This window comes from Rhinolophus ferrumequinum, chromosome 15 (genome assembly GCF_004115265.2).
Source record: "Rhinolophus ferrumequinum isolate MPI-CBG mRhiFer1 chromosome 15, mRhiFer1_v1.p, whole genome shotgun sequence".
NCBI lineage: Eukaryota > Metazoa > Chordata > Mammalia > Chiroptera > Rhinolophidae > Rhinolophus > Rhinolophus ferrumequinum.
Genome location: NC_046298.1, coordinates 37,101,562 through 37,369,054, shown reverse-complemented (window position 1 = coordinate 37,369,054; position 267,493 = coordinate 37,101,562). Strand labels below are relative to the sequence as shown.

The 267,493-nt window shown below is 39.0% G+C and overlaps 5 protein-coding genes and 2 pseudogenes across 11 annotated transcripts; 4 read left to right on the top strand and 3 right to left on the bottom strand.

The window, feature by feature from the left end:
- Positions 1-326: 326 nt before the first annotated feature.
- Positions 327-73,650, top strand: LOC117034924 (zinc finger protein 665). 4 transcript variants are annotated; one of them, XM_033128404.1, is made up of 7 exons: positions 327-485; positions 651-947; positions 12,443-12,634; positions 15,076-15,202; positions 21,038-21,111; positions 21,729-22,660; positions 69,451-73,650. In XM_033128404.1, exons 3-7 carry the CDS (start codon positions 12,620-12,622, stop codon positions 71,309-71,311), a joined length of 3,009 nt encoding a protein of 1,002 aa, XP_032984295.1. In that variant the 5' UTR covers positions 327-485; positions 651-947; positions 12,443-12,619; the 3' UTR covers positions 71,312-73,650. The 4 variants fall into 4 exon arrangements, with proteins under 4 accessions (XP_032984295.1, XP_032984293.1, XP_032984294.1 ...); XM_033128402.1 differs by lacking the exon at positions 69,451-73,650 and having other exon boundaries at positions 12,413-12,634; positions 21,729-23,229; XM_033128403.1 differs by lacking the exons at positions 12,443-12,634; positions 69,451-73,650 and having other exon boundaries at positions 21,729-23,229.
- LOC117034968 (vomeronasal type-1 receptor 4-like) lies at positions 43,899-44,857 on the bottom strand (annotated as a pseudogene).
- A 36,317-nt stretch (positions 73,651-109,967) lies between the features above and the next one.
- LOC117034934 (zinc finger protein 665-like) lies at positions 109,968-126,908 on the bottom strand. The gene is made up of 5 exons (XM_033128434.1): positions 126,724-126,908; positions 120,093-120,219; positions 119,624-119,719; positions 113,272-113,345; positions 109,968-112,583 (listed from the first exon to the last, which is right to left on the bottom strand). Exons 1-5 carry the CDS (start codon positions 126,736-126,738, stop codon positions 111,006-111,008), a joined length of 1,890 nt encoding a protein of 629 aa, XP_032984325.1. The 5' UTR covers positions 126,739-126,908; the 3' UTR covers positions 109,968-111,005.
- LOC117034977 (40S ribosomal protein S8-like) lies at positions 117,652-118,553 on the top strand (annotated as a pseudogene).
- A 21,652-nt stretch (positions 126,909-148,560) lies between the features above and the next one.
- On the top strand, positions 148,561-256,422 carry LOC117034919 (zinc finger protein 420). Of its 4 annotated transcripts, XM_033128378.1 has the most exons (8): positions 148,561-148,692; positions 149,794-149,828; positions 153,767-153,859; positions 155,384-155,510; positions 160,568-161,822; positions 161,880-161,882; positions 183,513-184,137; positions 253,527-256,422. In XM_033128378.1, exons 3-8 carry the CDS (start codon positions 153,833-153,835, stop codon positions 255,183-255,185), a joined length of 3,696 nt encoding a protein of 1,231 aa, XP_032984269.1. In that variant the 5' UTR covers positions 148,561-148,692; positions 149,794-149,828; positions 153,767-153,832; the 3' UTR covers positions 255,186-256,422. The 4 variants fall into 4 exon arrangements, with proteins under 4 accessions (XP_032984269.1, XP_032984270.1, XP_032984271.1 ...); XM_033128379.1 differs by lacking the exons at positions 148,561-148,692; positions 149,794-149,828; positions 153,767-153,859; ... (2 more) ...; positions 161,880-161,882; positions 183,513-184,137 and adding exons at positions 225,610-226,019; positions 227,450-227,499; positions 235,958-236,046; positions 237,555-237,681 and having other exon boundaries at positions 253,267-256,417; XM_033128380.1 differs by lacking the exons at positions 148,561-148,692; positions 149,794-149,828; positions 153,767-153,859; ... (2 more) ...; positions 161,880-161,882; positions 183,513-184,137 and adding exons at positions 225,610-226,060; positions 227,450-227,499; positions 235,958-236,046; positions 237,555-237,681 and having other exon boundaries at positions 253,267-256,417.
- On the top strand, positions 175,487-182,972 carry LOC117034710 (putative protein ZNF720). Its single transcript, XM_033127958.1, has 4 exons — positions 175,487-175,501; positions 177,733-177,859; positions 178,366-178,458; positions 182,700-182,972. Exons 1-4 carry the CDS (start codon positions 175,487-175,489, stop codon positions 182,966-182,968), a joined length of 504 nt encoding a protein of 167 aa, XP_032983849.1. The 3' UTR covers positions 182,969-182,972.
- LOC117034930 (zinc finger protein 677-like) lies at positions 199,980-225,719 on the bottom strand. Its single transcript, XM_033128416.1, has 5 exons — positions 225,599-225,719; positions 222,492-222,563; positions 213,210-213,273; positions 208,141-208,294; positions 199,980-201,822 (listed from the first exon to the last, which is right to left on the bottom strand). Exons 3-5 carry the CDS (start codon positions 213,222-213,224, stop codon positions 200,018-200,020), a joined length of 1,974 nt encoding a protein of 657 aa, XP_032984307.1. The 5' UTR covers positions 213,225-213,273; positions 222,492-222,563; positions 225,599-225,719; the 3' UTR covers positions 199,980-200,017.
- Positions 256,423-267,493: the final 11,071 nt, after the last annotated feature.

The following is a 267,493-nucleotide window of genomic DNA, read 5'->3' as shown; positions in this document are numbered from 1 at the left end:
CCCGGCCCTCTGCGTGGGCTGGAAGGGGACCGTGTCTGCTTCCCGGAGGGGCGAACCGAACCTATTACCTGAGACGACAGGACTCTCAACAAGGGACGTGTAAGGCGTGTGTGGCGGCACCCAGGAGCTGCTATTTGAAGGACCAGACCTAGAAAGTGCGACCTTGGGGATGCTGCGGGGGTAGTCAGCCGATACAGCGCTTAGCCCCCAGCCACGCACCGGGCGAAGAAACCCAGGAGAGGTGAGTGAGCGCGTGTGCTCACGGCGCGCGGCCGGCAGGAAAACGCCCAACGGGCGTCCCCGCGCGCACGCGCGTTCGAAAGGAAAAAAAAAAAGTCCTCCCCGCGGGGCCCGCAGCATTTAGGGCCAGAGTCGGCCGGCGAGCGCGGACCGCGCATAGACGCCCTCGGCCGCCGCTCTGCTCCGTTGGGGATCTAGCATGCGGCTTTACTGTCCCCACCTCTCCCCATGCTCGCACCCTCGGGGTAAGTACCTCACGCTTGGCGGAGAGGGAGGGAGAGGGTTCGCTGAAAGAAAGGAAAAGGTGTAGAGGGCTGGGAGAAAGGGAAAAACCGCCCTCGCAGAGCGTGCAGCGCTGCAGCCGGGTTGGCGTACGCAGAACACACACCTCCACCCACCCCTCCCCTCAGGTCTGCGGAAGTGCTGTGGAAACTGGAGCACGGAGGAGCCAAATGGACTACCATTCCCAGAAGGCGGTGAGGTGCTGCGCCTAGCTACTCCCGGCAGCACCCGCGCGGCAGGTTTTATTCAGTTTGCTGCCGCCTAGGGCAAAACTACAGTTCCCAGGAGGCCTCGCGCGAAGCGGCTTGGAAGTGGGTAGCCTGGAAGTCACTCGGGCCACTGGAGCTGGCGGTGTTTCCAGCGAACCGCGCGGCGCCGAAAGCCTAGGTCGTGGGGCCCGCGGAGCGGGCCGCCGTGACGCCCAGGTATGTGGCTCCAGATGCAGGGGCGGCTTCACTCAAGGGTGGCGGGAAATCGGTATCCACTCGGACCCTGAGGGTCAGCGCGGGCTGGCGACCCGGCGATGGCCGGGTGTGGGCACCGGTTGTGGGGGCGGCGGCGTCGGGACTCGCGCGCTCGGGACCTGGCCGTACTCGTACGCGAGTGGCTCAACTTTCGAGACGTGCTACCAGGCGCTGTGCGGAAGAGCATGGAGTGGGAGTCAGGGTGCAGTGGGCTCGCGTCCTGGTTCTGCTCACTGGGGAGCAGCTATCTAGGGAAACCGCGCCGAAGCACAGTTTCCGGTAAAACCGGGGAAGAAGCGAGTATATCTCTTTTGCTGAGGGTTCTGTTGAGATGTTGAAATTTAGCGAATAAAGCATTTGGTACACAGAAGGTACTTATTATGTGTTAGCGCTATTGTTAGTTCCGGAGAAATGGCGTGAAATGGCGTGAAGGTATTATCGACCTCGCAGGGTTAGTTGAGGATGTGCATGTAAAGAGTGGAGTCCATAGTTAGCATTCAATGCAGAGTGGCTTCTGTTAGGTGAAATTATTTTTTTTCCCTTCCTCCACCCCTGCCTCTCCGGTTTGAGCCTTTGTTTCTCAGTCTGGTTGGCTCCTTGGCTCATGCCGGTATTATGAGCCTTCCATTCTTCCTGGCTGAGCCAGCTGCCGGCTGCTCACGCTGGCTGCCGGCCATTCACGCTGGCCGCCGGCCACTCTCGCTGGCCACCAGCCCGCGCATGGCAGCATACTGCAGCCCATGGCACCCCACCGCAGCCCACTGCAGCCCAGTTCCAGGGACAGCGGTTGTTCACAGTCTTAGCTGTAGAGGGGTGGCTACTTGACCCACCTAGGAATGGAACCTGTGACTTCCACGTTAGCATGGAGCTCCAACCACCTGAGCCACCAGACCCGCCCAGCTGAAATTATGTTGGTAAGAGCATTTGGTTTGGAAGGCAGAGACCCTAGTTCAAATTTAGGCTCCGCCATTTACCTATTGTGTGACCTTGTGAACTGACTTCACCATTCTGTGCCTCCATTTTCCTGTCATTAAAGTGGGGATTTTAATAGTAGTCACCTCATAGAGTTGTTTTGAGGATGCACTGAGAATACCATGTGTAAAGTGCTTAGAGCAGCAGCTGGCACATACCGTAGTCAGTGTTCAGTAAACGGTACCATTTATGCAGCGTTTTTCCACTGTCCCAGAGACCCACTGAGGGTGGGGCTCTGCCTGTAGCGGAGGTTTCCCCTGTGGGCCAGACTCAAAACTGGTCTAGTTGACTTCCTCTCCTGCAGCCTCAGGTTCCTCATTTGTAAAATGGGATAACAGTATCAGCCTGAGAGGGTTGTAAGGATTTGCTGAGGTTGTATTCTCTCACTAAGTAGCAGCTCTTGTGTATTACAATTGTTCTTTGATGTTCTCCATCTGGTCCGGACACTGCCTAACTGTGGGCTGTGACATGACAGCCCTGAGCTCCCCCACATGTTCACTCCCAGGCTCAGTGTCCCATCTGTGAAATAGTAGTCATGGGACTTTTGTGCCAGGGTTGTTTTGATGATCCCAGGAGATAATTCATGTTTAGTGCTTAGCACAGGGCCTGGTGTATAATAAGCACCTGAAAATTGTATCTTGTTTTTCTTAATAGGCCTTTGCTGCTTTTTTACAGGACAGAGCAGGGACAAGGTTATTGCCCCCACCCCCATTTTTGGTCAGAAGAGGTTGTATTGTGGAACATACTGTAGTATAAAGGCCTGAGAAGAGATGGTGCTGAGCTGCTCTCAGCAGCTTCCGGCTCAGTCACTCCCTCACTCTTCCCCCGCAAGCCAGCACGTTCACTCCAGTGCTTCATGTACCATCCCAGTGCTGCCAGCACTTGACTCTGTTTCAAACCCATATTAGCCCCCTGAGTTCCAGCTCCAGATCTGGAGCCTGTGCTTGCTTGATGTCCCCTGGTGAGTGTCCCTAGGGCACCATGAACTCAATGTGTTCAACCCAAACTTCTCCCAGAACCAGTAGTCACCATCTCGGCAAATGGGCCAACATTGTTTGGATTGCCCAAGCCAGAAACTTGGTGGAGGGTGGGGAGGGGGGTTGGTCCTCTTCCCTCCCAGCCTTCCCAGGTCCAGTTGATTGGCAAGAAGGATGGAGCTGCCATTTCACAGAAACACCATTTCATTGCCCCTTCTTGTTTTCCCATCCCGTGGACACTGGAAGTCCCCTTGGCCACTACTGGAAGTGGCCTTTTCCCACTAGGTTGAGTTGTTTCTTTTAAGTCACCAGGATTAATGTATGTAAAACATTGTATTAGTAAGGAGCAGAGAAGAGAATATGGATTTAGCCAGATTGCAATGGCCACAGGTGTGGTGTCAAAGCTTTGCTTTCAGGGGACCCATTTCTACAGTTTTAGCCTGTCAAAGCTCGGCTGAATCATTCATTTCTTTCTGAAAAATCGTACCTTGTCAGTGGGTTAGAATATCCTGTATGGGAAGGTGGCCATCCCGGCATTTCGGGAGGCAGGACATACATGGGAAGAGAGGTTGGGAAGGGAATTTATTATGTCTCCATTGAGGATTATTAGTCTGTTGTCAGAAACCTGTTGTCGTTTCATTTGACGATGGAAACCCATGGTCTCAATCAAATTTCTGATGGCTCCCAAAGTTACCTAAGTGTTTTTTTTGTTTTCCTTATTCTGAGGGAATAAAACAGTGACTTTTAAAAAAATTTTGGTCTTGTTAGTGACAACAGCACATGGTTTTTAGCAGTCTCTGTGGAATGGTCTAAGAGTTAAATGTGAGCCTATTTTGCAGTTGTTAGGTGGTAAATCAAAAATGGAATTTAGAATGTGTAATGACTGGTGCCTTTTTTCTTTGTAAAACGTATTTTGCTGATATATTTCAAATTTAGGTTTAAAAATGATGATTATGGTAACAGCTTAACCTTGTTCAATGTGTTTAACTTGCAAAATCTAAATTTATTTATGTTTTAGTAAAAGAATTAAACAGTCATTTTCTTTAAAGTGTTTCTTTTTATCTGTTAGAATGAGAGGCTGTTGGACTATTTGGTACATTTGCGCTTCCTTCAGGCTGGTATCGCTCCTTTTTCGTATTGCGCTGGTCATGGTCTTAATTTGTGTGCGTGAGAATGGGTTGAATTTGGCTTTTAAAAAGTTACACAAAGAAATACATGCTCGTGATATGTCAAATAATACAGAAATGTATAAGGAAAATAATGGTGCCACCCTCTACTCCAAAATCCCATCCTCCAGAGATAAGCATTTATTCAGACAGTGAGTATTTATTAAGTGCTTATTGTTAGGTTTAGGAGAAATAGTGGTGAACAAAATGGATATGCTCTCTGCCCTTTGTGATTTGGGTGGATGCTCTGACTTACGTTTTTCTGTGCTTAAATGGAGATATATACACATATGTATGTATGTATGTGTATATATATGTGTGTGTGTGTGTGTATATATATGTATGTATATGTATATTTTTTCTCCTTCTTCACTACCAAAAAGGGAGCCGTAGGGATCAAGCCACACATATTTGTAACTTGATTTTTCCAATTAGTGATAGGCCATCTCCCTTCAAGTCATTATGTACAGATCTGAATCGTTCTTTTTAACAGCTAGACTCCCATTCTTCAGTATGGAGAGACCACGCTTTATTTCACCATTCCCCTATTGCTGGACATTTAGGTTTCTGGGATTTTACCTTAACACACGTCCAGTAAACATCTTGGTACATAGGCAGTGTAGCATAGTGGCTAAAAGCATAAAACCGTAGGCAGGGAACAAGACAGACAAGATCTTTGCTTTCCTAGGGTTTACATTCCAGCTGGGGAGGCACACAATAAACAAGGTAATTTCAGAAGGTTTTAAGTATCATGCAGGAAACGACTGGAGGAGGGGCTAGAGAGTGGCTGAAGAGGCAGGCTGGTAGTGAGGAAGGAGGTTACTTTAGCTTGCAGTCAGGGGAGTCCTCTCAGGCCTCTAAGGGGGAGTCACGTGAGCTGACTTGATGAGCAAGAGGTACCAGCTGTGCCAAGAGCTGGAAGAAGAGCATTGCAGACAGAGGGAGCAGCAAGTGCAAAGGCCCAGAGATGGGAATGAGTTTGCTACTAAAACAGTATCATTGTGGCTGGCGAAGGATGAATTCCCACTTTTCAAGTTCATGCTACTTTAATTTTTGTAAAACAATAATGACAATAATAGCAACTACTGTTTACATAGCACTTACTCTGTAGTAGGTGTTTTTCTAAGCTTTCACACTTTTCCTCAGTTAGTCCTCACAAGAGTCCAATGAAGTAGGTAAGTTTATCGATCTCACTGTACAGACGAGGAAGCTGACTCCAGGCTCCAAGCTCCTCATCCTTATGCCAAATGCCCTCTCTTCCCAGACCCTCTTCACTAGGCTGAGGCAAGTTTAGAAAGTGGGGGCAGCATTTGCTTTCCATGTTTTTTAACACACAAAGCCCTGCAGATTAGATGTAGCGCCTAATTCACGTGGCAATAGGAGTGGTCTGGGGATGCTAGGGCATCGTTTCCCCTGCCAGTGGGACACAGTGGGGTAATTTCTGTTGGGGTGTTCCGTTGTTTCAAAACTGAAGGCCCTTCAACAGAGCCCGTCCTCAAAATAAGGTTGGCTGCTTGGCTGCTACACCAGACACAGGTTAACAGGAAACGAGGTGAGGTATTGAAGGAGAGTGAACAAGGCAAATGTCCCTGTGGGTGAGCTTTGCAAGGTGACTTGGGCTGGCAGGGAAAAGAGTGTTTCTAAGCTCCAGCATCATGGGTTATTAACGTGTACAAATACAGGTCCGCAACTCAAGTGGTTGTGTGGTCCAGGACCACTCTCCAGCCAGCATGACTGCGTCCCTTTTGATTTGGTGTGTCCTGGGCCTTACGGGTTGTTAAATATTTGGAATGAAGAGCGACCTAGTTAGATGTGAGGACAGGAGTGGGTCCTTTTAAGACCAGGACAAGTATGGAGAGCATCTTTCATCCAGCCACCTCTGAAACATGTTGTCTACCTCGCTTGTGTGCCAGGCACATGCTAGACACTGACATATGAAGGTGAATAAGAAGACGCTGTTTCTCTTACTCAAGGATCTGTGGGCGTGCTGTCCATTAGAAATCGAATGCGAGCCACGGGTGCAGACCACGTACGTAACTTAAAATTTTATAGTGACCATATTTTAAAACGTCAGAAGAGACAGAGGGAATTAATTTAAATGTATTTTATTTTGTCCAAAAGGTTATTTCAACATGTAATCAATGTAAAGATTATTGAGGTATCTTACCGTCTTTTTTTCACATGACGTCTTCGAGACACAGTGTGCCTTTTACACTTTCAGCACATGTCCATTTGAAGTGCTCAGTAGCCACATGTATTGGACAATGTGGGCCTAGGGTGTGAGGCTCACACATCAATCAATGTGGTAGGTGACAGCGACAGATCAAATATGCCATCCCTGTTTTATTTTGGTGAATAAGGGTGGATGAGTGATGAAAAGCGTATTTATTATAGGCAGGTAGAGCTGAGGTCATAGCTGTTGTCTATCAGCAGTACCGTTTGGGCCTGGCACCGTGCTTAGTGCTTGGGGTGAGTGCCCTGTTTCTTAGGTGGCGGGGGCTGTGATTATCCCTGTTGTTCAGATGAGGAAGCTGAGGTATGGTGAAGAGAAGCCATTTGCTCAAGGTTAGCAAGTGATGGAGGCAGAATTTGTATTTAGGTCCAGATACCATATTCTTAAATCTCTATTGTATGTGCTGCGTTAGATGGTGCTTGACGTGGGTGGGGTCTGAGTTTTGAGTAATGAAACCGTAGGAAGGAATCATTGCACTAAAGGGATTCCCAGCGTTTGTCAGCATCGATCCTCGGTTTATGTTGGTGCTGGGGTGCTGGTTTAGACCTGAACGACTGACAGATCCACTCCTTAATGGAGCTTTAGGTTTGCTGGAAACAGGTCTTACCTCCCAGGATAGAGAGGGGTATATGGGGGCTGGGGAGGAGGGTGGGCAGTGAGAATGAGGAAGGCAAGAAAAAGGCGCAGTCTGTTGAAAGCTCATTTCTGAATGGCTTCTTTGGGCATGAAACCTCCTTTTTCTTTTCGTCTCTTGACTCTGCCCCTTGCGGCTGTGGCGTCCACAGGAACCACGTGGCATGTTCCTGTGACCTCAGCAACAGCAGGGCTTACCTAGCTTGTGAATCTTGCCTTTGCTCTGATCCAAAGAGGCTTTGCTGGGTGGGGTCGGGGGGAGAGGGATGTCTCAGTGTTTTCTTCTGTCAACTCTATGGGAGTCGTTGTTCTAGACTTTTAGTTACTCTCTTGGTTCAAGGTTCCTCATTTCAGGGCAGGATAAATCTGGACCACCTACCCAAACAAGGCAGGTGCTGGAGATTCTGAGTCTGTTCATGTCCCCAGTTGGTGACCTGGTGCCAGTCCCTGTTCCCAGGTGGTGATTCACAAGGGTTTTAACCTCTGAGCCACTCTTATCTCCTACTGCCATATGTATTAAATATGTACAGCTTTTTGTATGTTAATCACACTTCAGTAAAGTGGCTTAAAATATATTAAAAAGAAAAAACTAAAATGACGAATATACAAACTCCAAGTGGTAAAATATAGAATTATTTTAAAAAATAATATAGAACTGATGATAGAAAAAGTAAGAACATAAAACACGTGTAATAAAGATACACATGACAAATTGGTAAATCTAATCAGAAATGCACCCATTATTATATATAGAGCATCAATAGACTAATTGTTCCTGCTAATGTCAGACACATTTTAGTATATTCAGTTGAATGCTTTTTCAAGATATACAGCTAAAATATGTGGATTAAATTAGAAAAAAGAAAAAATGCATTCCATTTCATTTTAACCAAAGAAATAAGTAGCATGTGAAACACATATCAGATAAATAGACTTTGTGTTAGTCTTCTAGGGGTGCCATAAACAAATACCATAGGCTGAGTGGTTTAAAAATACAAATGTAGTTTTTCACAGTTCTGGAGGCTGGAAGTCCAAGAGCAAGGTGCACGCAGGGCTGACATCTCTCCTTGGCTTGTGTTAATAGATGGCCATCTCCTTGCTGTGCCTTACATGAGGAACGTTACTTTAGAGCAGGGGTGTCTAAACTGCAGCCCGCGGGCCAACTGCGGCCTGCAGTCCATTTTTTATTGGCCCGCAGCAAATTCCAAAAATATATTTAGTTTATTAAAATAAACCAGGTGAGGCAATACGTACTTCACCTCGAGTGAGTGGCCCAGCTGTTTGTATATTTTACTGCATATGGCCCTTGGTGAAAACCGTTGAAAAAAGTTTGGACACCCCTGATTTAGAGGAACGAAGGTATTCATGCATTACTGGGAAAGTATGTTTATAATAAATTAATTCATTGTTGGTTAAGTTTTGATTAAAATTTAATACCTGGCACCTATACATATATAGATAAATATGGTTATGAATTGTCCTTCAGCAAAATCCAGGTGTTCCAGATTCCAGACAGTTTCCTCTCTCTGTTGTCACTGGAGGAGCCACTGAGTAAAGGACACCCGTGATTAATGGTTCTCATATCTGGAGACAATGAAATGTACACTTAATTTTTAAATTTAATTTCTCTTTGACTTTATTTACAATGAAATTGTCTGAAGGAAGCAATTATTTTTTATTTCTTTAATAATTATTTTTATTTTTTGAGCATTTTATTTATTTTTAAGTTTCGTTGAGGTTTAAAAATATTTCCCTGTTTTATTGAGATATAATTGACATAGTAACATTGGATAAGCTTAAGATTTCTAACATGATTTGATATCTGTATATATTGTGAAATGATTCCCACAATAAGTTTAGTTAATATCTATCACCTCATGTAGTTACCGTTTTTTTCCTTGTGATGAGAACTTTTGAGATCTACTCTCTTAGCAACTTTGAAGTATACAATACAGTCGTCCCCCATTATCAGCAGGGGATATGTTCCAAGACCCCCAGTGGATGCCTGAAACCGCAAATAGTACTGAAGCCTATATACAGAAGGTGCCAAAAAAAATGTATATAAAAGTCATGTGTATACACTTTTTTGGCACCCCTGGTATATACTGATATTTCCTATACATTCTTATAATGAAGTTTAATTTATAAATCAGACACAGTAAGAGATTAACAATAATAACTAATAATAAAATAAAACAATTATAACAATATACTGTAGTAAAAGTTATGTGAATGTGGTCTCTCTCAAAATATTTTGAATTATTTCTGAAATTTTCTGTATAACATTTCCAGACCTTGGTTGATGGTATGTAACTGAAACCAAGGAATGCAAAACCAAGGATAAGGGGGGATACTGTACAGTATTGTTAACAGGTTGTACATTACATCCCTGGAACTTACAACTGGAAGTTTGTAACCTTTTGACTACCATCACCCAATTGCCCCTGCATACCCATCAGGGAACCACAAATCAGATCTGTTTCTGAGTTTGCCTTTTTTAGATTCCACATATGTGATATCACACAGTATGTCTTTCTCTGTCTGACTTGTTTCACTTAACATATGCCCTCAAGGTGCATCCATGTTGTTGTAAATGGCAGGACTTCCTTCTTTTTATAGCTGAATAGTATTCCAACACTTAGGTTGTATCATGTGTTAGCTATTGTGAATAATGCTTCAGTGAATGTGGTGGTGCAGATGGCTTGGGACTGTGAATTCATTTTTGAAGGATGCAATTTTTAAAAAGTGTGCTTCCTTTCACTGTGACTTGTCATTGTAACCCTTGTGGATCAATTCTTTGGGGAGCCCTCACTTGTCATTTCATGGTGGAGGACGATACAGAACCCGGGGTATATTGGGGGAATATGGCAGTGGTTTCTTACCTTTCAGAGTAGTGGGAAGTAACTTAGTCCCAGGATTTACCAGGACACAGGATGTGTGACTCTCCTGTGGGATAGAGATGGACAGTATTGGAGAGAGGTCTTGTGGGTTGGTCTTCTATCCTGTCCAAGTTGCCCACCTGGAGGGTATAATGGGCAGTGGTTTCTCTTTCTTAGAATCTCTGCCCCTCATTTGCTTGTAATTTCTCTGACCCATTGGCCGCCTGTCACCTGCTCTGAAGTGGACACAGGGACACTGCCCAGACTACTCTCCTTTGGGCAGGGACAGGCACAGGGAGGTCCTAGCAGAGACTGGAGAGGGTAGAAGAGACCAGGGAGTTTGTCGCTCTCCTACTTTGTCTCAGGTGGCATCAAAATCAGGGCTGTGTCATTGATCAGATGGTGGCCCTGGCTGCTGGGCCCCAGGAAAGCCACATCCCCTCCCCCCCACTGTCCCCTAATAAATTAGGACATGTACAAATTCTGTTACAAAATATTCTGCCTCGTTTTATTTTAGATTTACTTTGGAAAGATTCACTTTGGAAGGATTTTACTCTCAATTTTGTTGTGAACAGAAAACTCTTTAAAAAAGTCTTAAAAAATTAAACTACAGTGATATGTGGAGCATTATACAACTATTTCAGACAACATGTTAAAAGATTCTGACTTCTGAAAGAATATTTAAAAAATAGATAGGTTTTTAAAAATTATATATCTTAATCAATGCACTTTAAAGAAGTGAGAAAATACAGGTATCTAAAACGGGTGCAGGGGGACTACAATTTGTGTCACCACAATTCATAAAACACCTGCACACATACACTTACACCACACACACACTCTCAGGCAAATAACAATGAAGAAAATTGTGCTCTGTGAATTCAGTTATAATCTGCTTTATTACTGAACATACCACTTCCATTGTGTATCATCAAATATGCATGTATGGCATTTTTCTAAACGTTTCCAGTACAGATTGCTAATCTGTCCTCCACTACTCTATGGGTTCATTTTCTTTTCTTTTTCTTTTTTTTTAATTAAAGTTAATTGGGGTGGCAATTGTTAGTAAAGTTACATAGATTTCAGGTGTATAGTTCCGTAAAACACATTGTGTGTTCCCTACCCAGAGTCAGTTCTCTTTCCATCACCATATATTTGATCCCTTTTACCCTCATCTACCACGCCCTCCCCCTTACCCTCTGGTAACCACTAAAGTATTGTCTGTGTGTGTGAGTTTTTGTTTCTTCATTTGTTTGTCTTGTTCTTTTGTTTTCAGTTTTCTATACCACATATCAGTGAAAGCATATGATTCTTGACTTTTTCTGTCTGACTTATTTCGCTTAGCATGATACTTTCAAGATCCATCCACGTTGTCACAAATGGTACTAGTGCATATTTTCTTACGGCAGAATAGTATTCCATTGTGTATATATACCACAACTTCTTTATCCATTCATTTATCGAAGGACACTTTCGTTGTGTCTATGTCTTGGCCACCATAAATAAAGCTGCAATGAACATTGGAGCACATATGTCTTTACGAAAAAATGTTTTCAGGTTTTTTGGGTAGATACCCAGGAGAGGGATTGTTGAATTGTATGGTAATTCTATTCTTAATTTTTTTGAGGAACTTCCACACTGCCTTCCATAGCAGCTGCACCAATCTGCATTCCCATCCATGGGTTCATTTTCAAACTAAACTGTGATGTAAACACCTTCAGGCTCCTGGTCACTTCAGGATGGAGGCTCCCCTCACCTGCATACAGGCCGTCACTCTGCTGATTGTCTTGTTATTCCATGTGGCCCATAGTAGGGGACGGAGCGCAAAACCCTGGGGACTCAGGGTAGTTTCGGGAAGAGTTCTGAGGGTGGGTCCCTCACACAACCCTGATGTCACCAAATGAATCCTGCCTCCCCTGTCGCACCTGCACACTACCTAACCACCTGGCTACACCCATTCCTAGACTAGCCCAGTCACTAGGAATCAGTCCTAGGAAACTGCCCTTCTAGAAGTTCTTGCTCCAACTCCTCACACTAAGAGGTCTCAGGTGTGCAACGTGTGATATCTCTAGCCCAGTGCTACTGAAAACATGTCTGGGAGAACAAGGTCAGCACCACTAGGAAACTAAAGATGCCATTTCATGGGTGCCAGTGCAGAATCATAGCTTCTTAGAGTGGGGCCCTGATCCCCAAGGGGTCTGTCTGCACATTAAAGCATCAGAAGAAATATTTAGCTACATATTTTCCACCCAGATTCCTATTAGGATCTTGTGAGGAGTTTTAACATCTCCTACCTGCTCCCTCCCCTCAGAGTTGGTCAACTGGTCTGAGTGGATCTTTATTGTCATTTTAAGAAGGTACTCCACTGATTCTAAGGTGAGGCCAGGGTTTATCTGGAGGCTCCCACACACCTTTGTGAGAGTTGATAGCTGGCTTTGGTCTGTTGGGTTTGAGAGAGGCAGGCGAGCACCCCCTATTCTCACTGCTGTAGTGGAATTTGTGCAGATCTGTGGGAGGGGAGAGCACGGGAAGACAGGAAAGAAAAAACTGTTTGGTCTTCACATAGGAGCTCATTGTTCCTGAATTCCTGTGACAGGACCAGAGAGTGTGGCCTTTTCAGCATTTCAAGGCCCTTCTGTGTCTGTGGGTGTGGAGGAAACAGATGAAGGTGCTGCGCTGGCGCCTCTGAAGGCACGTTCTCAAGATACAGATGTGATTCCTCAACTTAACATCGCCTGAGAAAACGACCCAGAGCAGGTGGAGGGAGGACAAAATGGCTGCTTCTCAGGTAAACGTTCTGTCCCGGGTCAGAGGCTGTGTCTGCATTTCCTCCTAAAATCCATGGATTTAGAGAGGTTGTTTTCAACTACTCTTTTTTCTTATGATTGTTATGGTCAGCTGTTCACAACACTTCTCTCCTCTGTCCCAGAGCCTTCTCCATTCTCTACATCCAGGCTCCCTACATGGCATGAAGAATTCTCACCATGAATTAATGACCTTCAACTAGTAAAACATTCCCTTTGTGACAGATCAACATGGGAAAGCGTTCATATCCAAGATTCCTACTGGGATGGGGTCAGATGCTCAGGTATCTGTGAAGAAGGGAAGTATAGGTTTTAGAATCATCTGGCTGCAACATCTGCTCTGTTAACAGGTTGAAGAAAATGCACATTTAACCAGGATGGCATTAATGGTCAGAGTAGCTCAGAAAGTTCTGAAAAAGAAGAGTAATTAGAAGAGACGTGCTTACTGCATTGGCAATGAAGACTTGCTATTGTCAACTGAAAAATAATATTGACTAGGTGTTTCATCACCAAAAGGATTTATTCGGGGAAAAAGAAAAGGTTACAACCCAGTGCATGCAAACATGGCAAGCTGCGTGCCAAGATGGAGAGGTATTTATAGAAGGGAAGAGGAAATTAAGGGAAGGGGAAGTTAGAACCATAGAGCTTTATTATAAACATAGAATTCTTCCTTTAGGGATCTATTGTGCTATCAGTAGAGCCGGTATTTTCCTTAAGGCCTAGCTCCTTCCATAGCCCCTAGACTGATTGATGTTTGCTTCAAGTTCCAGTTTATCTTTATCACTGTTAAATGCACTGATTAGATTTACAGAATATGGGAGGTATGTGTGGATTGAAATTTGCATAAAACTGATTGAGAGATGAAATGTCCTTCCGTATTTTCAAGTCATCTGATTTCAGTTGCATTATACTCGATTTTCATGTGGTTCAGGTGCTCACTGCCAGGTTCCTGTAGTATAAGGTTAATATTTGTTTTCCTGTATCATTAATAAGGGTCTTATTGGTATTTATTGAGATATGCATAAGCTATCACATTTTATCTGGAAACTCCCTTCTTAGCTTCTCTTTGTCATTTTCTTTGCAGAATGAAAGCTCTCACTTTTGTTTATTGGAGATACTGGCAAGTGGAGGCTTTAATCAGTCAGGTCTTGGACCTATAAATTTCCATTATATTCCACAGTCATATCACAGACATACTCTTCATCACTTTTTTGTATTTTCAAACAAGTTTACAACAGTCGTATTTGTTCAGCTGTGTTAAATTTCTAAAATATAGCTCAGCACAAATGATAAAATTTTTCAAAGAAATAAAAGACTAAGAAACAATAGCTCTAACTTATTTTATATCTTTGTGTGTGTTCATCTCCCTTGTGTGATTATAAAATAACAAAGAGTGTCATCCACGAAGATTTACGAGATTAACACAATTGAAAATCATCTTGAGATTTTCACAATTGAAAATCAACCTGAGATTTTCATTGACCTGAAAAGTTTCTTCTCTGTCACTTTTAATGTGTTCATAGTTTCCATTTTTATGTCTGTCTTTGTTCATAAAATGTTAACATTTTTTGAGCTATGGTTTCTTCTTCTTAATTTGTTTCTGTTTTTCTCAGTTACAGAAACTGCTATGAACATTTATGAGGGTTGTCTCTGCATATTGGTCTGTGTTCTTTTTCATAAATTCTAGATAAAGTTTGGAGTAACACCCAGGCTCTACCTTCAATGGATGTTTCACAAAATAAGACGAAGTATCATTGTTGTCAGATTACTTATATGTATTAAGAATTAATATATAAAAAATGGTTAGAATAATATCTAGTGTAGAGGATATTTTAAAGAAGGATTGTGGTTGCTATCCGTCCTAGTCTATGAGACCTGCAAATTCCGTATAACTGTTTCAGTTCAAAGTCTTGTATGATAATTTTCTCTCTCTCTGCTGTTCAAAGTGTGGCACCTAGACCAGAAACATTGGTGTCACTAGTTAAAAATGACCTTGTTCAAATTGTGGAAACTCAGGACCCACTCCAGTACTCCTGAATCACAATCTGCATTGTTGGACACGTTAAAATTTGAGAAGTACTTTACACTTCTCACTATGACTTTTCCACCTGAGAAATATACACCCTTTATACTGTGTGACACAAATACAACACTTGAAAATGGATATGCTTGTGTTGTTGCCTTAATTTTCACAATTTATTTTTTAGGAAAGGAAAGTCTCTACAGTGGTTTTGTGGATCATACATTATGTTCTTTTCTCAAGAGTTAGAAAATACATCAGAGAATGTTACTGTGTCAGAAATGATCTTATTGGATAATCAGGATATTCTCCTTGGTCAGAACCAGTTCTCTTAACTCTTTGTTTTCTATTGGGTCACATTATGAACTCTGCCTGTGGCCACTTGGTAAATGTCTTTTATTTCAGGGACTGTTGACCTTCAGCGATGTGGCCATAGAATTCTCTCAGGAGGAGTGGGAATGCCTGGACCCAGCTCAGCGGAAACTGTACATGGACGTGATGTTCGAGAACTGCAAGAATCTGGTCTCCCTGGGTGAGAGTGACTTCCTCCCAGAATTCCTATTCCACCCACAGGGTTTTGTTTCCTTCGTTAGTACAGTGTCTCCTGGGAGCTTCTGCTTTGTATGATAGTTTCACATCCCTGCTCTCAAGGTACAAATTGGGGGATTGCTGGTGTAGAAAGAAAGGCTTCATGATGTACCTGGAAGGGGAACTCAGGATCTGAAAACTTTAAATGTTTTCTGGTATCCTAAAGGTGCTGTTAGAATATAATATTTTGGGAAATCATTTTCTAGAATATTCTAATACTCTACAATGTCCTCTCCTCTCACTTGAGCATAATACTGGATTGGAAATTGGAGATTTTCCATCAAAACTCATGTTCCTTTTTATACTAAACTGGTCCTGCTGTCTCCAAGCCAGACCTGGTCACCTTTTTGGAGCAAATGAGGAGCCCTGGGATTTGGAGAGAAAAACGTCAATATCCATCCACCGAGGTACCCTGTTTTCCCAAAAATAAGACCTAGCTGGACCATCAGCTCTAATGCGTCTTTTGGAGCAAAAATTAATATAAGACTCAGTCTTATTTTAATATAAGACCGGGTCTTTAATATAATATAACATAATATAACATAGCATACCGGGTCTTATATTAATTATTGCTCCAGAAGACACATTAGAGCTGATGGTCCGGCTAGGTCTTATTTTCAGGGAAACGCGGTAGGTGAGAATGAAGGAAGCAGATGGCATATGTGAGAGGTCCAAAGATCACAAGGGATGCCACACACTAAAGTATGGCTTGGAAAGATCTGCTTCAGTGGAAATGATACTTGAGAGGGTGAGGCTTACTTCTGTTGCTGTCACAGAGGGACAGCTCCTTTCCAACCTACCCTGCTCTTCCATCCTCTAAGGATTCTCCTTCTGCCCCACGGATCTCCCATCACAGTTGCAGTGAGAGCGAAATTCCTCCCGGTGGACTGTGAGGGCCACATGATCCGGCTACTCTTCCATTGCTTTATGGGCCTGGGAATGGCTGTGCACATTGCTGAGGAATTCTGTGTTAAGCCTTTCTTTTTCCTTTCTAAAGCTACACCCCTTGGGAACTGGTTTTTACCAATTACTTTTCTTCTTTTTTTTTCCAAAATATTTTATTGGGGAAGGGGAACACGACTTTATTGGGCAACAGTGTATATTTCCAGGACTTTCTTGGGGAACAGTGTGTTTTTCCCAGGACCCATCAGCTCTAAGTCAAGTTGTCCTTTCGATCTTAGTTGTGGAGGGCGCAGCTCAGCTCCAAGTCCAGTTGCCATTGTTCAGTCTTAGTTGCAGGGGACACAGCCCACCATCACTTGTGGGAGTCAAACTGGCAACTTTGTGGTTGAGAGCACGCCTCTAACCAGCTGAGCCATCTGGCCACCTGGGAGCTCAGCGGCAGCTCAGCGGCAGCCTGGTGTCTTCATTCTGGTTGAGGAGGGCGCAGCTCACTGGACCATATGGGAATCGAACCAGCAACCCTGTTGCCCAGAGCTCGCGCTCTAACCAACTGAGCCATGCATCCGCCCCGTATAATTCTTTGAATGTGCTTTTGAATTCAGTGTGCTAATATATTATCGAGAACTTGTCATCAATATATTAATCATAGATACTGGCTTATAGTTTTATTTGTCGTGCCTTTGTTTGGCTTTGATATTGGCTAATCCTGGCCTCAGACAAATTGTTTTGATAATATCTTTACTCTTTAATCTTTGGAAATGTTCAAGGAGAGAAATAGTGTCAATTTTCTTTAAATGTTGCTAGAATTCACCAGTGACTTCATCTGTTCCAGGGCTTTGCTTTGTTTGGGGTTTTTAAAAAATTATTATTACTGTTCTAATCTACTTACTAGTTAGATAGGTCTCCTGAGGGTTTTTTGTTGTTCTTTGTTTTTTTAATTTCTTCATGTTAAAGTCTAAATAGATTGTGACCTTATGGGTATTAATGTATTTTGTTGTAGTTTTCAATTTTTTGTCATATAATTGTTTATAGTAGCCTCTTATAATTATCTTATTTCTATGGCATGGTTTATAACATCTCTGCTTCCACTTTTGAGTTTATTGTCCTCTATTTTATTCTTAATTATCTAAGGGTTTGTCACTTGTTTATCCTTTCAAGAAAGCCTAATATTCCTTTTTTTTCTTATTTTTGTCATACTCTTAATTTTTAAATTTTTAAAAATTTAAAATTTTTAATTTTTAAAAATTTCTTTTGGGCTTACTAGGTTGCTCTCCTTTTTCTAATTCCTTGCGCTGTAAAGTTATGCTGTTCATTTGATGTAAGCGCTTATCTCTGTACACCTCCCTTTTAGTACTACTTTCTCTGAATCCCATAAGTTTTGGTATATTGTGTTTCATTTGTATCAAGATATTTTCTAATTTCCTTTTTTTTTTTTTTAAAGATTTCATTGGGGAAGGGGAACAGGACTTTATTGGGGAACAGTGTGTACTTCCAGGCCTGTTTTCCAAGTCAAGTTGATGTCCTTTCAGTCTTAGTTGTGGAGGGTGCCGTTCAGCTTCAAGTTGTTGTCCTTTCAGTCTTAGTTGTGTTGGGTGCAGCTCAGCTCCAGGTCCAGTTGCGGTTGCTAGTTGCAGGGGGCACAGCCCACCATCCCTTGCGGGAGTTGAACTGGCAACCTTGTGGTTGAGAGGACGCACTCCAAGCAACTGAGCCATCCGGGAGCTCAGTGGCAGCTCAGCTCAAGGTGCTGTGTTCAATCTTAGTTGCAGGGGGCGGAGCCCACCATCCCTTGCGGGACTTGAGGAATTAAAACTGGCAACCTTGTGGTTGAGAGCCCACTGGCCCATGTGGGAATCAAACCGGCAGCCTTCGGAGTTAGGAGCATGGAGCTCTAACCGCCTGAGCCACCGGGCCAGCCCTGCTTTTTTTTTTAATCGTTGTTGTAGAGTGTGTTATTCAATATCAAAATATTTGTGGAATTTCTGAGTTTCTATCTGCTGTTGATTCTTAGTTTTATTTCATTGTGGTCTGAAGATACCTATATGATTTCAATCTTATTAAATTTGGTAAGATTTATTTTGTGGACTAGCAGATGATCTGTACTGGAGAATGTTCCATGTGTGATTGAGAAGATTGTGTATTCTAGTGTGGTTTCGGTGATATGGTCTGTATATGTCCGTTATATCTATTTAGTGTATAGTATTGTTTAAATCCTCTCCTTATTCAGCCTTTGGTTTTCTTGTTTTTTTATCAGGTGAAATTGGGGTATTGACTTGTCCTACTCTTATGGTTTCCTATTCTTATTTCAGTTGTCACGTGTGCTTCGTATATTTGGAGTGTTGATGTTATATGCATACATATTTATAATTATTTTAGCTTCCTGATGAATTCTCCCATTTATAATAATACATTGTCTATCTTTGTGTTGTGACATTTTTGATACTGTATTTGTCTGATATTAATATGGCTACCCATGCCCTTTTTTGGTTACCATTTTCATGGAATACCTATTCCTATAATTTTCGTTATATCCTATGTGTGTTCTCAGATCTAAAGTGATATAGTTAGATTTTATTTTTTTTTATCCATGTAGCCAACTTATGTCTTTTGATTGGGGGAGATTTATCTATTTACATTTAAAATGTTACCAGAAAGGAAGGATTCCTATAACCATTTAAATTTTTCTGCAATTTTTTTATGGCAGTTTTGTTCCATTTTTCCTCTCACTGTGTTCCACTGTGTTTCTTTTATTTACTTATTTTTTTGGTAGAGACATGTTTTGATTTCTCATTTCCTTTTTGAGTGCCTGCTGTAGGTACATTTTTTTGTGGTTACCATGGGGTTACTTTAAAACATTTAAAGGTTATAACAGTGTGTTTTAAACTGATAGCATCAGCTGTATACACAAACTCTACTACTGTACATCTACCCCCTTGTACACACTTTGTTATTAATATCACATTATGTCTTTTACGTTGTGTATTCTATAGCATATATTTATGATTTTAATGCTTTTAAAATTCTGTAGGAGAAATTAAATTGATTGTTCATCATTACACTACTACAGATTTTTTTATGTTTGTGTATATATTTACATTTACCAGAGAGCTTTATATTTTCATATTGTTTGTATTGTTGTTTAGAATACTTTTATTTCATCTAGAACGACTTTCTTTAGCATTTCCCTTGGGCAAGTCTAATGGTGAGAAATTTCTCGGGGTTTTTCATCTGAGAAAGTCTTAATTTCTCCATTGTTGAAGGGATGTTTGCCAGCTGTAGTATTCTTGGTTGATAGTTTTTGTTCTTTCAGCACTTTTCATATTTTATGTCACATTTTTCCTATAAGGTTTCTGCTAAGAAACCACTGATAATCTTACAGGAGCTGTCTTTTACACGACATGTTGCTTTTTTTCACCCTGCATTCAAGATTCACTTTTTGTCTGTGATTCATGGTAGTTTGAATATAATGTGTCTCTGTGTTGCTATTTTTACATTCATCCTACTTAGAACTCAGTGAAGAGCTTTTGTTTGTATATCTCTTCAAATGTGGGAAATTTAAGCCATTAATTTTTAAAATAAGCTGTCTGGCCCTTTTCACTCTCCTCTCCTTATGGGGACCACTTAATGTGTACATTGGTCCACTTGTTGTCCCATGCATCCCTTAGGCTGTCTTCACTTTTCCACTTTTTTTTTTTTTTGCTTCTGTCAGTAATTTAAAATGAACTGTATTCAAGTTGTCTTACTCTTCTGCTTGATCAAGTGTAGTTTTGATGCTTCTAGTGGATTTGTAAATTTACGTATCATATTCTTCAGCTCACAATTTATTTATTTTTAATCCTTTCTGTCTTTTTGTGTTTTCATTTTGGTCATGCATAGCTTTCCTGATATTATTTAGTTGTCTCTCTGTTTTCTGTCTTCCCCAATTAAGCACCTCTAAGATGGTTATTTTGAATTCTTTTACAGATAATTAATAGAGCTCCATTAATTTAGGGCCAATTTCTGGAGATTTGTTTTGTTGCCTCTCATTGGATCATGTTTTCTTGTTTCTCTGTATGCTTTTTGATTTTTGTTGAGATATGGGATCATAAGAAACAACCAAACATACGGTTTTTGGGATCACAATGATCCCAAAGAGATTTGGGATCATTTCAGGCTTTATGAACTTGCTTCTGTCCAGGACAACACAAATAAAAATCAGCTGGGTTAGATATTCTAAGCCCTGTCAAACCAGTTCAGGAATGTGTATTCTTTGTGGATTTTTTTTGTGTGTGTATTTTACCAGTTTAAAATATTTTCTGTTTCTTCTTTAGAGCCCATGATATTTTCTTGTTCCTGATGTCTGTCTTCAGTATTGTAGTCTCTCTGGTGATTGAACAATTATTCACCTTTCTTAGTGGCCACCACCAAGCATATAGAGTGTGCTGCCACTCCTTTAGCGCTCTGTGTCTTGCAAAACAGAAATCAGTCCCTCATGCAGCTACAAGAAAAACCAGATCATTGAACACACTCATCTATTTCTCTACTGAGAAGAAACCAGGAATTGGCAATTTTCTCCCAGTCATGCCATGGTGTGTTAGGGAAGGTGAGCAGCTATTGTGGGCAAATGTTAGCAACTTTTCTTCCCTCTTTGATGTGACTCTTCCTCATTTTGTACTTTCCTGGGGGTTCTATAATCACATTACTGGCTTCTGGAGTACTGAAAAAGGCAACTGGGTCAGTAATTGTGGTAAGTTCATATCTCCATGGAGGAGTGAAGTTTTAGTGCTTCCTCTTTTATCATCTTTCTTAAGTCTTCTTATCAGTATTAATTTTGTACATGAGAGTTTAAAGTATATTTACCTGAGTGTAATAAGTGTGATAATTTGGTGTCTTTCAGCTGTATCTTCTCATGACACCCAGGGCTTGTTGCCAAAGCCAGGCATAGAAGATTCATTCCACAAAATGCTACTGGTAAGATATGGAAGGTGTGGCTTTGAGAATTTACACTTAATAAAAGACTGGGAATGTGAGGGAGAATGTGAAGGGCAGAAAGGTTATTATGATAGATATAACCAAACTGGGACAATGACCCATAATAGAATCCTTGTTGCCAAAAGAGATCAAGGATATAAAACATCTTGGGAACACTTTCACAGTCAGTTAGTTATGTTTGCAGAGCAATATGTTTCTGAACTTAAAGACCAACAGCAATTTTTAAAATATACATATTGTCTGAAAGGAAATTTGAAAAATCAGGGAAGTCACCTAGTTCATATTGTAAATAATCATTTGAATTATTTAAAATATACCATTGGATTACACCTTCAAACATTTCTAAAAATCAGAGATTTGAAAATGAAGATAGAAATACTAAATGTAAGAGGCCCTTAACCAAGGATTCATTATTCTTCCACCAAGAATTAATCCCTTCTTGTTCCAAAGTCTATACTTTTCATGAACATGGGTGGGTCTATACAACCATCATGGTTCAATAGGTATTAATGAATAGTTCATGGGAAACAACTTTGCATGTGTAATGAAATTAAAGAGTTCTCACTAAAGGCTTTCCTATTTTCAATGATTACCAGAGTATGAATAATGGAGAGAGAAGTTATCAATGCAATGAATCTTGGGAAAACTTTAACCAAGGGTCAAATCCCAGTAAACATCAGAGAACTCAGTTTCCAGAGAACCATTATAGATGTGGGAACAATTTTGATCAAAGTTCAAATCATATGCATCAGAATATTCATATTGTAGAGAAGATTGACAAATGTAGTGAAAGTGGCAAATCTTTGAGCCAATCTTTAAATCTTATTGAACATCAGAATATTCATACTGGGGATGAACCTTACAAATGTAATCACTGTGGGAGCATATTTTGTATGTTATCCAATCTAAATAGACATGAAAAATTCCATACTGGAGAGAAACCTTACAAATGTAAAGAATGTGGTAAAGCCTTTAAGCGGCGTTCACATCTTACTCAACATCAGAGAATTCATACTGGAGAGAAGCCTTATAAATGTAGAGAATGTGGTAAAGTCTTTAAGCGGCGTTCACATGTTACTGAACATCAGAGAATTCATACTGGAGAGAAGCCTTACAAATGTAGAGAATGTGGCAAAGCTTTTAATCAGTGCTCAAAACTTACTCGACATCAGAGAATTCATACTGGAGAGAAGCCTTACAAACGTAGGGAACGTGGCAATGCTTTTGTCCTGTCCTCAAGCCTTACTCGACATCAGAGAATTCCTACTGCAGAGAAGCCTTACAAGTGTATAGAATGTGGCAAAGTTTTTACCCAGTGCTCAAGCCTTATTCAACATCAGAGAATTCATACTGGAGAGAAGCCTTACAAATGTAGAGAATGTGGCAAAGCCTTTAAACGGCGTTCACATCTTACTGAACATCAGAGAATTCATACCGGAGAGAAGCCTTTCATATGTGGAGAATGTGGCAAAGCTTTTAACCAGTGCTCAAAACTTACTCGACATCAGAGAATTCATACCGGAGAGAAGCCCACAAATGTAGAGAATGTGGCATTGCTTTTGTCCTGTACTCAAGCCTTACTCGACGATAGTCCGTTCATTCTGGAGAGCAATAGTGCAGATGTAGAGAATGGCAAAACCTTTATTCAGCATTCACATCTTAATTGACACATGAGAATTTATACTGGAGAGTATCCTTAAAACTAAAGAATATGGCAAACCCTTTAGTTGGAACTACTGTCTAGTCAGTATCAGAGAACACACATTGGAGAGAAGCTCTGCCTTTTTTCCCCACTTCTTCTGCCTCCTTTCCCCCCCAAACCCCACTCCCCCACTCTGGTTCAAGCCGTTGTTTCTCAGTCTAGTGTAGGACACAGTTCCCTGTCCCATGCTGGTATTATGAGCCTTGCGCTCCCCCGTTGGCCGCTCACAGCAGCTCGACAGCATACAGGAGCCCACAGCCACTCACGCTGACTGCCAGCCACTCACGCTAGCCTCCAGCCGCTCGTGGTAACCCACAGCAGCCCGCAGCAGCACACAGCAGCTCATGCCAACCTCTGGCTGCTCTTGGCAGCCCATCTCCAGGGAGACCCGTTGTTCACAGTCTTAGCTGTAGAGGGCGCAGCTCACTGGCCCATGTGGGAATCAAACCTGCAACCTCGGAGTTAGGAGCATGGCACTCCAACCACCTGAGCCACCGGGCCAGCCCCAGAAGTTCTACATTTTTAATAATGATGAAAGACCCTTTTCCAAATACTTCAGAAAACAGCACAGATTTTATTTTGGAATGTAACTTTAAAGAAGTGAAAAATCTGGGGACATATGTAATCTAAAATGTCAGTAGAAATTAATGTCAATAGCTCTTTTTTTATATTATTCTAAATCAGAATACTTATAGAGTATAATTCAAAGTTAATAAACTTAGATAATTTACTGGTTATTATGCTTCAAAGTATCAAGTGGAAGGATATTTGGAGAAGTATAATCACAGTGTATCATATTGACTATTTGAAATCTTCTGTAAATCTCTTCATGCTATGCCTTTATTTCTAGTGTGTATGTGAATCATGGGGTTTGATTGTTGCTCCCTGAAAGACCTGAGAGCCCTTGATTATTATGTGGGATTCACTTTTCCATGAAGATTAAACTACACTGTATGAAGGAAATCTAAATGAAGATGCTGATTGTGGTTGACGTAGAATATTAATGTAAATCACCATGAAATAGGTGTTCAGGACATAATTCTTTGCATTAATGAAAGATGGAGGAGCACTATGAATTTTAAGTAGTTGTACAATTGCTCTTTAAGGTAAAAAAGGTGGCAGTTCATTTAAATCCTGATGTATCTTCATAGTGGCCATAAATAGATGTCATAAATATTATTTGATATAGTTGAAATAAAGTTTTTACAAATACCTGAGAAAAGTATAGATAACTCATCCCTAAGTACATAAAATTCTTGTATCTCTAGCTTCACTAAATAATTAGCCTCCATCTTGAAAACCATAGGAAGCAAAGCTCTCAGATTATTCTATCAGAAGAATCGGAGTGCTTCTTGAATGCTAATGATGTGTATTTTGACCAATGATGATACAGTCGGGTTGCAATGCTTTATTTGGAAAGACTATGTGTGAACTTAATATATTTTTATTAATAAAGGTGAATGAATTTGAATATGTTGACACTGTTGTGTAATGAATGTGGTGTTATCCTTCCACCAACATCAAAATATCCCACCTTATTCAAAGTTGTAGGTAACAATATACCACTTGGTAACAGTGGAATGAAATCATTAGCAATCCCTTTCCCCAATGGCCTTAAGCCTTTCTATAGTTTGCAATAATGAGACCACTTCCCCCCACAATTTGTATATTATATCTTTTTCTCCTTATTGTAACTACTGGGATATTATGATGGCTACAATAAAGATAAGAGTATTTTTGAGAGTTTAGCTAAACTATTCCATGATATTGCTGCTTTGGCATTTACTTTGTGTATCTAAGGAGCCTTGAACTGACACCATCCTCCTGCTTATACATACACTAGATAAGAGCTCACAGAGTCACAAGTAAATATAAGTTCCTGATATGACTTCTCCAGCAGCCCTTGTGAGCAACAGTTTCCATTGCATCTCGGTCCTCTTTCTAATGCCTCTTAGATATCTTCAGAGCTTCCCAAAACTTTTTTCTTTTTGGTTTTAATTGAATAATCTGGACTTAGCTGAGAAACACCAAAGCACTCCACCCATGCACTCTAATAAAGGTATGTACCCGGGTTCCTGCCATTCAGTTGCATCCTGCTTTAGCCTCCTCATGTAGCCCCTCCAGGTGTGCTGTATACTTCCTTTAAGACCTGTGAATAATAAACGTCTTCAATCTTGATTGTGGTCTTTTTTTGAAATGATGCTCACCATCCAACACCACGGTCTCTGCTTAGTAAATGCTACTTTAACAAAATAAAAATAAGTATAGTTAGAAGGCATATTTTGGGATTTCTGAATCACTATAATATTTCACCCTATATATATATGTATTTTTTACATGTCATTTTTCCGAAGATATATTTGCTAAAGATATGATTTAGGAATAACAGAACTAAGGAGGAAGGATTGTATGAATATGTTTCTACACATAATCTTGGAAAGGACAGAGAAATATTGAATCAAATAGGTTATTTCAAAATATTTGATGATTTACTAACAAACTAGAAACCTTAAAGATTCATACTGTGAATCGTTTTTTGTACACTACCTTGAATTTATTTCAACCCTTAAGACTGTTGGTTGAGAATTTTGCTGTGAAATTATTTTCTTTTTTACTTTTCCTGTGAAATTCTTTTTTACTTTTCTGTTACTCATACAAGACTTACCAAATATTTTCTTCCTTTCAAATTTCATGAAATATTGCTTATATGACCTGCTCAGGGATTTAATGGTTTTCATTAAATGTAATGGTTTTTGGAAATTAACTTAAAAATGAGACTAATTCTACCGTGATCATATTAAGGTGCATTTTGTTTTATATATTTCTTTTCAAAAACAGTGTCAACTTTAGTTATTCTTCTCACATGAGTGATGTCATCAAAGTTACTCATTTTTGCCAATTTGTTCAGGATAAACTTTGTGACAGTGACTTCATAAGCCATGAGTTTCTTACATTTAACATTAAGTGAACGAACACATAGGACAGTGCTTGGGTGTGTAATTGACACTCTATAATGAGGAGACAAATACTCCAATAGAAGTGATGTCGTACCTCCAAGTAAGAGATGGTAATTTCCAGGATGAAGAATTGACATGAATTCTGCATGTGAAAACACCTGTTCCCAGGCTGCACCACTGACCGAATTTAGGAAGATAAATTCTAGTTGTTTTATTTCCTAATTATTTTCTCTTGTTCTCATTTTTATTCTTAGCTATATGTGCATTAGTCATTGTCCGTTGAACTGTTATGACTACAGACAGCATCTCTCTGCTCTTTCCATTCCACATCACCCATCCAGGCCCAGTAGGTTTTGATCAGTAGTTTATAATTTTTCTAATGCAATGACGTAGAATTTTTGCATTTTTCATGATAAAGGTAGCCTACAACTCATTTTTTCATGCTGAATCATCTATTTTTGAATATGAATATTGATCTTTGGGAAATAACAGAATGGCCTCTGTGTATTTTTAAATTGGAATGATCTTTATTGTCCAGACTTTCATTAGAATCCTGAAGAATTTCTTACTCATATCATTATCTTTTCCTTTACTGAAGTGGAACCAGGACAAGTTCAACAGGTTTTCCCAGTCATCTTGAATGTAGTCAACTGTACATTCTTTTTAGAGAAGTCTTCAAGATGACAGCAGATTTTGAGTTGAAATATTTTCTTCATTATTTTGAATGCAAACTAATTTTCTGTGTTCACAGAGTGGCTAGAGATATGTCTGTTTGCACCATCTGTCTCTTGAGTGTCTTCCAGGCCATCACCATCAGCCCCAGGAATTCCAGGTGGGCAGAGCTTAGTGGGAAAGCCCCAAAGTCCATTGGCCCCTCCAGTGTCCTGTGCTGGATCTTGCACAAATTGGTAGGCAGGGTTCCTATGCATATGCCTGCCAGAACAACGCAAACATCACAAAACTATAAATATTGAGTAATGGGACATAGCTGTAGACTTAACTATATGCAGTGTTCATATCTATTTAAATCGATATTTTACGTTTAGGATTCATTACCTGGGCCAGTGGCTCCATCGTTTTTATTCTGTACAGGACAAAGAATGAATAATAGCTAGATGGAAGTTGCTGCATTTCCTGGTATTCTGGTGAGAAACACTGAGGAGGTGTAGCAGTGCAAATGATACATAAATTATTTCCATTTCATATGGCCATTAGAAAACACGTATCAGTCATGGTCCCTAGGTTTAGAGGACATTTTGTCAGATTCTTTTTTCTGTTGTGTGAGATATGATGTGACCTCTTGAAAGGTCATCAACACACAGAAGAGGTATCTATTAGTAATAGTAGTTTTTATATTTGTATGTCTTTAACCTAGTTAAGAATATTTTCTAATGTAATTGTCTCAAAAAAGTCTTAAGTATGTACATCAAATTACTTAGGTTCTAAAATAGGCAATTAGCTTAAATAGAATAAAATTATACAAACCATAAAAGTTAGGTTTTTATAGGCGGGCTTAGGAAAGCCAGAAATGGAAATAATTTCAGAGGTATGGAATTACGAAGTGCAGGGCCCACTGTCTGCCCCACACGTGCCCAGATCAACCCCTTCTGGGGCTGTGTCCAGGTCTGGCCAGATCCTGGGATCTCCCCATACTGAACAGATGAGAGGAGATCAGAGTTTTCGTTGGCTGCTTCTCCCACCTCTCTAGGGCTGGTGTTCAAAGTTTCACAAAACCCAAAAGTAGATAAATGGGAGCAAAGACGTGTGTTTTGCTGCCTTAATTTGTCTTTCTGGTTTCTCCTGTGCTTTAAGAGCCATCCCATCCATCACCCTGTCCTCCATTCCTTCAGATCCAGGAGTTGCTCAAGTTACAAAAAAGTTAATATACACATTCATTATGAAATGAGTACCACACTCAAGTTAATTAACATGTCTATCATCTCACATAGTTAGGACTTTTTGTAATGAGAACTCTTAAGATACACTCTCAGCAAATTTCAGGTATACAATCCAGTATTATCTATAGTCAACATACATTGCATTATAGTCATTAGAACTCCAGAAATTACCCTGCAGAACTGAAACTTGGTAACATTTCACCAACATTTGTCCACATTTCCCCAGCCCATCCCCTGGCATCCACCACTCTACCCTTTGCTTTTATGTTTTTAACATACTACCATTGTGTGAGATCATACAGTATTTGCCTCTATGTATCTGGCTTACTTCACTAGCATAACATCTTCAGGTTCGTCATGTCCTAAATGAAGACTTCTTTTGTAAAACTAAATTTTGCTTGTGTGTGTTACAATATCAGTACACTTTCATTCTAGTCACCAGGGAAACCATAGTGATGTACCAATTCATACATCTTCTGGAATGTCTAAATTTTTAAAAGTCTGATAATACAAAATTTAAGTGAGAATGTGGTTACATTAGAATTCTCATATTGCTGATGAATAAAGGAAACTTTTGGCACTTAGTTATAAAATTCAACATTTACCTATTACCAAAAATATGTAAATATAAACACAACGACAAACTCCTCTGAACTGCTACTCCATCCGTTTTGTAGTTCTCACATCCATCTCTACCTTCCTATAGAAGCATTTCTTGTTTTAAATCAACGATAGGGAAACAGAAGAAGAGACAGGCCGGGCTCAGTATCTACATCCTCACATGAAATACAAGATTTTTAGTACCCAATTCCCAGGGTTTTATGAGGACTAATTCATATAATGTATGTGAGGTTCCCAGCACGTTGCACTGTAACCTGTTTGTGAGCACATAGTAGATGCTTAGTAAAAATTGCATTAATGAATGTATACCAGTCGTTTTTCAAATACAGATTTCGTCAGAAGGGCCAGGAAAGTATATGATCTTTCAAGGGAATGATTGGTGGTTTTCACTGAGAACCAATAATATTTGTGTTAGGATAAGTCGGTTAGTGGCTCAGGTGTGCTGTGTTTGCTTTCTCTGGTGTAGCGCTACCGGTAATGGGGTCCAGGGGGAGCAACATCAGCATGAACATGGAACTTGTTAGAGATGCCAATTCACGGGCCCTATTCCAAAACTGCAGAATCACAATTTTTTAGAGTGTGGTCTGGAAAAAATGATTACTTTGCACATTAAAGCTTGAGAAGCAAGGCTCAGATAAGTAGTTCTCAGCCCTGGATTCCCAGTGGGATCTTAAAACGTGGGGTTTTAAGAAGGATCATCACCTGTGCCCTCCCCCTCAGAGTCTGTCTGTGGGTCTGAGGTAAAACATCAGTGTTGCTTTAATTAATTGTTACAGGTGATTTTCTAAGGTGAGGCCAGCGTTGAGCTCGAGGGCTCCCTGGTAACTTACTAGTTGAGTGCAGCTTTTGTTCCAAGGGGAGGTATCAGGCTTGGCTCTACATGGGCTTGGAAGGGGTGGGTCAGTGCAGCCCCCATTGTGCCTGTGGGTGTGGAGGTAGCAGGTGAAGAGGTTCTGGTGCATTTGAAAACATTCTCAAGATACAGAGGTGACCTCTCAACATAACTAGAGATGGAGGAGGAAGAGGCAGAACAATAGCTTCTCAGGTGTCAGCTCTCAAGTCGGGTTGTGTCCTGTTTTCCTTCTAAAATGACATGTATTTACTGTCAAATATTCTCTGTTTCTGATGTTCCTACCTAACCAACGTGTTTTCAACTACTTTTCCCCGCCTCTTTTTCTTATGAGTCCAGGTCAGCTCTTTAGAATATTTCTTTAGAATATTTCTTCTCCACTCTCTATCCTGGCATCCTATACGGTGTGAACAGTCCTCACCATGAATTAATAATGTCCTGCAAATATTGAAAATGTTCCTTTGTCACAGATCAAGAGGGGAAGGTGAAATATCCAAGATTCCCATTGGCTCCTTGCAGTAGTGACAAAAATTTGGAGTCTTTCAGTACTGCATAGGGCCTCTCATTTACCAAGGCTGAGAATTAAAAATCTTGCAATCTTACTTTTCGGTGGCTCATCTAAAGTACGGGCAAGCTGAGTGGCCAAATTCACCAAATCTAGGGTGGCCATGCTTTCCCGATCCATCCTGGTTCTCTTAACTCGGAGGGAAACAGTCCTGTTTAGCCCTTTGACAAAGAATTGAGTTACCTGTATGGAATCAACATCTGAAGGAAGGCCAGAATTTTCCTTAAAAACAACCTGAAGTCAATTATATCGATGGAGTAGGAGTGAAAAGAAGTGAAAAGAAAACAGTCTTTTAACCCACACAGGCAGTAAAACCAATTTTACATGGATAAATATGTAATTATTTAAAATATACAATACATGAAAACATTAATATTTATTTCATCATTATGAAATTAAGGCAAAAGAGAAAACAATATCCCAAAATTTTAATTTTTCTTACATAAAAAATTTATTTGATGAAAGATTTCATGATCCCAGTGTAAAATGCAAATAAAAAAACTAAAATAAGATACAATATGTAAAACAAATGACAATATCTTATGTTTAATATCCTCTAATAAAATAGGATACATTGAAATCTATAAAATAGAAGAAAATTTACAATTAGGCATATTATATGAGCCAGCTGAAGGATAAATACATGACCAATAAGCATTTAATATGTAGTAACTACAGGGGAAACAAAAGTGACATGGTGATCTCGCCATGATTTCAAACTGAAAAGTAGAAATATTTCTCCACACAGAATTAAAGGCTTGTGGATATCAGTCCTCCATGGACTGGAGGTGAAAGAGGGAGGACAGAAATACATGTTGACTTTTTACACTTTAAATACATAAGAATTACACACAGATATTTGTTCTCATGCTCAAATAATGCTTGGCTCTCCTAAGATATTTAAAATACATGAAATGTCTAACATGAAATTTACACTTTGGAAATTTAGTCCTCAAGGAAACCGAGAGTTCACCATTCTGAGTCTGTCTTTCAAGTTCCTTTCCGAGGAAAATCCCAAGTTCTATCATTTGTTAACACACAGTATCGAAAAGAGGTCCTGCGTGGTTATTTGCATGAATCTGTGAGGGACAGGGTTCTGCTGTCGCTCCCGGAGCTGCATCTGCTGAATGGGGTCCTGTACCTTTAGGTGAGCCCTAATCTCACCCACTGGCAATCTTAGCCATCTCCGGTCAGGGAAGAGGTGGACCCTCCCAGGTCTCCCTCCTAGGAGGAGCTCTGGACTTCTCCATTCTCAGCTGGACGCCAGGGACCCGGAAGGGGGGCTGGGACGAGCCAGCCCTCAGCAGGAAAGACATAGGCCGCCTGAGTGGCCATGGTGTAGAAGGTCTGCGCCTGGGCGCACAGACGCCCGCGGAGCTGGGCCAGCTGCTCCCAGTTCAGAGAGGAAGGAACCCACTGGTTCTGTATCTGGACTACGTTGTGATAAATGGCCTCAGACATAGCCCTCAGGGAAGTTACCAGGCTTTTCCGAAGTGGAGGTGGCTGGATTCCCGGGGACCTGGATCTCCGCCGCTTGCTGCGCCCAGTGCTCCCCCTCTGGGCTTTCCTGGGGCGGGCATCCCAGGTTTCCTCACTGTCGCTGCTGTGGCCAGCATCAGGGACCTTTCGTTTCATCTTCTCCAAAGTCACACTGCGCTCATCTCCTACAGAGGCCCCTGAGGAGGAAGCATGTCGGTGAGAGACCGGCCTGATCAATTCCCAGGGCCCCCCACCTTGGTATCACCCCGCGCCCTTGAGGGAACCCCACAGATCTGCTCCTTTCCCAACCCCTCATCTGTACGTGAGGCGGCACAACACCAATCCTGAGTCCCCAAATGCTCCCTGGATCCCAGTCTCCGACCGCTTCCACCACTGAACAACCCCCTTAGTGCCCACGCCCTGGATGTTCCTGCTTTTCTGTCACCACCACTCTGGCCCAAAAAGCAACATCCTACCTGTTCTATTAACGGGGCTGTCCCTGGAACTGTTTTTTCTCTTATTGGAGCTCTCCCGATTGGAGCAGCGTTCTGCTTCTGTGGATAAAGTGAGACTTTCAGTGACTGCCTGCAACCAGACATCCTCCAAAGACTAGTCCATTCTGGACACACAAGGAACCAAGGTTACAACCAAAACTCATTTCCCAACTGTTCCGAAAGTCCAGGGTCTGCAAGGCACTGGCTGCCAAGAGCAGCACCCAGTTTCCTGCCTGGGGAGACTGAGATACCCGTGCCCTGTCCCTCCTTCCCAGGAAAATAAAACTTTACCTGATCCAGCAAGGCAGCTACTTCTGCCTTTGAGTTCAGTTTTCTTGGAATTCTCTTCCTTATCTGTCTTGGGCTCTAACCCTGGAGAAAAGGAAGTTTAGGTGACTGACCTCCCGTGAGGCATACAGAAGAATCCTCTAGTCCATCCCTGACCCATATTTGTGGGCAATGCCCTCGCCGGAGGCTGTTCACCCAGTGTCAAGTGTGACCAGAGCAACGTGGTTCCAGGGGATCACTGTCACATTTGGAGAACCCCCTGGAAGGCTAAGTGACGTTCCCCATCACCTATCTCAAAATAAAACCGAACTGAAGACACTCAGTTTCCTGGATCCTACCCCTCCTTCTGCCCTCCACACAAACAGCCCAAGTCATTACCTCGCCTTTCAGTGCTGTTCTCTCGTAACCGGGAAGAGAAGTTCTTGCCATCTTCTTGGAATGGTTTCTCCTCCACATCTGAGCCCCTTTCTTCAAAGGAGTTCTTTTGGAGGGGGGGCTGTTCAGTGGGGCTTCGGATGGAGGGGCTATGGGGGTCTTGGTTTTTCGTTCCCGATTCCATCACAAAACCCAAAGGAAAGACCCTCCTTATGGTAAGTCCAGAGTCAGATATGCAGGTTGGCCTGATGGGCCTGCTTTTTATGAGCCCCTTCCCAGGGTGTGGCTCGCTCCTATTGGCTGAAAAATATTCACCTTCCTGCCACTCATCAGAGCCTCAGGTGGGCTGAAATTAGGAATGTGGCTGGTTTTGGTTTGTCAACAAGAGGTCACTGCCACCAGTCTAAGGCCAATAGGAGTCCACAATATGGGGTGTGGTAAAAAGAGACACTTTATTCAGGTAAACAGTTTGGAAACCCGGAGATGCAACCTCTGGTGGAAACCGGAAGTGTACGCTGCTGAGACAAACGGGAGGCCGATTTTCATAAATTACGCCCCCTACTCTCTGATTGGCCTACTTTTATGCAAATGAAAAATCCAAATTTGCACAGTCTGATTGATGCAAATAATACTGTCCTGATTGGTTGGAAATATACATTCTGGTTGGTGATTATGGATCTGCTCCGATTGGTCAGTAAAGATGCAAATGATGATATAGTTCGACAGTTCTGATTGGACAGCGCAGGCCTCAGCCCACTGGTTGAACTACATTACCAGGAACTTTTTTTTATAAGGGTTGACTCAGATGGCAGGAGAACAGTGCAGGGGCCTGGGAGCTCAGTCTGTGGTTTTTCCTTAAATGCAGAGTGTATGAGATGCCTCTCTCAGCAATGGCTGCCACACTCTAGTTATGAATTTGTGCCCAGTTAACCATGAGGAGCTCTTGGAAGATATATTCCTTATAGAGGCCTACATACATAAGGGAAAACTTTTGTAGGGTCCTGTCATAGAGTCAAAAAGCAGGATAGCAAAGGTCTGAGAGGCAGACAGACCGGAAGTCGGAACTCCTCCCCATCTTACTTCCCGCCCCAAACCCACCCAGAATTATTTAAGAACTTGCCCAGATTTCTGCTGCTTCTTCCACCATGAAATGAGAAGTGAGGGCTGTACATGGATTATAGAGGCTCATCAGAGGGATTTCTTCCATAGTAAAAATGCATCTATTTTCACTATTCTCTCTGATAATTTCATCTTATATGCAAGTAGGTCACAGGAAAATAAGTATTTATCAAATCCATTATTCAAGTGGCCCATGTCTCTCCTGTATCTTTAAGGACTAGATTTCACTGTAGGAAAAGTTGTAAGTTCATCTTACCTATGAATATATCTGACAGATATCAAATCTTTATATAAAAATGAAACCAGCAATAACCTAAAAATAATTCATTGTAAAAGTAGTTTCCCAGCAATGATTTATTTTCTTTCAAAGTAGAAATTTTAAACATTCACACAATTGATAAAAAATAAAGTGAACCTCTGTTTCCCCTTAAGACCACTTCAAAATGGGTCAGTGTTTTGCCAGTGTTGTATCATCCATTCCAATCTTCTCCTGGTGGGGGTTGGGTGGGAAATGGAGCTGGGATACTTTAATACAAATCCTAGAATTATGTATTTGTCTAATAAATAAGTTGTGAGCCATAAAATTTATCTCTAATAAATAATTCTTCAAGGATGTAGGAGACAACAAAGACCCACAGGTTATTATAACACAAAATTTTTTTTTAAATTTCTTAATGTTATCTAATATCCAGTTCACATTCACATTCTCCCAAATTAATCAAACACATTTTTTCAGCTATTATAAATTGTTGTCTTAATTTATTGTCTATCCAGTCTGATTTTTGAAAACATTTTCCTATTATATAATTACATGTTTTTAAAATTAAAGTTTATTGGGATGAATCAAACACATTTTTAAATTTCTTCCCCCCCTTCTTCCACCTAAACCCCTCCCCCCACTCTGGTTCAAGCCGTTGTTTTTCAGTCTCGTTGTGTAGGACACAGCTCCCTGGCCCATGCTGGTATTATGAGCCTTTCACTCCCCCTGACTGAGGCAGTCCATCGTTGGTTGGCCACTCAACAGCAGCTCACCGCAGCCCACAGCATGCTCTGGCTGTTCTTGGCAGCCCACCTCCAGGGAAAGTCGTTCACAATCTTAGCTGTAGAGGGCACAACCCACTGACACATGTGGGAATTGAACCGGCAACCTCTGAATTAGGAGCACAGCGCTCTAACCACCTGAGCCACCCGGCTGGCCCCAGGCCATTCTTAATCTTGGCTTTCACTGGAGCCCAGGAGGTCAGACTCTTCAAAGCCCTGGTTTCCAGTGAGCTCCTTGCTATGGGGAGACTGAGTTGTCCCATCCCCTCATGATGCCATTGAAACAGCCAGGAGGTTGGCATATGTGTAAATACTTTTTTAAATAGGCTTTATTTTCTAGAGAAGTTTTTGGCTCACAACAATGTTGAGCAGAAGATTCATTGATTTCCCATATACCCCTGCCCCTACACAGACACAACCTCTCCCATTGTGAACAGATGTATAAATATTTTAAAAATAGTATGTAGTGTTAAAAGCATATTGTTATATCTGGGTATTTGAAGATGCCTGGGAATTGCAAACACCAAATTATAGCGTGTTGTTTAAGTGTATACAAATAAGATTAAAATAAAGATGCTGAGGAATAGTAAACACCCAATAAAACATTCCATCCTTCGGGGAGGGGCAATGATGAGATCATGCGTGATTCGATTAGGCTGATTGAGTTATCCGGAAGGGAAGTGCTGCGGTCCCAGAGCGGGACAAAGTCCGACAGAAGGGACTTTCCCCTCAGTGGCCTCTTCCCCAGTTATATTGTAAACCTGTCTCCAGTGGCACTTTAGCTTCAATACATCTGAGAGGCTACCGACAGGCAGCAAGACAACAGGTTAGTTTCCATTACTGTTTGGGGTCTCAGTTTACCTCTGAGAAATATGAGAGTAGGAAAAGTCCATAGAGGGCCATTTTAGGTGTTGAAGTGTGGAAGATAAAAGGCAGGACTAGCTGCAGATGCAGGACTGGCTGTGAAAGATGAAAGGGAGGCTGGCTGCAGAACAAATCTAAACCCTTTTTGAAACATGTCCTTGAAACTTATCACGAGACCCCAAGACAGGATAAATAGTTAATAATCTGGGAGCCGCTAAGACCAGCTGCCACCAGCTAGAACCAACATGGGGAAAGATTTCACTTGGCATCGAGTGACCCTAGGAATTATATGGTCATTATAATACATTATTAGCACGGTAAAAGACTCATTCAGTGCCACTATTGTCGGAAACAGAAAGACCATAAAAGGTCACAAAATGGCCCACAGAGCCCTTTTGAGAACTCTCCACCCTTCCCAGAAAACCCCTGACTATTTATTCCTCCCGCAAATTTGAATATACAGCCCCTTAATTTAAAGGTACACCGATAATAGGCTCAAATACCAGCAGGACCGCTGCTGCTGCTCTGTCCCCAGAGTAGTCTGCTTTTCCCTTTTCCTCTGCTTGAATAAACTGATCCTTGCTTCACTTTTACCAGGCAGGAGTAGGCCTGTCTGTGTATGGAGTAGCCCACCTCTTGTTTCTCCTCTGCTTAAATAAATTTATCCTTGCTTTCTTTTCGGCTAGTCCTTGAATTCTTTTCTGCCCTCTGCCAGGGCAGAGGCATCGCCTAGCCTCCTGCAACAGAAGTAAGGATACTTAATTGTTTAACACTATTTCTTAGTACACAGCCTGATTCAAAAAATATTTCTAAAATGTTCTGTTCAAACGAAGGTCAAAATTTCCAAGGAATGATCACCCAGCACCTGATTTGTGTGGGGTGGTGGCTGAGCAGTCATGGAGCCCTGGAGCCTTTGATGGAGGGCTTTTAAAAACTGTAAGTGATTTACTAATTTATCTTTTATTCCAATGTATTCATGAGAACTTATTTTGAGCTATGTAAATTCAGGACCCTGACTCTAAACCCGTAATAAAACAGAGCAGTGCCTCGTCTGTGAAGTCCCCAGTCCAACATAGAGGCAAGAATGTTTCTGCCTTCGTTTATGGTTCGGACATGCTTCCTCACTGCTCAATTTTGGTCAATTAAAATGAAGAGCAAAACACACTTTATTCTACATTTTCAAATATGTTTGTCCCGAGATTAGACATAGCATTCCCAGATCATTTCTTTCCTGTTTCTATGGCAAAATTGCCTTTTCTTATTTGTAATATAATCTATAATGATACATTTTATCTTTTTTTATGACAGCTTGTAGTAATATATTCTATTTCTGATTTCAAAGAAATATATTTTCCTGATATATTTTATTTATTTTTCCATTAGATCCTATTTATTTTTTGATTAACTAATACCATCTTTTTCTTCCTTTTATAATATTTTGTTTTTATGAATCCAGTTTCTTGGTGAACATTTCTTATAAATTGTATGTTTGTTACAATGTGTCAATTTAGACTAAGAAATTTTCCCTGCACACAGGTTTTGCCCAGGTTCTACATTTTGACATAAAATACTTTATCTTTTATTTTCTTCTTTATGATTTCCATTTGAATTACATTTCTGATTTTAGGAATTTCATTTCAGGAATTTCCAGGAATGTATTTCATAGTTTGAAAATTATTTACTATTAAAAAGAAGTTAATATAGTATACATAATTTTATTAAATCTTGGAATTGTAAAATACCAAGTTTTCTAATGTATTGAGTTTTCTGAGAGACCAGCTACATGGTCTTTTTCCAAGTATTTTATGGTATACTATATAAGGTCTCTAATAAGGAATCTACATTTCATATATATCAAAGATGTTAAGTCTAATGGAGAAACTTTTGTTTTCATTTATCACCTTGTTTCTCACTCAGATTGGTACTGTGTTACAAGTAGAAGGATATGTACTGTGTTGGAAGGAAAGTATCACAGGTGAGATGGTAGGCAGAGAAGAGAGATGGGAGCTGACTGCATCCTGCATGTGGGAGATTCCAGGGCTGGGCAGAATCCAATGGTTTCATTTTCCACCTTCCACAGGGCAGCAGAATCCCTGGGACAGCTCCAATGCTCATGGACTCCAACACACTTTCAATGGAACAGGGCAAAGAATTCGTAAAGCAGCTTGGGATTCCACAGAGAGATGTGAGTAAGAGAGATGTTGGGCAAATGACACGTAAGAGGAATGAGGTGGATTCCAAGCTTAGTGTCAGTACTGAGGCAGGTTCTCCTCCCATGAGCAGGGGTGAATTTCAGTAACTAACAACATGGACACTTGGGCAGTGACCAATTGAATGGACATACAATGATCAGGACAGGGGCATATACAGCTGCTGTGGCCTCCGTTCCCACTTGGGGACCACCAGCATTCCCTAAACACTCAGCTCTCACCCTTTGATGCTACTCATTATGGGATTGGAGCAGAGAACCGTTACTTGGCATGACATTAAAGAACTCAAGAACATAGGAGTTTATCTTCTGTTATCACAAGGCTTCTTCCTATGTGCAGATCTCTGATTGTATCCTGATTCTCTTTTCTTTGTATCAGATTGACATGATGACAGAGAAATGGATAGTTGTTGCCACTGTGGAAGTTCTGCTATGGTTTCCTCTGATGCCAGGAGCGGATCCGAGTGCCCGCTGTGTACAGAATAGGAAATTTCAGCCGTCAGTGGAGCAGCCTCACACAACTTCACAGAGACATGGAGACTAGGAGGAGAGGTAGGATGACTGTCAGGGGCCATGGGGGCAGGGTTGGAGGGAGTCCCTACTGGGTACAGGTGTGGGCTGTAGGATTTCTGCCTGAACATGCCTGGAGGCTTCTGAATTGTATGTCTCTCACCATAACAGGCTTTTATTTGTGAGTTGCCTGCTGTGAATCTGCACCTATGTGCAAGCTTTCACAGGCATCTTCATTCTTATCCCTCTGTGGCTTTGGCCATGTCTCTGTTAAAAATTGGCATGTGCTTATAAGGGTCTGGTATGAAATTTTCAGATGCTCCTTAGCTTAACTATCAAATCTTTGCAAAGTTTTGTCAGAGGATCTGGCAGTATTTCTCAGTAAGAAGTTCTTTGAAAATTGTGGGTTTTCTAGAAATATGTGGGGACAAATATCCATGGTTGTTGGCTGCCCGATATTGGCTTTGATAAATCTTGGTAGATGTTTTAAAGTTGCAGGGAGTAGCTGGGTGAAAAGCTGGAACATAGGCCTAAATGACAATGAAATTCTCAGGGAGGAACTGTACGAGGAGCCCTGGTATCGCAAAGTCTCCAGAATCAGGCAAAACTAATGTCACCATTTCTATACCAAGAGATCTTTTCTAGGCAGTGTCCTATTCTGGGAATAACTAAAGATGGGAAAAGACCACAAAATGGAACATTGGTTCATGAGAAAACCAAGTCATTTTGGGTGTGACTTAGTGGTCATTAAGCCCCTCCCATCCCTACTCAGATAAGTGGGGAATATGAGGGACTTCTGTCTGTCTACATAATTATTTACTGTCCTTTCCTTGTGACTAGGAAACCCAACAGTCAATTTCTGAGGGAGAATGACCAGAAGCCCAAAGACATGAGGCAAATGGCAGGTCATTGCATTCACCCTCAGCCACAAGGACCCCCTCAGGCCCAGAACCTGAAGAAGCCACAGAAGGGACCGATGGGGCAGAGGACTCCCTCACCAAAACAGAAAGATTCCAAAGTACGTGGAGGCTTGGAAGTTTCAAGAATCAGGGGGTCTGCACGGACCCCATGAGTTTAAACATGAAAACATCTGTATCCATAATTGAGGTATTATATATCCGAATCTGGCCTGGATTATGGTGTCCTCACCTGGCCCATTGGCCCATTTGGATCCTCTGAGGATCAACCTTCTTCCCTATGTAGTGTCTTGTTCAGCTTGGTGTTTGTCCTATACTCAAATCCATTTCATAATCGTCACCTTCAGACACTAAATTCCTTCTTCCTTGATCCCTCTCTAAAATGGTCTTTGGGCAGGACCGTAATATCTTGTATTTTGGCAACTAATGGACCATATGTCTATGTCCTCTCCCCCAAACCAATACTCAACTCTAAGTGACTGTTCTTATATTAACCTTTGAAAGCTGCCTGTGATCACGTGATCATGCTGACTCACTAACCACCTTCCTTCACCCACAGGTGAAGTGCAACAACTGTGGGGCCTTTGGGCACAGGGCCAGTAGCAGGAGGTACCCCAGGAAGTTCTGGAGTGGGGCCCTTGCCCCGCAACCCTTGGGCTCCAATAAGAAGGATAACCTGAAACTCATGAAGGCCCAAGACCTCCAGACTGCAGGGTCCTTAAACAAGTTTGACAGAGAGAAGGAACCAAGACAGAGGTGAGGAATCTCCAGGTCAGAATGATCCCTGGGCAATGGAACCTCAGGAGATGGTGTCTCCCTCCACTCTTTCTGTGTAGCCATCTCAGGCAGAGACAGGAAAACTTGAGAGAAGTAAGCAAGAGCTTCACACCTTCCAGGGGTGACCACTCAGCTCGTTGTAGTCCTGAGAATCACTGGGGTGGGGCAGAGAATATCTTGGGATGTTGCACATGGTAGGCTGAGAAGCAGTAGAGTCTAAATGAGAGTGTTGAATGCTGAAACCTCAGTAGAAAAGGGGGCCCTTCCTGGAAATGAGGGCTGCCTCTCAGGTGATGGGGTGATGGAAGGAGTTGCCTTTGCAGAGTTCACAGGGGCTTCAATGCCTCCCTTACCCCAAAACAAAGGCGGGAACTGGGCCCCAGGAGTGTGCTTGGTTTGCAATCACTGGTGTAGATAGGAAGGTCAGGGGCATCCTGACAATTTTGAATTTTGACTTGTTCTGCAGGCAAGAAGAGCAGCAGAGAAAAATTCTACCACAGAAATTTCCTATGAGGCCCCGAGAGAAGCACCAGAGGACCTGGAAGGAATTCCCAGAATCAGGCACCTCTGTGAGGATGAGTCTTACCCCTGATCCCTGCTCTCTCTCTTCTCCATCTGTTTTGTTTCACTTCTGTGCTCCTCAGGTGGGTGAGGTTATGTTAAAACCCAGGCTGGCCTATAGGAGTCATTTTGTTTGTGTATTTTTCACATTCCAGTTTCTTTTGCTATTGTGCAAGTAGGTCAGCAAATACTGGTGAAGGCATTTATGTGCACATGTGGTGGCATCTATGGTGCCATCTGATGCCATCTATGATGCTGTATCAAGACAAGGCATCTTAAATTTTTGTAAATACTCCTAAATTGCCCTTCAAAAGGATAATTGCTATTTACACTCTCCACATTATGGGGGGGGAAATGTTTTTTTTTTCCTTGATTTTAACAACACGCAATATAAGGAAAATTTGAATTATCATATCTAATAGGCAAAATATTCATATTGGAATTGTAATCTTTCCCCTGACCACCTCTGAAGTGGTTATCTCTGCAAATGTACAATGATGATTTGCATGTTTTTTTGTGAAGTTTAGTTTTATATGTGTTGTCTGTTTAAATTGAGTTGTTTCTCTTTTTCTGCTAATGTAGAGAAATATCTAGTGTTTATTTATTTTCCCATACTATATCAGTCTACCATTTTCCCTTCGTCGTAAGTTGCTTGTTATTTCCACGTTTTCTATGATAGGGTTGAGTATGTTATTCCTTCACTGAATCCAGTTTGATAATTCTGACTCCTGTCTAATACGAGGTTTCTTCTCCCACAGCATCCCACGAGGCCAATGCCTGTCCAAACGACCAAGAAGAGACCTGTCTTGAGCCCTGTTCTCACAGGTCGGTCACCAGTCAAGACATGTGACTGGTCACCAGTCAAGACATGTGGTATGGGGTCATCCTGCTCTACACGGCCTCTTCAGAAAGCATCTGAAGTGAGGTTTGTGGACCAGCCCAAAGATGTGGGCTCACCCCACTGAGCTCCAAAGAGCTTCTTCCAGGACCCACTTCTCATTGCCAAGTCCCTAACTAGTGGGCCTGATGTTCTCTCCAGTGATGTTTCTTGTGCTGTCAGGAACACGTTAGTTCTGGGTCCTGTCTGTAATCCCCAGGTACATGTCAAACATCCCCACATAAACTCAAAGCCTCACACACAGCCTGCCACACAAAGATGTTGTCAGAACTCTAAATTCGGCATCCAGGAATGTCCCGAGAGGTCTTCCCAAGTACGCATTCAGATTTGCCAAAACACCCCCAAAGAAAGCAAGAATTGGCCTCTTCTAAACCTTCCAGTTAAATGCTCAGTGATCCGGTCTCGGGGTTCTCTGAAGTATAACACAAATTACAGATATTTTGATTACATTTGTATGGTTTCTCTCGAGTATGAATTCTCTCAAAACTACAAAGGTGTGAACATATGACAAAAGCCTTATCACATTCGTTAGGTTTTTGTAAAATGTTTTTCTCCTGTATGAAATCTCTGATGTACTTTAAGGTTTGACCTTTGGATAAAACCTTTGCCACACAAATTACGTTTGTGTGCTTTCTCTCCAGTATGTAATTTCTAATACTTGGTAAGGTTTCCAAATAGGGTAAAAGTTTTGCCAACACTAATTACACTTACAAAGTTTTTCTCCAATATGCATTCTCTCGTGATCCGTAAGGTGTGCGCTTTTGCTAAGAGCCTTCCCAGTCATTACATTTGTAAGATTTTTCTTTCGTGTGTGTTCTCTTGTATTGCGCAGGTAGCAAAGGATATTTTAAAATCACACTATATTTATTACAAGAGTTTTTGATACCAGGAGGAATTCCTTGAAATGAAGAAACTGAGTAACCACTGTTGACAGACTTCTCAGGTTGACTGTATTCATTAATTTTCTCCTCAGTTTGTAATTTCTGTTGGTCAGCCTGGTTGCCTGCAAACTTAATCCATTTCTTTTTTCCAAACACTGTATAAACTTGTTTCCAGCACTGTTTAAATTATTTTTCAGCTTTAAGAAATTCCTTATAAATATTGTCCTGCATGAAATATTGGTATGTATTATTTCTTACAGAAACACTCCCCTTTTGAGGAATATTAATTGAAGATTTATTATGTTGTTGATCTTTTCTACAAGTGAGATTTCTGTTATGGGTCAAAAGCATTTCTTTGTAATTTCTTTCTTCCTACCCCCACCCACTCTCAAACTCATGCATATTATCCCATACTTCCTTGAGGTCAAAATCCTTCATGCCATAGCTTTTATTTCTTTTCATTGTCCCAAGATATAAGTCATTTTTACTAATGTCCTAACTTGGTGGTAATTCCTTGATTGTAAATCCAACACAAAGGCTTCCTACTAGATTGGGAGATAAATATTTTATATTGAATTATGCAATTACACAAAATTTAACACCTATAATGAATACAGTTATGAAGTTTCTCAAGCATGGTCTTGAAACAGTATTGTGATATAATAAATGTGATAAAGAAATGATACCTCATAATTAGAAAGTTGATCTATGTACTGGTTATTATATAACTACAGGCATGGAATCACAATTGAGAGTTCAGACTGTATTCCTTAAGTCTTGATCTTTATAATAATGTATGTTTACTAATACTGTGTGTAATAATGTGTGGGGATGTGAGGCAAGCAAAAGGATGCTGTGGAGAGAGATTGTTCAATGGTGTGACTGCTGCCAGACTTTTGAGCTAGATCCAGCTAGAATTGGGACAGAACAGAGATTGCTTCCTGTAAATCCCCACAGAGACTGTTCGACCCCCATGCTCCAGGCATGCTGGGTTCTGAAACAGGCCCTTCCCCTTCCCCAGGCAAGCCTGTAGGTGTTTTACACTTATCTGGCTTGGCTCACACCCCAGTACTCCATCAGTCTTGCCCAGACCTATATAACGCCTTAGTGTCTGCTATGTGGTGCAGATATCTATGTCGTCTTACCACTGCCCAAGACACGCCTAGTACGTAAGTTCCTTTAGTTAACATTTACTGTAATGGTGGAGTCATCAACCTTTCTTTGGTCTCTTGGTTCTGGGAAATTTTATAAAAATAATCAGTGAACCAGCCAGAAGTCTGAAGGGATCAGCCTTGGGAAAGAGGCATTTGCAGGGGAAATCCCTGGTTGGCCACCTACTTCCATGTAGGGAGGGGTAGCCCATATGCAAGATTTGTGTGGACCACCACGTGAGTACAGGAACATCCTGAAAATGCCAGCTGATTTTATGTGTTTGTTTGAAGATGTATTCATTACACACTGTGGTGAGGAAGGAAAGTACATGGCCACAGATGTAAACTGTCCCCTCGTATGGGCGGTTTGGCCAGCCACTGACACCCGGCTAGAGGCAGAAGCCAGGGTTAGAAAATTAGAGAGAGAACTGAAACTAGGAAAAGATGTTAGAATGTCTACAACTCAGCATTGGGACTGGCTGATAAAGGTGCAGGCCAGAGAAGAGTGGGGGGTGGTGAGAAAGGTCCTTTGAACAGATTCCACTTATTTTATGGAAGCCATGAGGTCTCTGCTTGCATCTAATTCTATATTCATGTTTGTCACCCTATTTACACATTTCTCCTAAGATTAGGAGATTTTATATTTCTTAACCAGGCAAAGCAGACCCTGGAGACACTGGAGTCACGTCTTCGGGAGCAGAAAGGGACTGACAATGGGAAACACAGAGTGATTACTGAATTGGTGTTCAAGAGGAACCATTGGGAGGTGCTCACCAGGAGAAGGATGTTTGGTAGCTCTGGACTCAGAGGAGGACCTGGAGGAGATGCTGGTCCTGTGAATGTGTGGAATGCTCTGCTTGTGCCTGTGCAGGATGAAAACCATGAAGCCCAGAGCTTGAGCCCCAAACATGAAACCTTAGGTAAGTATAGCAATGCTGCATGTAATGATTCTCTGCCTTTGTCCAGACAAACAGTAAAACACCATCTGAAACTTTTTCTGTTTGTGATGTTTTTGTTGCTCAAATTGCTAGTCATGAACATAGGAACAATGACATTTACCAGCATTTGCAGGACCCAGCACAAGAAAATTGAAGGGACAATGCACTTGAGAGCTTTCACTTTAAGCTCGGCCCACCTGGAGTTCCTGGGTCTGATGGTGATAGCCTGGAAAACACTCAGGAGGCAGGGGGTGCCAATGGACACCGCTCCGCCCACTCCCTAAACGGGGAAAATCTGCATCCAAAATCACCGAGAACGTGAAACCCACCAAAAGATGACATTGTATAGTGGATTCCACTAGAGAACAGAACCAAGGAGCTGGCCACAATCAGGTTCTTGACTTCAAATTTGTGGACTTTAGCCTACACCCAGTGAAGTAAACGAAGAGATAATGGCAAAAAAGAGAGAAACGGCCCAGGATTCTGAATGTAGTCTGTAACAAGATCATTCCTACTGCCAAATCCCTGGCCATCCTGTCAGTTCTCAATGGCTCACTTCTCAAATGGGTATTTGTCTTCTGAGTTAGAGGATCTTGCATGGAAATATGAGGCATAAACCACGTGCATCATGTCAGCTGAAACCCAACGCTCTCCACTTACTAACAGTTTCTACTTGAAATAATGACTTAAAGTTTTTCTGTCATTTAGAGGCTTCCAAGAGTTGAATGTATACCCATTAAAGAACACTTTCAAAGTATGAATCACTGCTGTGGAGGCCACACATGTGGTAGTTTCTTTGTTCCTCATAAATTCATGAGGCAGCACTATTGCATGTCTCGGAAAGATGAGGAAAACATGGGCACAGAGAAGTTAAAGGTTTCATCTAAATTCACTCACTAGTTAGGAGCAGACTGGAATTTGAACCTGGCTGGGCTGATAACAATGATAGATCATTTAATCCATAATATACTAGTTAGCTGTGATCTTCATATAACTGGATCTAAGTTTAGTTTTCTTTTTGTACCTGGCCACTTCAATTTAGATTGGTGGTATTGTATTTTAAAATGTTGGTAATGACGGTTCCACTAATTTACAAAGGCTTATTCTAGAGGCAAATGTAAACTTTGACTAAAGCTCTAGAGATCTGAAAAAACGTAGATGCACCGATTGCAGGATAAAACTGCAGGTACCTTTCCCAGGACAAGCTGGGTTTAGTGACTATGAGAATGGCTCAATATTAGCCTGGCAACAGAAAGACTCAGTTGCTTTATTGCAGGAGCAAAAGTACAATGGCAGGAGTCACAGGACTCTGGGACAGGAAACAATCAGAAGTAGTGTATGGTAGAAACAAAATTATTACTAAATTCAGATCATATACACATCTGTTTATTAATACCTAAATTAGATAACATTATTAGGAAAGAAAGATTTGTGTGAAAGATATTAAAATATAAGACACATGCAAAATTGAATGTTAAGGCAAAATTTGTGTATTGTATAAATGACAGACGTCTTTTGGATTGGTATTATAATATTCAAAAGCAGCAGAAATATCACAAGGTATCTTTGAGACTAAATAGTTGTCTGAAACTTATAAAGTTATATTTTTCTTAATCCTGTTTCTCTAAGTGGGAAGTCTCTCCATAATCAGTAGAGACACAATTACTAAATATGTTAAGCACTAAATACCCCCAGAGTTAGAGAAGATATTTCTGTTATAGTAGCTGCTATTAGATTCATTGTTTCTGCACAGGGTCAGATGATTCCTATGGATTCATCCTACTGTTTATTACAAGCATGGAGGTATTACAGGTGCACCTCTAGAATCCTGAGAAGCATGTCTCTGATTCCTGTCCAGTAGGCTGAGCAGGAGATTGACTCTGGACCTACGTTCCTTACACATTAAAAATCAGGTTTCTCAATCACTGGACTAAATATGATAATCACCATGAGTGAGGATTACCCTACATTGCATTAGAAGCCATCAGGAATTCGTGCAGGTCTAGGACCCCATCTCTCTTTACTAGCTCAGCTCAAGCTTCAGGAATCTTCCATCTTCCTACATGGCTTTGGCACTGGAGCAGGTTCATTCACAGAAGAGTTCCTTTGGCCAATATGTTCACTTACCCAGACTCCTGATACAACGGCCCCCTTATAAATTCTACCGCTCAGATTGATGTAGAGAATATTCACCCACTTCTTCCTACTGTCTTTAAACAGTATTGTGACATAATAAATGTGATAAATAAATGATACCTCATAATTAGAAAGTTGATCTATGTACTGGTTATTATATAACTACAGGCATGAAATCACAATTGAGAGTTCAGACTGTATTCCTTAAGTCTTGATCTTTATAATAATGTATGTTTACTAATACTGTGCTTAATAATGTGTGGGGATGTGAGGCAAGCAAAAGGATGCTGTGGAGAGAGATTGTAAGTGAATTAGTGGGGGTTTTTGTTGTTGTTACAACTTGTTTGAAGAATTCCTAGCAGCACCAAGTCTAGGGGGTCCATTGGTTGCTCCACATGTCAAAAATAAATACATGAACAAACTGTAAAAAAAATCCCTCAGAACCACTGCGCAGCCATATCTTTCTGCCTCCCTCTTTTCATCTATATTTAGTTACCAACACATGTAAGATTGTTTTTAATGATCAGAGATAGGGTGAGCTGTTTCACTCACACTTCTGACACCAACTATGTACGGGTTTTCCCCACACCAACCAATTCTCCAGTTCTCTGGATACCAACTGGGTGTCCTATAATTCAGTTCAATTCTGAAACCAACTATTCGGAAATTTGTCCAGATCCCAAAGATTAAGGACTCAGTCCCACAACACTGCCCCAACTTTAGATGTTAGTCCTCAGTCCTGGGCCTACCAGTACTTCTGACTGACTGGCTACAAATTCCTGAGTAGAAGTGGTGGTATACAGAGATCAATTCTCAATTTATTCCTGACCTTAACAGAAATGCTCCTAACTTTTGACCATCAATTTAAAGGTCTATATTCATTGTTGATGGATACTATAGATCAGATTAACTTTCCTCCTGAGTGCTGAGCATAGATTTCTATTTTAAATATAACGGAGTGTTGAAATGTTTCAGGTACTTTGCTGAAGCTATTAGCATAATGGAGATAGAGGCTCTCATCACACCACAGCAGGGTGTATAACACCACAGGCATTATAGGTTAAAATATCAGGCATTACAGGAATAAAACCTACTCAGTCATGTTATATATTTTAATGATTCATTGTGCACCAAACTTCAGGAGTCAAACCGCTTTCTTTTTATGTCTTAATATTAGCAATACTAGCAATATTAGATATTTTAATCTTTTCTTCTGTATTGAAAAAAGTCTGTAAATGAGAAGAACTGCCAATAACTTGAAAAAGTGGGGAAGTTTCCTGAATCAGAGAGTGTCAGTGAATATTTCAGTTTTCAACGTATGTATGTTTTTCTGATTTCTAATTCTTTTAATTAAGTTTTAATAACCTGTATTTGTGGAAATTATTTTCTTCTCAATTTAAAATTAAATAAGATAAAGATGTTCATAATAATCTCTATAGGGTTTGAAATCTCTTTCAATAGTCTTATCTACTATTATTAGTATTCAAATGTGTCTTTGCACATTTTAAAATCAGTATTTCAAAAGGTTTGGCTACTATATCCATTTCAATAAGACATTAGTTTTATTCTACTTTTCATTATGTTAAATATAATTTTCATTTGTGCCTTTTGTTGGATTTACACTATATTTTTTTAATTCTTGAATTGGATCTGTAGGACTTGGACTGTCCAGCAAACTTCTAATATTTGAATTTGCAGCTATCTTTTTAATTCTGAATACTTTTTCATTAAATAAATGCCACAAGTTTGATACAAGAGTTTTTTTTATCTTTTCATATACATAAATTCTAGTTATGAAAACCAACAGTAATTGTCTTTCAGGTTTTCACTATTTTAAAATTTCTGAATGTACAGTTTTCCAATTATGAGTATTTGATGGATGATAAATTGTCTTGTTACAAAATATTTTGCAGTTTTTGAAATTTTGTGGTCTACCACGTGGTGCTGAACAAATGTCCTTTCTATATATGTTTTTGACACAGGGTTGAATATATTGTCCATCTTTTAAAACTCATTAAAATTTTTTGGATCCTTGGGCCGGCCTGGTGGCTCAAGTGGTTGGGGCTTCGTGCTCCTAACTCCGAAGGCTGCCGGTTCGATTCCCACATGGGCCAGTGGGCTCTCAACCACAAGGTTGCCAGTTCAACTCCTTGAGTGCCGCAAGGGATGATGGGCAGCGCCCTCTGCAACTAAGATTGAACACAGCACCTTGAGATGAGCTGCCACTGAGCTCCTGGATGGCTCAGTTGGTTGGAGTGCAACCACAGGGTTGCTGGTTCGACTCCCTGTAACTAGCAATGGCAACTGGACCTGGCGCTGAGCTGCGCCCTCCACAACTAAGACTGAAAGGACAACAACTTGAAGCTGAACGGCACCCTCCACAACTAAGATTGAAAGGACAACAACTTGACTTGGAAAAAAGGCCTGGAAGTACACACTGTTCCCCAATACAGTCCTGGTTCTCCTTCCCCAATAAAATCTTTAAAAAAAAAAATTTTTTTTTTGATCCTTAAATCTAACAATCACAAATAGGGCTAATATTCTAACCTATCTATGTGATTGAGGAATTGTCCATTTCCCCCCTTTTTGATTCTATTGTTTTGATCTTTTGTATTTTTCCTAAGGAAAAATCCACATAAACAAAAAGACTCTGGTCATTCACCCCCACCCTCATCCTCTGCTGTCCTGGAAATGGTGATGGTGCTACCATACATATATTTCCTCAAGTAGAGGACATGGGAGTGCACACTGACTCCTGTCTTCTCTCAAGCTAACTGAGATGTTCACTTACTACAGAATATTTCAGCCTCTCAATATCACAATACCTGGTTGGATTTTATTTTACTTGTCATATTTCCTAGCTGTCCTCTGAACTCTTTAAAAACATCCTACAATGAGATACCACCTCACACACACATTAGGATGGCTACTATTAAAAAATCAGAAAACGAGTGTTTACAAAGAAATTGTAAACCTTGTTCACTGTTGGTTGGAATGTAAAATTGTGCAGCTAATATGGAAAATAGCATGGCGGGTCCTCAAAAAGTTAAACTAGAATTAACATATCAAAAATATCACTTCTGGGTGTATACTCCAAAGAACTAAAAACAGAGACTCAAAGAGACACTTGTACACCCATGTTCATAGCAACATTATTCACAATAACCAAAAGGAAGAAGCAACCCAGGTGTCCATCAAGAACTACTCTTCCCCATTAATTTCTTTAAGACTTGTGACAGGCCCTTTGTTTACCTAAAAAAAAGCCAGATGCAGACCTTCCAAATTCCCATCCTTTTGATTACCAAATTGTTTGTCTTGACTGATCAAAGGGAATAATACTTGGTAACATGGCTTAATCAAACTTTACATGAACCTCCCACTCCCAAGGCCCTGAATGTAGTAACACTCTTGACCACTGTAACTCAGAACAACCCTGCTGCTACATCTGCTCCCAAGGGTAGGTGACTTAAGAGTAAAACATTCCCTGATAAACAAATAGGTCACACCACAGGTTCCTCTACTCCCACATATAAGGATTTTTCTAAGCTGTTTACTCCCAGTAGAAAAGAAAAGCTCTTTTCTCTGACTTTTGCAACATTTGCAGATTTTGTGGTTGAACATTTTCTCTACTGTAATAACCTTTTTGAATAAAATCTCTCCTTACTACGGGGTTTAACAGTGGTAAATATTTCAGTTGTTCCATCTGTGTTCAAAAATGGATATTCTTTATTTATTTAAAATATATACACAGGTGAAACTAGTTCCTGTGTTTACACACTTTTGAACCATTAATAATTTGCATGTTTCATAATTATATTACAAAGAAACATATATCAAAATATTCCTGTGACTGGAGGTACATCTTTCGGAATATTTTTCTTGTGAATATGCCCATTTTGCTGCTTTGAAAATTGTACAGGCAACAAAACTCCTCATAACAAAATAGATTGATAACTTTTGTCTATAATCAGCTTCTCCTCTACTGTTCTGTGTTCAATGGAAAGTTGCACTATCAACTCATTTCCTTGCTTGGAATCACGGAAGTCCATGCTGAAACTTCTTTCTTACCAAAATGGCTAGTTAACAATACTGCATAAAACAATAATCTACCTTCTAAAGATCCCCCAAATCTATCCCATTCACTACATATTTTAAAAAATGTACTAATATATCTTCTTGTATCTTTGGGTGATGTCAGGACATACTTCTCATTTTTACCTGAACATATGTTAAATATATTAATTTTCCCGTCTAAACATAATAGTTCAATTGATTGTGATTTCTCTAATGGATGAAAACTTCCAAATGTCAGAATGTGAGTAAACATACTTTATAGTTGATATCAACTAAGGGATACTGGCATAAAAATATTGAGGGTAGAAATGAAGTTACTGGTTATTTGATCACCTACTTTTACTTTCTTTAGGGTTCCTATTAAAGACAATATAACTCCCTACTAAATGCCCAGAGAAATACTGCAAAATTGATGATTGTTTAGGTAAAAATAGATCCCAACGTCTTCTAAAAATCCATATATTTTACAGTTTGTTATCCACACCTGACAGAACATTCAGAAATAGAAAACAAAGAGCTAAATACATTAGTTTTAAAATAAACTTTCTAATTACTCTCAGAATGAACAGATAATTAGAAATTACATTAAATTTAGATACTATTGACTTAAATGTGAACAAGTATGTCTGACATGTATTTGAAGGTAATTTATCTCAAGTGTGAAACAGAATAAGAATTATAAGTAAACAATGCAATTTACAACAATTTTCAAAAAGTTATTTCTTTTTTAAAGCAATGTTTAGTGACCTAGATAACCACATGGCCGTAGTCCTCCACGCCTCATACCCCAGGTCGTGTTCCCATGAAAGCCTCTGGTACTGAGCAGTGCTGAGTCTTGGCTTCAGGAGTGAATTGGGATAAAAATATTAATAGAAATGCTGTTTTGTTGGGTGTCAGTGTGACACGGTCTATGCTACCCAGCAAGAGTTTTCTATTTCACATTCTAGTTTGTAATCCCTACACAAACTCCACTTGTTTAATTAAACTGTACAAATTAATTCTAATAGCAGAAATTTTCCTGGATCCAACCACCGACCCACATCCGCCCACTCACTGCAGATCCCAATTCCCGCTGAGTTGCTTCCGCCTCATCCGCAGGAGTTACGTGCAACCCGCCGGGCATATATAGCTTTTCATTAAAACCGTTCACATCGTCTGAGTAGAACATCTTAGTTGCCAACATAAGTGACCACAGAACTGTAAGTCTATAGCTTAAAACTGTTAGAGCTAGTAATTTTCAATAGGCAGAAAGCAACCAGACGGGTAAGACAGTACAGGATTCCCAAACCCGGAAAAAACACCTTGTGAGATAGGTGGAGGAACCGCCTGGTCCCGGCCCCGCCCCCGCCCCCGCCCCGCGCCGCCCCGCCCGGCCGCACCGACCGCGTCTTTCTGCCCCCGCGCGGCGCCTTGCGCAGGACGGACCTCTCCCCACGCCCCGTCCCCTACAGGTCGCGCTCCGTGTAGGCCCCACCCCCAAGCCGCCCCGCCTCTTCCCTCCGCGCGGGCCGTTCCCAACAGACCCGGAAGCGGAGAACGCAGACCGGAGGTCGCGGTGTGGGAAGTAAGTGTCCGTCTTTCTGTTTTAAACCTGCGTCTCGCGTCCCCCATCTCAGTGCTGGCGTCTGAGGTCTCCGCGGACCTGGAAATCCCACATCCGCCCCTCTCCCCCAAGTAAACGTCTGACGTCGCTATGACAGGCCCGGGGCGCTTCCCTTTGGGTTTAAAATGGCTCTGAGGCTGCTCCCTGCCCTCGGCTTTTCTGTCTTTGGTCCAAGTAGACACCGCGTTTCGACTCGTTTTCTTCCTTAAGTCCGTTTGCCGACCTTTCTGCTCCTCCTGCGGCGTTAAAATCCATAGGCGAGGTGGATTCGCGGCCTCCCACCTCGCCCTCTAGGCCCCTCTGGGCTGCACCGGTCACCCCGCCCCGGCAGAGACCGCATCCTCTTCCTGGTTCTGGGATTCTGGAGACTCCACCCCTCTCCTGAGACACTCTCCCTGCCCCATCTGCACGCGTCCTCAGGCCGGGTCCTTCTGTTCCCAGTCCTTCCCTTCATGGTCATCCTTTCCCTGACACTTCTTTGGGGGAGGTGACCCGGGCCTGATTCGTGGCACCCCGTGTTCTTCCATCCCAAACTCCATCCCTGTGGAAAATGTGCTTTTCGTGGAGGCTCGAGTGTCTTTCTGTCTTGTGCAGCAGCATTGTTTCCTGCCTATTTCAAGTTAGTAGCTTTAACAGTTTCAAGGTAAAAGCTTACAGGCATCTTACTCCATCCCACTCCTGAATGTGCGGGGCCAAGGGGTTAGAAAACAGCGACTGAGAAAGCAATAGGAAAACTGAGAAGAGAAGAATGAGGGAGAACAGATGGCAATGTAGAGAATGAGTGAGGGACTTGCAAAGAGACAGTAAGAGTGGAAGAGAATAAGCTGTGAAAGTAGCAGGGGGAGAAAAGCAGGATCTCCAAGAAGATAAAGGTGAGCAAATAGGAGAGGGGCCTTTGGTAGGTTAGGTAGGAGCAGGGGCAACAATGGTGAGGCACGTCAGAGTGGGGCAACAGGATAAAACAGTTGGATTTATGGACCATAGAGCCACGTGGTACCTATGACTGAAAGTAGAAGAAAGGGTCACCAGAGGAACAGGAAGAAATGGCAGGAAGGAAATCTACCGAGATTCCCCAAAAATAAGACCTAGCTGGACCATCAGCTCTAATGCGTCTTTTGGAGCAAAAATTAATATAAGACCTGGTCTTATTTTAATATAAGACGGGGTATAATATAATATAATATAATATAATATAATATATACGTACCGGGTCTTACATAAATTTTTGTTCCAAAAGACGCATTAGAGCTGATGGTCCAGCTAGGTCTTATTTTTGGGGAAACACCGTAGGCACCTGAGGATGCCATAGAGTGGGGAGGAAGGGAGTGTGACAGAGAAGAAGGAATATAACAATAGAGAGGGAGCCAAGATGGGGGAAGAAAGTGGTGATACACAGCAAGATTGGGGACAATCAGAAAAGTTGGGGAGAAAGCAACAAGGGGGTAGAAGTTACTGAGTGGGGCAGGTCAGATGTGAGAGAAGGAATAGAGAAGGGGAAACAGGACAGGAGAGGGGGACAACGTGAGCAGAATAACAACAAAAAAAAGATATAGAAAAGGACAGAGGGAAACACATAATAGTAAAGAAACGGGGGGGATCCACGTCTGGGTATAAACCAAAAGGAAATGAAAACATATTTTGAAGAGATATCTGCACTCCCCAAGCATTACTGCATTATTTACAACAGCCAAGATGTGGAAAAAACCTAAATGACTTTAACACATGAATGGGTAAAAGAAACGAGGTATATTTATCTATTTATGATGAAATATTATTCATTCATAAAAATGAAGGAAATCCTGCCATTTACTGCAACATGGATGAACCTGGAGAATATTTTGTTAAGTGAAGTAAGCCAGACAGAGAAAGACAAATATTGTATGATCTTGCTATATGTGGAATCTAGGAAAGTCAAACTCAAAACCGGAGAGAAGAGTGGTGTTGACCAGGGGCTGGAAGGTGGTAAAAATGGGGAGATGGTGGTCAAAGGGTACAAGCTTTCAGTTGTAAAATGAATAAGTTCTAGTTATCTAAAGTACAGCATAGTGGCTATGGTTAATCATACTGTGTTATATGCTTGAAATTTGCTGAGAGAGAAATCTGAAGTGTTCTGACCACACAGAAAAAAATGGTAATTGTGAGTTGATGGACGTGTTAATTAAATTCATTGTGATAATTATTTCACAGGGTATAAGTATTTCAAGTGACCACGTTGTACTCCCTAAATATACACAACTTGTATTTGTCGATTATGCCTCAGTGAAAGCGGAAAGGAACAAGCAGGTGGGAGGTGGTCCTGAATCCTGCTTCACATTAGATTGCTGAGGCATTTTGCAGTGACATCTCTTGCCTCTTGACCAGAAAGTCTCATTCAAATATTGGGGTGGGTCCAGCCTCAATAATGTTCAAGGTGCTTCAGGTGATTCTAATCTGTATCCATCACTGAGTAGCAAGGCTCTGGGTCCTCCATTTCTGAGGGCTGAGATCTGGAGTGAGGGTGAGTGCGGCTTGGCTCTGCATGGGGTTTGGGAGGGGGTGACCTGAAGGGGAGTGTGGAGTCAGCCGAGGTCCCCACAGCTGCAGTGTATGTGAGGGCCCCACCAGGAGGGGAGCCTGATCTGAAGAAAGAGGTGCAAAACTCACTTGTTGGTCTTAACTAGGAGTTTACTGTTCCTGAATCTACCCTGTAGCAGGGGCAGCAGACATTATATTTTCCATGTGCCGAGGTCTCCCCTATGGGTCTCCCCACTGTGTGGTTGGTAAACAGTATATTTTTAACTTTCCAGATTGACTTCTAAAGACTCTTGCCTGAGGAAGAAGCCCAGAAGAGGAGGCAGAGGAAAGAAAGAGGGGTCAGGAATGGCTCTTTCTCAGGTAGTCATATTCTTGGTTGATAGTTGTGTCTGTCCTTCCTGAAATGCCCTTCTTTGACTTGCTGATCTTCTGGCCTGAAGTATTCTGCCTGACACTTGTTTCTTCACACTCAATCTGGGCCTTCCTTCAGTTCCCCTCTTACATTTCTGGTTTTAGTTATGGAATTGTCTCATGTTCTTAGTCTACCTAAGGGTTTGTCAATTTGTTAATTTTTCAAAAACCCAACTCTTGGTTTGTTGATTTTTTTCATTTTTTAATTTTCTATTTCATTTATCTCTGTTCTGATTTTTCTTATTCTTTCCTTCAGGCAAATTTGGGTTTAGTTTTTTCTAATTTTTCAACTTCTTTCAGGTGTAAAATATATTTCTTATTTGAGCTCTTTGCTTTTTTTAAATGTTAAGCATATACCACAGTAAATGTTCGTCTTAGTGCTGCTTTCACTGAATCCCATACATCTTGATGCTTTGTATTTTCAGTTATATCCAGACATTATAAAAATTTCCTTGTGATTTCTTTTTTGACCTACTAATTGTTTAAAAATGAGTTTTTTAATTTCCACATTTTGTGGACTTTCTCTGTTTTCCTTCTGCCATTTGTTTCTAGTTTTGTTTCGTTGTGGTTAGAGAAGATACTTTTTATGGTTTCAATTTTTAAAACTTTGTTAAGATTTGTTTTGTGGCTTAATATATGGTCTATAATAGAGAATATTCCATTGAGAAGAATGTGTTTTCTGCTGTTGTTGGGTGGAGTATTCTGTGTATGTGTTAGGTCCGATTCGTCTATACTGTTGTTCAAGTCCTCTGTATCCTTCTTGATCTCCTGTTTGGTTGTTGTATCCATAAATAAAACTGTACTTCTGGAGTCTCATGCTATTACCGTGCTGATGCCTCTTTCTCCCTTCATTTCTCTCAATGTTTGCCTCGTATATTTGAGAGTGCTAATTTTAGAGGCATATATATTTATAGTTGTTATATGTTCCTGGTGAATGGACCCTCTTATTATAAGGTCCTTGGTCTCTTGTCACAGTTTTTGTCTTGCAGTTTGTTTCGTCTGATACAATATCGCCACCCCTGCTGTCTTTAAGGTCCCGTTTGAATGGAATATCTTTTCCCCTCCTTTTATTTTTAGCCTATCTCTGTCCTTAGATTTGTGAATTTTAACAGTTCCAGCTCTTTGGGAGTCTCTCTCTCTCTCTCTGTCTCTCTCTCTCTCTCGATTTTTTTCTCCTTTTCCTTCTACTGGTCCCTGCTCAGGCATACTGTACAGTGGTGCATGGCAGGAGCCACGTCCAGCCCCCTGTTCTCCACTGTTATTGCAGAAGAAATGCATCCAGTATTTGCTGCTGATCATGATTCTTGTGAAATGATCTTCCTTAATGACAGTCTTTTCCCCCAATTTCCTTTTTGTCATGATTTTTTTTTAAAATTTATTGGGGTGACAATTGTTAGTAAAATTACATAGATTTCAGGTGTACAATTCTGCATTACATCATCTATATTTTCATGATTTTTAATTAAGAATTTTTTCATGTATATACTAGTGTGATGAGTTCTTAAAGTTTAATTTGTTAAATTAATGCATAATACTCATCACTTTTTAAATCTTGAATCATTGTTTTATGAATGGAATAAGGGAATAAACTCTGGTTTTTGTTTTGCTTACATATCTAAATTTAAATGGATAAAGTTAATATTTTTGAATGTAGGTATTTTATAGAGACTGGAGTTAAAGAATTTTATTTTTTGTACATGTTGTACTATTTTTTTTTACTATCCTACTATAGAATAATGTTGGCAAACTAAATTAAGTACAACTGATACATTTTCATTGTCCTTAAGATGCTGAAATACACATGAATAAAACTGATTAAAAAAAAAATCCAGAAATTGTCATCGAGACACAACTCCTCATTTCAGTTAATTTGTGTGTTTGTATGTGTGTGCATGAGTGCATGGATATTGAAGTCCATCGATATTATAAAAGAGCTCATCATTTCATAGATAAGTTTTATATTTTTTTAACAGTTGAAGTGATAAATATATTCTATGGCCTTAAATTTTTCTACACAGTCACATGAATTATTTAAATAGTAATAGTAATATATGTGCACGTGTATGCTTGTGTGCATATAATGACCTTTTTTACTATTGCATATTGTTAACCTTGAACTTCATTCTGGTCTCTCAGAAAACCATCTGCCAATACACTTTTAATGGTATGTCTGTTACTTCATTGTTTGATTCTTTACATTCTATTCTAAAGCTTTTCCATCTGAGTTCAGGTGTTTGCTGTGCCATTTCTTAGCTGTTTCATCTGAGGTGAATTTCTTACAGTATCTGTGACATAGTTGTCTCCTCAGTAAGATGGGACCACATCTTCCTCTAATGAACTATCATGTTGATAAATTAATATATGAGAGAACAATGCTCAGCACATAGGACAATGCTTAGCATTTAGCACATTCAAAAATTTTAGTCATTGCTGTTGCTGTCATCATCACAATTTGACTTTTCTGTCTGATCTGATTATTATGTCCATTTTGGAGGAAGGCAGAGAGCCCTGGATTGTGAAGGGTGAGGTGAAAAATAGCAAAAGACCCAAATCAGTTGGAATGTATCAAACGTGTGAATACAGGTAAGAGCTCAGAAAGGGAGAGAGGAAGCCACGCCATTACTAGTGTTTGAGAAACTCTTCCATTTTGGGAGAGTTCTAAGGGAAAACAGATGTTTGTTTCTTGTGAACTCAAATTTTTCTGACCTTTCCTTAATGGCACTGAACTTTGTCATCTCTGAAGATACCAGTCATGCTGTAGCTCATCTAGACATTGAATATCACTCAGTGTGTAGAACATAACATCTAACACTTCTGTATAGATAACTGGGTATTGAATTTTTATTTATATATTTCATGTATTATGCACAAAAGTGAGATACCCACATTGATTTGAAGGATATCATAATTTCTTATGGAAAATCATGGGAAATTAAAATTAGAGATACACAACTTGCTCCAAATTCCTTTATGTGGATCTATCAGAAAACACACTTCAATCACATTAATTCTTAACGCCACTCTCTTCATATTGTGTGAAGTTAAGAACTCTCTTCATGGCTCCTTTGGTGAACTGTGTTTTTCATTTCAGGGACGGTTGACATTCAAGGATGTGTTCATAGAATTCTCTCAGGAGGAGTGGGAATGCCTGGACCCAGCTCAGCGGAAACTGTACATGGACGTGATGTCGGAGAACTACAGGAACCTGCTCTCCCTGGGTGAGGATAACTTCTCTCCAGTAGTTGGGATCTGCCCTGGATATTGTTACCTTTTTCCTTGTATGCCTCCTGGGAGCCCGTGCGGTTTGACTTGAGTCAAAATCTAGAGTTCACTTGACTGAGATCAAAACCCTGTTTACTCAGAAATGAATAGCTTAATCATTATCTGGCATCAGGACTTTAAACTTTCTTTTTCTTCAAATGATCGCCCATTTCATGATACATTGGGGATGTTCCAGAGCTTAAGTATTTATAAATCCCTATGGTATATTTGAAAATACCCAGTGTTCTGGTTTCTATCCCTGTGCTTCTGATTCAGTACTGTCTGGAAGAGAGCTGGGTATCTGCAGGTTACACTGGTCCCTATACACAGAAGGAGGCAAGTAATAGGTGGATTTGTGAAATACTTTTCTAGACCCATCTGGAATGTCCTCCTTTCTCAGCTGAAGAAACAGCTGGGATTCTGGAAAAGCCACAGCACTTCACGTGCCTTTCTTAAGATTAGGAATGTCTGTCTATCTGATTATTATCTCCATTTTGGTGGAAGGTGAAGAGCCCTGGACTGTGAAGAGTGAGGTGAAAAATACCAAAACTCCCAAATCAGTTGGAATGTACGAGGTATAATCAAACAATATGGTGAATATTTAAATAAAAAAAATTTATTATAGCAAAAGACACATTGTCATTAATTCCCCTCAGAATACTCCCCCTCGCTTTGAATACACTATCCCATCATTTTTCTGAAGCAGTTCTGGAAGTCCTCTTTTGTGAGTGTCTTTAGTTGCGCTGTCATGGCTGCCTCGGTGTCCTGAATCATTTTGACTTTGTGGAAGAGCCAGAAGTCTCCCAGTGCCAGATCCGGTGAATAAGGTGGATGAGGACACACCATAATGTTTTTATTTGACATAAATTACTGTATACCAGAAGTGATACGTGACACAGAGCATTGCCATAATGGAGGATGATTTTTGGCGCACTTTAAAACACACCTTCTCTCAACCATAGCTTACACCTGAATGACTGCACCGAACAAGTAGAAACTTGTCACACACTGTTACTAAGGCTTGAAGTTATTGAAGATCCCTGCCTTTCTGTTGGATGGCACTCGGCAGCAGCAGTCACCGTTATATTTTTTATCACAATGGAAAGGCGCTGTGTCACAACATCACTTCCGGTACAGCAATTTCTGTCAAGTAAAAGCATTACATTGTGTCCTCATCCACCTTATTCACTGGATCTGGCACGGTGCGACTTCTGGCTCTTTCCCAAAGTCAAAATGACCATGAAAGGTAAACATTTTGAATCGATTCAGGACATTGAGGCAGCCATGACAGCACAACTAAAGACACTCACAAAAAAGGACTTCCAGAACTGCTTCAGAAAATGGCAAGAACGATGGGATAAGTGTGTTCAAAGTGAGGGGGAGTATTTTGAGGGGGATTAATGGCAATGTGTCTTTTATAATACTATAATGTTTTTATTTAAACATTGACCTTATTTTTTGATCACACCTTGTATCAGAGTTGTGAAAACAGGTAAGAGCTCAGAAAGGGAGAGAGGAAGCCACACCATTCATTGTGTTTGGGAAACTCCCAAAGTGGGAGAGTTCTAAGGGAAAACATGTTTGTTTCTTGTGAACTCTCAAAGGAAAGTTTTCTTCTCCCTATCTTATCCTTCTGTCCTTCAACATGTAGCATTTATCCTGTCACCCTCCACTGGTGCTGCAGCTTCAACAGAGACAGAGGCAAAATCTTTATCATGAGCCCAACACTGTTATCTGGCGCCTGTGACTTACTCAGTTCCTTGACTTTGAGGAGCATGGGGCAGGCTGTTTCAAAGGGTTCTCTTTCCTCCTTGGTCTCTCTTTCTGCCCTTAATTCCATTGAATGCTCAGTTCTTAGTTCATATAAATGAGAGCTGAGGCCTTTGTGGTCCTGATTCCTGGATCTATCCCAGTTCTGTCCCCATTTGCTGTAGTTAGAACCTAACCAGGAGATAGGAAAACACTGGCTGTTCTTCCATTCCATCTTGTGCCCCAGAAACTTCATGGAGCTGTCTCCAGCCCTGTCTGCCTGTTCAGATCCCTTAGCCATCTTCTGTTCTGATTTTGTTACACACTGCAGGGGTATGTGTAACAGGGAGGTGGGTTGGATCTTCTGTAACTGTTACTTAGGAAATCTGTAAAACTGTGGACGGAGAGATCCTCTCTTTGATCCCCAGTTCTGCAGGGGGAGCATGTTTCTATCAGTCTTTCAGGCTCTTAGCTTGGAGTCTGTGGGTACAGCACTTGATCCCATCTCAAGATCCTACAATATCTGACCCCATACCTTCTATTTTTTTCTCTGCACCACTCTACCTTTTATGGGAATGTAGATTCTTCCAGAGTTCGTATTCTCTTAAGTTTGCATGATTTGCCTCTGAAACTTGATTTTGAAATACACATTCCTAGGATCTGAACTTTTATCCTGTTTCTTGCTGTGATAATCCTTCATTAGGTGATGGATAACTTCTGGTGGTCTCCTGTATGGAGTGGGTTTACTTGGTCACAGAATATTCCTGATGGAGAAATCTTTAACTGATATGTTACAATGTTATCCTGCTACATACAGAAGCCTCACTTGAAGCTGCTCAGTCCAGTGGTCAGCACGTCCCACGATACCGAGATAGAAGGTATCAGTGAGAGTCTGATAAGTGTTTTCAGTTTTCTTTCTGGTTTTGAGGAGTGTCAAGAAGCATCTCTCCAGAGCACTGTGAGAATGCTGATCACATATACATGCTAATGATCATCTCCTTTGAGCTGCGATAAATAGCATAGAAATTTCTCCTAGGGAGAACACTGTCCACGTTTGCATCCTCCTATCACTGAGGCTGTTGACTAAACTGTTGTTCATGCCACGTTTTTCTTCCCTGGCGTGTGCCATTGTGCATTCTACCTGAATAAATGCTATTTATTTATATTTTTTTAAGTTAGTTTCAGATGTACAAAACAACATAATAGACATTTACACCCCCACTAAGCGATAACCCACCAAGTCTACTACCCCTCTGACGTCATACATAGTTATTACAGTACTATTGACTATATTCCCTATGCTGTACTTTATATCCTGACACACACAAACACACACACACACACACACACACACACACACACAAGGTGCCAAAAAAATGTATACACATTTTAAGAGATGTTATCTATGTAGCAGTAGTTCGCCATAATCAGAAGTGTCTAGACGCTGATGGTAACCACGTGAAACACCTCTTGTAATTGCAGAAGTAAAATGTGACTATATCGAGTGTTACAATTTTAATAGTTTTTTCCTTTCTTAAAATGTGTATACATTTTTTTGGCACTCTTTTGAATGTGTATGTGTGTGTGTGTTTAACTATAGTTGACATCCAATATTATTTTATATTAGTTTTAGGTGTACAGCGCAGTGGTTAGGCATTTATATAATCTATGAAGTGATCCCCCCCCGATAAGTTCAGTACATCTGACACCCTACATAGTCTTTATCCCCCATGCTGTATTTCACAGCCCTGTGACTATTTTGTGACTACCAGGTTGTACTTCTAATCCCTTCATCTTTCTCACTCATGTCCCAAATCCCCTCCCATCTAGTAACCAGCAGTTTATTCTCTGTATCTGTGAGTCTATATCTGTTTTGTTTGTTTATTTTGTCCGTTCGATTCCACATATGTGATATCACGTGGTATTTGTCTTTCTCAGTCTGACTCATTTCACGTAGCATAATAGTCTCTAGGTCCATCCATGTTGTTGCAAATGGTAAGATTTAACTCTTTTTAATTTTTTTTTTTTTATATATTTTGGGGAACAGTGTGTTTCTCCAGGGCCCATCAGCTCCAAGTCGTTGTCCTTCAATCCAGTTGTGGAGGGCACAGCTCAGCTCCAAATCCAGGCGCCGTTTTCAATCTTAGTTGCAGGGGGCACAGCCCACCATCCCATGCGGGAATTGAATCAGCAACCTTATTGTTAAGAGCTTGAGTTCGAACCAACTGAGCCATCTGGCTGCCCCCTCGTTCTTTTTATGGCAGAGTAATACTTCAGTCACAACTGTTTATGTTAATGAGATGACTTGGAAATCCCCAATGATAGGAAGACTAGTTGTCAGTGCAGCCAACCATATGATAAGGGGGTCGGAACTTATAGTCCCACCTCCTGAGCTCCTTGGAGGGGAGGGGCTAGATATTGAGCTGAATCATCAGTGGCTAGTGATGTAATCAGCCACGCCTATGTAATGAAACTTCCATGAAAACAAGAAAGGAGAGGTTTCCGAGAGCTTCCAGGTTAGTGAACATGTGGAGATTCAGGAGAGAGGTGTTCTAGGAAGAGCATGGAACCTCCTTGCCCTTTCCCCCATACTTTGCCCCATGCATTTCTTCATCTGTCTTTTCTTGAGTTTATATTCTTTCATAGTAAATCAGTAATCTAGTAAGTAAAATGTTTCTCTCAGTTCTGTCAGCTGCTCTAGCAAATAAATCTAACCCGAGGAAAGGGAGGTTGAAACCTCTGATCTGTAGCTGGTCTGTCAGAAGCCCAGGTAACAACCTGGAGTCATGATTAGCATCTGAATGGGGTGGGGGAGAGTTGTGTTCTAGGGCTGAACCCTCAACCTGTGGGATCTGACACTGTGTCCAAGTAGACAGTGTTAGAATTGATTTGAATTGTGGGATATCAGCTGGTGTTGGAGGATTGCTTGTTGGTGTGGGGAACGCCCCCACCACCCATAGTGGAATTGGTGATCAGACCCTTTTAGACTTCTTTATATAGTCACAATATTAATCTATTATCAGATATTTGATTTGCAAATATTTTCTTCCATTCCATAGATTGTGTTTTCACTTGATTAAATGTGTGCTTTGATGCACAATAGTTTGTAATTTTGATGTAGTTCAATTTCTGTGTTTACATTTGTTACCTGTGCTTTTGCTGTCGTTTGATAAATTATTGCTGAATCCAATTTAAGGTTTTCTCCTACCGTGTCTCCCTAAAAATAAGACCTAGCCGAATCATCAGCTCTAATGCATCTTTTAGAGCAAAAATTAATATAAGACCCCGTCTGATTTTAATATAATATAAAACCGGATCTTATATTTTAATATAAGACCAGGTCTTTATAATATAGTATAATATAATGTAATACTCGGTCTCATATTAATTTTTGCTCCAAAAGACACATTAGAGCTGATGGTCCGGCTAGGTCTTATTTTCGGGGAAACACGGTATGTTTTCTTCTAGCAATTTTATAGTTTTAGGTCCTATGTTGAGATGTTTGTTTCACTTTTAGTTAATTTTTATATATAGTGTGAGGTATTGGTCCCAATATATTCTTCTGCATATTGATACCCAGTTTTCTCAATACCTTTGGTTGAATAGTCTGCCCTTCCTTCCTTGAGTGGTATTGATACCCTGGTGGAATATCATTTGAACATGTATGCATGACTTTATTTCTGATTCCTCTGTTTCTTTTCCGCTGGTCTATTTGTCTTTCTGCCAGTGGCACATTGTTTTGATTAGTTTAGCTTTGTAATAACTTTGGAAATAAGGAAGCGTGAAACCTTAAACTTTTTCCTTTTGAAGCTTGTTTTTCCTATCCAGAGTCTGTTGCTATTCCTTATGAATCTTATCATGGGGTATGTATTTCTTCTAAAAATGCTATTTGGATTTTGCTAGGGATTGCCTTTCATCTGTTGATTGCTTTGAGTAGTATTGACATTTTGGCAATATTGTCTTCTATTCCATGAAATTGAGACATCTTTACATTTATTTGTGTCTTTAATTTTTTCCAGCAGTGTTTTTAGTTTTCAGTATACAAATCTTTCCCTTCTTGGTTAAGGTTATGCCTTTTTTGTTTGTTTGTTTTTTTGATACTATTGTAAATAGAATTGTTTTAGCAATTTCCTTTCTGATTGTTCATCGTTCATGTATAGAAATACAATTCATTTTTGAACATTGGTGTTATAATTTGCAGCTTTTCTGAATTTATTTCATTATTTCTAGCAGTTTTTTTTGCAGAATATTTAGGGTTTTCTATATATTAGATCATATTTAGGTGAACAGATAATTTTGCTTCTCCTTTTTATATTTGGAGATATTTTATTTCTTTCTCTTGACTATTTGTACCATCTAGGACCTCCAGTACTATGTTTTATAGAAATAGTGAGCATAGGCTTCCAAGTATTGTTCCTGATCTTAGAGGAAAAACTTTGGCTTTCACCACTGAGTATGATGTTAGCTGTGGACTTTTTATATATGTCCTTCATGCTGCTGAGGTAGTATTTTTTAGTAGATGTGCTGCTGAAGCGAGCACGAGGTAGTATTTTTTCTATTCGTAGTTTATTGAGTGTTTTTTATCATGAAAAGCTGTTAACTTTTGTCAAATGCTTTTTCTGCATCAAATGACATGATCATTTGGGTTTTTTCTTCATTTATTCTGTTACTATGCAGTATTACATGCAATGATTTTCATATGTTGACTCATATTGCATTTCAAGAATACAGCTTTCTTGGTTATGGTGTATAATTCTTCTAATGTGCTAGTGAAATTGGTTTTATTATGTTATTGATGATTTTTGCATCAGTATTCTTTGGAGGTATTGGTCTGTGGTTTTCTTGTATTGTCTGTGTCTGACTTTGCTATTAGGGCTATTAGGCCTCATAAGATGAGTTTGGAAGTATTCCTTCCTGTTCAATTTTTTGAGAAGAGTTTGAGTAAGATTAGCATTAATTCTTTTTAAATGTTGAGTAAAATTCCACTTTCAAGCTGTCTAACTTTTCTTTGTTGGATTTTTTTTATTAGTGATTCACTGACCTTGTAAGTTTTAATATGTAACATTTAATATGCCTAGAGTTTACTGGTCTACTCTCTTGCTGACATCACTCCCCATGTCTTTTTTCTTGCAGAAATTGTGTTGAGAGATTCAGGGACATGATTTTAAGTCATTAGAGACCCCAGCAAAAGGGACATTATTATTTTTAATACCAAACAACATTTAATATGTAACATGGTATAAATTTAAAGTGTACATACAGTGCGATCATATGATACACATATGTTGCTAAATAATTACAGTAGGTTAGTTAACACATCCATCCATCAACTCACATAATTACAACTTGTTTTTGTAGCGAGAGCATTTAAGGGCTATTGTCTTAACAAGTTCAAGTATATAATACAGTAATGTTAACACTGGTCACCATGCTGTACATTAATTCCCTAGAATTTATTTATCTTATAACTGGAAGATACTACTCTGATTAACATCTTCCATTTCTGCCAACCCACAGCCCCTGTGTTGGTAGAAAAAAGCAGGATTTCCTTTTTTTTTTTCCAATGGGTAAATTGTGTGTGTGTGTGTCCCTTTTCTTTGTAGTTTGTAGCTATAGATCTCTTCGTGATAGTGATTCCATTTCCTTTTAATATATACCCACAAGTGAGATCACTGGAGCATATGGTAATTCTTTTTTAAATATTTTGAGGACCCCCCCATACTGTTTTCCATAGTGGGTACACCAATTTTCATTCCCACCAACAGTGCAATTTTTCCCACGTCCTCACCTACACTTGTTATCTCTGGTCTTTTTGATGGTAGCCATTCTAACTGGGAGGAGATGGTATCTCACTGTGGTTTGGATTTGCATTTCTTCCTGAAGGAGGAGCTGGGAGTTGGGAAGCTTTTTTCTGTTCAATGTCACTGCAGTGTGCTGGGCAGGGAGGAAGCCAAAGGCAAACAGATTGCCTTGAACTTGCCTACACTTCTTGGTTCAGTGTTTTGGGGGTTTCCGCAAAGGAGTTTTTGTTTGTATATTTCTGTTAACTTGATGTCTCCATGAGGTCATCAGTGCCTAGAGTTTACTGGTCTACTCTCTTGCTGACATCACTCCCCATGTCTTTTTTCTTGCAGAGATTGCGTTGAGAGATTCAGGGACATGATTTTAAGTCATCAGAGACCCCAGCAAAAGGGACATTATTATTTTTAATACCAAACAAGAAGTCTTAGCCTAAAAAGTCTATATACCAAAATTGTTAAAATTCATATTTAAAAACATATTATGTAATATTTTATTTAGTAAGATTTTTTTTCCTTTTTCTCTTTCAACTAATAGTATTCACTTCCTTAAAATACTCAGACCTTGGAAAAACCTCCTGCTAGCTTTGTTTCCCAAAACAAACTCTCTGCCCTCCCAGCCAGGAGACCATCATTCTGAACCCATGGTCTACCTACTTTGTTGTACTATTGATACGATTTTATTGTGTCTGCATGTGTGTGCAGAATAAACTTACCCATTTTCTCTTGATGGACACTTGTGGTAATTTTCTTTCAGTTACTGCCAAGAACATTCCTGCACATACATCCTGGACTACTATATCTATGTATATTTCTCTTGAATATATGCTTAGAAATGGAACGCATGGAATACTCAATTTGATAAATTTCATAGCAAGTATTGTAATAGACGTAAACCTGCTTCCACCCTATAAGATCACACTATCCATTTTTAAATTTCTTTCGTTTTTGCCCCATGTTCATAGTATAATTCCCACAGTTAAAAATGGGACAGTATTATGCTGCTTGCTAAACCAGTTCTTTTTTCCAAGGTTGCCCTCCTACAGTCATATTCCCACAGACATGGAAGCCTACGTTCTGCCCCCACATGCCCATTATTCTGTCCTCCACTCTTGCCTTCCCCAGTCCTGAGCTTTCCTCACGTGGCACCTTGATCTGGCTGGAATACACTGTTATTTCCTAGCATATTAAGTCTGTTCTCCTGATCTCACTGATTTCTACCACACTCCTTCATCAGTCCTGCAACCACCTGTATTCCTCACACTAAAAAATGCCCCCCAACTTTGTCAGGACATGACCTAAATCAGTATGTGCAGGGGTGTCAACTACGAAACCACGTGCTGAGCAATACTATCATAGTGACACAGCTCAGCTCTCGTATCTCCCTTACAGTATTTCTTTCTACGCTCCTGATCATATCTGTACTGCGTGGGTGGGGAGTCATACTTAAGAACATGTCATCTGCATCTGTAGGTCCAGGTTCAAATCCTGTTTCTCTTTCTATGTTAATGGGGGTTGTATACATAAACCCTGTGAGTCTACTGCCCTTTTGAAAAATAGTGGTAATTTCCCACAAGGCTTTTAAAAGTATATTAGTGCTGAGTACAGCATAGGAAATACAGAGGGTGCCAAAAAAAGTATACACATTTTAAGAAAGGAAAAAACTTTATTAAAATTGTAATACTCAATATGTAGTCACGTATGACTTCTACAATTATAAGTGCTCAGAGTGGTTACCAGGAGCATCCAGACACTTCTGATTATGGCAAACTACTGCTACATAGATAACATCTCTTAAAATGTGTATACATTTTTTTTAGCACCCTCTGTATAATCAATTAAGTTGTAGCTATATTTGATGTCAGAAGGGTAGTAGGTTGGGGGGGTTATCACTTTGTGAGGGGTGTATGTGTCTTAATTATTACATTGTTTTGTACACCTGAAACTAAACAATAATAATAAAACAATTTTTAAAAAAACATATTAGTGCTGTTAGATGTCTCAGGACATTGCTTGTTTTATACTAAAGACTCAAAAGTTACTTTTGTGTAATAAATACGATTTTCTGTCACATTTATTTTGAGATGTTGCTTTGCCTGCATTATATTGTACGTTTTTATTTTGGAATTTGATCCCTCACCTTAGTTAATAAATTTTCAAAGCACAGACTATGTATTACACGAATTGTGGGGCCAATGTACTGGACAGTTAAAGGGCACTGCATACACAGGGAATTGTTCTGGTGGTGGCTGTTAGATAACTGCAGTAATGAAATCACAAGGGTGACGTCTGGCCTCCTCCTCTGTTCTTCTTTATAATGTTATGTATTTTCCTGACCTGATACTTCAGAGTCAGGATCCCAGTGTAATTTCCAGGTCTCATATTGTGTGATCTTTCTAGAATATAAGTTCTTTCTTTATTCTTGCAGAGGAATGTTTAGAGTTTGATGGAGTGTAATTTTCTATAATATAGTTACTTGTTATTTACTGCAGGTTTTATCATGGATTCCTAGAATATTTTATTTATTAACTTTTATTTAGATATGCAGATGATGGTCTGCCAGTGTGCATTATGCAATACTAACTAACATGTACCCTTGGTGATGTTCTAAAATGCCTATTCTTCGTGGGTACAGTTAGTTTTATAACAGGTCTTTAGAAAAAATATTTTGTTTTTTGAATTTTTATTTTTAAGTTTCTCAATGCTATGTTCTGCAATTTTGATCTGCTCTTTATTTAAGTTACTGATATAATCTTGTTTGGGATTATTTACCATTACAATATGTTGTTGTTCTTTGGCATTTATTTATGTCCAATATGTATGTAAAAATATGTATAGTATAACGTTTTTCTCCTCAATTATGATATAACAGTTTGGTTACTGCAAATTGGTTTGTGTTCTCGGGTCATTGTGGAAAAATATCCTTTCTTTGAGAGCTAACATAAGTTTGCACAACTTGTTTTTATCATAGGGTGTTTGAAACTAGGCTACACAACAATTAATTTGAATTGCATGTGACTATTAGTAAAGAATCCTATTTTTTTAGTGTTTCTGAAAATTTGAGTATCATGGTTGGGAAGTTTTATAAACTGTGTTCACTATAATTTTACTTTTGGTGTAATAGTTTTTTACATGAAACATTTATTTAGAAACTGCAGTTAATAGCATACCTATGGTTCTTTATATCTTGTAGATATTTGTCTTCCACATGTGATCAAGAAATTACAACCAACAACCAGTAATACAGAAGATGTATTCCAAACAGGGATGTTTGGAAGACCTGAAAGCCACGTAATCAAAGATTTTTACTTCAGGGAAATCCAGGAAAATATGTATGACTTTGAGTGTCAGTGGAGAGATGATGAAAGAAATTACAAAGGAATGTTTATAACTCCTAAAAAACATCTCACTGATAGGAGAGATCAACATGGTAGAAGGGATGCAGGAAACAAACTTATGGAAAATAGGCTGAGGTTAAGCTTTCAGGATGAACTGCAAATATTCCAAACTGAAGGGAACATTTATGGATGTAATCTAGTTGAGAACTCTGTCTTCAATATGTCCTCAGTTTCTGCACTTCAAAGACTTCCTCCTAGTGTCCAAGCCAACATTTCTAATATATATGGGAATGATTTGAGGCATCCTTCAATACTGACAAAAGACCAGAAAGCATGCAGGACAAAACCTTACAAATGTAATGAGTGTGGAAAAGCCTTTAGTATACGTTCAAGACTAATTTACCACCAGGTAATCCATACTGGAGAGAGACCATACAAATGTAACGAGTGTGGCAAAACATTTACTCGAGCCTCACATCTCAGTACACATCAGGTAGTTCATAGTGGAGAGAGACCTTTCAAATGTAACGAGTGTGGCAAGGTCTTTAGTGAAAAATCAAACCTTGCATGCCATCAGAGAATACATACTGGAGAGAAGCAATACAAATGTAATGTGTGTGGCAAAGCCTTTAGTGTGCATTCAAGCCTAAGTAGACATCAGATAATCCACACTGGAGTGAAACCTTACAAATGTAATGAGTGTGGCAAGGTTTTCCATAGAAAATCATACCTTGCAAGTCACCGGAATATTCATGCTGGTGTAAAACCTTACAAATGTACTGACTGTGGCAAGGACTTTAGTGAAAAATCACACCTTACAAGTCATCGGAGAATCCATACTGGAGAGAAACCTTACAAATGTAATGTGTGTGGCAGAGCCTTCAGTATGGGTTCAAGCCTAAATAGACACCAACTAATGCATAGCAGAGAAACACCTTATAAATATATTGAGTGTGGCAAGGTTTTCAGTAATATATCACACCTTGTAGGTCATCAGAGAATTCATACAGGAGACAAACAATACAAATGTAATGTGTGTGGCAAAGCTTTTAGTGTGCGTTCAAGCCTAAGTAGACATCAGGTAATCCACACTGGAGAGAAACCTTACCAATGTAATGAGTGTGGTAAAGTTTTCCAGAGAAAAGCACACCTTAAACGTCATTGGAGCATTCACACTGGTGAAAAACCTTACAAATGTAATGAGTGTGGCAAGGCCTTTAGTCACTCTTCACACCTTGTAAGACATCAGATAATCCACACTGGAGAGAAACCTTACCAGTGTAATGAGTGTGGCAAGGTTTTCCAGAGAAAATCATACCTTGCAAGTCACCAGAGAATTCATACTGGTGAAAAACCTTACAAATGTAATGATTGTGGCAGGGTCTTTAGTGAAAAATCAAACCTTTCCTGCCATCGGAGGTTACATACTGGAGATAAGCCTCACAAATGTAATGTGTGTGGCAAAGCTTTTAGTGTGCGTTCAATCCTAGCTAGACATCAGGTAATCCATAGTGGGGAGAAACCTTACAAATGTAATGAGTGTGGCAGTGTTTTTAGTTACAAATCAAACCTTGCACGTCATTGGAGCACTCATACAGGTGAAAAACCTTACAAATGTAATGTGTGTGGCAAGGTCTTTAGTGAAAAATCAAACCTTACATGCCATCAGAGAATCCATACTGGAGAGAAGCCTTACAAATGTAATGTGTGTGGCAAAGCCTTTATTGTGCGTTCAAGCCTAAGTAGACATCAGACATTCCACACTGGAGAGAGACCTTACAAATGTAATGTGTGTGGCAAGGACTTTAGTCACTCTTCACACCTTGCAAGACATCTGCGAATACATACTAGAGAGAAGCCTTACAAATGTAATGTGTGTGGCAAAGCCTTTAGTGTGCGTTCAAGCCTAAGTAGACATCAAATAATCCACACTGGAGAGAGACCTTACCAATGTAATGAGTGTGGTAAGGTTTTCCAGAGAAAATCGCACCTTAAACGTCATTGGAGCACTCATACTGGTGAAAAACCTTACAAGTGCAATGAGTGTGGCAAGGCCTTTAGTCACTCTTCACACCTGAGAAGACATCAGATAATCCACACTGGAGAGAAGCCTTACAAATGTAACGAGTGTGGCAAAGCCTTCAGTGTGCGCTGGAGCCTAACTTACCATCAGGTAATTCATAATAGAGAGAAACCTTAAAAATGTAATGAGCGTGGCAAAGCCTAAATTAGGCTTGAGTTCAAGCCTAATTTACCATCAGATACTCCATACTGGCGAGAGACCTTACAAATATAGTGGATGTGCCAAAGCTTTTAGGTATTGCCTTAAACTCGGTTCACCAAACAGTTCATACTTACAAATGCAGTGACTATGACAAAAGTTTAAATTAGTACTCTCACTAGATATAAAACTATACATCCTGTAGAGTAAATGTACAAAACAATGTGTGTGAAAAGATTTTTACCCATATGTTGGAGTGATATCTTTCCAATGTAATGAGCGTGGCAAAGCCTTTACTCGGCTCACACCTCACTACACATCAGATGATCCATACTGGAGAAAAGCCATATAAATGTATGTGCCAAGGTGTTCAGTCAAAATTCACACCTTGCAAATCTCATACTGGAGATGTAATATAATGAATGTGACAAAGTCTTTAGTCAAAATTCACACCTTGTTAATAACCAGAGAATTCATACTGGAGAGAAAACTTACAAGTGTAATGAGGGTGGCAAATCCTTCAGTGTGCATTCAGGCCTAAGTTAACATCTGCAGTCCATACTGGCAATAGACCTTACAGTGTAATGAATATGGCAAGATTTATAGCAGGTGTTCACACTTTAGCTTCATGAGAAAATAGATACTGGAGGAAAGCCATACAAATGTATTGAATGTGGCAAGGACTTCAGAAAATTGTCAGACCTCAGGTTTCACCAAAGAATTCATTCTGGAGAGAAACCGTACAAATGCCATGAGTGTGGCAAAGCCTTTATTCGAGGCTCACATCTCACCAATCATCAGATACTCTATACTGGCAAGAGAACTTACAAATGTATTGCTTGTGGCAAGGCTTTTAGGCATTGCCTTAATCTCTGTGTTCACCAAATATTTCATAGTTATAAGTACAATGAATATGAAAATGTTTTAAATTAGTGCTCAGTCTTTACTAGATACAGGAATATACATTTCTGGGAGAAATCACACACATATAATGTGTGTGTCAAGGTTTTTACCCAAAGATCAAAGGTTGGGGGAACCTACTGGAGGGATACCTTACAAATGCAAAGAGTGGCAAAGCCGTTACCTTGAGTTCAGGTATTGTGCAACAACAGAGACTCCCTATTGAAGAGAAATTATGTAAATTTATGTGGCAGAGTCTTTAAGCCTCACAATTCACTAGACACCGTAATATACATCTTTGAGAGAAACTACATAAAAGTAATGTGCATGCTAAAGCTTTTACCCATAGATCAAAATTGTGGGGTATCAGAGGATTTATACTGGAAAGCAACCTTACAAATTTGATGAATGTCATAGGCTTTTCATCAAATGTCTATTCCTTTGGAGTAATGACAGTTCATACAGGACGAACCCATACAAATATACTCAACGTTGAAATACTATTAAGAAACTTGGAGTTCACCCAAGAATTCATACTGGGAAGAAATCTTACAAATGTAATGAATGTAGTTAAAATTTTAACCAATTCTCACAACCGACCACCCTTTCAAGAATCCATACTAGGTATAACTAAGTCTCTAGTTCTCTGAGATTAACCTGAGGTGGTATTAATACATACCGCAGAATAATTATGTAAGTGAAACTGTTAAAACTCACGACATGGGACAAGGATGTGAACAAATAGCCCATTATTTTTAGTGTTTATAATATTATTTTGAGTTTTCTTGAAAAGACTCCATTACTATTTATTACATTCACCCTGCAGTTTGAGGGCTGTTGATCTTATCTTTCCAGGCTTTTCATGATGGTCTTTGGGAAGGAATGTATATGGTTAAAGGGCCAACTTCATTAAGTACCATTCATTCATGTCCATGTTCTGTGGATAAACAAGGATACTAATTATCAAATTCATTATTATATGACTTAGCACTAGGGAAGGCAGAGAATAATGTAAAGTTACGGTGTAAGTCATGGTTATTGTTCTAAGTGCCCTTCTCTTGACAGACCATTGTAGGTTATAGAAGAGAGTGCTCTACCAACTGACCATGAAACAGGCCTGGACATTAAGGGACTGGGTTATTAGGGAGCAATTATGGGGTAAAATAATACAGAAGAAATGGTGGTGACTTTATCCATTAAGTGGCAATAGCTGTTGTATATCAGACATTACTGGAAAATTAGTTTTATTTTTGGAAATTAAGAGGGAGCAGTTATCTGAGAGGGGAGTTTAATCAAAAGAACCAGAATAATATGTGCATGTATATGATTCACACTTATCTGTTGGCATTACTTTTGCCACTGTTTTATTCAGAATGTATTACAAGTCTCATGTTTTAATAAAATGTAATCATTTTTTTTCATAACCCTGAATTGAATCTTTTCTACCAACTCAGTTTTATTGCACCTCTGTAGGGTTCTTCATAACAAACTAATAATGCACCTTTAGGCTATCAAGGTTGAAGGACTCTATAACAATTTACTTCCATGATGAAATCAAAGAACATACAATTTTGGGGTTATATACTCGCAGTTTGCACTTGAGTTATCTATCCAACTCTGCCACAGGACATTTATGAGGCTATAATAAAAATACCATAGCATTGCAATTTCAGTCTCTGACCTCCTAAAACCTGCCCCCATTCATGAATATATACCATATGATTATATTTCTTTATCCTTTTTTTGTGCCCAAATAAAGCCCGTAGTATGTGCCTTGTTTTACATGAAATGAAAAATAGAAATATAGTAAGCATATTGAAAAACTAGGAAATCAAAAGAAAATTTCAGAAATAAGGATAAAAATAAAGTCTGTTTTGAACTTAGAGCACTCAGTGAAATAAATTAGGTGATCAATATACACTAAAGTGTTAAGATTATTTGTTACGTAAGAAAGCTTTCTAGGGAGAGCAGGATGAAAAACTGGTTTGAGAGAATAAAACTTACTTGTATATATTTACTCTTAGAACTCCTGATTTCTTGGTTGGGAAAACCACAATTTTCATGGTAATTTATTACATTCCTTCCTGATGCACCTATGGGTTCCATTGTAAGTCATGATTGTTGAAAATGCTTGTAAAATACTATTTATATACACTGCCCAGGGTATTTTTACCCTAAAGAAAATTAATGCTTGGAAATGTTTACTAAATAAGATACTGAGCAATTTTAATAGAAAAGCAGTTTTCCAAAACATATTAAAATGTTCCTTTGAAATTATGGTAATAGGCAATATGTTACATGGTTCGTTTTGAACTAGTAAAATTTCTTTTTTAATATAATTGTTTCTTAGCATTTTTTCCTTCCACACATTGTGACCAGATTATATATTCCATTTCCATTTTTTCCTGCTGTATACCAAGAGATACATAAATCATGGGTTGTATTGAAACTCATGGCATGAAAATGCACATATAACGATGACAGGTACAAAGTAGGTGCTCCAAAAATATAAAGAAAAAGTTCCTTTAGATCTTCAAGGAAATTACTGGAATGGCACAAGGTGAACTGAAGTATTTTCAGGTGGGATTGGCTACGTTCAGGTGCTTGAAAATCAAGTGTATGGAGGTCAACAAGCACAAGAGAAGCACAAGAAAATATAACGATGAGAAAGTTCCCAAGATTCCAACTTTCACTTGTGACAGAGAGACAGTCTCCATTGCTAAATGCTTGGAGGCCATTCTGCCATTTCCCAGTGACAGGTATTCGTATTCAGAGCCAGAGGGTCTGGCAGGGAAAGTGAGGTTTGTTCTACTTTTACCATGACACCCAATGTCCTCCACCTAGAATTTGTACCCATTGCACAATAATACATATATTTCAAAGACTCATTCAGTCACATCCCAGGAAGTGGCCGAATCGGTTTGAATCCATGCTGTCTGGCTGCAAAGACAAATCTTTTAACCATGGTGCTACACTAGCGAGGCAAATGATTTCTATCCTTCAACGACTCAACATCTCCACTTAATTTTTGCGTATCTTTTGTCATTTTAAAATGGGTTATCTTTTTATGTAATTGTTGTTCTGGTAACATTCTATTATGTATATACTGCTATTTCATAGGCCAATACTAGTAATGAATGCATAGTTAAGGTGAAGATGCACTGATTACCACAATCCTACAGAAAAGATTTTGCAAGATGAAGTTGTATTGATTGAGGCAAGAATGGTTCACTGTTATGATGGATACAGAAGATACCTTTCTCTTTAGCCAGGAACAAGGGTAAAGTGATACTGAGAAAATTGTAGAATGTGGTGGCCAGCTGAATTATAGAACCAAAACAAGTAAAACGTTTTAGGGTAGAGACTAAATTATTGATTACAGGTCATTCAATCATTTGTTTATTAATGAAGGGCTACTAAAGAAAACTACTAGAAATAATAACTCAATAGACTCAAAACAACATGGATCTAAAAGCTATGGAAACAGGCACATTAAATTCATACAGTAGATTTGTAGAAAGGCTAAGAGTGAAAACAAATTTTTAAAAATTGAGAGAATTTACATGTTACAAAATTGTTTCATTTTAAATATAAAATTCAGTGATTCTTAGTACATTTACAAAGTTGTGAAATCATCCTCACAATCTTTCAGAAATTGCTATCATCTCTCCCAGAGGATTATATTTAACCAAAAAAACCCCAAACAAACAACCAAACAAACCAAAAAACCCAAAGGTGACAGAGTAGGTAAACGCTATGCTGTCTCCTCCCATGACCACATCAAAATTATAAACTATAGAGCAGTTACCTTTGAGAACCTGAAGACTAACTGAACAAAACTCCTTTAATGATATATAGAAGCCACTCTGAGACTGGTAGGAGGGGCATAGACTCAAAACGGGCTGATCCCATACCCACATGAGGTATATATATATCAGCTGTGGAGATTCCCCCTGAGGAGCAAGGTCTCCCAGCCCCACACTGGGCTTGGCAGCCTAGAGCACCAGTGACAGTGACAGTAGTTCTCACCCCGCCACACACACCCCCTGCAATCTGGCTGTGAAAATAAGTGGAGATTTACTGTGAGTGAAATGGAGGCTGCTGTAGACCCAGGAGTCCTCTTAAACTTTCCAAGCACAAGCTCATAAGCTCACATTCACCCTAAGCTCTGGTTAAGAGACAGCAGCTGGAAAAGCACCTGTAAGGAACAGAATATATGAAGGTCTGCCCGGGGACATTTCGGGATGTAAACTTTCCCAGTGGCTGGGATACATGCTTGGCCTTGGAGGGATTGGCTACCCTCCCAAGGACCAAGAAAACAACAGGATGAGGAGCCTGGCGTTCACCTTAGCACAGCTGGGCCGAGCTCCGATACATCTAATCTCATACCAAGGACTGGCCCCGGCTCCTAGCCAGATCTGAGACCAGTTCCTTGTGTTGCTGACACGTATGTTTATTAGCTCCTTGCCACTGTTGAGAGTGAAGTCCTCAAAACCCCGAAAAACCGAGGCAGGCACGGTTGTTCCCCAGGCCGCCTCTGCTGCTGCAAGATACTTCATCCGTGCTGGTAAAAGGTCAGTGCTGTTTCTGCACAAGATGTTTCGCCCGTGCTGATGAAAGGCTGGTGCTGCTTCTGCGACTCTAATTGACTGGGCCCTGGTGGTATGATGAATTGCCTCCTTGCTTGTTAGTGGTATGATGATATATTCCCCTAATCTCTGTCTTGTCTTACTTACTTTCGCTTTGTAATAAAACTCTTTAACCCCTTCATCCCGGCTTGTGGTGGTGTATCTTGCATATCAAGCCTTGAAATTAAGTCTGTGCACAGCAATCAATAATACTTACCGATACAGCACCAGGGTCATGAGGGAAGTAACTGAATTGTTTGGCTGCAGAGCAAGGGCTGGAATGACAATTCTCTACAGGACAGAAGAGCTGGCAGACCACTGTTTCTATGTTGAGTCCTTTCACCACCCAGCCAGCAGGCACCTATGGGCACCAAATCTGAGCTCTCCATTAACAGTGTTTGCCTCACCCTAGTGATTTCCTGAGACCCCACGCCACCCAACTTGTGCACCAGCCCAAACCTCATTCAGCGTCTGTTGCTCTCAAGTGTCTGGCCTTGGCCCATAATGCGGACTTTATTAAAATCCACAACACCAAACAAGCAGTGGCAGTTTTCAGCATGCCCTGCACCTCTTGATAAGCAGCCCCAAGCCTGACACTAGTGACAGCCAGCCTCGGTTCACAGCACAGCCACTACCAGGCACCTCCATGCTCAGCACAGGCAGCTACTAACAGCAGATCACTTTGTAGCTCCTACCAGGTAGCCCTGTGCCAGGCACAGGCAGCTGCTGACCTTGGCCTACACCAGAGCCTCTCCCAAAAGGTCCCAGAACCAACACACTCAATGACTGGCTTCAGACCACACCAGAGCACCACCCAATTAGCTCCACAAATGACATAACCCAAAGGGTGAACTCAGCAGGCACCAAATCCCTGTTAAGCGAATCCCACTGCATGGCGTCAGCCCCCACACAACAGCTCATCTGCTGTAGTCACAGCCATTCCTCATAGCCAGTTAGTCTGAGGGTAAATCTCATCCATTAATGTGTTCACAGCAATCAAAGCTCAGGAGGACACATACAACCCCCACAAAGGATACCCCCTGGAGCACCCAACTCAGGTCACAAGAGAGACTGTGCCATTGAACCCTACAGGACACCTACTATGTAAGACCACCCTGCAAAGACTGGGAGATGAAGCATATCTACCTCATTCATAGAAACAAACACAAAATATATGCACAAATATTTAGCGAAAAGTTGCCACCAATAAGCACTCCAAAAGATGCTCAACATAACTAATCATTAGAGAAATGCAAAACAAAACCACAAGATAACACCTCATACCAAATAGAATGACTAGTATCAAAAAAAATAACTTGGTGAGGATACAGAGAAATTGGAACCCTTAAGTTCTGCTTGTAGGAATGTAAGATGGTACTGCTGCTATGGAAAACAGTATGGCGATTCCTCAAAAAATTAATAGAACTACCAAATGACCCAACAATTCCACTTCTGAGTATCTATCCAAAAAATCTGGAAACATCCATAAAGATACATGTACCCCTACATTCACTGCAGCATTATTCACAGTGGCCAAGACATGGAAACAACCAAATTGTCCTTCGATAGATGATTGGATAAAGAAAATGTGGTACATATATACAATGGAATACTACTCAGTCATAAGAAAAGATGAAATACTGTCACTGGCAAAAACACAGATGGATCTTGAGATTATCATGCTAAGCGAAATAAGAGAAAAAGCCATATGACTTTACTCATATGTAGCCTATAAAATTGAAACCAACAAACAAGACAAAGAAACAAAAACTTATAGACACAAACAATAGTTTAGTGGTTACCAGAGGGTAAGGGGGTAGGGTGGTGGTAGAAGAAGGTAAAGGCAGTTAAATATATGCTGATGGAAGGAGAACTGACTCTTCCGGGTGAACACACAATGTGATATATAGATAATGTATTATAGAAATGTACACTTGAAACCTATATAATTTTACTAGCCAATGTCACCCCAATAAATTTAAGATGAAAATAATTAAAACATTAAAAATGAGGAAACATCTCCAGTTGCAATATAAGTGGCTCACGCATCTCTAATTCTCTACCTAGCCTGGTTCCAAAGGACACCGGACAGATTCAAAGGAATCCAAAATACGAGACCATAGATGTTGGGTGGTGGGTATAAATAGAGAAAGAAACCTCCAGATGCAGAATCAAGGGCCAAAGCTCCCACACCCAGGCCTCGCCCCTACATCAATCACACCCCCACCCTCCTCTCTCCCTTACCCACCCATAGCAGGCCCCACCGTTTCACACACAAGCATGCAGTTTCCTGCAGATCCAGAAGCATGCAGAGAAATGGCACTTCGCTATCCTCATGGTCCCATTCTCTACACCGGGTTTTCTGGGAGTCACCCTGTAAGCTAAAAATCCCTGAACCTGCTCATCCCTCTGAAGGAAGGCCTGGTTGGGACCCCCCATAGTAGAGGCTCGCAACATCCCCGGCCTCTATAGACCGTTCCTTGATCTATAGCTTAACAATAGATCATCCCTCTGCAGCTTGAGCTTGCAATGTCCCATCCCAGTTCCCTGTTTTAGAAAATTACCCTGAAAAGTATGATTAATATCCTTATGCTTATTGATCACAATCCCTATGGTCTAGCATTCTCTCCAGGCTACTCCCATCATTGTTCCTGGGTTACTGATGCCACTGGAGAACCACATTACCAGAGGGAAGGCTCCAGGCTCCATGCAGACCCTCTGGAACCATCATATAGCCTCTAGAGAAACACCCAGATTTTCCCTTAAATACCTTTCGCCAGCCTGAGAATGTTAAGGCAGTTTTTGAAGGTGTTAACCTGCTGCGTTCTCAGATCACCAGTGTTCTGACAATAAATGCTTGACCTGTAGCCCAACTCCTGTGTCGGTCTATTGGCTGAGCAGTGGAAGCAGCATGCACCCCGGACTCAGTTTCCCTCTGGTTTCACCTCCCGCTATGAGTTCCTCCCTTTTGTCTCTCTTGTTGTTGCCATAAGTCCTCCCATTCCTGTCTCATGGAGTGGTCTGACAGTCTGTGTCAAAATTGCCCTGAGGCATGTATGGGCCCTAACCTTTGTACCCTTGGTCCATGTAGACACTGACCGCTTGCTGCATCCTTTTCCTGTTAAAAAACCGTTCTCTGACTCTGGACTCCCTTCTTCCAGCAGAATACTGTGGGGCAAAGTCCTCAGAATGTGGATACATGTTCTCCCTCACTCCAGGGACAGCAGAAAGAGAAGAGAGATGGGGAGAAAAAATATACGGATGTGGGGACAGAGCCCCAAAAAGCAGTTTCCAGGCTCTCGGCCTCACATAGAAAGGTGCTGGCTCAGGTAGTAAATGGCCGTCGACTGTGATCAAATGGCCATCAGCTGTGGCTAGTTGGCCGTCAGCTGTAACCAGTGAGCCATTGGGCACTAATATAACTGCCGTGGCTAGGCTAGCAGAAAAAAAAAGGGGGCTAGCAAGAAGATGGTGGCTGAGCCTGCAAGCGGCGCAGTGAGGGTCGAGAATTGTGTGGCTCCTGTTTCCTGTGTCTCCAACCCAGCCGCCAGCGAGAGTATAGTGGTGTGACTCCCCCATCTATGGCTCCGTGGGTGTTCCTTTTTGGCCTCACCATGTCCTGCATTCTTATGTGAGGAGCGGGACCAGAGACCCCGCATGACACCCTGCATGACAACGGACTTAGAGGGTCATCAGGATGTTTGGTGAGGAAGAACAGCACGTATTGAAACAAGTTGTAATAGACTGTGGCCTGAGAACGAAAAAGCGGTTTTACAGAAAGTAAACTCACAGGGTGATCTGATCAAATTTCTAACTGGGCAGGTCATGGTGGGTAGTCAAGAGCCAAGCATTTAACTTCTTTAGTAAAAGGCTTGTCTGCGTTAAGCAAGCCCTGTTCATTGCTTCTGTGCATCAGGTTAACACACCTTTGAAGTGCCTCTTTTCAGACTCCTTCTTCTAAAGTATATCCACCCTCAAGAGAGCACATAATCTTAACTATCCCGTAATCCAATGCCTGCCCTGCTTTCTCCCACCTTCATATAATCTTTATTACTTTTCCTCCTTAATTCCAAATGCATAAAAGAAGCTGCAAACTGTCATTTTGGGGAAGCATTTTTTCTCAGTCTTGAGATCTTGCTTCCAGGCATATCCTCTGTTTGGCTCAAATAAATTTTTATAAAACTTCTCTACAGGTTGGAAGTTTTTACGTGGATATGGTGTCTTAATAGAAACATACACAACATAAGTGTAGGACACGGCTTCCTGGCCCATGCTGGTATTATGAGCCTTGCACACCCCTCCCTGCCCCGCCCACTGCCAGAAATGCTCAGTTCAGGCCCCTGGCCTTCTTTCCCAGCAACGCGCAAGTACAGTTTTTAGCAAACCCGAAGCAGTTATCTCAGGGCAAGGTCTCGGGGTTTCTGTGCCTTTGGGTCTTTCTGGTTTAAAATTGAGTGTCACTCCACAGTCCTACCACCTGAAGATTGCGGGTCGCCATAGAAGTTGAAATCCCCACACTCGCACCTCCTACAGCGGTGAGTCTTGGCGTCGCAGTGAGACTTGCCGAACCCTGACCACTTCGCTGCGGGGTGAAGAGTCCCCGAGTTCCTCTCCGGCTATGCTTTCTTAGGCCGTGTCACCTGTAGTCTTTCCGCCTTCGGGTGGTTGGACGATTCCTGCCCGCATTCTTTTCCTTCTTGAAATTCTTCACTGTCCAGCCCTGCCATTCCGCACCATTTAAAATCTTGGGAAATGGACTCGGAGATGCAATTCAAACCCTTTGTGCCCCTCCCCCCAGCTTCTCCATTGACGGCTTGTAGAGGCCCGGATTCCTCTCTGGCCTGGGAATCTGCAGACCCCCCGCCCTGCTGACAGTTCCCCACTCCCCGATTTAATAAGATCACTGAGGCCCAGGAATAGCACACTATTCATTGGGGTAGGATTTAGGAGGGAAGAACACCGGGTGTGAAGAACACGACCCCTCCCCCACACGGGGAGTGGCTTTATGGAAGCGATGACCGCGAAGGGGAGGCCAGGAAAGCGGCAACACGAGGGTGTGAGGGTGATGGCGGGAAAGACAGAATGAGAGAAATAGACAAGTGACATGGGGAAAATATCAATGAGGGGAGTCTATAAAGAGACGGCAAAATGAGGATGTGTAAGGGATATGTAAGAGTGAACAAGTAATTCGAGAAAGTAGCAAGAGGAGAAAGAAAATAGAGAAATATAGAGGAAAGGGAGGTGCTCCGGAGAGATGAAAGGGAGCAGAAAGAGATAGGGGTCCTTGGTTAGCAGAAGTGGGAGCAGCAAAGGGCAAGGCACTTCAGTCGGAAACAATGGTTAGGAGAAAGAGTTGAGGGAGCCCCATGCAGAAACAGAAAGGGGGAGTAGGGATGATAGAGGAGAGCGAGAAACAGCGCTGATCTTAGCCAGCTGGTGGTATCAGTGAGTCGGGCAGAGGTGGTGTGTAACAGGAGTCTATGGGGGAACAGGGAGGACACAGGGATGCGGGAAGAAAGAAGCAGAAATGTATTGTATGGTGATGGGGAGCAATCAGAAGGATTAAGGAGAAGGAACAACTAAAGATGAAATAGGTTTCAAGAGCTTTTCGGGACAGGTATAGATAATGGAATAGAGAAAAAGGGAGAAAGAGAGGAGAGAAGGGAAACACAGGAAAGGAAGACAGTGGGGAGAAATAGAGGAAAGAGAGACATAAACAGATTGATAGAAATACACGGTAGTGAAGGAAGAAGGGAAACCCAGATCTGGCTGAGTAGAGTTGTTGGGGTGGGGATGATTAAGTTGTGATATATTGACTTGTGGCTTTATATCTATTTAGTTTAAAATTTGCTGCACTGTTTCAGTTGTACAGATGAGAATGAGAATTCCAAAACTGTTTATAAGGCTTGTGCATTTTATAATTATTTGCATCACCATATAGCTTCCACTTGCAACCCTTATTCAATCAGTAAGTAATATTAGGCTAGTCCCTCTTGTCCATTCTCTGAAAATATTGAAGGATGGACTGGATTGACTTAAAACTTTGTTCCCACGGAGCCCATCTATTCACAGTGAAGTAATTTGGTCAGTATATTTCCATAGTTAAGCCTTTTTCAAAGTTTTCAGCACCAAAGTCTGTGCTCATCATTTTATATATTTAAAAATACTTGGTGTGATTTCCAGGAAAAGAGGAAGGAAATGCTTGTGTCTGTAAGGGAAGCAGAAACTTTTCCTCTACCCTCTATATTCTTTTGGCTGGTATAATCATCAAATAAATAGGAGACAGTTCAGCAAGAAAAAATACCCAGACTTGATATATACATATGTATATGAACCCCACATACATGAGACAGAGAACCAACTTGCATGAGAGGTTCACAGAAATAAAGGGAAAATGGGTATAGAGGACATTCTGAGCCTGGGATGAGGTAAGGTGTCTTGGGGACTCTGAAGGGTCCATTGCAGGATAAGAAGAGCAGATGTTTAGTAAATAGAAATTTGCCCTTCCATATAGATAAGACAAAATAGGTTATCTGTAATAATGTCTTATTATGGGCAAGGTCCCTAATTCAAGTTCTAGGTAGTTAAGGGAGGGGCAACAGTTTCGCTTGAACCCTCAGTTGAAGTTGCCGTTAGCAGAAAACAGCCTGCATACCACAGAGGCACAACTTGGAATGACTCGTTCTGAACCGCCATAGGTCTCATCACTTGACCTGGTGACAGAACTCTAATATGGGGCTATTATCAGCATCTTTTGGACAGATACGGAAACTGACACAGGACTGTGAAAGGCACAGATGCTGGAATCAGAAGGGCTAGCATCAAATCTTGTCTGTCCTTCACAAGCTGTGTGACTTTTGGCAAATTTACTTCCTGTACCTTGGTTTTAGCCTCTGAAAAGGGGATAATAATGAGACCAGCTTCTCAATTCAGTGAGTGAATATTTTAGAGAGTCCCAGCATGAGGCCTGTGTCACTGAGGCACTAGACGAGGTGTGATAAAAAATACGGTGACTATTTAAATTTTAAAAATTTTATTACACTAAAAGACATGTTGCCATTAATCCCCCACAAAATACTCCCTCTTGCCTCAAACACACTTATCCCATCATTCTTGCCATTTTCTGAAGCAGTTCTGGAAGTCCTGTTTCGTGAGTGTCTTTACTTCATCCTCCATCATGTAAATGCTCTGTGTCACACATCACTTTGGATATGACAATTTCTGTAAAGCATAAACATTACAGTGTGTCCTCACTACCTTATTCACCGGATCTGGCACTGCGAGACTTCTGGCTCTTTCCCAAAGTCAAAATGATTCAGGACATCGAGGCAGCCACAACAGCGCAACTAAAGAAACTCACGAAAGAGGATTTCCAGAACTGCTTCAGAAAGTGGCAAGAACGATGGGATAAGTTTGTTTGAACTGAGGGGGAGTATTTTGAGGGGGATTAATGGCAATGTGTCTTTTACTATAATAGATGTTTTGTTTTAATTTTATTGGGGTGAAAATTTTTAGTAAAGTTACATAGATTTCAGGTATACAATTCTGTATTACATCATCTATAAATCACATTGTGTGTTCACCACCCAGAGTCAGTTCTCCTTCCATCACCATATATTTGATCCCCTTTACCCTCATCTACCACCCACCTACCCCCTTACCCTCTGGTAACCACTAAACTATTGTCTGTGTCTATGAGTTTTTGTTTCTCATTTGTTTGTCTTGTTCTTTTGTTGTTTTCGATTTCTATACCACGTACCAGTGAAATCATATGGTTCTCTACTTTTTCTGACTTATTTCGTTTAGCAATAAATGTTTTTTTATTTAAACATTCACCATATTTTTAAAATCACACCTTGTATTATACAAGTGATTACTGCAAAATGTTTCTTGCTAGATCCCTCTGGGCCCATCAGGAACCTCCTGGGGCCTGCCCTCTCCCTCAGAACCGACCTGCCTCTGCCCCCACACCTGTTCTCGGGTTCTTTCCCCAATCACAGGCCTCCTATGGCTTACTGCTCCCCTGGGCAGGAAGGCCCAGCTCCTTTGCCGGGGTTTGAGGCCTAGATTTTCCTGAGGCATTTTTCAGATCCCCACCCACACCCACCCCAGGTTGGCAGAAGTAACTGGAACAGGCCTGATACTTTACACATCTGTAAGGCTTTGCCCAAGAGTCTCCCTCCCATGCTCCAGGAGGCCACTCTACCTTGGCTTGCACACTCATGAATCCAAATACCTCCCCTAGAACCCCTCATACCCACCGGTTGGGCCCCACTGAGGTCGCTGTCTTTTCCTAATTTCCCTCTTCTATTTTCCCCACTGTCCAGTCACTAGGCCAGACCCAGGGTCATCTGTGCCACCGCCAAGGCGCTCCAAGACTATCAGTCTCCAGCACTGTCCCCCCCGATCCCTGACTCTGCTGGTCCTCTCCTCTCCATCCTCATGGTCTCAGCTGGCTCACCCCTCATCCTCTCTCCCTGGGCCCTCACCCAGCCTCCTCTTTGACCTTTAGTCTCCCCTCATGGCTCCAGAACAGTCTTCCTGCATCCAGAGCTGACCCACCCCTCCCCTGTTCACAGCCCTCCCACGGTTCCCCATGCTACCCCTTCCCCCAACAAAGTCTAGGGTCCTCAGTTTGGTAAAGGACTCAACAAGACAAGTCAGTGCTCCAGGAGCCATAGGGGCAGCACGTCCTGAGGACTGGAAGTGGGGGTCACCTGCATCCCCACAGTGTCAGCGTCAGTGGGGTGCCTAGTACCTCTGGCCACCCTCCTCAGGCCTCCCCCCATAGAAACCCCCCCGGGGTAGGGTGTCCACCTCTGCCACCTCCTTCCCCAGTGCTGGTACTAGGAGCAGTACAAGAGCTAGCAGGGCTGTCAGGGCTGTGGTCTTTAAGGCCCCAGGGTTCCTTGGGGGCAGTGGGTTACAGGAGACTGGGGGGAGCAAGAGGGTGGTCACTGGGGAGAAAGGCAGAGTCCAGGGAAGGAAAGAAAGGACTGCTAGGTGCTGGCTGTATGACCTCAGGTGGGCTGCTGGCCTCTCTGTGCCTCAGTCTCCACATCTGAAAAATGGGGACAGTCAGTCTTCCTACCTCATAAGGTTGTTACAAAAATTAAATGAGTGAATATACATAAAGAGCTTGGTACAGTGTCTGGCACATAGGAAGTTTGCATTTTACCTTATATAATAATTGGACAAATATGTTTCTAGTGCTTATCTATCAATTTGTTCCTCTTCTTTGGCAAACAGTCTGTGAGCTCTGTGTGGGTGACAGAACACTTACCTAATTTATTGTCAGAACTTACTGCTGGATGCTTATTAAATACTTATATAATAGATTAATGTAAATAAATCAAATATTTGAATGAGCGAATGGATAGACCATAAAATAATAAAAGATGCAGTGTTTGAATCTGTGTTGGATCACAAAGCCCCACACGATTTGGCCCCATTTTACTCCCTCTGTACCCTTATCTCCCACTCTCTCTACCACTCCCTGGCTTGGTCCAGGCACAGGGGCCTCCATACTGTTCCTTAACTGCATGGACAGGTTTCTGCCTCAGGACCTTTGTGCTGGGTGTTGCCTTGTTCCCAACTTTCAGTGACCTTCCAGCCAACCAACTCAGACTGCGATTCCATTATGCTGTTTTAATTTACCCACATAGGGCGGTTCCACTCAGATATTTTCCTGATTATTATTTGTTTACATGGTTATTGTTTGTCTTCTGATTAGCATATAAATTTTCACAGTTACACAGACTTTGTCTTGTCTGTGTCTTGTCTTTGTCTTGTCAGATATTTTCCTGATTATTATTTGTTTACATGGTTATTGTTTGTCTTCTGATTAGCATATAAATTTTCACACTTACACAGACTTTGTCTTGTTCCGTGCTGTGTCTCCAGTGCCAGGCACCAAGGAGATGGTCAGTAAAACTTGGTTGAATAAATGAATCACCATAAATATAAATACAGATGATACACAAAGCTGAATATAAATGGCAAAAGGATTGAGAATGCAGGGAGACACCGAGAAAACTATAGAGTGAGAGATATTATTGGTTTTATAAACTTATTTATTTATTTATTTATTTATTTTATTTTTTTTAAGATTTTATTGGGGAAGGGGAACAGGACTTTATTGGGGAACAGTGTGTACTTCCAGGCCTTTTTTCCAAGTCAAGTTGTTGTCCTTTCAATCTTAGTTGTGGAGGGTGCCCTTCAGCTTCAAGTTGTTGTCCTTTCAGTCTTAGTTTTGGAGGGCGCAGCTCAGCTCCAGGTCCAGTTGTCGTTTTCTAGTTGCAGGGGGCGTAGCCCACCATCCCTTGCGGGAGTCGAACCGGCAACCTTGTGGTTGAGAGGACGCACTCCGATCAACTGAGCCATCCGGGAGCTCAGTGACAGCTCAGATGAAGGTGCCGTGTTCAACCTTAGTTGCAGGGGGCGCTGCCCACCATCCCTTGCAGGACTCGAGGAATTGAACTGGCAACCTTGTGGTTGAGAGCCCACTGGCCCATGTGGGAATCAAACCGGCAACCTTCGGAGTTAGGAGCATGGAGCTCTAACCACCTGAGCCACCGGGCCGGCCCCTTTTTAATGTCTTGTTGAACTTCATTTAAAATGTCTTGTAGTTTTCAGTGTTGATTTTATATGCTGCATTTTGCTACATTTATTTGAATTGTTTTTTAATTTGGATTCTTTAGAGTGTTCTAATATAAGATGTGTCACCTTTCACCAGAGATCGTTGTTGTACTCCATATTTCTATATTTATACTTAACAGCTTTATATTTTCATATGGTTTTGTGTTATTGTTTCTAGAAACACTCTAGCATTTTTCATAGGGCATGCCTAATGGTGAGAAACTTTTTGAGATTTTTCATCTGGGAAAATCTTCATTTCTCCCTTGTTGAAGGATACTTTTGCCAGGTAATAGTATTCTTGATAGTTTTAGTGTTTTCAGCACTGTGAATATTTTATCCCGTATTCTTTTTGCTACTAGATTTCTTCTGAGAAACCCACTGATTATCTTACAGGAGTTGTCTTCTACGTGAAAAGTTTCTGGGTTTTTTCCCCCTGCTTTCAAGATGCAGATTTTGTCTGTGATTCATATTAGTTTGATTATAATGCGTCTCTGTGTTGCTATATTTCCATTTATCATACTTAGAATTCATTGAATTGCTTGAATTTGTATGTCTGCTTCTTTCTTCAATGGGGGAATTTTAAGCCACTAATTTTTCATATAAACTGTCTGCCCCTTTTAACTCTCCGCTCCTTATGGGGGCCACTTATTGTATATTTGCACCAGTCCCTTAGGCTGTCTTCACTTTGCGTCATTTTTTTTGCTACCCTAATTTGATAATTTAAAATGAAGTGTGATCATGTTGTCTGATTGTTTTTTCTGCTTGATCAAGTCTGTTGATGCTTCTAGTGGATTTCTCAATTCAGGTATTATATTCTCCAGCTGCTAATTTGTGTTTGGTTGTTTTTTATACTTTGTCTCTTTGAATTTTCATTTTGGTCATTCAGTATTACTGATATTACTTAGATGTCTATCTGTTTTCTGTTTGCCAGCGAGCACTTTTAATGTGGTTATTTTGAATTCTGTGTCAGATAACTAATAGATCCTCATTAAACTAGCCAATTTCTAGAGATTTATGTTGTTCCTCTAATTGGACCACGTTTTTTTCTGTTTCTTTCCATGCCTTTTGATGTTTTGTTGAGATTTGGGAATTTAAGAAACAGCCACTGGGGCCGGCCTGGTGGCTCAGGCGGTTAGAGCTCCATGCTCCTAACTCCGTAGGCTGCCAGTTCGATTCCCACATGGGCCAGTGGGCTCTCAACCACAAGGTTGCCAGTTCGATTCCTCGACTCCCTCAAGGGATGATGGGCTCCGCCCCCTGCAACTAGCAATGGCAACTGGACCTGGAGCTGAGCTGTGCCCACCACAACTAAGACTGAAAAGACAACAACTTGAAGCTGAACGGCACCCTCCACAACTAAGATTGAAAGGACAACAACTTGACTTGGAAAACAGGCCTGGAAGTACACACTTTTCCCCAATAAAGTCCTGTTCCCCTTCGCCAATAAAATCTTTAAAAAAAAAAAAAAGGAACAGCCACTGATCCCGGATTTCATAAACTTACTTTGTACAGGAAAACACAAATAAGTAGCCTTGCTTGAACTTCTAAGGCCTATCAAAACTGTGCTGGGGATGTGTATTCTCTGTGTTTTTGACATTTAATTTTCCACTTTAAAATACTTTCTGCTTCTTGTTTAGAGCCCACATATTCCGATCTTTGATATCTGTCTTCAGCACTGCAGTCTCTCTGGTGTTTGAACAATTACTCACCTTTCTTCTTAGCAGCCAACACAATGCATGCAGAGTGTATTGCCGTTCCCTTCTCACTCTGTGTCTTGCAAAACAGAAAGGAATCCTTTAGCCGGCTGCAAAAAGTTCATATCATTGGACTCACAGTATACGAATCAATTTCTCACCTGAGAAGAAACTGGGAATTGGGAGTTTTCTCAAAGTCATCTTATGGTGTGCCAAGGAGGCTGAGCAGCTATTCTGGGCAAATGTGAGCGACTTTTCCTCTCTCTTTGATGTGACCCTTCCTCATTCTAAATTTCCTGGGGGTACTGTGATCTCCCAACTGGGTCCTAGAGCACTAAAAAAGGCAGGTGGTTCAGTCATAGTTCAGAAGTTCATGTTTCCAAGGGGGAGTGAAGTTTTGGTGCTTCCTATTCTGCTCTTTTGTTGAAGTCCTCTGGTCGGTATTAAATCTCTACATTACAATTTAAGGTATATTCACCTGAATGTACTAAATGTGATGATTTATTTGATATCTTTCAGCTATGCCTTCTCAAAACACTCAGGGCTTATTACAAAAGCTAAGCATTGAAGATGCATTCCACAAAATGCTCCTGGTAAGATATGGATGGTATGGCCTTGACAATCTATACTTAATAAAAGACTGGGAATGTGAGGGGGAGTGTGAAGGGCAGAAAGGATATTATGATGGACATAAGGAAACTAGGATAATTACCCATAATAAAATCCTTGTTGCCAAAGACATCAAGGGTAAAACCTTGGGTACGATCCCACTTTTAAGTAATTTTTGTTTGCAGAAGAATGTTTTTCTGAACATAAAGTCCAAAAACAATTTTTAAAAGGTATATGTTATCTGAAGGGAAATTTGAGAACTCCAGATAGTCACCTTGACAATGGTGCAAGTATTTATTTGAATTTTTAAAAATAAAGTATTGGATTAAAACCTAGTCAAACATTTCTAAAAAATTGAGAGATTTAGAAATGAAGACAGAAACTCTAAATTTGATTAACTTGAGAAGCCCTTAACCAAGGATTCATTAGTCTTCCACCAAGAAATAATCCCTCCTTGTTCCAAAGTCTATAAATTTTGATCAATGTGGGAGGGTCTATATACAATCATCATGGCCCAATAAGTATCATGGGGTTTTTAACTGGGAACAACTTTACACGTTTAATGAAATAGAGCCCTCACCAAAGTCCTTTCTATCTTCCGTGATTACCAGAGTACATATAATGGGGAGGGAAGTTACCAGTGCAATGAATCTTGGAAACATTTTAACCAAGGGTCAAATCCTAATAAACATCAGAGAACTCAGCTTCCAAAGAAGCACTATAAATGTGGGACAGTCTTTGATCAAAGCTCAAATCTTATTATACTTCAGAATATTTATATTGTAGAGAAGGCAGACAAATGTAGTGAAGGAAACAAATCTTTGGCATCTTACTAAACAGGTGAATATTCATACTGGGGAGGAACTTTACACATGTAATCAGTATGAGAGACTCATTACTCAATTATACAATCTAAATAGACATAAGAAAATACATACTGGAGAAAAACCTTACAAATGTAAAGAAAGTAGTAAAGCCTTTAAGTGGCGTTGACATCTTACTCCACATCAGAGAATTCACACTGCAGAGAAGCCTTACAGATGTAAAACATGTTGCAAAACCTTTAATTACTACTCAATAATTACCTTACATCGGAGAATTCATACTGGAGAGAAACCTCATAAATGTAGAGAATGTGGCCTTTAACCAGTGCACAAAACTTACTCAACATCAGAGAATTCATACTGGAGAGAAGACTTACAAATGTGAAATATGTGGCAAAGCCTTTAACCAGAGCTCAAAACTTACTCAACATCAAAGAATTCATAGTGAAGAGAAAATATATACACGTGAAGAATATGGGAAAGCCTTCAACTGGTGTTCAGGCTTACTCAACATTAGAGAATTCATACCGGAGAGAAGCCTCATAAATGTAGAGAATGTGGCCAGCCCTTTACCCAGTGCTCAAGCCTTACTCAACATCTGGTAATTCTTACTGCAAGAAGCTTTACAAATATCGAGAATGTGGCAATGCCTTTAAACACCGCTCAAGCCTTACTCGGCATCAAAGAATTCATTGTGTAGAAAAATAATAAAAACCTAAATAATGTGGCCAAGCCTTTATTCAGCTTTCACATCTTAAACAACACAAGAGAATTCATAATGGAGAGAAAACTGTGATTAGTGTAGCAAGTCCTTTAGCTGGACCTACAGCCTTGCTCAATATCAAAGAATGCATACTGGAGAGACATTCTAAATTTGTAATAAATGATGAAAGACCTTTGTCCAAAATACACTCTTCAGATAAACTGCACAGAATTCATGCTGGAACATCACTTTAAAGGTGTAAAAGGTGTTGGAAAGTGTAATTGATAATCAATCTATAATACCACAATTTAAAGTCGAAAGTAGTAAATCAGTAACACTTTGCAGCTACTCCTCTAACTCAGAATACTTGTTATAGAGAATTATCCAAAGTTTAAAACCTTAGATAATTTGTTACGTTGCTTCAAAGTTAAGGGGATACATGTTTGGACAAGTGTAATTATTTACAGTTTATCCTAGATATTGACAATACTTGAGATTTTTAAAGATATTTGTGGTTTATCTCTCAGATCACTTCATGCTATGCCTTTCTTTCGAGTGTGAATGTGAATTATGCGGTTAATTGTTGCTGCCTCAAAGATCTGACCCATGTATATTGGACGGTATTCACTCATATTTTTCCATGGAAAGTTAAGGACAATCATATACAATGTATGAAGAAAACCTAAATGAAGATGGTCTTTATGGTTGACTTAGAACATTGATGTAAATCACCAAGCAGTAGGTGCTCTAGGCATCTTTTTTTTTGCATTAATTTAAGACAGAGGGACAGTCTGAATTTAATTAGTTTTATCAATAGTTCTTTAATGGAAATAATTGGCAGTTCATTAAAATCCTGATGTATCTTCATAGTAGATAGCAGTCATGGATATTGACTCAGTTTGTAAAGTTATAGTAAATGCATGTTTGGTAAATAATTGGGTTCATCTTGAAATCCATAGGAAGACAGCTCTCAGGTCATTATTTCAGAATCGGAATGCTTCTTGAATGCTTGTAATGTGTATTTTGACCACTGATCATACAGTGGGGTTGCAATGCTTTATTTAGACTATGTGTGAACTTAATGTATTTTCATTAATAAAGCTGAAATAATTTAAATGTGTTAACTGATTTGTAATGGATGAAGCGTTAGCCTGCCACCAAAATTGACCTATCCCACTTTCTTCAAGTGCCAATAATACTATTTGGTGACACAGTGAAATGATATCACTAGCAATTCCTTTCCCCTGTGGTCTTAAACCTCAAATAATGTGAAAACATTTTTTTTCTTATTGTAACTACTGGCACATTGTAATTGGCATTATTGTAACTACTGGCACATGTTTTACAACAAAGATATGAGTATTTTTGAGAGTCTAAATTACTTCATGATATTGCTGCCTTGGCATTCGTTTTGCATAGTTATGGCGACTTGAATAGACAGTAGTCCCTCATGCGACTGCATACATTCGAAAATAGCTCACAGAATCACAAGTAAATGTAAGTTCTTGTTATGACTTCTCCAGCAGCCCTTGTGAGTGACGATCTCCCTTGCAACTCTGGGCCTTCACATTCTATGCCCCTTAGTTAAGGTCTCTACAAAACTTACTAAAACCTGCTATTTTTGGTTTGAATTGAAGAATATGGACATGAGATCCCCAAAACACTCCACCTGTGAACCCAAATAAGGGCATGTACCCTGGGTCCTGCCACTCTCTGCCTGCATCCTGCCCTGGCCTCCCCATGTAGCACCTTCAGGCATGCTGTGGACTTCTTCCAGGATCTCTGTGTAATAAACTTGTCTATTTCATTTCTGTTGTGGTCTTTTGTTGAACTGGGGCTCATCATCCATCACCAGCATTATCTGCATAACACATGCTAACCTAACAAAGTCCAAGTATAAGTAGAAACCATAGTTTTGGAATTCTGAATCACTAATATTTTACACTACGTATTATTTTGGATATGTCCTTTTTCTGAGCCTATGTAAAAAATAGACTTACCTGTGTTTGACAGACACTGAATGTAATACATAAATATAGTAACTTAAAGATGTAATTTGGAGTAAGAGGACTAAAGAGGAAGAAGTGTGTGGTATGTGTGTACACATCTTCAGAACGAAAGTGAGATAATAGATCAAAATAGGTAACTGAAAAATATTTGATGAATAGGAAACTGGGAACCTTACAGATTCGTACTGTGAATCCATTTTCTGTACATTACGTTGAATTTATTTCTCCCAAATCTCATCACTCTTTGTTGGAGAATCTCCCATTGCAGTTCTGTCTTGCTTACTTTCCTGTGTCTCATTAAGACCTATCATATGTTCTCCTTGTTCCACAGTTCATGAAATGTTACTTATAAGAACTGCTCAGGTATTTTAAGAATGATTTTCATTGAATTTAATGGTGTACAGAAATCAACTTGAAAATGGAAGAAATCCCATAGCGAACATACAAAGTTTCAGTTTGTTTAGTACATTTCATTTCTTCTATTAGAGAAAATCACCGAGTCATCATTTCTTTAGTTATTGTTCTCACTTCTTACAAGTGATGTCATCAACGTGATTCACACTGCCAATTTTTTCCAGTGAAACCTAGGCAATAGCATAAGTCATGGGCTGGTTTTGACATTTATGTGAAGTGAACAAAAATGATAGTCTGGGTGTGTAATATACACTCCATAATTAGGAGAAAAATATTCCAATAAGAGTGATATTGTAGTCCCAATTAGGAGATGTGAGATACCTAGGATGAAGAATTGGCATATTTCTGCATGTGGAGAAGACACCTACTCCCAGGCTGTACTACTGACTTTCTGAGTAAATTAAGAAAAATTCTACTTGTTTCATTTCCTAATTGTCTCCAGTTCCTCTATTTTCATTTATTATCATGAGCTACATATAAGAGACAACCACTCTCAGCCACAAAGGTTGCAAGTTCGACTCCTGCAAGGGATGGTGGGCTGTGCCTCCTGCAACTAACAATGGCAACTGGACCTGGAGCTGAGCTGCGCCCTCCACAACTAAGATTGAAAGGACAACCAACTGACTATCTGGCCAAATGGGAGCTGAGCAGCAGCTCATTGACTTCATTCTAGTCGTGGAGGGCGCAGCTCGCTGGCCCATGTGGGAATCGAACCGGCAGCCCCGTTGCCCAGAGCTTGCATCTAACCAACTGAGCCACCCGTCCACCCCACACATCAGATTTTGGTGAAGATTTTGGATTATATTTTCCTCGGAAAGTAGCCCAGAGCTCATGTTTTCATGCCGAATCCTCTAGTTTTGAATGTGAATATTAAATGCTGGGAAAGAACAGAAAGGCATCTCTGTATTTTAAAATTGGAATGATAGTTTCGGTCCTGATTTTCATGAGAATCCTGAAGAATTTCTCCATGTTACATCATTCTCCTTTACTGCAGTGCAATCAGCACATGTTCAACAGGTTTTCTTGTAAGTCATCTGAATGTAGTTGAGTAGTCAGCTGACAGTCTTATGGGGGGTCCCTTGTAGGTAACTAACTGCTTTTCTCTTGCTTCTTTTAAGATTCTCTCCGTATTTAACCTTTGGCATTTTGATTATGATGTGTCTTAGTGTTGGTCTCTTTGGCTTTATCTTGTTTGGGACTCTTTGTGCTTCCCGGGCTTGTATGTCCATTTCCTTCACCAGGTTAGGGAAGCTTTCTGTAGTTATTTCTTCAAATAGGTTTTCAATTCCTTGCTCTCTCTTCTCCTTTGGTACTCCTATAATGCGAATGTTGGTACACTTGATATTGTCCCGGAGGGCCCTTAAACTCTCCTCAATTTTTTGGATTCTTTCCTTTTTGCTGTTCTGGTCGTGTGCTTTCTGCTACCTTATTTTCTACACCACTGGTTGGATCCTCTGCTTCATCTAAATTGTTGATTCACTGTAATATATTCTTCATTTCCATTATTGTACCCTTTATTTCTGACTGGTTGTTTTTTATGGTTTCCATCTCCATTTTTATGCTTCCTGTCTCTCTGTTGAAGTTCTCCCTGAGGTCACTGAGCATTCTTATAACCAGTGTTTGGAACTTTGCATCTGATAGATTGCTTATCTCTGTTTTGCTTTTCTGGAGCTTTTCCATTCTTTTTCTGGAGCTTTGTCCTGTTCTTTCATTTGGGACATGTTTCTTTGTTTCCCCATTTTGGCTGTCTCCCTGTGTTTGTTTCTATGTATTAGGTAGGGCTGCTATGTCTTCCAGGCTTAGTAGAGTGGCCTTATGTAGTAGGTGTACTGTGGGGTTCAGTGGCATAGTCTTTCTAGTCACCAAGCCATGCACTCTAGGTGTGTCCCTTGTGTAGGTCGTGTGTGCCCTTCTCTTATAGTTGAGCCTCGGTTGAAAATTGCACATCAATATGAGGGACTGAACTTTGGGCTCACTGGTTTTGAGGACAGGCCTTGACTACAGTGGAAGAGTTGTCGTGCAGGGTTTGATCCAGTGGAGCAGGATCTGCCTCAGGAGGACTGCCCAATCCGCCCCTTGGGTGTGTTGTACTTGGAGGCAGGTGGGTGATACTGCAGCTCATTTTGCAGCTGGCCACTGGGGGCGCCAGCCCCAGCACCACCTTGGAGGGGATCTGCTGTAGATCTACTTCAGCCACAGCCCATGCCTCACCCTTGGCCACCCAGTGGGAGCCAGAAAGAAATCCGCAGATGGCTGCTGCCCACGCTGAGCTTGGAAGCACCTTGAGAGGCCAAGCTGCGAATCAATGCCTGCTGCCACTAGTGCCAGCTTGGGGCCGCTCAGCCAGAGATACAGGACATGCTCACTCCAGATGCTGCTTGTCTGGGTTCCGTGAACCTTTGTGAGACCCTAGGAAAGTGAAGCTTGAGCCAAGGCAGGCGGTCTGCACGAAAAAGCCACTGAAAGCAGCCTGGAAGTGCCCGAAAGTTGGGTGGGGGCAGGTCTCAAATCCCCAGGACAGGGCGAATTATCAGCAGAGACTCAGATATGGCAGCCACCTGTGTTCACATGCCGGGAAGGGAGAAGGTTCAGCAAAGAAAATGGCCTCCGCCAGCTGCTCTGTCCAGGAGAAAGCCGCCTCTCCAGACCCCGTCCCAAGACAGAGAACTCAATTCCTTGCCATTTGTCCCTGCCGCCTCTCCAGCTGCTGCCCCAGTGTTGGAGCTAAGCCTGAATGATTCCATTTGTGGGTAAGTCTGCGGGCAGTCCCTTTAGAGGAGCGCCTGGGAGTGCCGCCGCCCTCAGTCTCACTCAGTCACAATCTCTGCTGGTTTTCACAACCAAAAATTATGGGGACCTCTCTCCCCGGCACTGGAACCCTGGGGTGAGTTGGGGCTGGGATCTCTCACTGCTTTGGGGGATAGGGAGACCCGCACAGCCAAAATAGCCCTCCCGATCTTTAATGATCTCACGTGGGTGAGGGACCAGCCTGTTCTTCGTCTCTGACCGTCCTATTGGTATGGAGGTGGCCTCTTCTGCAAGTCCTTCATTGAAAGGTTCAGTTCAGCTTGATTTTAGGTGATTTCTCAATAATGGTTGTTTTGTAGATTAGTTGTGATTTTGATGTGGTTGTGAGAGAAGGTAAACACAGCGTTCGTTTACCTACTGCTCCATCTTGGTTCGCAATCCCCGATCAAGAGTTACATTTTTATATGCAGGCTTAGGAAAGCCAGAGCTGAAAATAATCCAGAAGCAAGAAATCATGGGCTTGCACTCTCCCTCAAACAAGCCAAGATCCGTTCCTTTTGGGGCTGTATCCAGGTCTGGCCACACCTTGGGATCTACTCTCACAGAACAGATTAGAGATCTGAGTTGTGATCGGCTGCTTTTCCCACCTCTCTAGGGCTGGTGTTTAACATTGCCAAAACCCAAAGGCAGATAAATGGGAGTAAAGACCTGTATTTTTGGTGTCTTAACTTCTGTCTTTCTCATTTCTCTTGTGCTTTAAGAGCCATCCCATCCAGCACCCTGTTCTACATTCCTTCAGATCCAGGAGTTGCTGAAGTTACCAAAAAGTTGATATACATACATGTTGTGAAATGATTACCATAATCAAGTTAATTGATGTGTCCATCATCTCAGTTACGACTTTTCTTTTGTAATGAAAGATCTTAAGATTTACTTTGTTAACAAATTTCAAGTACACAATCATTATCTGTAGCCATCATGCAGTACATTCGAATTCCAGAACTTACTCATCCTGCACAACTGAAACTGGGTACCCCTTGATCAACATCTTATTTTCCCCAGACCCCGGCAACCACAGCTCTACCATTTGCTTTAATGAGTTTGACTTTTTAAATTCCATTATGTGAGATCATACAATATTAGCCTTTATATGTTTATTTCATTTCACATAGATAATATCCTCCAGATTCATGTATGTTGTCATAAATGAAAGGATTTCCTTTTTTTACAACTGAGTTTTCTGTATATATGTGTATGTGTACAATAACATTTTCTTTCATCCCAGTAACTACGGAAACTATAGTCACTTCATATTTTCTAGAATGTCTAACATTAAAAAAAACCTGATAACAGCAAATACCACTGAAAAAGTGGTAGAATTAGAATTCTCCCATATTGCTGATGGGAGTGGAAAACTGTTTTGCCATTAATAATAAAAATAAGTAAGTATAAAAACAACAGTGACAAACTCCTCTGAATTGCTACTCCACCTTTATTTCTGTATTTCTCCCATCTATCTCTTAGCTCCTGTTCTACAGAAGAATTTCTTGTTTGTCTTAAATCAATTATAGGGAAACAGAGTAAGAGACAGACAGGCGGGCCTCAGTATCTACATTCTCATTTGAAATACCGTGGTTCCCCGAAAATAAGACCTAACCAGAAAATAAGCCCTAGCATGATTTTTCAGGACGACATCTCCTGAACATAAGCCCTAATGCATTTTTTTGGAGCAAAACTTAATATAAGACCCGGTCATATTTTTGGGTAACACAGTATGGAACATTTAGTATGCAATTCCCCAGGGTTCATGGGGATTAATTCACATAATGTATGTGAGTTTCTCAACATGGTGCACTGTAACCTACTTCTGAGCACATAGTTGATGATTAATAAAAAGTTGCATTAGTGAATTTATCCAAAGTGGTTTTGTGAATACAGATTTCCAAATACAGATTTGCTCAGATAATACTGCCTTCTCTAGCTTTTTGTGAGCTTTTAAGGGCCTGTAAAGAACATGCTCTCTCAAGGCAGTGATTGTCTTAGTGAGAACTGACAGGATTTGTGTTGAGATACAGTTCAGTGTAACAGCCTCAGATGTGCTGTGTCTTTCTCTGAGGTAGCGCTACAGGTAAAGGGGTCCAGGGGGAGCAACATCAGCACGTACATGGAACTCGTTAGAGATGCCAATATATGGGCCCCACTCCAAACCTACAGAATTAGTTTTTAAGATTGAGATATGGACCAAGTGGTTTCATGCACATTACATTGAACCCTGAGAAGCAAGGCTCAGATAGATGGTTCTCAGCCCATTATTTCCCATTAGAATCACATGTTGGGTTTTAAGATCGGTCATCACCTGTGCCCACAATTACAGTTTCTGTCTATTGCTACTAGTGGGAACATTACTGTTTTAATCAGGTGCTACAGGTAACTATGGGAGACCACAGTTAATTAATCACGAGAGCTCCGGGTAATTTATGAGATATGAGTGCAGCATTTGGGGCAAGGGTAGGTAACAGGGTCTGGTCTGTGAGTTTTGAAGGGGAATTCAGTGCTGCCCACATTCCCCATATATAGTAAAATTTGTGGGAGTCTGTGGGAGGGAAGGACCCCAAAACACAGGAGAGGAATTCCCAGTTTGGCCTTCATGTAGCTCATTCCTGAATCTCCTGTGACTATAGACATGGAATGGTGTCCTTTTTCTGCAATTCTAGGTCCATCTGCCTGTGAGTGTGATGGTAGCATGTGAAAAGCCTCTACTGTTACCATTATAATTATATTCTCATGATACAGGTGTGATTCCTCAAAATAACTACAAAAGAGGAAAAGAAAGAAATGGCAGGTTCTCTGGTAAATGTCATGTTCTTAGTCAAGCACTGGGTCCTTTTTTCCTGTTGAAATGACATGTTTAGAACTTGCAAACCTTTACTTCTCTATTTACAATGTACCCATCTAACCAAAATGTTTTCAACTACATTTCCCCCCTTTTTCTCCTTCTTATGACAGTCAAGGTCAGCTCTTTATTGTTTTTTCCCCAGTTCTTGTTTCAGTTTTTATTGTTCAATGACAGTTAACATACAATATCACATTAGTTTCAGGTTTACAGCATAATAATTAGACATTTATTTAACTCAGAAAGTGATCACTCTGATAAATCTCCTACCCATCTGACACCATACCTAGTTATTACAATATTATTGACTATATTCCTCATGCTATGCCCTCAATCCCGATGACTACTGCATAACAACCAATTGGTACTTCTTAATCCCTTCCCATTTTTTACTCACCCCAACCTTCCTCCCATCTGGCAACAATCAAAATGTTCTCTGTATCTATGAGTTGGTTTCTGTTTCATCTGTTTATTTTGTTCTTTAGATTCCACTTACAGTAAAATCATGACATTTGTCTTTCTCTGTCTGACTTACTACACTCATCACAATACCCTGTTGGCCATCCATGTTGTTGCAGATGACAAAATTCCATTCTTTTGTCATGACTGAGTAATGTTCCATTGTATATAAGTACCACCTCTTCTTTATCCATGGATGGACACCCAGGCTGCCTCCATATCTTGGCTACTGTAAATAATGTTGCAATAGACATAGATGCACACGTCCACCTAGAAGTAGAATTTTGGGTTCCTTCGGTAAATACCCAGAATTGGGCCTACTAGGTCCTTCTTTGTCTCTTGTTATAGCCTAGGCTTTGTTTGGTATAAGTATTGTTACCCACCTTTTTGTTGTTGTTTTTTCTTTGGGTTCCTTCGGTAAATACCCAGAATTGGGCCTACTAGGTCCTTCTTTGTCTCTTGTTATAGCCTAGGCTTTGTTTGGTATAAGTATTGTTACCCACCTTTTTGTTGTTTTTTCATGAAATGTCTTTCTCCATCCCTTCACTTTCAGTCTGCATGTGTCTTTCAATCTTAAGTTAGTCTCTTTCAGGCAGCATATGTATGCTTCTTGTTTTCTTATCCATTCTGCCACCCTCTGTCTTTTGATTGGCACATTGAATACATTTACACTTAAAGTGATCACTGATAGATACATAGCTACTGCCATTTTATTATTCACATTTTTGGTCTTTTTTTTTTTCCATCTTAAAGAAGTCCCTCTTAACATTCCTTGTAATACTGGTTTGCTGATGATGAACTCCTTTAGCTGTCTATTGTCTGGGAAGCTCTTTATCTGTCCTTCAATTTTAAATGATAGCCTTGCTGGGTAGTGTACTCTTGGTTGTTATGTCCTTGCTTTTTATCACTTTGAATATTTCATGCCAATCCCTTCTGGCCTACAGAGTTTCTGTTGAGAAATAGCTGATAGTCTGATGGAGCTTCCTTGTAGGTAACTAACTGCTTTTCTCTTGCTGCTTTTAGGAGTCTCTCTTTGTCTCGGTGTGGGACTCTTTGGGTTCATTGTTGGGATTCTCTGCATTTCCTGGGCTTGTATGTCTATTTCCTTCACCAGATTAGGAAAAGTTATCGGTCATTATTTCTTCAAATAGGTTCTCAATCCCTTGCTTACCAGTACTCCAGGCTGGGGCATCTGGTGTGAGTCTGGGATCCCTCAGTCCTATGGGGGTAACCTCCACAACCAAGACATACCTCCTGAGTCTCAACTGCCACGTGGAGTAATGGGCCCAGCAGTTTTTACATCTCCACCCCTCCTACCAGTTTCAGTGTGGCTTCTTCACATCCACAGTTACAAAAATTGTGTTCAGCTAGAGTTCAGAAGGCCCTCAAAGTTGCTTGTTCGATAATTTAGTTGTAATTTTGATGTGTTCACGGATGAGGCAAGCACAGCGTTTATCTGCTCTGCCATCTTGGACCACTCCCAGATGACACTCTTAAAAATTGTTATTCTCTAGGTTTGAAGTGGGGCCCATGAATTGGCATCTCTAACAAGTTCCATGTATGTGCTGATGCTGCTCCCCCTGGATCCCATTACCTGTAGCGCTACACCAGAGAAACACACAACACATCTGAGGCTGTTACACTGAACTGTATCTCAACACAAATCCTGTCATTTCCCACTGAAGACAATCACTGCCTTGAGAGAGCATGTTCTTTACAGGCCCTTAGAAGCTCACAAAAGGCTAGAGAAGGCTGTATTATCGGAGCAGATCTGTATTTGGAAATCTGCATTCACAAAACTACTTTGGATAAATTCACTAATTCAACTTTTATTAATCATCAACTATGTACTCAGAAGTAGGTTACAGTGCACCGTGTTGGGAAACTCACATACATCATGTGAATTAATCCCCATGAAACTCAGGCAGTTGGGTACTAAATGTTCCATATTTCAAATGAGAATGTAGATACTGTCTTGCGTCCAGCGCAACACAGATGGTGAGGGAACGAGAATGGGGTGGCGTTAGGTTCAGTTTTAAGAAGGAAAGAAACAGAAACTTAATGCAGTTGAATCTCTGAGGGCCAAGGGTCTCACAGTCGTTAGAGACTGGAGCGCAGAATCAGGCGAACTGGTGGCTTTTACTAATTATACAAGTAAGTAAAAATGACCTTGTCTATGGTCTGTGAAACTCATCCATCATATCACAAAGGCGATTTAATCCAATTATCCCTTTCAAACAGCCAGAGCAGAAAGTCTTATGATGACTTATTTAAGGTATGTACCCTCCTGGGGATAAGCCTCTCATGACAAAATTTTGCTATTGAGCTAAACAAGGAGAGCTGATGTTATCGCTCTCCTAATCCTCTCTCACAATCAGGAGAGAGAAGGCCAGTGTCAGCAATGGCTTCCTTTAAGCAGGGGGAAGGGGAGGAAATGCTCCTTCCCGTATTTTCCATAGAAGCTCGTTGGGGGTCCCCACACGGTTCCGCATGTCTTAGGTTGTTCCTCACGTGACAAATCTTACCCATCCTTGGCTGCAAACCATCTTTTGGGGACCGGACAGAGAGACATGAGATGTAAACATAAAGATGAAGCAAAGTCCAAAGAAGGCACAGTCTCACAGACTCTTCTTTCCTTAGGGAAAGGTACGAGGGGACAGTCGGCTAGACGGCTGCGTGACAAAAACACTGGGGCTCACCTGTCTGTCTGTTATTGTTTTCCTATAATTGATTTAAGACAAACAAAAAACGCTTCTGTAGAATAGGAGCAAAAGATAGATGGGAGAAATACAGAAATGAATGTGGAGTAGCAATTCAGAGGACTTTGTCACTGTTGTGTTTATATTTACTTATTTTTAGAAGTAGGTGAACGTCTGATTTTATTTTTACAGGCAAAATAGTTTTCCATTCCCACCAGCAATACGGGAGAATTCTACCACTTTCTCTGTGGTATTTGCTGTTATCAGTGTTTTTAAATGACAGACACTCTAGAAAATATGAAATGGTACTGGTCTACAGATTCTCTAGTGACCAGGATTAAAGAAAATGTGATTGTGGGACATGCCAGAGGCTCAGGTGGTTGGAGCCTTGTGTCTAACGCTGAGGTTGCCGGTTTGATTCCTACATGCGCCAGTGAGCTCCGCTCTCTACAGATAAGACTGTGAACAGCTCGACCTGGAGCTGGGCTGCTACGCGCAGCCAAAGGATGGCGTGTGCTGCATGCTGCCGTTTGCTACCGTGTGCGGCCATGAGCGGCCGGTGGCCAGCATGAGTGGCTGGCAGCTGACAAGAGCTGCTGTGAGCTGCCAACGGACAACTGGCGGATGACTGCCTTAGCTGGGATAGCACAAGGCTCATAATACCAGCGAGGGCCAGGGAGCTGTGTGCTACACTAGACTGAGAAACAGAGGCTTGAACTGGAGTGGGGGCGGAGGAAGAAAAGGAAAAAAAAGGCCAGCCTGGTGGCTCAGGCAGTTGGAGCTCCGTGCTCCTAACTCCGAAGGCTGCCAGTTGGATTCCCACATGGGCCAGTTTGATTCCTTGAGTCCCGCAAGGGATGGTGGGCAGCGTCCCCTGCAACTAAGATTGGACACAGCAGCTTGAGCTGAGCTGCCACTGAGTTCCCGGATGGCTCAGTTGGTTGGAGCGCGTCATCTGAACCACAAGGTTGCTGGTTCGACTCCCGCAAGGGATGGTGGGCTGCGCCCCCTGCAACTAGCAACGGCAACTGGACTTAGACCTGAACTGCGCCCTCCACATCTAAGACTGAAAGGACAACAACTTGAAGTTCAATGGCACCCTCCACAACTAAGATTGAAAGGACAACTTGGAAAAAATCCTGGAAAATACACACTGTTCCAAATAGTCCTATTCCTCTTATTCCCCAAAAAGAAAAAAAAGAATGTGATTGTGTGCCCGTCGGTGCACACACACACAAAATCCAGTCTTAAAAAACGGGAAATCCTTTCATTTATGATGACACGAGTGAATCTGGAGGATATTATGTATGTGAAATGCAACATACACATAAAGGTAACTATTATATGATCTCACGTAATGGTGGAATTAAAAATGTCAAACTCATAAAAGCAAATGGTAGAGTGGTGATTGCCAGGGACTGCGGAAAATGAGATGTTGCTCAAGTGGTACCAAGTTTCAGTTATGCAGGATAAGTTCTGGAATTCCAATGTACTGCATGGTGACTACAGGTAGTAATAGATTGCATGCTTGCATTTAAAAAAAACTGTTTATTCAAGATATTTCCTTCTTTGTTGGTTTCATCAATTTTATTGGGGAATATCGGGGTGCCCATCAGCTCCACGTTGTCCTTCAATCCAGTTGTGGAGGGCGCAGCTCAGCTCCACGTCCAGTTGCCATTTTCAATCTTTTGTTGCAGGGGGGCACACGCAGCCCACCATCCCATGTGGGAACTGAACCGGCAACATTGTTAAGAGCTTGCTCTCTAACGAACTTAGCCATCTGGCCACCCTGCATACTTGAAATTTGCTGAAAGTGTATCTTTAGCATTCTCATTACAAAAAAAAAAAAAAAAGTCTTCACTATGTGAGATTTTGGACATGTTGAGTAACTTGATTAGGATTATTATTTTACAACATATAGGCTTACTTCCCTTTTGTAACTTCAGCAACTGCTGGATCTGAAAGACTGGAAAACAGCATAATAGATGACATGGCTCTTAAACTTGACAGAAGAAACAAGAAAAATAGAAATTAAGGCACCTAGACTTACAGGTGTTTACTCCCATTTATCTGCCTTTGGGTTTTGGAAAATGTTAAACACCAGCCCTAGAGAGGTGGGAGACGCAGCCAACTGAAATTCTGATATACTATAATCTGCTCAGTGTGGGGAGATCCCAGGGTGTGGCCAAACCTGGACACAACCGCAAAAGGGGTGGACCTGGGCTTGTTGAAGTCAGAGTGGTTCCTTGACTTCTCTTGCTTCTGGATTACTTTCAGCTCCGGCATTCCTAAGGCCACCCATAAAAATGTAACTTATAGTTTGTATCATTTTATGCTATTTATAATAATTCCATATTTGAAAACATAAGATAAGCCAGTTGATGTACATATTTGGAATTATCTGTGGCAATTAGAAACTATCATAATTAACCAGTTCAAAGAAATACATGTATAAATATGACTACTAATACTAATAATGCACACCTTTCCTGTTGATGGCCTTTCAAAGGTGACATCAGATCTCACACAACAGAAAAAGTAAACTGGTGAAAGTGAAGCCGAAGACCCTTGATGAACCATCCCTTCCATGCACTGACCCCACAATCTTGAGTTCAACTTTTAAACATTTGCTGCAGACTTAAACTTCTTTGGAGGTAGGGACCATGACTACTTCATCTGTTTATCTAATGACCAGATGAAACGGTAAAATTTATCTGTCATTTGCATTTCTATACCTCCTGTGTTTCTCACCTGAGGACGTGGAAATGGAGCAACTCCCATCTAGCAGAGATATTGTTCCTATGAATGTTCTGGGCACTATGCTTTGGCCTGTACAGAATAAAAACGATGAACCCACAGCCCAGGTAATGAGCCCTAAGCACGAAACATTAGAGGTAGATATGAATACTCTGTAGAGTTAAATCTATAGTTATATCTGGAAGTACAGTAGACCAGTATCCATTATGTGTATATAGTTTTTGTGATGTTTGTGTTGCTCCTAAACAACAGGCTAAAGCATCAGAACTCTGATATTTACCAGCATGTGCAAGATCCAGCAGAGCACATTAGATGGGTCAAAGGACTTTTGGCCTTTTACTTTTATCTGGAATTCCTGGGGCTGATGATAATGCCTTGAAAGACACTCAAGGAACAAGTAGTGCCCATGGACATACCTCTGGCCATGCTGTGAACATAGATAAGTTTCCATCGAAAATCATGTAGAAAATGTTTCAATCCAAAAGCTGCTGTGCTCTCTGGAATGCGTATAAAAAGAATGATCAACGGTTGGCTACATTCAGGTGACTTAGAAGAAAACCTGTTGAATGCATTCTGGTTCCACTTCAGTAAAGGAGAAGATAATGATGTAACGCTGTGAAATTCTCCAAGATGTTAATGAAAACTGGGATCAAAAATATCATTCCAATTTTCATATACAGAGATGCCATTTAATTATTTTCCAGCATTTAATATTCACATTCAGAAATACAGGATTCTGTATGAAAAATGTGAGTTGGAGGCTCCCTTTTTCATCAAAATGTTTTCAAAAATTTCACCAAAACCTGATGAGTGTCATTGTATTAGAAAAATTCCAAACTACTGATTGGAACCTGCAATGGCCTACAATGAATATGAGGGATGGGGAGAGCATTGAGATGCTGTAGCCATCACACTTCTAAACGGAATGGCTGTGATGCATATGTAACTTGGAATGAAAATGAAAATAGAGGAATTAGAGATAATTAGGAAATGAAACAAGCAGAATTTATCTAAATTCAGAAAGTCACTAGTGCAGCCTGAGAACGAGTGTCCTCTCTCTGCATACAGAATTCATGTCACATTCACCCTGGATATTTTCCTCTCCTACTTGGGGCTACAGCATCACTCCTAATGGAATACATTTTGCCTAATTATGGAGTAGCAATTACACACACGGCAATGTCCTGTGTGTTTGCTCACTACATATAAATGTCCCAAACTCAATGACTTATGAGATCACCAACTTTTCTCCTGAACAAACTGGAAAAGAATAGTGAATAACTTTGCTGACATCACTTATACAAAGTGAAAACAATAAAAAAAATTTGTGACTTAGTGTTTTTTTCTAATTGAAGGAAAAAATGAGACGTATTAAACAAACTCCAATTTAATATGCTCAGTGTGAGATTACTTCCATTTTGAAGATGATTTCTGTATACACCATTAAATTGAAAGTCATTCTTAAAATCCCTGCAGTCTTATGTATGCAATATTTCATGAAATATGGAACAAGGAAAACATATGGTAGGTCTTATGTGAGACACAAGAAAGTAAACAAGGAAAGATTGCAACAGGAGATTCTCAAACCGAGAGTCATGAGATTTGGGAGAAATTCAATATAGTGTACAGAGAATTCACATCATGAACTTGTAAGCTTTCAGTCTACCAATAAATCACCTGTTTTAAAATGACTGATTTTGATCCATTATTTGTACCTTTCCTTCTGAAGTGTACACACACACACACACACACACACACACACAGACACACACACACACTCCTTCCTCATGAGTCCTCTTACTCCTGAATCACATCTTTAGGTTACTATATTTACTTACTACATACAGTGTATGTCAAAACCACAAAAATCCATTTATTACACAGGCTCAGAAAAAAGACGTGCAAAAAGAATATATGAGGGCAAAATTTTATAAAGTGATTCCACATTCTAAAAATAGGGCTTGTAACTATATATTTTTGGACTTTGTTAAATTAACCTTTGTAAAGGAAAGCCCCCTGGTATTTGATGGTGAGTAGCAGTTACAGAAAAGAAAAATTGAAAAAGACAAGTTTATAACTCACAGGCTCAGGAGGGAGTAAACAGCATGCCTGGAGGAGCTACACGGGAAGGCCAAAGAGGAAGAAGGCAGAATGGGAGAACCCAGGGTACATTGCATTATTACGGTCCCTACATGGAGTGCTTTGGGGCTCTCACACTGGATCCAGGTTGTTCAATTCAAATCAAAACGAGCAAGTGTAAATAAACTCTTCGGAGATCTTATCTAAGGGGCACACAAGGTGAAGGCCCTGAGATGTAAGGGAGACTACTGCTCACAGGGGCTGCTGGAGAAGTCTTATCAGAACTCATATTTACTTATGACTTTGAGAACTGTTATCTACTGTACATACTAGCTGGAGGGCAGTGTGTCAGTTCAACACGCCTTAGCTACACAAAATGAATACCAAGGCAGCAATATCATAAAGTACTTTAGCTAAACTCTCAAAAATACTGCTGTATTATCTTTGTTGCAACCATCATAATACCCCAGTAGTTACCACAATGAGAATACCACAATGTACCATATGCAGAGGGTGCCAAAAAAATGTACATGCATTTTAAGAAATGGAAAAAATGTATTAAAATAGTAACACTCAATATATACTGATAACAAAAGATGAATACAGATCATGTGTATACATTTTTTGGAACCCCCGGTATAATTTAGTATATTGTTATATACTACCTTAAATAAGGTGAGATAGGTTAATGTTGGTGACAGGATAACACATCATTAAACATGGATGTTAACACACTTATATTCACTCAGCTTTATTAATGAAAAGATATTAAGTCCACATATAGACTACATAAAGCATTGCAAACCCACTGTATGATCACTGGTCAAAATACGCATTACAGGCATTCAGGAAGCCCTCCTATTCTCCAGGTATAGTTATTTGAGAGCTGTGTTTCCTATGGTTTTCCAGATGGGGGGTAATTATTTAGGATACATGGATACGCAATAATTTAATGCACTTAGGGATGAGTTACTTATCATTTTGTCAAATACCTCTGAAGACTTCTTTATTGCAGCCACGTGAAATAATATTCATGACTTTTATCTGTGGCTACTATGAAGATGTATCAGGATTTAAATTACCTGCCACCTTTTTGCCTTAAAGAGCAATTGGTAAAACTAGATAAAATTCAGAATGTTCCTCTGTCTTTCATTAAGGCAAAGGACAATGCCCTGAACACCTACTTCATGGTGACTTACATCAACGTTCTAAGCCAACCACAAAGAGCATCTTTGTTTAAATTTTCTTCACACATTGTATATAATACATTGTCCTTCATCTTCCACAGAAAGTAGGTATGAGTGAATCCCACATAATATACAAGAGCTCTCAATACCTGTGGCAGCAAAAATCAACCAAATGATTTCACATACACATTAAAAATAAAGCCACAGCATGAGTGGTTTTACAGTTGAATCACATTAATATATCCTTTTCTAAAAATTTCAAATACAGTCAGTATAAAGAATGATACATTTTAAATAATTACACATGCCCAAACATATAACCTGTTGATATTATGAAGAATCCTAACAAGAAAGTTATCTAAGTTTTTAAAAGGGATTATTCTCTAAAACAAGTACTCTGATTTAGAGTAACATCTGAAAAATGTCATTGACTTAGTACCTTCTCCTGGGAATTTTGATATTTAGATTTCATTTTCAACTATACAAGATCTGACAAGTTCTCAAACTTTTTGCAATGATGTTGCTAACCTTTTTTATCAGAGGAATTATTCATTATGAATGTGTACCAACAGGACAAACAGTTAACCAAGTTTACTACTTAGAAGTGGTAACAAGATTGCGTGAAAGTTAGATGAAAATGACTTGAATTTTTTTTTTGAGGGGAGGGAAGGGGAACAGGACATTTTATTGGGGAACAGTGTGTACTTCCAGGATGTTTTCCAAGTCAAGTTGTTGTCCTTTCAATCGTAGTTGTGGAGGGAGCAGCTCAGATCCAGTCGCCGTTGTTAGCTGCAAGGGGCGCAGCCCACCATCCCTTGCAGGAGTCGAACAGGCAACCCTGTGGTTGAGATGCGCTCCAAACAACCTAGCCATCTGGGAGCTCAGCTGCAGCTCAGCTCAAGGTTCCGTGTTCAATCTTAGTTGTAGGGGGTGCAGGCCACCATCCCTTGCAGGAGTCGAGGAGTTGAACTGGCGACTTTGAGAGCCCACTGGCCCACGTGGGAATCGAACCGGCAGCCTTCGGTGTTAGGAGCCCGGAGCTCCAACCGCCTGAGCCACCGGGCTGGCCCCACGACATGAATTTTTTGCCACCAATTCATGGCTCTCGCAACACAAGGCACTAGCTCACATGGCACTGTCTGTGAGGGAGTTTTTAGCTAGTAAACAAATAACTGTATTGGAACACCATCTCTACTCACCTGATCTGGACCCAAATGACTTCTTTCTTTACCCGAAGATAAAGGGAATACTGAAAGGAAGACATTTTGATGACATTCAGGACATCAAGGGTAATACGATGACAGCTCTAATTGCCATTCCAGAAAGATTTCCAAAATTGCTTTGAAAGGTGGACCAGGAGTTGCTATCAGTGCATAGCTTCCCAAGGGGAGTACTTCAAAGGTGACCATAGTAATATTCAGCAATGACGAATGTAGCACTTTTTCTAAGATGAGCTCACAAACTTAATAGTACGACCTTGTATACTTCCACATATTTTTACATCTTTAAAGTCACTTTCATGCATGAATTCTGTGGGGATTCTGGAAATGCTTATTTTGTTGAAAGGTGTTTCAACATTTGTTACAAATATACAATGACTCTCCAGTATGCCTTCTCTGATGTTGCATAAGGCTGTATGTCCAGCTCCAGTGTTTGCCACATTCTTTAGTTTTAAGGTTTTAGCCACTATGAATTCTTATCTGCCAATTAAGAGGCAAATACTGAATATCAGCTTTGACAAATTCTTTACATTGCAAGGCTTCCCTTCAGCATGAACTCTTTGACATTGAGTGATGCCTCAGCAATAATTAAAGGATTTGCAACATTACTTATATTGTATTGTTTTTCTCCAACATGAATTCTCTGAAATTCAGCTCTGGGTAAAGTATTTGCCCTTTTCTCTATATTTGTAAGGCTTTTCTCTTGTATGAATTCTCTCATATTTAATGTGACTTAAGCATTACTGTTTGCCACATTCTTTATATCATTATTGTTTGTCTCTAGAATACATTACCATATTTGAGTAAGGCTTGAGACTAAAGGTTTGGCCATAGTATCTTCATAGGTAAGGTTTCTCTCCAGTTTGAATTGACTAATGTAAAGTAAGATATGAATGCTGATTATAGGCTTTGAAATATTAGGTGCATTTAATAGGCTTCTCTCCTGTATGAATTCTCTGATGTTGAGTAGTAAAGATTGAACACTGGGTAAAGACTTTGCCACACTGTCTACGTCTGTAACTCTTCACACCAGTATGAAGTCTCTGATGTTGAATAAATTTTAAGCACTGTTTCAAAGGTTTGCCACACTCTCTTCATTTATAAGGCTTCTCTCTGGTATGAACTTCCTGATGTAAAGTAAGGCTTTAATACACGTTAAAGGCTTAACCATATTCTGTAAGTTTATCTGTAAGTTTCTAACCATTTTGAAATCTATTGATGTTGAGTAACTTTTGAGTTCGCGCTAAAGGCTTTGTCACATTCTCTATATTTACAAGGCTTCTCTCCAGTATGAATTCTCTGATGTTGAGAAAGATTGGAATGCTGCTTAAAGGCTTTGCCACATTCTCTACATTTGTAAGGCTTCTCTCCAGTATGAATTCTCTGATGTCGAGTAAGATTGGAATGCCGCTTAAAGGCTTTGCCACATTCTCTACATTTGTAAGGCTTCTCTCCAGTATGAATTCTCTGATGTTGAGAAAGATATGAATACCACTTAAAGGCTTTGCCACATTCTCTACATTTGTAAGGCTTCTCTCCAGTATGAATTCTCTGATGTTGAGAAAGATATGAATACCACTTAAAGGCTTTGCCACATTCTCTACATTTGTAAGGCTTCTCTCCAGTATGAATTCTCTGATGTACAGTAAGATATGAATGCCGACTATAGGCTTTGCCACATTCTCTACATTTGTAAGGCTTCTCTCCAGTATGAATTCTCTGATGTACAGTAAGATATGAATGCCGATTATAGGCTTTACCACACTCCATGCACCTGTAAGGCTTCTCTCCAGTATGAATTCCCTGATGTCGAATAAGATGGGAATGCTGCCTAAAGGCTTTGCCACATTCTCTACATTTGTAAGGCTTCTCTCCAGTATGAATTCTCTGATGTCGAGTAAGATTGGAATGCCGCTTAAAGGCTTTGCCACATTCTCTACATTTGTAAGGCTTCTCTCCAGTATGAATTCTCTGATGTTGAGAAAGATATGAATGCCACTTAAAGGCTTTGCCACATTCTCTACATTTGTAAGGCTTCTCTCCAGTATGAATTCTCTGATGTTGAGAAAGATGTGAATGCCACTTAAAGGCTTTGCCACATTCTCTACATTTGTAAGGCTTCTCTCCAGTATGAATTCTCTGATGTTGAGAAAGATATGAATGCCACTTAAAGGCTTTGGCACGTTCTCTAAATTTGTAAGGCTTCTTTCCAGTATGAATTCTCTGATGTCGAATAAGATGGGAATGCTGCTTAAAGGCTTTGCCACATTCTCTACATTTGTAAGGATTCTCTCCAGTATGAATTCTCTGATGTTCAGTAACACTTCTGTACCACTTAAAGGCTTTGGAACATTCTCTACATTCGTAAGCCTTCTCTCCAGTTTGAATTCTCTGATGTGAAGTAACACTTGAATACAGGCTAAAGGCTTTACCACACTCCATACACTTGTAAGGTTTCTCACCAGTATGAATTCTCTTATGGGTATGTCGGTTGGATAATTGACTCAAGACTCTTCCACACTTATTATATTTATAAGGTTCTTCCCCAGTATGACTATTCTGAAGATTTAAAGTTCGGTTCAAAGATTTGGTCGGTTCACTGCATTTGTCTGTCATCTCTACAGTTTCAACATTCTGATATATAATATTTGAGCTTTCATTAAAGACTGTCTGGCATTTATAATGGTTCTGTGGAAGCTGAGTTCTATGATGGTTATCAGGATTTGACCTGTGGTTAACGTTTTCCCAAGATTCAGGGCACTGAAAACTTAACTCTCCATTATATGTACTCTGGTAATGAATAAAAATAGAAAAAGCCTTTAGTGAGGGCTCTCATTTAATTACACATGTAAAGTTGTTCCCTAATAAACAATCTGATACTTATTGAACCATGATGGTTGTATACAGACCCTCCAAGTTTATGAAAATTCGAGACTGTGAAATAAGAAGGAATTATGTCTCTATGGAATAGTGAATCCTTGGTTAAGGGATTTTCAAATTCATCACATTTGGCATTTCTCTTACTTTTAAATGTTATTTTAAGAAATGCCTGATTAAATGTTTAATCTAATACACAGCCCCTGATAGGTTTGGCAGGCCTTAGAATTTCTAGCACAGCTGATTATTTGTATTCATAAAGCCTGGGAGCTCTGCCTGTTTCTTAAATACCCAATACATTAAAAGATTCAAATGTTAATTTGCACTATGAACTACTCCTCTCAGAGAATATGTGCTTTTAAAAAATTGTTTTCAGTCTTTCTGTTCCAATACACCATGTTCTACAAATATAAATGACTTAAAGTGGGAGTTTCCCAATATGTTTTATACCCTTGATCTCTTCTGACAAAAAGGATTTCATTAAGAGTACTTACCCCAGTTTGGTTCTATCATAACAGCCTTTTCCCTTCACACTCCCCCTCACATTCCCAGCTTTTCTTAAGTGTAAATTCCCAAGGCTGCGACACTTTCCAAATCTTACCAGGAGCATTTTGTGGAATGACTCTTCTATACCTGGCTGTGGCAACAAATCTTGGGTTTCTTGAGAAGATACAGCTGAAAGATAACAAATTCTCACACTTACTACACTCAGGTGAATATACTTTAAATTCTCACGTACAGAATACTGATCAAAGGACTTAAGCAAGATGGCAGAAGGAAGCACCAAAACTTCACTCTTCCATGGAGATGTGAACAATTATTGACACAATTACCAAGAATTACTGACCCAACTGCCTTTTCAAGTACACCAGAAGCCAGGTCAGAGGTCACAGCACCCCAGAAAAGCACAAAATGAGAGTCACACCAATGAGGGAAGAAAAATTGCTTACATTTGCTCACCCTATAAGATGATTGTGGGAAAACTCTCAATTCCCAGTTTCTTCTCCTGAGAGAAATTAAGGAGTCTATTTTGTATCTAGTGATCTGATTGTTTTGCAGCTACCTGAGGGACTTGTTTCTGTTTTGTATGACAGAGATTGCTATGGAAATGGTAGTACACTATGAATGCATTCTGGCTAAGAATAAAAATAATTAGTCATTGTTCAAACACCAGTGCAACTGCTGTAGTGAGGACAGACACCAGGGTTAAAAAAATATCACGGGATCTAAAGAAGAAACCTAAACATTTAAAACTGGAAAATTACATATAGAAAACACAGAGAACAAACATCCACAGCAGAGGTTTGGCACCCCTTAGAAGTTCAAGCACAGCTGATACTTATTTGTGTTCCCCGATACAAAGAAAGTTCATAAAGTCTGGTAACTATAGCTGTTTCTTAAACATCATAATCGCACAAAAAAAACAGAAAAACATGGTCCAGAGGAATAAAATAAATCTCCAGAAAGTGACCCTACATTAATAAAGATCTATTAATTACCTGACTAGATTTCAAAATAAATATCTTAAAGGAGCTCAATTGGGAAAAAGAGAAGACACATAGACAACTAAATGTCAGGAAAACTGGGCATGACCAAAATGAAACTGCAAAGAGACAGAAAGTACAGAAAAAGAACCACAAAAATTAGGAGCTGGAGAATACAATGCCTGAATTTTAAAATACAAAGAATCACCATCAGACTTGATCAAGCAGAATAAAGGGTCAGACAACTTGAACACAGTTCATTTTAAACTGTGGATTTAGGGCCGGCCTGGTGGCTCAGGCGGTTAGAGCTCCGTGCTCCTAACTCCGAAGGCTGCCGGTTCGATTCCCACATGGGCCAGTGGGCTCTCAACCACAAGGTTGCCAGTTCAACTCCTTGAGTCCCGATGGTGCGCTGTGCCCCCTGCAACTAAAATTGAACACGGCACCTTGAGATGAGCTGCAGCTGAGCTCCCCGGATGGCTCAGTTGGTTGGAGCACAGGCTCTCAACCACAAGTCCTCTTCCCCTTCCCAAATAATAATAATAAAAAAATGTTTAAAAATAAATAAATAAATAAATACACTGTGGATTTAGGGAAGCAAAGAAATGTCAAAAAGTGAATATAGCCTAAGGGACTCATGGGATATCAAGAGGACCAATATACACATTAATGGACTCCATAAGGACAGGAGAGTGTAAAGGGGCAGACAGCTTATATGAAAGATGGCTTAAAATTCCCACATTTGAAGAAAGAAACAGACATACAAATTTAAGCAGATCACTGAATTCTAAGTAGGATGAATGTAAAAATACCAACAGATACATTATAATCAAACATTCGTGAATCACAGACACTATATTTTGAAAGCAACAAAGAAAAAGCAACTTGTCATGTGAAAGACAGCTGCTCTAAGATTATCATTGGGTTTCTCTGCAGAAACCTTATAGGAAGAAGAGTATCAAATAAAATATTAAAAGGGCTTAAAGAATAAAACTATCAACCAAGAATACTATATCTGGCAAAACTGTCTTTCAACAATGGAGAAATAAAGACTTTCCCAGATGAAAAACCCCGAGAAGTTTCTTACTATTACACCTGCCCTAAGAAAAATGCTAACGAAAGTCTTTGTAGAGGAAACAAAAGGATTCTAAACAAACAAAACCATATGACAATATAAAACTCTCCACTAAATATAAATGTGTACACAAATATAGGCAACTGTAGTATAATAAACACAGATCACTTTTATTTCCCCTATAGAATTTTAAAAAATAAAAGCAATAAAATCTTAAATCGATGTTATAAGATACACCACACAAAAGATACAACATGACAGAAATAATTAATGTAAGTCCATACAGGGATGGATAAGGTAAGTAGTAAAATTTTAGCAATTGACAGAGACTAAAATACAGTATTATAACTTTAAAATATTGTAAGTAACCCTCATTATAACCACACACAAAAAAGTAAAATGATGTGTGTTGACAGATGACAGAATTTTATATTAGAAAACCCTAAAGAATCCACATTGACAAATACACACACAATCCAAAGAAATGTGGCAAAATGCAGGATAAAATATCAACACATAAAAATGAGTTGTGTTTTTCTCACAGATTTTACACGTGTGTAAATATTTCATTCTAAGATCTTTATGACAGATATACAGGAAACATAGGTCTGTTTCTGATGAGTGGTCCTTGTGTGCACGTACCTGCTATCTGCCTGGTAAATTTGCACCTGGTACCCTCAAGGCAGTCAACAGCCTAAGCATAGGCTGAAAATACACATGTGTGAACTAATGCTCATGCCACTTTGGGAACAAGCCTGCATTCCTCTTCCAGGTCTAACCGGTGTCACACCTGTTTTAGAGCTACTAACTGGAATTAGGAAATGCAATTGGTCACATTTCACTGAAATCCATTTCTTTTTAGTAACATTGTGCTTAGGGAAAACCAAAATGGAATCCAAAAGTTTAATGCATCCTTGTCTTTTCAGCAAGAGAACCAGCTTCTTATAAACGGAGTGTTTATAAGAAGGACTAAAGACACATACCAAATTTAATTAATTTTAATTTGACCCTGAAATTATACCGCGATGCTATAATCTAGTGTTGGAAATGATGTGTCAGCCATTATAGCTACTCAATGAAGTGAGGACACCTAAAGTTCTTTCAGGTGATGAAAAAAAAAAGTGAATTTTTAAAAAAGCTTGATCAAATAGACTGTGAAGAAGCTCTATGACATTGACATGGCCGAGATCAAACAAACAGCCTGATCAGGCCTGATGGACAGAAGGCATGTGTTTGGCTGGCTCCTGACTATGATGTTTTGAATGTTGACAAAAAAATTGGGATTATCTAAACTGAATCAATCTGGCTACTTCTATATATAAAAATGTTTCACTGTAAAAGTAAATTAAATAAATAAATAAATAAATGAAATTGAAGAAGACACAAGGAAATAGAAAGATATTCCGTGTTCATGGATTGGAAGAATCAATATATTTAATAGGGCCATATTACCAAAAGCAATATACAGATTTAATGCCATCCCTAACAAAATCTCAATGGCATTTTTTCAAGAAATAGAGCAACAACAAAAAAAATCATCTGATTTGTATGGTATCACAAGAGACCCCAAATGGACAAAGCAAGCCTAAGAAAAAAAGAACAAGACTAGAGGTATCACACTCCTGACTTCAATTTACAATACAAAGCGTAATAATAAAAACAGCATGGTATTGGCACAAAAACACACAGACCACTGGACTGGAATTAAAAACTCAGACAGAAACCCACATATATAGGGGCAGATGATTTTCAACAAAGGAGCCAGAAACATACAATGGAAGAAAAGGTGCTGGGAAAATTGGAAAGCCACGTGCAAAAGAATGAAACTAGACTGCTTTCTGTCACCATCTAACAAAATTAATTCAAAATGGATCAAAGAACTAAAAATAAGACCTGAAAAAATCAACTGTATAGAAGAAAGCATAGGTACTAAATATATGGAACTTGGGTTCAGAGAGGATTTTATGGATTTGACCTCAAAGCCAAGGGAAGTAAAGGCACAAATAAGTGAATGGCATGATAACAAACTAAAAAAAGCTTCTACACAGCAAAAGAAACCATCAACAAAACAGAGGCAACCAACTGAATGGGAGAGGAAATTTGCAAACAATGCCTCCGATATGGGGCTAATAGCCAAAATATGTAAAGAACTCATACAACTTGACAACAACAGCAAAAAACAATCCAATTAAAAAATGGGCAGAGGACCTGAACAGACACTTCTCCCAAGAAATACAAATGGCCAACAAACGTATGAAAAAATGCTCAATTTCACTAGCGATTACGGAAATACAAATCAAAACCACGATGAGGTATCACCTCACACCTGTTACAATGGCTATCATCAGCAAGACAAGTAATAACAAGTGTTGGAGAGGCTGTGGGGAGAAAAGAATCCTCATACACTGTTGAGGGGAATGTAAATTGGTACAGCCCCTGCAGAAAACACTACGGAGATTCCTCAAAAAATTCAGAACAGAATCACCATACAAAAATCCCTCTTCTGGGTATCGACCCCCAAATTCTGAAAACCTTTATCCATAAAGATATACGTACCCCTATGTTCACTGCAGCATTATTCATAATGGCCAAGACATGGAAACAACCAAAGTGTCCTTCAATACATGACTGGATAAAGAAGATGTGGGCACTTTCCAATTGGCACCGAGACGTGAACATCTCTTGCAACAACTGGCACAAGCGCCTCAAGACCAGGGACAAGAGAAAGCCCTACTACAAGAAGCAAAAATATGAGCTGGGACACCCTGCTGCCAACAGTAAGATAGGCCCCCGCCACATACACACAGTCCATGTGTGTGGAGGCAACGAGCTACATTGAGGATGGATGAGAGGAACTTCTCCTGGGGATCTGAGTGTTGTACATACAAAACAAGGATTACTGATATTGTCTACAATGCATCCAACGACGAACTTGTCTGCACCAAGACCCTCGTAAAGAACTGCATCGTGCTCACTGACAGCACACTGTACCGACAGTGTCATGAGTCCCACAATGCACTACCCCTGGGCCGCGAGGAACCACACTGACTCCTGAGGAGGAAGAGATTTTAAACAAAAAATGATCAAATACAATTCAGAAGAAATATGATGAAAGGAAAAAGAAAGCCAAAATCAGCAGTCTTCTAGAGGAGCAGTTCCAGCAGGGCAAGCTTCTTGCATGCATTGTTTCAAGACCGGGCCAGTGTGGCCGAGCAGATGGCTATGTGCTAGAGGGCAAGGAGCTGGAGTTCTATCTGAGGAAAATCAAGGCCTGGAAATGCAAATAGTCATCCTCCCTCCTAGCTTAGTCCACGTAATCAAGGTGTTTTGTGTTCTGGAAAGAAAAAAAAAGATGTGGTACATATTCACAATGGAGTACTACTCAGCCAGAGAAATACTTCCATTTGCTAAAACATGTATAGATCTTGAGATTATCATGCTAAACGAAAGAACTTACAGAGAAAAAGTGAAGAACAACATGACTTGCTTCATGTGGGATATACAACTGAAAGCAACAAACAAGACAAACAAAGAAATAAATCTCATGGACGCAGACAATAGTTTAGTGCTCTCCAGAGGGAGAGGGAGGGGGTGTTAGAATGAGGGGAAATGGCGTCAAATATATGGTGATGGAAGGAGAACTGACTCTGGACGGCGAACATACAATGCATTACGTAGATGATGTATTGTAGACTTCTACACTTGAAACCTATATAATTTTATTAACCAATGTCATCTCAAAAATTTAATAAAAATAATCCTATGAGGTAAATAGAAACATGAAATTGTTACAACATTGAGGAATTCAGGCATATAGACTTCAAATTACTAATGTTACTTCACACAAAGCAAAAGGACATTTTGAAGTGAAACAGAGAATTAGATTTTCTCATTTAAGCGAGGTGCCTTGTGCTGTGATGACATTACTGAGTCTGTGCTTTGTAAGGTCAAGATTGACACCTCTATAGGATTAGAAATTGTACAGCAGAACATATGACATTCGTCCCCAGTGTTTTTGGGATTTCTGAACCAACTTCCAGTATTTCAACCACTTCCATCAAAACTCCTAACATGATAAAAAAATCGGAACTTAAACTATGGCTTAACAGATTTTCTCAGCAATTTACACAGACATTCCCAGGCCTGCAAAACAATGGAAGAGTATCTGCATCATGCCGGCCCACACAGTCAAAGGGGAAGACTTTGCCTTTCACTGCCAATGTGATGTGAGCAGAAGGAAAATCCTTAGGGGACAGAACAACAGAAATAAACCTTGCCTTCTCAAAACTCATTTCCATCGAGGGTCTCCTCAAACCATAATTTAAGGTCGGTTTTCCTTTGTGACTTTTGGAACCTCTCACCTGTCGTCATGCGCTTCCTTCATTCCCACATACCTGGGTGGATGGATATTGTCTTTTTTCTCTTCAAATTCCAGGGCTTCTTCATTTCCTCTAAAAAGGTGACCACGTCTTGTTTAAAGACTAAACGTCCTGTGTATCAGAAAAAGGAACATGGCTTGTGATGGAGATTTTCCAATTTCCAATCCAGTATTGTACTCAAATGAGAGAAGAGAGGACACTGTAGAATATTAGAATATTCCAGGAAAAGATTTCCCACAACATTGTTTTCTGATAGCACCATTACTATACTAGAAAACATTTATAGTAGTTCAGATCCTGAGTTCTACTTCGAAGTACTTCAGGAAGCCTTTCTTTCCTACACCAGCAAACCCGCAATTTGTTCCCTGAGAGCAGGGCTCTGTAACTCTATCATACAAAGCAGAGCTCCCAGGAGACATTCTACTGATGAAGGAAATAAAACTGTTTCAGCGGAGTAGGACCTCTGGAAGAAAGTCACACTCACCCAGGGAGACCAGGTTCCTATAGCTCTCCAACATCACATCCATGTACAGTTTTCGCTGAGCTGGGTCCAGGCACTCCCACTCCTCCTGAGAGAATTCTATGAACACATCCCTGAAGGTCAACATATCCTGAAACAAGACACATTTACCGAGAGGTTACAGACAGAGTTGATAATGTGACCCAACATGAAAACAGAGACTTCAGAGAAATGGATTTCACCTAGGAGAGCATCCTGAAATATCCAATAAGATCATTTTTGACAGTAATATTCCCTAATGTGTTTTCTAACTCTGAGATAAGAGGATGACATATGATCCACCAAACCACTGTAGAAACTTTATTTTTCTGAAAGATAAATTGTAAAAATTAAGGCATTAACTCAGGTATATCTACTTTTGAGTATTGTCATTTGTATCATAAAAGATAAGGGATATCTATATCTCAGAAAAGTCATGGTGAGTTAGAAGGGTAAATTACTTCTCAAATTTTAATGTGCCTACCAATAGACTAGAAATTCTGTAAAAATGCAGATACTGATTCAGGACTTCTGGGGTGGGGTATGATTTTCCACATTTTTAACAATCTCACGTTTAAATAGTGATGCCAACGTCTCTACTCCATGAACCACATTTTTAAATATCACAGAGGAGAAAAACAGAGGGATATTTTCACACAGGATGCTAAACCAAAACAATTTTATGGAATTTACAGGTCTCATGGAACAGTAGGCATAGCAAGCACAATCTTTTTTGAAATTTTAATATATGGCGGTCAAGATGGTGGAGTACGAAAACTCCGTGTTTGCCTCCTCCTACAACCACAACAGAATTACAACTAAACTGCAGAACAACACCATTGAGAACTCCGTGAAAACGGGCTAAACAGAAGGCCCACAACTAAGGATATGAAAGAGAAACCACATCAAGACTGGTACAATGAAGGAGATGTATAATGAGCTGATCCCATACCCACGCATGGTGCTTAAGAATCAGGAGGAATACGTCAGTGTGGAGGACCCCATGAGGAGATAGGGGTCCCAGCCCCACACCAGACTTCACAGCCCAGGAATCCAGTAAAGAGAAATCCCCATAATTTCTGGCTGTGAAAAACAGTGGGGATTGTGACTTAGAGAAACACAGGGCTGCTGAAGTCCCAGGCAGTCCTCTTAAAGGGCCCATGAGTGCAATTAATCACTGATGGATTCACTCATGCTGAGCTCCAGCAAATCGAAAGGCGCCTGGGACATACAGGGAGGAAATGAAATGTCTAGCTTCAGGTGAGGTCAAAAGGGCATCTGCCAGGTGCCTCTGTTCCTTTGTTGAGCCTTTGCCCCATACAGAGGGCACTGGACACCATTGTTCTTAGGTTGAGACTGCTATTGTTCTTTTGTTGAGCCTCCTCCAACCACACAGCCTGCAGGCATGGGTACGGGACAAGTCTGCATCTCCATCAACCGGGCTAATACGTTCACCTCACCCTGTTGATTCCAAGACCACACCCCACCCTACCTATTGGCCCACCCAAGGGGCTTCCAGTGGCTTTTCCATATAAACGGCACCGTCACAACTTGTGCTGCAGACTTTCCTAAATTCTCTCAAAGGTCCACTCCGTATGCCTTGTATTTCCTCCTAAGTGGCCCCAAGCCCAGCACTAGAGGCAGCTGGACGGTCTGTGCTTCAGCCTCTCACAATCACCTCCAATCCCAGCACAAACAGCAACCTTCTCCAGATCACTTTGTAGCTCTTACCAAGTGGCACTGCACTGAGCACAGGCACCAGTTGAACTTGGTCTGAACCAGAGGTCCTTCCAAAAGGCCGCAGAACAAAAACACCCTGAGCCCAGCTTCAGACCCCACCTGAGCACCACCCAACAACTTGAACAAATGACACACCCAAAGCATCAACTCAGCAGGCACCAGTTGTATACTAAAGTGAAAACTATTCCATGGGGTCAGCTCCTGCACAACAGCTCACCCAGTGTAGTTCCAGACATTCCACACAGCCTTAGGGTCAATTCCTCCCACTGATGTGCCAGAGCAGTTAAGACTCAGCAATAGGGGAGCACAAACAATCCACACAAGGGAAACACTTAGAGCACCTGGGTCAGATGACCAGAGAGACTATGTGACTGGTTCCAAGAGGACAACTCTTACATGAGGCCAGTCTAGCAAGACCAGGAGACGTACCAGTTCAACCTAATACATAGAAACAAACACAGCAAGTCAGACAAAATGAGGAAACAAAGAAATATATCCAGATGAAATAACAGGACGACACTCCAGAAAAAGAACTGAAAAAAAAAAAAAAGTAGAAAAGCAATCTACAAGATAAAAGTTCAAAACAATGGTGACAATGATGCTCAATGAACTTCTGGGAAGAGTAGATGAATTCAGTGAGAACTTTAAAAAAGAGAGAGGAAACCTAAAAATAGACATAGAAAATATTAAAAAGAACCAGCCAGAAATGAACAATATAACTGAAATGAAGAGTACATTAGAGAGAATCAACAGTAGATTAGAAGAAGCAGAGGACTGCCTTGGCGATTTAGAAGTGAGGTTAGGAGAAAACACCCACCCAACCAGAATAGGAAAAAGAAAAAAGAATCCGGAAAAATGAGAATAGTTTCAGGGGCCTCTGGGACAACATCAAGAGTACCAACATTCGCATCAGAAGTACCAGAAGTAGAAGAGAGAGAAGAAAAATTGAAAACCTATTTCAAGAAATAATGATGGAAAACTTCCCTAACTTGGCAAAGGAAACAGACCTACGATCCCAGAAAATGCAGACAGTCCCAAACAAGATGAACCCAAAGAGGCCCACACCAAGACATACCATAATCAAAATGCCAAAGGTGAAAGACAGAGAGAGAATCTTACAAACAGCAAGAGAAAAGCAGTTACCTCCAAGGGAGCTACCATAAGACTGTCAGCTGATTTCTCAACAGAACCTTTGCAGGCCAGTAGGGATTGGCATGGAATATTCAAAGTGAAGAAAAGCAAGGACCCACAACCAAGATTACTCTACAAGCAAAGCTATCATTTAGAATTCAAGAACAGAAAAAGAAGTTTCCAGACAATAGGAAGCTTCCTTTAGCAAAGGAGTTCATCACCACCGAACCAGTATTACAAGAAATGTTACAGGGACGGAGCGGGAGAGGGAGAGAGAAGAGGAGGAACAGGAAAACAAAGATCAAATCTATGAATAATAAAATGGTAATAACTAAATACCTATCACTAATTACTTTAAATGTAAAAGGATTAAATTCTCCAAACAATAGAAATAGGGTGGCTGAATGGATAAGAAAACAAGACCCATACATATGCTGCCTCCAAGAGACCTACTCCAGATCAAAAGACACACAGACTGAAAGTAAAGGGAAGGAAAAGATATTTCATAGAAACAAACAAACAAAACAGCTGGGGTAGCAATCTTTTGATCAGACAAAAAAGACTTTCAAACAAAGGCTATAAAAAGAGACAAGGCACCAGCAATTCCACTTCTGGGTATTTATCTGAAGAAATCCCAAACACTAATTTGAAAAGACACACGCATTCCTATGTTCATTGCTGCATTATTTACAACAGCCAAGATATGGAAGCAACCCAAGTGTCCAACGGTAGAGGGCAGTTAAAGACTTGGCACATATATACAATGGAGTATTACTCAGCCGTAAAAAAGAATGAAACCTTGCCATCTGCAACAACATGGATAGACCTAGAGGTCATGATACTTAGTGAAATAAGTCAGACAGAGAACAAATACCATATGATATCGTTTATTTGCAGAATCTAAAAAAAACATAGTAAACAAACAAAACCAAAAAATGGATAGATACAGAGAATTGATGATTGCCAGATGTCGGAGGGTTAGAGGGCTGGATGAAAAAGGTGAAAGGATTAAGAAGTACCAAGTGGTAGTTACAAAGTTATACAGGGATGCAAGGTAGAACATAGGGAATAAAGTCAATAATGCTGTAATAACTATGTACGGTGTCAGGTGGGTACTAGACTAATCGGAGTGATCACTTCGCAAATTATATAAACCCCTAATCACTATGTTTTATATCTGAAACTAATAATATTGTATGTTACCGGTAACTAAAAAATTAAAAAAAAATATTTAAGAAACTTTAATGTATTGTTCTAAGTTTTTATATCTTAATTCATAAATCACGTAAGTAATCTCAGAATAACACTATTATTCTTCCCCCTTTTTGTGAAATATGCAGTAAATGGTAGAGCCTGGGTTTGACTCCAAACTTCACATGGAATTTTTCAAAAACCGCACAGACCAATACACAGAGATAGCCCTCATGAATGTTCACAGTAGTTTCTGAAAGTGAGAATAGAAACAAGTTTAGGTAAGAAAAAATAGCTCAAATAATGTTAATATTTTATATATAAAGACAGACAGAAAAATGGGAACTTATGTACACAATAAAACTCAAAAAATTTTATGTCAGTGTAATCAAGATGATTTTCAACTGTTAATCTCATAAATCTCTTTGTGGATGATACTCTTTGGATTTTATAAACATACAAGGGAGATGAACACGTACAATGATACAAAATAAGCTGGAGCTATTGTTTCTTAGTCTTTTATTTCTTTGAAAAATTTTCCTTATCCTTTGTGCTGAGCAATATTTTAGAAATTTAACACTGTTGAACATTCATTAATATGATTCTTGTAAACTTTTTGAAAATACAAAGTAGTGACAAAGCAGAGTATGTCTGTTACATGACTGTGGAATACGAAGAAATTTACAAGTCCAAGGCCTGACTGATTAAAGCCTCCACTTGCAAAAGCCAGTATCTCCAGTAAACAAAATGAGAGACATCATTTTGCTAAGCAACTATAAGCAAAGAGAAACTAAGAAGTGAGTTTCCAGAAGAAATGGGATGGTTTATGCACATCTCTCAATAAATCCTTCCGAGACCCTCATTAATGACAAAGGAAAAAATATTAATTTTATAGTGAAGAGACCACCTGAACCAAGTGAAAATCAGGTGTAATGGAAGTGACATCAGGTGACTGCCGCACAGGGAAAGACACATCATCACCGCTAATTATCAGTTGTATACAAATTTCAAACCACACACAGCTCTCATATTCTCTAAATCTAACAGTGCATTTAAATAGTCTTTCTTGCCAATGTAGTGAGCAAGTCTCTTCTAATTATTCTTGCTTTTCAGAAGTTTCTCAGCTATTCTGACCATTAATGCCACGCTGCTTAAATATGCCCATTGTGAAGCCTCTTCTAAAGAGCTGATGTTGCATCCTGAGGATTCTAAAATGTACACATCCCTTCTTCAGATACACGAGCATCTGACCCCATCCCAATAGGAATCTTAGACATCAATGCCTTCCCACGTTGTTCTGCTTTGTGGTTTTTTTTTTTTAAGATTTTTATTGGGGAAGGGGAACAGGACTTTATTGGGAAACAGCGTGTACTTCCACAGTGTTCCAAGTCAAGGTGTTGTTTCCATCTTAGTTGTGGAGGGTGCCATTCAGCTACAAGTTGTCCTTTCAGTCTTAGTTGTGGAGGGCGGAGCTCAGCTCCAGGTCTCGTTGCCGTTGCTAGTTGTAGGGGACACAGCCCACCATCCTTTGCGGGAGTTGAATCGGCAACGATGTGGTTGAGAAGACGCTCTCCAACCGAGCCATCTGGGAGCTCAGTGGCAGCTCAGGTCCAGGTGCCGTGTCCAATCTTAGCTGCAGGGGGCGCTGCCCACCATCCCTTGCGGGACTCGAGGAATTGAACTGGCAAGCTTGTGGTTGAGAGGCCACTGGCCCATGTGGGAATCGAACCGGCAGCCTTCGGAGTTAGGAGCATGGAGTTCCAACTGCCTGATCCACCAGGCCTGCCCTCAAAAGGAATGTCTTCAATAGTTGAAGGTATAGGGGTTTAGAACAAGCCACCCCAAGATGTGCATCATATGTAGATTATTTTGAGCTAAAGGTAACTGAGACCCTGTGGGCTCAAGGGAAAAATGGGCCACCCCCTTAACTATCTAGAAAAAATTAAATTAGTAGAATGTCCCATGAATAGAGTTAAAACCAGAAATGACTTTTTACCTATCTACACGGTAAGACAAACTCGTCATTACGGAACATGTGCTCTCCCTGCAATGATCTACTGAAGCCCCAAGGCACCTTGCTTCTTCCCAGGCTCAGAATTTCTTACACCTACTTGCGCTGTCTCTTAACCTCTCATGCAAGTTGGTTCTCTGTCTCATGTATGTGGGCTTACCACATATATGTACGTATTCAATGTCGATGTTTTCTCTTGCTAATCTCTGTCATATCTATTTGGTCATTAGACCAGCTGAAAGATCACTAAGGGTAGAGCAAACTTTCTTCCCGCCCCACAAATGTCATTCATTCACGGTGAGAATTCTTGGTCCCCTATAGGAACCCTGGATGGAGAAAATGGAGAGAAGGCACTGGGACAGAGGAGAAGTATTCTAACGAGGGGACCGTGACAATCATAAGAAGAGGAAAAAACAGTAAGTAGTTGAAAACAAGCTTGCTAAGCAGGAACATCAGAAGTAGAGAATTAAAAGGTTTGCAGTTCTAAATCCACGGATTTTAGGAGGAAAAGTGGACTCAGCCTGAGACCCGGGACAGGTTTACCTGAGAAGCAGCCATTTTGTTCTTCCTCCACCTGCTCTGGGTCGTTTTCTCAGGCGACGTTAAGTTGAGGAATCATTTCTGCATCTCGAGAACGTGCCTTCAGAGGCACCAGCACAGCACCTTCATCTGCTTCATTCACACCCACAGGCAGAAGGGCCTCGAAATGCTCAAAAGGCCACCGTCTCCTGTCCTGCAGGAGTGATGCATGAACAATGAGCTCCACCAAACTGTCAGTTTTTTCTTTTCCGTCTTCCCGTGCTCTGCGCTCCAACAGACTTGCACACATTTCTCTACAGCAATGAGAATGGAGGGTGCTCTCCTGCCTCTCCCAAACCCTACAGACCAAACCCTGCTCTCAACTCTCACAAAAGTGTCCTCCAGTCGTCCTCCTAATCCTGGCTGTCCTCACCTTAGAATAGTCTGGAGCATTTATTTGAAACAATGATGCTCCGCCCACACACTTGACCAACTCTGTGGGGCAGGGCGCAGGTGATGATGTTATTTCTGAAAACTCCTCACATGATCCTAATAGGAAACCAGATGGGAACCACTTGGCTAAGCATTCTTCTGAAGCTTGAATGTGCGTGCAGATCCCTTGGGAAGTTATGATTCTGCAGGTCTGCAGCAGGGCCCATGAAATGCCCTTTAACTAGTTCCCTGGTGGTGCTGACCTTGCTTCCTGTTTTCTGTGGCACTGGGCTACATACCACACTCAGCACACCAGAGACCTTGGAGTAGTGTGAGGGGGTAGACTGGGAACTCATAGGACAGCCTCCTCGAGCACGTTCCTAGGGAAGGAGCATGTCCTGGAATGGTGTGGCCAGGTCCTTGCCTAGTGTGCAGGTGCCAGGCGGAGGTAGAAATCACATGGTCCCTCAGGGTTGTATGAGGGACTTGTCCTCAAAATTCTTCCCCAAGTACCCCGAGTCCCAAGGTCCTCGCACCCCCACCCCTCCTATGGGTCACGTGGAAGAACAGGACAATCCTTGGTGTGACCGCCTGTCTAGAACTGAAAAGAGACACCACCCACAAGACACCAGGAGCAGGAGTTTACATCATAGATTTGTTTGAAAATGAACCCAATGAGCAGTGAAGGACAAAAACAAGCTGGGATGGAAACCAGAAAGAAGCCTTTCAAAACGATGCCATAAATGCATATTTGATGATACACAAAGAAAGGCATGATATATGTTCAGTAATAAAGCAGATTATAACTGAATTCATATATCAGAATTTTTCACTGTGTTTTTGTGTGTCAGAGATTTTGTGTGTGTCTATGTGTGTTTGTGTGTGTGAGTGTAAGTGTGCAGGTTTTTATGAATTGTTGTAACACAGATTGTTACCCCCACCTCCACTTTAGCTACTTGTATTTTCACACATCTTAAGAGTGCATTAAGGTACATTTTTTTTTTTTTAAGATTTTATTAGGGAAGGGTAATAGGACTTTATTGGGAAATAGTGTGTACTTTAGGATTTTTTCCAAGTCAAGTTGTTGTCCTTTCGATCATAGTTGTGCAGGGCGCAGTTCAGCTCCAGTTGCTGCTGTTAGTTCCAGGGAGTGTAGCCCACCATCCCTTGCGGGAGTCGAATCGGCAACCTTGTGGTTGAGAGAGGTGCTCCAACCAACTCAGCCATCCAGGAGCTCAGCGGCAGCTCACCTCAAGGTGCTGTGTTCAATCTTAGTTGCAGGGGGCGGAGCCCACCATCTCTTGCAAGACTCGAGGAGTCGAACCAGCAACTTGTGGTTGAAACCCCACTGGCCCATGTGGGAATCGAACCCGCAGCCTTCGCCCTTAGGAGCTCCAAGTTACTTTTTTTTTTTTAAAGCCTATCTATTTTTTACATATTCTTTAAAAAGTTCTAATATTTTAAAAAGTTATCTGAAATGAGTGATTCATGCTTCCCACACCACTGTAGTTTAAGACTAAGAGCAGTTGTCGGTGTGTAGCAAAATGGAGTAATATTGCCACAGTACGTCTTTCCCAAAGTACATCTTCCAAAAATAAAATACAATGAAGTCTTTTCTAGGAGAATTTTTACATGTTCAAATTTACTAAATTTAAGATACAATTCTTCATACTACAAAAACTTTTATTTCTATGTTTTATTCAATGTCCAGGGAGAAAAGTAATCCGTTCTGGGTGTTTTACTTAGAATGTTGAGGTGACACAGAGATGAGCCCCAGCTGGAAGCTCCTTCCATCCCCCGGGACTAGCTGGACGGTGGGGCGGGGATGTGGCTTTCCTGGGGCCCAGCAGCCAGGGCCATCATCTGATCAATGACACAGCCCTGATTTTGATGCCACCTGAGGCAAATTAGGAGAGGGACAAACTCCCTGGTCTCTTCTACCCTCTCTAGTCTCTGCTAGGACCTCCCCGCGCCTGTGATCGCCCAAAGGAGAGTAGTCTGGGCAGTGTCCCTGTGTCCACTGCAAAGCAGGTGACAGGCAGACAATGGGTCAGAGAAACTACAAGAAAATGATGGGCAGAGATTCTAAGAAAGAGAGACCACTGCCCATTATACCCTCCAGGTGGGCAACTTGGACAGGATAGAAGACCAACCCACAAGACCTCTCTCCAATAAGGTCCATCTCTATCCCACAGGAGAGTCGCACATCATGTGTCCTGGTAAATCCTGGGACTAAGTTACTTCCCACTACTCTGAAAAGTCAAACACAGCAAAATTCCCCCAATATACGCCGGGTTCTATGTATTCCTCCATCATGAAATGACGTGCGGGCTCCCCAAAGCATTGAACCACAAGGGTTACAATGACAAGTCACAGTGAAAGGAAGTACACTTTAAAAAAAAAATCGCTTCCTTCAGAAACAAAATCAGTAACCTGAGACATACCTGCATAGCCACATTCACTGCAGCATTATTCACAATAGCCAAGACATGGATACAACTTAAACGTCTATCACTATATATTATATTCATATACATTCACACACACACACGCATGCACGCGCGCACACATACACACACACACACATTTGCATTATTTAGCCGTTAAAAAGAGGGAAATCCTGCTATTTGCAACAACATGGATAAAGCCTTGAGGGCACTATAGTAAGTGAAACAAGTCAGACAGAGAAAGGTGCATTCTGTACGACATCACATAAATGGAATCTAAAACAACTCAGAAACAGATCTGATTTGTGCCTGTCTGTCGGTGCTGCAGGGGGCAATTACATAATGGTGGTCAAAATGTACAAACTTCCAGTTATAAGACAAATAAGTTCCAGGTGTAGTTAACAGTACTGGAGAGTAGTCCCCCCTTATCCTTAGTTTCATTGTCCCTGGCTTCAGTTACATGTCATCAACCAAGATCTGAAAATGTTAAAAAGGAAAATTTGAGAAATAAATATTTCCAAAAATTGTTTTGAGAGACCACATTCACATAACTTTCATCACAGATATGTTAGTATAATTGTTCTATTTTATGTTTAGTTGTTGTTAATCTCTTACTGTGCCTGATTTATAAATTAAACTTCATTAAGGTATGTATGTATAGGAAATATCTAGATCTAGATCTATACTTCAGCACTATCTGCAATTTCAGGCATCCACTGGAGGTCTTGGAACATATCACCTGCTGATAAGGGTGGATTACTGTATTGTATATTTCAAAGTTGCTAAGAAAGTAGATCTTAAAAGTCATAAAAACAAACAAGGAAAGAGTTTATAATTACGGGAGGTGATGGATGCTAGCTAACTTATTGTGGTAATCATTTCACAATACATACAGATACCAAATCATTATGTTATATACATCGTAAACTTATTTGTTCTCCTGTCAATTGTATCTCAACAAAATTGGGAAAAATAAATATTTTTAAACCTCAACAAAATTTAAAAATAAATAAAATGCTCAAAAATAAAAATTAATAAAATTTGTAATAGCTTCTTTCAGATAATTTCATCATTAATAAAGTCAAAGGCAATTTAAATTTTAAAAAAGTATACATTTGATTCTCTCCACATATGAGACTCATTAACCAAAGGGCGCCCGTTACTCAGTGGCTCCTCCCATAAAAAAGAGAAAGAAAAATTTCTGGGGCCTGGAACACCTGGATTTTACTATAAGACAATTGACAAACATATTTATCTGTAAATACAGGTGGCACGTTTTAAATATTTATCACAACGTAACCAATAATGAATTAATGGATGGTAAACGGATTTCCCCAGGAATGCATGAACACCTTCATTCTTTTAAATATTTTAAAATGGAAATTTTTTGAATTTACAAAAGTAAGTAAAACGTATTTTTAAGTACCCTTAAACACCTTCAAAATGTGTCCATCTTTATCCAGTCTTATATCATCCATTTCAGGGAGTAGGTCAGGGGGCAGAACAATACACTTTAAAGCATATTCTAGAAGCTTGTCAAGATGCGAGATTGTTGATACATTATCGGTACACCTTAAAAATTCAGCTGTCATAAATGATCAATCCTAGATTTAAAAGCCACTGAAAACTCCTAGACTATTACATATTACACAAAATTAAGTACTTAATGTCACCTAATGTTACACTCATTTTCACATTCTCCAAATGACCCATAAGTATATATTTTTATTGCTGTTCTTGTTACCGTTTTGTTGTGGTAAGAACACTTAACATGAGGTCTACCCTTTCAGTGGAGTTTTAAGTGCACAATACAGTAAGTACTGTTAACTACAGGCACAATAGATCCGTTGTACAGCGGGTCTCTGGAACCTATTCATCTTGTAGAACTGATATTTGTACCCGCTGAACAGCACTTCCCATTTCTAGTCTCCCCAGCCTCTGGCAAAACAATTGTAATCTTTGTTCCTGTGAGTTCGACTTTATAGTTGGCAAACCAAACCTGGATTTATACGTGGTTGACACATTAACATTTCTATTATGGCTGACAAGTTTTAAAATCTATACATTTAACAATGGTATTATTAAATTTAAAGGGGTCAAATATAATTATATTAATATAGAAAAGCCCCCAAATTCATAGTCTAACAAACATAATTATTATGAAGGAAAAACAAATCACTTAACACTGCAGATTCACTATAATAAAACCTGAAGACAACCTGGATCTTCATGGTGAAATTTATGTTTTTAGCTGCAGATAAACAGATCAATAGTCCCAAGTCGTCATTTGTCATTAACATTGTTCTGGCCTATGGAGCCAGTGTTTTGGGGAATAAGAAATTAGTAGGGTCTGCCACTATGCATACCTCTGTCCAGTACTCCTCTTTTAATAAGGACACGAAATTGGAGTACGGTCCATGATTAAGGACTTCATTTTAGCTTTATCGTCTCTTTAAAGATGTGACAAAGATGACCTGGGACTTTAATGAAAAGGATCAGGCTGGGAGGTCTGTGCGAGGAGCTGAGCTCATGGAAGTTCATGAGCCCGCCTAGTCCAACCAACCTCTATAGTCCTAACTTCCTTTTCATCAAACTCTATGCTTCTAACTTCCTGTCTGCCTGCCTTAAATACCCTCCATCTTAACACACAAGCCAGAAGGTGCATGTGGCTTGCCAAGTATGTACGCGCTTTGTTGCAGCCCTTTCTCTTTTTCTTTTCCCAAATATATCCTTTTTGGTGATGAATACCTAGCCAATATTATTGTTCAGTCAACAGACGCTATTGCCAAATAAGTTCACACTCCAAGGTACTGGTTAGCACTTCAACATACGAATTTTGTGGGATACAATTCACCACCTAAAATGTGTGTGTGTGTGTGTGTGTGTGTGTGTGTGTACTTTTATCCCATATGTAGCTTTGTGCAATCAGGACCACAAGCAATATACTTAATTTGACACCCTCCTAAGAGTCCCGTCCCTAATCCCTGAAAACCACTAATCTGTTCTCCATAATGAGGTGACAAAATTTAATTTTAATGAGTTTACCTTTTAAATAATTCATCATTTAAATCACAAATTGTATTTTACCCAATATCTTTTATTTAACCCAATATATTTTAACCCAAATGGCACCATTTCAACATACAGTCAATGTTTAAAAACATTATTAAGGTATTTCACATCTTTTTCTCCCTTATGCGGTTTTGAAGAATCTGGTGTGTATTTTCCACTAACAGCACGTCTCAATTCAGACCAGCCACAGGTCACATGCTCAGGAGCAACAAAGGCAAGTGGCTGCCACACTGCATGGGCCAGCACTAAACTTATCAGCACGATATAATTTTCTATGCCCTGTGAAAACTCGACGTTTTCAGTTTGTAAGCTTTCTCTGTGACCAAGTACAGAATCAGTTTTGTAACTGTACATGGTCGTAAGAAAAGAATAGAATATTTTTTTGTAGGATCAGTTGAATCTGTGTGTATGTACTCTATCAACCTTATCATGGTGTTATTCAGAGTCTTTTTGTCCTTGTAATATGTCTACTAGATCTGTCAGGTTCTGAGAGGGACATTAAAAAACTTACTGTAAGTATATTTTTCTCAATTTATACCCACATTTCTGATAATTTTGACACTTATATTGAGCTTTGTGTGTCATTTGCATTTAGTTAAGACGATTCATGTATTCAACCAAGGTTTCTCCTTGTGCCTGGCACTCGTGACAGAGCACAGAACAAGACCAATCCACGTACCTGTGGGACAGACACACTAATCAGGAGATAGATAATTAATCCCAGGCCTTGGGGACCACAGCGCTGACAGCCTTCCTGCTGCTGGCCTCTGCCTGGTGCCTGCACTGGGGAAGGAGACAGAGGAGGAGGACACCCCACCCTGGGAAGCAGAGGAGCCAGCAGGGTAACCAGAGGAGGAGGGAAGGGTTGAGGACGGTGGCCAGATGCACCAGTCACCCAACTACAGCTGACCCTGTGGGGACTGCAGGTGGCCTCTGCCTCCAATCTCCAGGACATGCTGCCCCTTTGGCTCCTGGGAATTGACCCGACTTGGTGAGTCCTTCACCAAACTGAGGACCCTGGACTCTGCTGGGGGGAGCCATGGGAGGGCTGTGAGCAGAGGAGGGGTGGGTCAAACTGGGTGCAGGAAGCCCCTCTGGGACCATGACGGGGACAGGCTGAAAGCCAAAGAGGAGGCTTGGGGAGGGTTCAGGGAGACAGGACGATGCCTCGCCCAGAATGGGACCATGGGGCTGGAGAGGAGGGGACTGGCAGAGTCAGGGGTCAGGAAACAGAAGGGGCAGGGCTGCAGACTGACAGGCTTGGGGGAGTCTGGGGCACTGCAACAGGGGACTCTGGGTCCGGCCCAGTCACTGGGTGCACAATGGGGAACTTAGGAGAGGAGACTGATTAGGGAAAGATAGCGAGCTAAGAGGAGACGTGTGGGCGTGAGGGTTCAGCGGAGATATTTGGATTCATGAGTGTGCAAACCAGAGGAGAGTGGCCTCCTGGAGCATGGGGAGGGGACCCCTTTGCAAAGTCCTCCAGGTGTGAAAAAGCTCAGGGTGTTCTGATTCCTTCAGCCAGTCTGGGCAGTTGTGGGTAGGGGGGGTTAAAAAAATGCCACAGGATAATTGAGGCCTCAACGGCAAGGCAAGGGACCTGGGACTTCCTGCCCAGGGCAGCAGCAACATGGGAGGCCTGCGATGGAGGCAAGACACTGGGAACAGGTGTGGGGGCAGAAGGCAAGGGGGCTGTGAGGAAGAGAGGAGGAAGGCCCCAATGGGTTATGGGCCCAGGAGGATCTAGCAAGAAATACTTTGCAGTAATCACTTCTACATATAGTGCCTCAGTGACAGGGCATTGCTGGGCTTTCTCCAAATTCACTCATTAATTGAGAAGCTGGTGCCATTATTACCCCCGATTCACAGAGACTGAAACCAAGGCACAAAGAAGTAAATAATTTGCCAAAACTCACACAGCTCACGATTGACATGGCCAAGATTTGACTCTGAGTCTCGTGGTTCCAGCACATGTGCTTTTCACTCTTTTGCCTCAGTTTTCTTTATTGTCCAAGATGCTAACGATACTCCTTCTATCACAGAACTGTTTGCTGCCAGGTAAAGTGAAGAGACACCACCATTTCCACCCTCTTTTCCAGGAACTCACAGCAACATACTTAAAATATGTAAAATGATGAACACAGACTTTGGTGCTGAAAACTTTGAAAGAGGCTTAGCTATGGAAATGTACTGATCAAATTACTTTCCCATGAATAGGTGGGCTCTGTGGGAACAAAGTTTCACGTAGATCAAGTCCATCCTTCAATGTTTTCAGAGAATGGACAACAGGGACTTGAGGGGAACATCTACTCTGTAGCTCACAGCTCACTAATTCAACAAATCACAGAGGGAAAAACAAAAGCTGAGGAATAAAAGACTAAGTCATTAAACTAAGTTCTGTTAAGCTCATAGGTGTCCGTCCCAAGTGCTCCCTGACATATCCTAATATTGTTTACTAAGTACCAGTGGGTGTTTCAGCATATGGTAAAGAGTAGAAAGAATGCAGAGCTCACAAGGTTTTTCTCACAAAATATGGTGAATCTTTAAACAAAAAATATCTATTATGGTAAAACACATATGCCATCAATCCCCCTCGAAATACTCCCCCTCGATTCGAACACACTTATCCCATCGTTCTTGCCACTTTCTGAAGCAGTCCTGGAAGTTCTCTTTCCTGAGTGTCTTTACTTCATCCTCTATCATGACAAAACTGTTTCACAAATTGCTTCTGGCATGGCAATTTCTGTCAAATAAAAACATTACGGTGTGTCCTCGTCCACCTGATTTACCGGATCTGGCACTGGGAGACTTCTGACTCTTCCCCAAAGTCAACATGACCATGAAAAGGAAAAAGTTTTGAATCGATTCAGGACATCGAGGAAGGCACAACAGCATAACTAAAGACAATCATGAGAGGACTTCCAGAACTGCTTCAGAAAGTGGCAAGAACGATGGCTTAAGTGTGTTGGAAGCGACAGGGAGTATTCTGAGAGGTTAATGGCAATGTGTCTTTTACTGTAATACATTTTTCTTAGTTTAAACATTCACTGTAGTTTTTGGACTCACCTCGTACAATCTAAACTAGACACCATATATTTAAACAGGAAAACAATTTGGGATTTTTAAAAATCTAATGACTTCTACAAAGTTTTTAAAAAAATTTAGACTATTTCATATTTAGAAAAGAATGATAAGAGCTGCTTATGAGATGCCATCAAAGTTTATTTCAGAAGTCAATGATTCTTGACAAAAAGCAGAAATCCAATAGACTAAAATTTATCTAAATATGCTTTCTAAAAAGCCAATGAATTAAATGGAAAAGAGGTGCGAGGAAAAAAGTAAATCCATTTAACAGGAAAAAAGAACACAACCTTTTAAATAGTCCTTGAAAACCCAGCAGGCAGTGACAGACTCAGTCATTTTTTTGTCCCAGTTCACCTCACTTATGCCCTCCCAGGAAATGAGAAGAGACCCAGAACTGACAGAGACAAGTCTCTCCCACATAGCTGAAGAAGGGTAGCAAATGAAAGCAATCTGCTCGTGCAAATAACTATAAAATGCACAAGCCTTAGAAAGTTTTGCAATTCTCATTCTTATCCGTATAACTGAGACAATTTTAAATTAAATAGGTATAAAGCCACAAGTCAATATATCACAACTTAATCATCCCCACCCCATCAACTCTCCACTCATCCTGACCTGGGTTCCCCTTCTTCCGCCACTACCGTGTATTTCTGTTTCTCAATCTGTTTATGTCTCTCTTGCCTGTTTCTCTCAACTGTTGTCCTTTCCTGTTTCCCCCTCTCCTCCCCTGCCCTTTCTTCCTTTTTCTCTATCCCTTTCCCTACACCTGTCCCAAGAAACTCTTGAAACCTATTTCACCTTCAGTTGCACTTCTCTCTCTTCCTTCTGATTGCTCCCCGTCACCATACTTTTCTGCTTCTTTCTTCCCCCATCCCTTCGTCCTGCCTGTTCCCGGATACTTCTTACCCCTTACACCTCCTCAGCCCGTGCTCCCACAGCTGGCTAAGCTCTCAGTGCTGTTTCTCCCTCTGCTCTGTCATCCCTATTCCCCCTTTCTGTTGCAGCATTTGCCTCCCAGACCTCTTTTTCCCCTAACCACTCTCTCCACCGAAACTGCCTGCCCTTTGTTGCCCCCACTTCTGCTGACCAAGGGTCCCTCTCCCTTTCTGCTCTCTGTCATATCTCTGGATCGCCTCCCTTTCCCCTTCCCTATTTTGTTTGTCTCATTTATTGAGGAGGGATAGAGGGGGGTGAGGGCCGGGAGTGGGGCAGATTATAATGGTGGCATCAAATCTTCTATTAGTATTTTGAGATTTAGAGCTCCGGTATAATTCGACTTCACAAGTGTAATTTAGCTTGGGACTTTTTGAAAGCTTTCCTTTCTTTCTTTTCGTTGCCTCCTTTCTGCCAAACCTTAATGACTGTTTACGGTACCGGTACATTTACCACGCAGTTTGCAATGGTTCTGTTTACTTCCGCCAGGCAGTCGCGTTGACTTGGCAGAGGTTTTGCCGTCTGGGATCCACCGTAGGCTCCAACTAAGTCTACGTTAACATATGCAAAGTTGCGATAACCAATTTAACCAATTTAAGCTTCCCCCACCCCAAAGGACAAAACCAAACTGAATACAAAATTCCACTACAGACCGCAGCAATTTACATCCTGGTTAAAAAATATAAAAAGTCAGACGAAACAGACGCAGTAGTTTCCGGCAGCCTCTGCCTTCTGTATTTCTACCTGTCTCGTGAATTCTTCCACAACCGACGCGAGCAGCCACAACACTCTTCCCGGGTATCGGGGCTCTTATTAAATGGGGAGCTAGGGAGGGAGTCTCAGGAGAGCAGAAGCAAGCGCGTCTGCAGAACCCCAGGCCCGGGCAGAATGCGGGCCTCAATGGACCGAGTGGCGGAGCTGGAGGGAGGGGCACAAAGGGTTTGAATTCATCTCCCAAGACTTAAATGGCGCAGGGTGGGAAGGCTGGCCAATGAAGGGTTTCAAGCAGGAAAATGCGGCAGGCGTTGTCTAATGATCCCAAAACAGACACACACAGGCCAGGCGGCCTCAGAAAGATTTTAACCGGAAACAAAAGGGGACCCAACTCCCGGCTGCAGTGAAGCAGTCAGGTTCCGACATCTCACCAGGAGGCGGTGACTCACCGGTTCCAGGCTCGGGTGTGGGGATTTCAACATCCGTAGCGACCCCCAAGCTTCATGTATGTACGACTGTGGACTGAGACGCTCAGGTTTAAACCAGAAAGACCGAAAGTCACGGACGCCGCCGCGACAGCCATTGGGTGACACGCGCGCTTCCGGGTCTCCAAGAAAATGTGCTCAGGCGCCGGGGAAAAAGATGGAGCGCAAGGGGCCTGGGCGGAGCACTTTGCGCAATGGGCGGGAAGTGAACAGTGGCCAGACCAGAAAAGAGACCGCGGAAGGGCGGGGCAGGGCCCGAGCTTGGTGTCCCAGGCGGTTCCTGGGGCGGGGTGACAAATCGGGAGCGGGCCCAGCCTGAGGGTGGGGTGGGGCAGCTAGGGTGCGGAGCCGGGACTCCCTGCTGTGGAGCTCTTCGGTAGCTGCCGTGTTCCTGGTTTTGAGTCCGTTGAACTTTTCGTGTCCATTGAAGCTGGACTGTTCTCTTCCTGTTTTAAGTTGATGGTTAAAATTGTAACAGTTTAAAATGCAAGCTTAGAGTTGTGTGGGCCATTTAAGTTGAAAATGGAGATGTCTGTGTTTTAATAGGTTGAAAACGGTTTTGGCAAAACTTTTTGGGAAAGTGTTGACTCTTGCGTCCCAGGAAAGGGGACCTCCGTGAGGAGTCGATGTGGGGCAGTGGTTGGGTCCAGGAACGTCTCCTGCAATTAGAATTTAAGTCAAGCAATTTCATGAAGAAAGGAGTGCAGTTGTCTGTGTAAAGGATGCAAATTTGAATGTGAAATTCAACACTACCGAGGCATTGAAGGACACCAACCTTTCCATTAAAGAAAAGTAATAACTTTTAAAAAGTAGATATAAATTTCCTTGTTCTTTATACTTTTCATTCCACTCGTGAGGTGAATGATAAACACAAAAACCTTCAAGATAAATTTCTGTGACATTATTCGTCAAAAATGTCTAAATACAGTTTCCAAATCGCTTTCCATTTATCCAAGGGTAACAAGAAAGACCGTTTTTATATAAAAGATTTTTATATTTTAAATGTTTTGTCTTCTACTTCTGATGTTCTGTCAGGTGTGAATAACAAATCCTTTGTATACTCCTTAGAAAACGACTAAATTTGCTTTCACCTAAGAATACTTTTGCAATATTTCTAGGGGCATTTGATAGAGAAGTCTAGTCTCTTCTCTATCAGCCCTAACAAAAGCAAAGCTAGATTATCAAATGTCCAAATGTCTCCTTTAAACCTTCAACGATCTTTAAGAAAATATCCATGCGTTAATATCCACCAGGAAATCTGTGTGTCTCTCAAATCCCTATATGTGGAAGACTTCCCTTCAGTAAGAATTTTTGAGATAAGAGCATTTTGGACAGCTTTTTTCATATATTAACTGTAGGTTTCACTGCTATGTACATTTATGATGTTACACAAGATTTAAACATTAGTTATAACCTTTCTATGTTCATTACATTTGAATGTAGACACATGGGACCTTTCCATTTTTTTTGCTCTTGGAAAGAATGCTGCAGTGGCTGCCTCTGAGCAGGTCTACTTCCCTGCAGATGCCTGAGGGTTCCTCTGGGTTGGGCAACTTGAAGAGTGATTACTGTGTCAAAGATGGTACAGTTCATGTTTTGATAGATTCTGGCAAGATACCCTCCCCCGAAGCTGCAAAGATACCCTTCCAACCGATAACATGTGAGTTTTCCCAAGATTTAACCAAAACTTGATCCCATATACTTTATGTATTTTGAAAATCTGTGTGGGGACAGAGCCAAGAGTGCAGTTTCTAGGCTCTCGGCCTCACGTGGAAAGGTGCTGGCTCAGGTAGTAAATGGCCATCAACTGTGATTGGATGGCCATCAGCTGTGGCTAGTTGGCTGTGACCAGTGAGCTACTGGCCACTAATATAACTGCCGTGGCTACGCTAGCAGAAAATGGGAGCTAGCAAGAAGATGGTGACTGGCAAGCACGGATTGCAGTTAGCACGGCGGAGTGCGGGCTGTAGATTGCAGAGAAGTGGACCACAGGTTGCGGATAGTGTGGCTCCTGCTTCCTGTGTCTCCAACCCAGCCGCCAGCGAGAATATAGTGGTATGACTCCAGTGTCTATGGCTCCGTGGATGTTCCTTTTTGGCCTCACCATATCCTGCGTTCTTATGTGGGGAGCAGGACTAGAGACCCTGCATGGCACCCTGCATGACAATTTGAGAAAAATGACAACTGTGTATTTCCATTCCAACTGTGTAAATTTCATTTTTTGTAGAAAGGCAAAGTGAATTTTCATATTTTGATGGTATTTTCTTTGATAGATTTCTAAGAACTTGTATTCTGTAGCTTAATTCTCTATATGTACTGTGTCTTATATAGTTTGTAATTTTTTGCAGTCACTCAGAGTTGTGCCAAACTTCACAGATTAAGTCATAGTCCTTATTTCACACACCGGCCACATGGCCCGGGGTCCGTAGGCCCCACCCCTCTCTCTGATGATTTGGCTACAAATTCAGGGATTTTCATGACCCTCAGAGTCAATAACTCACTACCATGACTTCCAGAACTCAGGAAAGTTCTATACTTATGATTACAATTTTTTTATTGCAAAAGGATACAAATCAAAACCACCCAAGGACAGAGTAACATAGGGCAAGGTCTGAGAGGGTTTCAAATAGGGAAAATTTTCATCCTAAGGGACACATTACCCTCTTGGCACATCAATGTGTGATAATATGCAGAGTCTTACCATCCAAAGAAGCTCACTCAAGCTTTCAAGTCCAGAGCTTGTATTGGGGTTTCATTGAGTAGGTGTGATTGATTGAAGTATTTGGTCATGTGATTGAACGGAGTCTCTCCAGTGTTCTCCCCTCCTCAGAGTCAGGTGATACCACCTGGCTCAAAGCTCCAAACTTCTCATCACTGAAATGGCTGGCCCCCTAGCCTGAGTCATTCCATTATCATTAATAAACTAGCGGCCCAGGATAAGTCAACTTGTTAGCCTAAATTATCAGGGCCGCCATGAATAGTAAAGACATTCCAATCACTAAGGAAATTTCAAGAGTTGAGAGGTTAATCACCAGAAACTGGGGACTGATGCCTGCCAATTTATTTATTTATTTATTTATTTATTTATTTATTTATTTATTTATTTATTTATTTTTTGCAAAGTGAAAGCAGTTTCTCGATAACCATCTACTCCATAAGTACAGGAGAGGTTGCCTCCAAAACCAGAGACAACCCCAATTTTTTTTTTTTTTTAATTAAACAGCATTGAATCCTAAATCTTTCCTTCAGACTCTCTGATTTTTTCAGAGTCACCTCACCTATTTCATGAATACAAAATACTGTGTTCCATTGAGTCCTAGCATTTTATTGTTGAAAATAATGCTCAAGTCTCTCTTTAAATCAGATTAATTGGCTATCTTGTAGCTCTTTTATTTCATGTATTTTAAAGTTCAGATAGTCTATACAATAATTGCTTCATTTGTAATTTGGCAGATGCCTGTATTTATTTAGTTTTTCTTTACTGAATTATGTTGCCTCTTATTTGAAATCTCCATGTTTCTTGTGAGTTTGGATTGGTCTCAATTTCTGCAATCACTGTGGTCTTTTTATCATCACATCTTCCAAATAAGAATTGGGTTTTTCAGATTTTGATTATGTCTTTGCTATATTCTTCAATAAAGTTTTATAATCTATTTCTTCACGTAGGTGTAGAAATGTGTTAGAAATAGGTAACATGGTATTTTTGTTAATGGAAATGCAGACTGTTTCTCATTATGTTTGTGTTTTTAAATTACTATTAGTAAGGAAGAAAATTATATTCAGTGTAACGTTATTAGTTCATATAGTTAAAACAACTTCTTTTCCTTGGTTGCTATTGTGAATGACATTTTCAAGTCTGACTATACTTTCATGTTTCCTTGTTTTGCATCTTCTTCTGGCTTCTCATTTCTGATTTTACTTATTTAAGTCTTCTCTGTTATTCTTAGTATAGGTAGGGGTTTGTAAATTTGTTAATCTGTTTAAAAAAACAAACAAACAAATCCAACTCTTGGTTTGTTGATTTTTGTGTGTTTTTCTGTTCTCCATTTTACATATCTGTGCTTTAATCTTATTTACTTCTTTTTTTTAAAAAGATTTTATTTGGAAGAGGAACAGGAATTTGTTGGGGAACAATGTGTACTTTCAGGATTTTATTGGGTAACAGTGTGTTTTTCCCAGGACCCATCAGTTCCAATTCAAGTTCTTGTCCTTCAAACTTAGTAGTGGAGGGTGCAGCTCAGCTCCAAGTCCAGTTGCCATCGCTCAATGTTGGTTGCAGGGGGCGCAGCCCACCATCCCTTGCAGGATTTGAGCCAGCAACCTTATGGTTGAGAGCACACGTTCTAACCAACTGGAGTCATCCAGCCACCCTGGAACTCAGCAGCAGCTCACCTCAGCTGCAGCTTGTTGTCTTCATTCTAGTTGTGGAGGGCGCAGCTCGCTGGCCCATGTGGGAATCGAACCAGCAGCCCTGTTGCCCAGACCTCGTGCTCTAACCAACTGAAACACCGGTCCACCCCTTATTTACTTCTTATGCTAAATTTGTCTGTTTGTTTGTTTTAAACTTTTATTTATTTAAGTGTGTTTTTCCAGGACCCATCAGCTCTAAGTCAAGTAGTTGTTTCAATCTAGTTGAAACAACTCACAGTGGCCCAACCTTGTTAAGAGCACTGCGTTCTAACCAACTGAGCTAATCGGCCGCCCCTATTTATTTTATTTATATTTTTTGAGGTGTAAAAATATATTAATGATTTGAGATCTTCCTCTTTTTTAATGTAAGCATTTACCACTATCAACTTCCATTTTAGTGCTGCTATCACTTTATCCTGTAAATTTTGGTATACTGTATTTCCACTTTTATTTTCATCTAGATATTTTAAAAATTCTCCTATGATTTTTTCTTTGACCTATTGGTTGTTTAAGAATGGGGTTGATTTTTTCTTTTTTTTTGTTTTGTTTAAAGATTTTATTGGGGAAGGGGAACAGGACTTCATTGGGGAACACTGTACTTCCAGGACATTTTTCCAAGTCAAGTTGTTGTCCCTTCAATCTTAGTTGTGGAGGGTGCCGTTCAGCTTCAAGTTGTTGTCCTTTTCAGTCTTAGTTGTGGAGGGTGCAGCTCAGCTCCAGGTCCAGTTGCCGTTGCTGGTTGCAGGGGGGGCAATCCACCATCCCTTGTGGGACTAGCGGAGTTGAACCGGCAACCTTGTGGTTGAGAGCCCACTGGCCCATGTGGGAATTTAACTGGCAGCCTTCGGAGTTGGGAGCATGGAGCTCAACCGCCTGATCCACCGGGGTTGTTTAATTTACACATTTTGGGGACTTTTCTGTTTTCCTTCTATTTGTTTCTGGTTTTATTTCATTGTAGTTAGAAAAGATACTTTTTGTAATTTCAGTTTTATAAAGTTTGTTTATATTGGTTTTGCGGCCAACATGTGTTATATCCGGGAGAATGTTCCATGTGTGCTTGAGAAGAATGTGATTTCTGCTGGAATTAGGTGGAGTGTTCTGTATATGTGTGTTAAGTTCAATCAGTCTATAGAGTTGTTCAAGTATTCGGCTGCCATATTGATCTTCTGTTTGGTTTTTGTATCTATAACTAAAATTTGGGTATTGAAATCTCACATGATTACTGTGCTGCTGCCTATTTCTGTCAATAATTACCTCATATATTTGAGAGTTCTATTATTAGATGCACATATATTTGTAGTTGTTATACCTTCCTGGTGAATCAACTCATTTGTCATTAAACTGTCCTTTGTGTTTTATGACAGCTTTTATCTTATAGTCTGTTTTGTGTAATATAATATACCCATCCGAGTTCTCTTTAGGATATGGTTGGCATGGGATATGTTTTTTCTTCCTTCTTGTTTTAGCCGATTTCTAGCCTTACATTTGTGGATTTTAACAATTCCAGCTCTTTGACTCTCTGTTTCACTCAATCTAATTTTTCCTCATTTTCCCTCTCCTACCAGTCTCTATTTAGGCAAGAGCTCTGGTCACCCCCCTTTCTTCACTGTAATTTCAAAGGAAATACAATGTAGTGTTTTTCATTGATCAAAATGTTCCTGCTTAATGACAGTTTTTATCCCGTTTCATTTTGTTGTGATTTGTAATTATCCAAGAATTTTTTCAAGTATCTATTACTATGATAATTTTTGAAATCTTAGTCTGTTAAATTAATGTACATCCCTACTAACTTTTCTAATCTTGAGTCACTGTTTTATGAGTGGAATTAATGAATTAAGTATTTGGCTTTTTAAAAATACTTATATATCTAAATGTAAATGGATAAAATTGTACTTACATTTTTGAATGGTATTTAAAATTGTATTTTATAGAGACTGGATTTATACTCTTTTCAGTTTGTGCCAATCTAAAGGGTACAAATGATAAATGAGTTAAATAGTAGTAAGAAGAGTAACATATTGTCTGCATGTGTGTGTACAAATATAATGACCTTTTGTGCCATTCAATGTTGTTAATCTTGAACTTGTTTTAAGTTTTCTCAGAGAACGTTTTGTCAATGTACTGTTTAGGATGCATCTGTTACATAACCATTTGATCCTTTAGGTTCAATTTTAAATCCCACCACCTGAGTTCAGATATTAGATTTTGACCTGAGGCAAGTTTCTTAGAATGTCTGTGACATGTTTTCTCCTCTGTCAGATGGGAACAGATAATTCTGTAATGAGCTTTTAGGTTGATAACAAGTTAATACATATAAAGCATTTTGAGTAAAGATTAGCACATCGGGTATGTTCAAAAACTTATTCATTGCTGGTACTATCCTCATCACAATATAAGAGTCTGAATTTTTTTAAAGCCACTGTGGACTTTGTCAACTCTGAAGACATTCATTCTCTAGCTCAGCTGGATATTGAATATCAGTGTGTAGAATATAATATCTAATACTTCTGTGTAGATAACCCAGTGTTGAATTTTAATTTTTATGTTTCATGTAGTATCCACAAAAATGAGAAACCCCTACTAATCTATAGGCTATCGTTACATTTTACTGGATAGTATAATAGACCACCATTAGGGACATATAACTAGCACGAAAATGGATCTGTCAGCACACTCACTTCAACTGAATCAATTTTACACCTCTCTCATTCTGTGTGAAGGTAAAAGTGGTAAACATTTCCCCTTGGTGAAATGTGTTTCATCATTTCAGAGATGGTTGACATTTCATCATTTCAGAGATGGCCATAGAATTCTCTCAGGAGGAGTGGGAATGCCTGGACCCAGCTCAGAGTCAGAGGACGTGACGTCAGAGAACACAGGAACCTGCTCCCTCTGGGTGAGGATAATTTCCCTCCACAAGTCAAGATCTACCCTTAGGCATCTTTTCATTTGCCCTTTTGTGCTTCTAGGGAGCCCCTGTCTTTCTTGAGCAGGATTGAAGCTTTGTTTACTCAGACATGAAAAGCTTTCTAATGTGGCAACAGGATTTTAACCTTGCCTTTTCTTCAGATGATCTGTCCACTTCATGATACATCAGGGGTTGTTCTAGGGCTTAAGACTTTATAAAGCTGTATGGCAGACTTTTGAAATACCGAATTGTTTGTTTTCTATCCCCGATCTATTGAGTCAGTAGTTCTTGGGAGAGAGCTGGGTATCTGCATATTACACTGCTGCTTATCACATTTAGGCTCCTCCCCTGCACAGATACGGGGAGTCAGGGATCCTGTATTCAGACATTGGCTGGAAGGAACAAGTTCCTTTAGCAGCCTTGAACTTTCCCAGGATGGAATACTCATCTAGGAACATGACCTTGAGCTATTAGAAACCATGCTAATGTTTGTTGAAGTCTCTTAGTATGCATGTGGGTGAAATGATTTGTACTGAAAGATGATGTTCTCCTAGGCCCAGGAGGAGGTCTATTTGAGAAAAGGACTCAGAGGATCCTGACTAGAAATTGGTCCAGGAGATAGACTTTGTCAACCCCTCCCAGTGTAACTTCCATCCTGTACCCCTGAGACACTGACCCATCCCCTAGTCCTCCACGTACTCTCCACTTACACCCACTTCATCTCAACGCAGCCCTCCTAGACTTCAGTGCTGTCCCCTCTACCTCCATCCTGTGTCCACTTTGACCTCCATCCTTCTGCAGCCTCCATGCCCCCTTCCCCTGGCCCCATGTCCACCCCATTCCAGTAACCTCAGCACAATTCCAGTGTCTTCTCTCTCTGCTCTCAAATGTCCCACCCCTCATCCATCCAGTACTTTCAGCCTCCCACTCAACTGAATCCTACAATCCCTGCTTTTTTCTGGGGCATTTAGCCCTCCTGCTGACTAATCCCCCTCCCAGACCCAGTCATCTTGTACCCACTCACTTTATCTCCCTGTGTCCATTAACCCCTCCCAACCTACCTTTTCCCTTCCCGACTTTCATCTCTGTCTTGGACCTCTAAGTACCTCCAGGACCCACATATGTCACTATTGTCCTCACTGTTGTCCTCACATGTTTCCCCAGGTCCTTTAATCCTTTATAGATATTAAGTCTCATCTCCCCGGACCAACAGCTACACTTCACCCACTTTGCCCATTATCTCCCCATCCCCCTGATCCTCTTTGTTCCATTATCCTCTGCATTTCCTATGCCCCCAACATCCAGTACCCCCAATATTTATGCCCGCATCTTATTTGCATATGTTGTCCCTCGAGTCATTGACACTCACATTATCCTTTGACCCCTCTCCAACCTTTAACCTCCTGTGCCTTTTAACCATCTGTATTCTCCTTTTGCAACCTCTATCTCTCCACACTCCCACACATGTTATCCCTGTGTTCCCCTGTCTTGTGTCCTCTTTACTGCCTGCTCTATGTTGCACCCACACTGTTACTCCCACAAACACTCCAGCTTTCCTGCCATTCACTTCACCCTACAGAGGAAATGCTCTCGGCACTTTTTCAAACATCAGTTTGCAAGCACTGTCCTTGTGGGTTGTTGCAGGATTTGAAAAAATAAAAAGTGTGTCCAGGCCTCTGCTTTTCAATCATCCAGAGGTCTTGAGCTACTACTATTCTTCCATATGTGAACTTGATGTTGAGATACACATGATGGTTGTGGAGTGTGATCATATGAACGTGTGATTGTGTGAGTGTTGCTGTTAATGGACATAAATGTGAGTTGAGTTCTTGGTAAGTGGGGGAAGAAGTGTGCTTTTGATGGAATGTATGGGCATATGTGTGAGTGTATGTGACTGATTGTGTGAGTGTGCATGCCCATGGGTATTTGTACGTGTGTGTAATGTGTGTAAGTATAGTGTGTCCACCATTATGACTCAATTCCTGACTTAGAAATCCGAGATTGAATAGTAAACTGGGATCCAGTTTAGATGGATATTTAGAAATACCAATGATTGGTTTGTACTCATGTTTTACATTTCTTCGTTACTTACTAAAGTAACGAGTGCCAATTACAGAAAATCAGCAAGAAAAAAAAAAGAGCAGAGGATGTGGTAATTATTCAATCCCCTTGAACTGAGTAAGAGGAAGTGAATTATCCGATATTTTAAAAATGATAGAATCTGTTAAACCAACTGACAACAAGGCTTCCATTGGCTATTTATTTATAAATATCTCTTTCTTCTATGGCTACTATTCCAATCATATAATGCCACAATACATTTTCCTACTAAAATTTTCTCTCTCCTTTCAAACTAATTGGCATTAAGTGGGCAAACGATTCCAATAATTTCTAATGTACCTTAGGTTTCACGTTCTTCCTTTTATTTGTATTTCATTGGATATCCTGATTCTTCATTTCTGCTCATTACTTAACGGATGGTTCAACTCAGTGCTCTGCAAATTAATAACAATGTTTAGGCAGAAAACCTTCCCACTTAAGCAGAGGATCCCGTGAAACATACCGGCTTCTCTGCAAGTTCCTCACATGTCAGACCTCAGAATTTCCTGCTTCCTCCCTGTCTGTCTCCAGGGATCATGGAAAAAAAATAGCCTTCTCTCAAACACTCCAAAGTTCTCATTGGCGACGTCCTACTATACTAGAAGGTCTTAATTGTTTCTGGTAACTGGCAACAGGGAAATGATTTCTTTCCGGAGACATTCCCACGTCCGCGAACCTGCACAGTCATTGCCACTGCAGGTGAGATGGTAACTGCAGGTCCGATGGACGGTGAGGGCACAGGACCACAAACCCATATCTCAGGGTCTGGCTGCCTCCCTCTCACACAGCAATGGCTGCTGCGACTTCACTTTGAGCCCAAAGTCCTGGCAGCAGAAAGGATTCAGGAGAGTATTTTCTATTTCAGGCTGAAGAGCAGAGTCTGTAAGGAAAGGAGGGGCATCAAAATTCTGGGTAAGTGATCATGTCAGAAAAAAAAGGATTCTTTAGAGATAATCTGTTCCAGTGCCAAAGCTACACAGGAACCAGGAAAATTCCTGGGGCTGAGCTACTAGAGAGATGTGGGAGCCCAGGCCCCGCCCTACCCCGCCCCTCCACCAGTCCCCACCCATCGTCCCGCGGGCCCCACCCACCTTCCCGCTAGCCCCGCGGCTCGCCGCGGGTCTCTGCCCAGGCCTGGCCACTATTCGCTCCCTGCCCACTGCCGCAGGCGCTCCGCCCAGGTCCAGGCCCTGGCCCAGGCCCTTGGTCAACGGCATCGCGCAAGCGCAGCTCCTCGCAGACCCGGAAGCGTCTGGAGCACAATGAAAGTCAGGCGGGCGTCCTTAACTTTGTTGTTTTGGTTTAAACCTGAGCGTCTCAGTCCATCGTCCTACACACGTGAAGCCTGGGCATCGCAAGGGAAGTTGAAATCTCCACACCCGCGTTGAAATCTCCACACTCTGCAGCGGTGAGTCCCAGTGTCCCGGTAAGAATTCCCGAAACCTGATCGTTTTGCTGCCGGATGGAGGGTCTGCGTTAGTGGCCGGTTTACCTCTTTCGTAGGCCGTCCTACCTGTGGTCTTTCCGCCTTCGGGCCATTAGACACCGCCTGTCGCGTTGTTTGCCTGCTTAAAATGCTTCACTGACCAGCCCTCCCACCCCGCGCCATTTGTAGTCCTGGGAGATGGATTCAAGGCCTTTGCGCCCCTCCCCCGAGCCTTGCCACTCTCGGTCCGTAGAAGCCCGATGGCCTGGGATTCTGCAGACCACCTCCCCACCAACCCCCGCGCCCTCCATTATTTAATAAGAGGTCCTATGCCCAGGAAGAGCACACTTTTCGGTGGGGTGGGATTTAGGGAAGACCAGAGGTGTCACAAGAACACATCACCTCCCCCACACGGGGAGGGAGTTTGTGGAAGCGGTGACTGCAAAGTCGAAGTCAGGACAGCGGCAGAACCTGGGTGTGAGGGCGATCAGAGGGGAGAGGCTTGTCTCATTCAGGAGAGAGACTGAGAATGAGAGAGAGACAGGTGAGACGGAGAGAAAAAAACCAGTGACGGGGTCCATAAAGAGACGGCAAAAGAGAGGATGTATAAGGGACTTGTAAAGCGACAATAAGAGTGAAAGATTAAGTCGGGAAAGTAACAAGAGGAGAAAGAAAATAGAGAAATATAGAGAAAGGGAGGAGCCGCAGAGAGATGAAGGGGAGCAGAACGGGAGAGGGGCCCTTGGTTAGCAGAAGTTGGGGCAACAAAGGGCAAGGCACTTAAGTCGGAGAGAGTGATTAGAAGAAAGAGTTTCTCGGAACAGGTGTAGGCAAAGGAATAGAGAAAAGAGGAAAAAGAGCAGAAGAGGAGAGGAAAAGGGAAACACAACAGTGGAGAGAAACAGGAGAGAGGGAGGTAAACAGGTTCATAGACAGAAATACACAATAGTGGAGGAAGAAGGGGAACCCAGGTCCGGGTGAGTGGACAGTTGCTGGGATGGGGATGACTAAATTGTGATACATTGACTTGTGCCTTTATAATCTATTTAATTTAAAAGTTGTTGAACTGTTTCCGTTATACAGATGAGAATCGGAATTACAAAACTCCTGTTTACAAGGTTTGTGCATTTTATAATTATTTGCATCCCCAGATGGCTTGTATTTGCAACCCTTAGTCAGCCAGAGGGGAGAGGCTTGTCTCATTCAGTTCCGGGTCCCTTCTCATTTCCTGGGAGGGCATGAGGGAGGTGAACTGGGACAAGAAATGACTGAGTCTGTCACTACATGCTGCTTCTTCAAGGAATATTAAACGTGTTGCTCTTTTTTTTTTTCTTCTAAGTCGATTTGCTTTTTTGGAGGTACCTCTCTTACATTTCATTCATTTTTTAAGCATATTGAGATAATTCTTAATTTATTGAATTTTTGTCTTTTTGTCAATAATCATTAACCTCTGAAATAATCTTTGGTGACGTCTCATAACCTACCATCTCTTATTTTCTAAATATGAGGTAGTTAGTTTAAAAAGCTTTGATTCAAAAAATCATTAGATTTTTTAAATCCCAAATTGATTTCCCATTTCAGTATATTGTGTCTAGGTTCGATTATAAACCCTGCATTCCTTTTTGACTCTGTCACTTGTTGGAAGCATCCAGTGGTACTTAGTAAACAATACGAGGCTATGTCAGTGAGCACTTGGTAAGGAAGTCTATGATCTTAACAGTCAGAACCTCGTTTAGTGACTTAGTCTAATATTCCGCAGCTTTTTTTCTTCCCTCTGTGATTTATTGAATTAGTGAGCTGTGAATTACAAAGTAGATGTTCCCCTCAATTCCATATTGTCCATTCTCTAACGATGTCAAAGGATGGACTGGATTGACTTGAAACTTTGTTCCAACAGAGCTCATCTCTTCATCCTGAGGAAGTGTGTTCAGTTTATTTCCATAGCTGAGCCCCTTTTTAAAATTTCAGCACCAAAGTTTGGCCTTATTGTTTTATATTTTTAATATATTTCACTATGGTTTCATTGAAAACAAGAAGTAAATACTTGGGATCGATGTGATTAAAACCACAAGATATGTATCTTTTGCTTAGGTAAAATAAAGATGAAACTGGAATTTTTAAAAAGGAGATGAGGTGATACGGACACATGGCCCATTGCCTCATCTAGGCCTCTCTTTCAAATACAGTTACACCAGTTCTTAATTCAGATGTTCTCTAGTTAACTTGGAAAAAGACTTCTTTGGGGCTGCAGTGAATCCACCTGCAGCATGGAAATGATGAACAAGACCAGGAACTCTGAGTGACAGTGACCCCTGAAATGATTGACAATATTACATGACAATACTACATGTATCTGTGTGTGGATTTTTTCTGTAAGAGAGTGACAGTTGTAAATAGAGTCTTATGAGGTCTGATTAAAAAATACGGTGAATGTTTATATTTAAAAAATTATTACATTAAAAGAAACATTACCATTAATCCCCCTGAAAATACTCCCCCTCACTTCAAACACACTTATTCCATCGTTCTTGCCACTTTCTGAAGCAGTTCTGGAAGTCTTCTTTCGTGAGTGTCTTTAGTTGCACTGTCATGGGTGCCTGGATGTTCTGAATCAATTCAAAACATTTTCCTTTCATGGTTATTTTGACTTTGGGGAAGAGCCAGAAGTCGCCTGGTGCCATATATGGTGAATAAGATGGATGAGGACACAATGTAATGTTTTTATTTGACAGAAATTGCTGTACCAGAAGTGATGTGTGACACAGAGCAGAGCATTGTCATGATGGAGGATGAAACCTCTGGTGAATGCTGCTGCTCATAACATCAAGGTGATGGATGTTAATTGTGTTTTTTGACTTTGATGGAATTGTGCAAGCCGAGTTTGTACCCAGGAATACTACTGTGAACTCTGAATATTATAAGGGCTTATTAGAGCGTTTAAGAAACGATGTGCATAGAAAACAGTTTAAGACGGGCAAATGGTTTCATCCTCCATCGTGACAATGCTTCATGTTACACATTGCTTCTGGTATGGCAACTTCTGTCAAATAAAAACATTACGGTGTGTCCTCATCCACCTTATACACTGGGTCTGGCACCTCTGGCTCTTCCCCAAAGTCAAATATGAAGACCATGAAAGGTAAATGTTTTGAATTGATTCAGGACATCGAGGCAGCCATGACAGCGCAACTAAAGACACTCAGGAAAGAGGACTTCCAGAACTACTTCAGAAAGTGGCAAGAATGATGGGATGAGTGTTTTTGAAGTGAGGGGGAGTATTTTGAGGGGGATTAACGGCAATGTGTCTTTTACTGTAATACATTTTTTTAAACTTAAACATTCACTGTATTTTTTGATTAGACCTCGTAAATAGGTTCCAGCCCAACAACATTAATGAAAACTAAAAGGAAAAAGGTAGGGCATAGTGTCTCCAATTGTTGCTCGAACCCCATCAAGTCAAGTTTTCCCATCTGCCATCCTACTGATACTCTCAGTGGTGTCATGTCCTCCCATTTCTATTCACAGGCCTCGTCTTGTCCTGTCAACAGCATGTTGAACAATTGATCACTCCCTCTTCCTTGAAACACTTTTTCCCATGGTTTTCAAGATATCCCACTATTGAAAAATCATTCTTATCATATATCTGTCTGTTTCAGTTTCCTTCTCTCCTCCCTCAGACCCCTTCTCTTCTCTGTCTATACTGAGTGACTTTCCATATCATCCTATCACATGTCTTCAGACACCTTGGCATCTTCCAGTTTCACATCTCCAGCTCATTCATCACCCCTGAACTGCAGAATTATGGTAACAATCCCCTATATTCCTGACATCTAATAGGCATCTCCACCTTAAAATGTCCAAACGTGCTCTCCGGGACTCCCTAATTGTGTCGTCCTGCAGTCCTCCAAATTCCACTTAAGAACAGTGTCGTACTTGCTGTGACCTCTGTGACCATGTTGGCATGTTTTAAAATACACAGATTATTATATTTTTACATGTTTTATTTAAGATAAATTTTTAAAAGAATTAAATATTAATATGGGTGAGGGGATACATGATTTCCAAAATCACTTGGGTGGTGGAAAAAACTGAACAGCTTGTCCATTTCTGATCTTGCTCCCCTGTACCTCTGTGACCGCCTCTCCTGCTTGTGCCCTCCTTCCTCCCTGGGATTGAGCCACACAAATATCTTTGCTCTGGGTCCAGGGTCAACAGTATTTCAGGACTTTCCCACTACAGCCCCTCTGCCTAGAACTCTCTTTGACTCCTCAAATGAACATGGTGAATTCTTTCCCCAGGCCTTTGTTCTGATCTCACACCCCCTTCTCAGTGTGGCCTTCTCTGACAACCCTTCAGCATTCCATGCATACTCCTCTCAGCTCTGACCTGTATTGCCTGCTGTTCATGTTTCTCTCTGCTCCTCTCCCTTCCATTGTTGGGATACTGGGGGCAGGGCCCCAGGAGTGAGCCGGGCCAGAGATGGGAGGTGTGCTGGCATTGCCCCCTCTGAGTGGTTGGTGCTCTATCCTGTCTTCATGTTGGATTGCTGAGACGTTTGTAGATGCCTCTTGTGCCCAATCCCCAGAAATTTCCCTTCTTATGGTCAAGGCTAAATGAGGTCCAGCCAGCCTCAGTGGTGTTTAAAGTGCCACCACAGGTGGTCCCAATCTATAGCCAAGGTTGTAGCTCATCCATTTCTAAGAACTGAAACTAGCCCCAAATGCGGGGGTGGGTGAGGGGGAGGAGGTTGCCCTCTGCAGTGGGGTTCAGCCAGGATAGGTCTGTGACTTGACGAGAGGGTAAGTCCAGCCCAGATCCCCACAGCTGCAGCTTGTGTTAGGGCTTCCCCACGAGGCGAGTGAACTATGAAAAAGGGGTTAGAAACATCACTTGTTGATTTCTGTGTAGGAGTTTACTGTCCCTGAATCCATCCTGTAGCACCAGGCAACAGACGACCATATTTTCTACATTTTGAGGTCTTCCCTATATATGTGCTTGAGGCACAGAAAGGGGTATGTTGACTCGAAACATTAAGTAGCATATTTTCCACATTCAGAACTGATGTCTCAAGACTCATCTTGTCTGAGGAAGAAGCCCAGAGGAGGAAGTAGAGGAGAGAACAATGAGCCCAGGCATGACTCTTTCTCAGGTGAAGTTATATTCTCATTCATTGTTCTGTTGTCTCTGTCCTGAAATGGCATTTGGACTTGATAATCGCTCACTCTGAAGTGTCCTCCTGACCCATTTGTTTGCATTCACCCCAGGGCCTTACCTCAGTCTCCACTCAGGATCTGTCTCATATTTTTACATATATGAATTTAATGAAGATTGAAGTTAAATGTGTTATATATATTTTTCATTTTATGCAGATCTTTTTTTTTTTGTAACTAGGTTAATATAGAATAATGTTGACAATCTTATTTACATTGGGTACAATTTATGTATGTTCATTGTACCAAAAATGCATGAGTAACAGATAATAGATAATGAAGATTTATCCAAAAACGTATGTCACTTGAAGACTACTACTTTTCTTTCGGTTCATATCAGTGTGTATGTTGTGTGCACACTCGTATATGTGAGCAGGAGCTCGTGGTGTGTATAAGACTCATCATTTCATAAATACGTTTTTTTAACCCTTGAAAGTATGTCTCACATGTTTTCCAAGGCCTTCAATTTTTTTCTACACTACCATGTTAATGAGCTAACAGCAATAAGACTAGTAAGTCATTGTGTGTATGCGTGTATAAGTGTTCATATATATTGACCTTTTAGTCGGTTCCATGTTTTCCCCCTTGAAGTTTCAGGTTTTCTCAGTTAGGAAACAACTCTGTCAACATACTTTTAATATTATCTCTGTTACTTAACTGTGTGATACTGTAGGTTCCGTTTTAAAGCTGAACCACTTGGTTCAGGTGCAGGCTCTACCATTTATTAACTGTTTGACCTAAGGTAAGTCTCTGTGACAAAGTGGGGTCCTTTGTAAGGTGGGAACAAATCTTTCTCTGACTGGATGCTGTGTTGTTGTATGTGTTAATCTTTCTAAAGCATTTAGAGCAGGGGAATCCAAACTGCGGCCCGCGGGCCAACTGTGGCCGGCGATCCATTGTTAATTGGCCCGCAGCAAATTCCAAAAATATATTTGGTTTACTTAAATAAACCAGGTGAGGCAATACGTACTTCACCTCGAGTGAGTGGCCCGGCTGTTTGTGTATTTTACCACATATGGCCCTTGGTGAAAACTGTTGAAAAAAGTTTTTACTGTAATTATTATGCCATTTCTTCAGTTGTCACCTTTCTTTAAAGCTACTGTGGATTTTAGCCTTCCTGAAGATGTTATACTTTAATTCATCTAGAAATTAGCTATCATTTGGTGTATAATATCTAGAAGTTTTATATAAACAATCTTTTGTTGAAGTTTTAAGTTTGTATGTTTCTTTCATCTTGCACATAATTGTAAAATCATGAGTAACTTAGCGATTTCATACCCAGTTACAAAAGTGTAATAAAGCAAAATTAAGGATATATGACTTGCTCAAAATTAACTTTTGTGGTTCTATCAAAAACCACTCATTTCTACCTGATTGACCGTTACACCTTCCTGTTTCTCTCATTTTGTGTGAAGATAAGTACTCTCCTGATGGGTTCTTGGTAAAATGTGTTTTCTTTTCAGGGACTGTTGACCTTCAGGGATGTGGCCATAGAATTCTCTCAGGAGGAGTGGGAATGCCTGGATCCAGCTGAGCAGAAATTGTACATGGACGTGATGTCAGAGAACTATAGGAACTTGCTCTCCCTGGGTGAGGATAGTTTTCCTCTAGAAATTGGGATCTGCCCTTGTGTACATTTGCATTTTCTCTTGTGAGTCTGTTGGGAACCCCTGCCTTGCTTGACTACGTTGAAGCCATGTTGATTCAGAAATGGAAAGCTTTATAATGCAGTATCTGGATTTCAAACTTTCCCTTTCTTCAGATGGTCTTCCCACTTCTTGCTAGGTTAGTGGATGTTCTAGAAGAAGTTGAATAACCCCAAAAACTCGTTACAAAACTTTACAATTTCTGATTTCCTTGTTTCCCTCCTGTGCTTTTCATTCATAATTACTGGAAGAGAGCTAGATACCATGTCTGTTTCCGGTGAAGGATTGTGTTAAGAGATCCATTGATAGAATTTCTGATAATTAGAGGAGGCCAGCAAAAGAGACACTATTATTTTTATATAATATAAAAAGATTTAGCCTCAAAATTTTAACATATGACAATTTACAAATATCTATTTTAAAATATATTGTGAAATTAATCACTTAGATTGTTAGGTATTTAAAAAACATTTTATTAAAGTGGAATTAACATAAAATTAACTATTTGAAAGTGAACAATTCAGTGGCATTATGGCATTAACCAGTTATGCAACTACCACCTTTATCTACAAGTAGTTCCACAACATTTTCATCAATCCAAATTAGCATCCATTACCCCTTAAGCAGTTTCTTCACATTTCCCTCTGTCCTCAGTCCCTGGAAACTGCCAGTCTGCATTCTGTCTCTATGGATTTATCTATTTTGTATATTTCACATCTTTTTCAATATTGTCTTTACTATTCAGGGCCCTTTGCAATTCCATATGTATTTGATCATCTTTTACATCTTTCCAAAAAAGTTCTTGGAATTTTGATAGTGTTTACATAGAATCTGTAGACTGTTGGTGAATTATCACCTTCTTAAATATATGAAATTTTCCAATTCATAAATATGGAATGACTTACCATGTATTTAGGTTTTCTTTCATTTCTGTCAGTAATGTTGTATAGTTTTCAGTCTACATGGAAACATTCACCTTCTTGGTTCAATTTATTCCTAGTTATTTTCTTCTTTGGATATTGTTGAAGATGGAATTATTCTAAAATTTTTCTTTCAGATTGTTCATTATTGGTGTATAGAAACAAAGCTGATTTTCATGTGCTGAAGCTGTATCTTGCAACTTTGCTGACATTTTTAACATTAGTAGATTTTTGTCTTTGTGTATTTTATAGAATTTTCTACATATAGGATGATGTCATCTGCACGTAAAGATAATTTCCCTTTGTCTTCTCTAATTGTATGCTTTTTTCGCCCTTTTTCTTGCCTAAGTGCTCTGGGTAGCACTTCCAGTACAATGTTGGATATCAGTGCTGAAAGTGGGCATCCACGTCTTATTTCTTATCTTAGGGATGAAGCTTTAAATTCTTTCACCATTGACTGTGATGTTAGCTGTGGATTTTTCACAACTGATCCTTATCTATCCGGTTGAGGAAGTTCATTTCACTTTTTATTGTGCTGAGTGTTTTTATCATGAAACAGTTCTGGATTTTTTCAAATGTCCATTCTGAATGCAATGTGATGATTGTGTAGGTTTTCTTTTTTGCATTCTTACTATTAAGGTGGGCCATTACATTGATAGATTTTTATATATTCAACCAACCACCCTTCAATTCTTAGAATAAGTCTCCCTTGTTTATGATGTATAATTTTAATATGCTGCATATTCAATTGGCTAGTATTTTGTTTAGGATTTTTGCATCTATGTTCAGTCATAAGGGATATTGGTCTGCAGTTTTCTTGGGATGTCTTTATCTGACTTTGGTATCAGAATAATTCTGGCCTCATGGAAGGAATTAAGAAGTGTTCCCTCTTTTATTTCTCGTAGGGCAAGTCTAGTTGTAAAGAACTCCGTCACCTTTTGTTTATCTTGGAAGTCTTAATTTCTCCTTCATTTTTAAAGGACAGTTTTGCTGGAGATAAAATTGGTTGACTTTTTTTTTTTCTCAACAGTTTAAATATATCATCCCATTGTCTCTGGATCCCTGGTTTGGGTGAAGAAAGCAGCTTTTAATCTTATTGTGGATCCTTTGTATATAATGAATACTTTCTCCTTTGCTGCTTTCAAGATTTTTTTCTTTGCCTTTTGTCTTTCAGCAGTTTGATTATAATTTGTTACAGTGTTTACCTCTGAGTTTATCCTAATTTCAGTTCATTAAGTTCTTAGATTGGTAGATTAATATCTTTATTCACATTAAAAATTTTTTCATCCATATTTTTCCCACTATTCTTTCTGCCTCCTCTTTCTCCTTTCTTTTTGGGATTCCGATTATTCATATATTGATTTACTTGATGTTATCCACAAGTCTCTAGGCTCTGTTCATTTATAGTCAGTTTTTTTTTTTCTTTCTGCTCCTCAGACAGGGTAATTTCAACTGGAAATCTACCTACAAATTTGCTAATTGTTTCTTCTGCCTGATCAAATCTGATGTTGAACCTCTCTAAGAAAATTTTCATTTTGGTTCTTTTACCTTTAAGCTCCAGAATTTGTTTAGTTTCCTTTTATAACCTGTCTTTTTATTGATATTCCATTTGTTTTAACAGTTTTTCTGATTTTCCTTAATTCTTTGTCCATCATTTCCTTTAGCTTAAATAATTAAATAAAGTGTTTATTTAGTAAGTTCACATTTTTGACTTAAGTACAATTTGTTATTTTTCTGTACGGGTCATATTCTCTTGTTGCTTTGCCTACTTTGTAACTTTCTGTTAAAAATGGAACATTTTGGGGCGGCTGGATGGCTCAGTTATAGCGCGAGCTCTTAACAACAAGGTTGGTGGTTCAATTCCCTCGTGAGATGGTGGGCTGTGTCCCCGTGCAACTAGATTGAAAATGACGAATTGGACTTGGAGCTGAGCTATGCCCTCCACAAGTAGATTGAAGGACAACAACTTGACTTGGAGCTCATGGATCCTGGAAAAACACACTGTTCCCCAATATTCCCCAATTTAAAAAAAGGGACATTTTGAATATGTAGAAACTTCAGAAATTATAATTTTCTCCCTCCCAGGTTTTGTTGTTGTTTCTTGCGATTGCTGTCATGTGTATTTCTCTCAACTAATTTTATGCACTGTATTTTCTTTGCTGTGTTTGGCCACTGAAGCCTAGTTAGCTTATTGGTCAGGTACTGATTTGACAGATTTCCTGAAACACCAGGAATCAAAAACAAAACCACCTTACACTCCGTAGATGAGCTCTATGTGTGTATGGGCAGCAGGATGGATATGTTGGGGAATGCCATGAGCACTCAGGTAAGACGTTTACAACTCTGCCTTAGCTCTCACTTCCTGCTTGCACAGAATCTAACGGTCAGCAGGAGGTGAAAACTTAGGGGCTTCTCAAGTCTTTTCTCATGTGCCCAGTCCTGGGCATGCCCATAACCATCTGCATTATTGGAATATGTGAGAGATTTTCAAAGCCCTTAATTCCCAGTGCATCACACTGCCCAGTATTTTTCTCAAGGTTATCAGTTTGTCCATTGTTTGCCCCTATTGTTATCCCTGGCCCTAGATGGCAGTGGCTAATACTCTTACTTTTAAATGTTTTTGAAAATCCCTCCCGGTTACTGCCCCTACCTAGGTAGTGGTCTGAGGTAGACCAAATAAAGTTAAGCACTTTGAGCCAGTCTTTCAGGGAGCCAGCTGATAGATTTTTTTTTTTTTTTAAGCCCACAATCTTTTATGAGTTCTGATTTGTCCCATCTGATTCTGGAAGACTACTGTACCAGATTATGGGCTGCCATCTTCAAGGCTACGGCCTAGCTGTGGAACATAGGATGGGGTCTGCGTAAGTTAAAACACCTGCCTTTTTCATGGTTCAAGAGTATGCATGGTGGGCCAGCCCTGTGGCTCAGGCGGTTAGAGCTCCATGCTCCTAAATCCGAAGGCTGCCAGTTCGATTCCCACATGGGCCAGTGGGCTCTCAACCACATGGTTGCCAGTTCAATTCCTCGAGTCCCACAAGGAATGGTGGGCTCCGCCCCCTGCAACTGAAATTGAACACGGCACCTTGAGCTGAGCTGCCGCTGAGCTCCCGGATGGCTCAGTTGGTTGGAGCACATCCTCTCAACCACAAGGTTGCCGGTTTCGACTGCCGCAAGGTATGGTGGGCTGTGCCCTGTGCAACTAGATATGGCACCTGGACCTGGAGCTGATCTGCGCCCTCCATAATTAAGACTGAAAGGACAACAACTTGAAGCTGAATGGCACCCTCCACAAGTAAGATTGAAAGGACAACAAATTGACTTGGAAAAAAGTCCTGGAAGTACCCACTGTTCCCCAATAAAGTTCTGTTCCGCTTCCCCAATAAAGTCTTAAAAATAAAATAAAACAAAACATTAAAAAAAAAAAAAAGATATGCCTGGTTACTGGAATCTTTTGATATCCAGAGTGTTTTTAAAGTGGATTCTGACAGTTCTTGTTAGTTCATTTCCTGCTTTTATGGAGGAAAGTACATTTGGAGTTCCTTGGTTTACCATTTTTGATACCCTGTTTCCCCATTGTTAATCTTACATTCTTATCTGAAGCTCTGTTTTAAAATCAGTGATTTTCAACATATTTTCAAATTTTCAAATTTTGTGCTATTTCTGAAATATAAGTCCTTTCTTTTGTTCTTATGGCTGAGTTCTGTATAATTTTCATTTCCTGCTGGATTTATCTTGAGTTATAAATCGTTTGTCACTTTTTATTATGATTAGTAATTAATTTTTAGCATATATTATGTAGTATAACCAAAGTGCACTAATTGTTAATGTTGCAGTATGCCTTTTCTACATGGATATAGTTTTGTGAGAAGTACTCAGAAAAACACTTTGCTATTCTTAAAGTGTAGTTTTAATGTTGTGTACAATAAGTATTCAGTAATTAGCTTTAATATCTATTTTTTTCCAACATGAGACACCATATATCTCCTGTGAATTATTGTGTGCTTTGGGATGCCTGTGGAAAGTTCCCCTTCATCTTCCAACTCTGGTTAATAGGAAGCTTATGATTGTTTATATTTTACAGATATCTCTACTAGCTGTGTGGTCAAAGAATCATCACCAAAAGAGGATGTAAATAATGGAGAATTATTCCAAACGTTGATTTTAGAAAGACAAGTAAGTCATGATTTAAATGATTTTGATTTCGGGGAAGTCCAGGAAAATATGCACCAGGTTGAGAATCAGTGGGTATATGAAGAAAACAATAATGAAGGAGTGACTACAACCCATTATAAAAATCTCACTGGTAAAAGAGATCAACAGCATCATAAACCTTGGAACAATTTCCCTGTAAAGCAGAATGGTTCTGTAAGAAGAAGTATGTCTCAGTATTACAAACATGAGCAATCATATATAAGGAAAAAGGAACTAAAAAATAACGTAGCCCATTCAGGAAACAAGTATTTAAAATGTTTGGAAAATAGGCTTGGCTTAAGCATTCATTCACATCTGGCTGAACTGAAGAGATTTCAAACTAAAGAGAAAATAGATGAATGTAATCAAGTTGAGAAGTCTATCAAAAACTTTTCCTCAGTTTCACCACTTCAAATAATCCCTACTAGTGTCAAAACCAACATTTGTAATAAGTATGGGAAGGTTTTCACGCATCCTTCATTGCTTACACAACACCAGAAAACACACATTAAAGAAAACCCTTTCAAATGTAATGACTGTGGGAAGGCTTTTAGCCATTGCTCAATCTTAGCTAATCATCAAAGAATTCATTCTGAGCAGAGACCTTACAAATGCAATGAGTGTGGCAAAGCTTTTAACAGGTGCTCAAACCTCACAAGGCATCAGAGAATCCATACTGGAGAGAAACCATATAAATGTAATATATGTGGTAAGGATTTCATGCTACATTCACACCTTTGGGGTCATGAGCGAATTCATACTGGAGAGAAACCTTACAAATGTAGTGAGTGTGGCAAAGCGTTTTCTGAACGTTCCAATCTTTGTCAACATAAGAGAATTCATACTGGAGAGAAACCTTACAAATGTAATGAATGTGGTAAGGATTTTACCACACGTTCACACCTTTGGGGTCATGAGCGAATTCATACTGGAGAGAAACCTTACAAATGTAACGAGTGTGGCAAAGCCTTCACCGGGAGTTCAAACCTTACTCAACATGAGAAAATTCATACTGGAGAGAAACCATATAAATGTAATGTATGTGACAAAGCATTTAGTCAGAATTCAAGCCTTACAGTTCATCAAAGAATTCACACTGGGGAGAAACCTTACAAATGTGATGAATGTGACAAAGCCTTTAAGCAGTACTCAAGCCTCGCTAGACATCAGAATATACATGGAGTGAAGATACAAATGCAAAGTTTGTGGTAAAGCTTTTGTGAAATGTTCACACTTTGGGGGTGATGAGAGAATTCATACTGGAAAGAAACCTTACAAAAGAGTGTAGCAAGGCCTTCAGGCCATGGCCTGGCCTTGGGATTCGCTAAAGATTTCATACTGGAGAAAATGCTTCCAATAATAATGAGTGTGGTAAATTGTTTAAGCAGGTTTCACAATGTTCCAGCATCAGAGAATTCTTACTAAGGAAAAAAAGAAATCCAGTCCCACTTGAAGACTAATCAAATTAAATGTTATGTTCTGCAGGATAATTAAAAATGAAAATCATTTAAACTTCCTGAGGTAATGGGTATCAATGGAGCAAGGACATCTGTGGAAAAGCCCACTTATGTTTGGTTTATAAAATAATTTAATCTTTTAGATTTGTTGTTAAAGGTACATTATGATTGACTTTCAACTTCAGTTTCAAATCTGACAATGATGTTATATCTTCATCACAGACCTTTCATGTGTTTCCATGATGGTACCCGTGGAGGAACCTTTTTTTGGGGGCGGGGGGTTCCTAATGTAAACGGTATTTTGATTTTTAATTTTCTTTTTTAAAGATTTTATTGGGGAAAGGGAACAGGACTTTATTGGGGAACAGTGTGTACTTCTAGGACTTTTTTCTTTTTTCCAAGTCCAGTTGTTGTCCTTTCAGTCTTAGTTGTGGAGGGTGCAGCTCAGCTCCAGGTCCAGTTGCCAGGTCCAGGGGGTGCAGCACATCATCCCTTGCGGGACTCGAGGAGTTGAACCTGCAACCTTGTGGTTGAGAGCCCACTGGCCCACGTGGGAATCAAATTGGCAGCCTTCGAAGTTAGGAGCACGGAGCTCCAACCGCGTGAGCCACCGGGCCGGCCCTTGATTTTTAACTTTCAGTCCACTTGTTCATTGCTAGTCTTTAGGAAAGCAGTTAACTTTAGTACATTAACTTTGTATCCTACAACCTCGCTATAACTGCATATTAGTGTTTTATGTACCATACTTAAAAGGCATTCATTGCTGCATTTTATTTTCTTATCTTTCTCTCCTTGCCTTGCAAACCTGATGATGAGACATTTCACTCATTCATAGGTTCACCAGGAGTTGGAATTGAATCAAGGAAACATAACGCTTTATGGCATCATATTACATAATTTAATAATTGCAATGGTAGGTACCTACTCTGTTTTGTTTCTAAAATAAGTTAAAAATTATAAAGGAGTCATAAAGAGTCTGTTACCATATTAATATCAAGCCAATCTTGCATTAAGTACAACGTGGTCATGGGGCAGGGTCCAGTTGTACTATGTTGCAATAAGATCATCTGCATTTTATTATTTTCTCAATAGCTTTATGCATACTTGGTATTAGTATATAGAATAAATCTTTACACAAATGGAAACTTGTCACAATCAAAATTATAAACTAACATACCACTAATCTAAAACGTGGTGATAACTTATGAAAACAAATACAGATTTCTCAGTGGGAACTAATGGTAAGGAGAGAATACTGGATTTCAGTTGAAATAAGTGTCGTCCATGCTGCATGTTCCCACGTAGCATCCACCAGAAGAAAAATGTCAGACATTGGGAACTTCCGGATGTCCTCCAGGTTTTTGGCAATAGGAACGATCTTACCACAGACTGTGATTAGAATCCTGGGGAATTTCTTTTTTACCATTATGTCTTCCTTTCCTTCACAAGGGTGAGGGTTAAGGTGCACAGGTTTGATTATCAACTACCTGCTTGTAACCAACTTCTTAGATCATGTTTATAGGAATCTCCAGTATAGTGACAGCTATTGGGTAGAAACATTTTCTCAATGATTTTGGATGTGAAGTTGTGTACTGTGTTCATAAGATGCAACTATCAGAGGAACCTAGGTGAAGTTTACAAGGGACTTACCTTTGCACCATCCTATTCATGTATAATTATTTCAGAATAAAAAGTTTAAAAAATTGAACATGGTATGCTGTGGTTTTTATAAAATTAAAATCTACCTCTTCATTCATATGAGAATAAAGGATATAAATGAGTCTAAATATTTTTTCTTTGTTTTTAAATTAATTTTTTTTCTCAATAACAGCTGACACTCAATGTTATTATTTTGTTTTGTTACGATTTTTTTTATTGGGGATGGGGAACAGTACTTTATTGGGGAACAGTGTGTACTTCCAGGATTTTTTCCAAGTCAAGTTGTTGTCCTTTCAATCATGGCTGTGGAGGGCACAGCTCAGCTCCAGGTCCAGTTGCCGTTGTTGGTTGCAAGGGGTGCAGCCCACCATCCCTTGCGGGACTCGAGGAGTTGAACCGGCAGCCTAGTGGTTGAGAGCCCACTGGCCCATGTGGGAATCAAACCGGCAGCCTTCGGAGTTAGGAGCACGGAGCTCCAATTGCCTGAGCCACTGGGCCGACCATGACACTCAATATTATATTAGTTTCGGGCCGGCCCGGTGGCTCAGGCGGTTGGAGCTCCATGCTCCTAACTCCAAAGGCTGCCGGTTCGATTCCCACATGGGCCAGTGGGCTCTCAACCACAAGGTTGCCAGTTCAATTCCTCGAGTCCCGCAAGGGATGGTGGGCTCCGCCCCCTGCAACTAAGATTGAACAGGGCACCTTGAGCTGAGCTGCCACTGAGCTCCTGGATGGCTCAGTTGGTTGGAGTGTGTCCTCTCAACCACAAGGTTGCCGGTTCAACTCCTCGAGTCCCGCAAGGGATAGTGGGCTGCGCCCCCTGCAACTAGCAACGGCAACTGGACCTGGAGCTGAGCTGCGCCCTCCACAACTAAGACTGAAAGGACAACAACTTGAAGGTGAACAGCACCCTCCACAACTAAGATTGAAAGGACAACAACTTGACTTGGGAAATAAAAAGGCCTGGAAGTACACACTGTTCCCCAATAAAGTCCTGTTCCCCTTCCCCAATAAAATTAAAAAAAAAAAAAAAGTTAGACAAAAAAAAAAAAAATATTATATTAGTTTCAAATATACAGCATAGTGGTTAGACATTTATTTAACTTACGAAGTGATCTCCCTGATAAGTCTAGTTAAAAACAATTCTTGAAAACTGTCCACTCATCACTACCTTGTGAATTTTTAAAGGGTATTGTAAATGTGTCTATGTCTACGTCCTACATAATGTGGATCTGCTTTCTCTACTCTTAAGAACTAAATCAGCACAGAGGTGAAACCAGAGAATTGGGTGTTTAAAATGTTTCCTAAATTATGGATTTTTGGATATTCCATTTTGGAACCACCACCAATCCTGCATGAAGTGAGCAGATCGCTGAAGAAAGGTGAAGACTGAGGTCCATAAACACCATTGTGATTCTTTTAATTTCTGAATTAACAAAGCTTCAATCTTTCCCTTAAGAACAGGGATCCAAATCTCAGTCATTTAAGGCAAGGGTTCTCAAGAGACTCACCATTGGAAAACGAGATACATAAGAACGTCACGTATCCTCATGCATCAAGACCAGTTTTCTGTAGTTCTCTAATATGTCATGTCCCTCACACATAAGATCTGTGAGGAGGGTCCAGGCATACTCTCGTGCTTTATGAGAATTTTATGTATATATGAGTGAATAACACAGTGCTTGAAATAAGACACATTTTCTGAAGTGGCAATGGGCAGATTCATTTTTACACAATATGAGACAAGAATAGGGGTATAAGGGTTTGTTCTGGTGTAGGGTGAGGATTACTAGTTGGGATTGGTGGCAGAACTTCTGATGTCCTCACTTTGGACAAGTTGTTTAACTATTGTAAGTCTCAGATTGCTTCTCTGAGTGCACCTGTCCTACAAATTTCCTTTGGTTATTGTGAGGCTCAAGGGGAACTTGCTGGGAAAACATTTGGTGAATAGAAGGCACTGTACATGTGTGAACATTCCTATTATAGGCCATGTAACTTGGTATCCTAATTCAGGAGATTCTCCATCTAGTTTTGTAAAAGTATACACCCCAAAAGCCACTCTCAGCCTCCCATATCATCCCACTGGTCCTACTTTCACCAAATGTAATCTGTCTGCCTATTTCCCCAATCTAGAGGGTTTGCCTAATTAAAAAAAAAAGGTGATGTAACTTGGCACCTGCTGTCTCTTAGGCAAAGCTGATTCATCTTGTCCCTTTTCTGTATCCATTTTTCTAACATGGCTGATGCAAATCTCAGGACAGCAGTACAGCCTAGGATTGGCATGGGAGAGAGACTTCATAGGGAATGAACATGTAGGAAAGCTTTACGGTGCAGGATAAATGGATTGTTACAAAGTTGGGGATAAAAAGGTGGGAAACTCCCCCAACATGAGATAAAATGGTCGACCTTGGAAGGACTCACCAGTGGAGCGTGCAGTGGTAGTCCAAAACAGGTTTGATGAGCAGCGTGAGTACAGTCAGTTTCATTAATGAACATGCCCTTACCATGGTCTAAATGAGTGACCAAGTAAGGATTGTTTCTGCAATTTACAGACCCAAAGATAGGTGCTCTTAATCTGCCAGTGTATAGTTTTACAAGTGGCAGACTAAATACTTCTAACATGGGCTATAGCCCAAGATCCTGGTCTACAACCACAGAGTAAAGCAACAATGTCTGTTTTCATTTCTGCATGTCTGGCATTGAGGCTAGGGGACACCATTAAGTTTCAGCTTAGTTTAGGCAAATCTCAGATAATTGAAGATGTCTTAGTGCCATGGTCTTTGCTTCAGAATTCAGATATAACTTTTATTCCTGTAAAGCTGAGATGTTGCTGCAGCCAGTCAGGATTCATTCTTAAATATACCATCTCTGACATGAAAGTCTTTTTGGGTCCTTTCTACCTCTTAGTTGTGTTGACTTGACTCAATCAAATGGGAATATCAGACGGGACAATCAAGAGGCCTTTATCAGTCAGGCTTTAGTTTTGACAAAAACTTGATAGCAAGCTAATTGCTGCTTTTCAAAGCAGTTTACCTGTTGTGTCAAACCTGAGTCCAAACCCAAGGGGTCCTCTAGATGAAGACTGCTTTCTCTGCCAGGTACTCCAAGCAGCAAAATCAGGCACAGAGACTTGCATTGTTTCCAATACTGTCGAAGTCTATTAAGGTGCTGAGTCTTCTTTTTGGTGAAGGGAGAGGGGTAAAAGAGACAACAGTGTGAATTTTCTTTAATATCGGAATTATTGAACATTGCATATCTACCCACAAATTTCTAATAAACATTAATTGGAAAATAAGACTGAATTTGTTGTATTTTATCAGGGAACATTCTAGACAGGGCTGTCAAGACTGAAGTCTCTTAACTTTCCAACAAACAGAACACCTATGTAGTGAAAACTTTGACATCAGAAGGTAGAGGCAGATGTGTATACTATATCCTCAGCCACTCACTGATGGCAAAAGCCATGAGAGTGTGTTTCACTAACACTGCTCTACCTATATCTCACCCTGAAGAATGTAGATAAATATGGAATCTACTATAAATGGTGATGGTTGCAAAAACTGGTAGAAACATTTTGGAAAATACATGGAAGTATTTACTAAAGATGAGCAGATACAAGCTGTGACCTGTAAAATCTACTATGACATATATAACCACCAGAAATTGGCACATGTGTCTCCAAAACACAAGTTCTAGAATATACATAGCAATACTCCTCATAATAGCTCCAAATTGAAAACTACCCACATGTTCATCAAGAGTAGAATGATTAAATTGTTAGATATTCACACAATGAATCCTGTCAAACTAAATATTAGAATTCATGTAATGGAACTAATACTAATAAATGACCCACAACATTATATGATAGTAAAGATAATTTTCCAACAACAGAGAGAATTTAAAAAAAAAAGCCAAACATAGAAGATTTGTTTTCTTTCTCCTTCTCCTTCTCCTTCTCCTTTTCCTCCTTCTCCTTCTTCTTTTTCTAGTTTCAGGTGAAAACATAGAATATTTCGATTGGTATGGTTCCATTTATATAAAGTACCAAACAAGTGGAAGTGATCTATGTTGTTAGAGGTCAGATTACTGTGTACTCCAGGGGATAGTAATTGGGAGTGGCGCAAGGAAGCATTTCTCAGCTGATAAAATTCTGGTTTTTTTGAACTAGAAGATGGATACACAGGTGTGTTCAGTTAGTGATATTTCATTGTACTCTGTACTTAACACCTATACATGCAACCCAAAAATTGTTTTTAAATACCTATCACTGATGTTTAAAAATTCAGAAGGTTAGACTAATGTTTTAATGCCCTTACATCGTTGACACAGAGGTCAAAAACATTTAAATAACTTAACTGTAATTTGATTTTAAAAGTAAGCTGTGATTTCTAGGTTAAAAACTAAGATATATTGAGTATAAAACATTCTAAGTAAAGGATTAAAATATGGGCATGTATCAGAAGAAAAAGTACCACTAACTTCCCCTGTGGACAACACACCCAAAGGGCAGACTAGGCAGGCACCAGAGACAAGCTAAAGCAAATCTTGCTCTAGCCACTGCACTATCGCTCCTCCACTGAAGTTATAGCCAGTCCTCACACCCAATCAGCCCAAAGGTCAATCCCTCCCATTGCTGTGCAAATAGCAACCAAGGCTCAGCTACAACAGGAGGGCACACACAACTCACACAAGGGACACACCTAGAGCACCTGGGTCAGGTGATCAGGGAGACTGAGCCACTGGGCCACACAGGACACCTACTATATAAGGCCACTCTACTAAGACTGGGAGGTACAGCAGCCCTACCTGATACATAGAAATAAACACACGGAGGCAGCCAAAATGGGGAGACAAAGAAACATCCCAAATGAAAGAGCAGAAAAAAGCTCCAGAAAAAGAACAAAACAAAATGGAGACAAGCAATCTACCAGATGTAGGGTTTAAAACACTCTTTATAAGGATGCTCAAAGATCTCAGGAAGAATTTCAACAAAAAATAGGGAATATAAAAATGGAGATAGAAAACATTAAAAAAAAAAGTCAGAAATAAAGAATACAATAAGTGAAATGATACCTTAAAGGGAATCAACAGATTAGATGAAGTAAAGGATCAAATCAGTGATTTAAAAAATAAGGTAGCGGAAAACACCCAAACAGAGCAGCAAAAAGAAAAAAAAGAATGCAAAACAATGAGGATTGCTTAAGGGGATTCTGGGACAACGCCAAGCATACAAACATTCACATCATAGAGGTACCAGAAGGAGAAGAGAGAGTGCAAGAAATTGAAAATTTATTTGAAGAATAATGACAGAGAGAGATCCAAAATGGCAGAATAGATAAACACTGTGCCAGAGCCCTTCCAAGAACACATTAAAATTACAACCAAATTATAGAACAATCACCCTGGAGAACCATGTGACGTTTAGCTGAACAGAAGTCCTATACCTAAAAACATAAAGAAGCCACGTCAAGACTGGTGGGGGGGGCAGAGATGCAGAATGGGCCCCAAACTTCCCTGTGGCAGTTGCAACAAGGGTCTCCCAGTGGAGCGAGGGACCCCAGGCCCCCATACGAGGCTCCCCAGCCTGGAGTACTGGTGTCAGGAAGAGGAGCCCCCACAACATCTGGCTGTGAAAAACAGTGGGGATTCCAACTGTTCAGGTGGGACAGAAGGCTGTGGTAAACCCAGATGTCCTCTTAAACAGCCTGTGCACAGACTCACTCCCTTGCAGGCACTCACCTTGGGCTCCAGTGAAGGGATGGTGAACCGGGGGACCTTGGAGACATACAGGGTTGGGGGGAGACTGAGGTGTGTAGCTATAGGGGGAGGACTGGAGGACAGTCAGAATTTTTCCAGTGAGGGGTCCTTCTCTCATGCAGACGGCAGCCAGGTGCTATATTTCCTGTGTTGAGCCTACCCCCACAGGCCAAACCTGAATCTGATTGGCCTGCTGAGCTCCACAGTTCCACGCTGCTGACTCAGTCGGAACTGCTGGAGGCACTTTTCCACAAGCAGCCAGCCCCTCCCACATTGCACTCTTTCTTGGAAAACTATCAGAGTCCATAGGCCCCACACACGCAGCAACTAGCCTCGGTGAGCTCTGAGACTTTTCTACGTCACTCCAGTCTCAGCACTGGCACCAAACTAGAGTCTACATTAACCTGGTGACCACAACTCTTCCCGCTCTAGTGATTCCCTGAGACTCTGCTTCACCCAACTCGCATACAGCACGAGGCTTTATCAGTAGCTGCACCTTAAGGGAGCCAGCAGGTGGCAACAGACCTCTAGGTGCTCTCGCTTTTTGTGGAGTTACCCCAAACTTGGTACTGGTGGAAGCTATACTTGGTTTGCAGAGTGGCTTCTCCCATATACCTCTAGGTTTAGCACAGACAGCAAACAACTGCAGATGGCTTTGCAACTCCTACCAGCTAGCCCTTGGCCAGTCACAGGCAGTGGCTGAACTGGAGCCCCTCCCAAGAGGCACCAGAACCAACATCCTTGGAGATTGGCTTCAGACCACAGCAGAGCACCATCCAATTAGCCCCAGAAGTGACACAAAGAGTGGTTTCAACAGGCACCAGAGTCCACTGGGGCAAATTCCACTCAGTGGGATAAGCCTCACCCACAGTAGCCCATCAGCTGTGGATGTAGCCAAACCCCACAGCCACTCAGCCTGAGGGTCAGTCCCACGCACTAACATGCCAATAGCAATCAAGGCGCAACTATTACAGGAGAGCAAACACAACCCACACAAGGGACACTTAAAATCAAAGGACAGATAAAGATCTTCTCAGACGTGAAAAAGCTAAAGGAGTGAATCACCACCAAACCAGTATTACAAGGAATGTTAAATGGACTTCTTTAAGACAGAAAAAGGAAAAATCAAAATTATGAATAATAAAATGGCAATAGCTACATATCTATCAAGAACAATTATTTTTAATGTAAATGGATTAAATGCTCCAATCAAAAGATATAGGAGGGCTGAATGGATAAGAAAACAAAACCCTTACATGTGCTGCCTACAAGGGAATTACTTCAGATTAAGAGACGCACACACAGACGGAAAGTAAAGAGATGGAAAAAGATATTTCATGGAAAAAAAAAAAAGCTGGAGTAGCCATATTTAAACTAGACAAAATAGACTTTAAAAGAAAGGCTATAACAAGAGACAAAGAATGACCCAGTAATCCCATTTCTGGATATTTATCTAAAGAAACCCAAAACCTACTTCGAGGGAAGTGTGCATCCATATGTTCTTTGCATTATTGTTTACAATGGCCAAGATGTGGAGGCAGCCTGGGTGTCTGTCTATGGAAGAATGGATGAAGAGGAGGTGGTACATATATACAATGGAATATTGTTTAGCCATGGAAGGGAATGGGTTCTTGCCTTCTGCGCCGGCATGGATGGACCTGGAGGGTATTGTCCTCAGTAGAGTATGACCAGACTCAGATCAGTGGGCGTCAAGGGACCAACTGGGAACAAAGAGATTTAGGGGTTTCATGCTCTACATTGGATCCCTGTGGGCACCTAGGTGTCTACAGCCCTCATCCACCTCTTGTCCCACCCCTCCTCCCTTCCCTTGACTTAACAGATGTGTGAATTTGGAGTGCTCTTAAGATGGATTTGCAGAAGTCTTGAAGCCGCCCATCTTCTTGAACTAGTGCCTTCTTGATCAATAAACCCGTCCTTATTCCGGACTGATGTTTTGAATACTGGACATTGAAGCACTGAGCACGTGAACCTTGAATGTTTAGGAATTAGAATTTTCATATATTCCTGATGAAGCAGGGCCCGGTAGGCACCCCCATAGGAGAGGCCTTGCCACATTCCTGGCCTCCCCTTTCCTTGACCTACAGCTTAGTAATCGATTATCCCCCTGCCGCTTGAGATTGGAATGTCCCGTCTCAGTTCCCTGTTTTAGAAAATTATCCTGAAACTGATGATTAATACCCTTAGGCTTATTGATCACAATCCCTATGGTCTAGCATTCTCTCCAGGCTACTCCCATCATTGTTTCTGCATTGCTGATGCCACTGGAGAACCACGTTGCTAGAGGGAAGTCTCCTTGCAGACCCCAGGAACCTGTAGTGCTCCCTCTGGAGGAACGCCCCGATTTTCCCTTAGATACACCCAAGCCAGTCTGAAAATGTTAAGGCAGTTTGTGAAGGTGTTAACCCGCTGCCTTCACAGACTACGGGTGCTCTGATAATAAATGCTTATTCTACCACCCAACTCCTGTGTCAGTCTATTGGCTGAGCGGTGCAGGCAGTGCCAGCCCTGGATTGGGTTGCCCTTACGTTTCACTGATAGGAATGTAAAAAGTACACTCACTTTGGACAACTGCTTGGTAGTTATTTATAAATTAAATGTTCACCTACCGTAGGGCAGCAGAATTTGTCACCCCAAAGTAGTCTTGTTTGGCATTAGGATTATTTTAAGCTGGTTACCTTATTTCCCCGAAAATAAGACCCAGCCGGACAATCAGCTCTCATGCGTCTTTTGGAGCGAAATTTAATATAAGACCCAGTCTTATTTTCCTATAATATAAGATCGGTCAATCTAATGTAATCTAATCTAATATAATCTAATCGAATCTAATGTAATATACCAGGTCTTATATTAATTTTTGCTCCAAAAGATGGATTAGAGCTGATTGTCCGGCTAGGTCTTATATTCAGGGGAAATACGGTATTTTAAAGAAATGGCAGACAGGAAAATCTGAGAACTGCATAGAAGTTTCCCTTTTATAAGACATATTTACATTCTTACAGGAAATCTCCATCTGTTTAAGGGTGTTTCCCTCCCTGTAGCTGGAAGAGGACAATCAAATCTCAAGAAATTCTTATGAATGGCTGAGCAGGCAGGGACTGGAATCCCCAAAGCAGCCTTACCCTTGATTACTGTACTTTGCCTGGTAATCTCATTAACTGTACTTCCCCTTCCACCAACGTCCTTTGTCTTTAGCTAGAGATGGTATTTGAAGTGGTGGCTTGAGCCATTTGGGCAATTACTTAGTTTTTCTGGGTCTCTCCCATGTATGCAGGAAGTATTCATGTTATTGAACTTCTGTTTGTTTTCCTCCTGTTGATCTTTCATGACAGGTGTGGGGGTTCTCAGTCAGGAATGTAGAGGGGTATATTTTTCCTTCCCCACACTACCCTATTACCAAAAAATAAAAGTAAAAATTAAAAGAAAACAATGAGAAATTCCTCTGAAGTACTACCCCAAGTTTCCTTTCTATGTTCCTCTGTCCACTTATATTCAGCTCCTACTCTATACAAGCATTTATTCACAATCAGTGTTAGGGAAGTAGAAACAGAAAGTCAGGACCCAGCATCTACATCCTCAAAAGAAATATGAGACACCTACTACCCAACTTTTAAAGTATTATGAGAATTGACTCACATAAATGTATGTGAGGTTCCCAACACAATGCACCTACTTGTGAGCACATAGTAAATGCTCAATAAACACTGCAGTAATGATGCATCTGTTATTTTCCAAACACAGATTTGTGTAGGGGTGGAAAAATTATCTGTCTTCCCTTCTAGGTTCTTTGGCTTGTCTAATAATTAAATTGACATAGACAGATTACCAAGAGAAAAACAAACAAATGTTTAATAGCATGTATACCTCTTGTATATAAGGGAGAGACCCAGGAAAATGGAATGACTCACCCAAATAGCCAGAGGCACCACCTTAAAATACCATCTTCAGCTAAAGACAAAAGAATATGTTCGGGGTGGGGAGGCAGTTATGGGAGGTCACCAGAAAAATCACAGTAATCAAGAGTAAAGTTGTTATGCAGATTTAACTTCTGCCTTATCCATTGATAAGAGTTTCTAGAGATAGTCATTTCCCACTTCCTGGTACAGTGAGGGAAACACCCTTACACATGGAGATTTTCCTTATGAATGTAAATGTTTTCTTACCAAAGGGTAATGGCTACTTGGTTTTCAGAGCTTGTCTTATTCTTGCTGTTTCTTAAAAATAACCATCTTAAAATAATCTGCCAGGGGCGTATTTTGCGGTGGTGTATTTTGTTCTCTTTCACTTCCTCAGACATTACTTCCTTCTCTAGCCTTCTGTAATCTTTAAAGGGCCAGGAAAGAATATGATCTTTCAGGACAATTATTTTTGGTCTTCTGTGTTGAGAGAAGATGGAGTAAGGGCTCAGGTGTGCTGTGTCTGCTGTCTCTGCTATACTGCTACAGGTAATGGGGCCCAGGGGGAGCAACATCAGCATGTACTTGTAACTTGTTAAATATTCCACTTCATGGGGCCCACTCCAAATCTGCAGAATCACAATTTCTTTGAGTGGGTCCCAGAACACTTAATGATTTACAGGCATAACTTGTTTTATTGTACTTCACAGATAGTTTTTCATCAACATTGAGGCAAGAACCCTGAGGGGACTGAGTCCCAGAGAGCAGTTTCCAAGCTCTCAGCCTCACATGGAAAGGTGCTGGCTCGGGTAGTAGATGGTCATCAGCTGTGACTAGTTGGCTATCAGCTGTTACCGGTTAGCCATTAGCCACTGCTGGAACTGGCATGGCTAAGCTAGCAAGTGGCGGGATGTGGATTGCGGATTGCAGAGAGGCGGATTGCAGTTAGCAAGGGAGGTTGGTTGGCAGAGAGAAGAGGACGGAGGGTTGCGGGCTCCTGCTTCCTGGGTCTCCAACCCTGCCGCCAGCGAGACTATAGTGGTTTGACTCCTCTATCTATGGGTGTTCCTTTTTGGCTTCACCATATCCTGCGTTCTTATGTGGGGAGCAGGAGCTGAGACCTCATGACACCCCGCATGACAGACCCTCTATCAGCAATAAAATTACGACTTGCTGATGGCTCCGATGATGGTTATCAGTTTTTAGCCAGAAAGTGTTTTTTAATTAGGGTATGTACAGTTTTTTTAGACAATACTATTGCACACTTAACAGACTACAGTATAGTATAAACATAACTTTTTTGCACTGGGAAACCAAAAAAAAAAAAATCGTGTGACTCTCTTTATTGCAATATTTGCTTTATTATAGTGGTCTGGAACCAAGCCCCATATCTCGAAGGTATGCCTGTATATGCATATTAAAGCTTGAAAAGCAAGGGTTAGATACTGTATGTGGTTCTCGACCCAAGTTTCCCAGTAGGATCACATGTGAACTTTTAAGAAGGATTATCACCTGTGCCCTTCCCTCATATAATTTGTGTGTCGGTTGTGGTGGGAGCATCAGTGTTGTTTTAATTAGTTGCCTCAGTAATTCTAAGGTGCAGTCACGGTTGAGCAAAAGGGCTCCCTGATAATTTATGAGAGTTGAGTGCAGCCTTTAGACCAAGGTAGGGGATAGGGTCTGCTTTATGTGGGTTTGGAAGGAGTAAGTCAGTGCAGCCCTCATTCACCATCTATAGCAGAATTTGTGGGCATCTGTGGGAGGCCAGGGCCCCTGAAGACAAGGGAAGGAGAAATTCACAAGTTGGTCTCCATGTCGGAGCTCCTTCTTTGGGAATCCTTGCTCCTGTGACAAAGGACTAGGAAATTGGGACTTTTCTGCATTTCAAAGTCCTGCCTATAGATGAAGTGTTAGGCCATGAGGCTCTGCTGGTGAATTTAAAGGTATAGTCTCAAAATGCAGGTGTGATTTCTTCACATAATCTGAGAAAAAAAACTGGACGAGAAAGAAGAGGAAGAAATGGCAGGTTTTCCGGTAAGTGTCATGTTCTGGGTCCTCTTTTCCTCCTGAAATGCCAAGCATTAGACTTTGCAAAATGTATTTCTCTATTTCTGATGTTTCTGTCTTACAAGGGGTTTCACCTACTTTTAAAAGTTTTTCTATTTTTTATTTATTTTTTAAATCATGCTCAAGGTTTAGAATAATTCTCCCCTGCATCCCAGAGCCTTCTGTCTCCATTTTTGCCATCCAGGCTTCCTATATGGGCTGGAGAATTCTCACCTTGAATGAATAACCTGCTATTATTGAAAATGTTCCTTTGTGACAGCTCAAGAGGGGAAGGCGAAATATCCAAGATTCCCATTGGGGGTGGGGTCGAGTCCTGGACTATCAGTGAAGAAGGAGAACATTTCATGTTTAGGTCCCATCAGGATGTTCCATCAGCACTATGTAGATCAAGATTAAGAAAATGCAACAGGATGGATGTATGGCCTGGAATTACTCAGAACGTTCTGAAAATGATAGAGCCTTGCTCCCTAGAATGCTAATGAAAACGCTGCTATTTAAAATACACTAAAGATTATAAGACATGGGAGCTATATGTGGCTTGAAATCTGCATAAAACTGCTGTTTTCTCATAATTGATTTCATATTCTGATTTACTTTTATTTGGCAAATGCCACAACAGTGATACTGTCCTGTGTGCTCCAGGTACCTGATATCAATTTGTCCCATTTACAGCTGATGTTAACTTGGTTCAGGTGCTGTCTGCCACATTTATGCACTAAAATGTTAATATTTTCATTCGTAAGGATGTTAGACAGATTTACTGAAAGATGTGCAGAAACCATCACATTTGATTTGGAAATTCCCCTTTCTTCCTGGTTTCTCTTTGCTTGTAGTTTGTTTTGCAAAATGAAGGCTCTCACTTTTGTCTACTGGAGATACTGACTTTTTTGCAAGTGAATGTTCTGAATCAGTCGGGCCTCATAAATTTTCATTTTATTCCATAGTCATGTCATAGACATACTCTTCTGTTCACTTCTTTGTATTTTCAGAAAAGAAAACAAGAGTAATATAATCTTAAAGTGTCTTAAAATTCTAAAATATAACAACATAAATAATAATTGAAACAAAACTTTTCAATGAAATGCAAGGCTCAGAAGCAATAGCTATTTTATATCATTGTGTGTGTTTGTCCTTATAATGTGATTAAAAGTCAGAAGCATCATCCATGAATAAATTTATGTTTTATGCCATTGAAAATATTTCTTAATTTCAGTTACTATGACAATTTTCTACTCTGTCGATTTTAATGTGTACATGATTACTTTTTGAATGTATGGGTCTTTGCATACAATGTAAAAGTTGTTAGATCAAGTTTGTGTTGATATCTTTTAAACTTATTTCTATTACTCTTAGCAGTTTTGAAATCTGCTATGAACACTGCTTTAGGGTAATCTCTGTATATAGATTTGTGTGTTATTTTAGAAAAACAGTAATTCAGATAACCTGGGTTAAAACCTAATCTCTACCATTTACTTGGTGTTTGAGAAAATAGTCTCATAAAAGAGGAAGAATAGTATGTTTGGTCTCATAGATTTTGTTTTTTTACATTAATTTATGAAAAACTGGTAGAATGATATCTAGGAACTAGTAAATGTTCAAGTTGGATTCATGTTGCCACTCTTCACATTACATTATAATATGTAATTGCCTTAAAACTTTAAGTTCAAAGTCATCCAAAATTTTTTCCCTTGGAGTTTGACCTCTTTGTTATACAAAAATGTATTCTTTGGCCTATGGGCTAATGTCTTATTAGAAATGCAGACTCAGATCCCACCCCAGAACTCCTGAATCAAAATCTGCATTTTAATAAGTTCTTCACTTCACTATTATGAAATTCTACACATTAGAATGTGATAAGTACATTTCTAATTCACCAAAACGTTCCCTCTAAGAAATATACACAACTTATACTATATAATATATAAATATAGCACTCAAAAATGTGTATGACTATGTTGATGCCTGCATTTTATAATTTTGAGAAATATATAGTGTTTATAGTGGTTTTGTGGATCATATGTAATCCTCTTATCTCCGAGAATATATTAGAACATACGTGTACTATTGTATTGAAAATTATCGCACTGGATTAAAACAGGAAACTCACCAAAGTCAGAACAAGTTCTCGTATCTTATTATCTTAGGTAAAATTACAATCTCAGCCCACGGACACATGTTAAATGTGTCTTTCAATTCAGGGACTGTTGACATTCCGCGATGTGTTCATAGAATTCTCTCAGGAGGAGTGGGAATGCCTGGACCCTGCTCAGCAGAAACTGTACATGGACGTGATGTTGGAGAACTACAGGAACCTGGTCTCCCTGGGTGAGGATGACTTCCTTCCAGAATGGCCAAACCACATTCAGGGTTTTGTTTCCTTCCTTTGAAAAATGTCTCTTAAAAGATTCTTTTTTGCATGACTGGCATTCAGATTTCTATGGAGGGGAAATAAGTAGGGGTTTGTTTGTATAGAGAATAAAATCTTCAGAATGTTTCATCTTGACTTTAACCTTCTTCTTTCTTGAGGTAATATTCATCCTTCACTCTAGATTAGTGATAATTCTAGAAATTCAGTAGCGTAAAATGGTATTGACCACATCTTAAACTCTAATTTCCACCCCTTATTTTTGTATCATCAGTACTTGGAAGTAGAGCTCAAGATCTGAACATTGAAAATCCCTCCTACGTGTTCTAAAGGGGCTGTCAGAAAACAGTCTTGAGGGAAATGATTTTCTAGAATCTACAATGTCCTCTCTTCTACTGAGCCCAATACTGGATTGGAAATGGAAGAATCTCCAGCAAAACTAATACTTCTCTTTTCTAATGAACAGGTCTAGCTATAGCTAAGCCAGACCTAGTCACCTTTTTGGAGCAAAAGCAGGAGGCCTGGGGAGTGAAGATAAAGAGGACAGCCATCCACCCAGGTAGGTGGGAATGAATGGATGACAAAGGTGAGAGATCCAACGGTCAAGTCGGAAGCCAGACCTGAAAATGTGCACTGGGAAGCTCTGCTTCAATGAAAATGATTTTTGAGAAGCTCCGGTTTACTTCTGTTGCTGTCACAGAGGGACAGCTCCTCTCCAACCTACCCTGCTCTTCCATCCTCTAAGGATTCTCCTTCTGCCCCTGGGATCTCCCATCACAGTTGCAGTGAGAGCCAAAGTCTTCCCGGTGGACTGTGAGGGCCGCATGATCTGGCTACTCTTCCATTGCTTTATGGGCCTGGGAACGGCTGTGCACATTGCTGAGGAATTCTGTTAAGCCACTTTTAAAGTTTGTTTTTGCCTCATGTCAGCAGTATGTGAGGGAAGTGGTGGAAATAATTGGGATTTGGTTCAGAAATCCTAGGAACATTGGGGACAAATGTCACATGTTTTCAGCTTTATTACTTATAATCTTATGGAGACTTCAAACATAACCCTACTAAATTCAAACTCAGTAATTTTATCACAATGCAAAGCATCTCCCTAATATTAGAAAATCTAATCTATTTCACTTCAAAATTTCCCTTTTCCTTGGTTGAACTAACATTAGAATGTCAACTCAAATGTCATGCTCCAATTCCTCAATGGTAAAATAATTTAATATATCTATTTACATCATAGAAATCTTAATTCTGTAGGAGAGCTTAGAACATTGGCCAACCTAATGTAAAATCTCAATTGTTAACTAATTTCTTAATAAGTATCAGTTTATAATTTTGTTTTAATATGAAGTTTTTTGGGCCTATATGTTTTTACTTTCTGATTAGTTTCATGTAAAATTCATCTATGGTTTTATTTATTTTTTAAAAAACCATTTTATTTAAGTGTTTTTCCAGGACCCATCAGCTCCAAGTTAAGTAGTTGTTTCTATCTAGTTGTGGAGGGCGCAGCTCACAGTGGCCCATGCAGGGTTTGAACCAGCAACCTGTGCTATGAGCACTGTGCTCTAAACAACTGAGCTAACCAGTTACCCCTCATCTATGATTTTAGGTTAAAAACTTTTGATGTTAACATGCTCAAATGTACACCTTTTGTAAGTGAGTTAGGTAATTAGTTGGCACCCATACTTATTAACATGTTGAGTTCATAAATGTAAGTTTACTTCAGGTAAAAGTAATAGGTTTTTCATCTACTTTCCTCAACATGTATCTTAATGGTGGCATATTTTAATCTCAAAGGTTAACTTTATAGATCAGTGATTCTCTTCATAGTTTACAACTTTCTTGTTCCTTTATTTAAAAATGAGTGGGGTTTTTTCTGTAGGATGCATTACAGCCTACACATTTTGTGTAAGAATAGCAGAAATACATTAATAACATAATAAATTTTTCTGGTGTTATTTAAATATTTATTAAACATTTTTATTAGAGCTATTTATGAACGATTCTAGTGCCTTTTTTGAGAAATTTTCCTGCTGTACAACACATGCCAGTGATTCAAAATGCTTGCTCTTCGTGGGAGCACAGTCACTGCTGGAAATTAGAGTTTTATAGAAAAGTTCTTTTTTCTTTTTAAAGGAGGGCATAGCTCACAGTGGCCCTTGCGGGGATCAAACAGGCAACCTTGGTGTTATCAGCACTATGCTCTAACCAATTGAGCTAACTAGCCACCCCAGAAGGGTTCTATTTTAATAGCACATCTACATAGTACTCAGAATTCTTGGGGATAAATTTTTTATTATTCTTGTTTTGTAATTCCATAATACTGTGTTTCCTTTTTTATGGTAGGTTCCCCAAACTTAGTTAATTGCATTTTTGGTGTTTACTTATCTATTAAGAAAGTGAATGACAGACAGTTCTCAACCCACTTTAAGACATGGGGGTTTTAATTTAAATACGAACCAGCCATGTGCCTATTGCCATTAAAATTATGTGCATATTTGTATAATTTTATCCCTACTTTGTTTAATGAATGGTTTAGTTTTTTTCTTGGTTAATGCTCAATGGTTTTGTTTGTTTGCTTTTTAAACTTTTTTTTCTTCCCCTCTTTATTTATTATAATAGTTTCAGGTGTACAAAACAACACAATAGTTAGACATTTACACCCCTCACAAAGTGCTAATCCCCCAATCTATTACCCCTGTGACATCATATATAGCTGTTACAATACCATTGACTATCTTCACTATGATATACTACTCTACATCCTGTGGCTATACACACACACACACACACACACAAACACACACGAGTGTGTATGTGTAAATGTATATATACATATACATATACATTTACCAGAGAACTTTATATTTTCACATGGCTTTGTGTTGTTTAGAATACCTTTATTTACACTAGAAGGACTTTCTTTGTCACTTATCCTAGGCCAGGTCTAACAGTGAGAAACTTCTTAGGGTTTTTCATCTGGGAAAGTCTTTATTAGTCCCTACTGAAGGGCATTTTTGCCAGATAAAGTATTCTTGGTTGATAGTTTTTGTTCTTTCAGCACTTTCGGTATTTTATTCCATGCTCTTCTTTGTACAAGGTTTCTTCTGAGAAACACACTGATAATCTTAGAGGAGCTGTTTTTAACATGACATGTTGCTTCTTTTTTCCTGCTTTCAAGATTCACTTTTTGTTTGTGATCATTATAGTTTGATTATAATGTGTCTGTTGATACTTTTATATTCATCCTACTTAGAATTAAGGAAAGTGCTTGAATTAGTATGTGTTTCTTCATCAATTGTGGGAATTTTAAGCCATTAATTTTTTATATAAACTTTCTGCTTCTTTTCACTTTCCTCTCCTTATGGGGTCCACTTAATGTGTTTATTGGTCCACTTGTTGGTGTACCATGAGTCCCTTATGTTGTCTTCACTTTTCGACATTATTCTTGCTTCCCTAAATTGATAAGTGAAAGTGAACTGTGTTCAAGTTTTCTGATGCTTTCTTCTGCTTGATAAAGTCTGTTGACATTTGTAGTGTATTTTTAAATTCAGGTATTTTATTTTTCAGCTCCTAATTTATGTGGTTCTTTTTTTTGTATTTTCTGTCCCCTTGCATTTTCATTTTGGTCACACATGATTTTCCTGATATTATTTAGTTGTTTGTCTATTTTCTCTGTTTCCCAATTGAGCACCTTTAAGATGGTTATTTTTGAATTGTTGGTCAGGTAATTAATAGATCTCCATTAATTTAGGGCCAATTTCTGGAGATTTATTTTGTTGCTCTGATTGGACCATGTTTTTGTTTCTTTATAGGCCTAGTTATCTTTTTAATAATTAATTAATTATTTTTATTGGGGAACAGTGTGTTTTTCCCAGGATCCATCAGCACCATGTCAAGTCATTGTTTTCAATCTAGTTCTGGAGGGTGCAGCTCACTGGCCCATGTGGGAATTGAACCGGTGACCTTGGTGTTATGAGCACTGCGCTCTAACCACTGAGCAAACCAGCCACCCAATTTATTTTTTATTAATTTCAAGTGAATATGCCTAGCAATCTTTTGTTTAGATTTGGGAATTTTACAGCTACTGGTCATAGGCTTTATAAGCTTACTTTGCACAAGACAACACAAATAACAATCAACTGTGCTAGAAATTCTAAAGCCTGTCAAATCTGTCCCAGGAGTGTGTATTCTCTCTCTCTCTCTCTGTAATTTCCCTTAAAATGTTTTCTGTTTCTTCTTCAGAGTCTATGATATCTGCCTTCAGTATTTAGTCTCTGATGTTTGAACAATTACTAACCTTTTTTCATAGTAGCCACCACAATGTATTCACAGTGTACTGCCATTCCCTTAGCACTCTGTGTCATGCAAAACCTAAATAAGTCCCTCAGGCAGTTGAAAAAGCCAGATCTTTGGATGCACAGCACACTCATCTATTTCCCTCCTAAGAAGAAACTGGGAGTTGGGAGTTTTCTCACAGATTTTTGTGTGCTAGGTAGGGTGAGCAGCTATTGTGGGGAAAATGTAAGCAACTTTTCTTCCGTATTTGATGTGATTCTTCCTCATTTTATGCTTTCCTGGGGGTGCTATGATCTCTTAACTAACATCTAGAATACTCAAAAAGATAGTTGGGTTAGTAATTGTTGATAAGTTCACATCTTCCTGGATAAGTGAAGTTTTGGTGCTTCCTCTTCTGCCATCTTGCTGAAGTCTTCTTATCAATATTAATTTTGTACATTAAAATTTAAAGTATATTTACCTGAGTTTAGTAACTGTGATAATTTATTTGGTATCTTTCAGATATGTCTCCTCATGACACCCTCGGCTTGTTGCCAAAGCCAGGCATAGAAGATTCATTTCACCAAATGCTACTGGTAAGATATAGAAGGTGTGACCTTGAGAATTTACACTTAGTGAAAGACTGGGAATGTGAAGGGGATTGTGAAGGGCAGAAAGACGGTTATGATGGGAAATTCCCTATGATAAAATCAGTGTTGCCAAAAGAGATCAAGGATATAAAAACATCTTTGGGAAACTCCCACTTTAAGTCAGTTATGTTTTCAGAATAATCTGTTTCTGAAGATAAAGATGAAAAACAATTTTTTAAAGATAGTGTTAGAAAGGAAATTTGGGCATATTGGGAAGTGACTTAGTCCATGGTGAGAATAATGATTTAAATTATTTAAAATATAGAATTCAATTAAACATTTAAGCAAACATTTCTAATAGAGATTTAAAAATGAAGATATAGATTCTAAATGTAATAAGTTTGAGAAGCCCTTAACCAAGGCTTCATCATTGTTCCACTGAGAAATAATTCCTCCTTGTTCCAAAATCTGTAATTTTCGTAAACCTGGGAGGGTCTCTATGCGGCCATTATGGTTCAGTAGGTATCACAGAATAGTTCATGGGAAACAACTTTACGTGTGTAATGAGAGCCTTCACTAAAGGCCATTCTATCTTCCATGATTACTAGAGTACACACAATGGAGAAAGAAGTTATCAATTCAATGAATCTTGGAAAAAATTTAACCAAGGATCAAATCCTCATAAACATCAGAGGATTCAGCTTCCAGAGAACCATTATAAACATGGGAAACTGTTTGTTCAAAGCTCAAATCTTCTTATACATCAGAGTATTCATATTGTAGAGAAAACAGATAAATGTCATGAAGGTGGCAAATCTTTGAATCAATCTTTAAATCTTACTGAACATCAGAATATTCATACTGGGGAGGAACCTTGCCAATGTAATCAGTGTGTGAGAGTTTTCAGTCTAGTATACAATCTAAAAGAGAGAATCTGTAATGAAGAGGAATCTTATAAATGTAAAGAATGTGGAAAAACCTTTAACTGGCATTCATATCTTACTAAACATCAGAGAATTCATACCACAGAGAAGCCTTACAAATGTAGAGAATGTGGCAAAGCCTTTAAGCAGAGCTCAAATGTTATTCGACATCAGAGAATCCATACTGGAGAGAAGCCTTACAAATGTAGAGAATGTGGCAAAGCCTTTAACCAGAGCTCAATCCTTACTCGACATCAGAGAATCCATACTGGAGAGAAGCCTTACAAATGTAAGGAATGTGGCAAAGCTTTTAACCGGGGCTCAAAACTTACTCAACATGAGAGAATTCATACTGGAGAGAAACCTTATAAATGTAGAGAATGTGACAAAGCCTTTATTCAACATTCACATCTTCATCGACATATTAAAATTCATATTGGACAGAAAGTTTAAAACTGTAAAGAATGTGGTAAACCCCTTTAGCTGGACCTACAGCCTTACTCAATATGAGAGAATGCATACTGGAGAGAAATTCTACATTTGCAATAAATAATGAAAGCCCTTTGTTCAAAATATACACTTCAGAGAAACCTCCCAGAGTTCATGCTGGAAAGTGACTTTAAAGATATTCAAAAATGTGGGAAAGTATTAAATGGAAAACAAAATCTAAAGTATCAGAATTCACAGTCAAAAGTAGTAAGTCAATAACATTTCTTAGATATTACTCTAAAGCGGAATACTTACCACAGAGAATAATCCAAAGTTTAAAAATTTAGATAACTTACTTGTTAGTATACTTCAAAGTATCAAGGAACAGGTATAATTACTTACAATGTATCTTTACATTTGAGATTTTTTGAAAAGAAAATATTAATGCGATACAACTCTCAAATCACTTCATGCTGTGCCTGTGTTTCTACTGTGTATGTGAGGCATGGATTTGATTCTTGCTGCCTCAGAGATCTGAGAGCCCTTGTGTGTCAGGTGGGATTCACTCGTATCTGCTTTTCCTTCGGAGATTGAGGACAATGTAAGACACAACGTATGAAGAAACTTTAAATGAAGATGCTGTTTGTGGTTGACTTAGAACATTGATGTAAGTCACCATGCAGTAGGTGTTCAGGGCATCTTTCTTTGCATTAACGTAAGACAGGAATATTCTGAATTTCCAATAGTTTTATCAATTTCTCTTTGAGGAATAAAACATGACAGTTCATTACAATCCTGATGTATCTTCATTCAGTGTGGCCATAGATAGAAGTCATGAATATTATTTGATGTGGTTGAAATAAAGAAGTGTTCACAAATATTTGAGAAAAGTATAGATAACTCATCCTTAGGTACATAAAATTCTTGAATATCTATCTTCACTAAACAATTAGCCTTGAAAACCATAGGAAACATAGCTCTCAGATCATTCTATCAGAAGAATAGGAATGGGGCCGGCCGGTTGGCTCAGTTGGTTAGAGCGCAATGCTCATAACACCAAGGTCCCCAGTTCAATTCCCACATGGACCAGTGAGCTGCGCCCTCCACAACTAGATAGAAAACAACAACTTGACTTGGAGCTGATTGATCCTGGGAAAACACTGTTCCCCAATTAAAAGGAAAAAAAAGAAAGAAAAAAAAGTATAGAAATGCTTCTTGAATGCTTGTAATGTGTATTATGACCAGTGCAACCAGTGGGGTTGCAGTGCTTTATTTAGATAGAGTTGTGTGTGACCATAATATATTTTAATTAATAAAGCTGAATGAATTTGAATGTGTTTATACTGTTGTGTAATGAATGTGGTGTTATCCTGCCACCAAAATCAAAATATCCCACCTTATTCAAGGTTGTATGTAACAATATATCATTTGGTAATGCAGTGGAATGACATTGTTAGCAATCCCTTTCCCAGAGGCCTTAAACCTTACATAATGTGAAAAGATTTTCTTCATACTTTATATATTTTTTCTTTTTATTGTACTTACTGGGATATTGTGATAGTTACAATAGAGATGATACAAGAGTATTTTTAACAGTTTATCTAAAATACATTATAATATTGCTTCCTTGGCATTTACTTTATGTATCTAAGGAGACTCGAACTGACACTCCCATCTCCCACTAGTACATACACTGGACAGAGTCACAAGGAAATAGAAATGCCTAATATGACTTCTCCAGAAGCCTCTGTGAGCAGTAGTCTCCCTTCTAGCTCAGGGCCTTCACCTTGTATGCTTCTTAGATAAGATTGCTGCAGAGCTTACCAAAACTTTTTTCTTTTTGGTTTGAATTGACTGGTTTGGACTAAGTTCAAGAACACCAAAGCAGTTTTCCTATGGATCCTAATAAATGCATGTGCCCTGGGTCCTGCCACTCTGCCTGCATCCTGCCTTGGCCTCCCCGTGTAGCCCCCTGAGGTGTGCTGTGCACTTCCTGCAGGGCCTGTGAATAATAAACTTGTCTATTTAAGTTTCACTTGTGGTCTTTTCTCTAACTGCTGCTCACCATCCAACATGAGGGGACTCTGCTTAACAAAAGGTAAATTAACAAAGTCCAAAGTATAATTATAGGCCATACTTTTGGAATTCTGTATCACTATTTAAAACGTTTTTACCCTATACTTTTCACATGCTGTTCTTCTGAGCCTGTATAACTGATTTTCATTGTTTGGATATACACTGAATGCACTACATAAATATATTTAGTTAAATATATAATTTAGGAGTGAGAGAACTAAGGAGGAAGGTGTGAGTGAGTATGTTTGAACACATCTTCAGAAGGAAAGGTAAAGTGCTCAGACATCACTGCCTTCTCTATCCTTCTGTAAACTTTAAAGGGCCAGCAAAAATACAATCTTTCAAAGCAGTGACTGGTAGACTTCATTGGGAACCGACAGTATTTGTGTTGGGATAAGGTGGTGTAAGGGCTCAGATCTGCTTTCTCTGGTGTGGTGCTACAGGTAATGGGGTCCAGGGTTTGCAACATCAGCACTTAACGGAATTTGTTACAGATGCCAATTCATGGGTCCCACTTCAAACCCGTAGAATCAATTTATTTGACCGTGGTTTGGAACATCAGATAATTTACATGCACATTATAGCTTGAGAAGTAAGGCTTAGATAAGTGGTTCTTAGCTCAGGTTTCCTATTAGGATCCCTTGTGTTTTAAGAAAGATCATCACATGTGCCCTCCCCCACATTTTCTCTATTGGTCTGGGTAGAGCATCAGTGTTTTAATCAGTGCTGCATATCATTCTAAGGTGAGCCCAGGGTTAAGCATGAAGGCTGTTTTATAATTTATGAGAATTGAGTGTAGGCTCTGGTCCAAGAGGAGATAACAGGATCTACTACTCTGGATTTGGAAGGAGTAGGTCAGTGTAACCCACAGTCCTCATGCTGTACCAGAATTTGTGGGTGTTCTGTGGGAGGGCCCTTGAGGAGAGGGAAAAGAAATAAGTTGGTCTCCATGTATGAGCTCATTGTTCCTGTATCTCTTGTGACAAAGGATAGAATGGGTGGCATTTTCTGCAATTCAAGGTCCTTCTGCCTGTGGGTGTGGTGGTAGCAGGTACAGAGGCTCTGCTGATGCCTTTCCCATATTCTCATGACCTCTCAACATAAGTAGAGATGGAGGAGGAAGAAGAAGAAATGACAGCTTCTCAAGTAAGTGCCAAATCTCATGGCAGGAGCTGTGTCCTTTTTCTCTCCTGAAATGACATGTATTTAGAACATGCAAAGCATGAATAAACAATGGAAGTGTGGCCCAGAATTACTCAGAAAGTACTGAAAATGAAAGAGCCTTGATCTCCAGAATGCTAAAGAAAGTTACTACATGAGAGGTACGGTGTTTCCTTGAAAATAAGACCTAGCCGGACAATTAGCTGTAATGTGTCTTTTGGAGCAAAAATTATAAGACCCGGTCTTTGTTGAGCCCTCCCTGCTTCTGCATGCAGACACAGGTGGCTCCCATATCTGAGTCTCCATTAAGCTGGCTGACACCACTCATTCACCCTGATTCCCTGAAACCCCACCCCACTCAACTTTTGGGCATACCCAAGCCTCTTCCAGTGGCTTTTCATACAAATTGCCTGCCTTGGGTCATCCTGCAGACCTTCCTAAGTCTCTCAAAGGTTTGCAGAACCCAGACAAGCAGCATCTGGATTCAGTGTGTCCTATACCTCTGGCTGAGCAGCCCTAAGCCTGGTGTTAGCGACAGCCAGCCATGGTTTGTGGATTGGCCTCTCAAAGCACTTCCAAGTACAGTGAAGGCAGTGGCCATCTGCCAATTCCTTTGTTGCTCCTGCTGGATGGCCCTGGGTAGAGCACAGGCTGTGGCTGAACTTGACCTGCAGTGGGTCCCCTCCCAGGTGGTCCTGGGGCTGATGCACCCAGTGGCCAGCTTTAAAATAAGCTGGAGCATCACCTAGCTGTCTCCAAGGACGACACACCAAAGGAGTGAATTGGGCAGGCACCAGACCCTGCTGAGGCAGATTTTGCTCTGTAGAGTGAGCCCCTGTACCACAACTGCTCCACTGTAGTCACAGCCAGTCCTCACAACCAATCAGCCGGAGGGTCAATCCCTCCAAATGACATGCAAACAGCAACCAAGGCTTAATTACAACAGGAGGGCACACGCAACCCACACAAGGAACACACCTGGAGCACACAGGTCAGGTGAGCTCCATAGCACATCTACTACATAAGGCCACTCTACTAAGACCAGGAGACACAGAAGCTCTTCCTAATACATAGAAACAAACACAGGGAGGCAGCCAAAATGGGGAAACAAAGAAACATCCCAAATGAAAGAACGGAACAAAACTCCAGAAAAAGAACTAAACAAAATGGAGACAAGTAATCTACCGATGCAGAGTTCAAAACACTGGTTAGAAGGATGCTCAATGTTCTCAAGGAGAACTTCAACAAAGACAGGAAACATAAAGTGGAGATAGAAAACATTAAAAGACCCAGTCAGAAATAAAGAATACAATAACAGAAATAAAGAATACATTAGAGGGAATCAGTAATAGATTAGATGAAGCAGAGGATCAAATCAGTGATTTAGAAGATGAGGTAGCAGGAAACACCTAATCAGAATAGCAAAAAGAAAAAGGAAAAAAAAAATTAGGAGAATTTTAGGGTCCTCTGGGACAACAGCAAGCACACCAACAATCACACTATAAAGGTACCAGAGGAAGAGAGAGAGCAAGGAATTGAAGACCTATTTGAAGAAAGAATGATGAAAAATTTCCCTAACCTGGCAAAGGAAATATACAAGCCCAGGAAGTGCAGAGAGTCCCAAATAACATGAATCCAAATAGGCCAATATCAAGACATATCATAATTAAAATGCCAGCATTTAAAGACAAAAAGTCTTAAAAGCAGCAAGAAAAACATAGTTATCTACAAGGGAGCTCCCATAAGACTATAAGCTGATTTCTCAACAGACACTTTGCAGGCCAGAAGGGATTGGCGTGAAATATTCGAAGTAAAGGAAAGTAAGGACATACAACTAAGATTACCCAGCAAAGCTATCATTTAGAATTGAAGGACAGATAAAGAGCTTCCCAGACAAGAAAAAGCTAAAGGAGTTCATCACCACCAAACCAGTATTATAAGAAATGTTGAAGGGACTTCCTGAAGGAGAAGGAGGAGGAGGAGGAGGAGGAGGAGGAGGAGGAGGAGGAGGAGGAGGAGGAGGAGGAGAAAGGAGGAGGAGAAAGGAAGAGGAGGAGAAATAGGAATAATAAAAAGGCAATACTACATACCTATCAATAATTTAGATGTAAATGGATTAAATGCTCCAATCAAGACACAATGTAGCTGAATGGAGAGGAAAGCAAGACCCATACATATGCTGCCGACAAGAGACCCACTTCAGATTGAAAGACACAGACTGAAAGTAAAGGGATGGAAAAAGATGTTTGTTTCAGGCAAATTGAAAAAACAAAAAAAGCTGGGGTAACAATATTTATATTAGACAAAAAGACTTTAAAACAAAGGCTATAACAAGACTTAAAGAAGGACATTTCATATACAATAGCCAAGATATGGAAGCAACCTAAGTGACTGTTGACAGACCATTGGATAAAGATGTGGTACATTTATACAATGCAATATTACTCAGCCATAAAAATAAAAATGAAATCTTAACATTTGCAACAACATGGATGGACCTAGAGGGTATTATGCTAAGTGAAGTAAGTCAGACAGAGAAAGACAAATACCATATGATTTCACTTATATGTGAAATCTAAAATACAAAATAAATGAACAATCAAAACAAACAAATGTATAGATATACAGAACAAACTTATGGTTGCCAGATGGGAGGGGAGTTGGGGGCTTGGTAAAGAAAGATGAAGGGATTAAGATGCACAAGTGGCAGTTACAAAACAGTCACAGGGTAATGAAGTACAGCATAGGGAATATAGTTGATAATGTAATAAACATGTTTTGTGCCAGGTGAGTTCTAGACTTTTGGGGAAATCACTTCCTATGTTATATTAATGTCTAACCATTGCACTCTACACCTAAAACTAACATAATATTGAATTTGAACTGTAATTGAAAATCAAAACTTAATAAAAGTAAACTGTAATAGCAATTTTAAATGAAATGCTATATACTTACTATGTACTTTTATAATCAAAATTTTATTCATGCTTTAGTTGAAAAGTTCAGAGTCTGCCTTAATAAAACATTAGTACTGAAACAATGTAGAGATTATAGAAAAATGTTTGACTGTGTAACTTCCAACATGTCAAATTAAAGTTTTCCAATGTTCATTTGGGAAGGGAATTTAGGACAAATTCTATCAAAAAGGTGGCTCATATGAGATGGTCATTTAAAGAAACTGAAGGAAAAAGTGAACTAATGGAAAAATAAAGTGAACTGCAGTGAAGCTGGATGGCAAATTCAGTTTCAGATAGAAAAACGTGGGCCAAGTTACAAGTTTTGCATATTCCATCTTAGACATATGGTATTCATTTGAAATATAAAGTTGTGGAGAAATCTGAGCATATTTAAATTATGTTCATGTGAAAATGGCCATATGTGAACTTGTTTCAAAGGAGAGCACAAAAAGATGTGTTTGCTGAGTTTTTAAAGATTGAGTGTCAAAAACTTATAAATACAGTGTTTTGGATCAAATGGCATAAATTTTGGCATCTGTAGGTGATTTTCTCTTTAGATATTATGCCAATTGCACATATTGGTAAAATGAGTTTGGGGAGGGCTGTACTCATGTCTTCAAAGTGAGGTAGTTTATGGTGAAGCTTGTCATTCAACTTGGAGGAGGTTATGAATAGCCATTTGAAGAAAGGAAGTTTTTTTGTTTTTTGTTTTTGTTTATAGGGAATTTGTGACTTTTAGATTTCTACAGGAGCAGAATGAATATTCAGCAATCTTCGGAATCATTTTAATCTAGCTCTCCTTGTAATAATATTACAAACCTGATTCAAAACATTAAGCACTGAAAAATAAACCAAATAGGGGCCGGCCCGGTGGCCACAGCTCAGCTCCAGGTCCAGTTGCAATTGCTAGTTGCAGGGGGCACAGCCCACCATCCCTTGAGGGAGTCGAACCGGCAACCTTGTGGTTGAGAAGACGCACTCCAACCAACTGAGCCATCTGGGAGCTCAGTGGCAACTCAGCTCAAGGTGCCATGTTCAATCTTAGTTGCAGGGGGCAGAGCCCACCATCCCTTGCGGGACTAGAAGAGTTGAACCAGTTAATAAGAATTCTAAACAGAATAATATCCATAAAGACAGACCGTCCCAAAAAATCAACCAGGAATAGAAGGTTGAATAAGCAGATTCTATTATGTTAAAAAATATTATATAAATTAATTCCACTTATCTACTCTAGAGCATTGAATGGTTACCACAGTACTCACACTTATTTTTTTGTAGTAATTTTTTAATTATTGAAGAAGTATAAAATATGACTTCAATCCTTTCACCTTTCAAACAAACAAATCCACATTTGACCCTATCCACTGTCTAATGCCACTATATTTTCCAATTCATGGATTAGAGCTGTAATAGTGGACAACTCGTATTTCAAACACACGCACACACACATACAGATCACATCTACACATTGACAGATGCAAACACATACATGCATTAATACTCAAACATTAAATACATAATCACATGTACTCTCACACAGTCGCTTACATGCTCTTAGTCACACACTCACACAAATACACATGCAAACAACACACCACATACAGACTCACACTTACAATCATACACACTCATAATGAAACACACAATGACACAAGCTCACACAGTCACACTGGGGTTCATAAAATCTCAGTCACATGAAGGGACGTATCTCCATAGTATTCACATATGGAAACACAACAACTACAGTCCTCTGGAGGCCTGAAAACAGTAGCTCTTTCTGCCCCACACTCCTCCCCAAACAGCAAATCTCCACAAGGACTCTTCACAATGTGCCAGCACTTAACAAGTGCTGTGAGCATAGCTGCTTTAGGTCCAGGTGTACAGCCAGAAGACTGGAGAGTTTGGAGAAGTATAGTGTGTGGGTGAGTGATACAGTGGAGTAAGAAAGAAAGCACAGGGAAAAGGGGGCCAAGGGATAAGAAGGGGCTGCAGAGAGCCTGCGGGAACGGGGTAATGGAGACTGCAGGGGAAGCGAGAGGACAGAGGATCTGTGTGTTTCCTAGGGCTCTGCAACAAATCACCACAAACTGGGTGACTAAACAAACAGAAATTTATTCTCTCAGTTCTGGAGTTCCTAGAAGTCTGAAATCAAGTTACCTGAAATCTCCTTGCCTCTTTCTAACTTCTGGTGGTTGTTGACAGTCTTTGCCCTTCCTTGGCTTGTAGATGAATCACTTCAATCTCTGCCTCCAGGGTCACATCATGTTCTCTGTGTGTTCCAATTTCCTTAGTCTTATAAGGACACCAGTCATTGGATTAGGGTCAATCTGAACTCATCAAAACCTCAGTAACTTGATTACATCTGCAAAGATGTAATACCCCAGGTCACGACCCCACCCCCAATGGAAATGTTGTATATTTTGCCTTCTGCTCTTGATCTGTCACAAAGGGAACATTTTCAATCATTGCACGACATTAATTCATGGTAAGAATCATTCACATCGTATAGGAAGCCAGGATAGAGAGTGGAGAGAAACTCTAGGGCACAGGAAAGAAGTGTTCTAAAGAGCTGACCTTGACTGTCATGAGAAGAAAAAGAGGGGGAAAAGTAGTTGAAAAAATATTGGTTAGGTAAGAACATCAGTACCAGAGAAGTAAATATTTGCAAGTTCTACATACATAACATTACAGGAGATTAAAAAAGAACACAGCCCCCAACTTGAGAAATGACTTACAGGAGAACCTGCCATTTCTTCCTCTTCATCCTCCTTCTCTACTTATGTTGAGAGATCACCCCTGCATCTTGAGAATATTTTCAAAGGCACCAGCAGAACCTCTTCACCTGCTACTATCTCCACACCCACATGTAGTACCATGAAATGCAGAAAAGGCCACCCTTCCCTGTCCTTTGTCACAGGAGAGATTCAGGAACATTAAGTTTCTACATAAAGATCAAATTACCATTTTCTCCTTCCCTGTTTTCAGGTGCCCTCCCCTCCCAGACACCCACAAATTCTACTACAGCAGGCACAATGAGAGCTGCACTAGCGCGCTCCTTCCAAACCCATGTAGAGCCGACCCTGTTACCTCCGCTTGGAACAAAGCCTGCACTCAACTCTCATAAATTACTGTGGAACCCTCATGCTTAACCCTGGGCTCATGTTAGAATCACCTGTGGCACTTAATTAAAACAACACTGATGCTCCCAACAGAACCAATAGACAGAATCTGGGGGGTCAGGGGTAGGTGATAATTGTAGTTAAAACCCCACATGTGATCCTATGGAAACTTGGGCTGAGAGCCATGTATCTAAGTATCTAAGCCTTGCTTCTCAAACTATAATGTGCATATGCATTATCTGATGTTCCAAACCACTCTCAAATTGTAATTCTGCAGGTTTGGAGTGGGGCCCACAAATCGGCATCTCTAACAAGTTCCATTTAAGTGCTGATGTTGCACCCCCTGGCCCCTATTACCTGTAGCACTACACCAGAGAAAGCAGACACAGCACACCTGTGCCCTTACAACCATCTTATCTCAATACAAATACTGTCGCTTCTCAGTGAAGTCCAACAATCACTCCTTGAATAATCATATTCTTTGCTGTCCCTTTCAAGTTTACAGAAGGCTAGAGAAGGCAGTGGTCTGAGCAAATCTGTGTTTGTAAAAGTACTCATACATTCATTAATGTTTACTAAGCGCTCACAAACAGGTTACAGTGCAACATGTTGGGAACTTCATATACCTTATGTGAATTAATCCTCAAAAAATCCTGGGGGTTGGGTACTAAATATATTTCACGTGAGGATGTAGATACTGGAACCAGCCTGTCTCTTCTATTCCCCTATCATTGATTTAAAACAAAAAATGTTTCTACAAAATAGGAGTTAAATGCAAATGGATGGAAGAAATATAGAAAGAGTGGAGTAGCAGTTCAGAGTTTATCACTGTTGTGCTTATATTTACTTATTTTTGGTAATAGGTAGGTAAATGTTCAATTTTATGACTGCCAAAGTTTCCTACTCCCATCAGAAATATATGAAAATTCTACCACAATATCACTGAAATTTGGTGTTATCATTTAAAAAAAGAAAATTTTAGACATTTGAGTAAAGGGATACCTCACTATAAATTCCTTGGTGACTAGGATTAAAGAAAATAATATTATTTACAAATATATATTCACACACACAAATTCAGTCTTAAAAAAAGAGAACTTTCCATTTATGACAACATGGATGAACCTGGATGATATTATGCTAAGTGAAATAAAACACATAAAAGCAAATACTATATATGATCTCACTTAATGGAGGAATCTTAAAAAACAATCAAACCATAAAAGCAAAAGAGTGGTGGTTACCAGGAGCAGGGGTGGGGAAAATGGGGAGATACTGGTGAAATGGTATCACGTTTCACTTATGCAGGATGAGTTAAGTTCTAGAATTCTAATTTACTGCATGGTGACGATAACAGTGTATCACATACTTGAAATTTGCTGAGAGCATATCTTAAGAGTTCTCAGTACAAGAAAAAGTCGTAACTATGTGACATGATGGACATGTCAATTAACTTGATTGTGGTAATTAGTTCACAATGTATGAGGTGTGATCAAAAAATAAGGTGAATGTTTAAATTTAAAAAATTATTACAGTAAAAGAAACATTACCATTAATCCCCCTTAAAATACTCCTTCTCATTTAAAACACACTTATCCCATCGTTCTTGCTAATTTCTGAAGCAGTTTTGGAAATCCTCTTTCATGAGTGTCTTTAGTTGCACTGTCGTGGCTGCCTTGATGTCCTGAATCAATTCAAAACCTTTACCTTTCACGGTCATTTTGACTTTGGGGAAGAGCCAGAAGTCTCATGGTGCAAGATCCGGTGAATAAGGTGGATGAGGACACACTGTAATATTTTTATTTGACAAAAATTGCTGTATACCAGAAGCGATGTGTGACACAGAGCATTGTCATGATGGAGGATGATTTATGACACTTTAAAACACATCTTCTCTCAAGTATAGTTCACACTAGACTGACTGCACCGAACAAGTTGAAACTTGTCACACACTGTTACTAAGGTTTGATGTGCTGCTTCCCATATTGAAGACCCCTGCCTTTCTGTTGGATGGCACTCGGCAGCAGCATTCACCATATTTTGTGATCACAACAGAAAGGCCCCAGGATCTCCAGTAATTATACCACCTTTGAAATCTTAAAGAATCCCCTTCCTGTATTACCCTCATTCTTTCCATTTTATGTTCTATTTCCATTAACATTTTTATTTTTAATTCATCTAGACATATATTGCCTTTAGTTGTGATATATCCTTTGGGCAGTCCTCTCTCCCAGCTCTACCTCCATGAGTACTCAGCCCTCACTCGCCTTACAGCAAGATGGATGCTGTATGACTTAAGAAAGGTTAGGGGCAAAATACTTTTCATTATTAGGCTTTATCTGTTTGTTTTGTGTGTGTGTGTGTGTGTATCAATATTATGGATTATGGAAGTGATAATCTTAGGTATTTTTTAAAAATAGTTTAATGGCCACTATAATTTTATGGCACCCTTTGTAGTTTTCCACTTTTTTCATCTTTATTCATTTTATTTTCCACATATAAAATATTTTAAAGTCAAAATTACATTAAAAACATATACATGAGTGTCCCCATTCCAACCTGCATTTACTTTTTTACAACACGTAAGATGCTATATATAATAGTCTATAGTTTGCCTTTTATGTATGGTTGAGATTACTTCAATATAATGACATTCCTCATACTTTAATAGCTTCACATACAGAGCCATGTGTTCTCCTAATTTCTCAACACCTTGCATCAAGGCAAATCCATAAGACCAATTTTGCCAAATAGGGTGGAAGTACTGCATTACTCATCTAAATAACCAAGTATATATTTCTTATAAACTACATTATTATACTTAGCAATTCCACTTCTACAAATAAATCTGAGAAGTGAAAATATATATCCACAAAAACATCTTGTAAAAGATTGTCCATAAAAGCATTTTTTCATAATAACTAAAATGTGGAAAGAGCCCAAAGCTCCATCAAATGATGAATGGATTTTTTAAAACTATGAAATATCATTCAGTGATAGAGTATGAGAACAGAGAACTGATGGTTGCCAGTGGGAATGGGGTTGGGGAGATGGGTGAAAAGGGTGAAAGAGATTTAGCATAAACTGCCAGTTATAAAAATAGTCTCAGGGATGTAAAGTACAGCATAGGGAATATAGTCAATAATATTGTAATAACTATGTATAATGTCAGATAGGTATTAGGTATCTAAGGGTGATCACTTTGTAAAGTATATAAATGTCTAATCACTATGTTGTACACCTAAAACCAATAATAATATTTAACAAATCATCTGTAATTGTAAAATAATTTTTAAAAATATAAAAAATGTTATATGGCACTCATAAATGTTACATGAATGACCATTGAAAACAGAAGGCCAAATATTTTATGATTTAGTTTATATAAAATGCCTAGAATAACAACATCCAGACATGTTAATATTTGTGGATGAGGGGGTGCAGTCGGGAATAACTGCTATAGGGTATGGGCTTTTTAATATCTCAATAAAACAAAAATAACCTAATATCTCCATATTGATTTCAGAAAATACTTCTGATCTACTGACCATAGCCTACAAGGGGTTGGAGACAGGTGTTCTAGATTCCACTGTAGTAATGAAAGAAAGACAAGATGATACCAATAATAATGGTAAGAAAGGGAGAATTAGGATACATTTTAAGTCAAATTAACATATTGTATTTCCAAAATCCTAGTGATACACTTGTACATTAGCAACAGGTCTCTAGCTTCCATATCATGAGACTTTAGTCAGTATTTCATATAATTCCCATCTTCTCATTGAACTTAAAATGAGGAACTTTTTTCATATTTACAGAATGCATACTTTCCATCTGTCATTCCTCTATCTACACTTCCCCACCATATAAATCTGAAAACATCTTGATTTATGTGTCTTCCAGGTTTTTCACTGAAGTAAAAAGAAATGAAAATTAAATACGTAAATTGGGCAAAACAGTGTTTTAAAAAAATAAAAATACGATTAACAAAATTTTACTACAGTTGAGAAATCATGGAATATAATGCTTATTACCATAACTTCAAACAGTGGTTTTTATTGCCATTCAAAAATGGCTCCTCTGAAAAATTATTAAATCATATTTATTGTCTGATAAACACCACATTTTTCATTTTCATGAAACAAGTGCAAAACTATCTTAGGCAAATTATTTAAATGATATAAACCATTTTCAACAATCATATGGTACAGTGAGATCTATGTATGCACCAAGAAAAAGAATGTAGTTAAGTATTTTTATTAGCATGAGGGAAATTGTACCTTTCCCAACCAAGAAGTCAGGAGTTTCAAGAGTAAACATTCAAGTTTTATATTCATGGGAATGACTCCATATTTGATGTCTGACTATGGACACCTTTTAAGCCTCATGACAACCTCTTCCTGTTCTGCCCATCTGGGAAGTGCAAGCTGATAATAAAGCCCAAGTGCTCCTTCCCTTGGCACTTGCTGTTAAGTTCACACCACAAGCCAGTACCAGCACCACAGTGACACTTGGTAACAGAAGCCAGTCACCATTCCCTCCGCTCTTTAGTCTTTTTTTTAGAACAAATGGGGATGGCTACCCTGCTCTCTCCAGAAAAGCTCATTATGTAATAAGTATTATCATAATACTTCAGTATATGGAGTTATCAGTCTTAATATCCAAACTAAACTTTGAGTGCGGTTCCATCCTGTTCCAGTGGAATAAACACAAGTGAAAACTACTAATAAAAATATGTCGGAGAGTGAATTTCTATTAAATTTCCAGTTTATTTTTAAAACTCCAATTTTGTATGTTAGTTCTTAAGAGAAAACTCACAAAACACTGATCTTTTCAAATTATTTCTGAGTGCTCCAAGCACAAATAAATCGTTTTTAATCCTTATTTCTAATTTTTTTTTATTTTCTAATTTTTTTTTCATATACTTACTATATTCTACTTCCATCTGATGTAAAGGTGCAACCCATGGGTCTTATCTCAGAAAAAAAAAAGGCACATAGAATATAGTCAGATGGTGTATATTGAAGAACTGGAAATATGGTTTTAGTGAGATTTTAAAATTATACAGTATGGTATTTTAATTATAGCCACAGAAATAATCTATAATACACTATGGAATGCATAAGCCAAATGCAAATTATAAATATATATTTCTAAGTGTAACTTGTTCGTATCTAACATGAAAACAAATGGCTGTAGGTGTCATGCAACCCAGAGTGCCTTATAATGTATTATTTGTGTTCATTTTGAAGCGCCACAATGAGGTGGGGTATGCATGTGTGAATAGAAGGCACATAATTCATTCAAGGTAACAAAAAATTATATTTTACTTATGAATTTTCATTAACCTATGATATACAACAGCTATTAAATTTCAAAAGAGAGGGAAACTATTATTCCGTCTCCCTTTTTTCTACCATGTACGCCATCCCAAGTAACCCATCATTCTACTCACACAAAAAGTCTCATTTTCTCAGTGTCCTGGCCTACTGTTTCATGATCATCTGGTAGAATAATTCCTTCCTATAGTCATCAACAGAGGCCCTCAGTCACACCAACAAATCTACACAAGGGGCAATCACCACAAATTGCACGATAATTTAGATAATAGCTTTACATCTATACTCTGCCACTCCCCATGTTCTCAAATTTATACTATATTTTAAAATTAGTGTTGTAGTTTTTCTAGGTTACATGGATCTGAATAAACCCCACCTAATGAAGTAGGTCCTTTCATCTTAGTGAGTCCTTCCGAGACCACAGTGGCAAGAAATGAAAAGCATGTAATTAAACTGTAACATCAATAGATTTCAAATTTCAAGTTGTAAGTCATCAATAATAATGGAAACTTTCCATGTAATTGAATAAAAACATTTTGTAAACTGAAGTTAATTAGACCTTATTACAGATGCCCTTGCTCCATTGACATGCATCATCTCATTAGTTTAAAATAATTTTAATTTTTAATTCCCGGTGGAATTTAACATCTGAGGTTGGTTAATCTTCAAATGTAATAGACTTAGTGTCCCCAGTGTGGATTTTCTTATGTGTACTCCATTGAGAGAACTGGTTAAACAACTTAACACCTTCATTATATTTGTAATGTTTCTGTTCAGTAGGAATCTTTGGTGTATCCTAAAGTCATTACTTAAAGATCTTAACACATTTGTATGTTTTCATCTTATATACATTCTTTTATGACCATAATGTTGTACATTTTTAAAATAAAACTGATCACACTTATTGTGTTTGTAAGGTTTCTATTAAGAATCCTGTTGTTTTCCACAGGCTTAATCTTTGGATAACCTTGCCATACATACATTTGCGTGGTTTCCCTCAAGGATGTATATTCTGATACCAGGTGGGGTATGAGCCTGGATTATAGGCTTTGTGACATACATCAGTTTTCTATTGTTTCTCCCCACAATGGAGTCTTTGATGTGGACTTAAGAGTTGAACACTTGCATAAGTTTTGTCTCAATCATTATATCTGTAAGGTTTCTTTCTACTATGAATTCTCTGATGATGCACAAAGTCTGTGGTTTGAATAAAAGCATTGAAACATATATTAGGTTTATAATGTTTCTATTCAGAATGTATTTTCTGATGCCTAGTAAGGTTTGCAAATTGGGTAAAAGCTTTGCCACACTCACTACATTTGTAAGGTTTCTCTCCAGTATGGATTCTCTCATGTTTATTAAGATGTGAATGCTCTGTAAAGCCTTTGCCACACTCATTACATTTGTAAGGTTTTTCTCCAGTATGGAATTTCTTATGTTGAGTAAGATTTGAATGCTCTATAAAGGCTAAACCACACTCATTACATTTGTAAGGTTTTTCTCCAGTATGAATTCTCCAATGACGTACAAGGTGTGAATTGTGACGAAAAACCTTGCCACATTCATTGCATTTGTAAGGTTTTTCTCCTGTATGTATTCTCTGATGTTCTGCAAAGCCTGAACTTTGGATAAAAGCCTTGCCACAAACATTACATTTGTGCGGTTTCTCTCCACTATGTATTTTCTGATGCATAGTAAGGTGTACCAATTGGGTAAAAGCTTTGCCACACTCATTACATTTGTAAGGTTTTTCTCCAGTATGGATTCTCATATGTTTAATAAGAAGAGAACGGTCTTTAAAGGCTTTGCAACACTCATTACATTTGTTAGGTTTCTCTCCAGTATGAGTTCTCTCATGACTACAAAGGTGTGAACGTGCAATAAACGCCTTATCACATTTATTACATTTATAAGGTTTTTCTCCTGTATGAATTCTCTGATGTTCCATAAGGCTTGATCTTTGGATAAAAGCTTTGCTACACATATTACATTTGTGTGGTTTCTCTCCGGTATGTATTTTCTGATGTGCAGTAAGATTTGTAAATTGGGTAAAAGATTTGCCACACTCATTGCATTTATAAGGTTTCTCTCCAGTATGAGTTCTGTCATGACTTTTAAGGTGTGAATGTTGGATAAAAGCCTTACCACATTTATTACACTTATAAGGTTTTTCTCCTGTATGAATTCTCTGATGTTTCATAAGGCTTGAACTTTGGATAAAAGCTTTGTCACACACATTACATTTGTAAGGTCTCTCTCCAGTATGGCTTTTCTTATGTTGAGTAAGATGTGAATGCAACTTAAAGTCCTTACCACACTCATTACATTTATAGGGTCTCTGTCCAGAATGAATTATCGCATGATTCATGAGGTGTGAGCTTTTGGTAAAAGCCTTGCCACAGTCATTACATTTGTAAGATTTTTCTGTAGTGTGTATTCTCTTGTATTGTGTAGATAACAAAGGATATTTTAAAATCTTCCTATATTTATTACAAAAGCTTTTGACAGTAGGAAGAATTCTTTGAAATGATGAAACTGAGGAACCATTGTTGATAGACTTCTCAACTTTACTGCATCCATTAATTATCTCCTTAGTTTGAGATCTCTGCAGGTCAGCATGGTGTGCCAGCAAACTTAATCCAATTCTATTTTCCAAACATTTTATGTATTTGTCTCCACCACTGCTTAAGTTATTTTTCAGTTTTAAGAAATTCCTTATAAATATCTTGTCATGCATGAAATATTGGTATGTATTATTTCTTACAGAAACACTGCTCTTTTGAGGAAAGTTAATTGAGGGTTTATCAGGTTGTTGATCTTTTCTATGAGTAAGATCTCTGTTATGAACCAAAGGCACTTCTTTATAATTTCGTTCATCATATCCCCATTCACTCTCAAACTCATGCATATTTTTCCAGACTTCCTTGAGGACAAAATCCTTGATGCCATGGCTATCATTTCTTTCCACTATCACTAGGTGGTATAATTCATCTTTATTAATGTCCCATCTTGATGAAAATTCCTTGACTGCACCTCCAACAGAAAGGTTTCCTATCAGAGTTAGAAGATAAAAATTTTATACTGAATTACATAATTACACACAAAAATAATACTTATAATGAAGAGAGTTCTGAAGTTTCTCAAACATAGTCTTTAAAACACTATTGCAATGCACAAATTTTTTGCTTTCTTTTTATAATTTTTTTCCATGTTACTGTTTTCTCAGACCTTAGATAATAAATATTCAAAGCATACACTATACATATTTTTTGGCCATACAACTGGATAACTGGATAAATAAGTGAAACTTCATAGTTAGAAAGTCAATCTATGTACTGGCTGTTATATAACTGAAGGAATGGATTGTAATTGAGATTTCAGACTGTCTTCCCTAATTCTTAATCTTTATAACAATGTGTGCTTACTAATCATATGTGTTTAATAATGTGTGTGGATATAATCCAAGGAAAAAGATCATTAAAAAAATCAGTATATAACATAATAATAAATTTAAAAATTTGGTAACAAATGATAAATCTAGTAGGTAAGTAAGTAACCCTAGTAATAAAGTAATAGTCTCTGGAATTCTAAAAATATTATTCCTTAAAAAGTAAAGAATGAACTTACATTCCAGAAGAAACACACAATAGGAAAAATGAAAAATATATTGAGAATCACTGAATTTTGAAATACTTGGTTCAGGTAAACACACATTTTTGTAAAGAGTAAGAATTAGGAAAGACTGAAATCTCAATTATGATTTCATGCCTGGACTTATAACATAGCCAGTATTAGATCAATTCCCTAACTATAGAATATCACTTAATTATCAGTTATAAGGCAAAAAAAAAATAGTACTTTGAAAATAATAGAGAAAATATTAATATAAAAATTACAAAAATAATTCATATAAGATATAATGCAAGCAAAGGTCAATCTCATAACAAACATGACAAAAAATTGACACAGCTTATTCACTAAAGGTAATTTTTCAATCCTTACTAATGCCGTGTATTATTTTAAGCCCTCTAACACCATTAACTTACTTATTCCTAAAGTAAATTATCACAACTTTTCATATACAAACAAAGGCCTATAAGGTTTCTATAGCTATCTGTAATTCACATAAAATACAAACCAAAAGATGGGCTTTGAACCTGGATTTGTAGATGACAATGACATGTTCATAAGTTTGAACCACCACCGCCCATCAGGCAGTACAGATTACAACAGCTCACAGCAAATACCAAGAGCTTAGGAAGAACTGTTTCAAAGGAGATACAGGACCTTAGTTGTGTCACTTATAGTGTGATTGTCCCACTATTCCCAGACAACAGTATGAGTCATCAGGTCCTGCACATATCGATGTACAAAGTGACCAGATTGTGTTGCTGATCTGAGCAAACTGTACTGTGAAAGAGGAGGGGTCTTTCCTTATGAAAAATATGCATTGTGGGGAGGATTTGGTCCTGTGAAACTGGGGTTGTCTAGGTGCTCAAAATTAATCTACTAGAAGTTACCAGTATATTTCCCTTAGATCAATGAAAAATCTGAAGGAAGGCCAGGATTGGGATTTAGAAAAACAACAGTGAAGGGCAGGGGGTAATATGGCAATGTAGGAGCAGTGCTTGTGCTTGCAAATCTACGGGAATATGATTGTGTTACAGGAGTTAAAAGTCTGACCTTGGAAAAAGAGAGAAACTGATTTAAACAGAAGCATAATAACTAACTCATTCTGTGGGAACTATACTAAGAGTAGGAGGCAATAGTACAAGACATTAAAACGGAGACAGTGTGATAATGGGAAGATTATAAATTTACATCTACTCCAGTATTTGCTCTAAACCTTATCAAACTGAATATTCCACAAAATCCATTTCTAGGCAGATATTCAAGACACACACACACACACACACACACACACACACACACACACACTCCAGAAGACATGTACAAGAATGTTTTTAGCAGGACCCAAAAATCATCAAGAGGAGGGCCAGCGTGGTGGCTCAGGTGGTTGGAGCTCCGTGCTCCTAATGATGAAGCCTGCCGGTTTGATTCCCACATGGGCCAGTGGGCTCTCAACCACAAGGTTGCCAGTTGGACTCCTTGACTCCCGCAAAGGATGGTGGGCTGATCCCCCTGCAACTAACAACAGCAACTGAAGCTGAACTGCGCCCTGCACGACTACGATTGAAAGGACAACTTGACTTGGAAAAAACCCTGGAAGTACACACTGTTCCCCAATAAAGTCCGGTTCCCCTTCCCCAATAATAAAAAAGAAATCAAGAGGAAAATGGATGAATTCACTCTGTCTAAACAGACGTGTATGCAATTAAACCATCTCAAAGGTCTAGCAATGAAATGTGCTGCACTATGATCCTCTTACTGGGGGACAGAGAGGTTGTATGGTGAAAGTAAAGTTAGCAGGAAGCTTTTGCCAAGGTTTAAACTCTTTGGAGATGTGATTATATTTGGAAAAAACTATTTGTGAACTAAAGAAGATAGAAATTTACCAATTTTGGCATAAGTTTTTAAATCCAAATGTCTATGTTATATGAAAAAACCAGAATCTGTTTTGCTGGAATTTTGAAATTACTTGAAATCATATCTTTGGATCTTTTAACATTACAATCCAAGACATATATAAGAAACATTAGGTGAGAAGTGCTCCAAAGTGTGTGTGTGTGTGTGTGTATGTGTGTGTATTTATTATTACAAATCAATAGAAATGAATATGCACTTATCCAAAAGTAATGAACTCTGACTTCAGAAACATCATCAGAAAACAGCACCCTAAAGGAGCATTACAAGAGCACGGAATGGTGAATATGGAAGGGCAGTGTTAGGAGCAGCATCTAAGAGTATGGAGAAGGTTTGGCAGTGCCATGTGATCCATGGCAAAGGTCTACGTGCACGGATATAGTCAGCCACATAAGCAGCCAATAACAGCGAGAACAACAGGACAGCAGTAACATGTATGTCAACGAGGACCAGGTGACTATATAAAATTAAGTTGAAAAAGAGGACAGGGAACATAATAGGCTTCATGAATAAACTGAAATATGTAATTACAAGAACTTAAGGAATTTTCTGGAAAACATACACATTAGAAGTAGTAGTAATGAGGAAAACACAGATTGTAAAAAATTGCTTATGTTTTATTAAATACAGTGATATATTTAAATACCAGGTTAGTATACCAAGATGTACATGATGAATCCAGAAAGGGTAAATAATTACTTGCAGCAAAAAAAGAAAATGTCAGTGAAATTAAAATAAAATTCAAAAGTTACTTTTAGAAAACTATACATATGGAAAAAGGAATGCATCTTATATTAAAAACTATGGCAAATCAATTGAATGGTATAAGGTAACTAAATTTTTTTTAAAAAGTATGTTCTCAAGATATAGAAAGTTCTCATTTTAAAAAAAGGCCATTGATTTATTTGAAAAAATATGTGTTAAAACAATGACTCCACAGTCCCAAACTGTAGATATAAAATACACTGAGAGTAGCATCAAATATATGGACCTGATGATTAAATAAAAACAAAGTCACTGGTAACAATGAAATTTGCAAGATAGAAGTATCAGTGGCTTAAAAAGCCAAAATACATTAGAGCAAGAAATGGAGACATCATTCAACTTTATAAGCTCCCTCAATAAGATATGTCAAAATCATGTATGTTCAAGGTGAATGAACAACAGCGCACACACAGTGGCAGGAACAGTAGTTTGGTCAACAGTCTCACAGATACTAGGTTGTGAACTTGGAAGGTGTTCTCCTTAGGATAAGCTGCTACACCTTTTATTGCCGGCTCAAAGGACATGATCACCTTATGTCTGATCCACACTGTCACATTGCCCTAGGGAGGCACTGTTACATCCCACAGAAACTAGAAAAGCAATTGGAGGCGCTCATCACTCAGGCTCTCCTGATATTTTCTCTCTCAGTATATCCAGGGACATGCTGATCACTCTTCCCAGTGGCTTCAAGAGGCACTTCTGTACGTAGCAGGATAATACTGTGATGTATTAATCACTGTTCTCCTTTAAGAATTTTCTGTTACCTAGGGAACCATTTTCATAATACAATCCACCAGAAGTTGTCTATCATCTAAAGGTGGATCATCACAGCAGGAAAAGAGGACAAAACTTTAGACCCTTAAAATGTGCATTTCAAAAGCAAGGTCTCATGTAAAAATCTCAGAGGAAAGTAAGAGATCAGAAGGCCAAGTTCTTTTTATATTTCTGACTACATAGAGAGCTAGAAGAAGAAGATAAATACAAGATAAGGGAATAAAATAAGGGTGAAATTGTATGGGTTCTTGAGAAGCAAGCAGCTGTGTGCTCTGCCCACAGGCTGTAGGGTGAATTGAACACCTGAAAGACTGAGATATACTCCCACGTAGCAATGAGATCAGAGAGGATTTCAGTATCAATTCTTTTTTTTTTTTTATTTTAAATTGGGGAATATTAGAGAATAGTGTGTTTCTCCAGGGCCCATCAGCTCCAAGTCAAGTTGTTGTCCTTCAATATAGTTGTGGAGGGCGCAGCTCAGCTCCAAGTCCAGTTGCCGTTTTCAATCTTAGTTGCAGGGGGCACAGCCCACCATCCCATGTGCGAATTGAATCGGCAACCTTGTTGTTAAGAGCTCGCGCTCTAACCAACTGAGCCATCCGGCCACACCAATGTCAATTCTTTATATTGACTCTTGTGTCACAACCTCAAAAGATCCATCCCATTTTTCTTACACACATATGGCAAAAAGAGAACTGAAGAAATGACTGACAGGCCTGAACAGGCACAGAGGGCTGATACAGGCCCAGGAAATTTCATGGAGCGTCAGATACACAGGAAGAGCAGCTATTTTATTTTTCTATCTCCTATGAAGATCCCCCAAGAATATAAAATGTGAATGGAAACTGAATAGGTTATGGAGTCAGAACTACAGAGTCCAAGCATTGATGTTTCAACTGAAAAACAAGAATCAAGGAAAAATGGGACTCCTTAGAGACAGCCATCCTGGTCCCTCTGAAACCAAAACACCAAATGGTCAGAGGGGTCAGATAATAGAGTTGTAGGTCAGAATAATGCCTGAGCTGGACCATCACGGTAGATTGGGAGTTTAAACTTTACACATTTCAATGACAGAATGATGTGTGTGTACCTGTGTGGGGGAACATTTCCTCCAAGAGCTCGTAAGACATAAACTTTTACTTTCCAACAGATCTTTCCCATTTGAGAATAGTTTCCCAAACAGTATTTAATGGATTGGCTTACTCTGTGCCCATCTGAGCTCCTACTTGTGTTCACATCTCCATACATTCCCACCTGTGTGGATTTACCCCCATTTTCACTTCACTTCCCAGTTTCAGAGCTCTGTCCCTTGTTGCAAAATGGAGTCAGCTCAACAGAGTGTTCAATTTATAAAGAAAAATGAACATGGTATGTTATTCTTTTCCAGAACTTATTTCCAGCTCCTTGTTCCACTGAGAGGACATTATAGTTTTCAAAAAGTATTTCAAAAATTACTAACTGATTCCCTCCTTCTGAATGATCAGGGAGCCTTTTTTTTTTTTTTTTTTAAAGATTTTATTGGGGAAGGGGAACAGGGCTTTATTGGGGAACTGTGTGTACTTCCGGGACTTTTTTCCAAGTCAAGTTGTTGTCCTTTCAGTCTTAGTTGTGGAGGGCGTAGCTCAGCTCCAGGTCCAGTTGCCGTTGCTAGTTGCAGTGGGCGCAGCCCACCATCCCTTGCAGGAGTCCAACTGGCAACCTTATGGTTGAGAGGACATGCTCCAACCAACTGAGCCATCTGGGAGCTCAGCGGCAGCTCAGCTCAAGGTGCCGTGTTCAATCTTAGTTGCAGGGGGCAGAGCCCACTATCCCTTGTGGGACTTGAGGAATCGAACTGGCAACCTTGTGGTTGAGAGCCCACTGGCCCATGTGGGAATCCAACCGGCAGCCTTCAGAGTTAGGAGCACGGAGCTCCAACAGCCTGAGCTACCAGGCCGGCTCACAGGGAGCCTTTTAAGTATGTAAATACCTATCCCTTTCCCAGAAATATTGAATCAAAAGCACAAGGGTAAAAACCACAGAATGAGATACCCTTAAAAATTTGCCATAAGGTTTTCTGACTTCTAATGTTCTTCAGCCAGCACTAATCAAGCATAAAATGTGCAGAATTTCTGAAGAAAGGGGAAGTTGAAAGGCTCCCGTATGTCTCATGAAGAAGCCTGTCCTTCAGATTCAAAACAGCTTCAACCACTGTCTTAAGAACAGGGATTTGAAACTTAGACAAGCAAGTCGGGGGCTCCCAAGAGACTCACAAGGCAAAACAAAAAGACATCCAAAGATAGTTACCGATTTCTGGAGGGAAGTTACCATCACCCAGGGAGAGCAGGTTCTTGTAGTTCTCTGACATTACGTCCCTGTACAAGGCCCTCTGAGCAGGGTCCAGGCATTCCCACTCCTCCTGAGAGAATTCTATGAACACATCCTTGAATGTCAACCATCCCTGAAAGGAAAACTCATTTCACCAAGTGGACAGGGAGAAAGTTCTTATTTTGAAACAAAATGAGAGAAGTACAGATGTGTAAAAATTAACTTGGCTGGAGTGAGGTTCATGTGATTCATCCAAGATAATTAGGAGGGATGTATACATCACTAATATTTTTTTCCCAAGTAAAATTAATGGAATACAAAGTTAGCCATGTTAAAGTGCAATTCAGTGGTGTTTCATAAATTCACAATGTTGTACTATTATCACATCTAGTCCAAAAACATTTTTATCAGGCCCAAAGGAAACCCTTTACCCATTAAGCAGTTGCTCCCCATTCACCTCTCCCCCCTCCCGGCCCCGATAACAACTAATGCTGTTTCTTTGGATTCACCCATTCTGGATATTTCATAAAAATGAAATCGTATGAAACATGACCTTTTGTGTCTGGCTTCTTTCACTTAGAACAATGTTTTTGGTTCATTGATGGTGTAGTGTGTATGAGGACTACATTCCCTTTTTATGACTGAATAATATTCTATTTTAGGACTATATCAAATTGTATTTGTTAATTCAGGTGGTCATGGACTTTGGGCTAATATTAATAGTACTGCCACGGACTTTCATGTACAAGTGTGTGTTTCAAAACCTGTTTTCAATTATTTTGGGTATATACCTAGGGGTGGAATTACTGGATAACATAGTTTAATTTCTTTAAGGATCTGCCACACTGTTTTCCACAGCAGCTGTACCATTTTATCAGCAATGTACCAGGATTCTAATTACTCCACATCTTTACCAACACTTGTTATTCTCCCTTTTATTATTACTATCCTTGCAGGTATAAAATATCTCACTGTGGTCTTGATTTTGCCAATGACTAATTTCATTGAACAGCTTTTCATGTGTTTCTTGGCAATCTGTATACGTCCAGTGGAGAAATGTGTATCAAAGTCTTCTGACCATTTTTTAATGGGGTTGTTTGTATTTTGGTTATTAAGGTGTAGGAGTTCTTCATGTAGTCTGGATAACTAGACCCTTACAAGATATATGATTTGCAAGTGTTTTATCTCATTTGGTAGACTATGTATTTATTTATGTGATAGTGTTGTTCAATGCACAAAAGGTATTATAATAATTTTTTTCTTTATTTTAAATTTATTTATTTTTAATTTATTGGGGTGACAATTGTTAGTAAAATTACATAGATTTCAGGTGTACAATTCTGTATCACATCATCTATAAATTACATTGTGTGTTCACCACCCAGAGTCAGTTCTCCTTCCACCACCATATATTTGATCCCCCTTACCCTCATCTCCCACCCCCGTATTATAATAATTTTGATGAAAACCAATTTATCTTACTTTCTCTTTTTTGCTATTGGTGTCATATCTAAAAATCCCCTGCCAAACCCAAGGTCATGAAGATTTTCTCCTAAGTTTTCACCTAAGAGATTTTACATTTAGTCTTGATTCATTTTCAATTAATTAATTTATATAGTGAAAGGGAGAAGTTCAATTTCATTCCCTTTCATGTGGCTATCCAGTTCTCCCAGAACCGTTTGGGAGACTATTCTTTTCCTATCGAATGTTTTCGGCAATCCTGTAGAAAAGGAATTAACTACAGAAGTATGGGTTTATCTGTGGACTATCAGTTCTACCCTTTTGATCTCTATTTCTATGCTTACAATCAGTCACAGTCAGTTTTGGTCACTTCAGGTTTGTAGTAAGGTGTGACGTCAGGAATTGTTAAGTCATCCAACTTTGTTCTCCTTTTTCATGATTATTTTGTTTACTGGTGGTCCTTACCACAAATACCCTTAAAGTCTATTTAGTCTAGTATTTGTACAGTGGCCCAGCTAGGTTTGGTTACATTTTACACAGAATATCTTTTTCCATACTTTCACCTATTTGTGTATCTAAAATGAACCTTTTGCAAACAACACATAGTGGAATTATGTTTGTTTTTGTTTTTTAATTTTACTGGGGAACACTATGTTTTTCCAGGACCCATCAGCTCCATGTTAAATCGCTGTATTCAATATAGTTATGGGGGGCGCAGTGCAGCTCCAAGTCAAGTTGTTGTTTTCAATCTAGTTGTGGAGGACGTAGCTCAGTTCCAGGTCAAGTCATTGTCTTCAACCTAGTTGTGGAGGATGCAGCTCACTGGTCCATGTGGGAATCGAACCAGCGACCTTGGTGTTATGAGCACTGTGCTCTAACCACTGAGCAAACCGGCTGCCCTGTTTTTTTTTTTTTTAAATAATGCATTCTTCTAATCTCTGCTTTTTAGTGAGAGTTTAATCTATTTACATATGCGTATAAAAAATGACTCTCTGCCTTTTAGTGACAGTTTAATCTATTTACATATGCGTATAAAGAAATGACTCCTGCCATTTAGCTATTTGCTTTCTAATTTAATATTCTTTGCTTCCTAATTCCTCCCTTACATCCTTTTATGTCTTGGTATGCATACCATTTTGATTCCCTTCATATTTACGTAACTGAACACTTTTATTTTCTTAGGGTTTACCCTGGGGAATTACATATTAAACTAATAATACTTGAGTTTCGGTTGATACTAACTTAGCTTTAATAGCATATAACAATTGTTTCTGTACTGTCTCCCTCTACATTATCAAAAATTACTTTGTTATACATTTTTCACTCAATAGATTTGTAATTATTGTTTAACACATTTCACTTTTAAGTCATACAGAAAAAAATGAGTTAAAAACCCCAAACTAAAATAATGCAGGCTTTTATATTTACCTACATAGTTATCTTTACCAGTGTTTCTTGTCTGTTCCTATGGCTTTGAGGTACTGCTAGGGTCCTTTCATTTCAGCCTAATGAACTCCATTTTGTATTTCATTAGAATAAGTCTAATAGAGTGAAGGCCCTCAGGTTTTGTTTATTGTGGAATCTGTTAATTTCACTATAAATTTTGAAGCAGTTTGCCTGATAATGAATTTCTGGTAGATTTTTTAATCTTTCAAACTTTAAAATGTCATTCCACTTCTTACTGGCCTCCCTCATTTCTGATGAGAAATAGGCTTTAAATCTCATTAATGATTCCTATACTTGAGAAATCATTTGTGTCTTACTACTTACCACATTCTCTTTGTCTTTTAATAGTTGATTATGTGTCTGACCAAGGATTTCCATGAGTTTACCAACTTGTTCCTTGAGTTTCTTGGATGTACAGTTTCATATTTATAAATTCGGAAGGTTTTCAGCTCTTATTTCTTCAAATATTCTTTCTGCCCTTTACTCTTTCTCCTTTCCTTCTGAGACTCCTATTATGTATACATTGTCATTGCTGATAGTACCCTAAACGATTCTTAATCTCTGTTTATTTTTCTTCTTCTACTTTTCTTCTCCTTTTTGTTTCTTATCCTCAGACTGGATACTTTCAATTAACTTTTTTATGTTGACTGATTCTTTACTCCGATAGTCAATTTACCATTGAAACCCTCTACTGAATTTTAATTTCAATTAGTCTACTTTTCAGCCCCAGCATTTCTATTTCATCCCTTTCCTATAATTTCCATCTTTATTAATATTTTCTATTTGTTAAATTGTTCTCGTATTTCCTAAGTGCTTTGTCCATGGTTTCCTTTAAGTTTTTGAGTATGTTTAAGACAGTGGGTTTAAAATCTTTACTTAGAAAGTGCAATGTCTGTGCTTTCTCAGGAACACCACCATTAACCCAGTACTCATGCTCAAGTTAAACAATCTAGAGAAATCCTAAGAAATTTGTGCTGATGTTGGCCTGCTCAGAAGCAACCATTGTGGCATTCATAATAACAGTAAAAAATTGTAAAGGACCCATGTGTCTTCATTAAATGAATGCTTCAATGAGGGTTTAAGAAAGCAAGCTATTTCTATGTTTTCTAACATGAAGACAATTCCAAGATATGTGGTATATAAATACTTAACCTCGCAGAACATCACAACACAAAATTCTGAAGACTAATTTCTTAAAACACTTTACAATATATAAATGTCTTTTTATAAGATTTTTACTAAGGAGAACTAAGAGTAGTTCCCATGGAGCCAGTATCGATGGTGGAAAACATGACAGAAAAGGGGATATTTTACTTCTTAGTCTCTAAACTGTATCACTGTGTGAAATTTTAGCACAAAAATGTACACATTAGATGTTTAATAAAAAATATATAAGACTGAACAAACATTAGTGGAAGCAAAATTTGGGGGCAATCTGTGATGACATAGAATTTTGCTCGTTTTTGCTAAATTATAACCATTTTTCTCTAAAACACCTGCTGCAAAAGAGTCCCTAAAATGAACACTGGAGTTTTTGTGAAATGGATGTGCAGTGAATGATTTAAAGAACCCTTATTGTCAGACAATGAGGTTGAGTCGACCTTTTAAAACTGATTAGATAGTAAAACACCTTCTCTATCCATTAGTTCTAACTCTGAACCTCCCATTCTATTCCAAATTATAAATATTGGAATTAGTAACACACTGATTTATTTTTTTAACTTCAAATTTATTTATAAAGTAAGACAAAGCCAATTTCCCCATCAGTCTTCTTTTCCAGAGGTTTTGGGTATTGTGTACATTAATACATCACTTAAATATGTAGTCTCTTAAATCCTGATTTACACAGAACTGAAAGGGCATCCAGATGGAGCCCCTAAAGAATTCTTACTGACCAACCTTGCTGACACCACAGAGCCTATTCCCCATTGCTAATCCACACCTGAGTACACACCTCTACACAAGATGATCACCTCAAAGGAGTCTCTTCCCAAGTCTCATGGCACTGGGTCTCAGTGAAATGGAATCTGCATGGAGCTGATTTAGGCAGGACGCTTCAGAGACTGAGAAGATTAACAAGTCCAAACGAGGCATTTTAGAAAGGAGAGAACAGATCCACCAACTAGAAATATAACTTTTACCTGGAAAAGAGCCATTCCTTCTTCTTTCCTCTTCCTTTGGGCTTCTTTCACAGATAAGATTATTCTGTGTGACACAAACATGTTGTTTAATGCTTAGAGTCTACATACCCCCTTCCTCTGTAACAAGTGCAAACACAGGGAGAAACTTAGTATGTGGAAAAGACAATCTTTTGCTGCCCACTAAAACATGAGGGATGCAGGGACAATATATTCCTATATGGAGACCCATAAGTGAGTTTTTCACCCATTTCTTCAGAAAGCACTCCCATGCTGCTGAAACCCACATACCCTGCTATAGCTGCACTGTCCCTATCCACCTGACCATCAGCCAAAGGAAATTGCCTCATCTAAGTTCTTGGCTCCTCCCTACACAGCCAGCATTCAATGGCTGGTCCATGTAGGATATGGAAGCCTGTCCCTTCCCTCAATCTGGACCAACTCTGAATAGTCATCCCAGTTTCAAGGTTCCCTGCTGTAGCAAAAAAACCAATGAAAGTAGTTTAAGAGACCTGTGGGATAACGTCAAGCGCAACAACATGCACATCATAGGAATACCAGAAGAAGAAGAGAGGGAGCAAGGGATCATGAACATATTTGAAGAGATAATGACTGAAAACTTCCCTAACCTGGTGAAGGAAATTGACATACAAGCCCAGGAAGTGCAGAGAGTTCCAACCAAGATGAACCCAAACAGGCCCAAATCAAGACACATTATAGTTAAAATGGCAAAGGTTAAAGACAAACGGAGAATCCTAAAAGCAGCAAGAGACAGACAGTGAGTTACTTACAAGGGTGTTCCTATAAGACTATAAGCTGACTTTTCTACAGAAATTTTGCAGGCCAGAAGGGAGTGGTAGGAGGTATTCAAAGTGAAAAACAAAGGCCAACAATCTAGACTGCTTTATCCAGCCAGGCTATCATTTAAAATTGAAGGACAGATAAAGAGCTTCCCGGAAAAGAATAAGCTAAAGGAATTCATTACCACCAAGCCAGCATTGTAGGAAATGTTAAAAGGGCTTCTTTAAGCCGAAGAAAGATGTAAACAATGTAATGAAGAACAGAAATACAAATAACAAAATTGCAATAACTATGTATCTATTAATAATCACTTTAAATGGATTAAACGCTCCAATAAAAAGACATAGAGTGGCTGAGTGGATAAGAAAACAAGTCCCTTGTATATTCTGTATACAAGAGACTCACCTCACATCAAAAGACACACACAGGCTGAAAGTAAAGGGATGGAGTACGATATTTCATGCAAATGTAAATGTGAAAAAAGCTAAACAGTAGCAATACTTATATCTGACAAAATAGACTTTAAAATGAAGAATATAATAAAAGACAAAGAAGAACACTACATAATAATAAAGGGATTGATCCAACAAGAAGGTAGAACCCTAGTAAACATCTATGCACCCAACATAAGAGCACCTAAATATATAAAACAGATACTGACCAACATAAAGACAGAGATCAACAGTAACACTATCATAGTAGAGGACTTCAACATACCACTGACAACAAGGGACAGATCCTTCAGACAGAAAATCAATATGGAAACAGCGGCCTTAAATGATACATTAGACCAGTTGGACTTAATCAATATTTTTAGAGCATTTCACCCCAAAGCTGCAGAATATACATTCTTCTCAAGCACACACAGAACATTTTCCAAGATAGACCACATGTTAGGCCACAAAACAAGTCTCAATAAATTTAAGAATATTGAAATCAAGTGTCTTCTGACAACAGTGCTATGAAATTAGAAATCAATTACAAGAAAAAATTGTAAAAACACACAAATACATAGAGGCTGAATAACACGTTACTAAATAATGAATGGGTCAACAATGCATTTAAGGGAGAAATCAAAAGATACCTCAAGACACACGAAAATGAAAACACAATGACCCAAAATCGGTGGGATGCAGCAAAAGCAGACCTAACAGGGAAATTCACAGCAATGCAGGTCTACCTAAAGAAACAAGAAAAATCTCAAATCAACAGTTTATCCTTACATCTACAGGAACTGGAAAAAGAACAGCAAAATAAGCTCAAAGGGGGTACAAGGAGGGAGATCATAAATATCAGAGCAAAAATAAATGAAATAGAGACCAAAAAAAAACAATATATAAGATGAATGAAACCAAGAGCTGTTTCTTTGAGAAGATAAACAAAATTGACAAACCTTTAGCCAGACTCATCAAAAAAAGAGAGGACCCAAATCAATGAAATCAGAAATGAAAGAGGAGAAGTGACAACAGACACCATAGAAATATAAAAAATTTGAAGAAAATACTATGAGCAACTATATGCCACAAATTAGACAATCTGGAAGAAATGGACACTTTTCTAGAAGCATAAAACCTTCCAAAGCTAACTCAAGAAGAAACAGAAAATCTGAATAGACTCATTACTACCAGTGAAATTGAATCAGTAATCCACAAGCTCCCACCAAACAAAAGCCCTGGACTAGATGGCTTTACAGGTGAATTTTACCAAACATTCAAAAAAGAATTATCACTTATTCTCCTCAAACTATTCCAAAAAATCCAGAAGGAGGGAAGGCTCCCAAACTCTTTTTATGAGGTCACTATCACCCTGATCCCAAAATCAGACAAAGACATTACAAAAAAAAAGAAAAATACAGGCCAATATCCCTAATGAACATACATGCAAAAATCCTCAACAAAATATTAGCAAACAGAATTAATTCAGCAATACATTAAGAAGATCATACACTACGATCAAGTGGGACTCATTCCTGGTATGCAAGGTTGGTTCAATATCTGCAAATCAATTAATGTGATACACTACATTAACAAAATGAAAAATAAAAATCATATGGTCATATCAATAAATGCAGAAAAAGCACTTGACAAAATCCAGCAGCCATTTATGATAAAAACTTAGCAAAGTGGGAATACAGGGATCATGTCTCAACATAATAAAGGTCATATATGATAAACCCACAGCTAACATCATACTCAATGGGGAAAAGCTAAAACCATTCCCCTTAAGTGGGAGGTAGCATGATAACTGACATCAACTCATACTACAAGGCTATAGTAATCAAAACAGCATGGTACTGGCATAAAAACAGACACATAGATCAATGAAACAGAATAGATAGCCCAGAAATAAATCCGTGCCTATATTCATTCTATGACAATGGAAGCAAGAATTTACATTGGAGTAAAGACAGTCTATTCAATAAATGGTGCTGGGAAATCTGGATGACACATGCAAAAAAATGAAGGCAGACCTTATACCATATACAAAAATAAATTCAAAATGGATTAAAGACTTAAATGCAAGATCCCAAACCATAAAACTCCTAGAAGAAAATATAGGAAGTAAATTTGCAGTAATATTTTTACTGATATATCCCCTTGGTCAAGAGAAGAGAAAAAAATAAACATATGGGATTACATCAAACTAAAAAGTTTTTTCACAGCAAAGGAAACCATCAATAAAACAAAAAGGCATCCTACTGAATGGGAGAAGATATTTGTCAATGATACATATGATAAGGGGTTAATATCCAAAATTCATAAAAAACTCATTCAACTCAACACCAAAAAAACAAACAACCCAATTAAAAAGTGGGCGGAGGACATGAAGAGACATTTTTCTAGAAGACATACAGATGGCCAGCAGACATATGAAAAAATGCTCAACCTCCCTAATCATTAGAGAAATGCAAATAAAAACCACAATGAGATACCACCTCACTCCGGTCAGAATGGCTATCATCAATAAATCAACAAACAATAAGTTCTGGCGAGGATGCGGATAAAAGGGATCCCTTGTGCACTGCTGGTAGAATTGCAAATTGGTGCAGCTAATTTGCATGGAGGTATTTCAGAAAACTAAATGGCCCCAGCAATTCTACTCTTAGGTATCTATCCATAGAAATCCAAAATGCTAATTCGAAAAAATTTATGCCCCCCTATGTCTATTTCAGTGCTATTCACAATAGCCAAGCATGGAAACAACCGAAATGCCCATCAGTAGCTGACTGGATCAAGAAATTGTGGTACCTTTATACAATGAAGTATTATTTGACCATAAAGAAGAATGAAATCTTACCATTTGTAAAGATATGGATGGACCTAGAAAACATTATGCTAAGTGAAATAAGTCAGATGGAGAAAGACAAATACCAAATGATCTCACTTATATGTGGAATCTAAAGAATAGACAAAATGAACAAACTAATCAGAAACAGTCTCAGAGATATAGAAGTAAAAACTGAGGCTTGCTAGATGGGAGGGGGGTAGGGATGAGGGAGAAGGTGAAGGGATTAGAAAGCACAAACTGGTAACGACAAGATGGCGATGGGGATAGGAAAGACAGTTTGGGGAATATAATCAATAATATTATAAAGATTTTGTAGGGTATCAAATGGACACTTGCCTTATTAGGGAGACCACTTCATGGACGGTGTAGATGCCTGACGACTGCAGTGTACACCTGAAGCTGAATAATAATGAATGTCAAGTATAATTTTATATATATATTACACATATATAATATATAATATATATATATTATATATGTGTAATATATATATGTGTGTAATAATATATATATATAATATATATGATGTGGAGTATAGCATAGGGAATAGAGCCAGTGGAATTGTAACAGCTATATACAATATTAGAGGGGTAGTAGATTGGGGGAGCGGGGCTATCACTTTGTGAGGGGTATAAATGTCTAACTATTACATTATTTTGTACACCTGAAATTAACCAAAAATAAATAAATAAATACATGGGAGTATACTAAACTAAAAAGTTTCTGCGCAGCAAAAGAAACTGTCAACAAAACAAAGAGGCAACCAACTGAATGGGAGAAGATATTTGCAAACTACACCTCCAATAAGGGGCTAATATCCAAACTATATAAAGAACTCATACAACTCAATAACAAAAAAGAAACAATTAAAAAATGGGCAGAGGACCTGAACAGACACTTGTCCCAAGAAGACAAATGGATATATAAAAGAATGCTTGGGGTGGCCGGTTAGCACAGTTGGTTAGAGTGCGGTGCTCTTAACAACCAGGTTGCCGGTTTGATTCCCCACACAGGCCACTGTGAGCTGCGACTTCCACAACTAGACTGAAACCACCACTTGACTTGGAGCTGATGGGTCCTGGAAAAACACACTTAAAATAAGTAAAAGTTAAAACATAATGCTCAACGTCACTAGCTATTATGGAAATGCAAATCAAAGCCACAATGTGATACCACTTCACACCTCTTATAATGGCTATTAACAAGAAAAGTAATAACAAGTGTTGAAGAAAAAGGATCCCTCATATACTACTGTACACTGCTGGTGGGAATTTACATTCCCACCAGCCACTATGGAAAACACTATAGAAGTTCCACAAAATATTAAGAATAGAATTACCATATGACCCAGCAATCCCTCTTCTGAGTATCTATCCCCAAAATCTGAAAACATTTATCCTCAAAGATATATGTACTCCTATGTTCATTGCAGCGTTATTCACGGTGGCCAAGACATGGAAACAACCAAAGTTTATCCAGTCGATAAATGACTGGATAAAGAAGATGTGGCATATATCTATATCTATATCTATATCTATCTACCTATCTATCTATCTATCTATCTATCTATCTATCTATACACACTCAATGGAATATTACTCGGCCATTAGAAAAGATTAAATACTGCCATTTACAACAACATGGATGAATCTTGAGATTCATTTTGCTTAGCATGATAAGCTAAGCAAAATAAGGCAGAAAGAAAAAGTCAAGAACGATATAACTTCACTCATGTGAGATATAAAACTGAAAGCAACAATGATCAAGACAAACAAACAAAAAATCATAGACACAGATGAAAGTTTAGTGGTTACCAGAGGATAAGGAGGGAGGGGAGGAGTGGTAGAAGACAGTAAAGGGGGTCAAATATATGGTGATGGAAGGAGAACTGACTGGGTAGTGAACACACAATGCAATGTATAGATGATGTATTATAGAATTGTACACTTGAAACCTATATAATTTTACTAACCTATGTCACACCAATAAATTTAATAAAAATTAAAAATAATCGTGACATAGGCATAAAACAGAATACAACAAAGCAGTGAAAATTAATTGTAGCTATCTGGGTAAATCTTAGGATCAGATGTTGACAAAAAAAGCAAGTCATAGAATACATAAAATATATCAAACTAAAAATATGCATAGTTGCACAACATTGTTTGGGGGTAAGTAGTTGAAACTATAAAGAAAAGCAACATAATTATAAACACAAAATTCAGGATAATTGTTATGTATTTGCTGTATTGTGAATTAACATACCTTACATGTATTTCATAAATATTCTTTTGCATCTACTCAATATTTAATAGAAACTATCTTTGAAAGCTATGAATTAAAAGAAGGAATGACTCAACGTTTAATTGAAGCTACAAGTATCTTTGAAAGCTATGAATTAAAAGGAGTCAAAGTTAAATTCTTTTGGTAGGTCATACTGAAGTGGATTCAATTTTGCTACTGTACTGGAATGTCTAAAGCAACTTCTCAAATAACATTGTAAAATATGATTCCTGTTAACTGAAAAACTGGGCATTAGCCAATGGTTTCACCCTGGATGATTTCCATTCACTAACCTAGACTCTTGTCACTTGTCCTTCAACCATGTCTTTCTATTTCATGATCCAATAAGGAAATCATAATGGGCTTAGAAACTAACCATCTTGCGTACAGGAAAAGATGAGGAATTGGTCAGACTTTAGCTGTTCAATAATTAAGGCCCATTTCCACGGTTATCAGGGAAGCAAGGCCATCTTAGGAAAGACTAGAGAAAGATATGAAATACGGAAAATTAAAGCTACTGGCAGAGTTGTCTTGTACAACTCTGAAAAGTTCTAACAATTTTCTGAGAACATGGAGCAAGGCTTTACAGTCTCACAAAGGAAAAGACAAGATGTTCCATATGGTAGTTTTAAAATTTTAGGAAGAAAATGTCCTTCTCTAGCCAGACGAGATCGCTCTAGTTTTTCAGCATACAGTCTATAAATAAATTCCTCTGAGTTCATTATCTCTACTCTTAGGAGAAGTCTTGAAGGTCCCTGGTCCCTGCAACGGCAAGTTCTTAATTACCCAAAGCCAGGGTCAAGATCCAGGAAAATGCCATCATAAATGAGGAACTATTCAGATGTTACAGGATTCTGACAGGTTTAGAAGAGTTAAAAACTATGATGATCAATAGATACTATGTAATTTTTAGTATATATGTCCCAATAAAACATAAACCATATTAACAAATTTTAACAACTTAGTTATAAATATTCAAAATATATTCCAACATTACTTTATAACACTAATAATCTGTTTTAAATATTATGAACATTTGAAAGGCATATGAACTTTACTGTAATATTTTATGTTTCAAAACATGGAAAAAGCAGATTACAAAATAGTATGTAGTATATGATATCATTTTATATGGCACTTGAAAAGATAAACCTAAAATGTGGTTATCTCTTGGTTGTGTGACTATCAGTGATTTAAAAATTTTTAAGTTTATTTCTGAATTTTCCAATGACTATTTATTATGCTCAAGAACATATATGTTTTTATAACATTTTTATCCTTGGGTAAATGTAAGCTATTTTCAAATGATAAGAGAAGGAATAGAGACTCTAGATAATTTTTAAGCAATTGCTGTATTTTTACTAAATGGAGTTTATTGTGAGTTCCCAAAACTTGAATGAGTTATTTTGTGAAATATAGTTATGTGTTCAATTCCTGATCAAAAATAATTACTGGAAATTATACGAACCTTTTGATAACTAAATCAGTGTTAGTCTATTTTAACTTTACTTCTAATCAGCCCAATTGGACCAAATGATCCTTGTCTGGTATCAAGTCACCTTGTTCAACTATCTTCAATTTCATTTCATTAATAAGATTATCAAAATAAAAACTGCAAGTAAAGCTGACTTCACAAAATCCATTAATATCAAGAATTCTCTCTCTTGTGTTCTTTATATTTTGGACATGGGAAACAGTGGTACCTGTGGCAAGAAAATATTCCTCCTCTAGACGATGCATTTATAACTTTGTAATGACTTTTATATACTCTTAGAGTTATTTCAATACAGCTTTATCTTGTTTACTAGGCTAAAAACAACTTTTCATCTTTGTATCTTACATACATAATACCAAGTACCTAGTACCTTGTATGTTATAGTAACTTGATAAATGTCCTCATTTTTAACCTGACTCTCCATTTTTATTGATTTCTCAGAAGTTACAACCTCACAGGTACCCATAAGTGAATGCACAAGAATGTTCATGGGAGTATTACTTATTGATTGAAAAAAATAGCAACATAATATTCATCAGAGAGGAACGATTTAAATAAATTATTGTAAACCTATCCAGCCAGTCACATTTATGATACAGATTATAATCATAATTAATAATCAACATGGATAGATGTCACCAATACAATACTGTACATTTTATACAATACTGAGTAAATTTTAAGATTGATTTTTGTTAATTTAAATTTATAATCTTAATAAACCCAAGTTTATTGGAGGTATAACACTCCATTGCATCGGTACCACAAATTACTTAACTATGTCTTTGTTCAGGATATAGTTTTTAAAAGATCATCGCAAAAATTCTCCTCAGAAAATGGCTAATGCCAAATCTGGGATAGGAAATGTACAATGTAAGTCTGAAATTATCTATGTCAAAAAGTAAAGAAAAAAAAAAAAGGTAAAGAAGTGCTCAAAGACCTCTGGGAATACAGGAGCCAGCTTGAAAAGCCAAATTTGGGACAATTTGAGCAACACAAAGAATGATGACAATAATGGGCTAAAATCCACTGTTCCTTGTACTGAAATACTTTGCATGGGAAAAAAAAAAATCCATGAGTCATAGTGATAATTCAAAAGAGAAAAAACAGAGGGAGAGAAGAAAGGGGGGAAAAGGTAAAGCACTTTTATACTAAAGAAGCAATGATAAAATTAAAAATCAGCTTTGCAACCCCGAATTTAATAACTTATTTAGCCAAGGGTCAGCAATGGATGCTAAAAAACAATTAGGTTAAAGGTTTTATTTGAAATGGTCTAAAAATCAACCTCTCAGATTACTTTTTGATTCACAAAGGAAAAAAGGTAACTTTTACCATGGAGAAATCAGGTGCACACATTACTTGAACCAAAGTGATCAAATTTAGTATCACCATTAATAGATCAAAGTAAAATTACGTACTTCTTGATGTGATATAATAGGAAGAACACACCACCATCCACTGTATTCTTGCCAAATATATTTAAACTTAACCTAGGCATGATAAAACAAACAAAACCAGAACGTTAGACATTTGTACAAGATAAACATTCTAGACTCTTCAAGTCTTCAAAAACATCATGAAACACAATAACAGGTAAGAGGAACATAGCTCTACAGTAAAGAAACAAAATAAATGCCCTCTCTCCATCATGTGAATAAACAGTGAGATGGTGGCCATCCGTAAACCAGGAAGGGGCTCTCACCAGGAACCAAATCTACCTGTACCTTGATCTAGGTCTTCTCAGCCTCCAGAACTGAGAAATAAATGTTTGTTGTTTAAAAAAATAATAACAAAAAAGATAGGTCCATCCAATGTGTGACTTTGATTTGAATTGTGGGTCAATTTTTTAAATGGACACAAAGGACATTTAGGGAAAAACTGGGGCAATTTAAATATGGATTATGTAACATGGTATTATAAATCAATATTAAATTTCTTACATGTATTCATGACATTGAGGTTATACAGGAGAACTTTGTTCTTAGAGATACAGTTAAATTATTTAGTGGCAAAGTATATGATGTCTGCAGCTTACTCATAAATGTTGAGCAAAAAACAAACAAAATCTATAAATAGGTGTAGACAGAGATTAAGTAAATGGTGCAAAATGTTAAAAACTGGTGAATTTAGATGAGGGGTATACAGTATACATCACTATACTATTCTTTTATTTTTCTTGTAGCTTTAAAATTTTTCAAAATAAAAATGGATAAAATAATTATAAAAATACCAGAATGCCTCAAATACTTTCCCAGGATCACTAATTGAATGCCTGACCTCATATGTACTGGTATAAACCCAATCTATTGGAAGAAAGTCACAACCATTTGCTACTATCGACAGAGTCAAAAAAAAATGATTCAGTACCAGGAAAGAGAACATACTCACCAATGCTGCTCACAGGCAACCACTACAACAGGGCTGAATCCAGTTGCTAGACTGAAAAGATAACTAATCCTTAAACGTCTGCAAGGTCAAAATGGGTCATAAGGACATAAATCTGAAACTGCCCGTTGATAAACAAAGGACCTGAGGCCTATGAAACATTATTGCCTGAGTATTCCTTTCTCTCTGCAGTCTTTGTAAGGGGCACATTTTTTCTGGATTTTTCTGCTTCTACAGAGTTTGGGTCCTTTAGCTCACTTTTTCTTGTTCCAAAATCTCCAATCTCCATTTTCTTTTGAATTTTAAAATTTAAATTTAAATACACGAGTAGTATGTTTTCCTTGTAAAGAAAAAAACAGAGAGATTATCAGTAATGCTTAAAGTTCCCTTTGACACTTCTCTCTCCTGACTGTAAGTCCTCTCTTCTTGCCCCAAAGGTCACCATTGACAGGAGTTTGGTGTGTGTCCCTCCATAAAAGATAAACTATTTTTTATATTAAATGTATCACATGGTATGCTAAAAAAGTCCTCCTCAGCTCCTGCAGTCTGTATTTCTAATGGTCTTATTCTTTTGGGGTCAAAGTACCTCTTTGTGAATCTGATAAAACTGCCTATATTTTCTCTAAAAAAAAAAATTCACATTATATCTACACATACAAAATGTCACAAGTTTAATATACAATAAGAAGCTCATCTACATGGAATCTATTAATCTCAGGTTAACAATTCCTGCTTTCCACTTTTATACAACAGCCTCCTTTTTCTTGCAAGCAATCATCACAACTATCTAAAAGCCAAGAGATAATCCAGAATCAAATACTCATAGATGTGGCTTGAGATCAATGCATGCTATCTAATTTGAAATCAGAATGTGTCACCTTAAAAAAAACCCCAATCTACATCCTTCATGCATACTCTTAACAAAATTCTTACTCCACTTTGATAATTTGACCCACTCGATGTCAGTACAATATGACTATTTTTATTTCACGTAGCTATACCGGATCATTCACACAGATTCCTTCATTTCACAGACCTGGTTACCAAATTTGCTATTCCAGTTCATATTACTAGGAAGAGATCAAAGTATTTGGTATAAGGTTCTGAAAGTCAAAGCAAGTTTTATTAATTTTCTCCCCCCTGGAGGAGTGGTGGAATTATAACTATCTCCTTGTGCTGGAAATTCAAAAGTTTGTAATTATTTTTGTTTTTACACTGCCATGAGATCTTAAAGTAAGTGAAGACAAGTTCAGGCTTACCAACAAACCATACTGCCTTAAGTTCCTTCCTCTCTGTGAGTCAAGGTTTGTTTTTTAGAAAATGGGGACAAGGGTTTGACCTAGAATTCAGGAAATCTGACTAATGCTGGACTCTGCTAAAATTCACTCTTTTTAAACTTATTTTATTATTTTATTAATTGGCCTCTCAACCTTACTCAATGATGTCTTTCTAATAGAAAAGAACTGATGCCCACTGTGGGGGGTTGTGGCAGAGGAAAAAGCAGTAACCCTAGGACTGGCTTTAAAATCATCTTTGTTAAAACAAACAAAAACTATGTTGATTTTGCATTCTTCCCCATGATGTATGTATCTGCTCCAGTAGAAAAAATCCTTTATTTCCCAGATAAATTTTTAACCTTCTCCCGCTCATCAAATTAGTGTTCGAGGAATAAATAACTTGACTATCCATCTTTTTTTCATGTCATACACATGCTCTTTTGCTCACGGAACTCCTACAGACACTCTGGAATACAGGCAGGAGAAAAGCACATTTTATATAAACAAATCATTATCAGTCACGCAACCACACTCAATCACGGACGCAAAACAGATAAACCACAACAGGAGAGGTCCTTATTCTGTCAGACAAACCCACACAGTTATAAAAATGCCATTACCATGCGGCTTTTAGTACGGATCACCCCCTACCCAACAGCGAGTAAAATCACACACAGGCAGAAATACTACAATACACCCAGCCCCTAAGAGACTCAGTCCGCCCGACATCTCGCGTTGTCTCACACACATTTACACACACCAGAGGGCCTGGTGAGGCACACAAAGGGTTTCATGCCACTCCGAGGCTGCGGCCGCTCCCCGCCCAGCTCCTTCCCTGCACCTGCCCAGCCGGTTAGTCCTACCTTCTCCCGATCGGAACCACTCAGTATTCGCGGTATCGGCTCTGAACCGCCCCAGCAGCGCGCGCCCGACGCCTGCGCACTGAGCGCTGGCGGGCACTCCTAGAACTCTCCGGCGCGACCCTTGGGGCTACCCGGTTCTAGCAGCCTGGTCCACGAAACCCACCAAGGGTTGGTGGACTGTGTTTCCCAGCGTCTTGGCCGGCCAGCCACAGCCTTCCCGGCGTTGGACTACATTTCCCAGAGCCACCGGATTCCTAACACGGCTTCATTTCCGTTTGTTCGCGCGATTTGGGGGCCTCGCGTGGGGAGAGCGCTGTGTATGTGGAGGAGCTCGGGCCGGCTCCGGTGGGGCCCGCGAACGCGAAATCGGCCTGGATCCCGGGTGCCAGACCCCGGACCCTGAACTGCATCTTCTGTCGAGGTGGGCAGAAACGCTCGGAGGAAGCGTCCCTGGAATTGCATGTGAGGCCGTGTCTTCGGATTTGTGTTGTGCGGCAAGCCTGACTAGTGTTTGTGAATGAGCGTGTGCGACTGTGGTTTTGTGTTTAAGCATTTGTGTGAGTGTGAGTTGCTCTGAGGGTTTGATGATACTGCTGTGACAGTATGTTTGTGACCGCGTGGTTACTGACTGGGAATGTGCTTTTGTGATTGTGTGTGTACCGCGTGTATGAGTGGGGTTGCTTGTGTCTGTGAGGTGTGCTACAGTGGTGTGGTGACAGGGTGTTTGGATGTTCTTGAAGTTGGGTATTTGTCTGTGTATTGTGTGTATTACTGGGATTTGCCTGTTGACTGAGGTGTTATGAGTGTTGCTGTGACAGAGTATTTGAGACTGCTTGTTTCCTTGACCCAGTACTTGGTTGTGTTTTTCTGATTGTGACTACCTGATTAGATGACTGTGTGTGTGTGTGTGTGCCGTTTTCCTTGACTGTGAAGAGAGTAAAAGTGGTGCTGTGAAAGGGTGTTTTTGGCTGTGTGCACCTGACAGTGTGCTTGGCTATGCGCGAATGAGGTTATGTGTTTGCTCTGTGTATGATTGGATTTTGTTGAAGATTAGGTGGTGTGACAATGTAGCGTTAACGTGGTGATTGTGACTCTGGCTGTGTGACTGGAAGTGTGATTGGGTGACTTTGTGTTGTCATTTGTGTGTATTATAGTCTGTGCCCATGTGGGAGTTTAGTGTGGTACAGAGGTAAAATTGTTTTGGTATAAATTTCCTGGATTCATTCTGGGGCTGAGTCTGCCTATGTGACTTTGCCCTTCTCTGAGGACTTCTTTCTCTTCTGATTACAGTGGCTACCCTCCCTTCTTCCCAAATTCACATTGATTGCTTTATATCTGTAGGTTCCCTGCTGCTTTCCGGTGCCCTCTCACCTTAAGGGTATTGGATACAAGAAGTGACAGAAAGTCAGAAATTTGAGCCCATGAATAAAGAATACATGAGTTACTTCTAAGCCACAGACCTGGTCTTGAGATGAGAATTTCAGAACCGATAGCACCTTAAAGACAGGCTACTTGTAAATGTAATGGGATTCCTGGAGTGGGAATACTTTCAGAAAATGTGCTGTAGGAGGCAAGCCACACAATTCAGAACCTGTAGCACTCCACTGCAGGGCTCTGTCTCGTTTTGAATCTAGAAATAAATTCTAGCTCAAGACAGTTGTGATCTTGGCACTTCTTTCTGATACACAAAGTACAGAACTGTTCTAGTCTCCGTCTGACCTCCTTCAGTGTTAAATGAGGGGTAGGTCGGGGGCGTGGAGAGACAGAAAAGGATGTGTTCTAATTTAGAATATACCCTAAGAAAGGCCTAGTATAATATCTCACAATTCCATTTTCTTTTCCTGAGAGTAGAGCCCAAAGGCGGAAAAATGGCTGTTACACATTTAAAAGCAAAGTCCAAGGTGAGTAGATGTTTCCACTTTGTGTTTGAAATGCCTTTGTTTTTTTCAGGACATAATCTTTGTTTTCTTTTTGAAATTTCCTGTCTAAGCCTTTTTAACTAAAGAAGGGGCAAGGCAATTTTCTGTAGATTGGGAGCAAGGAATATGTGCAGTTAATTGTGATAGGTGCTTCTCAATAGTGTTTAAATTGAGGAAGAATGGATTTGAGATTCATAAATTTAAAAAGGAGATAATCTAGTGTTATTTCTGACACAACAGCATTCTGATTTTTTTAACTTTTTAAAATTTATCAAATGTACACAGAAGTATAACCATCATATGCCCAGCTTAAAAATTATCACTTGCCAATCTTATTTCATTTATTCTGCCTTCAGTTCAAAATCCTTTCTTTTTTCTTAAAAATTTTTTTTTTCAATTACAGTTGACATTCAGTTTTATTTTATGTTAGTTTCAGGTATACAGCATAGTGGTTGGGCATTTATATAATTTACAAAGTGATTCCCCCCATAAGTCTAGTACTCGCCTGGTACCATATATAGTTATTACAATATTATTTCAAAAATCCAGGGACTGGCCCGGTGTCTCAGGTGGTTGGAGCGCTGTGCTCCTAACGCCGAGGTCGCCGGTTTGATTCCCACATGGACCAGTGAGCTGCGTGCCCATTGTGAACAACTGCTCTCCATGGAGCTGGGCTGCTGTGAGCAGCCGAAGGTGACCTAGGACCGACAGCCTCAGCCTGGGGGGAGCACAAGGCTCATAATACCAGCATGGGCCAGGGAGTTGTGTTCTACACAACTAGATTGAGAAACAACAGCTTGAACTGGAGTGGGGGGGGGGCAGTGGTATCTAATTACCTTTTGATTTCTTCTTTGACTTATGGGTTATTAGAAATATGTTATTTAGTTTTCAAATGCTTTGAAGATCTTCCAAATATCTTTCTGTCACTGATTTCTAATTTCATTTCATTTTGTTCAAAGAATATACTTTGTATGACTTGAATTCTTTTAAATTTATTGAGATTTGTTTTATAACTGAGAATGTGTGATATGTTAGTAAATGTTGGTGTGCACTTGAAATGACTGTATTCTCTGCTACTGTTGGGTGGAGTGTTCTATAAATGTCCACTACTTAGATAGGTTGATAGTGTTCTATTTTTTTATGGTTTGTTAGACTCAATATCCAAACAGTGTCTTTACTGATTTTCTGTCAATTGGATTTAACTTTTTCCTCATAGTTTCTATCAGTCTGTGTCATATACAAGTATTTTGAAGCTCTGTTATTAGGTACATAAATGTTTTAGATTATATATTCTAATAGTGATTGACCTCTTTAATCATTATGAAATAGTATCCTTTATCCCAGTCTTTGTTCTAAACATCTACCTTTTTTGATATTTAATGAAGCCACTCCAGCTTTCTTTTTTGTTAGTGTTAACATGATACATCTTTTTCTATCCTTTTACTTTTAACTCTTTTTTGTGTTCTATGTGCATTTCTTGTTGGCAGCATTTAGTTGGAGCTTGTGTTTTTATCCAGTTTGGCAGTATCTGTGTTTTAATTGGAGTATTTATACCATTGATAGTTAGCATGATTATTGATGGTTTGAGTCAAATCCATCACCTTGCCATTTGTTTTATATTTATCCCATTTGTTCTTTATTCCCTTTACCTTCTTTTCTCCTTTTTCGATTGAGAGAGTTTCAAAATAAGAATACCAATATTTTTACTAACCACATAAATACAGAAAAACAATCAAGACTTCCTGGAGTTCAGTAGGATATAACCCAGTAGGGACCTATTATCAAATTACTGTGTTTTTAAAGTCACCTAAAATAACATCTCATATAGTTAAGCCACCAACCTGAGAGACAGAGTTAGGTTTATTTGTTTAATCTTGCTTTTACTTTTAGAAATTGTTTTTCCCCGCTTTGATTTAATTTAATTTTAAAATTACTTAAAATATTTACATATTTCCAAAATCAAAACTCCAGAACAAGAGAAGTCTGGTGTCCATTTCTGTCCCCTCCACTCTGTTTCCTTCTTTCCTCTCTATATGACTTACCTGTAATTATCTTTGGTTTATTCTTCTATTTTTCTTTTAAACAATAATATGTTAAGTGTTTGTATGTATATGTATATATATTTTTATTGTCTCCAGTCTTAATTAAAAGGGTGGATTCTATGTATACTGTTCTGCACCTTCCTTTTTTTTATTTTTCTCACACATTTAATATATCTCACAGATCATTCCACAGCAGATGGCATTCCATAGACATCTTCCACATCCTTTTTTATAGCTACATTTTGTATGAGTGTAATAGTTTATTTAGCCAGTCTCCTATGGGTGTGCATTTGGGTTTTTCCCAGTATTTTGCCATTACATAATGCAGCATTCAGTAACAGTATATATAGCTTCTATTTGTAGAGGTTTATCTTTGGGGCAGATTTATGGAAGTGGCCTACTTTTAGGTTTTTTTAAATGCTTTTGACATAAGTTCTACCTGAATCACAACTCTGAGTAATAATAAAATTGGTACATTTCCTTACTTTTCCCCTCCCTGTCTCTTTCTCCATTATCTAATTAAAAAAAAAAAGTCTTAGAGTTTATACTATTAAATATTCCTTTTTCTCTTACTTTATTGAGAATTTCTTTTTTTTTAACCACTGCATGTTCTTGTTTTACATTCCAGAAAGCTGTTACTTTCTTGTTTTCTGATATCAAAGTAGTACATGTTTGTTGACACAATTTAAAAAATACAAAAAGAAACAAACAAGGAAGAAAATAACAATTACTTAAAAACCCTTCCCTGGAATGAAACACCGTTCATATTTGGAATCTATTCTTAAAGTCTTTTGTTAAACTTCTCATGGAAAAATTCAAACTTATCCAAAACTAAAGTATAGTGTATGATCCCCATGTACTCTACCCATCTCTTAGCTTCAACAAATATCAATTTATGGCTAAACATGTTTTATCTATAGCTCCACTATTCTCTCCTGACCCCAACCCCCCAAAAACCCATGGATTATCTTGAAAAAACTCCAGTTACATAATTTCATCCACAATTATTTTAACATGTGTTTCTACAAGATAAATAAAAAGGACTTTTTTATTTAAAAAAATAACCACAATATCATCCTTACTAAAAAGAAAAAAACAAAACTTCCCTAATGTCATGAAATAGCCAGTGTTCAAATTTTCCCCATTGTCCATAAATATATTTTTATGGTTTGTTAGAATCAATATCCAAACAGTGTCTATTTAGTATAATAGTGGGATATATTTCTTAAATCTTTTCTCTCTTTCTGTTTTCTTGTAATTCCAGGAATAGTTTTCTTACAGTTACCCATAATCTGGATTTTGTTGACTGTATGTGTGGTGTCATTTAACATGTTCCTTTAACCCTTTATTTCTTGTAAACTGGTATTTAATTCTAGAGGCTTGATCAGGTTCAGGGTTTTTTGAGTGTGTTTTTTGATTATTTGTTTTGCACTAATCCTTCATACATAAAGATATGTACCTCTGTGAAGTGGTGCATAATATTTGGTTGTTTTCCTTTATGTGATGTTAGCAGCCATTGATCATCTTTACTTGGAATCCATATTTTATCAGGAGTTACAAAATGGTATTTTGATTCTATCATTTCTTCAGCATTTATGAGCTGGATAACTTCTATAAAGAGAACCATCTTCTCATCAATGTCTTGGTTACTCTGAAATATAGCTTATGCAAAAAATGTAGGATAAAAGTTTGATTTTACTCATTATTTTTCAGCATCTTCCAAAGTTTATCCTGTGTTTTCCTTTTAAGTTATCGTTATGAACTTGTGGATTTAAAGATATTTTATGTTTTTCAGTCCATAGCTGTTATTGTTCTTAATACTCAAATTGTCCACCTATGGCCAGTGTGACCCTCTTTACACTCCCTCTGATTTATCTCCTTTTGGATGCCTTGTGACATGAACCAGTAATCTTTGGTAGATTCCAAACTTTCTGGTGTGAAAAGAAGTTCTAGGCTCATCTTGTACATTTTCCTCTCCCAAACATGAAATCAGCCTCTTCTCTATGGAGCCCTGGTTCCTTTTAGTGGGAAGTGGTTTTAAAAAGACACAATTAGAATAGTAGGAGGTTCTCATTGCTTCTGGGTGTTTTTGTTTATAGGCCTTTAACAGAGCTGGTTAAATACATATCTTTTAGAAAGAGAAAAATAAATCCTGAGTTTATATTGATACTTCCAATTGAATTTAAAGATTAGAGTTTTTCTTGATTTTTTAAAAATTTGTATTTCTTTTTGTACTTTGAAAATCTTTATTCCTAGTAACATTAATTACTTGCTTTATCCTCATGGCTATATGTATATGTGTACATACTCATTTCAAAATATATATATGTATATATATATATATGCATATATACGTGTATAGACTAACAATTCCAGTATTATTAATAACAGTATAATTACTGAAAAACAGTTTATAGTTGTTTTACCTGTACGTTATATTGTACTAGGGATCTAATGTCAAATGATTGTGTTTTAAAGTTCCTTGAAATAATTGCTTCCTTTTTTTTTTTTATTTACCCTGTTAGTATTATGAACAGATGAGTGTTTCCTTTGAATTTTGGTTATTAGTGATTTAAAAAATTTTTGATTTATTTTTGTCTTATATAAAACATACTCTTGTTTCCAAAGTCAGTTGGGTTCAGTTTGATATTTTATATATTTTTTTGCATGTCTATGTTCATGAGAGATATCGAACTGTAATTTTTTTCTTGTAATATTTTTGTCGGGTTTTGGTGTCATGGTTACTTGACCTCAAAATGTATAAGAGAGTGTTTTCTTCTTTTTCTATTTTCTGAAAAAGTTTGGGAAAGAATAGTATTATATCTACCTGAAATGTTAGTAGAACTTACTGATGAAGCCATCTGGACCTTCTCTGTGGGCATGGCATTTGTTTCACTAAAAATTCAATTTCTTTGATATCTATCTATAGGGCAACTTATGTTTTCTGTTTCTTCTTGTGTGACTTTTGGTAATTTGTGTCATAAGAAATTTATCCACATCATTCAAGTTGTCAAATTTATTGGCATAGAATTACATTATCCTTTTAATGCCTGTAAGATCTGTAGTTCATTCTCCGTATTGGTAATATTTTTTTTCCTCCATAGACTTGCTAGGGGCTTATCAATTATTGTTATCCCTTGGTATCCTGGAAGATTGGTTCCTGGAACCCCCGAGGTGACCAAAATCTTCAGAAGCTCAAGTGCCTCATATAAAATGGCGTAGTAGTTGCATATAACTAATGAACATCTTCCTGTATGCTTTAAATCATCTCCAGATTACAGTAAGTCTTCACTTAACATCGTCAATAGGTTCTTGGAACTGTGGCAAAATAACATATAATAAAACCAATTTAACCATAGGCTGATTGATATAAACAAGAGTCAAGTTCCTATGGCATCTCATCAGTGTTATAAAGAAACTAATGATGTTGAACAAAAAGATGTTATTTGAGGACGTACTATAATTATACCTAATACAATGCAAATATTATGTAAATAGTTGTTATACTGTATCATTTAGAGAATAATGACAAAAAAACTGTGTATATGCAGTACAGACACAACTATTGTAGGCCTAACCTAATAGTACATGTCAGCAAAAATGTAACTTTTTTTGTTTGTTTGTTTGTTTGTTTTAATATTTTTGATCCATAGTTGGTCGAACCCACAGATGCAAACCTGTGGTATACAGAGGGCCAACTGTATATTAATCTTTTGAAAGAAACAATTTTTGACTGTTGATATTCTCTATTGAAATCCATTTTATGTTGTGGATTTCGTGTTTATTTTTATTTCTTCTTATTTTGGGCTTCATTTGTTCTTTTTTTTTTTTCCAGTTCCTTAAGGTGGGAGTCTAAAGAAGTAAGGAATTCCTTTTTTTCTAATATAAGCATTTAAGGCTATAAATTTTTCTTTAAATACTGCTTTTACTGCAGCCTACAAAATTTGGTTAGTTGTGTTTTCATAGTCATTCAATTCAACATATTTTCTAATGTCTTGTGATTTTTTTCTGATGGGTTATTTAGAAGTGTGTTTAATTTGCAACTATTTGGAGATTCTTCTAGACCTCTTATTATTGGTTTCTAATTAAATAACGTATAGACAATAACCAGAAAATATACTTTGTATTACTTAATTTTAAAATATTTTTGATACTTGTTTCCTCCTCCTGTTGGATTTAGCGCATAGCCAATGCATTGTAGTCTCCTAAGGGAGTTGTGGTCAAGGACTCAGGCCCCCCTGGCAAGCCGTGCTCTCATTCATATGTGCATTCCTAGCCCAACTGCCTCCATTAGGTTACCTATCAGGCATCTCTGTCAAGAGGTCCTTATTAAGGGTAGGGGGAAAACTTGACACTTTTGCTCCACTTGGTACTCAGTACTTTTCTATTCCTAGCCCTTTACCCATCTCCCTCTCAGTGGTCCTACTCCCTTGGCAGTGAGATGATTCCCCACGTCTGGGCTGATCCATCTGACCCTCTGTAGGTGCTGTTCCACAGGGGAAAATGGAACGGGGGAGTCAGCACTTTCTCTTCCTTGTAGGAAGTGATTAAAGACTTGACTGTTACTTTCATTTTGGCTTATTGTCTTAATCAGCTTTTCTGACAACTGGCAGCTCAGCTCAGCTCTTTTTTTTTTTTTTTCATCTCAGCTCTTGATACTTGGGTGTGGTATTCTTGACAGTTGGGTATGCTATCAGTTATATCAGGGTACTTGATAGTATTATGTAAATCCTGTATATCATTACTAATTTATAAAATTTATTTGTTCTGTCAATTACTGAGAGAAAGATGTTAAAATTTCCAAATCTGATTCTGGATTGATCTATTTCTTCCTTTAGTTCTGTCAATTTTTGCTTCGTATATTTGAAGCTTTGTTGTTAAATCTCTACACATGTAGGATTGTTATGTCTTCTTGATGAATTTAGCCTCTTTACTATTACTCTTTGTCTTGAAGTCTATTTTTTTATCTTATATTAATACAGGTACACAAGCTTTCTTATGCTTAGTATTTGTGTGGTCTTTCTCCACCATTTTACTTTCAACCCATCTGTGTATTTCTTGTAAAGAGCATATAGTTGGAACTTGCTTTTTTGTACTGTCTTGAGATTGTCTCTTTATGGGAATAGTTGGACTGTTTATCTTTAAGGTAATTACAATGTAGTTTAAGCCCTGCCAGGGATGGGAGCATCCATGTCTTAAGAAGAGGTTGGCACTTTTTGGAGTTTAGTTCATTTAAATTTCTTTGTGTCTTCAGCTCTTAATGGATTTAAAAGGAATTATGGTGTTTCATCTTACTGAATTATGTTTGGTTGCTAGAATGGGCAGTTATCTATTGCACCTTTCCAAAATCTGGAAGAAGTGGAATTTCTAATTAAATATTTATTGAGCACATATATCAATGATTGTCTGTAGGAACAGTGACTCTTCCTATGGGGTGTTTTAGAAATATAACTTTGTTTACAAAAACAGTTGGTGGGCAATAGTTGCCAACTTCTGATCTAGATTTCCTGCAGTGCCCAATGAAGAATTGTTCTGTGACCTGCAAAATGAGGACCATAGCTGCCGGGAAATATACTTATTATTGGGGTTCTAGAACCTCTCACATAAAGCATTTTTTGCATGATTTTTTTAAATTGCTGAATTTATCTATTTTACTATTATTGCATGTTCTTACTATTAGCTAAATCTTTCAGGAATGCTGCTATAGTTTCTTTGAGAAAGATTACACTTCGTTTTATTCAGAAATTTACAGAAATTTTTAAAAACAATTTTAAATAATCATGGCACTAATGGCAACACTGCTTGTGACATTTGACTTGTTAATATCCATACTTGTAAAAGCCTCCATTTGTAGATAATGAATTTAATTTATTCTACACACACACTTGTACACACATATACAAATGTATACATACAAGTATATAGACTTTATTTCAAAATGTCAAATATAAATATGTCAACAATACTTAGTTGAATATTGTCATCTTATAAATTTAAATTTATTCATTTTAAGTATTTGTAAGCATAAACATTTAATTATTTGTGCTTTCAATTGTAGTGTTTGTTCATTAATATGTTGAAATATAATGGTCATGTCTATTTTAGGTATAATATACGTAAATATGTCATATTATATATAACTTTCATTTCAGAAATGGTAGAGAAGTTTTTGTAAATATTTTCTTTCTGTGTGTAGAGAGCACTGAGTTTGCCAGGGATAAGAACCCACCACCTGTATCCCTCCCCCCTCTCCCCTGCTCCCCTCCTTCCCGTTTAGTATGTATTTTGGGAATGGGAGCAAGAGACAGGAAGAAGAGAGCAACAAAGGTAATTTTAACTTAACTTGTCTGAAGTTTTATAAAGAGCATGGCCTCATGGTTCTGTTTTCTCCTTCCCAGCACTGCCTTTTCCAGATTCTGTGCTTCTCTAAGATAGGAATCCAGAAGAGGATTGATCATTTCTTTTAACTCTAAAAACCATGGCTCAGGTAAATTGGTATTTTCCTCGTGCCCTCTTTGAGTAGTCACTTTTTTACAGAGTATGTGCATGTTTACATTTCTTATTCCTGAAACTCCACTCAGGAATGTGCCCCCAGTTTATCCCATTCTTACCAGTGATAGTGCCTTCGCTAGGTATGTCTTTCTAGTCTAACTTTTATTCACATACTTATTCAAAAATCCATTGAGCATCTTTGATTAGGAGCACTGATATAACAACAGATATCCTGATTTTAGAAGATATGGAAGGATGTTAAATGGTACCACACGAGAAAACTTTGAACTCTTTAGACTTGTTTCCCTGTTAGGCAAGAAAGGAGTTGGGGTTGACTGTGCTGAGTCTCCATACATGGCAAGAGCCCATGCTTTGTGGCCTTTTTAGATTAGGAACAGGATTAGGGATTGAATACAGAGAGATCTTCCCTGGGAATCCATAATTGATACCAATAATATGGATCATTTTGAGATTCAATATTATGTGCTAATCTTGAATGTGTAAGTTTGGATTATCTTTTCCATCTTTCTGTTGCTTAGAACAAGAAAAAGATACCGTGTTTCCCCGAAAATAAGACCTAGCTGGACCATCAGCTGTAATGCATCTTTTGAAGCAAAAATTAATATTTATAAGACTCAGTCTTATTTTAATAAAATATAAAACCGGGTCTTATATAATATAATATAATATAATATAATACAAGACCGGGTCTTATATTAATTTTTGCTCCAAAAGATGCATTAGAGCTAATGGTCTGGCTAGGTCTTATTTTCAGGGAAACACGGTGTGTTAATAAGTGATTAATAGTAACAGGAAAATTCACATGCAAAAGCTGTTGAGAATTATAAACTCCCCAAAGCAAGAAATGCTTATTTTTATATAACCTAAAATGTTCAAATATGTGCATTTATTAAGTCAGATATATTCATTATATGGATCAACTCTGCAGCCTATTAAAAATATTTATTAAATTATTGGTAACAGGAAAATGCTTATGACTAATACTCTGATATAATGACAAACCTGAAGCTTCAATAAATTATTTAATTTTATGCAAATCTTATTTTGTATGATAGATATTTTATAAGATTTTACAGAAATATTTAACCAATTGTTTCTCTTAATTTCTTAAGTAGAAAAGAAAGAGGAGCTTGCGTTTATTGAGAATGTATGATGTACAAGATACATATTGTATAAGGTGCTTCCGTATGCTGTTTCTTTTAATTGGGACATTACATTTTTAAATTAATTTTATTTAATTTACTAATTCCCAGACTTATTGTGTAATGAGATGTTCTACATGCAGGAAATATCTATAACAACAGGAATAAAAATATGTCAGCACTTCAGAAGCATCAAGTTCTGTAGTGTCTCGTTTATGTAAGAGGCTTCTTAGCATATTTGCTCTGTTGCCTCCTTTGTGGCGAGCTCTCCATCATCTCCCCCTCCACTGAAAAAACATTTTCTTTATTTCCACTACTAGTATTATGTTTGTTGTTTCAGAGATCGGTGATGTTCAGGGATGTTGCTATTGACTTCTCTCAAGAAGAGTGGGAATGCCTGGACTTTGCTCAAAGGGATTTGTACAGAGATGTGATGTTGGAGAACTATAGTAACTTGGTGTCACTAGGTAAGGATATCTACCCCTAGTATTTCAGGGTCTACCTTTGGAATGCCTACCTCATCTGATGTTATTTCAAGGTTGTTTTTAAGTAATTAACTGTATTTCTTCTAATTCTCAAAGGAATGGTTTTAAATTCCTGGAAGTAGACATAGACAGCTTCATAGGGCACATTTATCTTTTTTTTCCTTCACTTTTTTATTTATTTTTATTAGTTGATATATATATTTAATTATAGATGATGTTCAATTTTATTCTACATCAGCTTCAGGTGTACAGCACAGTAGTCAGGCACCTACACAGTCTATGAAGTGATCCCCCTGATTAAGTCCAGTGCCCATCTGACATCCTACATAATCTTTACAACATTATTGATTATAATCTCCATACTGTATTTCAAACCCCCATGACTATTTTATGACTACCAATTTGTATGTTCTAATCCCTTCACTTTCTCCCCCACCCCAACCCCCTCCTATCTAGCAACCATAAGTTTTTTCTCTGTATCTCTGAGTCTGTTTCTGTTTCGTTTGATGATTTATTCTGTTCTTTAGATTCCACATATAAGTGAGATCATATGATATTTGTCTTTTTCAGTCTGACTTGTTTTACTTAGCATAATATTCTCTAGGTCTATCCATGTATGTTGTCGTAAATGGTAAGGTTTCATTCTTTTTTTATGGCAGAGTAATATTCCAGTGTATAACTTCTTTATCCAGTCATCTATTGATGGCATTTTGGATGTTTCCATATCTTGGCTATTGTGAATAACACTGCAGTAAACATAGGGGTGCATATATTTTTTCGAAGTAGTGTTTTGGATTTCTTTGGATAAATACCCAGGAGTGGAATTGCTGGGTTTTTAATTTTTTGAGGAACCTCCATACTATTTTCCATAGTGGCTGCACCAATTTGCAATCCCAACAGTGCACAAGGGATCCGTTTTCTCCACATCCTTGCCAACACTTGTTCGTTGATTTATTGATGATACCCATTCTGACAGTAGTGAAATGGTATCTCTTCGTTTTTATTTGCATTTCTCTGATGACTAGTGACATTGAGCATCTTTTCATATGTCTATTGGCCTCTTTGGAAAAATGTCTCTTTATGGCCTCTGCCCATTTTTTAATTGGGTTGATTAGGTTTTTTTGGTGTTGAGTTGTATGAGTTTTATATAAATTTTGGATATTAACCCTTTATCAGATGTATCATTGGCAAATATTTTTTTCCATTCAGTAGAATGTCTTTGTTTTGTTGATGGTTTCTTTTGCTGTGAAAGAACTTTTTAGTTTGATGTAATCGCATTTGTTTATTTTTTCCTTTCTTTCCCTTGCCTGAGGGTATATATCAGTAAAAATATTACTAAGGGTAACATCTGAGAGTTTATTTCCCATATTTTCTTCTAGTTGTTTTATGGTTTTGGGTCTTACATTTAAGTCTTTAATCCATTTTGAATTTATTCTTGTATATGACATAAGAAGATGGTCCAGTTTCATTTTTTGCATGTATCTGTCCAGTTTTCCCAGCACCATTTATTAAATAGACTGTCTTTACCCCAATGAAAATTCTTGCTTCTTTGTCGTAGATTAGACGACCATATAGGCGTGGATTTATTTCTGGGTGCTCTATTCTGTTCCATTGATATGTGTGTCTGTTTTTATGCCAATACTATGCTGTTTTGACTACCATAGCCTTGTAGTATAATTTGATATCAGGTAGTGTGGTAACTCCCGCTTTGTTCTTATGTCTCAGGATTGCCATGGCTTTTCAGGGTCTTTTATGGTTCCATATAAATTTTAGGATTATTTGTTCTACTTCTGTGAAAAATGTCATTGATATTTTGTTAGGGATTGTGTTGAATCTATATATTGCTTTGGGTAGTATTGACATTTTAACTATATTCTTCCTATCCATGGGCATGGTATATGTTTCCATTTATTTGTATCTTTTTTAGTTTCTCTCTTCAGTGTCTTATAATTTTCTGAGTAGAGGTTTTTTACTTCCTTGGTTAAATTTATTACTAAGTATTTTTTTTTTTATGCAATTGTAAATGTGACTGTTTCCTTAGTTTCTCTTTCTGATAGTTCATTAGTGGTGTATAAAAATGCAACCAATTTCTGAATATTAATTTTGTATACTGCTACTTTACTAAATCCATGTATCAGTTCTAATAGTTTTTGGGTGGAATCTTTGGGATTCTCTATGTATAGTATCATGTCATCTGTAAATAATAACAATTTTACTTCCTCCTCTCCAATTTGGATGCTTTTTTGTTTCTTTTTCTTGTCTGATCTCTGTGGCTAGAACTTCCAGTACTGTGTTGAATAAAAGTGGTGAAAGTGGGCATCCTTGTCTTGTTCCTGATCTTAAGGGGAATGCTTTTAATTTTTCCCCATTGAGTATGATGTTATCTTTGGGTTTGTCATATATGGCCTTTATTATGTTGAGGTATGTTCCCTTATTTCCACTTTGCTGAGAGTTTTTATCATAAATTGGTGCTGGATTTTGTCAAATGCTTTTTCTGCATCCATTGATATGGCCATATGATTTTTATTTCTTTATTTTTTTATATGGTATATCACCTTAACTGATTTGTGGATATTAAACCAACCTTGCATACCAGGAATGAGTCCCACTTGATTGTGGTGTATGATATTTTTAATGAATTGCTAAATTTGGTTTGCTAATACTTTGTTGAGAATTTTTGCATCTATTTATTAGGGATATCAGCCTATAGTTTTTTGTGTTTTTTTTGTAATGTCTTTGTCTGGTTTTGGGATCAGGATAATGGTTGTCTCATAAAATGAGCTTGGGAGCCTTCCCTCCTCCTGGATTTTTTGGAATAGTTTGAGGAGAATGGGTGTTAATTCTTTTTTAAATGTTTCCTAAAATTCATTCGTGAAGCCATCTGGTCCAGGACTTTTGTTTGTTGGGAGCTTGTTGATTACTGATTCCATTTCATTGGTAATAATCGGTCTGTTCAGATTTTTCTGTTTCTTCTTGATTCAGCCTTGGAAGATTGTATGCTTCTAGGAATTTATCGATTTCTTCCAGGTGGTCTAATTTGTTGACATATAGTTGCTCATAGTATTTTCTTAAATTTTTGTATTTCTGTGGTGTCTGTGATCACTTCTCTTTCATTTCTGATTTTATTTATTTGGATCCTCTCTGCTTTTTCTTGATGAGTCTGGCTAAAAGTTAGTCGATTTTGTTTATCTTTTCAAAAAGCCAGCTCTTGGTTTTATTGATCTTTTATATATATATATATTTTTTGGACTCTATTTCATTTATTTCCACTCTGATCTTTATTATTTCCTTCCTTGGGCTTATATTGCTTTTCTTTTTCCAGTTCCCTTAAGTGTGAAGATAGACTGTTGATTGAGATTCTTCTTGTTTTTTTAGGTATGCCTGCGTTGCTATGAATTTCCCTCTTAAGACTGCTTTCACTGTGTCCCATAGATTTTGGGTCATTGTGTTTTCATTTTGGTTTTGTGTCAAGGTATCTTTTGCATTCTTCCTTGATCTCATTGTTGACCAATTCATTATTTAGTAGCATGTTATTTGGTCTCCATGTGTTTGTGTGTTTTTCAGTTTTTTTCTTGTAATTGATTTCTAGTTTCATAGCACTGTAGTCAGAGAAGATGTTTGATATGATTTCAGTCTTCTTAAATTTATTGAAATTGGTTTTGTGGCCTAACATGTGGTTTATCTTGAAAAATGTTCCATGTGCACCTGAGAAGAATATATGTATATTCTGTAGCTTTGGGGTGAAGTGCTGTAAAATTATCAATTAAATCCATCTGCTCAAGAGTGTCGTGTAAGACCGCTGTTTCTCTGTTGATTTTTCTGCCTGGAGGATCTGTCCACATTTGTATCAGTAAAGTCCCCTACTATGATTGTGACCTACTATGATTGTGACCCTTACTATGACCTAGGAGAAAGAAGAAAGAGAACTAGGAGTGAAAAAAAAAGAAAGAACTCCATGAGAACTATCTAACTACATTAGAAAGAGCAATATAAGGATAATGGGTATACCAGAAGAAGAGAGGGAAAAGGGAACACAGAGACTACTCAAAGAAATAACCGATGAGAAGTTCTCAAGCCTGTGGAAAGAACTGGACTTTAGAATAGAAAAAGCTAACAGAACACCTAATTATATCAATGCAAAAAGAACATCTCCAAGACACATTTTATTCAAGTTATCAAAAATTAATGAAAAAGAAATCTCAAGGTAGTCAGGGGGAAAAAGGCTAACCCACAAAGGAAAGCCCATTAGATTATCATCAGATTATCATCAGATTTTTCAGTACAAACATTGCAAGACAGGACAGAGTGGAAGGAAATATTCAAAATATTAAAAGAGAGAAAACATCAGCCAAGGTTATTATATCCAACAAAGTTATCTTTAGATATGAAGGAGAAATAAAGGCTTTTCCAGATAAGCAGAAGCTGACAGAATGTACCACAAGACCTGCATTATGAGAAATGTTGAAAGGAGCTCTTCCCCCCTCTTTCTTTTGCCTCCCCCCAGCCACTCCTGTTCAATCCGTTGTTTCTCAGTCTAGTTGTGTAGGACACAGATCCCTGGCCCATGCTGGTATTATGAGCCTTGTCCAACAAAAAGAATAAAACACCTAGGAATAAACTTAACAAAGGATGTGAAGGACTGGTACACTCAAAACTACAAGACATTGCTGAAAGAAACTGAAGAAGATACAAAAAAGTGGGAAGATATTCTGTGTTCATGGCTTGGAAGATTCAACATTGTTAACATGGCCATATTACCTAAAGCAATATACAGATTTAATGCAATCCCAATGACATTTTTAGAACAAAAAAATAGAACAAAAAATTATCTAATTTGTATGGAACCACAAAAGAACCCAAAGCAATCCTGAGATAAAAGAGCAAAGCTGGAGGTGTCACACTCACTGATTTCAAACTATACTACAAATCTACAGTAATCAAACCAGTATGGTACTAGCAGAAAAACAAACTACAGACCAATGGAACAGAATTTAGAGCCCAGAAATAAACCCACGCATATACAGGCAACTAAATTTCAGGCAAGGAGCCAAAAATATGCAATAGAGAAAGGAAAGTCTCTTCAATAAATGGTGTTCGGAAAACTGGAAATCCACATGAAAATAATGAAATTAGACTGCTACCTGACACTACACACACAAAATTAACTCAAAATGGGCGAAAGACTTAAAACAATAAAATACACAGAAGAAAACATAAGCACTAAACTTAGGGACTTTGGTTTCAGAGGGGGTTTTGTGGCGTTGACCCCAAAGTCAAAGCAAATAAAATAAAAATAAATGAATGGGACTATATCTAACTACAACGCTTCTACACAGCAAAAGAAACCATCAAAACAAAAAGAAAACCAACTGAATGGGGAAAGATAATTGCAACGGTATCTCCCATAAGGGGCTAATATCCAAAATATATAGAGAATTCATACAACTCAAGGACGAAAAGAAATCCAATTGAAAAATGGGCCGAGGACCTGAACAGACACTTTTCCCAAGAAGACATACAGATGACCAACAGATATATGAGAAGATGCTCAATATCACTAGTTATATGGAAAAGGCAAATCAAAACCACAACAAGATGTCATCTCATACCTGTTTAAATGTCTGTTATCAATAAGACAAGAAATAAGTGTTGGAGAGGATGTGGAAAAATGGCAGCCGTTGCACACTACTGGTGGGAATGTAAATTAGTGCAAGCACTATTGAAAACAGAATGAATGTTCCTCAAAAAATTAAGAATAGAGCTACCATATGACCTAGCAATCCTTCTTCTGGGAATCTACTCAAAAAATTTGAAAACACTTATTTGTATCCCTGTTTTCATGGCAGCACTATTTACAACAGCCAAGACATGGAAAAAAACCTAAGTGTCTTTTGATGGATGAATGGATAAAGATGTGGTACATATATACAATGGAATACTACTCAGCCATAAAAAGATGAAACATTGCCATTTGTGACAACATGTGTGGACCTTCAGAGTATTATGCTAAGTGAAATAAGTCAGATGGAAAAAGACAGGAACCATATGATTTCAGTCATGTGTAATATAAAATAAAATCAACAAATAAAAAAGAAAAAACTCATACATATAACAGAATGGTGGTTACCAGGGGGAAGGTAAGCAGTGGGGAGGATGAAGAGTATAGAGAGGGTCAGGTATGATGACTGAAAGACTTGATTTTGGTTTGTGAGCACACAATGGAGTATACAGATGTCATATTATAAAGTTGTAAACCTAGAGACTTCTGATCAAGATGGCAGAACTGGTAAACTCTGTGCTCGCCTCCTTCCTTGACCACATCAAAATTACAACTAAATTATTGAACAACCATCATGGAGAACCACCTGAAGACTAGTTGAACAGAATTCCCATAACTAAGGATGTAAAGGAGAATCCACTTTGAGACTAGTAGAAGGAGCAGAGATGCAGAACAGGCAGGTCCCATCCCCAGGGTGTGGTGATTGAGAATCAGGAGGGAAAAAAGGGAAATAAAGACAAAAGAAAAAGAAAAAAATGAGAAAAAGAAAAAGAATCAGGAGGGATATCTTGGCTGGAGAAGTCCACCCTGACAAGCGAGGGGTCCCAGACCTATACCTGGCTTCTCAGCCTAGTCCACCAGTGCTGGCAAAATAAGTCTCTGTAATATTTGACTGAAAACTAGCATGAATTGTGTCAGAAAAAGACTAAGGTCTGTGGGAGACAAGACACAGGTCTTACAAGGACCACAGACAGACTCACTTGTTTACAAACTCACTAGCTGTAAGCTCTAGCACAGGGGAAGCAGCTCAGAAAGCACTGAGGAAATACAGGGAGTATTGAAGTGGACTTCAGGGCAAGCACTGGAGGGGCAGGAGTCAGGTCAACTCTCTTTTCAGACAGAAGCGCTGCCAGGCACCACTGTTCCTTTGTTGAGGTGTCCCCCACCCTGCCAGCTTGGCACAGGCAGGCAGGAGCCAAATCTATGATCTACATCAACCTGTCAAACATCGTTTGCCTCAGCCTGGTGATTCCTAAAGACTCTCCCCCACCCAACATGCTCTCTCAGCCTGAGCCTCTTTGAGTGACTCCTCCACACAAGCAGCCTACCTCAGCTCATGCTGCAGACTTTCCCAAAATATCTCAAAGGCCCACAAACCCCAAGCAAGCAGCGGCCGACCTCTGTGTGCCTTGTAGCTATGGCTAAATGGCCCCAGGTAAACAGTAGTGGCAACTGGTCTTAACTTGCATTGCTATTCCCATTAAAGTGGCCCCAAGCCTGTCATATGCAGCAGCCAGTTTTGGCCTGGAATGCAGTTTCAAATAAGTGGTGACAAATGAGGCACAAGAGGCAGCTGGCTTCAGCTTACATTGTGTTGCCTACCAAAGGGTCCCAAGCCAGATACAAGTGGCTGCCGACCTTGGTTCACACAGTAGCATCTCCCAAAGCACCAGGAAGCCCATCAAAAGTAACAACCAACTTCAGATCACTTCATAGCTCCTACCAAGCAGCACCAAGCTAGGCACAAGCAGCAGCTGACCTTAGCCTGCACAGGAGCCTGTCCCAGGAGGCTCCAGAACCAACACATATGGAGGAATGTTTCGACCACACCTGAGCACCACCTAACTACCATGTTTCCCCGAAAATAAGACCTAGCTGGACAATCAGCTCTACTGCGTCTTTTGGAGCAAAACTTAGCATAAGACCTGGTCTTAATTTTACTATAATATAAGACCAGATATAATATAATGTAATATATAATATAATGTAATATAATATAATATATAGTTAATATAATATAATGTAATACTGGGTCTTATATTAATTTTTGCTCCAAAAGACACATTAGAGCTGATTGTCTGGCTAGGTCTTATTTTCAGGGAAACAGGCTAGTTTCACAAATGACTGACATAAAGAACAGACTTGACTGGCACCAGAGCCCCAATAAAGCAACTGTCACTACATGGGGTCAGCCCCCAGACAACAATTCATCTGCTTTAGTCACAGCCTGCTCTCACAGCTAGAGGGACTGAGGGTCAACCCTACCCAGTGATACGCCAGCAGCAGTCTAGGCCCAACTGCAACAGGAGGGCACACACAACCCACACGGGCCACCCCTAGAGGACCTGGCTCTGGTGATGAAGACTGCACCACTGGGCTCCACACGACACCTTCTCTAAGGCCACTCTGTCAAGACAGGGAGATGTAATGGACCCACCTAATATAGAGAAACAAACACAGGGTGTCAGTCAAAATCTGAGGGCAAAGAAACACGTCTCAAATGAAAGAAAAAGACAAAACTCCAGAAAAGAACTAAACGAAATGGAGACAAGCAATCTATCAAATACAAATACATACTGAGTTTCCCTGAAAATAAGACCTAACTGGAAAATAAGCCCTAGCATGGTTTTTTAGGATGCTTGTAATATAAAATAAGCCCTACCTTATTTCCCTGAAAATAAGACCGGGTCTTGTTTTCCATTTCTCTTAATGCAAATGCAGTTTTATAGTGTTTATGAATTGTAATGATGTGTGAAAAAATGTGCTTATTTAATGGAAACTAAGTATTTTATTGGATGATAAATGTTTAAACTAATATTAAAATAGTTATTCAAGCCACATACAATATTTAGTTTGCATACTGCTTTACAGAGTTTATCTTGAAATAAACTATATGCCCCATTTTCATCTCTAGGATTTCAAGACCAACAAGTTGAGAAACACAGATACAAAGGATTGTGTCTACCTTAAAATAAATTTGTGGCTATTGTGGCAGCGAGTTGAGGTTCTATAAGAAAGATGAGAGATTGATATCTCTATGTCAATTATGTATCTCATTGTCACAAAATTCTTATGGGGGTGTTCCAGCAATGTATGACGGTACTCTTTCTACACTTTTACCAGCACTAGATGTTATCACTTAAAATATCTTCGTCAATTTATAGATTTAAAAAATCGTTCACATATTCCTGTGATTACTGATGAATTTAAATATTTTAGGAGTAGTTCTGCCTGTTTTGGTCCTCTAATCATTATCATTATTGTTTGTGTCACTTAACAAATATGTACTTAACACAGGTTAATGTGTTCTTTCTCACAGGACAATATAAAGGATTTTAGGACACTTTAACTTTGATCAGTCTTTCCCATCTAATATGTTATTATTGTGTGGTATTTTAGTTCTCTTTTCTTTTTAACTCCCCAAATGGGCATTATTTTTGTTTTATAATGATACTGTTTTCTTGTAGATTTATTCACATGATTATCCTTTTATTTGCACACTATTCCTCTTCCATCATACCTTCCTATTGGGATCATTTTATTTATCATAAAAATACATTAGGCAATGCCTATTGTTAGTAAATACTCTCCCTTTTTATTGTTGTTGTTGCAAAGTAACCTTGTTTCACTTTCATTCTTGCCTGATGACTTAACTGGGTATATACTGACAATTATTTTTTTCTCAGCACTCTGAAGATTTTATTCCACTGTCTTCTGGCTTCTGTTGTTGCTCTTGAGAAGTCTGACATCTGTCTCATTGTTGTTCCTTTTGTAAGTAATCTGTAATTTCTCTCTGGCTGCTTTAAAAAATTTTTTTCTCTAAGATTTTAATATAATTAATTATATTGTTTTATTTCCAGAAGTTTGATATTTTCCTCCTCTCCTAGATCTTTTTACAATACCTATATAGTCCCTTTCTCATGGTTTTGACTGTATATTTTCTTATATTTCAAGCATTTATATTATTAATATATGTATCATTCAACAACTTCAGTTTCTGGGGAACAGGTCTAATTCTGCAATTTCCTGCATGTATGGGGGCTCTTCTGTAATGATGACTTATCCGTAGCATTTTTTCCTCCATATGGATCTTGTTCGTTGTAATTTTCTTTTGTGGTCAGACGGATTTTTTTTCCCCTTTCTCTGAAATATAGGCATTGGATAGTTATGATTTTGTAAAGAGGTTGATTGCGGGTTCAAGGGTTTGTCTCTTGGATGTTTTTTCAGACTGTTAAGATACAAACTTTTAGGCAATTAAATTCAGCAAATATCCTCAGTGCTGTGACTTCAGAGCATGTTTTTCTCTCCAGTTTCTGGTTCTCACTTCATTGTGCCTCCTCTGGATTTTCTTTACTTTCTTTTAAGCATGGCATACTTTTAAAAGGATGTTTGTCATATTTTATCCAGCATTTCATGGTGTTTTCAGGAAATCTGGTACACTATTCACATACTTAAACAATATTGATTCCTTCTATCTGTCAACATGCATGCTATATGTACTATTCGTTTTATGTCTTCCTATAAAGATTCATTATTTTTTTTCTTAAAATGTCTTCCACATTTTTTGTTAAGTAATTTCCTCAGTACTTTATAAGTTTTATTGACATTATAAATAGCAATATTTTGTTCTCTGATGTTTTCTAAATGGTTACTACTGATGCATATATATTTACACAAATATAGCAATGTATGGATTTCTGTAAGTTGATAATAATCTTATAGAAATATCTAATAGTTTTTCAGTGGATAATACTGGATTATCAGTAGATCATTTTGCTCTCTACATATAATGTATTATCTCTTTCTATTTCTATTTCTATACTTTAAAAACTATATTAAGTAGAACCTAAATATTTTAGTATTTCACAACTTGAAAACAAATAATTCTTGTCTTTTTTTGAACTTTATTGGGAGTGCTTCTGATGTTTATTAGGTTGGTGCAAAAGTAATCACAGTTTTTGCAATTATTTTTAACCTTTTAAACCGCAATTACTTTTGCATGAACCTAATATTAAATATGTTTCTATACGTTTCTGGACATACCATTAATGAGGAGGAAGAGACATTCTGGTCTTAGAGAGTTTTTACTTTTTAATAAAGGATCGAAAATAGATTTTCTGATGTTGAACTATTCCTGCATTTGTGGGATAAACCTTACTTGATCGTGATATGTTAGAACTCAAATATACAGCTAGATTCTATGTTGCAAATACTTTATTTTAAAATTTTACCCATGTTTGTTCATGAAATTAGCTTCGTTTTACTCAGCTCTTTTTGTCCAGTTTTGTTACCTGAGTTAATTTAACTTTGTAAAATGACAGGTATATTTCCATATTTTCATATATTTAACAACAGTTACAAATGATTGGAATTATATATTAAATGGTTTGGATGATCTTGCCAGTAGTACTGTCAGTCATCAGTATCTGTTGCCTTTTAGGAACATAGCCATTAAACTCAAATTTAAAATTCTTATGTGGTTATTTATGTATACTCAGATCTTCTATCTTGAAGCCTTTGTTAAATTAAAAACCATCATTTTACTTCATCTCTCATTATTTGATACAATTGATCATTCCTCAAAACCAAAATCCTTCTTTACTTGGCTTCTGGATTCCACATTCTCCTAATTTTTCTCCATCCTTATTGGCTGCTCCTTCATCTCCTTTGCTGGTTCCTTCTCATCTACCTGACCTCGAAATGTTGAAGTGCCTCAGAGCTTAATCCTCAAACATCCCTTTTCTTTTCTTCCCTTTTCTTCCTTTCTCTTTATTGTTGGAAGACTCTCCCTCAACCTCATGAAATCCCATAGCTTTAAATGACATCTATTTGTTGATGACTCCAAAATGTACATACCTAATCCAAGTATCTTACCAGAACTCCATATTTGTACGTATACCTGCCTACTCAATACCTTTATGATATCATATAGTTCAAAACCAAACTCTTAATATTCTCTCCCAAACCTGCTCCTACTACAATGAGAAGTTCTCAGTAAATGGCACTTTCATTGTTCCAGATGCTCAGGTAAAATACTTAGACTTTTCTTTGACTTCTCTTTTTCATGTAACATGTTCAATCCATCATCAAATCCTCTTCATTATACCTTCAAAATATATCCAGAATCCAGTGATAGCTATTTCACTTTCTGCACCCCTTTCTCCACAATCATCTTGTCTGAGCCATGTGGATTACTGCTATAGTCTCCTAAATTGTGCCTACCCAGCTTCTGTATTTTCCTGCTATCTGTTATTTTTTTACTTTTAAAACAATTTGTTTTTAACCAAAAGTCAGATCTTGTCATGCAGCTTCTCATAACCCTCCAATGGTTTCCCGTCTCAGAATAAAAGTAAAATTTCTTAAAATGGCCAAGACTATGATGTCCTTGTCATTTTCCTTTAAGGCCAGAGGATTTTATTTTCCCATCCCTGTGAACTGTAGGCCTTTGAAGGTTATAATTTTGTGAAGAAGTTTTTTTCTAATCCCTGAAGTATTGTTGGCCCAAAGCCTTGTCTCTTTGATTTTTTTTTTTTTTAGATCATTAACATACAAAGGTAGGCAATTGAAGTCAGTAAATGTTCTCAAGGTAGCCGTGGCTTTAAATCATGTTTACCATTCTAGTTTCTGGTTCTTACTTTATTGTGGTCCCTGTGGATCTTCTTTAGTTTCATTTAAGCTTGGCATACTTTAGAATTTTTATCATGTTTTATTCAACATTTTGGTGTTCTTCAGGAAATCTGATATACCACCTACATATCAAGTGTATCCATTGTCAGTCAGAATACACAACAGTTCCATTACATTTTCAAATTCCCTCATGTTGCCAATCCCTTCCCCCTCACCAGCCTATGGAAACTTGACATATTTCCCATCCCTACAGTTTTACCTTCTTCAGAATGTCATATAAACGAAAACAAAATATGTTGCCTTTGGGGTCTGGCTTTTTTCACTTAGTAAAATATATTTAATATTTATCCATATTGTTGCATGAATCAATAGTTTGTTTTCATTAATTGCTGACTAGTGTTCCATTGTATGGAAATACCAAAGTTTGATTCATTCACATTTTTAAGGGACATACGGGTTTCCAATTTTGGGCAGTTATGAAAAAAGCTGCTATAATCTTTGCTGTATAGATATTTGGACATAAGTGTAAATACCTATGAGTGTGACTGCTGGGTCATATGTGAGGTATATGGTTAACTTTTTAAGAAATTACCAAACTCTTTTTCATCGTGGTTGTGCTGTTTTGCATTCCCATTAGCAAGTGTATGAAACCTTTTCTTTTTTTTAACTTTTTTAGTAAATTTATTTTTTTTAGTTATTTACTCTTTTTTCAATTACAGTTGACATTCAGTATTATTTTATATTGGTTTCAGGTGTACAGGATAGTGGTTAGACATTTATATAATTTATGCAGTGGTTCCCCACAATTAGTCTAGTGCCCCCTGGCACTATTCATAGTTGTTGCAACATAACTAACTATATTCTCTATGCTGTGCTTTACATCCCCATAACTATTTTGTAACTACCAATTTATATTTATTAATCCCTTTACCTTTTTTACCCAGTGTATGAGACTTTTTGAGTTCTTTATCTATATTTCCCCCCAGCATCCTCTTTTTAAAATAGAATTTATGGAACTTCATTACTCCAGACTCCTTCCCTTATATTCAACAATTGGTTTTTATTCTCTCTCCAACATCCCTAACATTCTCTAAGATTTTAGAAACCTTTCATTATGTCTTTGACCTGTGTCAGTATCTGAGAAATAATAAAGATATTCTTCTGGGATGAACAAACAGAATTGGCCTTGGATAAAAGAGTAAATAAGAGAAGACATCAGACAAGGCATGAAGAAACAAAACAGACTCTGAAGTAAAGATAAGTGAACAAAAGCACTTATTATCTTGATTGAAAAGGATAGTGAGAACTAAGGAAGATAACCATGTGCCTAGTCCCTAGGAAGTATTATGCTAGAGGAAAAAGAAGGCAATTGGAGAGGTGTATATACTCTTTTTCCATTTTTATGTTAGATTTAGTATGGATATACTTTTATTTACATCTATAAGAAGGTACTGGGGCAGCCACAGATGAATGGTTTCCAGGCATTTACCATTAGGGTGAAGAGAGGTTTACTACAAAGGGGCATCACAAGAGTATTAAGCAGTGATAGACCATTGTGTATCATTACTGTGGTGGTGGATACATGAGTTGAGCCCTTATAGGTCTGTTTGTTTTATCTGTTTTGTCTCTTGTTTTTCAATTATCTTGTACTTTCATTTACCTAGTTATTTGTTCAGTGCTAGACATTATAAATAAAAATTACAAAAGTAATTTGAAGACTTGGATGATCTTATACATCTTCAGTGAAGATTTAGATTTGCTTATGGCAAGCAATCTTGAATTACCTTAATCCAAATTTCTGGGTTTGAGATGATTCAAATATGATTCAGGCTTCAGACCCTGCCCAGAGTGGTCTACTGTTTCTCCCTTATTCCTCATTGCAGCCCTCAGAGTTCCCCTCCCAAAGTATGGAGAATTTATGTTGGGCCCTGTTCTCCAGTTATTGTTGCCCAAGCCCTATGAAGTGATCCAAAATACTTCTTAGTTTTTCCACCTTTCATTTGCCTTTTATAGATATAAAACTTCCCTAAGTAGAAAAGTGGCCCCAAGTGTTCAGTGTATTTCTTTGGGTTTTCATATTTTTCAACTTTTATCCATTAACTCTTTATTCCAATATTAACTCTCCAATGCCTTCAGTCAGATGCCTTTTATATTTTGTCTAATTTGTGTTACCTAGCATCCTGATACCAGAAATGGATGTTTAAGATTCAGGAACTTATATTTAAATTGAGACCTGAGGATGAGAAAGAGTCAATTTGTGTAGAATTTCTCAAAGAGCAGTCCAAAGACATGGAAGCAGCTCTAACTACTTGTAAGTTCAAATTGGATTTGTGACTTTTTCAGATCCAAAAGAAATCAAGTGTGTTTGGCAAATAGTGAATAAAGAAGAGAAGAATCATGGGGAAATCAGATACATAAGTAGGGACCAGACCATGAAAAGCATTGTCAAAGTCATGGAGGTCATTTGGATTTTATTCTAAGTTTAATTTGGAAGCCATTTAAAAGATAGCAAATCACAATCTGAATCTGAATCAGAATCAGTTGGTGGAAAGTATTAAAACCAGCGATCTCCATGTTCTTTCTCTGATTCACTAGATTCAGATTCAGTTAGTCTGGTGTGGTATCTGGGCATCTTTAATTTTAACAAGCGTCCCAGGTGTGGTTTTGATCCCGACCAAATTTTTAGAACTACTGACTTAAAAAGTTTTCTTAATCTCTTCCCTTATCTTCTTAGTAGAGTTTTCATTATTCTCTGATCTCTCATATGCCATTTTCACATGGTAATGTATGAGATTATTCTAAGCTAATATTTTTTTCAAATTGCAGGTAATAACACATCACCGATACATGACATCAATTTAGTGAGTTTTGACTCTGTGTGTGTGTGTGTGTGTGTGGGTGAAAAAGAGAGAGGAAGAGAGGAGGGGAGAGAGGCAGAAATAGAACTAGAATAGAAAACAGGTAGGTATTGTTTTATGAAACTATAAATGTAGCAGATTGTGATGTGAAAGGTAAGTAGATATTACTATAGGTCATAGTAAATAATATTTTAAAAACATAATTTCCCTATGTATATTTTCGTGTGTAGTATTTTCTACAATGAAAGGTCTATTTCTTCTGAAATGACAACAGAAATTTTTTATTGTGCTCTTATCTTTCAGATTTGCCTTCAAGGTGTGCAAATAAGGAGTTATCTCCAAAAAAAGACACTTTTGAAACAGAATTATCCCAATGGGAAATGAGTGACAGGCTTGAAAACTATGATCTTAAGGAGTGCAGTTCCAGAGATTATTTGGAAGTCAGAGGCACATTGGAAAATCAGAAGGAATATTTCAGGCAAGGAATGATCATATATGAAAAAATGTCCATTTTCAACCAGCATACTTACTTATCTCAATATCCCAGATATCATTCTACTGAGAAACCCTATAAATGTAAGGAATGTGGGAAGGCCTTTAGACGAGCCTCACACCTAACTCAACATCAGAGTATTCATACTGGGGAAAAACCCTATGAATGTAAGCAATGTGGGAAGGCCTTTAGTCGTGATTCACAGCTCAGTCTTCATCAAAGGCTTCATACTGGTGAGAAACCTTATGCATGCAAGGAATGTGGGAAAGCCTTTACTCAGAGCTCACAACTTATTTTACATCATAGAATTCATACTGGTGAAAAACCATATAAATGTGAAGAATGTGGGAAAGCTTTTATTCGTAGTTCACAACTCACCCGACATCAAAAAGTCCATACAGGTGAAAAACCTTATGAATGTAAAGAATGTGGAAAAGCCTTTACTCAGAACTCACAACTTACTCTGCACCAGAGACTTCATACTGGTGAGAAACTCTATGACTGTAAAGAATGTAGAAAGGTCTTTACTCAGCTCTCACAACTTATTTTACATAAGAGAATTCATACCGGTGAAAAACCCTATGAATGTAAGGAATGTGGGAAAGCTTTTATTTGTGGCTCACAACTTTCTCAGCATCAGAAAATTCATAATGGGGAAAAGCCATACGAATGTAAAGAATGTGGAAAGGCCTTTATTCGTGGCTCATTACTTATGCAACATCAAAGGATTCATACTGGTGAAAAACCATATAAATGTGAAGAGTGTGGGAAGGCCTTTATCCGTGGCTCACAGCTTACTCAACACCAGAGAATTCATACCAATGAGAAGCCCTATGAATGTAAGGAATGTGGAAAGACCTTTAGTCATGGTTCACAACTTACTCAACATCAGAGAATTCACACTGGTGAGAAACCCTATCAATGTAAGGAATGCGGAAAAGCCTTTAATCGTGGCTCACTCCTTACTCGGCATCAGAGGATTCATACTGGTGAGAAACCCTATGAATGTAAAGAATGCGGAAAGACCTTTAGTCGTGGCTCAGAACTTACTCAACATGAGAGAATTCACACTGGTGAGAAACCCTATGAATGTAAGGAATGTGGGAAGTCTTTCATTCGTGGCTCACAGCTTACTCAACATCAGAGAATTCATACGGGTGAGAAGCCCTATGAATGTAAAGAATGTAGAATGGCCTTTACTCAGAGTTCACATCTTTCTCAACATCAGAGACTTCATACTGGTGAGAAACCCTATGTATGTAATGAATGTGGGAAGGCATTTGCTCGTGGCTTACTACTTATACAGCATCAGAGAATTCATACAGGGGAGAAACCTTATCAGTGTAAGGAATGTGGGAAAGCCTTTATTCGTGGTTCACAACTTACTCAACATCAGCGAATTCACACTGGAGAAAAACCCTATGAATGCAAGGAATGTGGGAAGGCATTTAGTCATGGTTCTCAACTTACTCTGCATCAAAGAATCCATACTGGTGAGAAGCCCTATGAATGCAAAGAATGTAGAAAAGCCTTTACACAGAGCTCACATCTTTCTCGACATCAGAGAATTCATACCGGTGAGAAACCATATCAGTGTAAGGAATGTGGGAAGGCCTTTACTCGTGGTTCACAACTAACTCAACATCAGAGAATTCATATCAGTGAGAAATCTTTTGAATATAAGGAATGTGGGATAGACTTTACTCATGGCTCACAAGTTTTTATATGAATTATGTAATTCTTTGTGGTTAATATAGAGAGCCTTCTCTGGTCAATCCATTATCATCAAAGAATTCTTAAAATGTGAATATGGAAGCACACTTGCCTCATAAAGTTTAGTTAGTATCATGAATTTACATGGGGAAATATAATGTAACCCATGTAGAAAAACCTATTACTGGAAACCTATTAAACTTTAGCACATTTTAATAGACAGTAATTTGTTAATGTAGTAAATATAGGAAGGCCTTTAGCCATAGCACGTCTTTTTCAACATTATCTTGACCCTCAGTTGCTTTCCTTTGTGACATTTCTCATGATACTTAACCTCTACTTTCATTTAATAGTTTGCAAGAAAACCTAAGAATAATATTCTATAAGATTCTTGGAAGTACTATGTGAGTTATTACATGTAAATCTCTTAGAACAGTGCCTTGAACATAGCATATCACAAATATTGGCTATCATTGTAGTTTTAGAGAATTTGCATGAGAGGAGGACACTTACTAGTATAATGAATATTGAGAAATCTTTCATTAACACAACTCCAATTATTTGACTGGGGATCACTGTATGCCATAATAAATGTGAGAAAGCTTCATTCAGATTTTATCCCATATGCTATAAGAGAAAATTAATACTTTAAAAAAAAAGAAAAAGAAAAAAAATAGATTTAATCAGTGGATTGTTGGAAGGGTGTGAATTGTAACAAAGCTCCAAAACTCATATTTTCTACTTTCTCTTACCACAATTCAAGAATATTATTTAGAACTTAAAAATTGGATAGCCAAAATAAACCTTTCTACTAGGAACTTTTTAAAAACTTGGATTTACAGCTTTTAATTAAACTGAAAATAAAAACTGTCATCACAGACTATTTCGCAATGAAAAAATGAGAGTCTGTGTCAGAGACTACTATTTCTCTACCCAATATCCATTTCTCTTCTTTCAGTAACAGAGTTCTTGGTTGAAAACCTATGTCAGCCTCCTTTGCTGATCAACAAGATAGAACTGGTATTTGTATGAGTAGGACATTTAAGAAATCCTTTTTTGTCTACTTCTGTTTTCCCCCCTACCTACAATGTGGACATTTAATTTGCAGCTCTGACAGTTTAATGGGAACTTTGAGCATGGATGTTAAGGATGATAGAGCAAAAACACAGAGCAAATATACACCTCAGCTAATTTTATGGAACAGCCATAACATCTCTAGTCTGCCTGCTTCCTGTATTTCTTTATATAAAAATAAACTTATTTGTTGAGGCTGTTGTCATTTTCTTATTAACACTAAAAATCATTAAGGATATAAAATTTTGTACCTGGATATGGAATGCCATGGATAAAAGAAATCTCAAATGTGTCTTAAGGTTATGCAGAATGAGGATCTACCCACCTCAGGCTAGAAAACTCAAGGTTCTTGTTTTTATAGACAAGATATTTGGTCAGACTCCCTCCCATTCTATCTCACAAGGCATATCTTGTGCCACTCAAGGCTGTCGTGTTAGCATAAATGGTAGTAGTGATTCAGAATGTATGTGTTCGATGCTTCTTGCTGCATTCAGTAATGATGTCCTGTGAAAGAAATTTAGTGTAGAGTGAGCTGCAGAGGCTGCTAGTAGACATTGAAAGCAACATTGCTTTGTTGAGAGATGCAGGTGTGCAATCCAGGTTGATGGTAAATTTCAGAATTTTGAGCATTGTGGGTTTCAAAATGCCAAACTGATTATCTTTAACTGAAGCCACTTAAGGGATTTAAAGTGGCAGCCTAAACAAGAAATGAGACCATTACCCATCCAGGCAAAGGCAGTGAGTCGCTAGGAAAGAAAAGTTTAAAATGCTTTCCCCAAACCTATTCTAAAAACCTATTGTTCTTACGTATTAAATGCTTACTGTGTTCCAGCCATTCTATTAGGTGTTTGGGATATATCAATGAACAATTCTAGCAGGAGGAAATAGACTAATAATACATTGTAGGGTACGTTAGAATCTAAGCGTTATGGGAAGGAAAGTCATTCAAAAGGAGTTGTGGGGAATATGACAGTTTAGGTTGCTGTATGAAATAGAATGATCAGAGTAGACTACAGAGAAGGAAAGATTTGAAGGGATGAAGGAGTGAGTCAGTGGTTATCTAAGGGAAGAACATTCCAGGCAGAGGGAAAGGCTAGAACAAAGGCTCTGTGGGACTATGGGATGATGCTAGTATAATTGAGGAATGTGAGTGAAGCCATCGTACAGGTTTGTGCAAGTGGGCGATTAATAAGTGAGGTCAGAGAGATAATGGTCCTATCTTATAAGGCCTTGTAAGTCATTGTAAGCATTTTGGATTTTATTGAGGTAAATGCAGCCATTGGAGAGTTTTCAGCAGAGGACATGATCTGACATGCTGCTATTGTGTTTAAAGACAAAACAAAAAAATTAAGTGGCTATGAGTAGGAAACTGTGGCATTAATTCAGATAAATGACAGTGGCTTAGACCAGGATAATAATGGTGAGAAGTGGTGGGAGTCTAGATATATGGTAAACATGATAGAGCAAGCAAGTTTTGTTTAGAGGTTAGATGTTGGTTGTGAGAGAGAAAAGTCCATATTCACTTTGACCCAAAGGTTTTGGTCCCAGGCAACTGGAAAGATGTTCTCAGCAGCTTGAGATGGGGAAAGGTGCAATTCCATCAGGTTTGTGGGGGAAGATCGGGAGTTCAATTCTTAACATAATTGAGTTAGATATGTCTTTTAGACAAAATGACAACACTGAGTAAGCACTTGGGTGTTCTAGCTTTCACTGTTCTAGAAATAATTTGGTAGTTATTATAATAAGTAATTATAAATTATATTAATTTGGTAGTTATTTAAAATCATGAGGCAGGTTAAGATCATTAAGGACCTGAGTGTAGAGAGAGAAAAGAAAAACACCAAGGACTGATCCACATTAAGAGTTTAAGGATAAAAGTCCAGCAAAGATGGAAAGGAGGATCAGTGAGATGGAAGGAAAAACCAACAGTCTAGTATCACAGAAGCCAAATGAAAGTGAGTCAAAGGAAGGATGATCAATGGTATCAAATACTGCTTGCAGATTACATAATAGGAGGCTTGCTAATTGTCTGTTGGATTTAGCAATATCGATGTTATCATTGACCTTGAGAAGAGCCAGGGTCTTTGTGTGTTTTGGAGTGGTAGAAGTAAAAGCCTGATAAGAGATTAGAAATTGGTGACAATGAGTATAGAGACAAACACTTAGGGGCATTTTGCTGCTAGTGGAAATAGAGATAGGTTAATAATTAATGTGGCAATAGGAATAGGAGTTTGTTTTCAGGATGGAAGAAGTAATAGCAATTCTTGGATGTGAGGGCGATCTGGCTCTGACATCTGTCACCCCATTGATCGCCAGGGTTGATTCAGCTGATCTGGCTGGCTAGGCAGGTGTCCCCTTCCTCCCTCACCGATCCATGTGCGTCCCTCCCGAAGCTGCGCGCTCGGTCGAAGAGGATGACCTTCCCCGATAAAGGAGAGGACCGTCTTCTCGGTCAAGGGTATACGAGTAGCTGTGCTCCCCTGCTAGAACCTCCAAACAAGCTCTCAAGGTCCATTTGTAGGAGAACGTAGGGTAGTCAAGCTTCCAAGACTCCAGACACATCCAAATGAGGCGCTGCACGTGGCAGTCTGCCTTTCTTAAAAAAAAATAAATAATAATAATAATAATAATAATAATAATAATAGCAATTCTGTAAGCCGATTGGGATAATCTAGTAGAGGGGTGAAAATGATTCCAGACAGAGAAGGGAGATTCACTGGAGCAATGACCTTACATGGGTAAGATTTAGTGGGTGAAGGAATAGCTTTAGGTAACAACCTGGAAAGTTTACTCCTGGTAATAGAATGGCAGAATATAGGGTGCAGATGCTGAATAATGAGTAAATGAGGTGGAAGAAGTCTTGGGAAGTGTTTTTTTGCTTCTTTTGGTGCTTTCCTGAAGTAAGCAAAGATAGGTGAAAGTTATGGGGTTTGAAAGGTTTGGGATTTAAAAGAGATAAGAAATAGTCACTGAAGTGAATGAGGTATTTAATGGTCTGGGGATGTACAGGATGATTGCATGGGCACATTTAAAGGGCTGGAAAAATGAAAGCAAAGGGGCCAGAAAGCAAAAGGAATCATCTAGCTTAAAACTATATACAAGATCTTTGGCATTATAATTAAACAGTAGCAAATAGTTTGAAAGCCTACTGAGTTTTTGAGGTAAATGTACTGCTAATGAAACCCAATAGCCTGCAACAGCCTATGACTCAAATTCCCCAAACAATTCCCACGCTATACTGCAAATCCATCAAGAAATGACCCACTTAGGTAATTTTTCCAGGAATACATATGAAACTATATTTTATGAAAATATATGTACATACCTAGAAGGTAGTCATTCCATTTGCTTTTTTAAAATGCATAAATTGTATATTCTATTTTAAAAATATGCGTTGCTTTTTCACTTACATATGTTGGCAGTCTTTCCAGTTTCTGTTTCTGCATAACAACCACTCCAAACTTGGCTTAAAATACAGTGATCATTTATTTGGCTCACACATCTACAAACATTTGGACAGGGCTTGGCAGGAACATCTCATCTCTGATCCACACAGCTTCACATGGGTTGGCTTGAAAGCTAGGGGTCACTTGATAGCTGAAGGCTGGAATAATCTGAAGACTCACTTGTCTGAAGACTTTCTCATGTATCTGGTAATTGATTCTGGCTGTCAACTGTACCTCAAATAGGGCCATTATGCAAAATACCTCTATGTCATATCTCCATGTGGCTGCTTAGCATAGTGGCTTGGGTGCCAAGAGTGTCCCAAAGAACAAGGTGGCAGTGCATGTGCTTTTCATGATCAACCCTCAGAAATCACATATCACTTTTTCATACTCCATTGGTTGAGGCAGTCCCAGCTCAATGAACCTTATAGCAAAAGAGCTTGTAGAATGCAATACATTATGGCCATCTTTGTAAAATACAATGTGCCATAAAGATGCTTCAATATTTAGCCTTGGAAGTCACATAATCTCACTCCTGCCACGTCCTATTGGTTTAGGCACTTAACATCTTGACGGAAACACTGTCACGTCATAAGTAGATCATATGAGATGGGATATATTTTGGTGGGCAATTTTGGAAAATACATTCTATCCCAGAGAAACTTTCACACATGAAGACTTTCCTTATATTTATAGCAGTACATTATTCTTGTAGCTATGTGTTATTTTATTGATGTAGTATAATTTTGGCAGCCTGCCAAAATTTCTCATTGTTTTTCTGGGCACCTGGCTACCCAGCAGTTCACATTGTCTGCCCTGGGAAGGTATCCAGTTCGCCTTGCTGGGCTGCGTAATTGCCAAGGGATTATTACATGCTCTCATAGCTGAGGCAGAGCACCACAGAATGTTCTGCTGGACAGCCATGTAGTAGGAGGAAGAAAGTGCAAAACACCACACCAGGACCAGTAAGAAAAGCCTATTGAAAAGTTTAACATCATATTGTAAAGAAGAAAATGCTTAGAAGCCAAACCATTGTAGCAGGTACTAAAAGTTGAGTTTGGAGCTGTGAGGCAATAAACTGATAACCGGCACAATAGTAGATCAATATCTTGAAAATACAAACTTTCAGTCAGAAAAACTCAACTAGGCTAATTGAAAAATAGTGAAATGCATATGCAGGTATTTCACAAGAGAGAAATCATAAGTTATCAATAAACACAAGAAAAGTTGTTCGTCTTCAGTAATCGGGGAAATGTGAACCAGAACTACATTGAGATACCATCTCACAAACATCTTTTGGAAAAATAAAGTTGGCAAGTTGGTGAGGATTTGGAGAAATGGGAATTTCATCTGCTGGTGAGAATGAAAATCATAACTTCTTTAGAGAAATAGGCAGTATTTATTAATTTTAAAGATGGGCATGCCCATGACTTAGTATATACCAGGGATGCCAAAAAAAATGTATACACATTTTAAGAGATGTTATCTATGTATTACTTTTTGAAGTTTAATTGAATTATGGTAGCCATGTGTAGTAAGACGGTCACTCAAAAGATGGCGTTAATCAAATGAATGCTAGCATCACCATGCAACAGGCAGGACAATCAAAGAAAATGGCGGAAGTTGTCGTTCGAGGAGCGCAAGACCATTTTGAAGTAGTATTTGAAATTCAAGAATGTTTTCCTGACTTAACACCCCTTGACTTCTACCTATGAGGGACCTTAAAGGATGTGGTGTACTGTAGAAAACCAGCTACACTGGCAGTACTTCGGGAAGAAATTGAAACGGTATGCATAGCAATACAAGTGGACACTTTGATCAACGTTGCTTAAGCAGTAGTTCACCATGCTCAGAAATGTCTGCACACTGATGGTAACCACCTTGAGCACCTCTTGTAATTGCAGAGGTCAAATGCGACTTGTATTCATCTTTTGTTATCAGTATATATTGAGTATTACAATTTTAATACAGGTTTTTCCTTTCTTAAAGTGTGTATACATTTTTTGGCACCCTCTGTATATTCAGCATATAGATATATAATAAATATATCCCCTATAGAAAAGTTACACAGATATGTCAGGACATAAATACAAATATGCTCTGAGTGACACTTTTTGCCTTTGTTTTAGTCTTATGTCTATAATTAAATATATTATTTAAAGAACACTCCACCCACTACAGCAGAATGCACATTCTTTTTTTTTTTTTCAAGATTTTTTTTTTTTTTTATTGGGGAAGGGGAACAGGACTTTATTGGGGAACAGTGTGTACTTCCAGGCCTTTTTTCAAAGTCAAGTTGTTGTCCTTTCAATCTTAGTTGTGGAGGGTGCCGTTCAGCTTCAAGTTGTTGTCCTTTCAGTCTTAGTTGTGGAGGGCGCAGCTCAGCTCCAGGTCCAGTTGCCAGTTCTTTAGCTCATTGAGCATATTTAAGATAGTTGGTTTAATGATTTTTAATAAGTAATTCCAATGTCTGGGTTTCCTGTGATACTTCCTGCCAAACTCTTTTATATATTAATGGGACATATTTTCCTGTTTCTTTGTATGCTTTGTAATTATTTATTGATATCTGGACATTTTGAGTAATATGATGTTGTAATTCTGGAAATTAGATTCTTCCCTTCCTCAGGGATTGCTGATTTTTGTTTGTTGAGGATTGCAGCCATCAATTTGTTTAGTGACTTCTCCAAACTATTTTTGCAAAGAGTGTATTCCTTGTTGTGTGTGATCACAAATTTCTGTTCCATTATCTCTGCAGTCAGGCAGAGATCTTGTTTTAAAGCTTCAATCCATCAAGTAGATATAACATTATAAACATATACGCACTGTCTTAGCTTGGGATGCCATAACAAAATACCATAGACTGGGTGATTTCAACAACAGAAATTAATTTTTTTTATAGCTTTGGAGGCTGGAATTTAGATATCAGGGTGGCAGCATAGTCTGCTTCCAGTGAGGGCTCTTCTCTTGAGTTGCAGATGGCTGCCTTCTTGCTTTATCCAAGCATGGAAAAAGAGAATGAGCAAGCTCTCTGGTGTCTCTTATAAAAGCACTAATCCCATCATGAAGTCTCCACCATCATGATGTTATCCAACCCTGATTACCTCCCAAAGGCCCCATCTCCACATACCATCACCTTGGGGCTTGGGCTTCAACATATGAATTTGAGGGGCACACAAATATTCAGTCCATACCATGCACCTAACAGAGCTCCAAAATATATTAAGTAAAAAAGACATGATTGAAGGTAGAAATAGTTATACAACTATACTTCAATACTCCATTTTCAATACTGAATAAAACAACAAGACAGAAGATTGGTAAGGAAATAGAGGACTTGAACAACACTATAAACCCACTAACAGATATATACAGACACTCCACCTGGTAACAGCAGAATATTCATTTTTTTTTTCTCAAGTGCACATGAAACATTCTCCAAGACAGATTATGTAATAGGCCATAAAACAAGTCTTAATACATTTTAAAAGACTGAGACTATATCAAATATCTTTACCATATCTTTAGTGTACCAACAATAGACTAAAACTAAAAGAAGTAGAAGGAAAACTGGAAATTTTACATACATATGGAAATAAACAACACACTCTTTAAAAACCCAATGGATTAAAGAAGAAATTAAAAATAAAATTAGAAAATTTCTTGAGATGAATGAAAATGAAAACATACCAAAAATTATGGGCTGCAGTGAGCCCAGTGGAATGAAACTAGAACTCAATTACAGAAGGAAAAATGGAAAATCCATGAATACATGGAGATTAAACACATTCTTAACCAATATATTAAAGAATAAATCATAAGGGAAATTAGAAAATATCTTGAGACAAATTAAAATGAAAACATGACATACCAAAACTTATGGGATACATCAAAATAAATGCTTAGAGGAAAATTTATAGTTGTAAACATTTACATTGAAAAAAATCTCAAATCAATAACCTAAATTTACATCATATAGAACTAGAAAAAGAACAAACAAAACCCAGAGATATCAGATGGTGGAAATACTTAAGATTAGAACAGATTTAAACAAAATAGAAAAATAACAAAAATAAAGGAAATTAATAAATCCAGAAGTCGTTTCTTTGAAAATATCAGCAAAATTGATAAACTTAGCTAGACTGACAATTTTTAAAAAAGGGTGAGAGGACTCCGATTACTGAAATCAGACGTGAAGGAGACTTTACTACCAATTTTACAGAAATAAAAAGGATTATAAGAGAATACTATAAACAATTTAGGCCAATGAAGTTGATAATCTTGATAAAATGGGCAGACTTCTAGAAATACACAAACTACAAAAACCAACTCAAGAATGAACAGAAAATCTGAATACACCATAACCAAAAAAAGAAATTAAATTGGTAATCAAAAAACTCCCAACAAAGAAAAGCCCAGGACCAGATGGCTTCTCCAGTAAAGTCTACCAAACATTTAAAGAAAAATTAACACAAGTAATCCTCAAACTCTTCCCAAAAATTGAAATGGAGGGAACACGTCCAAAATCATACTATGAGATCAGCATAACCCTGATACCAAAGTCAAACAAAGACACTACAAGGGGAAAAAAAAAAAAATCTATAAACCAATATCCATTATGAATATAAATGTAAAGTTCTTCAACACAATATTCTCAATAGTAATATGCTAGTGAATTCAGCAGCCTATTAAAAGATTAGATACTATGACCAAGTGGAATTTATCTTAGTCTTGTGAGGGTGGTTCAACATATTAAAATTAATGTAACATGATACATTATTAGAATGAAGGGGAAAACTGTATGATTATAACAATTGATGCAGAAATATGTCAGAGCTAAAATTATAAATCTCTTAGAACAAAACATAGGTGTATATCTTTGTGACCTTGGATTAATGGTTTCTTAGGATAGCAAAAGCACAAACAACAACAAAAAAACATAGATAAATTGGAGTTCTTCACAATTAAAAACTTATTTTGCCTCAATACGCACCATTAAAGTAAAAAGACAATAAACAAAATGGGAGAAAATGTTTGCAAATAACATATCTTATAAGGGACTTGTCTTAGTCTTTTTGGGCTGCTATAACAGAATACCATAGCTGGTGGCTTATACACAACAGAAAGTTATTCCTCACTTTCTGTAGCATATAAAGTCCAAGATCAAAGCACTGGAAGATTCCATGTCATGATGGTCCTCTTTTGGTTCACAGATGTACATCTTTTCACTGTGTCCTCACATGGTTGAAGAGGCAAGGGAACTCTCTGGTGCCTCTTTTATAAGGGCACTAATCTCACGACCTAATCATCTTCCCAAGGCCCCACTTCCAAATACTATTACACTGGGCATTAGTATTTGATGTATGAATTGAGGAATGGGGTTCCAAAATCCAAACTCTGCATGCTGAATAAAACAAAGCAGAAAGATATGTTTATTGTCAGGCTTTTGACCTGCATGCCAGGTAGCTCAAGGAGCAATGAGTTCCAAGTTGCTCACAGGCTAAGAGATTTTTTTGAGATAAATACGGAAGTTATTTGGCTTTTTTGACTGATCAGTTGCCTAGTGGTCTTCTTTCTTATTTGGATCAGGGTAGCTGAGTCAGGGGAACAAGGAAGTCCAAAGATGGTGTAAACAGAGTTGGTATTTGGTGATTTGTTGGTGCCCTGTGTGGATTTCTAAGAAGAGCTGTAAATTCCTGTAAGGTTAAGTTTCCCATGTGGACCTGCGTTGACTCCATTTTGTCTCTGACATAATGAGTCCATTTTAGTTTGGTTCTACAGGGGAAACAAACATTCAGACCATAGCAGAAGTTGTATTCAGAATATATGAAGAACTCTTACAGCTTGTCAATAAAGAGAAGCCAATTGTTATGACCATGATGTTTATGTCCCTCCCCCAAATTCATATGTTGAAACCCTAATCTCCAATGTGATGGTATTGGAGATGGAGCCTTTGGGAGGTAATTAAGTCATGAGGGTGGAGCCTTCATGAATGGGGTTAGTACTCTTATAAAAAACACAGAGATGATTTCTCTCTTGGCATTGTGAGGATACAATCAGAAGGTCGTCATCTGCAAGCCAGTAAAAGTGACCTTACTAGACACTGAATATGCTGGTGCCTTGAGTTTGGGATTTCTAGACTCTAGAACTGTGAGAGATAAAAGTGTTGTTTAAGTCATGCAATCTCTGGTAGTCTGTTATAGAACCTTAACTAAGACACTAATTTAAAATTGGAAAAGGATTTGAATAGATATTTCTCCAAAAATGTACAAATGGCTAATCCGCACATGAAAGGATGCTCAACATCATGTCATTAAGGAAATGCAAATCAAAACCATAAGTAGTACCACTTTACACCCACTAGGATGGTTATAATCTAAATGATGTACAATAACAAGTATTGGTGAGGATGTAGGGAAATGGAAACCCTCATACATTGGTGTTGAGAATGATGTGGTCACTTTGGAAGACATTTGGGTAGTTCCTCAAAAATTTAGGCATACAGTTACCATGTGATCTAGTAATTCCACTCCTAGTGATATACCCAAGAGAAATGAAAACACAGGTCCACACAAAAGTTGTACAAAAATATTCATAGCAGCAATATTCATAATAATCAAAATGTGGAAATAATCCAAATGTCTATCCATTGATGAATGGATAAATTAAAATGTGGCATAGCCATATAATGAAATATTTGGGGGCAATAAAGAGCAATTAAGCTATTACCAAATGATCCAGAAATTGAGCTCCTTGACACTTATCCAAAGGAGTTGAAAACTTATGTACACACAAAAACCTGCACACATATCTTTATGTCAGTTTTATTTATAATTGGCAAAGTCTGGAAGCAACCAAGATGTCCTTCAGCAGGTGAACAAATAATAAACTCTGGTACACCCAAACAATGAAATATTATTCAATGCTAAGAAGAAATGAGCTATAAAGCCACAAAAAGACATGAAGGAAATTTAAATGCATATTACTAAGTGAAAGAAGTCAGTCTGAAAAGGCTACATATTATATGATTCCAACTATAAAACATTCTGGAAAAGGCAAAACTATGGAGACAGTAAAAAGATCTGTGTTTACTAGTAGTTAGTGAGGAGAGAGGGATAAACAGAAAACAGGATGGTGAAATTACTGTTTATGATATTATAATGATGAATCTGTGTCATCATAAATTTATCCAAACCCATAGAATGTACAACACCAAGAGTGAACTCTGAGATAAACTATGGACTTTGGGTGACAATGATGTATCAGTACAAATTCATCAACTATAACAAATATACCACATTGGTGTGTACATTTGTGGATAACGGGGAGGCCATGCATATGAGGGGGCAGGGATATGTGGGAAATCTCTGTACCTTTCACTAAATTTTGTTGTGAACCTAGAACTTCTCTAAAAACTAAACTATTTTTTATTTTTTTAAAATTGAAGTACTGATCTATGCTACAACATGGATGTTGAAAACATGGTAATTGAAGTAGTTGAAAGAATCAGTCATAAAAGACAACACATTGTAGGATTCCATTTATATCCAGAATAGGCAAACTCATAGAGGCAGAAAGTAGTTTAGTGGTTGCTGGGGCCTGGAGTGGTTGGGGGGAAATAGCTAGTGATTGTTAATCATATGGGATGATAAAATGTTCTGGAATTAGATAGGGGTGATGGTGGCAGAATTTTGTGAATATAGTAAAAATGCTGAATTGTACACTCCAAAGTGATGAATTATATTGTATATTAATTATATCTCAATAAAAATGAATTAGATGAAAGAAATATGCCACATTAAAAAAA

Coding starts and splice junctions, on each gene's coding strand:
- LOC117034924 (XM_033128404.1), top strand. Junction 15,203..21,037: donor CAAGAATCTGGTCTCCCTGG/GTGAGAGTGACT, acceptor GGTGTCTTTCAG/CTGTATCTTCTCATGACACC. Junction 22,661..69,450: donor AGAATTCATACCGGAGAGAA/GCCCACAAATGT, acceptor GAAAGCATGCAG/GACAAAACCTTACAAATGTA.
- LOC117034934 (XM_033128434.1), bottom strand. Junction 119,720..120,092: donor TAGGAACCTGGTCTCCCTGG/GTGAGTGTGACT, acceptor TCTGATACACAG/GACGTTTAGTCTTTAAACAA. Junction 112,584..113,271: donor CATTCCACAAAATGCTCCTG/GTAAGATTTGGA, acceptor ATTCATTACCAG/AGTACATATAATGGAGAGTT.
- LOC117034919 (XM_033128378.1), top strand. CDS start 153,833: ATGAGCCCAGGCATGACTCTTTCTCAG. Junction 155,511..160,567: donor TAGGAACTTGCTCTCCCTGG/GTGAGGATAGTT, acceptor TATATTTTACAG/ATATCTCTACTAGCTGTGTG. Junction 184,138..253,526: donor AAATTCATATTGGACAGAAA/GTTTAAAACTGT, acceptor CATTCTACTGAG/AAACCCTATAAATGTAAGGA.
- LOC117034710 (XM_033127958.1), top strand. Junction 177,860..178,365: donor CAGGAACCTGGTCTCCCTGG/GTGAGGATGACT, acceptor TCTAATGAACAG/GTCTAGCTATAGCTAAGCCA. Junction 178,459..182,699: donor GAGGACAGCCATCCACCCAG/GTAGGTGGGAAT, acceptor GGTATCTTTCAG/ATATGTCTCCTCATGACACC.
- LOC117034930 (XM_033128416.1), bottom strand. Junction 201,823..208,140: donor TAACTTCCCTCCAGAAATCG/GTAACTATCTTT, acceptor TAACTCTGATAG/GAAACCTTTCTGTTGGAGGT.